The 266,764-nt window shown below is 32.2% G+C and overlaps 8 protein-coding genes and 3 long non-coding RNA genes across 27 annotated transcripts in view; 7 read left to right on the top strand and 4 right to left on the bottom strand.

Annotated features, from left to right (window-relative positions):
• The first annotated feature begins 7,540 nt into the window (after positions 1 to 7,540).
• LOC143069660 (uncharacterized) lies at positions 7,541 to 18,223 on the top strand. 2 transcript variants are annotated; one of them, XM_076244401.1, is made up of 12 exons: positions 7,541 to 7,959; positions 9,344 to 9,452; positions 10,026 to 10,254; positions 10,876 to 12,243; positions 12,580 to 12,660; positions 13,027 to 13,167; positions 13,572 to 13,649; positions 13,891 to 14,100; positions 14,367 to 14,432; positions 14,843 to 15,268; positions 16,226 to 16,378; positions 17,000 to 18,223. In XM_076244401.1, exons 1-12 carry the CDS (start codon positions 7,703 to 7,705, stop codon positions 17,365 to 17,367), a joined length of 3,486 nt encoding a protein of 1,161 aa, XP_076100516.1. In that variant the 5' UTR covers positions 7,541 to 7,702; the 3' UTR covers positions 17,368 to 18,223. The 2 variants fall into 2 exon arrangements, with proteins under 2 accessions (XP_076100516.1, XP_076100515.1); XM_076244400.1 differs by having other exon boundaries at positions 12,571 to 12,660.
• A 16,720-nt stretch (positions 18,224 to 34,943) lies between these two features.
• LOC143069659 (uncharacterized) lies at positions 34,944 to 39,026 on the top strand. Its single transcript, XR_012976454.1, has 3 exons — positions 34,944 to 35,345; positions 36,965 to 37,010; positions 38,460 to 39,026. It is a non-coding gene; the product is annotated as an uncharacterized LOC143069659 (long non-coding RNA).
• Positions 39,027 to 62,449: 23,423 nt separating this feature from the next.
• On the bottom strand, positions 62,450 to 73,125 carry LOC143069658 (E2F-associated phosphoprotein-like). The gene is made up of 5 exons (XM_076244399.1): positions 72,943 to 73,125; positions 70,482 to 70,672; positions 69,394 to 69,492; positions 68,309 to 68,522; positions 62,450 to 62,938 (listed from the first exon to the last, which is right to left on the bottom strand). The coding sequence occupies exons 1-5, from the start codon at positions 73,014 to 73,016 to the stop codon at positions 62,689 to 62,691; spliced, it is 828 nt and encodes a 275-aa protein (XP_076100514.1). The 5' UTR covers positions 73,017 to 73,125; the 3' UTR covers positions 62,450 to 62,688.
• Positions 63,750 to 65,973, top strand: LOC143069840 (uncharacterized). The gene is made up of 2 exons (XM_076244644.1): positions 63,750 to 63,756; positions 65,264 to 65,973. The coding sequence occupies exons 1-2, from the start codon at positions 63,750 to 63,752 to the stop codon at positions 65,971 to 65,973; spliced, it is 717 nt and encodes a 238-aa protein (XP_076100759.1).
• Positions 73,126 to 85,477: 12,352 nt separating the features above from the next.
• On the bottom strand, positions 85,478 to 86,721 carry LOC143066690 (uncharacterized). The gene is made up of 3 exons (XR_012975745.1): positions 86,614 to 86,721; positions 86,036 to 86,114; positions 85,478 to 85,780 (listed from the first exon to the last, which is right to left on the bottom strand). It is a non-coding gene; the product is annotated as an uncharacterized LOC143066690 (long non-coding RNA).
• Positions 86,722 to 90,504: 3,783 nt separating this feature from the next.
• LOC143069661 (uncharacterized) lies at positions 90,505 to 177,709 on the top strand. Of its 9 annotated transcripts, none has more exons than XM_076244402.1 (39): positions 90,505 to 90,794; positions 96,462 to 96,553; positions 112,127 to 112,241; positions 112,523 to 112,615; positions 112,994 to 113,110; positions 113,744 to 113,839; positions 114,618 to 114,794; positions 116,220 to 116,349; positions 117,421 to 117,451; positions 118,043 to 118,118; positions 120,844 to 120,957; positions 124,576 to 124,722; positions 125,451 to 125,517; positions 126,389 to 126,503; positions 127,318 to 127,409; positions 131,377 to 131,573; positions 136,788 to 136,906; positions 137,307 to 137,561; positions 138,332 to 138,451; positions 139,328 to 139,520; positions 140,028 to 140,160; positions 146,013 to 146,116; positions 150,185 to 150,289; positions 151,757 to 151,848; positions 152,571 to 152,641; positions 154,067 to 154,185; positions 155,033 to 155,187; positions 156,784 to 156,823; positions 157,868 to 157,924; positions 158,425 to 158,490; positions 159,525 to 159,557; positions 160,276 to 160,341; positions 160,813 to 160,864; positions 162,176 to 162,307; positions 167,110 to 168,676; positions 169,275 to 169,308; positions 171,025 to 171,075; positions 171,549 to 171,597; positions 172,817 to 177,709. In XM_076244402.1, exons 1-39 carry the CDS (start codon positions 90,717 to 90,719, stop codon positions 172,822 to 172,824), a joined length of 5,358 nt encoding a protein of 1,785 aa, XP_076100517.1. In that variant the 5' UTR covers positions 90,505 to 90,716; the 3' UTR covers positions 172,825 to 177,709. The 9 variants fall into 9 exon arrangements, with proteins under 9 accessions (XP_076100517.1, XP_076100518.1, XP_076100520.1 ...); XM_076244403.1 differs by lacking the exon at positions 117,421 to 117,451 and adding an exon at positions 116,454 to 116,484; XM_076244405.1 differs by lacking the exon at positions 157,868 to 157,924 and having other exon boundaries at positions 90,506 to 90,794.
• Positions 122,276 to 124,318, top strand: LOC143069657 (uncharacterized). The gene is made up of 2 exons (XR_012976453.1): positions 122,276 to 122,452; positions 122,841 to 124,318. It is a non-coding gene; the product is annotated as an uncharacterized LOC143069657 (long non-coding RNA).
• Positions 177,710 to 218,819: 41,110 nt separating the features above from the next.
• Positions 218,820 to 231,032, bottom strand: LOC143069663 (N-alpha-acetyltransferase 40-like). The gene is made up of 9 exons (XM_076244421.1): positions 230,904 to 231,032; positions 229,638 to 229,682; positions 227,180 to 227,230; positions 226,274 to 226,326; positions 223,051 to 223,146; positions 221,939 to 222,097; positions 220,552 to 220,635; positions 219,657 to 219,734; positions 218,820 to 219,182 (listed from the first exon to the last, which is right to left on the bottom strand). Exons 1-9 carry the CDS (start codon positions 230,907 to 230,909, stop codon positions 219,008 to 219,010), a joined length of 747 nt encoding a protein of 248 aa, XP_076100536.1. The 5' UTR covers positions 230,910 to 231,032; the 3' UTR covers positions 218,820 to 219,007.
• Positions 231,033 to 233,796: 2,764 nt separating this feature from the next.
• Positions 233,797 to 250,846, top strand: LOC143069662 (uncharacterized). Of its 8 annotated transcripts, none has more exons than XM_076244414.1 (8): positions 233,797 to 233,946; positions 242,699 to 242,846; positions 243,212 to 243,226; positions 245,276 to 245,439; positions 246,073 to 246,164; positions 246,482 to 246,691; positions 248,802 to 248,892; positions 250,539 to 250,846. In XM_076244414.1, the coding sequence occupies exons 1-7, from the start codon at positions 233,891 to 233,893 to the stop codon at positions 248,885 to 248,887; spliced, it is 771 nt and encodes a 256-aa protein (XP_076100529.1). In that variant the 5' UTR covers positions 233,797 to 233,890; the 3' UTR covers positions 248,888 to 248,892; positions 250,539 to 250,846. The 8 variants fall into 8 exon arrangements, with proteins under 8 accessions (XP_076100529.1, XP_076100528.1, XP_076100533.1 ...); XM_076244413.1 differs by lacking the exon at positions 233,797 to 233,946 and adding an exon at positions 237,196 to 237,437; XM_076244412.1 differs by lacking the exon at positions 233,797 to 233,946 and adding an exon at positions 242,098 to 242,243.
• Positions 250,847 to 259,562: 8,716 nt separating this feature from the next.
• On the bottom strand, positions 259,563 to 266,552 carry LOC143069666 (small nuclear ribonucleoprotein Sm D2). The gene is made up of 3 exons (XM_076244424.1): positions 266,416 to 266,552; positions 264,167 to 264,346; positions 259,563 to 260,110 (listed from the first exon to the last, which is right to left on the bottom strand). The coding sequence occupies exons 1-3, from the start codon at positions 266,418 to 266,420 to the stop codon at positions 259,936 to 259,938; spliced, it is 360 nt and encodes a 119-aa protein (XP_076100539.1). The 5' UTR covers positions 266,421 to 266,552; the 3' UTR covers positions 259,563 to 259,935.
• Positions 266,553 to 266,573: 21 nt separating this feature from the next.
• The window catches only part of LOC143069665 (peptidyl-prolyl cis-trans isomerase FKBP2-like), a 6,510-nt gene continuing 6,319 nt past the window's right edge, over positions 266,574 to 266,764 (top strand). The window contains exon 1 of the mRNA XM_076244423.1: positions 266,574 to 266,719. The gene's annotated coding sequence lies outside the window, so the exon portion shown is untranslated. The remainder of the gene's footprint in view (positions 266,720 to 266,764) is intronic.

Raw genomic sequence — 266,764 nt, 5'->3', positions numbered from 1 at the left:
TCTATAATTATATGCAAGATAATAACCACAAGGTGCAAAATTTCCTTAAAAATTACCAATTCAGGGGCAACCCAACAAAAAGTTGCCCAATTGGTCTGAAAATTTCAGAGCTGATAGATCTTGACCTAATGAATAATTTTATTCACAGCACATTTGCTCTAAATGCTTTGGTTTATGAGATATTAGCCAAAAGCTGCATTTTTTCTTATGTACTTTTTTAGCCACGTATGTACATTTTTATACCACCGCAAATTTTTTTTGGCGTCCTGTAATGGTATGTCGTCGTTGTCCAGACATATTTAGTGTCAGGACAATAACTTAGGATTTAGTAAATGGATCTCTATACATTTTTAAGGTTCAATACCATTGAAGGAAGGTTGGGATTGATTTTAGGGGTTATGGTCCCAATAGTTTAGGAATTAGGGGCCAAAAAAGGGGGCCCAAAATAAGCATTTTTGTAGTTTCCATACAATAACTTGTGTTTAAGTGTATGAATCTCACTAAAATTATGCCACAAGTTTCCATACCATGTAGGGATGGTTAGTCTTGACATTTGGGGGTTATAGCTCAAACTGTTAAGGAGTTAGAGGGGACTAGGTTTTCTGGTCAATGGATAATTTAACAAATTTAAAAGCAGTGTAAGGGATGTAATCCAAAAAAACAATGTTGGGTATATTCAGATTTACCTCCCTTACGCTACTTGTAGGCTTTGGACTATTTGCCCAAAAGGGGGAGGGGTATTGCACAAAAGCAAAAATATATAAATTCAAATCATATTACCAATTTTTAGTTTTTCGACTTCAGTTATTCTGTGTCAGAAACCTATTATGTGTCAAATATTTAATAACAATCCAAATTTAGACCGGTATCAAGCACAAATATTTTGTCCATTTTTGTCCCAACTGTTCAGTGTTGGACCTCTGCGGTTGTATCCAGCTGCACTCAGAGAAGCAATTTATTAACCAAACACATAAAAATTGTAACGGGACCACAGTGGCTGAGTGGTCTAAGTAAACACTGAGTTTATGAGTTCGAACTCCACATGCAGCATTTTTTTTTTTACTGCATGCTCAACACGGAAAAGAAGTGACAATGCAAACGTATGAATGATGTTCAGTAAAACCTTATTTTTTGGCGGAAATGCAACTATCTCAGAGGTGGTCTATTCAGATATCCTTTTGATATTATATAACAATTTGATGAAGACATGAATATTTTTCCTAGGCAAACTTTTGGTGGTACCACTTAGAGATGTCAAAAGGTATCATTATAGAGTCCAGGGGGGAGAGGAAGCATTATGGAGAAAAACAAGAGGAACCATTATTGGGTAAAGGGAGAGGGATTAATGAGGCAAAATAGCAATACAGTATCAATATTTTGTATGAACTGTTTTATTGTTGAATTTAAGAAGACAAAAAAAAGTACATAAGTAAATAATCAATACCTCTAAAATATAATGGAATAATAACGCTGTCTTTCATTTGTATAATGTCTAAGTATTTATAAGTAAACATTTGTTTTGTATAAATATATGTAATCATTTAAAATAACTCATATCACAGTATATTTAACTATTCAAGCACCCAAACAAAAATCATTAAAATATCAAAAACTACAGCTATAAGTTAACTTTTGGTCACTCTTTAAGCACCCACACAAAAAAATCATAAAAATGCCAAAATCTAGAGATCCAAGCTATTAAAGCACTTTTTAACCATTCAAGCACCCACACAAAAATCGTTATATAATAAATTAAAAAAAAAGTGAAACATTAATATTTTTCTTGTGAACAAAAACAGGTCATGAATATCAAGTAGATTTGTCAAAAATAAAGAAAAAAATGTTAAAAAAAATGCATAGTTTCTTCAAAATGGAAATTATAGATCCTCCTTTCACCAAGAATCATTATTTTCACAGATGATACATGTATGAATAGTTGAATCAAGTCAAGAAATTGTAAGGGGAGGAGAACTTAAGTTTTCTTCTAGAACAAATTAAACAGGTGCTTACATACATCATTTTGTTTGAAGAATTGCTCCTTATGCTAAAAAAATACTTCTTTTCTGGTCATGAGAGTATCTTGAGGTTTTCAGAATCACATGTGCACAGAAATAGAAAATGTAGTTTCAACATTTGTTTTGGTCATATTGACTAGATATTAGTAGTCTTTATAATTGTTCAAGAAGCAACATGGAAGAAATCTACTTCAATATTTTACATGTATATGTAAAACAAAAACATCACAAAAAATAAGCAATATCTATATCTTAGTACACATGAAGTGATTTCAAATAATTTTGTTAAGATTTGGCACCCATGGCACACAAAGTAATAAAAAAAAAAAAAATAACAGTAATACCACAGCAAATTGATCACAAATTGTGCAATAAGCTTCATATCAAACTATAATCATTGGAAAGCAAGTATAATAATGCTTTTCTAACTTTTATTAATTTTGTGACATCAACTTATTGTCATTTTTATACATCTGATTCTATTGATGTAAATTTCAACAAATATACATGTATTTAAAAAAAAAACAAGTACAAAGCTTGCACTGCCAACTATTCCTCTCCAAACTGCATGATTAAATATACATGTACTTGTAACATTAGTTTCAAAATACTGAGACAGTTTATTATGGAATGTACATTATTTTGTAGACAACTTATAATTCATTTTTTTCATCAACATACAAAATCCACAAATATTGTGGAATCTCATGAGTTTCAGGGTTCTCGATTTTTGAAGGCGAGTCCAGGGACTCGTCATTTTTGGCCATGGTGAGTCCAACAGCAAGGAGAAGATATTTTATTGCAATATAATGTAATATTTAAGTCTCCATGGCCTAACAGATCAATAAAATGAAATTAAATTCAGATTACTTTTAAACTTTTGCTATAAAATGATGATATTGTGTTTAACAGTGTTTAGTTTATACAAAATATTTCTATCTTGATGCATCTGTGGACTCGCCAGTTTTGAAAATGATGAGTCCAGACAGATTTTGATGAGTCCAGGACTCATGGACTCGCCTTAGTGAGAACCCTGAGTTTAAATAAATCAAAATTAATTAATTTAGAAAAAGTAGTTTATTAGGTAATCAATGGTAATGGCAATTGCATTGTTTGTATCCAACCAAAGAATCTTTTCTTTTCAATCGTTCACCTCTAATAAGATTCATTATTTTGTAGATTTTAGAATTTAGAATGCAATTCTTTGATAAAATGATGTCAAAAATAGTTAAAATATATTTTTCTATAATGGTTTTTTTTCACCCTGGATAACATAATTGATGCCCTATTCTCAGATAAACATCTGAATTATTATAAACATGGGATACATGTATGATAAAACGAAAACTTAGGAAATGGTAAACATATATATACATGTACTGTCATGGAACATTATAAGTTCTTTTTATATAACATTAATTGCAAATTAGAGGAAATATTCGGAGCAATATTTGAACAGATTTTTGCATGACAAAATAAAGGGTATAGAATACTTGTTATAACCTGCTAACAGTATAAAATTATATAATTATATAGCATGGTTTTATATTCCTAAGTTATACAAGACTGTTCATGATGGTTGAACATATTTTTTTATATGTTAAAGAATTAAATTAAAAAAAAAAAGAATTAAATTAAACAAATCAACCATAAAAGATTAGAATGTTGTAAAAAAAAATAATTCAGAGGATCTTCTCTTTAGAAGATCAAATATATATTTATGTGTACATGTTCTTTAAAGTCTCTATTTATTGTACAACCAAATAAATCCCAAAATGGTTGGTTTATGATAATACAGATTCAAGGATTTTTTTTAAGTTCCTATTGAGAGAGAACAATAGCTATTCACAGTAATGTTTTTAATCGGACTTTAAATTAAAACTGCAAAAAATTAAACATGTTAAATGGCCAAATAACAAGAATTAAGATCAAATTAACCTATTTTGAGGAAAGGTTAATTTTTTGCCTCTCTCTCTATCTGCTTCAATAGTACCCAATTTCTTGTGGAAATTATTATAGATAATTTGCATACATGTAACTGAAATAGAACATGTATAATGAATTAATGTACATTGTATATTAATTTGTTTAGACTGCACCTCAAATTGTTCAGAACAGTCTTAAAATTATCTCAAACACATACATGTATTCTTCTTAAGTTCTTAATTTTATTTTCCCCTAAGATGTCAAGTTGCCATACAAATTACCCTTTTAATGTGAATCCATAGATTCACCTAATATAGATTTCTCTTAGAAGAAGAAGGTCCTAGTGAATAAACTACAGAGAACAATACCTGTTGTAATTGTCCAATGGGACAAATGAACTGCCAAAAGTTTAAATGGACATCACATGTACAGGTAACTATCAGGTGAATCTATGGAAAGGTACAATTGGGTTCGCAATAATAATGTAAATTATAATTAACATTAAGTCATTGGTCCAACAAATTCATTTGGCACATTTATCATTTGAAGTGGATGAGTGCAAAAAAATAATATCACTCTTGAAGACTTGAAATGTAAATATTAAAAAATATCACAAATAAAAGACTAACACCACTGACACCTAATATAGAACATTTATTAAAACTAGAAAGCTAAATTGTCTGAGATCCTACCAACTATATAATATATAGAATTGAAACAATTAAATATACATGTAATAAAAAAAATCATAATGCACTGTAAATTCATCTAATTTTCACGAATGGCAATGTTTTGTGCCCTGAGAAAAAAGGTTTTGATTAATTGAATAATGTTCATATTGAACTTTGAATAATTATTTCTTAATAATTTTTTTTTTTTTTTGTGTGTGCAATATACATTTAGGTATTTGCAAGTGGATAGATAAGCATTGAGCTTCCTTAAGTCTTATAAAATTGCCTATTAGTATTCCAAAACACATGATACAGGTGTAGATATTTTGCATACAGGATGCAAGTTTCTATTGAGATTTATTCAAACTTGAACACCAACGCATTCCACTAAACATGCTTAAAATTCCTAAAAATTGGGTCTTTACATTGAATTTATCAACTCAATCATGTCAAATTTATGATCAAAATAAATGACTTGGTCACACTTCTAAATCAATGAAAATTAGTTTCCTACACTTATACATGTATATATTGCATGAAGTAAAATTACAGTATAAAAATAATTGTAAAAAATGTATATAAATATAATCTTCCACCATTAAAAAAATACTTCCAAGAGTTGAGCTTTCATGGCTTTGTTCATATGAATTGAGCTTTGCTTAAAAAAAAAATCATGTCTTTTGACGATTGTCAAATTAACATGCATGTATAAAGCATACAAATATGTTGTACCTAGGCAATTTTATTACTAAAAATACTACAATATTGATAAACCTAAAGTGTACTTTTATCAACTTTGTTTAGTTTTGTCAGCTTTTACAGGAGCACCCCAATACACCATTCTTGTATACTTAATTATCAGAATCTCACAAAATACACTCCCAAAAAACCATAATGGGGCATACTCGAGTGTCACTAGTCCCATAAAATCTCCTTCAAAAGGAGTGTAGTCCCACGGACAGGCATCAAACTTCTTCAGAATAAACCCTGTACTGAATTCCCAGGAGTATGTCCAGATTGTATAAATCACAGCTCTGCCTAATAATGGAACCTTCCTCTCGACAAGTCTTAAGTACATCTGTTCTATCATAAGAGTAGAAAATCCATATATAGGTAAAGCCCATACACTAGTGCTTCCAGGGAATTTCCAGTTCTGATTTATAACGAATTCCCACGTAGCTGTGAACATGATTTCTGTAACATAACCATGAATGGCATACACGTAAAACCTCCATAACATGGATAATGGAATGAAGTCGGACTCTGCCATGGATACTTCTGATATACAACACTTTTCTATTTAAACCTAAAAAAAAAAAAAACAGAAAGAAAATGTTATTTAATGAATGGCTATTATTTATTTTGAATTTATTGAACCATAAAATTAAATTTTGACTCTTCACATTGAAAAATCCCCGAAGAGGATTCTGTAAATTAAAAATGTAAAGACCTGATTAAACTATTACAAGCCTACATTGTACATAAATGTAGTTTGGTTGGTTTTTGTCCAAATTCCTGAATATTTTCTGAATTATAATCATCATTTATCATATATATATAAACCAAGTTGTTGCCACTAAAAAATCAAAACAAATACACTTCTCATAATTTTAAATGAAATCAAATATTATACCTTTTAACGCTGTAAATGTATGTTACATTTGTGCTATATTTATTGGATCAAACACAGGGGGCACTTGTCTCAGAAAAAAATGTCATGTCATGACCATATCTACACTACAAACTTTACCCGGAACATTAGTGGATCCATAAGCAATGGGGTGGGGAGGGGGCAATGACTTCCCAAGAGGGGATTCACTTTTGACATGTACTGTGATTCCTTAAATAATCAACTTAATTTTCCCACATAACAGCATAAGGGGGGTGTGACGGGATTGCTTCCCTTAGAAAAACTTAGTAGATACGTAGTCAGCCGTAAGCGGTTGAGCTAAGGAAGTACTTCTTTAGCTCAGTCGGTTAGCGCGCTGCCTTGTAACACAGAGGTCCCGGGTTCGAGTCCCGGTGGAGACAAGCAATTTTGTAATGAAATTCGTGCTCTCAGGTTACATTGGCGCCCAACAATAATAACCCACGGTTAGAGGAATTACCTAGCCAGGTTAAAATATAAATATAAAAAAGATGAAAATATATTCATTATAGAGTATAATGACTCTTGAGGTGGGGGAAGTGTGACGGGATTGCTGGCTTAGAAAAACTTAGTAGATACTTAGTCAGCCGTAAGCGGTTGAGCTAAGGAGGTACTTCTTTACCTCAGTCGGTATACGCGCTGCCTTGTAGCACAGAGGTACCGGGTTCGAGTCCCAGTGGAGACAAGCAATTTTGTAATGAAATTCGTGCTCTCCGGTTACAGGGGTAAGACTTTATTTTTTTTTAGCAGGTCGGTGTTTGAACTCATGACTCTGGCGCTTTTGATCTTGAAATATTTGTTCTTTTTAGTAACTTGTTAATTTAAAACATTTTAGCTAAGATGCAATGTTTTAACATGACACATTTACATTTATTTACTTTTTGCATGTGGTTGACAACCGGAAATTGAATACAAAATCTAAAATATCAAACCTTCTCGGATATCACTAGTGTGAATTCCGGGTATTGGTACGCGACTGAAGCTGTAGTGAGGGGGAGGACAGGGATAAGGGAGACAGGGAGAAAGGGGTAGGAGAAAGGAGAAAGGGGTGGGAGAAAAGAGAAAGGGGTAGGAGAAAGGAGAGGAAGGCTGGGAGAAAGGAGAAAAAGTTGGAGAAAGGAGATTTTTTTTTAATTTATCTCAAAAGGAGATGTTTGATTCTAATTGGAGAAAGGAGAAGGGTACCCCCCTGTCCTCCCCCTCTGTAGTAGTAGGGTGCCCGGTATCGAAAAAGACGTCTAGTTAACAAGATTTATATAGGACAATATAATTTGCGGAGTGGCTATTTGTCCGGCTAGCCGGACAAATAGTGCTGAGACTATTTGTCCGGCCATTGCAATGCGCATGTCACAAATTCATCATATACTTGCGCGTATGACGTAATATTATCTGCAGCAGCAGCAGGGGTCAGCGTGAAACCCGATCACCGAAATGCTGGGATAATGACTGAACACGGCGGTATTAATGTCGGGGATAAATTTTCCAGTTTTTCAGCTCTTAACACGCGAATTCGACAGTATGAAGTACAAAACAATATCGAATTCTATAAAAGGGATTCAAGAACAATTGAATCCGCAAGGAAAAGGGGAATTAAAAGGGAATTGAGCGAGGACCTCCAGTTTTATCAAATCCGATATAGCTGTATAAATGGCGGAAAAGAACACAACAGCAAAACTAATGGAGAAAGACCTAAACAAAGGTATGTTTATACAATTAAAAACATGAAAAAGTGACGATTCATTTTCAAACACCATTAATATTTTATTTCTGATAAGAAAAAAAGGGGGGGCACATCCACCTCCCTCAACGACCGACCTGAATCTTTAAAGCTGGTTTTACCTTTTACTAGTAGGTTGGCGATATTTTTATGTGCTGAAAATAAGTAAATTATCATTTGTTGTACATGTAATCTGGTGTTCCTTATAAAGGAAGCTGATACGGAGATTGTAAGGAATCATACATCGTAAACACTGTTGGTCGGTTACTGTTCCTTTCAAACAAGTTCCCATGCAGGAACACAACATACTCATAACATTAAACTCGTAAGAGGATAACTATAATGTTGAAGATGAAAACTAAGACATCCGTCATCGTCTGTTCAATCATCGATATCGGCCGCCAGATGACTGCTGCATACAAACATAACACAGGCACTTGTTTTCCATATACTATTACTAGCCGAGGGTCTTGAAGGGATAGTTGATCTTGCCATCGATAGAAAACATGTGCCTCACTGCCTGTGATACATACCTATCAGTAAGTTACATACCAGTGTCAACTTTTTAAAATGTCCATGGCATGGGGTTTTTAGTTGCAAGATGGCTCTTGCAGTTATAAAAAAACCTTTAAGGGGGGCTTTAAATGCATTTTTATGTTGTTTTTTTATTTTTGCTTCTCCATACTATTTAAAAATATTTCATTATTTGTCTGTCGTAATATTTTGATGTCATAAAACAAAATATATGACGTCACAGTAGAAAAATGATTGTTGCATGACGTCAAAAGTGCAAGTGGCCAGGTAAGCCTGGATTAAACATACATGCCATAAGGGGGATCTCCTTGGGGGGTTCCGATCCCGGATCCCGCTTACTGTTTTGTCAGATTCCCGTATCCCGCTTACTGTTTTGTCAGATTCCCGTATGCCGCTTACTGTTTTGTCAGATTCCCGTATCCTGCTTACACTATATACGTAAGCAATTCTCATTTTTTTGTCATTTCCCGGGTCCCGCAAGACCTCATTTCCCGTTTTCACGACACAATAATTTGACTTTCACGTGTCACGCTTACAAAAAATCCACAATCCCGCGTCATGCTTAGACCCCAATGAGACCCACCATAAGGAGTATAATATTTTATGTCCCAATTTTCTTTTGTTTCCCCTGTCGCTTCTATATTTTTTCTGAATCTAAAACACTCACTCTCATCATGCTCATATGATGTGATATGAGAACGGCATTTAAGTGGAAACAAATTATTTCATTCAGCCACCTTCTGTTGCCCTTAATTTTGTGTGACTACATTGTTAGCTACGTACTAATACTAATAGAATCATGGCAAAATTATGTATTCATTTCTTTTACCAGCTCATTCAGGAAAGGTTGTCCAGCATATTTTTCAGTGGGTGTGTCAGAAGATGGAAAGTTTTTGGTTGTGAAAAGCATTGAAGACCATCATAATCATGTGATATCAAAGGTAACTAACGGTAGATATGATACATGTACATGTTGTTAAAAAAATGCTTGACCTTTTCAACTGACATACTGTGAAGATACTTTTATGTGTGGAGTACATTTTCGTGCATTATCAAAATTTCCTTAGTTTTTTTTTTTTTAAATGCATGGATATTACAGAGCATTTTAGTTCTAATTGAAAATTTTACCTTTCTTAGGGAATATGAATTTGTGGTTGAAGTCAATCACAAATACCACAAAAAATATTATCCCATGAATACTACTTAAAAAAATTACTTTAACAGTACATGTACATTTGTACAAAATAAACCTAAAAAAGTTCATCATAATGTACAGCAGTAGTACTGGGACTCATTAGGATCTAAGCATGACTAGTGAGAGTAAAATTATTGTGCCATGAAAACAGGAAATGAAGTCTTAACGGAAATTATACAAAAATGAAAATTGCTTACTTCATATAGTGTAAGCTTAAGCCTGATACAGGAATCTGTCACGTTTCAAGATACTGACCCAGCTTAAATACAAAATTTGACAACATGTATTTATCAATTAATGTAGAAATCTTGATTTTTAGGGTTTGTTTGAAATGCTCCCTCGTGAGAGGAGACTACCAGAAGAGGAGCTAAAGGAAGCAGAAAAACTGGTTTCCTTACAGGTGAACAACAAGCTGATGAGGGATCACTTGCAGGATAAAACTGGAAAAAAAGTTATCCTGAAAGACATCAGCAACATAATTTCAAAAGTCAATGCCAGCAAGAAGTCAGATAACATTGAAAGTCTAGTCAGTAAATTAAAGAAGACAGGTAATTGAAAATTCTTAATATACAGACATTTATTGGGACATTGTTTCACTAACCCATTTTGTTTTATACTATTTATAGTATCATTTCTAGTTTGTATTTGAGAAAATAAAAAAAAAAGAAACAGTAGAAAATAAAAGACAACTTGTCATTTAATTATATCTGCTAGGAAACCATAAATACACCTAATCGCTATTTATTCCATTCCGGATAAGTTCTAAAATTACACAACTTTTTCATCCAGTTGAAGCTATCTGGGACCCTGTTTAAACAATACACCATGCATGATACTTTTTAATGAGACCTGTTTAAACTACTGTTAATACTTCAAACAAAATATTTTAACTTCGATTTCAATTTCCATAAAAATAGGTCATTCTATGTCAAAGTTTCTTGCATGTCTTAATGGTCATTTCTAAAGTTTTTCCTCCCTCAGCTCACTACTAATGACCTCTATTTTCAGCGACATTACCCAAACAGGAAGCTGTGTAAATGACTGTTTTCCCCAGATTGGACTAAATAGCCATAAGGTGTATTATATTAATCATGTATCAGTATATTGCTTTTGATAATGATGGAGAATTGACCATTGCACCTCAGTTTATCTATTTTTTGTCTTTGCAGGATCTGTTGTTGAAGTTTTTCATGATTTCAATAACCAAGTACAAGGAGTTTTCTACCAAGATGAGGAAATGCAAAAAATATTTTCTGCTTACTGTGATATTGTCTTTGTTGATGCCACATACAAGCTTAACGACCTCAGGATGCCACTGTATGTCATTATGATAGAAGACAGCTTAGGACAGAGTGAGGTTGCAGCAATTTGCTTACTTAACTCTGAAGAAAAGCCAGTTCTACAGCACCTTATAAAATGCTTTCAAAAGCATAATCCAGACTCCTCGGGGATAAAAGTAATAATGGCAGATAAAGATATAGTAGAAAGAGATGTTTTTAAAGAAGAATTTCCAGATGCTTCTCTGCTCATTTGTAAATTCCATGTATTAAGAACATTTAACCGTGAAATAACCACAGAAAAAATGGGCATTTCATCTGCCCAACGGTATGTTGCTTTAGAACTAATCCAGAAACTAGTACACAGCAGTTCAGAAGAAGATTATAATGCTAACCTTAAACTCATTGAGACAACATGTCCCAGGCAGATATTTAACTATATTGATACTAACTGGCATAATATACGCAATGAATGGGTTTTAGGGCTGACTTATTTCGAAGGATCTCTTATGAACACTACTAACAACAGAATTGAATCGTTCAACCAAAAGTTAAAACAAGTTATTAAGCTGTATTCTGGCCTTGACTTATTTTTTGAAAACTTTATTTCATTGATAGGCACACTAAGAAATGAAAGAGACTATAAAGGTAGTGTAGAGATTCAAAAAGTACCTGTTCACATAAAGGCAATGAATACCACATCTGCAGAATATAAGTATTCACAGCTCTTGACAGGCTATGCTAGTTATTTCGTTATAGATGAGTTAAAGAAGGCTAGAAAAATGGAGACCATTTTTAAAACAACCAACAGTACTAGTCACTCTGATGATGATATGGAACTTAATACAAATTCATGTACATGTAATTTTAGAAAGTCGATGGGACTACCTTGCAAGCATATTTTTTTTGCAAGGTTGATAATAAGTATTGAGTTATATGACACTGAGTTATGTGTAAGCAGATGGACTCGTTCATATTACAGGGAAAATACAAGACTTTTCAGTACAATGGTTTCTTCAAGTAAGAAATTTTGTAACAGTTCAAGCAATGTATCACAGGTTGTAGATACAAGAAATACCACATTACATGTATTATCAGAGAATCAGAAATATAAGAAGGCATTCTTTGTTGCTCAGAACTTAGCAGCTGCTTGTTCTGCTGTTGGAATGAAAGAATTTGTGTCAAGAATAAAACTGTTGACGGAAATAGAAGAGCTGTGGAAAAACAATCACACAGTTGAAGTTGAAGAATCATGTACCGGTAAGTGAACTTTAAGTGTGACAATATAAAAATAAGGAGATGCATGAATCAATTTATGGATCCTTGGAGATGTGGTTTAATTGCTAATGAATCATTTATGATACAACTATCCACCAAAGTTCAAATGGAGTGGAAGAAAGATAGAAAGAAAGTAAGGCTAGAACAGTTCCAATTGTATACATTTTAAAGGAAATAGTTTATAAGTATTTGCAGTGAATTAATAACTAAGGATACCTTGGGATCTCCAGAACCCTGGGACTGTTGTAACCATTATATTTGGCTCTACTTCATCAAAATTGTAATTTATAACATTTTTTTATATTCCAGAATCATCAGCAAAAGCAGAGCCTGTGTTTGCTTTGGATATTGATAAGCAAGTACCAGTGTATATTGATGAAGTCCATGCAGTCTCAAATGGTAATTAAATAATAGGGTTATTATGATAATAGCAGACAAATTAAGAAAACAAAAAAAATAGAAGCTGAAAGTTCACTTTTATACAATGAACAACCAGATATTTTAATAAACATTAGTGGCACAGCAACTGATCAACAAAACAAGTCGCATGAACATTTCTATAATATATTCTTCAATAAATATAGATCAATACAATGCAGTAATTAATCTATAATACAAGGACTGTTTATAGGGTTGTAAAAGCCTTCACACATTTCTGTGCTTCATACAAAATAAATGTCAGTCAATGCTTTAACACACTAATGAATTTACAAATAAACATTCTTACTGAATAATATCTTAATCTCAACTTTTATTTATTTCCAGAGTCCACTGTAGAAGTAGATAACGGTTTTATTCTTGAAGGACAGACAATAGTTCCTGAAAATGCTAGTGTTCCATGTATTGACATTGTTCTTGAGGAACATACTACTTTTCCTGAAAATACTGGTGTTGAATTTATTGACAGTAAGAACTTTTCAGTTACAAGCACAAAAGTTTAAACATTTTTATATGAATTCAGCTCCACTGAATATTGGTATTTTATAGGTTAAATATAAGAAAAAGAAGATGTGGCATGATTGCAATGAGACAACATTTACAAGAGACCAAAGTTTGGTTTTGTGATAGTTTTTTACTTTCTCATAAAAGAGGGATGAAAAATACCAGAGGGACAGTCAAACTAAAAAAAAAACTGACAATGTAATGGCTAAATATTAAAAAGGCAAACAGACAAACAATAGTACACATGACACAACATAGAAAACTAAAGAATAAGCAACACGAACCCCACCAAAAACTGGGGGTGATCTTACGATCTTAAGAATGATTATATTTATTATTTATAATTTATAAGTATATTTGGTATTCAGTTTCAGTTCCTACAACCAGTCATAGAGCAAATAGTACAGCTAGTGTATATACTGATCATCTTAGTATAGCGGTGCAAGGTAAGGCTTAAAATTAAACATACTGGTACTTGTTGTCTCCATCTTGGCAGAAAAAAAATTATATAAGAGGGTGAAATATTTAATAATTTTATTTGTTTTACATATATACTATTTAATCTCAATTTTATCTATGAACTGTTCTGGACAATGCATGATGCTCTATCAAAAAAAAGGAATACTATTTTGTATTAAACATCTCTTTGGCTAAATACATGATTAAAGTAATTGAAATATTTTTCAGAATTTCTTCACACAATAGCTGACCAATCAGCTGCTCTTTGTGCTGAAAAGGGTACATGCAGAATTGATGGAGATGAAGTGAAGAATTGTTTGGATGAATTGCTACCATCAGCTGAAATGTTATTAAATCTCAATAATCAGGCAGCAGCCAAACAATATTTCACAGAGGAGGGCTGGTTGACAGTAGAAAGTATATTAAGAATACTTGAAGGTATAAAACTACTATCACTTTTTGATATTTTATGCATGTTCTATTGTCAGTAATTTTGGTACATATTGTTATGTATACAAAAAAATCAGAAGTCATTTAAGAACTGTGAATGAACTTTTAGTATATCGATGATATTAAAAAAATAATTTGGTTATAATTGCAATGATCAAGATCTTTGATTGAAACTACCCATAAATAGTCATCAATTATACTTCATTTGTTCTAATGGCTTATATACTTGAACATTTCATACTTATTATTTGTAGATCAATATTTGAAGCAAATAAAAAGGAAAGAGTTTCCATCCAATGTTTCACAAAAGAAAGGAAAAGGTATTTATAACATGTTGATATCTTATCAGTTCTAGAAGCAACAGTTAATAAGACCAAATTATGAATTCATGTGAAAGAAATTTCACCTTTGTAAAATAGTCGAACCATAAAGTGCAAAAGAATTTATCAAACAATAATAGACTGTCTGACTTAAAACTATTAAGAATAATGTAGTGATGGTCATTTAACATATTTTTCATTTAATGAAGTGTTCTAAATGCATAACTTTTTTTTATAAATATAGACAAATCTGTAGAACATAACTCCTGTAGATATTTTTGGCACTATTGCTTTCAAAAATCAAGGATAATCAATTTATTCTATCAAATTTCTTAATATACTTCACTACCAAGAGTTATCCATCTTTAGTTCTATAGGTAATTGATTTTTGAGTATTTTATTTTTCATAGGCAAAAAAACTTCAAGAAAAAACTGTTCTCCAACCAAAGGTATAGAAAGTGAAGGAAATAAAAGGAAAAGGAAGAGGGACGTACCAGATCTTGAAAACAACATTTGTAATGATAAGGATGACACTATTACTTTCTTTCCTAATGTAATGGAAACCATGCAAAGCTTGAGAGGAGAAATTATTGATTTCATTAAAATGTATGACCCCAAAAAAGTTCTGCCTCGAGTAGGAAATCCTATAAATACGGTGTTCAAATACCATGATGGGACTAGAAGTTTGAGCGATGATCAAAGAGACAGTATTACACAGTATTTATGTACTTTCCAAGAAGTTCGATCATTGTCTCATATAGATAATGCCAGTCTCATCCACAGCCTCATTGAGTTTATTATCAAAAGAAAAACTGAAAATGATCTTCATCAGAACAGTATGTATAACATTCGAATAGAGCAGAACACAATTCTTAGATTAACGGAGTACTGTGGATTCATTTATTTTCGTGGGTATCAATTTTCGTGGAATGCTGAAAACTTGCATATTCGTGGATATTTGATTTCGTGGTTTTGCCAATGTCTGTATACAATGCCTATTGAAAATATTTTATTTGTTGAACATTTGAATTCGTGGTTCACCTTTTCCCATGAAACCCATGAAAAATTGGTATCCAATGAATATTAAATGAATCCACAGTATTATTTGAGCACTTTATCATGAATATATAACTCATTTTGTTCTGCTGGGGGGCAGGCTAAAAAAACATTTCTGAAAAAAGTTTACCTGATCCATTTTAAAGTGTTGTTCATCATTTTTGTTCCATAACATGAAAACCATTCTTTCAGGTAAAAATTTTAATCTGGTCATTGAAATGGAGATTATATTGATTTTTGCCTATTGTGCTGTTTATGACTTATGATCCTTGCATGCTCTTTACAATGACAATAACAAAAGTAAGTATTAACTGTTTGGGTTCATTTAAACAGACTACATTGACCTATAATGGTTTACTTTTATAAGTTGTTTTCTGGATGGAGAGTTGTCTCATTGGCACTCACCTCACTTCTTTCTATATCTATTCTGATCTCCCTTGACACCATTTTCGAGTATGGTCTTGAGGAAACAATGAAAGTCCGTAGGAAGGGGACGATAAATGGCTGATGCATGTTAAGAGAGCCATATCTCTTGCAGGTTAAAGACATCCTTATAGATTTCGAAAAAGTGCAGGCAAATGCCGCTACAACACATCCCTCGAACCCGCAAAGTGGAAAGGGATTCATATAAGTTGCAAAACTTGTTTCCCAATCCAATATAAACAAATATGTTTAAACTAATGTTTTTATTTATGTACTCATATAGTTGGTTTCAAACATATTTTTTTAACTTTTAGATGAAAGCCTTAGTGATTTAAAGATGCCAACAAAACAAAAAAGAAAGGGGAGGCCAAAAGGAAGCCAACAGACTGTTATTGGTTTACCAAAAAAAAGAGGAAAGAACAAACTTATTCCTTTCTTTAAGAGAACAGTTGATGAAAAAGAAAGAGGTTTGTTTTCTTCGCCTATCAATACTAAATTATGTTAGAAATTTGCCAATTGTATTCAAATATCCATTTTTGTTAAATCAAGATACTTTGTTCATAAATAGTTAAAACAGACGTAAAAGTCAATGAGACAACTATCCATCAATAATTTAATTTTGGATGTAACATGTCTTCTGATTGGCTGACATTATTTTGTTATCAGCCCATATACATAATTAAGTCATGTAGCCTGAGGTCATCAACCTTTTTTATGGTTTTCTACAGTTTAAAAATTTAGAACTAGATTATAAAAAATGACTGTAATTAAATATTTTTTCTGTCTATTCCAGTAGCATAAAAAATGTGGTGCACACTGTTAATTAACCAACTACGTGCGTTATTCAGTGTGCACCAAATTTTTTTTGTTATTTCTTCATAGACAGAAAATATATTACAGTCATTCCTTAACTGTTCAAACAAAGTGGATAAAAGCTTTTTGGTTTAGTGCTTTGATTTTCTTTGAAATGATATTACACTATTTCTTGAAATAGTTGTTGCAATGATTATTTACTCTCATTAAACCTTATGTTGCCTTTTGAATATATATTGTGCATTATGTATAACTTACTTATTTTTTTTCTTCAGAAATACTTAGTTGGTTAGTTAGTGTAGATAGTGTAATGAAGGCATCAGGAGGGACATTACTGGATGAAGAAGATTTGGTTGGATTATCGGAGGACTCATTACCTTACCGATGTTTAGATGATTATGTTGATTTGACAATTGTTCAAAAAAATTTCACTTCATCTGCATGGTTGTTTATATTATCTATTGTAAAAGAAAAACAACAAAAGGGTGGATATATTCTTTGTACATACTGTAATGTTTTTATTACTACAGAAAATGATGATGCTGTTGAATGTGACTTTTGTTTGTTGTGGTGGCATATAAGTTGTATTAAATTAAAGTGCAAGCCAAAAGTTAAGCATTGGTATTGCAAATCATGCAGGTAAAACTGAACTTATGTGTTAATATGTATTTGTAGTTTTGTTTAGCATTTATTTGTTATTATGTATAGTGATCTCAAATGTTTTGCAATGAGATAAACTGGTATTTTTTTGGTAGTTCAGAAGGTAGAACACCTTGTATGTAGATACATTTATGATTTTGTTTGTTATATGTTTATTGACTGTGCCCTCATTTTCATGGTTCAGTGACTGGTTGAAAAAGATATAGTTTTTTATCATGTGAAATACTGGTTATGAGTAAAAGGATAAAAATATTTGGTGTATGGGATCCTTGTTAGGTCTACATGTCTTTTAAACAGGGTTCATCTGACCTTGACCCCATTTATGAACATGCTGTAAGCTATGTATCTGATATTTTAAAATTAGTGAAAAAAATATTTAATAAGAGTTGTGCCACTTGGAAATAATAATTTATTGAATATTGCATTGTAAGCTCTCACCAGTTTGCATTTTTCTCTGAATTATTATGAAATTAAGAGAGATTATTATGAAATAAAAGAGATTATTATGAAATAAAAGAGATTATTATGAAATAAAAGAGAATTATATTTTATTTAAATGAGATTAAATTCAGTGCTAATCAACGATTTATACATGAACTTCCATCACTTCAACAGATAAATTAGATACAGTAGACATCAGAACAAAGTTCTTTTGTATTTATTTAAAGGGATCCAATATCAACTGATGTTACAGTGATATTTTAGTATTGTTTTAAATACAGATAGTTTGTAGTTTTATGAGATCTAATTTATTATAATGTACATGCAATATATTTATTCCTGTAATATGAAGTTCAATTTCATTCTTTGAAATTGTATAATAAATATATATGAAAAGATATTGTTTTAAAAGTCTTTTAATTTCATGATTCAAATGTGGTGACTGTCCATCTATACTTGTTTTAATTTATAATGTCCTTGTTTCAATAAGGGGAAATATAATTTATATTAATATTATTTCTTTTTTTGATTCTGGTTTGTATTCTTTTCTATCAAACAGTCTTGTCCAGGACAAAACCTTTTACAATGTATTATCATTTGACCTAAATTTATAATATTTGGCATTAAGGTGTATGTCAACAGAACACAATATCTGGCACAACACCATGACTTCTGAACCCTGAACTATGACATTAAGGTCAAATAATTTATTTCTGGGACATTTTTGTGTCTAAAATATTGAAATGGCTGGAACATGGGAAGACTTTCTATCAAAGATGACAGTTGAATTGACCCTTGATATATAAACTCAAATAGTTGTTTTATATAGGTCAATCCCAAAATCATATTTATATATACAAGTCTCAATTGAAAACAACGTTCAAACCTTTGATTGTGTTGAAAAAGTAGCATTTTTTTATGTGTACATGCAAAACAAATTCCTCGATAGAGGCGTTTAAATACAGCACAAACAATTTTTTCTACAAGACCTTCAAAGTGAAAAGTATTTTTTTAACAAAACTTATTTGACTTGGTTTGAATAGGACAAACACATGATGTTTTTATACCCTACTGACTGCCATTGGTTGTTACCAAATAAACATATCACGGGATGTAATAAAATGGATGTTAATTGTTTTTTTTTTTATACCAAACAGAAAACAATTACTGCAAGACTTTTTCTATGAAACCATTGATGTTCATGGTTGATGGGTCATCCCCTTTGTCATAGTGATAATTCTTAAAATAATTAAATCTCTATTTATTATTTAACATACATTTTCTACCTTAGGGTCATGGTTCAACTCTATCATTCATTGTCCTATATTTTGCCTGACGATCAGTTACTTGTGGTTAGCACCAAAAGATATAGAAATGAGGATAAATTACACACCTATTAACCAAACCAAGGATTTATATAGTGTCGCTACACAAATCTTGACCAAACATAATATACAAATTAAAAAAAAACAGCTGGAGGAACAATTTTAATGCAGCTAGTGATACAAATATTACCAGCACTATTCATCAGGCTAGCCTGACAAATATTCTTAGCAATATTATTGTGACTATAGCCCAACAAATAGCCCTAGCACTATTCTTCTGGCTAACCGGACAAATAGCCCCAGCACTATTCATCCGGCTAACCGGACAAATAGCCCCAGCACTATTCATCCGGCTAACCGGACAAATAGCCCCAACACTATTCATCCGGCTAGCCGGACAAATAGCCTCAGTACTATTTGTCCGGTTAGCCGGACAAATAGCAACTGCCTATAATTTGAGTGTAAGTATTTCATGTTTTTTTAAGACTTATTTTTTTAGCTGAAATATGTCAACTTTTGGAACGAAAGAAAATTTATTGCGTGTAACTTTCACAAGATTTTTACTCTGATTTCATCAATAAGACATGGTTCATATGTGTGCCAAATATATTTCGTGTAATGTTAATCGGTGAGAAGAAAATAGCAATTTTAAAACACAAATTTAGTGATAATTCTGCCTTGATTCAAACACGCCTTTTCTCGTGCCGTTAATCGTTTTGTAGCTTACACTAGCAGGTCATTAACTAGGACAATTGTCACTTACTTCATTTCTCTTTTTACTTGTTGTATGGTCGATATGTATGTTTTGAATAGTCGAGTTATTTTCATACCCAACTATATCAGTCCTATTCAGGACCGATAACTCTGTCGATAAATATTGTCGTGTATACAATGTTGTTGAAATCAGAGCAATTTATTGTATACTAGTATATGTCTATGTTGAAATATATACAATAACATTATTTTTTTTACACAAGTTTAACTTTATATCAATTTATTGAATGCCTGGGTTTTCCTTAAAATATTAGATTAATAAGATCCTAGAATGTGATTATTGTAGAAAACATAACTGCATATCCTGTCTTAGTATGCCTGCTACATTGTACAATCACTTATCCAACAGAGCTGACATAAAATGGTTCTGTGCCCTCTGTAATGAAACAGTAGAGAAAAATCTCCGCCATGATCGAGAAATAGAAGAAAAATGAAGACTTTTTATGGAGAAATTTGAGCAACGAGTAGTTACACTAGAAACAAAAGTAGAACAAATGGTAACAGTTGAAACTGTTAAAACAATTATAAATGAAGAATTCAAGAGTGAGATAACATCCCATTCTGGGCATGCTTCAGCCACCACACCAGATGATGTAATCGCAGAAACAGTGAAAGAAATGAAAGATAGGGAAAGAAGGAAAAATAATGCAATCTTCTTCAATGTACCTGAGCCTAAAAGTAATGTTAAGTCAGAAAAGTCAGCACAAGATACAGAAACTATAACAGATATCGCGGGAAAAGGATTGATGTTGAAATGGAAAAAGGTAACATTATTAACACACTCCGATTGGGAAAGAAACACGAAGAAGAGAATAAACATAGACCATTATTAGTTACATTTGACAGTGACACAATTAAACGTAATGTTTTTAAAAACTTTAGTAAACTTAGAGATGAATCAGATTTTGGAAGTGATGATCACAATAATATTGGCATCAGCCATGACATGACACCAAAGGAAAAGGAAGAGCTAACTCATCTTAAAGAGAAGGCAAAAGAAAAGGAAGAAAAATCACAGGGGAAATTCAGGTTCAGAGTACGAGGCCCACCGTGGGCAGTGTACATAAAGAAACTAAGTCCATAGTAAATAACAAACAAAATGTAAATAGTTTTAACCGTTCAAAGCACCATGTTAGTTCAAGAGCACCAGTTCGTTCGTTACATTTTCTTGACACTGTTGATTGTTTTTACACAAACGCGGATTGCATAACCAACAAAATGGAGGAGCTAAGACTTCATGCTAGAAACAACATCCCTAAAATAATAGGTATAACAGAAGTAAAACCCAAAAACTTCAGATACAACATTCAGAACTGCGAATTAGCAATTGAACACTATGAAATGTACAGTGCAAATGTTAATAATGACATTGGAAGAGGAGTAAACCTTTATATACATGAATCTATTGAGGCGACTCAAGTAGACTTTGAAACAGATTATGAGGAATCAGTATGGGTTCATATCAGATTAGTAAGTGGAGACAAATTACTCATAGGTTGTATTTATAGAAGCCCTAATGGACAAGATAACAACGATGAGTCACTGAGAAAGTTATTTAAAGATGTGGTATCCAGAGACTATAGCCATATTTTATTGATGGGAGACTTTAATTATGATAAGATAAATTGGGAGACATGGAGCACACCAACAAATGAACAATCAAGAGAATATAAATTCATAGAATGCCTCAGAGATTGCTTTTTACACCAACATGTATTGAAACCAACACGAGGAAGAATAAATCAAGATCCTCATATATTAGATCTACTTCTGACCAATGAAGAGGGTATGATTTCTGATGTGGAATACTTAAGCCCCTTGGGGAAGAGCGACCACTCAGTATTGACATTTAAATTCAACTGTTACATTGAAGAAACAAACTCAGAAAGGATAAAGTTTTACTATGACAAAGCAGACTTAGATGGACTAAGGACAGATCTGAGCAATATAGACTGGTACAACATAATGAAAGAAAAGTCAACAAATGAACAATGGATATTTTTTAAAGACAAACTCTTGGAACTCCAAAGTAAATACATACCACATAAAAAGATAGGACAATCGAGCAAAAAAAATAAAGCTGTAGGTCTCAACCAAGAAACATTGAAAGCAATAAGGAAAAAACACAGATGCTGGACAAGGTATATGGAAACAAAAAGTAGCGAAAAATATAGAGAATTCTGTAAAACCAGAAACAAGGTAAAGAAACTTACCAGAAAAGCAGTCAAGATGAAAGAGAAAGAAATTGCCAAGCAAGTAAAAAATAACCCGAAAAAATTCTGGCATTACGTAAAATCAAAAACTAAAACTAGAACTGGAATATCCGATCTCGTCATGAATACACAAGATGGTAATGATGTACTAACAACCAACGACAAAGAAAAGGCAGAAACACTTTCGAGTTTCTTTGCCAGCGTCTTCACAAAGGAGGACGATGGAGACATACCAAAACTTCAAGGACAAACCGTAAAGGAAGCCATGAATTATCTCGTAGTTAAACAGGAGAATGTTCAAAAACGCCTGAAAAACCTGAACATAAATAAATCACAAGGACCCGATAATATTCATCCTAGACTATTACATGACGTGTGTGATGCACTATCAACTCCAATAACCATAATTTTCAATACGTCGCTGAAAGAAAAAACTATACCTCAAGACTGGAAAGAAGGATGTATCACAGCCATATTCAAGAAGGGCAACCGAAAACAGGCATCAAACTACAGGCTAGTAAGCTTAACGTGCATACTTTGCAAACTCCTAGAAACATTTGTTAGAGACCATATGGTGTCACACATGAGGCTAAATAAACTATTTAGTGATTACCAGTTCGGATTTTTATCAGGAAGGTCGACTACATTACAGCTACTCCATGTTCTTGAAAAATGGACTAAAATTCTGGATAATGGAGGTTCCATAGATACTATATACCTTGATTTCATGAAGGCATTTGATACTGTCCCCCACAAACGACTGATTGGAAAATTAAAGAGTAACGGAATATCAGAAGAGATAATATCATGGGTAACATCATTCCTTAGTGGTAGAAAACAACAAGTACGTGTCAACGGCAGCTACTCAAATTTCAAACAAGTAACAAGCGGCATCCCTCAAGGCAGTGTACTGGGTCCAATATTGTTTGTCATCTACATTAATGATCTACCAGAAATGCTTGACTCAGATTGCTACATGTTTGCTGACGATACCAAAGTCTTTCGACAAATACAAACAACAGATGATAGTGATGCACTTCAAACAGACTTATCTGGTCAAATACTTGGTTGCTAAGATTTCACCCAGATAAATGTAAAGTCCTAACAACAGGGAAACAACATGATAACAACCATAAATACAACCTGTGTAACACCACACTAGAACATGTTGACAAAGAAAAAGACATAGGAGTAACCATTGATAACAAACTAAATTTCGAACAACATATGAATGAAAAAATAAATAAGGCCAATAGTATCATGGGACTAATTAGAAGGACATTTACCTGCCTCAATGAGGAAATGTTCTTATTACTTTATAAAGCACTAGCAAGACCAAACCTCGAATATGCCAATGCTATATGGAGCCCATTCAAAGTTAAAGATATAACAGCACTTGAAAATGTTCAAAGGCGAGCAACAAAATTGATACCAACATTGAAAGATCTAGAGTACGAACAACGGTTGAAGAAGCTTAAATTACCAACACTTAAATACAGACGAATGAGAGGTGATATGATAGAAGCTTACAAATTAACATCGGGAATATATGACGAAGCGTTACCTAACCTACTCACATATAACACCACTTCTGCTACTAGAGGACACAACAAAAAACTGACTATCCAAAGATGCAACAAAAACATAAGATCCAACTTCTTCACACAACGAATTGCACCAATATGGAACAGCTTACCCAGCAGCGTTGTAAATGCACCAACTATTCAGACATTTGAAAGCCGCCTAGATAAATATTGGACAAATAGTGAAATGAAATATAACTATAGAGCAAAAGCTGACACAGGAACCGGAACCGAAACAAGTCAGCAAATAACTGAAGATCTGAGCATAGTGGAGTGATCCAGCGCTCAGTTACAGACTATGTAAGAATGTAAGACTATGTAATAAAAAATTAATAAAATCATATTCAATGAAATCTTGTTTAATTTTCTATGAAATAAAACAAATCCATTTAAATTAGAATTTGAAACAAAATATTTCTTTAGAATATATAATTATAGAAACATAATGATTAATTTGATTATCTTTTAAATCAAAAATATTTTTTTTAAAGAAATTGTTTTATATTGTTCATATTTTCTTAAAGTTTATTATGATACATTCTTCTTCTGATTTGACACGGGGAAGAGAAGATATATTTGTATGAAAACTTTTGTAAATCACAAAATTCAAACTCTGGTAATACATGCATGTATACACAGGATAATTAATGTCACCTGGTTGCTTTTGGTTTGCACGTCTACCTGACAATATATTGTTATGTAACATTACAACCCAAGTCTGAGTTCACCTGGTCGTCAAGTGATGGAATTTTGAAGGTATAGAATATTTATCTATTATAATTGTTTGGATTTTTTTCTGTCTTGGGACGTAAATATTTTTTGGTTCTAAAAGGAAAGTATAAATATATTTCTAAAAAAAGATAAATTATACAGAAAACAGGAAAAACGCCTTTAAAAAAAGCATAGAAAATTTTATTGTTTACTATTTTCTGGTAACAGTATATATCTTGGATATCAGGCGGTCAAAATAAAATGTTCCCGTGTCACTCTTAAAATAATTTTTTTTATCAAGAAATTTTGAAATCAATCATATCAAAATATCACCAAAGAAAATAACAGAAACATTAGAGATTCTACATAAAAATTAAATTTAATCAAGGAAGGTCGTACTATACAAATCCTTGATTTGATGCAACATTTCCATATACATCATCCGCCATTTTGAAAAATCTCGAAATATTCACTTTTTTAAATCAATTTTTGACCGAAATTGCCTAGAAATTAAACTGTTTCAATTAGTATTTTTCGACAGATATATGTTTAAATATACTTAATCGATTTGCAAAGTTTTATTTTTATTAACGGAATTTCTTTATTTGTTGTACAAGTAGACATGGGTATCGGTAATTTAGCATTGAGTCAACGGAGAAATGACGAGAAAAAGTAATGTTTTTACGATTTTCATTTGACCGAATTTAATCAAAAATTAAACTGTCAGGACCAACAATGTTTGATAGAAATATGTTTGAATATCAAGGATTGATTTGCAAAAGTTAGAAAACGGGTCAGGTTAATGAGAAAACTAAACTTTGTTGAAACATCTATGCATTTTATATGGGTCAATATAATACAAAGGCACTGGCTACGGTTACATGGAAATGTAACAATAATAAAAATATTATTGTTACATTGGAGACTAATTACCGAAATGCAAAGTTGGGTGAGGAACCGATTAATTACGAATGTAACCATAAGTACTGTGGCTACGGTTACATTACGTTATTGTTACATGAAAAACAGCAATGTACGCTAGATTTATTAAACTTAAATCTTCTATAGTTGTGTTGCTTAATTCTTTAATATGTACTAAACAATACTTGTAATACTGATAAATATTAAATATTATTATTCAACAATCAAATGGTGTTTAACTTGAATAGTTTTACGTATTAATGTTTTTGATGTTCTTAAAGATACTACTCAAGATTAGGAGTGTCAAAGGCGAAACATATAGTTCAATGGTTTTTCTTTTTTAAATATTTAACTGCACACCTACTCTTATTACTGTCATTATACTTTGAACCAATTTTGTTTAGGGTGAAAAACTTTGGGATGCGTTTTAAACCGGCGAAACTTAAACAAAATCAAGACATAAATTTCATACAGCTATACAACTTGACCCAAATTGATACATCAAAAGCAAAGTTTGCTATAACTGTAACTTAAATACTAAGAACTTCTGTATGTACACGTAACCGTGGAGGACGCAATTTCGTTCATAAAAAATGTGTCGGACTTTAAAAACCACTTACTTGATTTGTAGAAATTGTCATTGTAAATAAAAAAAATTACAGTAAATAAATTGTATGTAATAAATGTATGTATTGCAAATATAAAATAAATGTCTTCATTTTTTATTATCTAGTACATATTACTAGTCCCATCGTACATTGCTGTTTTTCATGTAACAATAACGCTATGTAACCGTAGCCTTAATAATTATTGTTACATTCGTAATTAAACAGATCCTTACCCAACCATGCATTCCGGCATTTAGTCTCCAATGTAACAATAATATTTTTATTATTGTTACATTTCCATGTAACCGTAGCCAGTGTCTAATACAAAATGGCGGATAGCATACGTCACAAAAGTCACATGATGTCCGACTTCAGGGGCGGATGCAGGAATTTTCGAAAGGGGGGGTGCTAACCCAGGGAACCCAGGGCAAAGGGGGGTGCAAAACATATGTCCCGATACAAATGCATTGATCGGCAAAAATAAAGGGGGGTGCGCACCCCCGGAACCCCCCCCCCCCCTGGATCCGCCACTGGATATGGAAGATCGTTGTTTTGTTTTAGGAAATATTTTTTTTGTTGGTTTTTATATTTTTAATTGTTTTTTTTTTTAATTAATTTTTTGTTATAATTGTAATATACAAATCAAATCCTTCGGTCACGTCTCGGACCCGGAATATGGCACAGTCCCGTTAAACTGTGCCCATCAAGCCCTAAACAAAGTAGGAATGAAATACGTGTGTTATATGTCAGGGTTCTTAATAACTGAATTGCTTATTAATATGTGAGAAATTAGCACGAACAAAAGCTTTATTGAGGGTCTGGGAACACGGAAAGATCATGAATATTTTAGTATATTTCAAGCGTCATTTATCTAGCTAGCACTTCCAAGGACCCCAATAATTCTGCTCAGAAGGAGTATTCAGGTTTTAAGAATCATTTTGTACGCCCGATAAAGTAGATACCCGACTGATTTTACATGCTATTCATGTAGATAAAGAGTTCGGTGTAAAATGCATATAGGGTAGGATAATAATAAAGTCACAAGATACAGATGTTCTTATCTTATGCGTTCATTACTTCCCCTCCATGAAGCATACGCTATGTTTTCAAACAGGCACTATAACTTGCACACAAGATTTTCGCCGCTACATGCCTGTCCACGAAATATGTAAAATTCTCGGGTTTGCCATCTGTAACATTCTACCAGGCGCACATGTTTTAACATGATGCGATACAAGGTCATCCCTGTTTAGGATCGATAAGCGCGCTGTTTTTTAGTCTGAAGGGCATACGATACAGTTTTGAACCTGTATTTACAAGTTGATGAAAATTTGCATATAGGCTATTTTTTACCTGATTAAATCAAATATGTAATAAAAATTATACCTTCATGTGCTACTTTTTGAGTAAAATAAGGTCGAAATTTTGTATATTTGCTCAAAATTCAGATTTGTGTCCGTATTTTCTTTTTCGAAAGAAAGACATAACTTTTTTGTTTTAAAAGATAAACACAAAATGTTTTTTGTTAAATAATCGGTAATTTCTGTATTTCATCAGTATTATTAAAAATTATGCAATTTTTATTCCGAAATAACTCTATATTTATCAAATGTCCATGAATAGAGGAAAAAACCTCAATTTTTGCTGCATGTTTATCAAAATTAAAAAAATTGCGCTATTTACAGTTTTATAAAATTTGGGTCACATAATCTCCTTGAAAAATGAAACAAATTGCTGTTTTAAAAAATAGGGGTCCATGCACTCGTTTTCAAATTAAATCAGTTTGAATGGTAAAAATCAGTCCAAAAATGCATCTTTTCCCGATATGTCAGAGTTTGACGTCGCAAAAATAACATTTTACGTTAGCAACGTCATTACCTTCCTGTAACTGTATCGTATGCATTTGATTAATTAAGGCGAAGTGTACGTAATTAAACTACACAATGGATTTTTTTTAAATTTTACATGTAGATTCTGCTTGTAAAAATAAATCGGAAAATAAAATAAAAAAAGGGGGTCACCGTTTTCGTTTTTGAGATACGAGCTGTTGAAGTTAACAGCATCATACACCAAAATTACAAAGGATATATAGGGAAAATCGTGAAATTCGGCAGGAATTGTTACATTTCCAAGATTTTCTATTATATTAGACAATCGATTTTTTTTTTAAATTTATGAGACTATTCTAAAATGTCTGAGGAATCGATTGGTGCAAAGAAAGTCCTTAGCAACCGTGCTACTTTTCAAGCTATACCCTGTTAAAGTTGAATCTTGAGTGTAAAAAAAACAAAAAACAACGACAACGTTATTGACGTCGCCGCAACAGTTACGACGCTTCATATAGTTCTATACTTGTATGAAATATATACCCCGTTTTGTTGGAGTTCGTGTTGCTCGGTCTTTAGTTCTTTATGTTACGTTTTGTGTACTATTGTATTGTATTTGTCTTTTATATTCGGGTGCGTGCGGAGATCGCCAAGCTAGAAAACGGTTGACATTTTCTTCATTATGAACTAGAACTATTTTCGACCTTGGTGCCTTATTTTTGTTAAAATCTAAACACTTCGACGTGTTTTCAAAATCTTTGTTCCCATAAAACTTCATATCATCAAGGTCTTTTCTCAAAATATCAGCCATCTGTCTGGCACAGGATAACAAATCAGTATTTAAGTAAATTTAAGTTGTGTGGTAATTCTTAGTACATTTGGGTAAATTAATCTTTGTGCCGCATATGCATCTCTATAATTCATCATATCCCTGAGCCACGACATTATATATTTTATGCATTGCATGCACTTCTTTTTATCACAATCCAGACCGGCTAGTAACCGTTGTATAACTTTACACGTCTGAAGATGAATATTTACGTGAAACATTTTTGTATGATTTTTATTTCTGGAAATCAATCTGAAATCTACAACAGTCCTTTCCCGAAAGTCGGGGTGGACCTTTACTTTTATGTGCATTCGGGATTTACACAAATTGTAACCCGAATAATTCAGTCGTATTATTCAGCTAATGTACGAATGCTACATTTCTCGTGTGGGAGAAAATCGGAAATGGAAAGGGCTTGGCTTATTCGAGTTACTCAAATTGAAACTCGGGAATATATTTCTAGCTGTTCGGAATTCGCGGAAACAAATGATTGTTTTTCGGCATTACGGTATTGAATCAATATGAGAGATACCAATTTTTCTTTTAACAAATTCGAATACCAGTCAGTTTATAGGACTTTAGTTTGAAATAGGGGCGGTAATCCATTCCTTTTATCCAATCAATTTGGGGGGGGGGGTCAACATTGATAGTCAAAAAGCCTTGAAATATTCGATAAAAAACGTTGAATGTAAATTATATGAACTCCAAAGTCTCATATTATGAGACTAGTAAACCACAGGCTTCTCAATTCTTGTATGATCATGAACTAGGTGAAAACCTAGAGCTGACCGAGTGCGAAATCCTCATGGATAGTCATCGAGGTCGTTAAACACCCCTCAGTCTCAGTAAACTTGGGTTAAATTTAGAAAAAAATCGAAACGTAATAGTCTGAACACATTTTACCTCTCATTCAACTAATAATTAAATTGCAGTTACAAGTATCACAAAACTTCCCTGACCTCTTTTCTTTAACCATAATAGAGGGAGGAGGGACGGAGGGATCCAGATCCCGAAATCCCGAGCTTTAAAACACGACATCCCGAGGTCCTGAATTAAAAAAAAATTATATCCCGACTACCCGAAATTCGGAAATAGAATTCCCGGATCCCGAAAGGGTCAATGCCGAAATCCCAAGCTTAAAAACACCGATCCCGGAGTTCCGATAAATGTCCTACCCCCTCCCCTCCCGTAATTCTATATTCTATTCATTCATAATCTTGAATTGAGACTTGATACTTCAAAATTACATTCTCTACATGTAATTTTGAATGATACACACAGGCACAATAAACTCTACATGTAATTTTGAATGATACACACAGGCACAATAAAAGAAAACAGATTTCGCTATATATCTCTTCGAATTTGGAATTTGTGAAAGAAGAAATGACATGTTATATTTTATCTTACATGTGTACTTTCAAATTCAATATGGTTCTAAATTTAGATTTAGTTTTTCCATAAATTGCGGACGGAATAGAAGACACCTGTTTATTTTCTGCACATGTAGTAAAAGTTGAAAACTGGGAGTTGAATGACATAATTTTTACTTATTTTAAGATAAATGTTAGAGTGAGACAACTTTTAAGTGACTGAATAATTTTTGGAGCCTAATTTGTTTATTTTTTGTTTGTTTTCCGTCTTTGTTCTTCCGACCTGTAAGTGTTGCACTTGTGGTCAAATTATTCTCTTGGTATCGTCTGATTTCTTATATGAATATAAATCATGTCCTTAAATTTTCAATTGCACAAAATACGAACATTTCAACGTCTTTTTAATTAAACAATTAAATTCACACGTCTTTCATTAATTATTTGTAACCTATTATAAAACTTTACGTTGACATGGTTGAGTACTGTGTTTTTCGTTCAAGACTACGGTTTTTTAAAACGATATTTTTGGGTCAATTCAGGTTTCATTTTAATTAATTTGATTTCAATAGAAGAAAATTTGTTACATGTTTATTTGTTTATTTGTTTATAATTTTGTTGTGAGGCTTTTTTTCTGTTGATATAATTTTTCATAAACACGAAATGCCTTCTCCTACGTGTCTAAAAAAAAACCACCAGTGTTTTTAAGTCAGGCTGCACACAGAACAACGTACAGAATGCTGTGATTTCTAATTGGAGTTTTTTAGATAATTTCTATGAGGTTTAAGACATCATAGGAGTGCTTGTTGGATTCATTATAGACCGCAGAAAGTAGTTTCTCTTTCGTGTGTCCTTTCTTGGAGTAAGGGAGATAACTTGCGTAACTAACGACGAACGTTTTTAATCCCGTATTCCACTAGAGGCGTGCAATTACGTACACTTCGCCTTAAAGGAAAACCCAGATGATTTTTTTTTGGATTTGTCAAACCTTTCTTATTGTGACATCGATGAATCTATGCCTTTTTCTATGGACGCAGCCCGAGATCTTGTTGTTACGCTGAATGATCTCAAGTCAAAAATCAAAAATAGATAATTGTGACCTAAACAAATTGAGCGTAATATTGGCTAAAATTGTCTGTTCTGTGGTCGGTTTGTGGTCTCTTTGGTACATTCCCCATTTCTATTGTCAATTTTACAATTTATAATTTCTCCCTTGTAAATTTACTTTTAAACAATATGTAATAAGAGCTTAACTCCAGACATAAATTTGATGTCTTCCCATATAGCAAAACTATACTACATTCTCCTCTTAAGTTTGGATGGGAAAAGAAGAATGACTTGTTCCTTTCTATCTCGAAGGTCAAAACTTTCAAAACAAATCATTTATATATACTCTTTCACAACCAATAACAGAAGTTTGGTATTTACCTAGAAATTGACGAACACCTGACTATCAAAAGACGTGAAAAACACATTTTGTTTTCGACAAATTATTAAAGTTAAGATCTAAAAAACATCTAACTTGTAATGAATTAAATATAAAAATTTCAAATTTAGAATTTGAAATAGGTCAAGGTCACTGTTATTTAACAGCTCTTTGAAAATTTTAAATTTGCACCCTATATGCAAAAAAGTCAATCTAAAGTCATTCGGTTTGGGGATAAAAATATATATAAGTTTTAAATATAGATACAAAAGATATATTTCTATAAATTAGTTGTTTTTATTTTGCTCCAAACGCATATATGTAGGAGAAACAAGCTATCTAAAAGTGACTGAAATTTTTGCTTTGACCTTTGACCCTGATTTAGAATAAACGTGACTACGGCAGACAACGACGAAAACGATATTTCGATGAGGTTTGTTCTCCTCTTTCCAATGATATAAAATATAGCCGTGTGTTATTCCGTTAAGACAAATCGGTAAAATTTGTTGATTGGGCACCCTACTATAGTGATCACTGGAAATTTACACCACAGGGACTTATAATGCATTGTTTAATATTTCTATGAGACTGTTTAATAACCAAACTTAAAACTTAGTCCGAAATTAACAGTAGATTTTTGAAATAGAATCTGTTATAAAACCGAATATATTTAATTTTAGTAGCCTCACGCAGGAACATATAGATATACTGTTCCCAGCATCACGGCTTATCATACGTATATAAAAGTCCCAGACAACATTATCAAGGGGGAACTCGACCTATCAGTCTTTTTTATTCTGTTGGGGGGATGCTGGCTGTAATCCCTATTCGCTTCAAACGGAAGCTAGCTCAGAACATAACTGAATATTGAATTATATGTCTCTGGGACAACTCGACTTCTGCTTTTTTTCTTTTAAATAAATCCGCTGCTTATTTTTAAAATGAATCCGCTGAAAATCCTTTTACTGCAACTATGCATTCCTTATCATTTTAAGTTCAAATACATTTTATCCTTTTAAAATTAGCTTCTCAACTTCTACAAACTGGGACTCAAACTGGGACAGAAAAAAAATGGACGTTAACTTTTTTTCAATTCATTTTTAAACACTCGAAATTTCGTCTTTTGTTAAACTCAAAATTTAGTCTTTTCAAACTCGAATTTTCGACATTTGTTAAACAAAGTGTCAACTTTTGAATTCTCACTTCTAAGTTTAAATTTTGAGTCAATGACCTTTGAAATTTTGACATTTTCTAAGTATTTAACCTTACCTTAATATCCAAAAACAGTTATAAATACAGTTTTAGAAGAACTACCAATTTTTATTTTATCTCTGTCCCTAATACGCCCCCGTTCTAAAGTTTGTATTTTTCATTCTATAAGTTTTATATTCTTTGAGAGTTATTTTTTTGTCAGTCAAGTTCATGCTTATCCTCTTTAGAGTCAGTCTGCTTTAGAGGTATTTAAACATGCTTTTGAAATGATGAGCATGATTCTGAATGTGTCCATTTATTTATCAGTTGAAATGTTATGCTTTTTTCATAAACAATTATACGTTTATATGACCGCGTTTAAATAATTTAATTTGAATGTAATACGTCTTCAGCTGTTTGCTGAAAGTTTGTTGGGCCAATTTAACTCAAAAACCCACAACATGAGTTAGTCAGTGTGTACCACATATTAAGGTTATGTCTTCAAAGACAGAAATAGTCATTTCTTAATAAAAGAAATATAATAAAAAAATCCTATTCTTGAAATAACAAGGAGGTATTTTATAAGTTTATGACTTTGGTACATTATATATACATTGCTATTCCTGAAAAGAAACATGTTCTGATGTAAGGAGTCTCCATTTATCATTTTAACTCTAAGAACATAAGTGATATATATGTATTTAGTAGATGTTGAACATTAGAATATAAAATCATCTGTGTGGTTACAAGTTTACTTTTAACAATATATTCCCACAAATAAAATCTTCCTCTACTTCCCCAAAATGTAGATTTTCCCACATTAATAAGAAAAAAGTTAACTCTTTATTATTTAAAAAGCTCGGAAAGCCTCGCACTTTGAATATTAAAATTTACCAGTCTCGAAGAATGTATTTTTTTATATAATTTATCAGGGCGGAAACATGGTAAAAGCGTTGCACACGGTCAACGCTTTTACAACCTTATTTATCCATAAAGTTTAGTCGAAGAAGCATTCAACAGTTTTAATGACATATTTTATATCATAAAAACATGATTTCTATCAAGTTATTCTTTTATTTACCTAGCTGTGGCTGTGCACTTTATGGTGGAATCTCGTGAAATGAAGGTTAATTTGAGAATGACGCGATATTGCTGTTAGCCAATCAAAATAACATATTATAATGGACCATTACACGTCATTTACAAATGCATACCTATATCGTGCAGAGCGTCTTCAGCAATGAATGAAAGAAAATTATATTCAAATGTAACAAATGTTTGCGAAAAAAAAACACCGCGTTAATTGTTATGTCGTTATAATTAAATGAGGTTATAACCTCTAGATAACAACATTGTCCAACAAACAACCTTGGAAATTCTAAGCTATAATTTTTTGACATATCTGCTACAAAACCATGTATTTTAAATAAAATGAGATAGATACCTAACACAAACACAGAATTTTATTGATTTTTAAAAACAGCAGATCGTTAATAATTGAAAAAAACAGCACATTTTATAATATTTTCTTTAAATTTGTTATTGAGAAAATAAAAGTAATCACCAGTTCAGCATGTTATAAATAGTCGAGATACAAAAATCAGTGCTGAATGTTAGAAAAACAAACAACAAAAAAAGAACATACAAAATTAATAGTCAAAATATAAATAGTACAACAAAAATGTCAATATCCACTAGCACTTGCAACATTTTAAAAATCATTATTGGACATAAAAAAGAAGATGTGGTATGGTTGCCAATCAGACACTCTCCTCAAGAGACCAAATGGCACGTAAATTAACAACTGTAGGTCATGGTAAGGCTATCAACAATGAGCAAAGCCAACATGGCATAGTAAGCTGTAAAAGGCCCCGAAATGACAAATTGAAAACGAGAAAACTAACAATAAATGAACAAAAAACAAATATGTTACACATAAACAAACGACAACCACCGAGTTTGTGCCAATAAAATTTACACCCATATTTTGAGGGAGGGATATGGGCATTTGGGAACAGTTACTCTATGTATACGTATTGCCGACTTTCCGCGGGGGGGGGGGGGGGGGGAGAATAGTAATGATCCAAAATTTCATTCAGATTAAAAACGGCATATAACACCGACTTTGTTCATTACTCAGATTATTAGCTTTATTGGATTGGTATAGAATTTCATACGTTACACGATTTAAGTTCATCAAAGGCCATTTGTGACGACTGGTATATAAATTCAATATATTATTTCCGCTTTTATAGAGATATATATATATGTATCAAATTAATGAGACTTTATACAGATTATTGACAACCTATCTTTATAAAAATCAATATGAATACATGTAAAGGTAAAACATGATTTCTAGAACCATAAACAGAGAGAAACATCTTCCTGTCAACAATAGACCACATAGCGCCACGCCCTCCTGTATTCAGTGTTTCAAGAACTCGTTTCTACAGAACAGGGAAATTAGTTTTGTATGATATTATAGTTTACGTGTTGTTGTGCTGCTGTCTCTTTGACGTTTACCACACATGTATGTTGGTAGTATATAATATACACTTATGACGTCTGTTTTGGATAATTTCACAGAAAAAATTACATCTGATTTGAAAAATACCGTTTTTGCGACATCTGATGCGACGCCTTTTAAAGATGTAGATAAAAATGCAAAGTGTGACGGATCCTGTGTTGTTATTATCTTGGTGGCAGTAGTGGCTTTCTCCTCCATAATATTGCTGTTAGCGTAAGTACAACAAATATAACGGATCCTGTGTTGTTAATTTTGGTGGCAGCAGTGGCTTTCTCCGCCATTATATTGCTGTTAACGTAACACATGTAACAAGTTTAGATGCATTTTCTTTCAGCGGTCTAATTTTACCGTTGCAATTTCTTCAACATGGGCAGTGACTATTTTCGCTTATTTTGCGATCGCGTAAAATGCATGTTAAAATCATTAGCGAAAAGAGATTGTAAAAACCGTCAACTTGGGCAAGCGATTGTTCACGCCCCAAAGCGCTTCTTGTAATGAAGAGCCCATATATAAGCATATACATAGTGCATGATGATTTTACATACAATAGAATAAAAATTGCCAAATACTTTTAAAAAATGCACACAACGCACATAATTGACAATGTGGGGAATCTGATGGCATAATTGAATACATACCAACGAACATTTCCTTCACAACAAAAATGAGAGAGAAATTGGGATAGGCACTCATTTTTTTACCAAAAGATTTAAATGATTTTTTTTTAGTTTTCTTCTTAAATCAATCAAACATCCATTAAGACAGGAATGCTGTTAATGGAGGTTCGTTTTGAGAATTGTTTACAAAAGTATGAGCCCAGTGGCGGATTCAGATTTCCTATATAACCAACCAAACTTTTTCCGCAAAAAGGGGGCGGGCGGGTCCACTGCCCCCATTCTAATTCTGCCTCTGTAGCCCTCATAGATTGATCCCCAGTAGTCTTACTTGAAGGTGTTGCTAACTTTCTTTGAGTAGAAAGGATATGAAGGATTTGATTTGTAAGGGATATGAAAGGGTAATACCTTCCACCAGCTCATCCGTTCCTTTATACTTCTCAAACGTTAGTCCCTTTATTTGAACCCTTGTATAATGTAGAATATTAGTAGAACCTAAAATAGTACCACCAATGTTTAAATTTAACATCCCCACTCCGACAGAACATTGCTATGTACATTGAAACATACAGAACAACCAAACGGACAAATCTATTTTAACCGTTTACGCGGGTTTTGCTTATGGAAGGGAAATGTCCAAGATATGATAATATTTTGATACTCTTATTAGGAAATGTATTCAACAGGTTAATACTTCTTGTGACATGAAATAGGGTTTTGCCTATATAATCATTAATACGAAATTGAAAAAAAACCCAAGCTGATTAAAATATACTATTTATTATGACTTTGGCAACAATACTAGTATGACAGGGAAAAAATGGCAGACATCGATCCTCGCCCTTCTTTTTTTTTTTTAGAAAACCCGAATCCGCTAGTCCGCTTCTTAATAAATGTCAATTCATTGAAATATCTCCTTTTAGAAATATGAAATGAAAATTCTTTTAAATTCAAAATGTAATCATGATTATTGAAATATCCGCTTACATCGTTTTAAAGATGGTGAACACCTTTATGGTACCTTAGACATTTGAGACATTTGCATCAATAATAAATAAATAAATGACAGTTTTCCACGATCTTGTTAAATCCAGATTTTATGATCACGATTTGATACAATACCAATAGTTATACAAAACTGTTTCCTTTGAAATTTAACAATTAATGAACACGAAGTCACGTCATTACAATAGGTATATATTGTATTTATATTTTCAGATGTATATTTAGAACAAAGCCTAGAGACGATAGAGATTCTGACAAGGTAACTACTAATAGATTGATTCGACAAATTAATATCACGCTAATCGGAGGATATAGAAGCACGACAATAGACACACAGAAAAGCTATGATAATGTCAATTGGCCACAAATGCTAAACCATCGGCGTTTCAACTCCATCAGGCACATTATAACAGTCCTTGTGAATCTGTAACTAAAATCATGTTGTTTTTCCCAATTTGTTTTGCTTTTTAAAGGGTGTTATTAAAAACACATGTCTCGAACGTACATGATGAAGGTGAAGGTTATTCAAAAAATATATGTCTCGAATGTACAGAATAAAGGTAAAGGTTATTAAAAAACACATGTCTCGAACGTACAGGATGAAGGTAAAGGTTATTAAAAAAACACATGTCTCAAACGTACAGGATGAAGGTGAAGGTTATTAAAAAATAAAACACGTGTCTCGAACGTACAGGATGGAGGTGAAGGCTATTAAAAAACAGATTTCTCGAACGTACAGGATGAAGGTGAGTTTAATAATAAACACGTGTCTCGAACGTACAGGATGAAGGTGAAGGTTATTAAAAACACATGTCTCGAACGTACAAGATGAAGGTGAAGGTTATTAAAAAACACATGTCTCGAACGTATAGGATGAAGGTGAAGGTTAATAAAAAAAAAAACCCACATGCCTCGAACATACAGGATGAAGGTGAAGGTAATTACAAAAACACATGTTTCGAACGTACATGATGAAGGTGAAGGTTATTCCAAAAATTATGTCTCGAACGAACAGGATGAAGGTGAAGGTTATTACCAAAACATATGCCCCGAACGTACAGGAAGAACGTGTAGATAAATCCAAAAACACATGCATTTCTTGAACGTGCAGGATGAAGTGATATCAGAAAAAAGCGTTGATCGAACTGAAACCATTTTTTTTACTTTGTTAAAAACTTTAAAAGTTTTCTTTATCTCATAAAACGTAAAAAATAATTCATATATCAAGAAATTGAATTGTGATGATTTTATTGTTTATTTCAAGAAAAAAAATACTCGTGCAATTCGGAACATATATACTATCTTACTTATCACCTTGACCGAATGTAACAGTCATTGAAAAGAAAACGTTATCCCGGAAAAACGACAAACAAGACTATCACCGAAAGAACAATTCAAACATTAAAAGCAAAATGGCGCCACAAACGGACCCAAAACATTTCACCAAAAGCAACACGAATCCCTTTATACAAGACTAAAAGGCGAAATCATGTGCTCCTGAATGATAAAAAGTTCCTGCTCCACTAGTGGCACACGTCGTGGTCACATGACAAAAATAAATGGGGATTCGGTCAATGTTGCCAGAATAGAGAAAAAAGAGGAGAGGATTTTGCCTACAATTGAAACATATCTGAGGTCATATGTATAACAGATATATATGCCAAAATGAAGATATCTTACTTAACTTGAAAACACTTATTTTTTTCAGGATGAAACTAGTGCCACCAATATACCACACAGTACACAAAGCAGTTTTAATGAAAAATATACTGTTGCCTATGTTGTGTCTGAAAAACAGAAAGAATGAAAATTGCATAAACATCTAAATATATATTATTAAATATATACACTGTTGATCCACAACTAAGCTATACTTGAGAGTATCCTATACTGTTCTCAGATGACTTTCTCATATTGAAAACCAATAAAGTTGAAGCTGGTTGATGAAACCACATTATTTATTACAATGTTAAAGAACTTTTACTCATGAATGTTTCGTGATTGTAGAAAAGGTGATAGTATATAAATAACACATAGCTGACAGGGTATAGATGGGTACCAATATGCTCTATCGTCCTCTCAGCTATGTGTTATTTAAATTATTATACTGAATGCCCTTCATTAATGTCTTTTACAGATAAATTTTATATAAAAGTATGTTCTATGACGTCACGTACATGTAACAACATTACGGGTATTGCAAAAATCAACAGAAGTGAAGCAAGATGCTTTATTTGTTTATTTTGACAGTCAAATAATAAAATCTGAGTCAAGATGTTGCATTGTCTTTAATAACAAATATGCTTGGCCTACTACTTGTGGTTCAACATAAACTAGATCTAATCACAAGCTACAACATTATTGACGCCGCCGTCGCAGCATACCTATGTCTCGCTTTTTGACTCATAACACTATTCCTGACTTAGGACAGATGCAAACAACTGTAGCAGGTTTAAACGTTTTAATGGTAACAAACCTTCACAATCTGAAACAAAAGTGTAACATCACAACATGGAAAGACACACTATGAAATATCAATTGAAATTGCTTAACTCAATCAAAAGACTTATTAACATGAGTGGTCATGCCTTTTTATGTTTCTTTGATACATATGACGTGGCTCCGTGCTTATACATCCCGTCATTGTGTTATTGTACTATGGTAAATTTGTGTTTTCTTGTCTTTTTTTTTGCTAATATGCTTGGTGTACATTCCATTTTTTGCTTCTTTGTTACATATTTGTTTGTTTTTATTGTGATTAAGATTTTAACACAATGTTGACTGCTGTACCCCTATTTTTGCCATTTTACCTATTATGTCTTCATTAAGTTCACATATCGTTGTCAATGTAATGGAATTTGATGCGAATGTCATACAAGTGAGAGGTTTACCTTGCTTTTTAAAACCAGGTTAAATCAACAGTTTTCTACATAAGAAAATGCCTGTACCCAGTCAGGAATATGACAATTGTTATCCATTCGTTTGTTGTGTTTGAGCTTTTGAGTTTGCCATTTGATTAGAAACTTTTTTTTAATTTTCCCCGGAGTTAAGTATTTTTGTAATTTTACCTTTTTATTTAAGTGAAATACGCATAAACAGCCTTTTTTTTTTTTTACAAAATTTACTTTTGGATGCTATCTTATAAACAAGCTACTGTTCAAATTTGGTAAAATTCAGGATGGTTTAAGGAAGTTATTAAAATTTCAAAAACATACACTGAACATGTGTTGACGCCACCAACGACAACGATAAACTTTTGGATGCTATCTAACTGTAGGATCACTGTGTCTCTCTTGACAAAAGTCAAACAATTTGGTCAGAAGTCTCCCTGCCGTACATGTGCACTAGCAGAAATCTGTCCAATACCACTTGTGTTTAAGCGGCCAATGTTCATTAGCCAACAATTAAACCCTTCTATTTGAGGGCAAATGTAATGATCTGTAATGACAAGTTCACTAACAACATATTTTATTGTACGGTATCTACCTGATGAATGCAATGAACTGATTTAATGATCTCGAATTTCTGCCAAACTATCAATTTGATCGTTCAGATATTTAGTACATTATGATTATGAAATACCTCATTAAGGCAAGCAAGCTTAAATGATAAGAATAGTCTTTACTTATAGTTATTGTGAACAGGAATGTCATTATATTTAAATGTATTGTCAATTAAAAGCTGTTAATTATATTTATCTCTAGAGGTGGTTCCATAATGATAATAGTACTTGTATTAAGGACATTTTTGTTTATATTTAATGAGGTTTCCACTATTAGAACTTGTGTAATTTTCTTTGAGCCCTCAAACAAGTTCATCATGTTCATGCAGAACACGCATATCCATTTTTTTTTCACTATGGTGTTGACAAAGGCTGAAAATTTAGATACGATCCGGATAAGCTTATCAATCCTTTAAATACGACTGTTATAAGATCTTTGATTATTGTTTTATCGGTATAAACATTGATTTTATTATCAATGAATTATAAAAACCAAAAAGATACTATTGTTATTCATATATGTACATTAACGCACTACAAGCTGTCGATACCTCTTTTTTTTTTTGGCATTACACAATGTCCTGTTTTCTCTGACTGCTAATACTGACGTCTTAACACACTAAATCCATTTAGCTGGATGTGTACTGATTGCTATTTTATTCTTAAACACATGATGTTTTATCTAGTAATTGTACTTACAGAGTACCATCTTGTGTCTTTTGTGTATTTGCTAGTTATTTTGTGCTTTGTATCGATCTGAAAAGTATTATAGTTGATGTATATCTTTCCGTTTAAGATTGTAACCCAGATTTGTTTTCTCTCAACCGATTTACTACTTTTAAACACCATTATACTACCGTTGCCTTTATTTGAGTGGAAACACTATCTCAGACTGGGTATTTTACATATATTTTTTTAAATAACTTTATATATATACTATACACATTCAACATCTAAGGAATCATTCATATTTTGAATAAAGACAACAGTAGTATACCGCTGTTTAAAACTCATAAATCCATGGACAAAAAACTAAATTGGGTTACATAAGGTTTGTTAATATCTTTAGATTTTATAATGTCATCCATAGTTTCCCAAAAAAAAAATGGTTGCAATTAATGTTTCTTGAATAATTTTTTTCTGTCTATGATGAAATACCAAAAAATGTGGTGCACACTGGCTGTCCCTCTGGTATCTTTCGTCCCTATTAAATCCCATGTAGCGGCTTATTCAAAAATGTGCTCAACATTTTTTAGGCTATTTCGGATGGACAGAAACATATACATTCATTCTTTATAATTTTATAAGAGTGAATAGTTGGTAATATAAGATAGTCTAATACACATTTGATAGTAAAAAAAAAATGATACAGGGTAACCATCCATCACACAAATCAGTAAATGCACATACAAAGAAAAGGAACAGCGCTTTTATTGCTGATCTTAATCTCAAAGTAAGGTCTTCCACACGGAGTCAAAAATACCCTCTCACATTTTCCATTCAAGTTGTTTTTAATATCTGTAGATAGTGTATTTTACTTTATACCTTAATAGTTTTGAGAAGATATGGTTTGAGTGCCAATGAGACAACTGTCAATCCAAATTTTCAAGTCTAATTTTTATTATTTAATCAAAAAGGGTAAAAGTCACATAAAGCATAATAGGGATCACTATGTGTACAATGGATATTCTCTGGATTAGTGATTAAAAAAACCCATCTCTTATATAAAAAAACAAACTTTAAAACACCTGTATTTTATTATGATATGATTTTTAAATCTTTATATCGTACAGGTAAAGGGTCATGGAATTTGGTGCGACTGTCATACAAGTGAGAGGTTTAGCGCTATAAAACCAGTTTCAATCCACTATTTTTCTACATTTGAAAATGCCTGTATCATGTCAGGAATATGACAGTTATCCATTCGTTTGATGTGTTTTATCATTTGATTTTGCCATTTTATTAGGGACTTCCGTTTTGAATTTTCCTCTGAGGTCAGTATTTTTGTAATTTTACTTTTTTTCAAGCATTATATACGAGGGAACTTTACAAAATGATATTCGCAGGATTCGTAGTACAAGAGAATCCTGATCTTTTACAAATACGTGTTTCAGTGTTAATTAGTTGTTCGAGGTTAAAAAGGTTTACGAGCTTAATATTTATCTTCATATTTTTCAAATATACATTCCTATATATCTCCGATCTATATTTGTTTTCTGATAGAACTGCTCTGAATTCATGTTAAGGTGCATGACTGACGAGATATTGGTTGACTTAATTCAGTGCAGATAAATAAAGACTGAAGTTATGCTACACTATTATTATGATGTTTTGTCAATGATTCGAGATACATCAATTTAATCCTACTGAATTGTACAGTTATTATAATAATGGTAATTAAATCTACAATGTAAGGAATGACCATTGGATCCAGATACAAAGCTTCATTATTGGCCAGAAGTTCATTGATTCCATTTTGTAATAAAATCGGTCTTTGTTGGTTGAAGTGTTACAATACCTTATTGGTATTTTAGTTGTTTTAGTGGGCTATCAAAGAAAATGTGTTTAATCAAAACAGTTTATTTTATCCATATCATCTGCTATAATAATCTATTGTACAAAAGCAAAAACTGATATCAAAATAATTTGATCAGCCTTAATCAACTTGTACTGTGTATAGTGCCCCAAGATATCGTCAGTAATGGATAGATCTACCTTAAAAGGAATTTAAAAGAGCAGCTCTTTCAGAAAAAAAAAAGAAAAACTTAAATTGGGGATCTTGATATAGATTTGAAAAATATGAAAATGAAAACAAAAAAAAAAACAAACCCGAATAACAGATAAACACGTATTTGTGAAAGATCATGATTCTCTTGTACTAAAAATCCTGAGAAAATTACATTGTAAGATTCCCTTGCTTAATGCTTTCAGTGATCCTTACCCTGCATGATGTGAAGGAAAGTCATATCTTAAAGTTTTGTGGTATACTATGTTGTAGTTTGTATTTTGATTTGTCTCCTTATTATACATTTGCAACAATAGCTATATATGATTGATTGATTGATTGTTGGTTGCTTTACGCCGCATTAGCACAAAAAGGCTATATCGCGGCGAGAGCTAATTCGAATATTTTTACAATTTAAAGCATATTTTTAAAATAAGACAAAAGTCCTTCAATATACTAAAATTCTAGACTAAAGCAAATTAGATATATATGTATATTATATGTATGAGTGAACTATGTGTTTTCTCTCTGTTTGTCACAAACATGTTTTAATTTGTTTATATGACAATAAAGATTAAATTATATTAATAAAATGATACGTGACTATTGACCTAAACAATAGAGACCTTTCTCTACAATGATACGTGACTATTGACCTAAACAATAGAGACCTTTCTCTACAATGATACGTGACTATTGACCTAAACAATAGAGACCTTTCTCTACAATGATACGTGAATATTGACCTAAACAATAGAGACCTTTCTCTACAATGATACGTGACTATTGACCTAAACAATAGAGACCTTTCTCTACAATGAAATGTATCCAATCAAGGTCGATGAAGAATAGATATCTACGTTAATAATAGAAGCACTCTTGAATCATGCTGGTTAAGTTTTCCTAAAACTACCATCTACGGCTATTACGATCTTTATCTTACAAATTGGGGACCAAAAAGCAACATAGACATTTCTCTGCGGAAAGAGAAAATGCATATTATATTAGTAAAAATTGAAGTATGATATTCAGTTAGAGATAACAAGTTTTAGAAATTTTATGTGAACTATATGAGGACATTTCAAAAATATTTATTTTACTGCAGCAAGAAATACCTATATTTGGATGATATTTTGGCTCTGAATAATGACGACTTCAGTATGTATACTAAAGAAATTTATCCTGTTGAACTTACTTTAAATAAAGCTAATACTAACAATGACTACTGTCCTTTCCTCGATCTTGATATCTATATCATTAACGGAAGGCTTAATACTAAAATTTATGATAAAAGAGATGATTTCTCATTTCCTATCGTTAATTATTCTTTTTTAGATGATGACGTTCCCTTGTCACCGTCTTACGGTGTTTATATATCTCAACTTGTACGATTCGCTCATGTATCATCATTTTATGTAACAATGTTTTAGATTTTAACGAGAAAAACTTATGTATTACTGAAAAATTATTACACCAGGGTTTTCGATATTACAAACTAGTCAAAACATTTACTAAATGTTTTTCATCGGTATAAGGACATCATTCGTAAATATAGCTCAACAAGCACTTCTTATACGTTTAGGTATTTCACATCCAATATTTTAGGGAAATATTTTTTATAAAGCACAAAAATGTCAGTATTCACCTCAGAAGCTAACAAAACCTTTACATAGACTTATTAAGAAGGGATATAGTTATAATACTGTACTGTGGTCATTAAAGATTGCATATTTTGGTGTTAATATTGATTCACTTATAGCGTCTATGCATCGGAACTAAACACGTTTATTTAAAAACCAGTTGTTGGCATGACATGGGTTATGTTCTTCTCATATATGTTATGATGGTATGATACTAAACCCCTCACAGGGAGGATTGTGCCTGATATTCATATGATGAAGACAATTTTTCAATCTGTTTAATTGAAGTCTGGAGCTGGCATGTCAGTTAGTAGTCTGCTGTTATTTATGTATTATTGTCATTTTGTTTATTTTCTTTGGTTTCATCTTCTGACATCAGACTCGGACTTCTCTTAAACTGAAGTTTAATGTGCGTATTGTTATGCGTTTGTTTTTTCTGCATTGGCTAGAGGTATAGGGGAGGGTTGAGATCTCACAAACATGTTTAACCCCGCCGCATTTTAGCGCCTGTCCCACCTCATGAGCCTCTGGGCTTTGTTAGTCTTGTATTTTTTTTAACTTTTAGTTTCTTGTGAACAATTTGGAGATAGTATGGCGTTCAATATCACTGAACTAGTATATATTTGTTTAGGGGCCAGCTAAAGAACGCCTCCGGGTGCGGGAATTGCTTGTTGTATTGCAGACCTGTTGGTGACCTTCTGCTGTTGTCTGCTCTATGGTCGGGTTGTTGTCTCTTTGGGCACATTCCCCATTTCCATTCTTTGTTTTATATTAAAGTTATTTCCACTTTGTGTGAAGTTGCATGCAGAGATATCCCTTCTAAACAATTCCTAGGATAATCTGTTTAGGACCCTTCTCTGTAGTCGAAATACACATAGACACATATGAAAGGTTTTAATGAAAGACTTAAATTTAAATACATCACAGCAGAAGCCGTGCATGATCATATTTATGAAATAAAATTTAAATCTAAACGAAACAAAAGATTGTCAGAATGACAGAAAAGGGAGTTTTATTTTATTTATTTTTTGTCATTGTAAAGCAGCAAAGAGCCATTTAATACTGCTGAACTGCAAAAGTAAAAATGGTCAATGTTCAACTTGACCTCAATTTTTCTGTAGGACTAACATATGAAAAAAAAATGAAAAATCACTTGGTTACCCATTTTGAAATAGACAAAGGATCATAACTCCAGAACAGCAAAAATGAAAATAGTCAATAAACTCATCATAGATACCAGGACTAAATTTAGTATAACCAGACGCGCGTTTCGTCTACAAAAGACTCATCGGTGACGCTCGAATCCAAAAAAGTTTAAAAGTCCAAATAAAGTACGAAGTTGAAGAGCATTGAGGACCAAAATTCCTAAAAGTTTTGTCAAATACAGCTAAGGTAATCTATGCCTGAGGTAGAAAAGCCTTAGTGTTTCAAAAAATTCAAAAAATTGTAAACAGTTCCAGCAACGAGGACCAAAAGTTCAAAAAAGTTGTGCCCAAAAACGACCAGGGTTTTCTGTTAGGTACCAGAACGTCCCTATTATTTAGAATAATTTATACTTTTGCAAACAGTAATTTTTTATAAAATGACTATAGAAAAGATGTACATGATTAAACTGAAGTATTAGCTAATTACAGGAAACAACCGAAATACATTACATAACCCGACAAAATGCAACACTTTTGAATGAATAAGATAGAATTAGGATTGATTGAAGATTATATTTGAACTAACTACTGATATTACATTTAATAACAATGCACATTTCAATACTTATTATTAGCAAACTAATGTAGCAATTAACTGTATTATATAGCTATGTCCGGTTTGTTTTGAATCTAACTTAAAAAAAAACATCGTACAGATTACGTTGAACAAAATCAAATCTAATAAATGAAGGCGGTGATTAATTTTCTTTACCATAACACATGAATATAATAGAAAAGACTTCAACACATTTGACAAAATCCGATGAGAATTACAAATATAACATTAAACATTTAAACTAAATACATGAATTTGGGATAGATAAGTACCGTAACACGTTTTATAGTAATGCAAATTCACACTCAGCAAAACAGTCACAATCGGGAATAAGTCACGTTTGATAATTAAAAGATAAGACGACTTAATGACAAACCACAATCTACCATGTAGTAAAAATGTCCTTAACTAGTTTGATCAAAGACACATCGTATGGATCCACCAATTGGTGATGGTGTCCATAAAATTTACGGAGTGTCAATTTTAATCTGTCCTCCTCATAACTTTATTGGAGCAGTTTCTGCGTAAGGAGCACAATCCTGTATATGAAGTCCGTATAGTGTGAACAAGCACGAGAATAACGTATCAATTGTGATATGTAAACACCATACGAAGGGGCAGAGGGTATGTTGCTGCTGAGAAATGGGACATTGATAATTGGGAAGTTGAAATCGTCCCGTTTATCATAGATTTTTGTGTGAAGTCGTCCATCTGTGTCAATATTGAGGAAAAGATCAAGGTATGAAGCAGTCCTTCTCACAGTGTGGGAACGGAACTGTACGGTTTTCTAATAATTTGGTCATTCGAGAGACTGTCAAGCGGTGCTCCGACATTTGCAAAATAACAAGTTGCTTGATGGAAACTTTGACAAACTCTTATGTTCCTATATAACGTTTCTACTTCAAGTTTTGATAGCTAAAACATTCTTTATGTAAATAGGAACCAATAAAATAATAAGAAAGATATATGCATCCAAACGTTTTCCTTAGAATGGTGGAGCTCCGTGTAAAACGATCAAAATTGTCACACAACAGCGATCAAAAATGTCAAATAAACATGGAAAAATCAATGTTTGCTACCTGAATTTTCACATATACCTTTTCTGATATATAGTCTTACCTGTCTGAAAAAGTTTCAAAGCCATTGTCCCAGTAGAAATCTAAATATATTCATTTTCTCCGTGTCGGATATTTTTATTGACTGTACAATCGCTTGCAAGTTTACTGTAATATCACTCGGAGCCTTCCTGTACAATCGCTTGGAGCTTTCCTGTAGAATTGCTTGGTCAAATTTATGAAATATATTGTATATGCATTGCATAGGTTGTTTCTTGTTGTCCTATTAAATTCATCTATGGTATTTGAAGTGAAAATAAGCATAAAACAGGTCATTTTGACAATTGAGATTCTATCAAGGAACCCTTTTAGGGTGACTATATCAGAGACAAAAACAAAATGTGTACAATAGATATAAAAATGAAGGTGTGGTATGATTACCAAAATGACACAGAAATTACCAACTATAGGTCACCGTACGGTCGTCAACAATGAACAAAGCCCATACCGCATAGTCGGCTATAAAATGCCCCGAAATAACAATGTAAATGAGAAAACTAACGGCTTATTTATGTACAAAAAATGAACGAAAAACAAATATGTAACACATAAATACAAAGCCACTGGATAAATATACAAGACAAAAAGAAAAGGACAGTACAAAATATGTTAAGAATCTAATCTAAAATAAAACTGAAAATAATCCTGTTACAAAATAAATATTTATATATACCGAAAAGGTGACTAATTTCTCTGGAAGGGTAATTAGCATATTTTGAATTTTACTTAATATATTATTTATCAGCAAGTTAAAAAATAATAATGAATACATATTTGAACAATACAACAAAATACTTTTCATCACAGGATTGGGATATTGTAACTTGATATGTACCTAGTTTGTCTGATTTTCCATTGAAAAAGTGTGAGGGTATCGACACATACACCACAGTTCCATATCGACCCTCTGATTGGTTTACCAGAAGATTGAAAATGGTCATGTGGTGTATGTTAGATACCTCACACTTTTAGCCAGAAACTACAATGTAAAACATTTTCTTTCCTGTGATATCAGTTGTTAACTTTGACACATGTAATTTACCAAATAAAAAAGTGATTGGCTATGTGTAGATACACCATAGGATGAACTAAATTTCACTCGAAAGCAAAGATTTCTCGTGAAATTTAGCTCCTCCTATGGTGAATCTACACATACCCAACACTTTTTAATTTGGTAACTATAACAAGGAATTCGAATGTGGAATGGTGGTAGCTACCCACTGATCCAAGAAAAGACACGTATATGTCAATAAACATGATATTAAAATAAGAAGATGTGGTATAATTTTAAATGAGATGTCTGTTTATTACACGTTATAGCTACTTGTAGAAAAAGCTCCAGTAAAATTAAATTTTATCATGCAAGGATGGGAGAGGACTTGTTATCTGAAAGACAGAGAAAACACAAAATCCTTCAACATGATTTTTTTTATATATCAGTGTCACGATTCAGCAACTTTTCAATATTCCCCACTATAGCATCCGACAAACGAACGAAACAGTTGGTTTTTTTAGTAAGAACAACATTTTTATCAAACCACATTTATATCTTCAATATAAAAATAAGGAGATGTGATATGATTGTCAAAGTTCAAAAAATAAATGGATTTAAGCAAATTATAGTCGGCTATAAAAGGTCCCGACATGAAAAATAAGAATCAATACCTTTCGAATTTAACTGACGGCCTAATTCATAATAAAACAATTTACGAAAAATATATATGACAGACATGAACCAACGACAACCACTGAACTACGAGCTCTTGACTTGAAACAGGTACATAAAGAATTTGGCAGGGTTAAAAATGTCTGTGTGCACTCATTTCTCCCCAAAACTAGCACAGCACAAGACCAAACTATAAAAAATCAGATGAATGATCGGATCATCATACTATTATTGACGATATCAGACCAGGTGCGGATCCCGCCTTTCTGCAAAAGGGGGGTCCAAACCACGGAACACACAAAATAAAAAAAGTAATCGGAAAAAATGGGGTTTCAACCACCAAAACTCCCTCTCCCCGCATACCGGATCCGCTAATGCAGGCTGCGTCCATTCAAATAAAAGCTTCAAACATCATTAACACTTTTAAGTGTGTAATTTAGGTTTTAAAAAATGATAACAATACCAAATAAGTAACTGTTAAATCGTAACAGAAAAAGGAGAGATAAATCATGCCAGACATATATTGTATTGAATTGCAGTAGTTTAAACAAATATTTATATGACAAAAGTATCATGGAAAACATAAACTAATCATGAATGTGGCAGAAGAGATAGTAGTAAGCATTATCTACATAAGAGTTATAATTAGTCATATGCCACTAGAAACTATTACAGCAAAATGCAATGAGTGTGTAGGAAAAAGTAATACCTTTGACTAGCTTGCTTGCTAGCTGGACCGTGAAGTCATAACAAGGTAAAGTAGGTTACCCTCCTTTCGGAGTAGTCTAGTTGGCCAAACGATGAAAAGAAAAGCTCCAAGCGATTGTACATGAAGGCTCCGAGTTATATTACAGTAAACTTGCAAGCGATTGTACAGTCAATAAAAATATCCGACATGGAGAAAATGAATATATTTAGATTTCTGCTAGGACAATGGCTTTGAAACTTTCAGATAGGTAAGACTATATATTAGTAAAGGTACATGTGAAAATCCAGGTAGCAAACATTGATTTTTCGATGTTTATTTGACATTTTTGATAGCTGTTGTGTGACAATTTTGATCATTTTACACGGAGCTCCACCATTATTATTCTAATGAAAACGTTTGAATGCATATATCTTTCTTATCATTTTATTAGTTTATATTTACATAAAAAATGTTTTAGCTATCAAAACTTGAAGCAGAAACGTTATATAGCAACATAAGAGTTCATCAAAGTTTCCATCAAGCAACTTATTATTTTGCAAATGTCGGAGCACCGCTTGACAGTCTCCCGAATGACCAAATTAGTAGAAAACCGTACAGTTCCGTTCCCACACTGTGCTTCTAGTATCAGTAGTATCCTTAATTTCAAGTTCACTGGGATATATGAGATGTAAGTATTGGCTGAAATATGGGTTATTCAATGATAGAACATCATCAATATATCGGAAAGTAAAATTAAAGAATTTCGCAAGGTGCTTTTTCTTTTTGTCTTTTAGAAGGTTCTGAATGAATTCTGCTTCATATGAGTACAAAAACAAATCGGCCAGCATGGGTGCACAATTAGTACCCATTGGAATACCGACTGTCTGTTGAAATATAAATCCTCCAAACTCAACAAATATATTGTCGATCAAAAAGTCCAGCATTTTGATAATATCATCTTCTGATCAGTATACTTTCTGGAAGATTCAGTGTGATTCTTCACAAAATACTAGTATGAATTATTGTAACCCAAAAAAAGATAAGCTAGTAAGTCAAAACATGGAAATTTGCTGAAATAAGATTTCATTTCATTGGCAATAACTCCACAATGAGTTATTTTATTATTTTCTGAAGAAAAAAAAATCAGAGAGAGATAGACATTGTAGTCAGTTTGTATTTATGTATTATTGTCATGTTTGTTTATTTTGTTTGGTTAGATCTTCTGACATCAGACTCGGACTTCTCTTGAACTGAATGTTAATGTGCGTATTGTTATGCGTTTACTTTTCTACATTGGCTAGATGTATAGGGGGAGAGTTGAGATCTCATAAACATGTTTAACCCCGCTGCAGTTTTGCGCCTATCGCACACCAGGAGCCTCTGGCCTTTTTTTGGTCTTATTTTTGATTTTAGTTTCTTGTGTACAATTTGGAGTTTAGTATGGCGTTCATCATCACTGAACTAGTATATATATTTGTGTAGGGACAGCTGAAGGACGCCTCCAGATGCGGGGGTTTCCCACTGTATTGAAGACCTGTTGGTGACCTTCTGCTGGTGTCTGTTGTATGGTCGGGTTGTTGTGACTTTGACACATTCACTATTTCCATTCTCAATTTTATTGAACTGTTAATCAATTTTACACATTTAGTAATGCCCTTACTCCCTTGTTTGTAAGATATTACAGTGTAACTGTTGTTCCTTTGTTTCCTTTTATATTTTGTGTGTTTCCCTCGGTTATATTTGGCGCCATGTATTTGTTTGGTCTCAATCGATTCATGACTTTTGAACACCGGTATACTACTGTTACCTTTGTAAGCATACAAGAGTACACTCGATTAAATGTCTAGCCTTCTTTAATAACCATTGATATTATGTTGATAGTCCTAAATAAAAAGCTGAACTACTAATATCACATAAAATTACCATGACCCAAGAAAATGAAGCCAAGGTCAGATACCCAAAAGAAGAAATACAGGGACACCGTGCAATCATTCCATACACCAAATATGCTTAAATATAGTTGACTTATTGCAAATCTAAGAAACAAACTTAACCAGGAAAACTTTTCAGTGATCAATGAACCATGAAAATAAGGCGAAGGTAAGATGAACCCTACCAGATAGACCCTACAATCATTACATGCTTTTAATAAAATTGAGCGATTCCATATCGTAAGAAAGACACAAACTTTACCAGGAAAACTTAAGATTGTCTAATGAACCATAAAAAATGGATCATGGTCAGATGATAATTGCCAGACAGACATTTCCACCTTACACTCATTCTATACACTAAACATAGTTGACCTATTGCTAACAGTGTTAGTAAAAAGACAACCAAAAAAAAACCCCTAATATGAGCAAAAAATACTAAAATTGAGGTCAAGGTAAAAAAAACTATACAGGACTGACTTGACATTGTAAAATAGTTTCATATACCAAATATAGTAAATACATTGTATACAGTATAAAAGAAATGAATCAGACCAAAAACACATAATATGATACAGGTAATCCACCAATAACACAGACACCTGTACATACACTAAAAAAACAATGGAACTGTGCTTATTTTACTGATCTTGATCCCAAAGTGAGGCCTTCAACACGGAGTAAACAAAACGCACACACTTTTTAATTAAACTAAAAGTAAGGAGATCCTGTTGCACATGTGACACCCGTTGTGCTGCTTATGTTATTACAAATCCGATAAATTGTCTAATTTGACAGGTCGTGAAAAGGGAAGGATATTGTAGTTACGACATAAGGAACATATCCGATATGATCTGTGAAACGGCTATTCCATAACGGTCAACCAACTCGTGATGGCGTCCGTAAAATTTACGAAATGATGACTAACTTCACCATTTGGAACTCTTGGTTTAATAGCTTCCTTGTTAGCAGCAATCATATATCAAGGAAATAATGATGGGAAATACAAGCACGGGAATATCGAATCAATTGAAAGATATAATACTACGTATATGCAGGCACTGTTGGAATGTTGCTACAGAAAAATGGAAAGCTGAAATCATCTCTTTTGTCGTAAAGTATTGTTTTCAACCGGCTCTCATCGTCAATTTCTAGATGAAAGTCAAGGTATGAGTCAAACTTAACTGTATCTGTAGTATCCTTTATCTCAAGTTTGATGGGATAGATTCGTTCAACATCGTCACAACATTTTGTATTATTTATTGAGAAAACATCATCTAAATAGCGGGACTTAAAGTTAAAAAATATTTCTAACTTCTTATCTTTATTCCTTAGAAGTTTCTGTATGAAGTTAGCCTCATAATAATAAAAGAAACAAGTCGACAAGAAGAGGTGCACAATAGGTTCCCACTGGAATTCCGACAGTCTGTTGAAAAACATGCCTCCAATAGTAATAAGAAATCAAGCATCTTGATAGTGTCAGTTTCGGAGAAATTTTGGTTTGAAGCAGAGTGATTCTTTACAAAGTAGTATTTAATATAAATTATTTTCTGGAGTACCTGCATACGGTGTATATATCTCCCAATTGATACGATATTCCCGTGCTTGCATTTCCTATCATAATTTTCTTGATAGAGGGTTGTTGCTCACAAGGAATATATTAAATAAAGAGTTCCAAAGGGTGAAGTTGAAATCATCTCTTTGTAAATTTTACGGACGCTAGTTGGTTGACCATTTTGGAATAACCATTTCACAAATGATATTAGATATGTTCCTTACGTCGTTACTACAGTCCCCTTCCCTTTCATAAATGTGACCTACCGAATTAGACTATTTACCGGATTTGTTATCACATAAGCAACACGACGGGTGTCACATGTGGAGCAGGATCTGCCTACCCTTCCGGAGCACCTGAGACCCCCTAGTTTTTGGTGGGTTCAGGTTGTTTATTCTTTAGTATTCTATGTTGTGTTATGTGTACTATTGTTTGTCTGTTTGTCCCTCTGGTATCTTTCGTCCTTCCTTTAGTTTGTTCTTCAAAAAAAACTGTAAAACAGCCGTATATTATTACGATATTATTTTCCTTTGTTTATCTTTTTATGATTCAGGCTAATACCCATTTCAAGCATTTATATACGTGGGAACCTAGTTTGTAGTGCAGGAGAATCTCATCTTTCACAAATACGTCCTGTAGTATTAATCAGATGTTCAAGGTTGAAATGGTTTACGAGATTAATATGTCTCATCTTCATATTTTCTCATCTATATGCTTGTTTATCTCTACAAAAGAAAGTGCCTATACCAAGTTAGGAATATGACAGTTATTGTCCATTCGACGTTTGATGTGTTTTATCTTCTAAATTTGCTATTTGATTAGGGACTTCCCGTTTTGAATTTTCCTCGGTGTTCAGTATTTTTGTGGTTTTACTTTTTCCCATTGATATTTGTCCTTGTATCCGATAGAGATGCTCTGAATTCATGTTAAGGTGAATGACTGATGAAGAGATCTTGGTTGACTATAAACAGTACAAGTAAATAAAGACTGAAGTAATGATTAACTATTATTATAGTATTATGTTTATACATTGAGATACATCGATTTAATACTGTTTTGTATTACTGTTATTATAATGGTATCCATAAAAGCTACAATTTCAGTAATGATTATCGGATTTAATCACAAAAACAATAGTCCACCAAGATCTCCCGTCATGGATAGCTCTACCTTAAGAGGAATTAAGAGCAGTTCTTTTAGAAATACAAAGAAACACATGAATCGGAGATTTTAATATTGATTTGAAAAATACGAAGACAAAATTTTTAAAATATCAATCTCGTAAATCATTTTTATCCTGAAGAACTGATTAACACTGCAAGACGTATTTGGGAAAGAAAATGATTATCTTGTACTTCAAGTCCTAAGAATAGTACACTGTAAGATTCCCTCGTATAAAAGTGCTTTGAATAACCATCACCCTGTATCATATCAGAATATAATGATACGTGACTATTGACCGCATACAAAATAGCTAGAGGTCGGTGAAGAACTGATATTGAAATTGTATATTTACGCCCGACGCGCGTTTCGTCAACAAAAGACTCATCAGTGACGCTCGAATAAAAAAATGTTAAAAAGGCCAAATAAAGTACGAAGTTGAAGAGCATTGAGGACCAAAAGTTCCAAAAAGTTGTGACCAATACGGCTAGGGTTTTCTGCCTGGGATAAGAACATCCTTCCTTATTTAGAATAATTCATACTTTTGCAAACAGTAAATTTTCCCAAAACTACCATCTATGGCTGTTACGACCTTAACCTCAGACATTGGGATCATGAAGCAACAAAGACATTTCTCTGCCGGAAAGAGAAAATGCATCTAATATTAGTAAAAATTGAAGTATGATATTCAGTTCGAGATAACAAGTTTGAGAAATTTTATTTGAATCGTATGAGGAAATTTCAAAAATACTATATGTATTCCACTGCAGCATAATAATGATAAGTTATTTCCATTATGTCTAAAGTTGCATAAAAAGATTTTATTGTATAGCAATATAATATTTCCCACAGAAACTAACCAAAAGTTAGCGTGCAATAAATTCTAATATTGCACTAGTGCAATAAATCTTCAAAATTTATGACGTCATCAACGACAAAATCTTAGTTTAAACCAATTTTTACTTTCAAATATTATATTGCTATACAATAAAAGGGTTATTGCATGAATATTGGGGAATATTGTCCCTCGTAGAACATATATTGCACTCGCAAGCTCGTGCAATATAAGATTCTACTCGGGACAATATTCCCCAATATTCATGCAATAACCCTATAATATTCCTGAGCAATTCATGGGAGACTCTGTTTTGAACCCTTCTCTGTAGAAGAAATAAGCAAAGACACATAAAAAAAAACAGATGCTCCACAGGGCGCAGATTTATACGACCGCAGAGTTCGAACCCTGAACATTGGGGCAAGTATGGACACAACATTCAAGCTTGATACAGCTCTGAATTTGGATTGTGATTAAATAGTTGACAAAACACAGGTTTCTGACACATAATGAATGTGGTCTAAGAATTTAAACTTAAAAACTTTAAATTTTAAATTGGACATTACCTATTATGGTCCAATATCCAAAATCTAAATACATGGTTAGATTCAGCATATCAAAGAACCCCAAGAATTCAAGTTTTGATGAAATCAAATAAAGTTCAATTTTGGACCCTTTAGACCTCAATGTAGACCAATCTGATAACCTGGCCCAAACATCAAAAATCTAAATACATGGTTAGATTAAGCATATATCAAAGAACCCCATATATACAATTTTTGTTGAAATCAAACAAAGTTTAATTTTGGACGGCAATTTGGACCAACTTGAAAACTGGGCCTACAATCAAAAATCTAAATACATGTTTAGATTTAGCATATCAAAGAACCCCAAGGATTCGATTTTTGTTGATATCAAACAAAGTTTAGTTTTGGACCACGATTTGGACCAACTTGAAAACTGGGCCCATAATAAAAATTATAAGTACATGTTTAGATTCAGCATATCAAAGAACCACAAGGATTCAATTTTTGTTGAAATCAAACAAAGTTTAATTTTGGACCCCAATTTGGACCAACTTGAAAACTTTGGCCAATAATCAAAAACCTAAGTACATGTTTAGATTCCACATATCAAAGAACCCCAAGAATAATTTTGGAACCTTTGGGCCCCTTATTCCTAAACTCTTGGGACCAAAACTCCCAAAATCAATCCCAACCTTCCTTTTATGGTCATAAACCTTCTGTTTAAATTTCATAGATTTCTATTTACTTATACTTAAGCTATGGTGTGAAAAACCAAGAAAAATGCTTATTTGGGCCCCTTTTTGGCCATAATCCCTAAACTGTTGGGACCTCAACTCCCAAAATCAATCCCAACCTTCCTTTTGTGTTCATAAACCTTGTGTTTAAATTTCATTGATTTCTATTTACTTATACTAAAGTTATTGTGCGAAAACCAAGAATAATGCTTATTTGGGCCCTTTTTTTGGCCCCTCATTCCTAAACTGTTGGGACCAAAACTCCCAAAATCAATCCCAACCTTCCTTAAGTGGTCATAAACCTTGTGTCAAAATTTCAAAGATTTCTATTTACTTAAACTAAAGTTATAGTGCAAAAACCAAGAAAATGCTTCCTTGGGCCCTTTTTTGGCCCCTAATTCCCAAACTGTTGGGACCAAAACTCCCAAAATCAATCCCAACCTTCCTTTAGTAGTCATAAACCTTGTGTCAAAATTTCATAGATTTCTATTAACTTAAACTAAAGTTATAGTGCAAAAACCAAGAAAATGCTTATTTGGGCCCTTTTTGAACCCTAATTCCCAAACTGTTGGGACCAAAACTTCCAAAATCAATCCCAACCTTCCTTTTATGGTCATAAACCTTGTGTTTAAATTTCATAGATTTCTATTCACTTATGGGTCATTTTCAAAAAATGTGGATATTTCAGTTGTGAAATAACAAAAAAAAAAAATATTCAATTTTCAACTTTAATATATGAAATTGAATAGTTTAACAACAATACAACCTGAAATAAAAATATGCAATCTTAAATGCTACTACAAAAATATTTTAAAAAATAACATAGAAACAAGTATGGGACATATGTCAACTACATAACGGATTTAGTTTCGGTCCCTAATTTTTTTTTAATAATATTTACATTTTGCTTGATATATATTTCCATAAAAATCATCACACTTTTTTCAAAACAGTTAACATGGTTAAAATAACACTTTTTAGAAACATATTTTAAAGTGAATTTAATTCATCATTGTCAACTACATAACGCTTTTTGTCAACTACATAACGATTCACTGCGTTATGTAGTTGACCGTTATGTAGTTGACCTATTTGTGGTTTTTGGATGTTTTTCTTGACCCTAATACTACCAGATAAATGGTTTTTATTGAATTGGAGTCAGTATTATAGACTTTGAATGATTTATGTAAAAAAAAAATATTTATGCCAAAATTTATCAATGTTTTTGCCGTTACAAAGTTGACATAGAATAAAATTACGGAGTAATTTGTACTCACCAAAACTAATCTATAATGAAATGAATAAATGATGTCATCCTGTAACTTTAAGCACGTCATCAGAGGATGAAGAGTAAGTAGAGAACACTTCCTTAGTTACAAGGGATATAATCAGTTGTTTATTGGCAACATTATTTCATTTGTGTTATGTAGTTGACATTTTTTTAAGTACGAAATGAAAAGTAAAAAAAAATGCTAATAAAATCTAATAATTCCCTGTATTTGTGTATACATACCTGCAGTGATACCTATATATTTATAATAACAAAAGAAAAATAATAATTTCCGCTGGGTATTAAAACCAGGATTTAAAAAAGACTAGTTTTTCAATTTCGTACAAGCAATTTTGGGGTTTTTGGACCCTTTGAAACCCACTGGAAGCAATTTCTGTAGCTAAATTTCATATTGAATTTGCTGGAACTTGTTACACACACCAAAAACTAAATGGTGTATCTAAAAATTGGATAAAAATATTTACACTTTTTTAGAAATATTGATTGTACAAGAAAATCCACATTTTTTGAAAAAGGCCCTTATACTAAAGTTATAGTGCGAAACCCAAAAGTCTTCGGACACAATGACGGACAACGACGACACCAAAGTGATACCAATATATGACCAAAAATTTTCAAGTAAAGTAAAATCACAAAAATACTGAACCCAGAAGAAATTCAAAACGGAAAGTCCCTTATCAAATGGCAAAATCAATCATAAAACACACCAAAAGAATGGACAACAACTGTCATATTCCTGACTTGGTACAAGCATTTTCAAATGTAGAACCTGGTTTTAAAGCGCTAAACCTCTCACTTGTATGAAAGGGTTCAAATGAAAGACTAAATATTTACTACATCACAGTAGTATCCGTGCTTGATCATATTTATACATAAAATTTAAATCCAAATGTAATAAAAGACTGTTAAAGAATCAGAAAAAGGAGGTTTTAGATAACCTTAGCTGGATTTGGCAAAACTTATAGGAATTTTGGTCCTCAATGCTCTTCAACTTCGTACTTTATTTGGCCTTTTTAACTTTTTTGGATTCGAGCGTCACTGATGAGTCTTTTGTAGATGAAATGCGGGTCTGGCGTATATACAAAATTTAGTCCTGGTATCAATGATGAGTTTATTTATTTCATTTATTATTGTAATTTCAAAGCAGTGAAGAGTCATTACTACAGAACTGCAAAAGTGAAAGTGGTCAATGTTCAACTTGCCCTTAATTTTCTTGGTAGTACCAAAATATAAATGAAAACATGGAAACTGCTTAACCTAACATTTTGAAATAGGACCAATAATCCAGAACAACAAAAGTGGAAATAGTCAATATCAAACTAGACCTACATTTTGTCATCACAACACTTTAACATGAGCATTGAACCATAAAAATGAGGTCAAGGTCACATAAAATATGCCAGACAGATATGTACATCATTAAATATATTCATACACCAAATAAAATTGACCTATTGCATACAGTATAAGAAAATCAGATCAAACATGTAAACTTGACTTTAACAACTGAACAATGAAAATGAGGTCAAGGTCAGATGACACCTGAAAGTTGGACATGTACATCCTACAATCATTCCATACACCTAAGATGTTGGACATACTGATAACAGTATCTTAAATATGAATTGACCGCATAAACCTAATCTTGTTTAATGATCCATAAAATGAGGTTGAGGTGAAAGAAGTTAGTTAACGCTGACGCTGCCGAATCGCTATACATTCACCAATATTTCTGTGACAGAAGTCACAAACTGGACAAAAACTGGATTTTACCTATATATTCTATAAATAAAACCAGTGTCCATGTTTTATGATGGATCAAATCCATCGATACATTTTAACACTAGATTTCCTAGGGAACATTAAGGTAAAGTTTGGTATTATTTGGCCAGGTAATTGCAGACGATTTTTTTTTTAATTTATGAAGCCAGACTGACAACAAAAACAGGCAAGCAGGTCTTAACAAAGGCTCACTGTGGCAACTCATTGATAAAAATACATGGTTTTGATATGGAGATTTTTTATTTCCCCCAAAAAATGGTAGATTTGCTCACACCAACTTTTTATTCCATAAGTAGTTGACAAAGTCTGTTGGTTAACAGGTTAAATGCAAATTATGAATACTTTTAGCAACAACTGTACTGTCTATCAGGCAATGGCATGCATTTTGTCAAATAATTAATTTGAAATCAATACCAATAAAGAATTCTAATTAACAAACAAGAATGTGTCCATAGTACAAGAATGCCCCACTCAATTCTAATTATCAAACAAAAATGTGTCCAAAGTACAAGGATGCCCCATTCAATTCTAATTATCAAACAAGAATTTTTCCAAAGTACAAGGATGCCCCATTCAGTTCTAATTATCAAACAAGAAGGTGCCCATAGTACAAGAATGCCCCACTCACACTATCATTTTCTATGTTCAGTGGACAATGAAATGTGGGTCAAAACTCTAAGTTGGCATCACAATCAGAAAGATCATTTCATAGTTACCATTTGTACTAAGTTTCAAGTTGATTGAATCCTCAACTTTATCAAAAACTACCATGACAGAAATCTTTAAACTGAAGCGTGACAGATGAACGAATGAACGCAGGGTTGGCAAAGTATTACCCACCCGGGAATTCCCGGGCGGGAAAACCCGGGTTTTCCCGGGCTGGGCAATACTCCCAGAAATGGGTGATAGTGGGCATTACCGGGCAATATGATTTTTTAAGCCTTTTTTAACACAAAATAGTAAAAACTTGTTATAGTTTCATAGTATAACAGCTAAATATATATTTTTTTAAACAGATAACCATTGACAGTCATTTCTAGAAAATTCAATTTCATTCTCTTCTCTATTAATTTTATACCTTTTAATTACCAAGTATTGTTTCAATAATCCAAACTTTGAAAAATGCATTTTATTTCAGTGTTTAAGTAAATTGTTAATTTTGATTGTAATACATTCATATTGCTAAATAAACACCCTACAGGGTCATGGCATTAACACTTATAAAATTGAAAGGACTGATTATTGTTACATAAACAAATCTGTGTTCTAATCTGAATAATTACTTATTAATTAGTGACAGTACATATACATTATTTAAATGTGATGTTTCTTAAATACATGTAATTGTTAATTCTTAATAGGAGCTATATTCATTTGAAAAAAAATGATTTATTTGCTTTCTATTTACAGTTTGCCAATCTAGACAAATGCTAAACAAACAAAATAGGGTATAAATATCTTATTGAATGTATTGCATTTGTGTTTATCACTGAATCCTCTTTAAAATTCAGACAAATATTTTATATTACCCAGTATTGCCCAGTATTTCCCACTAAAACCCAGTAAAACCCGGATTTCCCAGTATTTCCCACTGGGCTGGGCAATATTCATAAAACCCGGGTTTTTGCCAACCCTGAATGAACGGACACACAGAACAAAAAACACAATGCCCCTAGGTGGGGCATAAAAATACTGTTACTTATGTATAAAACAACAGTTAAATAAATTGATTTATTTTAGTCTTGTTAAAAAAATATGTATGCCAGTCAGTATGATTGTTTTTATTATAAATAATAAAAAAAGTGAATGAAATTCGTATAATCTTCAATGGAAGTTAAAATAATAATTAGACAATCATTTGACAGTGAAACAAAATTAACAGTAACAGTAGAGCCTTGCTGATGGCTCTAAACCAATCCAATTAATAACTGTGTAGAGTGGCAATTAGAAGTAAGTACTTACTATACAATTAAAGTCATATAAAACATGTTTTTGGTTAGACTAATGTTAAGGAAACTAATCCAATGTATGCATGTATACTATACAAAACCATAACGTATAAACAATGAATATTTCTTAATGTGATGAATGATTGAAATTTAAGGCTTCTGATTAACTTTTTTTGCCATTTTAACACAGAATCATGAAGTATATGTATAATAAGTGAGATACTATCTAGAGCAAGGCTTATTTGGTTTTGTATTTTCCATGCATTCCCATTTATAAATTAAACTTTGTTATAACAGTTGTTAAGAATTTGGTGTGTTTCATATTTTCTTTAAGTAACAATTAGTTCTATCTTCCTTCCACATATGTTTTAATTCATTTTTCTTCTACATTTCTTCTTTGCGTAGTTGCTCTTTGCGACTGCACAATTTTTTGCTAGAGGTGTCTGAGTTGAGGTTACTGCATGATGAAATGTTTAAGAGTAGACTAGTCCAACAGATAACTAATCTGTCTGTCTTTTGGACAAGGCTACTTTGAAAGGAGGGTAGTATATCTGACCTAGTAACTACTTCACGGTTCAGCTAACAAGCAAGCTACCCAAAGATTTCACCTTTGGCTACACACTCAATGAAATCGACTGTAAATATTTGAATAAATAAAAGATTTCTATTAAAGGAAAGTCTGTGTACATGTGTTTTATCCTGAACTTAGCTATTCAAGTATATAAAACATATTTATTTTTTTTAATCATGTTTGAAGGATCATATGACTTTACATCATTCATAATGGTCTTTATGAGTCTTTATCAGCACATGAATCCACATCAACAGGCAATCACTTCTAAATAAACACAGTTTATTATTCTTGTATACATGTATCTTTCATTTTTCAAGTCGATTAAAGTGTCTAAGGATTATGGTTTTATATTCACTGTTAGAAAACCAAAAAACAAAATGATGTTATAGTGATATTCATTGATAAGGACATCATTCACCAATGTACAAACTTCTGATGGAGACTCATGAAAATGTTTATACAATACATAAAATGCACTAAAATTCTGCAAAGAATTGGATTTCATGTATGACTAGCTAGTACATTAAAGAAATGATAGACTTCATCATTGTCAAATACTCCAACTACCGTTGAACATTCTGTACACTTAACAGGATGAAAATTGTCCTCTGTTTCATTATTTGTAGTGTCCAATGTCTTCTGTTTTTTTTTACGTTTTTTCTTCTGTAACGGCTGTTTTAATAATTCTGATGTATCGACACGACAGTTCTTAACAAACATAGCTCTGTACTGGTTTTCATAAACATCATGCCTAAAAGATAATTGAAATAATTAAAGTCTTATTTTTTAGTTAATAAATCATGTATCCCTCTTTTTATTGTCTAACAGTTACAAATGGGACCGACTTTTCAGTGTTAACACTAACAAATCATATAATATGTTTTGCTCCACTCAAAAATAAATAGAGATTCCTGATATAGAAATTGTAACATTTCAAAAATTAAAAAGTCAATGTATTGCAATTGAAAACAAAAAAATAAACCATAGCCTGCACAGTTTAATATGGTTTGAAATCAGACAATTCTGTCATTTCAAGTTACATTGCATCACAATATCAAGAAACACTATAAAAAAAACAGTGTTATGGATACATGTACAAATTCATCATGTACATACATTTATACAGTATATATTTATTTTTCTCCTAATTTATAGACATTTGAAAGGAGGCTGATTTTAAAATGTTGTTGGCAAATAAAGGGACATTACTGGTACTTTCATAAATCACTACACTACATTTTTGTATCATTCATTTAAATTTTTTAAATTGTATTCTTCTCAGCTTCTAAGTAACTAAGGTAACATAGATTGTTTTATTCTTCTTTTTATAATGTAAATTGGGTTCAAAGAATTGACCGAAGCATAAAAAGGTATGCATGATCAAAGCTTTTACAACCATATAAATTTATAAAAAGAAACATTCAACTCTTATAGAGTACTGTCGGGTATTTTCGACCAGAGGCAGTTTTCGACCACCGAACATTTCGGGAGCGATTTCATGCACGCGAGGCGTTGTTTCCGCACCCTTTCCGCGTGCAGATCTGCAGAACTAAATATTTGTCATGGAAGGTTAGGTTAGCTGCAATTCACGGAAAGAAGAAGTAAGTTACATAATTTGTAACGGTTGTCGTGGAAAATCTCGCCATGATAAAAACAAGTATTACGTCATGTGTTAAAAAATATCTGTCTTTCAACAAATGATTTCAGTAAAAAACACCTACTGTTCAAGCATGAAAACCTAATGACACTGTTCGCTAAATTCCTGGGAATAAAAATGAACACATAAATGAATAAATCAGACGCATTTTAAAAAATATTTTGCCGATAATCAACTTATATCCCTTTCACACGTATTTCGCCTATTTTCGACCAGTCTTGTATATTTTGTGTTACTATGGACGCTTTGTTTACGCTTTTCAAGGCTACAGTGACGTCACAATATGAATGACGTAACGAAATCGGGCACCTTGTATAGACAATGTCATAGTCAGAAGGACAATGTTATCGCAATTGGAATGTCGAATACACTGTGATTGTAATTTTTTTTACTAGCTGAAAATAATAAAATCAAAACTTTGTATGAGCAACAAGATCAAAATGCAGTCTGTTTTTGAAGGATATTTTTTAGTCCAAACTTATTTTTTTTCCTCCGCGAAATCAAAGCAATTTGTCTACGTGTCAATAGAAAACCCGAAGACGTTTATAAAATACTCCCTAAAAGAGGGTGGACGGGAGGGGTTTGACAAGGGGTAGCAATCACCACTTCCCTTCTTTTAATATCAACTTGAGCTAACAATCCCTCCCCTTTACTCCCTGTTCTCATTCCCCTTAACCCGACCCCCTTATTTTACTCCCAGTTACTCCCGATTATCGCCTCCCTTATCCCAGGGACCCCATGTCCACCAACTCCTACCTGTTTTCTCTGTTGTGTTTGTTTTTCTCGTGGGTCACCTTCCAGGTTGTTAAAATTTAAATGTTTTTGTTCACTTTTTTTACTCTAAAAATGTACATGTATTAATATAATTAAGAAGGTGTGGTATGAGTGCCAATGAGACAACTCTCCACATTGTTTGTTTATATTATATTAGTATTTTCGAAAGTGTGTAATCATATTTGTATTTAATTTAATGCCTCAGTTGCTACAGGTTGGTTTTTTTTCGGTCTGTTTTATTTGCTTCATCTTTGTCCCGTAACATTCCAAATATACTGTATATGATCATTTCCTTCATTTAACTTGTCTGGAAATGCAAAATGACCGGGTCTACTAAATTTGTATGTACATGTGCAAAATAAAATCGTATTGATACATGAAATAGATACATTTAAAAAGCGATAAAAACAGGATATCTTCAAGTATAAGTGATTTCCATTTAACCCCATTTCGTCTCGTTTGTAAATCCTTAACGCCTGGATTAAGTTTCAATGAAGTCATAAAATACATGTATCATCGCGTCGGCACAACATTGGTTATATGCTTTCATGAAACGCCATCCTGAGATTTCTACTCGAACTCCGCAGAAACTTGGTAAGGAACGCGCAGTTATATCTTGGCAAAAAATAAAATGATGGTTTGAAGATTTTGCAAAGTACCTAACGGAAAATTATGAAGAGGGAATAAATATATTGAAAGATGCTTCCCGCATATATAACGCAGATGAAAGTGGTTTTCCGCAAGATCCAAAATCTGGTAAAATGTTGGCTGCTAAAGGCAGTAAGAATGTGTATTCAACATGTTCAGCTGAAAAATCACAGATAACAGTTCTTGCATGTATGAGTGCAACAGCACACTACTTACCACCTATGCTTGTATTTCCAGGGGAGCGTTTCCGGTTTAATCCACTAGAAGGTTTCACTGAAGTAGTACTTGGTCGGACAAAGACTGGTTGGATGGATTCCGAACTATTTTACACCTGGGTGCGTGATCATTTTATTACTGCCATAAAGGACCGAAAAGTAAAGCTACCGGTTATTTTGCTGGTGGATGGACATACTAGCCATATTAGTCTGGAAACAGCTCAGCTTTGTAAGTCTGAGAATGTTATATTGTACTGTTTGCTCGAACATGCAAGTCATATATTACAGCCTTGTGATGTTACTCTGTTTGGGCCTTTGAAGAAGCACTGGAGAGATTCAGTGAGAGATTACCAGTTCAAAAATCCGGGTGAATTTGTCACAAAAGGTACCTTTGCTTCTGTATTTAAGTCGGCGTGGGCAAAAGGAACAACAGTTGATGTAGCAATTAAAGGTTTCCGTCATACTGCATGGGATTTATCCATTTTCAGTTGAAAGTGTAGATAAATCTAAAGTTGAGCCATCTGAAGTATTTGCCAGGGCAAAACCAGACCAGGATCTCGGTAATGACGACGATATGAATTGTAAAGATGCCCAGGTTGATAGTCGTCCAGTTACCAATAGTTCTGGGATATACAATCTAGATCAAGAACCCGTACAAATTGCTGATGAGGCGGATACAGAAATTGCTTTAATGCCATCTGAAATTGTTGACTCTGTCTCATGTGAAACATCACATACAATAGTTGAAGAATTGCATGATCAGCCTCCTTGTCTTTATCCAGAAACCATCATACAAGTTACTCCATGCAATGTCAATGTAACACCACACAAAGACGAAAACAAACGTGTGAAAAAGCACCTTCATCATCTTTTGAACTCCTACTTGTTACTCCAAGTGAACAAAAGACTCTCAAGAAAAAGAAAACTCGCACTGTACTACCAAAAGCCGTATCGGGATCGGAAATGATAAAAATTTTAGAGAATAGAAAACAGCAGAAAGAAGATGAACAGGAAATGAAAGAAAAACGTAAGATTGATAGAGAATTAAAACGCAAACTAAAGGAAGAGGAAAATGCTAAAAAGAAAGAGAAAAAAAACGAGAAAAAGAAAAGAATGGAAGAAAATAAGAAACGTAAATTATCCAAAAAACAAAAGAAATCGGAGAAATCGACTACTTCCAGGCTTTGTTCCAAGTGTTTATAAATTACTTGAAACAGACGATGTTTATATATGTTGCGAGATTTGCTCCTCCTTTTATCATGCAAAATGCTCTGGTGTTGACTTTTCTTGTGTGCATATTGACGACATCGTTAGCTTTCCATATGAGTGTGATGATTGCCTCTAAAAACCGTCAGATATATTTTGTGACAAAATTTTCAAAATGAATGTATGACTTGTTACAAATTCTATATATTTATTACTACAGTGCAATGATTTAAAAGAAATAATATTGCTACATGTATACTGTGATGCATTATCTGTTGTTATTTTCGGTAGTTTTTTGTGTGGTTCTTGTTGCAGTCTAGTTTTTTGTGGGGCTCGTGTTGATCAATCTTTAGTTTTTTGTGGGATTTGTGTTGCAGTCTTATGTTTTTGTGGGGTTCGTGTTGCACAGTCTAGTTTTTTGTGGGTTTCGTGTTGCACAATCTTTAGTTTTTGTAGGGTTAGTGATGCCCAGTCTTTATTTTTTCGTGGGGTTTGTGTTGCTCACTCTTAGTTTTCTGTGTTGGGTATGTGTGGACTGTCGTCGTATTTTTTTAGTTTAATTGTCCCTTTGGTATCTGAATGAACAATATCACGTGCACCACTATAATTATTCACACAAAGAAACACTTACTTTATTCATCTGACAATGTGATCTTAGCAATACAGGTCACGACAATTAATTTAAATTCGCACAAGTATTCACAAGCCCCGTGCAAGCAGTTGTAGAGGTTCATTTTTTCTTGTGAAATCCGCTTAAAACAGGTAATTCGAAATTTTCAGAAACACAACATTGATTTCTTTTTAAGCCTGCATGCCTGAATAATATCAGTTGCTGATCAAAACTTGTAACGTTTGTGCGAATACCGAAACGGTATCACTTTGAGAAGTTAAATGACCGTTTATCTCCACTTACGATGGCAAAATAATTATCAATTAAACACTTCATGAACAATTGATTCTGGGGTCGAACCATAATATAATGTTATCAGTGATATGACAGAAGGAAATTAGAAAGTGGTCGAAAATGTCCGACCGTGGTCGAAAATACCCGAACATGGTCGAAAATACCCGAATATTTAACAACGTCAAAATAGTCATTACTAATGCAATTATCAAAAATTAAGTATTGTTTCTTCGACGAACATAATGTCCAATATGTAAAGATGTTCACTTGTAACGTGAAGATGACCATTGTTTTTTCTCTGACGTCACAATCGAATTTACCGTTAAGTGGTCGAAAACTGCCGACGTTGCCCTAACTACTTTTTTATGCTACAACCATGAAGTTTTATCAATCTTTACTTTTGTATTTTTATGCATTATCTGACATTGTCACAATGGTCATAACTGCTGTATTTCAAAAAGATAAAATTTGATATTGAGTGCTTCATGATTGTTGCAAACAAATCAAAATTACCAATTCAAATGAAACATACATGTACATGCAGTGTACATGTAATGTTTGATGATTAAAAGGCATCGATGAATTACATCTTACAAAGTACAAATGTTACACATTAATGATGCAAAATTCATCTATCTTTACCCAGGTCTACCATCTGTTAGGCCACATCACATTAGGTAACGTGACCAAGTAATACATTTTTTTTAAGTAGCTTACCCCTGACAATCAAGACACAGTAATGTCATACAAGCGGGACAGTTTAAAACTGCATCACTGTTTTGACGTTTTGATTTGGATCCTGAGGGTACAGGCAGCTGATAAGCTTGTCGTTCAGCATCAACCCATCGCTGGTCTTCTTCATCTAGGTCAGGATCGTACAATAAGTCATCATTGCTTTGAACAGGTTGTCTTCTTTTGACACGTTCATCACCTGCAAAAAGTTTTAATATTTATGAAATCTTTAGATGTAGTATGAAATTTTTACTGACACAAATTATGTTTAACTTCAGACATCTTTGAGCTCTTTCATTGTTTATGTTGAATAATTTAACAAAAAGTTATCTCAATTATTAAAATTTCAGGAAGTGCTGCTATAAATAAGGCTATTTAGTAAAAAGAAATCAAAATCAGGAATTTTCATGTTTTGTAAAAACTTAAACTTAATGTCACAATCTTTGCAATATTAAACAAGAATGTGTCCAAAGTACACGAATGCCCCACTCGCACTATCATTTTCCATGTTCAATGGACCATGAAATTGGGTAAAAACCCTAAATTGGAATTTTTAGAAAGATCATACCATAGGGAACATGTGTACTAAGTTTCAAGTTGATTGGACTTCAACTTCATCAAAAACTACCTTGACCAAAAACTTGAACCTGAAACTCACACTTTCATTTTCTATGTTCAGTTGCAAATGAAATAGGGGTCAAAAGTCTAATTTGGCTTTAAAATTAGAAAGATCATATCATAAGCAACATGTGTACTAAGTTTCAAGTTGATTGGACTTCAACTTCATCAAAAACTACCTTGACCAAAAACTTTAACCTGAAGCCGGACAGACAGACGAACAAACGAAAGAACGGACACACTACTATCCTAGGTGGGGCATAAAAAAATTGCAAAAATTTCTGAATTAGTAGTTAAGAATAAAAAATAACATTGAAATTCCATTTCTGGATAACAGATTAGGCAGTGTAGTTGTATTTTTGGTAAGTTGTCCCAAAGTTCATTTAAAATGTTTTTAGTGAAAATTGTGGTAAACTGGTATGTTAAGATTCATATTGCCATTTTTTCAGTACCTTGTAAAACCATTTCCTCTTCTTCTGAATCGTAATAAATATCATCATAAAATTGTTGTAGTTCTGTAGGTTTCTCTTGGTCTTGAGCTTTGCTACTACCTAAAATGACAACAAGATATTCCCATTGATTTGCTTTTTAGTGTAAACCCTGATGAAGGAACAATGAATCCAAATTGTATTCGGTCTGATGTTCTATGAATGAATGAATATTTCAATATTAAAGTGCAATTAAATCATATGACAAGTATAGTATAAATCTTTGATATCCCAGGGCTGATCCAATCATTTTTAAAAGGGGGTTCCCCAACCCAAGATAAAAGGGGAAAAGGGGGGGGGGGGGGTATCAACCCCTGGAAACCACCTCGGATTGCCACTGATACATGTACATGTATCTGCTGCCATGTGGACAAGACATATTTTTGAACTAAACTTCCTTGGATATGATGAGTCTAAAGGTTGGTAAGCCATATATTGATGTACGATTATTATTTGAAAGCATCAATAAACAATAAATTTCTCTGAAAATCAACTTGACCTGAGGGCATGGCAACCTTCATTAGCCCTTTCTTGTACATTATTTCGTTTCATTTATATCTTTAATAAATAAACAGCTGTGCCATGAGCGCATGATTCACCTGTCATCTTGTATGTGAATTTTTATGCAATAGTTCTGACATACGGTGCAACATGTGAAAAAAACCCTTTTACAAAAATTTTATTACTATAATAAAATTTTGAATCATCACCAAAAAGTAAAAAGATCTTTAGATTGATATAACTAAGAAGAGCAAAAACTGTTTTTGAGATATGGCGGGAAATGTGAAAAACACACACCCCTGTTTTAGTTACAAAGTCCCGTAACTCAAAAAGTTTTAACCTTATTTTCACCAAAAAGTTTACAGATCGTTTGATCATCATAAGAAACAACTATATTAAGTTTCATGAAATTAAGATAAATCTTTCTCAAGTTACGCTGCAACATGTTTACAGTTTACACTGGACAGACAGATGGACGACATTTGTATACCATAATATGTCCCGTCAAAATTTTGACAGGCGTATAAAAATTCTACTTGATAAATCTTTACCTTGAACAGTTTCTGCAACATTACTTGATCTTTCATTTACCAGTCCTTTAATATGTTTGTTAAGTTCATTATTCATTTCCTTTTCAAAGTCATCTTCACTTGAAGAATCATGTCTTTGTTGGACTTTTGTCTGTAATTTACGCTTCTGTTCAGGTGTTCCATGTAAAATAACCTCGATATCATCATCAGAACTAGTGAGAAAATAAATAATTTTTAAAGGATACATTGTACATGAAGGTCTAACATAGATCTATATATATAATATATCATACTTCTATAAAATAATATGGCATTGACCAAGATCATGTTTTGTCTTACTTTGACTAATTGATGACTGATTTGTTGATATTTAATCCACTTTAAGCACTATTGCCTTTTGGTCAGTTTTTATAAGTGAAGGTGAGAACCATAAACCTTCTGGACTTTGTCCTAAATCTTTACACTTTATCAATACGATGTGTGTGATTGATAGTTTAGTCTTTGACACATAATTTTTTTTTTTAAATTAATTGTTATTGGCTTTGAAGATGCAAGCTTTCAGAAACTGCAAGAACTCTTAGAACAGTCCTTTTGTAAGTTTTTTTTGTGTGTTTTGTGTCAATATGATGATCATGAGTCCACACATTTTCAACCGATTTTTACTGTTCTTGTGTTGTCACACCATTATCCAACATGTCCAAGGTGAGAGGAGGGTTTGGCACATCCACACTTGCCTAACCCTGTCACATTCTAATCTGTCGGTACAAAGTCATGACCTGCTACATTGTGTATTTCCAATAATTTTGTTGTGTATAGGAAACATAATAGTGATTACCTTACTTGCACCCATTGTACGATGGATTTTGCTTCTTTTGGTTGCTCTTACATGTGTACTTGACAAATACAAAAATGACTACCACAGAGTAAGTGCATGTAGCCTGTTCAACTATTACCATGATAACATGTATACATATATATTACCTAGTCAAAATTTGGAAACATGAAATAAAAATCCAATCTATTGACATAAAATATGTGTTTGAAACATGTGAAAAAAAGGAAAGCAAATTTCAATTACCTCTGATTTTATCACATAACCATTGGCTGATCATATGATTTATTCTTTACAAGGAATAAATGAAAAGAGAAGGCAATTTCTCGTCCAGAAATGGACAATAAACAAATAAGAAGGTGTGGTATGATTGCCAATAAGAAAACTTTAACATGTTTAATCAGTCGGATTTGAAATGAAGAGGACTCTTTTTATCAGCTAAAGAACAGTAACAATGATGATAGGAATAATATAATTTAACTAGAATGTGACTGGTATGGCCAGACAAAAAACTACTGCGCAAAGTTTTCGCTGGACCTAATACATTCAGTTATTGAATCTGGTTCATTACATGTACTTGGAAGAAGAAGAAGCCTAGGACGTATGTATAGGATGCATGTATGGGCCCAGGCCATTCATTAGGAGGCAGTACCCGGTACTTTTACCCTCCTATGCTATTGACAAGTACCGCCTAAATGTAGGAATTTTTATATAAGATATTCATGGAATAAATTGAAAAATACCACCTAGAAACGTGGAAAGTACCAGTCAACATAAAAGATAATGAAACCCCTGTGGGCCGTCCAAAACATTCTGTATACATTGACATAAATTATTTTAGTCCAAATAATTATGACGTCTTGAAAGGCTATTATATTTTTTTTTCTTTGACGTCTAACTTCGACGTCATAACGCCAAACTCATATATTCAATTGGACTTTGAGAGGGAATTTACTGCTTTATAAAAACATTTAGCTGATTTCTCCTCAAGATGCTTCATTTTAGGTGTATAAAATATATTTTTGAACCAAACTCGGTACATTTTGACCAACCTGAATTTCCGGATAATGCAAAACAATGGTTCCGGAAATTCGGGTTTTACTGAGTTTGGTGTAAAAGTTATTTTATAATCTCCTAAAAAGAAATCAGACAAACGTTTTAAAAAATGCAGTCGACATGTTCCCGCCTCGGATGGAATTGTTACTTATATTATTATTTCTGTAGGGATTAATTGGAAATATTTTGCACAAACAAACACATTAAAGGTAAGATTTTTTATATATGCATTTTGTTTTAGCCTTCATTGAAAATTTGATGGCTAAATTGGGTCTCAAAGTTGAGAGCAAAATATGCTCTCAAAGTCCAACCGAAAATGGCGGCTTCAGCATTATGACGTCGAAGTAAGGCGTCAAAGAAAAAAATTATAATAGCCTTTCAAGACGTCATAATTATTTGGACTAAAATTATTTGTGATACATTTTTGTTCTTGCAAAGGGGGATATAGTTTAATGTTTTGATGTATCAATTCATTTCCTATTTTCCACCATGTAAAGTAAAAATCAGAACATATATCATTGAACATTGTATATATGTAAATTATTTGTAAATAACAGTTTTTATTTTTAACTACGTATGTCTGTATGATAGTACCTATCGCAAGGCTCGTGGTCACTGTCATCTTCAAAGTCATAGTAGTCGTAGTCCCTATCAGTAATTCTATTCATTTCAAATCAATATCAATAACAACTTTTTTTCAATTTCTGTTTTTTTTTCTGCAAAATCAAAATACAATTTGTTTCCCAAAATCGTATCTTCAATGTAAATCTGTTAATTAATGTGCAAATGTATTTTCACTCCATTATAAACGCCTAAGTGATTCCCACAAAAATAAAGTAATACGTTCACAGATGCGGACTGTTTTTTGCTTTCCGAAATAAATAATTTTGATAGCACATTGAGACGACGATGAGTATAATTGATGATTCATGCCTAATGACAAATTAAAAAAAAGATAGCTAGACGATATCATAAAAAATGTTAAAACTAGACATAAAGTCATTTCAGTCCAACTATCATAGAAAAACTTAGTAATACATTATTGACCACAGTTTTACTTTATAGATACATGAGTTGGATTACACTGAACGGTTTTATTTTTCATTAAATTGTGTTAAACATCATAACATAGACTTCTGCAATAGTAAAATAATAATTATGTTAAAAAAAATAAAGAAAACAAATACACATGGATATATTCTGAACCTGAGATATATAGTATATCATTAGTATAATAGTCCCAGTTAGGACACTGAACAATAATACCTGTTAATTTGTTTTCATCAAGTCTGCCAATGACATTATGGATTGATGATTTCATGCAGTTTATATTTCAGAGAACTTCTCCAATGTCGATTTTAACATAGAGTACATTTTTTCCATTTCGAAACAAGATAGTTGTATATACATATATTTGTATTGTATTCCTGTCATGTAATGTTGTCATTTTCTTGTTATATTTAACATTGCCATAAAAGCGGGAGGTTTGGCTTGGCCACAAAACCAGGTTCAACCCACCATTTTTTTTTTCTTAAAATGTCCTGTACCAAGTCAGGAAAATGACCATTATAGATTAGTTCGTTTCTGTGTGTGTAACATTTTAATGTTCACGTGTCGTTGTTCTCCTCCTATATTTGATGCGTTTCCCTCAGTTTTAGTTTGTAACCCGGATTTGTTTGTTTTTTTCTCAATCGATTTATGAGTTTCGAACAGCGGTATACTATTGTTGCCTGTATTTGGATGTTTTGTTTTATAGAATTAAACTTATTTTTGGCTAGTTTATATAGCAAGCTTTTATATTTTGGTTAATCATTTTATCGAGCTTTTTATTTAAAAGAATATCTCAAGATCCCAACAGAATTCAGAAGCTTTTACTCTTTTTTTCTCTCCGAGAGGCTATTGCAAGACTATACTGTTTTGTAAATCACTGAATTTCGATGGAACTTATTAAGTCGCCCTTTACGTGCAATTGTGTACATAAAAGGCGAATTGAAATATCCAGTCTATTTTTGGTTCACTAAACTTGAACTTCCAATGCAGATACAAATATATTGTTAAGAACAAATCATTCTGTGTAAATAGCTCCGATTCAAAACAAAAGCTGACCATAAATTAAGCGATTGTGGCACTGATTTTTTGTTTTTTCAGTTTAAGATTAATTTTTTTTCATTTCCCCTTATTCTATGTGTTCTTTGGAAAATAATTGTAGCTTTAGTTTTAGTTTTCTCGTTTGAATTGTTTTAGATTGTCATATCGGGGCCTTTTATATAGCTGACTATGCGGTATGGACTTTGCTCATTGTTGAAGGCGGTACGGTGACCTATAGTTGTTAATGTCTGTGTCATATTGGTCTCTTGTGGACAGTTATCTCATTGGCAATCATACCACATCTTCTTCTTTTTTTTATAATTATGCAGCAATATAACTGAATAATTATTGTATTATTGTGTATAGAAATAAGAATTATACATGGATATAAGAAGCACAAACATAAAAACCTTGGAATATAAGGGAAAAGAACTTTTGAAAAATTAAAGAAAATTTTAATGAAAAATCTTAAGCACAAAAGAGCACCTGTTAAACTGATATCATCAAGATGCTAGTTGTTTTTTAAAAGAAATTTATTTGTTAAGTATTACTAAGTGATATTTTTCAACATTCAGTTACCAATTTCTTATAGTCGATGTAACAACAGCTGAAAGCGCTATCAGCTGTTTTGTCATGTGATTCTTTGTCATTTTCTGTTTTATATTTTTCAAATATATATATATATATAATTGAGAATGGAAATGGTTAATGTGTCAAAGAGACAACAACCCGTTCCGTAAAACTTTTATATTGTTAAATGAATGCTTGCACGTAGTATTTCCTACATTCAACAGCAAAGTACTACACATTTCGGCTATAATAGTTCCACCTGTTAGTTATAAACTGTAACTAACTCCTATTTTATAATTTGTTAAAGTGTTAAAAAGAATAAGTAATTTCATTTGTTCAGTTGCTTAAAAAAGATGACAGTTCTTTAGTATGATGATATTTTTTATCTAAATAATCATTGCCAAGAATTTTCTAAATATACTGCAGACCCAAAATGAAATTACTCTAAATAAATCAAACATGAACAGTAATAACTGTCCTTTCCTAGATTTCGACATTTTTTTTCACGGGAATCTCTACACAAAAATCTAAGACAAATGGACGATTTTTCGTTTCTTATTGTTAACTTTCCTTTTTAGGTCACCGGAGACCAAAGGGCTTGACCGTCCGTCGTCGTCCGTCGTCTGTCGTCGTAAACTATTTAAAATATATTGTCCTCTGAAACAACTGGATTTTTTGTAATCAATAAAAGCTCGTTTCCATAGAATTCCATTATTATGTTGTTTTGCCATATTTTTTTTAGAAAGTTTGCTCAACCTTTACGGTTAAAAGTACGTAACATGTCAAATTCATTTTCACCGATTTGACTCAAAATCTTATATTTGATTTATAACATACTAAAATTGATATCCAAATTAAAAAAAACAATAATTCTATTTGATTTATAACATACTAAAACGTATTTAAATTATCTAAATTCTACAAAGTCTAAGATAAACCATTTACGATGCATGGGGTCAATAATATGTATCAGCATTTTGTGTGTATTTCAGTCTTTACGCAATCTATTTAACCATCGAGATGACCTCCACTACAACCCACAGTCATGTAACCAGATATAAATTTAAATATAGTTAGGTAAAACGTGCAATTATAATTTTCTACCTAGTGATTTTCTAGGTCTGTTTGATTTCATATTATAGACTCAAAAATATTTTAATCATCGTTTTAGCTGTATATATATATAAATATTATGAATGAGTTTTTGTGGATCGAATAAGTCTACCAAATGATTTCTCTTTGTTTCACTTTCAATGTTGACATTCTTTTCCTCTTGTTAGCTGAAAACGTCAAATGTACGCGTAACCCATCCATAGTCTAAGGACTTAAATTGATGGTAACATGATTGTTTCAATCAGGTCGAACTATTCACTTGGAAGTGAACAATTCATCAGCGATATTTCAAATTGATTTTTTTTTATCTTAGTTTGATAAAACTGAACCAAACTGGCTGCAAAAATTGAAATATTATTTTAATATTTGACTCTTATTCATGATGGAACAAAGAAAACCATGTTTTGATTTTTCGTTTTATCTCGTAGTTAATTTCCCGTTAAAGTTTAAATTCTTTAACATTTACGTTAGCTGAGTTTCTGTCTGGTGCTGAAAAATAAAAACTTTATATCTTATAACCAATAATTCCAATCATTGATAAAAATCATAATAAAGTAATCATTATGATTTTTATTTAATGCTTGGAATACCTACCAGATAAAATCACAAACCTGACAACTGTAAATTCATTTCTTTTCGTGGATATTTAACTATAGATAATGTGTTGAACATTAAATTTGTTGTTTACATGAAACCACAAAATCAACGAAAATTGGTATCCAACGAATAATTCTGAATTAAAAGTCTATATAAAAAAGGCATTACAAAAAGAAAGAATACAACCAAGTGCAGTTGAATTCAACAGTAAAAATATGTAAATCAAAAGATGACTGAAGAATCACAAATAGGATGAACAAATGGGCCAATCAAAGATTATAGGTAACAATAAGGGCTGATTATTCAACAGAGTTTTTGAGAGTTTTTTTTCAGATAAATAAAATAAATATAAAACAACTTTAAATTCATTATAAAAAACCATATAATATAAATTAAAATTAAAGATATTTATGTTCAGTTGATATTTCTATAGTTCAGTGATTACATTGATTACAGGTGACATGATTTTTACATACATTGTGCAATCTGTTAATTAGCTTATATTTGTTACGTTATATATTAACAATGACTTAAGGATTGTCACAGTTAGCACCCTTTATTTCATCTCATTTACTATTTTTTGTGCAAACAAAATGTTAGATTTTTTTTAGTTAACTGAACATGAAAAAGGTCAAGAATATTAATAAAGTGATATGCGAATGAAAACAAAAAAAGTTGGTTCTTCATACAGGTATATATTGCAAATTGTAAAATGTTAATAGACCGGTGAAGTATGACATTTTCATTGCAATAAAGTGCATAGATTTTCTTATCTAGTGTTGTATTCTTACCTAATGAAGGTTAACTGAAGGGACGAGTACCAACCTTTCCCAGACAATGGTAGACAGTGGCGTTCTCCCCGATGGACTGTGGTGTCTACAGCCCTAAAGGAGTAGAACTCTTGAACTGTCAAAGCCAATTTGAATCTCTGTCATAATGATATTTCTCATGTGAATGGGGCACAGTCGTATACAGAGCATTGACTGGGAGAGGAGTTGGGGACGTGTAGGGTAGGGGAAATGATGAGGTGTACTTTTGGTGTAAGGGTAGCTAGGGTTAGGTAGTTAGGGGTAAACATTGTTAAGGGTAAACATTGTAAAGGGTAAGCATAGTTAAGGGTAAACATTGTTAAGGGTAAGCATAGTTAAGGGTAAGCATAGTTAGAGATATTTTCTGGCAGGTATGCGAAAGGTTGAGAGGGTCAAGGGTATGTTGGTGAAGTTTGTAACGGGTAATGGTGGTTAAGGGTAAAGTAGGTTAAATGCCACGTCGAAACTGTGTGTTATGAGAGTGTGTGTGTGAGAAGAGTGGAAACAGTGTCAGAGTGTGTGAGTGTGAGAAGAGTGGAGAGTGTCAAAGTGTGTGTGTGATAGGAGAGTGTGTGAGAGGGGAGGACATAGTGAATAGAGTGTGATAGGAGGGTGTTGGAGGGTGTGTGTGGGTGTGTGAAAGGCTAGGACATAGTAAGAGTGTGGGCGTGTGATAGTACAGTGTAGGAGAGTATGTGAGATGAGAGTGTGATAGGAGGGTGTTGGAGAGTGTGTGTGATAGGAGAGAATGTCAGAGGAGATGATAGTGGAGAGAGTGTGAGAGGAGAGCGTAGTAGAGAGTGTGATAGTAGGATGTGATAGGAGGGTGTAGGAGAGTGTGTGATAGGAGAGAATGTCAGAGGAGATGATAGAGTGGAGAGAGTGTGAGAGGAGAGCGTAGTAGAGAGTGTGATAGCTAAGAGGACAGTGTGATAGTAGGGTGTGGTAGGAGAGTGTGTGATAGGAGAGAATGTCAGAGGAGATGATAGAGTGTGAGAGGAGAGCGTAGTAGAGAGTGTGACAGCTTAGAGGACAGTGTGATAGTAGGGTGTGATAGGAGGGTGTAGGAGAGTGTGTGATAGGAGAGAATGTCAGAGGAGATGATAGAGTGGAGAGAGTGTGAGAGGAGACCGTAGTAGAGAGTGTGACAGCTGAGAGGACAGTGTGAGGGATTGCAGACAAAGTGTGAGGGTGACAATACAATACGTTTATAACTATTTAAGAAAAATCTAAAGTTTGTCCTCATATTCAAAGGCAGATCCAAGATTAGAGGGGTAACGGCCCATCAACGTTATAAATGGAACAGAATATGCATTTGCCATATATATATAACTCAATAACGGGTACCGTGCACTTATGACTGCCGCCCGGGCACCCTATGACTGCCGCCTAAATCCGCCTATATGATAGTCACTGTCACTCTCTTATAATTATAAATTGTTCTGTTGTAATGTTTATATTTTATCATGTCATAATCATTTTATGTAAATGTGTTTGAGCCAAAAAATAGTGTCTATTAGTCAATGAATCAAGTTTTTGAATTTATATCAATAATTCAACATAAGTGTCCCAGATAGTAAACATTTTACCTCCCTGTACAAAGTCCTTTATCAATCTAATCAAAATATATATCTTTGATTTTGTTATACTCATATGCTGTAACTATGCTTATGGTAAGAATGTTCAAATCCTTCAATTGCTAATTAATTTTATTACTGAATTTCATAATGAGTGAGAAACTTCATGACAACTGCAAAACAACACGCCACGAATCTCTGTTGAAAAAAAGAATTTCACAGTGATGGAAAACACAGGAGCCGGAGAATGTATCCTCGTTGATCAATTATTACTCATTCTGACATTCTGACAACGTTCAAAAGTTTTAAATTGAAGTACATATGACAGCATAAAATCATTATTTATGAAACTCGGGCAACATTCCATGAAATTGAACGATACATTATTCCAATAAAAAAAATCTTTAGAAAAAAAAACATTTTTAGCGTGGTTGGACAGTTCGTATTTAAAAAGATTCACAGGAGTAAATTTTTCCGAAAATTTATTGTATATGCCAATAAAACAGCCCTCATTTAATATTGATATGACATAAAACCCTTAATATTTTTCAAGTAATATACTAGTGATTGAATTCTTTTATTGTCTCCTCTTAGGTATTTTCTCCCCTAATGTCTATTATAAATAAAAAGAAAGGAATAGATGTCGGGGGATCTCATGCCAGTGAGACAACAACACAACAAATCAAACAGCTAAACCGAGAAATATTTATAGACATATTTTAAAAACAAAAAAAGTGCATATGCTATACAATCATTTCAAGCTCCAAACAACTATCAAGATGACACTTTTATTACATTTATAAGGGTTATTGTTACAGTAATGAAGAGTCAATTTTTTAATTACTTTTGTCTTGAACTGAAATTTGAAAAACATTTGCTAAACGGTTCATAAATTGTTTGGATAAAATTACCAAAAAAAAGTTCATTTCTAGGCCATTAGAGATCCGCAAACTTGAAAATCATCACTATATGATTTGACCCTCATCGTTTCATCAGTAACACTACATGATTGATTTATGAATTGGTGTTAAACTACACCTTAAACACTATTGTGCTATTTCGTGGCGCTCATGTTTATGTGTGGAGGAGTAACACATATAAAATATAGAAAACACCGGTTAAAAAGTTCTCATGGAAACACCGTGAGCCAACCGTCAGCCTTAACACCTATATAATTAACTGAATTTGTTTTGGAAACATTGGTTAAACTTAAGTTTGAATTTGTTAACCTGCTTCGATACATATCTTCAAGTAAATGCTTACACGTCTGGCTGTAAGTATGACATATGTATAGAACAGTTTTATTTCATGAATATATATGATAAATATGTTATAGCCTTGAATATGTATCACTGTAGTATTTAGGTCTTTACAAATCGGGACATAAAGCATCAATTTATAGTACCCATTAATCTTCAGTATTAGCATAATTAGTTAGCACAACGTATACTATAAATAACCGAACGTATTTATTGTATCAAGAGATTTTGTTTTACATATATTCCAGAATTTAAGAAAAAAAGTAATGGCCTCACAAGTCAAGCACCTTTGTACAATTTGCCACGATGATGGAATCTCCAACTCAGCAGTCACATGGTGCACATAATGTGAGGTTTTCTTTTGCCAACGACTGCTAAAACATCACAGCAAGTCGAAACTGTCTAAGGACCAAAGATGTCAATGCAAAGACCATAATAAGAAGTTCGACCAATACTGTTCTGTCCATACATGTCCCTGCTGTGTCTAGTTTATCACAGATAGGCACCAGCAATGTGAAGACATGAAACCATTGTCATATATCCTGAACAAAGTAAAGTTATTTGCATCTGTTCAACTTTTTAATTTTTTTCCTCAAGATTTGAAGGATTTGAAGGAAAATTTAGATACAGCCATAGAATACTTGAAACAGATCAGTATCATCAATACTAAGAAAACAAAAGCCATTGAGGAAATCCGATCAATTGCGACGGTGGAAGTCAATAGCGGGTTACTTAAACAAGTTAGAACTAATCATGCTAGATGACTTGGAGTCTAAACATTCGAAGTTGAAATCAAACATGACAACTCTAGTAGACCAAATGGACCAGCGAGCAAGAAAGATAGAACAAACGCAGAGTGAATATACCGAAATGACACACTATGCAACCGAGTTACAAATGTATATTGGTCTGAGAGATATTGAAAAAACGGCAAAATAGCTAGAAGATGTAGAAAGTGAAGACCATTTCAGTGATAAGGATCTAGAAGTTAACGTTACATCTGCTCTCCAATCAATTTTATATGATGTCAAATCATTTAGAGATATTAAGATCAATACCACCTCTTCTACTCTTCAAATAAAGACAGGACGAAAAGATCAAGCCCAGCACTTGGTTCCAAAAATTCCTGGAATAAAAGATATCAAACCATCCTTGTTGACAAGATTGATTATTCCAAAAAGATTTAGGTCTATGGATATAAAGACCTGCCTAGTATTACCAGCTGGTAAATTCATGATACTAGTACTTAATAACAACAAAACACAGCTACTTTTGTTCAATAACGAGGGCATCTTTATCGACCAAAAAGTTACATTCAGAGGTTATCTACATAATGCCCGCTTTGTAGGAAATAATACAGTGGCTGTCACATTCGGTAGAGCAATCACGACAGCACTAGTTGATATACAAAAGAAAACAGTTATTAAAACAATTAAACTTTTTAATAATTGTCATAACGTAGCAAGTGGTGTTAAAACTTTGGTCGTCGGTAGTGGACACAGCCAGATTACTAGAGTGAATTTGAATGACATGTCTCAAGCAATTTCAGAAGTGTATGATGCTAACTTTATTTCATTAGTTCAAGAAAGAATATATTTTACAAATTGCAATGACCACCAAGTCTGGTGCTACAAAAGTACTGGTGAACTTCTATGGTCATTTAAACACAAAAATATTGATGGGCCAGCAGAAATTACATTAGACATGCATGGCTTTGTTTATATAGTTTCTAATATAAACGACAGTATCATGGTAGTATCACCCGATGGTAAAATGTAAGACAATACTATCAGAGGCTGATGGCTCGGCTGATGCAGTGGCGGATCCAGAACTTTGCCTGAGGGTGGGGTGGGGGGGGGGGGGGGGGCGCTGACTGATCTAAGGGGGCCCCGCTCCAGTCATGCTTCAGTGATTCCCTATATAATCAACCAAATTTTTCCCACGAAAGGGGGGGGGCGGTCCCCCAGCCCCCCCCTGGATCCGCCTATGTGATGGAATCAAACTTCCATGGGCAATAGACATACACAGAGAAACAGGAACGATGATAGTGTCAAGTTATATAAGTTATGATAGTGATGCATTCTATCAAACAGCTTTTGTTTATAAAATCTAAAATGAACTTATTTAACTCAATACATATATGTTAATAGGTATATGGTATTAATTGTATATACAGAGCAGGTGTCTCCGTCTTTTTGTTAAAATAATTATGTGTTCACTTCCTTACAGAAATACTGAATTAAAAAGATTAATTTAGTTTTATTTTATCTTCACATAGCCAACCGTATTCAAAAGGGGTGTTAAAAATATATAGCAAACAAAAATGAAAATAACACATTAAAGTGTGATCAAAGTTATCAATCTTCATTAAGAACGTTCCTAATCAGTAATTTGAAAGCAAAGGATGTATGAATATACTTGAATATTTTTTTTTCGTAGAAAAGGGAGATTAATCAAAACTGTCGAAAGGTGTAACTGTAGAAATATATCATGTTGGGAAAAAATTGACACACGCTAAATAACTTGAAACCCAGGTGGTTCCTTCATAATTGAGACTATATAAAATATACAAATATAAGAGAAATCAATAGCCTGGCCCGGAATAATTTACTGGACAGTATACAATAGACAACACTTATGAGTCTTTTGTAGACGAAACGCGCGTATGCGTCTGACGCAATTACAAAATTTCAATCCTGGTATCTATGATGAGTTTATGTGCTTCTTACATCGACTCAATAAAGAAGAAAAAAGATATTCAAACAAATGCAAATATAACAACAAACCGCACATTATGAAGATATAATATTTCGATCAGTTTAATTTAGCCACGGTATGTATTTGCTAGTAGTCCTTGGTTAATGTATGATCACTGTCAGTTTACTTAGTTTCTTCTGTTTTTTAAATCAGAGTCAAGAGTTTACTGTACGTAATGCTGTGTGTTTGTTTGTTCCACATTGGCTAGATACAAAAAGTAAAGTCACAAAAATACTGAACTCCGAGGAAAATTAAAAACGAAAAGTCCCTAATCAAATGGCAAAAACACATCAAACGAATGGACAACAATTGTTATATTCCTGATTTAGGCACTTTCAAATGTAGAAAATATGGATTGAACCTAGTTTTATAACGCTAAACCTCTCACTTATATGACAGTCGCATCAAATTTCGTTATATTTACAACGGATGCGTGAACAAAACAGACATATATAGGTAAAATAGTCAAAATATGGTTACAGAAGTTGTCGCTGTGTTACAATCTCAAAACAAACAAACATTTACAAAAAAAGCATCTATCAAATTAAATAAACACATTCATTGATTCGCGCGTTTGACGCCAGAAAATGTAAACGTCACATATATATAGGAAGAAATTTTGTCGTTCAATTTATATTCAAAGAGGAGGATTGAGATCTTACAAAACATGTTTGACTTCGGAGCAGTGAATATTACACACGTTACAAAGCAGGAACCCTCTAGCCTTTGTAAGTCTTGTGTATTTTTTTTTTTATTTTATTTTGATTCATTTATATGTTTCTATTTCGCAAAAAAAGTAAGTATAATGTTCATGGACCACCTGAAGCCCCGGTTGCGGTATTGTCTCGCTGCGTTGAAGACCTTTTGGTGGCATTGTGCTGTCTTCTGCTTTTTGGACGGGTTTTTGTCTCTTCAGGCGTATTTTCTGTTTTCTTGTCAAAGTCACAGGCACTCGTCTCAGAATTTTGTACCCCAATATACCTTAATAAAACACAAGGTACTTAACTCGCGTTTTTGAAAAAATGTCAGCCGTCGCGAAATTCCGTTATATGCCGATTTATCGGTTGTCAACCCACTATAACTTGTTATGACGTAAATCTAAATTGATTTTTTCTACACATATATTAAGATATACAGGGGGAAATCCGAGACAAGTACCTGTTGTCAAAGTCTAAAAATCAGGAATAGGAACTAACAGGATGAAATACAGTTAAACGACTATACTGGTATGATCTAAAAATTAGGACAGAAAAAACACGTGGTTAGTGAATTCGGACACCGACACCTGATATCGGTCAACCAATTTGTGATAGTAACCGTAAACCTTATATGTAGAGTCAATTGTTTTTCTAGTTCATAATTTTGTAAGAGAATTTTTTTGTGTGTAAGGAGCACATTAATATTAATGACTCAAAGTGTGAACATGCGCCAGTGTAATGTACGACCTGATATAAGTAAACGTAATACGATGAAGCAGAGCATATTGCTGCTGAGAAATTGGAAGTTGACAATCATAAAAAAAAACAACAAGAAAACGTCACGTTTGTCATAGATTCTAGTTAGGTTTGGAGTACTCCATCTACGTCCATATCGATGAAGATAAAAAATAAGCAAACCATCTGCTTTCGGTAGTCTTAAGTTAACGAGGATATATCAAATGTAAGCACTCATTGAAATGTGGGTTATAGACGACAATGACTGTTTTGTTAAGGCGAGTCTTTATGTTCTACCATGTTCTACTTTTAGATCTATAATCATTTTGCTCTCGAACTTTACACTACACTCTAAAAATTGTGTTTAGAGCCTAAACACTTTCCTAAACACATTTGTGAAACCGATTTTTGACATGTTTTAAATCTAAACATGTTTAATATTTAATGTGCTAACAGCCTAAACGTGTCAAGCTATAACGTGCTTAGACTGTAAACATGTTTAGATGTAAAGTGTTTAGACTAGAAACACGTTTTGCTGAAAAGTGCTGAGACTGTAAACATGTTTAGTTGTAAAGTGTTGTATCTGGAAACATGTTTAGTTCTGAAGTGTTTTGTCAGGAAACACGTTTAGCTGTGAAGTGTTTTGAATGTTAACATGTTTAGACCATAAAGGGTCGTGAAGAAACATGTTTATCGTTTTAGGGCGATAAGCCGTTACTTCATTAGACCCCAAATAAACTAATATTCCGGAAGGCTTGACTGTAAAACGTATGATAGCTCTCAATACTACATGTTTTCATACCATCACAAAAGGAGCCAAACGCATCAAACTAAGAAACTTGAATTTCCAAATCAAATTGATTGTGACTAATACCTTTTCAATCTGAATGAGTATTTTCTTTAATTCAATTGTCGACATTCGACTGTTGCATTTTTTCTTCATTTCAAATATTCATTAAACAGTCTAGAACTTTTGAAATGAAATTACTATTATACTAATTCTAGGATTAAAAACAAAATTACAATATATAAAACAAAGGAATTTATGTAATTGTTTATTTCCAGTTAATCATTTAACACAATCAAATAAAACTCATAAAATCATAAATTCATATCAACGTACATATACATAATATTGACCAATCAAAACAATTTGAAAATGTCCTGTTTTCATTTTACAAGTCAATAAGAGCTTCTCCTTTCTTAGTACCCAACTGCTGGTCACTGGCCTGAAAGATAAAAAAATATTGATAAGCAACTAAGTATAATTAATCTAAAAATATAAGTATACGAACTACAACACCAAAAAGTAAATGCATGATTTAAGATCCAGATAACATCATTAGAACACTGGTATAAATGCATAAATGTACTACTGAGTCAATTGATATTTTTGATATAAAACTTCTTTTCATGCTTAATATCATTCATTTGATCAAATATATATTGACATTTTTAAAATCAAATACACTTCAGATTCTTACCTAGCAATATAGTAGCTACTGTGCATTATCTCCTCTTTCGGCATGTCAAGACAAATGATTTCCTCTGTACTTCTCTCATCTAGAATAAAACAATACATATCAATAAAAATATAAGAAAGCACAACTGCTTATAACTATTGAAGAAAAACAAGCATCTTTTTATTTATTTTGAGCAAATGTTGATTGTGCATTTAGGAACTGCATACTAAAACAATGAACTCGATATGACACTGGTTTTGCGAATGATGCACTCGGCAGATTCCACTTCCCTTCATGTTCCATTATAATCTGCCGAGGAGTACCAAATGAAAATTGTCCTCACAAACACCTTTCCAAGAATATATATAAAATAATAAGTGCTAGCTTGCATAATAGAACATTAAACAACTCTTATCTTTACACAAGATAGTTTGAACACTAAAAGCTCTTACAAGCACTTGTTTCGTTGGATGGTTCCCCCTTTTTCTTCTCCTGCATTGACTATACGGTAGTGCATTCGTAAATAATACTTATAACTGTCAATAATCATTTAAAAATGGCAGTACAAAATAAAAATCAGTATAATTATAACTCCTTACCTTTCTGAAACAGTTAAGTTACTGTCAGTTATGATCAGAAGTAAACAGCGTGGCTTTTAACTTCGGGTTCTTTGTTTCTTCTTCCCGCTCAAAAATTAGCACGTGGTACAAAAATGTATGCATGCCGTCTTCGGCCTAAATGTGTTGTAATTCTAAACGTGTTTAGGAAAGTGTCTAAATATTGAAAGTGCTTAGAATTTAAACACGTTTAGCTTCATATACTTGACGATGTAGCTAAACATGTTTAGCACAACAACATGTTTATTGCAAAGTGCTGAGAGCCAAAACATGTTTAGTGCGAAGTGCTGAGCGCCAAAACATGTTTAGTTTTTAATGCTTAGAAATTAAACACTTTCCTAAGCACATAACTCTGGCAACACGTTTAAATTCTAAGCACTATTTTTACAGTGTAGATTCTATATATTTTTGTACATAATTTAAGACTGACTGTTAATATTTATTAAACATAATCGCCTCAAAACAGGGGCGAAAGATACCAGAGGGACATTCAAACTCATAGGAGATCGAAAATAAACTGATAACGCCGTGGCTAAAAAATGAAAAAGACAAACAGACAAATAATAGAACACAAGACACAACATAGAAAACTATAGACTTAGCAACACGAACCCCACCAAAAACTGGGGATGATCTCCGGTTTCAATTGGTGACTTGTTTTTTTTTCTTACATACAAAATGCCTTTCCACAGATAAAAGTCAGAATTAAATAGTACCACCATGTATCTCCGAAAACTAAAGAATAGGTATAGTATGTGGTGTTTAACGACATTGACTACACATCAGGGTCTCACAACGTCGGTTATGGATAAGTTAGACATGGAGATTTTGACAGGGGAAAATACTCATACTTAGTGAAACATGACATAGAAAGACAAAATATAAAATATCAATTGAAATGGTTTAACTCAATCAAAATACATATTAACACAAGTAAACATACACTAATAAATGATCTATGACACCATGTGAATACAAAATCAACAATATGCCTACTGAAATAAAAGTCTGCATTATTTTTCTCTTCAGGAATGTCTGTCAATGCAATGTTTTTAATATATTGGAGACGATGTTACCAATGGTGTTTTTTTTTGTTGTCGTAATGTACAAGTACCCGGCCACGTCCACTTGTATTTTTGTCCATCTGATGAGTTAAGCCTTTTTCAACTGATTTTTATAGTTCGTTCTTATGTTGTACTATTATACCACTGTCCAAGGTTAGGGAGAGAGTTGGGATCCCGCTAAAATGTGTAACCCTGCCACATTATTTATGTATGTGCCTGTCCCGAGTCAGGAGCCTGTAATTCAGTGGTTGTCGTTTGTTTATGTGTTACATATTTGTTTTTCGTTCATTTTTTTATATAAATAAGGCCGTTAGTTTTCTCGTTTGAATTGTTTTACATTGTCATATCGGGGCTTTTTATAGCTGACTATGCGGTATGGGCTTTGCTCATTATTGAAGGCCGTACGGTGACCTATAGTTGTTAATTTCTGTGTCATTTTGGTCTCTTATGGACAGTTGTCTCCTAGGCAATCATAACACATCTTCTTTTTTATATCATGAGATTTAAGCACGAAATATTCAAATCTTTGTTTTTAAAAGGTTTACAATTAATGTAAGCTAAATTATTTTTTTCTTCATGTGCTGGCTTGGAAAATAGCTTTTCCACCGAGCTATGACTAATCATTTGAACAGCCCGTTAACCGCTGTCTGGATGTTTAGCCGGATCCTATCATACAGTCCAGACTTAAACTTCCCAAGAAAGACCGAATCGGCTTGAAAAGGCACCTGGACATCCACTCGGCGCACTTCAGCGCCTGGTCGCCCATTCGTGTTATTTTTTGTTGCTGTTGTTCATAGGAATATAACAAGCTTCTATTCTATTATAACTTCTACTTCCACTTCTACTTCTACCATATATATAGTGATCCCCTTCTACTTCTACCATATATATAGTGATCCCCTTCTACTTCTACCATATATATAGTGATCCCCTTCTACTTCTACCATATATATAGTGATCCCCTTCAACTTCTACCATATATATAGTGACCCCCTTCAACTTCTACCATATATATAGTGATCCCCTTCAACTTCTACCATATATATAGTGATCCCCTTCTACTTCTACCATATACATAGTGACCCCCTTCAACTTCTACCATATATATAGTGATCCCCTTCAACTTCTACCATATATATAGTGATCCCCTTCTACTTCTACCATATATATAGTGACCCCCTTCAACTTCTACCATATATATAGTGATCCCCTTCTACTTCTACCATATATATAGTGACCCCCTTCAACTTCTACCATATATATAGTGATCCCCTTCTACTTCTACCATATATATAGTGACCCCCTTCAACTTCTACCATATATATAGTGATCCCCTTCAACTTCTACCATATATATAGTGACCCCCTTCAACTTCTACCATATATATAGTGATCCCCTTCTACTTCTACCATATATATAGTGATCCCCTTCAACTTCTACCATATATATAGTGATCCCCTTCTACTTCTACCATATATATAGTGATCCCCTTCTACTTCTACCATATATATAGTGATCCCCTTCTACTTCTACCATATATATAGTGATCCCCTTCAACTTCTACCATATATATAGTGATCCCCTTCTACTTCTACCATATATATAGTGACCATATATATAGTGATCCCCTTCTACTTCTACCATATATATAGTGATCCCCTTCTACTTCTACCATATATATAGTGATCCCCTTCTACTTCTACCATATATATAGTGATCCCCTTCAACTTCTACCATATATATAGTGATCCCCTTCTACTTCTACCATATATATAGTGATCCCCTTCTACTTCTACCATATATATAGTGATCCCCTTCTACTTCTACCATATATATAGTGATCCCCTTCAACTTCTACCATATATATAGTGATCCCCTTCTACTTCTACCATATATATAGTGATCGCGATCCCCTTCAACAAATTGAAGATTATGTCACAGAAGGAAACTTACAACAAGACATAGACTAATATGTATACTAGTAAACAGAAAAACAGAAGTAAAAGGAAAAATGCTATGTATATTAACTTAAGTTGGATGTAATACTGAGTTAAGTTAATGTGACGTTGATGTTTTGAAATTGAAGATTTGAAAGGGTCGGTAGATATTGGTGTTTTTTGGGAAATTAATTTATTATTTTTATGTATTGCAAACTTTTCATGTTCTATATGTTGTCACAGTAAGTACTATAGCATTACCACTGAATCATGCTTGAATCTTTTCTTCTGTTAGAGAGCCGTTCACGCGACATTCAATATGTTGTAACATGTTAATAACGCTTGAGGTGTTTCTGTATTTGTTGGTAACTAACTATTAAACTTTTTCAATGTTATATGTCTTGTTGTATAAGTATATGGATCCCAAACAGAGCAAGCATACTCTAAGTATGGCCCTACTAGTCTAAAAACAAATAATTTTAGAATGAAACCAGTTTTGAAAACACTGTTCCAAGTATAAAAGTCTAGTTTTAAAATAATTTCTAATCGCATAGGTTTTTCGTTGTTTGTATATTTCATAAAAAAAGTTTAAAAAAAAAGTATTTCCGAGGAAGGGAACTAATTTTTCCCCTAATTTGAAAAACCATCTCCTTTATCCTTTAGCAACATATTTTATCAATTAAACAAAGAATAAATTAGAAATGAAAATAAATCCTCACACTGATTATTTCCCTTTTCCCAAACTTTAACCAAAACCTGCATGGGACCTCAAAATGTCTTAGTCTGTTATGAAAGACGTTTTCTGATTGGTCTTCCAGAAACTGACAGGTGTGCTTTTCTTTCAAAATTTTCTTTCGTACAGACAACAGACCTGAAAAACTATAAACTGAAACACACGAATTGAAAGTAGAATTCAATAAACAGTAATTCATTGATAGGTATTAATGAAATTCATAATACACTGAAACAAACTATTCCTTAATCTAAAACTTTTGACCAATCAGAAAGCTTTTTACATGTTACTAAACTTAATGGATCTTAGCAGTTTGAAAGCAGACTGAAAATGGGTCTGGATCATGAATAAATGGAGAGAAAAACTCAGAGGGTAGTTCGTTCCCCCTCGTTGAAGAGGAGGAGTCGTATTATCCCATTAAATCAGCGTGTAAGTAGATAATGCACTTTATGTAAATGACCATGCATGTTACATGAACGGTTTGTTTACCTGTGTGTCAATCATTTTCCGATGCTGCATGCATTGTAAAATCAATTGTTTACTCATCATTTTAATCACAATAGTCCAGTCAATCTAGCATAAATTTGACCCTAACCTGAAAGTAATTGCAACAGAAGATTTTTGAGTTTTAATCTTTAGCATTATATCCTAAATATACACAGAAAAAAGTCCCAAAAAATCTAACTTGAGGAAGACTAAAAAAATCACCATTTAAAATTCCTATGGAGATTTACATTGAAAAGGGAAATAACTCTTGCAAAAAAGGCAGAAATATCAATAAAAATTGATATAAAATTATAACTTTACCGCTTCTATTCATCAGAATGTATTGATTCTTGTTTTTTTAGCGGTCTTTAGAGTATAACAAACAACTCTAAAGGTGTTTTCATATATTTTATCAAGCTATAATCTAGATTTCGTAATTTATTAGTTGACCATTTATTGAATTTTTCAACATGCCAAGGTGAAGAATCTCAAATTTAATAAAAAATAATTAAGCATGACTTTTTTTGTATTCTTCTTTTTGTGGTTTAAAGTTTCTTAAGATAAGTAAGTTGCTGAAAAAATATAATATACAGATATAAACAATACCAAATTTTCACATTATTTTTTCAAAATGGTTACAAAGCTTCAAATTTGCAATTTCTTGAAAGAAAAATGTGCGAAAAAAATAAAACTACCCATAACACTTCGGTTTTGTACATTTCATGAGATGAAGATTATGTAATTTAGTCAAAAACAAACTTATAACCCCATCAAAGTATCATACTTTTCATAAATTTCAAGAAAAACAACCAAAAACTGACCAAAAAAGACTAATTTTTGCAAGAGTTATCTCCCTTCCCAATGTTAATTTCCATAGGAAATTTAAAATGCTGATTTTGAGTTTTCCTCCAGTTAGATTTTATGGGACTTTTTTCTGTGTATATAAAGGGCATATTACTATAGATTAGACTTGAAACATTTTCTGTTGCAATTAGTTTGAGGTTAAATCTTAGTTTGACTGGACTACAATCAATTATGACTAATTCTTTAAATTTATAAACTGAAAGATTAACACACTGACATCTGAGAAATGTTGTCAAACTTTGAAGAAAAGGTAATATATTATCACAAACAGGGGTGACCAGACGAACTTGTCTGTTTATGATATGGGCCATGATCATGAAGAATCTTACTCTGAATTGAAAATTTCACCAAGCAGTTACATTTTTGTACCTTAATTGTCTTAAATACTGAATCATCGAATGGTAGCTATAGGATATTTTAATTTTTGCGATTGAGTATCCAGCGATTTCTTAGTGTTGGATTAAACATAATTTGCGAATTGATGTTATATTCTTTTTCCTCCAAGTTTTAAAAGTGAAAGTGAATATATATAAAAACCTTGCATTTTACGGAATCAGTTCCTATGTGTACTGTGTCACCAAAACAGTAGTTTGAGACAGACATGACAGTGAATATATCTTGGACCATAATATTACCACTAATTGCATGTAATAATCTTGGTATTTTTTCAATTTGGTATACACCCCAACAGTGAAATTGATTCAAAAGGTGTTAATTTAATTTTAGGGAATAAACACCTAAATTACCTATGGCCTAGTCCTATACACTCCTCTTGGTACCTTTTATAGAAATAAGGATATGATCATTATCAATGAAATACAGTGTGCATGTAAAACTTTCTACATTGTACCATACAGGTGAGGATGTAAACACCAATAAGCCCCCATACAGCCTTAAGCAATGAAAAAATGAAAACAATTACAAAAATACACAGTTTACACTTGTATACACCATAGTTCTGATATATGTAACATACTAATGGCAAAAGTTTAGATATACTGTACTTGTCCTTTTCCAAATACAGATTTTTAAAAAAATGGAAAAAATTACTGAATGGCAGGACAAGTTCTTACGACTTAGTACAAATGGCTTGGTGTCTGCTGAAAAAGAGTAGACATTTTTTTTTAATCCTATTCAGATGGGTTAAACATTTTTGACTTATGAATAAAGGTAAGATTTTGTTTGGTACATGTATATATATCATATTTTATACAATGTTTTGTTCATTATGGACAAAATGTAGAATTATCGAAAAACATACAATGTATACATGGTTGTCAGGCAGGATACAACTGACCTTGACCTCCATGAGCTAGTGATCCACTTTAACATGTTTTAGCTGCAATGGTCTGGTCTGTTTCTCAGATACATGAACTTACAAGCAAAACATTAATGTCATTGTACTCATGTACATGTACAATGTATAGTAGTACAAATGTAGTTCAACTATGATTTTAATAGTCACTGGTCATAGTGGAAGGTGTGTAAGGTCAACATGTTTGTCTGATAGGGGTCATGTACACATGTACATGTAACTTGAACATCATTTTCATGGTTTTCATGGCGACTGTTACGTTAAATTTTCAGGATTAAGTCCTTTTTCTCAAATTCATGTACATTGTACTATAAGTAATGGGTCAAATATATTTGATGCTCTGTGGTCGGGTTGTTGTCTCTTTAACACATTCAGCATTTCCATTCTGATACATGTATGTACTCATTATTGCTTGTACATTATTGTAAGATGAACGTGTTTGTCTTGCAGGGTTTATAATCTGAACCTGAAATCATTTTTTTGGTTTCTTGGACAACATTAGGTTTTTGTGATCATGGTGGTTAGGTCGAATTCTCAGATAAAAAAAAATGATATCAAGACTTTATTGATTTTGATAAGCCTGAATTGGTTAACTGCATTTGGTGTACAATGTATTTGACTTTTATTTACTAGATGGCATCTGTGTAACTGTCCTGATTTCCAACGATTTCAGTTGTGCATGCATGCAATCTTTTAATCTTTCCCACACTTTTTTATTGAAAATTAAATATTTATTTTAAAATCAAATGTTAAGCATCTCTCACTTGTTTTCCAATCCATTGTATTGTATTGATGTACGGATTTATTTATCTGTTTCTGAAAAAAATATTGTTTACACTAAGCATCTCTCACTTTTCTTCAGCATCTGTCTCACTGTGTATCATGGATACAACAGATATAGGTACTTGGAAGCTTGAAAAGCTATATACCTTACATTCACCACCACCACCTTATATCCTGGGTTGGGAACCCCCTCCCTTTTTAATTGGGCTGGATCCACCCCTGCATATTATACCAGAATGTTAATTTTGATAATTGTAGGACATTTGAAAATAAGCAGTTTATATCTAATTAAGTCATTAAGTGGCAATACAAGTACAGCTTGTAATTTAAAGCATATTTTAAGTGAAACTTTCTACTTTTAGACATTTGCCTTTATGTTTGGTGTTTGTTAAGGTGATTTAGGGGTCAACAATATTGACATGGTAAATAAGGTTTATTTGTAGAAGATACTAAAACATCTATCAAATTACCAACTTATACAAGCTATTAAATGTATTTTGAATGGTGTTGCTATCATCAAATCCTCCAGTAAGATTAAGATAAGTCCTTTGGCTTTTTACACTTTAGTCCAGTCACCAGTGTATGTTGATTGCAGAAGGAAGAATGGAAGGGATAGTTGATGATAAAGATGTTATAGAACTTTGCTTTTTGAAAAAAAAAAAAAGTTTATTGGATTATGATGGTATCAATATAACTTTTAAAATTATAAGTATTGCTTAATTACATGTACATGTACTTGGATTTCATTTTGTTTTCATGACTAAATGTTAATAACATTAAAACTTTTCTCATATAATTCGAATAATAATTTATGATTTCAAAAAAGATATTGCAAATAGTTTGCTTCAGAATTCACGAAATATTTTTAGCCATGGTGGTCCTTGAAGAAAATCTGCTGGTCCTCACTATTAATCTATTGAAAAATACTAAAATTGTGTCAGTCCTATGCAAAATTTTGGTGGTGAAATCCTGAGGACTGACACTTTTCGCGAACTCTGTTGCTTTAAACTCAGTTATTTGGAAAATGTTTGATGCCATATTTAACTTGTATAATTTCAACCAGAATCAATTGAGTGATACTTGTATATCAATATTGTATGCACTGTAATATGTACATGTATATATGCAGCAATGTCCTCAAACAGGGTACATCTAAATTTATTTAAGAAAAAGTGAACCATTTACCTGTTTTTGTATAGCAGATACATTGCACATAATTAGAATGAATCCCAAACAACTGGTTAAATTTTTTTTTGTTCTATCTAAATGTTATGGCCCATTTAAGATGGCGATCGTGTTTATTAATATTGAATGATATTAATTGATGACAAGGTGCCCTGGGGCCTTACATCATGTTGTAAAATCTCCCATCTAAAAACAGTACTACAGTATAATATAATCAAGGACTTACACATGTAGTGCTATTTTGGACTTACTAACAATATTTGATTATGGCAAAGCTTCATCGGAAAGCTATGCCAGTCATATCAGAATCAGTAAGTTTTTAAATAACTAATTATTTTTTTGTCAAACAAATAACAAGAAAATGTAAGTGACTACATGCAGATGCAGAAATTGAACATACACTAAATCTTTCATGATACTGTTTTTAGGTTGACCTATTTCATTATTGTATTGATCATTGCTGAAATTAATTAAATAAAGATGTAATTATTTTGTCAGCCATTTATCGTTTATGTACATGTACAAAAAAAGGGAAACATTCTCAATTGTATGTAATTAAAAAAGTTAAAAATGGTGACATGTCATGTGATGTCAGTAGCCACAACATTGTTTGAATTTCTTTTCATTATTTCCAAAGGTAACATAAATTTGAAGCTTGTTCAGATTGTATATCTACCTTTAAATTGATTTTGATTTTTCTATCCAAACCCCAGTTTTGACTTTTTAAGCACTTTTAATTAACCTACAAATGTATACATGATGATGTACAAGTGAAGGTGTCAAATCAAAGTCAGATGTCACCAGTTTTTGTAAGATTTTTCTGTCTGTTACATGTACATGTATAATCTATAATATTAGGTTAAAGAGATGTGGTATGATTGCCAATGAGACACCTATCCATCTAATATCAAATGAAGTCATGGAAGTGGATTGAGCAATCATTATAATACAGCCCTCAACGATGAGAACACTGTATAGTCATGTATTTAAAAGGTCCAAACAAAAAAATTCAATTGAGACAATTAACAGCCTAATTCATAACATTACAATTTACGAAAAACAAATTATTAGACTTAAAAAAAACAATGACAACCATTGAACTGCAGGCTCTTGACATTTCGGACAGGCACATATAGAATGTGACGGAGTTAAACATGTTTGAAGACTTAACCCTCCCCTAACTTAGTCAATGTTCTACATAGATGTGACTTACAATGCTAACCTTTGAAATATTTGTTTGACATCTTACACAGAATTTTGTATATCTGTTTAAACATGTTAAAGGAACCGAGCCATGTCTTTTAAAAGTGACAAAATTACTGAACTCCAAGAAATTCAAAGGACTGGTTACATATATAGCACTTTGTTAAAAACAGAAGCCAAGAGGATAAATTAGCAAGAATCACTACGTTGAGCATGTTGAGTGTTTTGTTTAAAGTAGATGTTTTTTTTATTACTTTTAGGTTCAACTTGAGCGTGTTATTGGACTTACAGGAAGTTCTAATGCTACCCTTGATTGTGATATTAACACAGGAACTATCGCCTATCCAGCAGGGTAAGTACTAAGTTATATTGTGATTGTATACACCTTATCGCTTTTTGTCCGGCATTACTAGATATCACACAGGTTCCTGTAAAATTTTGACGTCATAAAACAAAATATCTGACGCCACAATGGAAAAGTGATTGCGGCCGGGTCAGCCAAGATTAGCGATAAGGTGTATTGAATGTGACTCCTGATATTTATTCCAATTATAAAATGGGTTTTCAAGTATTCTATAGATCCTTAATTCCAGTTGGTCCAAGTATTAAAAGAAGTTAAATATGAATTTAGAGGAGATGTATGATTTATCTAATGGTTTAGTTGAAAGTCGCTTTTGCTGGAGATTTTTCACTGTGAATACTGGTGATTTTAGGTGATTTACTCAACCCCAGCATCAGTGTGAATACTTGTGATTTTAGGTGATTTACTCAACCCCAGTATCAGTGTTTTATTTGGTGAATAATGGTCTGCATAGTAAATATTATCATTGTGAAGGCACCACACTTAGTGAAGCCTGTATGTTGACATCTGATTGTAGTTTTACTCTTGTGTCTGGGTTGCTGTCTCATTCATGTTTGCATGTTACCCCACCCACAACCACTGTAACTCAAAACAGAAAATAGAGATTTAGAAGATAAGATATATATCTTGTTTTGATAGCAATTTTCTTATCTATGAAAATGAAAGTCTGAAAATCTACATGAAACTTGTCAAGAGCACAGTGATTGTTTATTGATAAGGAAGAGATGAATGATTAGTGAAGAACTATGAAGAATTCAAAGTTTCTGATATGTTATGTGTTGTATTTAAGCTGCTTACTTTTACTTGAAAAATGTCTATGAAAAAGTTGAACACTCAATTTGTTTCTTAGTATACTGTACCAGAGTTAAGTTACATGTAAGAACTATAATTATGTAATGATTTAATTACATTAAAGCTCCTATAAATAGACCTCCTTAACGTTCTTGTGAGGTACTAGTGCTTCTTAGGCTCATTTGTACTGCAGAGTTCTGTCTGACAGTTGCATGTAAAAAAATGTATTAAATTGTTAATGATGATGAATGGATGTTTATTGTCAATAATAACTACCGGGGGTAGCAACAAATGAGGTGCATATTGTGGATGAGAACATATTTATTCAATATGTATATATGATGCCCGCTTTAATTTGTATTGGACCAGAAAAACTAAGCAGGAATCTTAATTTACTAGTTCAAAAGGTAACAGTCCAATCAACTCGGGAATATATTCTGATTTAGAATCAACCAGTCTTTGCTCTTATTCGAATTCCTTAATGCTATGTGCTTAAAGGGCAAGGAGAAACATCAAATACCAAATAAGTCTTTCATCAACCTGGCCTTTGATTTAACCTATGACTTTCTAACTTAAGGCATGCAGGCAGTTACAGCTTTTATTTTTGAAGTCAATATCCTCTTCTACTGTGACAGTACGATACATGTACATGTAATAGTCAATCATTTGTAGTAAAACATCCCATGTGTGGGTTATCAATTATTTTTTTTGTGCTTCATACTTGTTTTGAGATTCACTAAGGTAGAACCAGATTTAAAAAAAACCTTCAAATGGATAATAGGGCCAGTAATATGAAAAAAAAACTCAGTACAGAATATATTTATATACAGTACCTCATTGGTGTTGATTATTATAGTCTTGTCATTATTTTATTGATGATATTTGATAACTGGGCCAAGGTTGTGAAAATTTACAAATAAACATGGAAAGTTAAACAATTTTTGTATTCATGTGAGTTTTACTACCTTTTAAAGATAAGTCTATCACTTTCCCTTTATCTTGAGGAAGAGTGTAGTGTGGGTGTGATCAACATTACACTGACAGGTGATCCTATGGTCATTTAAATCTTCTCCAAATTAAGTAAATCCATCATACCATAATTGAAGAGTGTTTATTTGGTCTAGATAATAAGCTTTCTATTACAAAGACACCACAGGTATCATACAATCACATTAACAAATAGGTCCTTTATGACAAAATTTGATATATCATTACAGGGAATTTACGGCTATATTGGGATTGACTGGACTCAGAGGTTGTCCAGTAATGGCTCTTTTTTAGTTTTTTTTTTTATTTCTGTATTTTTTTCGTAGTTATTGCAAGAATGATGTTAACAGAATATTTTCATTGTATTTTTTTATTTCTGTATTTTTGAATATTATATGTATTGAGAGAATGACGTTCATGATACAATCTCTATCGATTAAATCTGTTTGCTGGATGTAATAGATTTACATTACAATGTATATAATACCACATGTTTGAAATGAATGCTGAATGAATAAACACCATATGTGGTAATGGTCAATGAGACATCAGGCCTACAATGAGCATAAAGAGGTCACCACACAGCCATATCCATGTGCCTGTCCCATTCATGTATTGTGTTTTGTTTTGATTTAGATTTTTATGTAGAATATACTATCAATGTCAAAGCTTCTGTTGCCAGTTGTCTAATTAGTTGAACTGCTATAATCACTAGGTAGTCAATACTGAGGATACCCATGCTGTTGCATTCTACCCTAATCTTATTTGTCAGTTTTCCTATCAAAGGTTGAGATATTTTCTCTGGGGACTGTGGCTTCCTCCACCAATAAAACTGACTGTCATGAAATAGCATAATAGTGTTGTAAGTGGTGTGAAACATCGATCAAGCAATCAATCAACCAAATCTTTGATAGTTTCTGTCTCTGTGAGATTTATTGACAAGTTTTCTGTACTACGGATTAATTTGGGCTTTATATATATTGTACAGACATTTGTCTATTATTGAAGACTATTCTGCTCTCTTTTAGCTGTTAGTTTGCTGTCTCATGTAAATATGCACCACATCTCATAATTCATGTTTTCAATGAGCTTGTGCCACATGTAACTGTGGGTAGAACGCAATCCTGAAAAAAAATACATAAATCAACAAATGAAAAGCTTTCAAGCTGATTGAAATTTAGAAAATTAAAGATAATATTAAAATTTCAGAAATCATAAAGATTAATTGAAATTTAAAAACTCTTAAAAGTTTGAACAAAATGAACCTAAATAATAATAAACATTGGTAAAGTTCACCACTCCAGCGATGGAAAAGAAGGTGGTAAATGTAAAAAATTTTCACATTCAGAAATGTCACTGAAAGTAACTGTATCATATAGTCTTTGTGTGCAGGTACAATTAAGCATCTCTTTATGGTCATGATGTTGCATATTTGCATTGTATTATGGGTGTTATGTGTCTTGTAACTTATAATACAATTTTCTGCTTCATTGTTGAATGTAGTGTGATTTTTAGTACAAATTAATCAACTTCAAGTACAAACAATTATACTAAACATCTCACTTCTAACAGAGTGCTTCCTTATGTCTGTATCAATTTACAGTATAATACTAATTTGAGACACTTGATATTGTTTGATACTTCTGGATTTTCTATCTGTTTTGTCTAGTACTCTAGAGGGAAAAGTTTAAGATGTCAAGGTTCAAGACTTAAACATTTGTCTGGACTGAGCAGACTCACCATTTTCATAACTTTGTCTTACTCTTTTTTTGTCCTTGTTGCAAATTAATCAACATAATACTAGCCAGTCTTGGATTTAGAGTTTTCCAAATTTGACCCAAAAATGTAGCAAAAGTCCTTAAATTGTGTCACATGAGATGGCTCAAATATACCCCCTGTATTTGTATTCTCAAAATGCTGACAAGAGTAGAATTGAGAATGGAAATAGGGAATGTGTCAGAGACAACAATCTGACCAAGGAGCAAAAACTAACCAAAGGCTGACAATGAGTCTTCAATCAACACAGCTAGAAAATCTAGAAAAAGCTAGAGTACATGTAAAGGAATGAAAGGATGTGAGATTTGAATTGAACATTTTATAGTTATATGTATACAATATTCTTCTACAATTGTTTTGTTAAACATACAAAACTAGTTATATAAACAGAGCCTATGGGTCTTATACTACATATGTCTGTCTCATACATTTTCATTGCCTAGAGAACTGTACATTGTATTAGATCTAGACCATGTTAGGTGTGTTTTTAATGAGAAATATTGTAAAACAGCATTTACCTAACAAATTATAAATTCAAAATAGTGTTTTGAATTTGATAATGTAACCGAGAAATGTAAAAAAAAAACGTCAAAATGCGTATTTCTTGTTCAGGTATAAATATTAAAAATAACCAGGTGCTTTATTGTAAATGGATGGTGGTAAAGATTTTTAAATCTTCATTTAAGGTGTTTTGATGTTTCAAGGAGAATTTAAGTGGGTTAAACGAAAAAATATGTATGTTGACATCCTATAATTATACTTTCACCATCGGCAAGACTGTTATGTTTGATAAATCGGGCTTGTTCGCATTTACATAAGAAATTTAAAAACATTTGTAGGTTGTCAACTTCGTAGTTTTTTTATTCAAATCTTTTGTAATATATGATTGCTTAAGGACATTTTTAAAACACATGTAATTATTTGAGGTCAAACAATGTACAGTTGTTAATGAACTAATTTGCATTGTTCATGTTGGTTAAAGTTCTAAAAAAACTACTTATTAACGTCAACAATAATATATTTTTAAGTGAAACTTTCCTGAAGGGGTATAATAATTGTAATTCTACAAAGGAACATTGGAAGTTACTCTGTGGCTTAAAAATGTTTGGAAAAAACAATTTAAAACATGTTTCCATTTTGATAAATTTTTTAAATCAATTGCAGTTTTTAAGGTTCATTAATAGGGAACTTTTGCACAACCACTGCACAACCACTGCAAATGAAAGTTGATGACATCTGTTTAAAATAATCTCAACTTACAATTGATTTATAATAAATATAGTATTGTAAAGATCTGCCAATTTGATCCTGTTTTCTCCAGTTTCAGGTTAACATTTCAATTTGCTGTACTAAATTTTTCACATTGTTTATTTTTGTGTTGTCAAAATAAGGTTATATAAGATCTTGCCTTGTATTACATGTACAAAATGTATACAAGTGAAATAGTATATGTATAAAGTGACTAAATATGTATACAATTACATTTATATATATACATGAAATAATGTCTATATTTCAAGGTCATGTCAAATGTTTATTTTGCTTGTCCCCCACATACATTTTGTTCATCTTTAGACTTCCTACAAAGACATGCTTTTCATCGCTGCAGGTCACTATATTTAAGATCAACGATAACAAACCACCTGATTTTAATTCAATTCAATTCAAGTTAAATGATGTGCAAAATATTTATGTAATATCATTTAATGTAGATAACATTTATAAGACACAGTTTGTTCGTTGAATCGAAGCTCTCACTGTATACATTTTATATATAATTTTGTATAATGCATTCATATGTTAAGATGAAGTAGAACATTTTAAACTGCCCTCATTCAAATCTTTAATACACACAAATTGTTTAGAGTCATATAGTTCAATAGTATAGTTTGTCATTTTTACGAAGACTTTAATTTAGTTTCTTGCCTGTTTAAATGATGTTAAATAAAGTAAACATATGAATAAACGAATATGTCATGACTAAAATATATATTTGGACCAAAGCTGTCAACGCAATTGGTTCTTTCTTTTTCATTTAAAGATGTCATATTTATAGATTATCGATGGTTTTTCAAATGAGATGATGTTTTTCAGCTACAAATGAGATTAATTGAAGGGCGATAGCCCTGAAAATTGAAATGAGATGCGGTCGTTCGGGTACCATCTTCAAGTTTGAAAGACCATTGATAATCTGTTGATCATTATAATTTTGCATATGATGTTGTTGATGTTTATTCTGACAATGGTACCTGCAACCTTAGTTTCTGAATAAAATTTTCTACTTAGACCTAAAGCGAGTAGTTTGATATGAAACTATTATCACAAAAAATTATCACAAATGAAAAATGCACAAAATAATAAAAGAACTTCATTATTGTTGTTAAAACTATTATAGAGCAGTATTTTAAAATCCCATTAGATACAAGTTAACTGTACCCTCAGTATATTCAAATAAAGTTATAATTTCCAGGATTTTTAATAGAAATGTATGATTTCTCCTGTTGTTTGACATACACTAAGCTGCCTTAGACTTCTAAGCCTCAGAATTTTGTACCCTGATACTTAGATAAATGTATCTTATAAATCAGTACCTATTCGAGTAGTCATATCTTTGTTCCCAAATTAAGTCAGCTTTTAAATGCAATTATGTTATGACATCAATGATTTTACACCTCAATTAAATCATGCAAGTATTCATAGTTCATTTGTCCATCATACTCATTAACATTGATTTAAAATTGGCCCTTATCATGAAAAATAAGCATACACATGTCATTTGAAACAAAAGAAACTTAAAAAAATTGAAAATGAAAAAAAATTATTTTCTTGGGTCTGGATATTTGAGTTATCAGAAGCTGAATCAACTAAACTGGAATGAGGGTGCTGCACATAAGTAATAAGAACAGATGCCAGATCTAGCTTAAAACTTTTGTTTGTATTGACTCAGGGCTATATTGATTTGCACTTGTATTGAGATGTTTCCAAGGCAGTTTTAATTAACTAATAAGTTACAAGGTTTACTGTGTTACTGAGTATTGCATATATGATTCAATAGAGGGGGAACACAAAATTAGATGTGAGGTATTCAATATTGAAACATCAACCCAACAACACATGCCAAGAAAAATCTTTTTAATATTGGGTTCAGATATATAAATTCATAGAGCTAGGGTATTTTGTAGTAGGATATGCTTCTATTTGTTTCTTATTATAAGACCTTTTAGTCTTTTCCCTATCATCCTTTGCTTTCCCTTTTGACTGTTCATGTTACATTAAAAGTTGAAAACATTCAAAACCTAAGTAAGATGGCCTTAGGCTTATAATAGTCTGATTTACCACAATTTTTTGGGATTTTTTTTTAGGGGGGGGGGGCTGTTTTGATTTGGTCTATCAAAGGTATTGATGTTAGCTTCATTGATGAGTATTGCGTATATCAAACTTGCTTCTACCATTAAGCAGATACTGGGTTATACAAAAGTCCATCAACATTTTCATTAGAAGAGACTAAATTTCAATTTGAAAGTGTAAATTAAATCATCAGTAAATATATAATAGATTTAAAAATAACATCATGTAATCATTGATTGACTTTTAGGGAACCCAAAGTCCATGTGGTGTCTTTAGTTAAATGTACTTTATGAAAAGATTAGAACAGGTTCTTGTTCGAAACAACTTCACCTCTGCAATAACATGATTTTTCATCATTGCAAGGAATCCAATGCTACTAAATACTATGCTGCACGAAGGAATTTCTTTGAAATTTACCTGACAATGCACATTATTTGCAAAACTTTTTATTCAGATTTCTCTGCAGCAAACAGAATTTTTAGTGCAAGTTTCCTCATCAGTAGCACACTGATTTAAAGGTCACCAAAAACAAAGATTCTATAACATGAAATAATACAATCTTAATGATCTATTAGATATTTAGTTTCTTTGTAAACTAAGGTAAACAAAAGGTTTTTGTAATCTCCATGTGATATATATTTCTGCTGCATAATAAAGATACATTTAATTGCTTTCTTGTTCCTTTGGCATTTAAATTGTCTTTGCTTTATTGAGATACGTAATTTCTGTCTTTTCTCTTATTCTTCATCTGCGATACCCTGCAAATGTAATTTCTTAGTTTTAAGAAATAGGTTAATTCCTCTGCTTCTCGTTGATATGTATTTTTTTTACTGAATGATAGAAATACTAAGATTTGCTTGTTTTTTGTGAGACAGATGAGCGGTGGTTAGGTATTTGGTATGTAAAGAAGATATTGTTATAATGAGTTTCATATGTTACCAGTTGTCTTTGAAGGACCTTGAGTTTTCAATAGTTTAGAAGTAGTATATGTCGGTAGATAATGATAGATAGCAATTAAAGTCATGTGGTGAATCCAGCTGACATAGAATCTTGCATGTAATTGTTACTGTTACACCTGGCAGAGATCTAATCTATTTTCCAGTATGTTTTTGTATGTGTGAAAGTGTTGTAATGTTAAGTTGATCTAGTGTGTCCTGAATATTTTGCCGCACACAATGTCTTCAACTTATTATTTATTTTTATGCAGTTAAGCTGCATTATGCGAGCACCCTAGATTTGTGTTCTACCCAATAAATGCTGAAATACTTGCCATTGTTATTATCTAGCTCTCTACTATGTTATATATAACTAATTGAACACTTTTTTAATACTTTTTATTCTGGATTACAAAAAATATGACCAGAAAAACCTTAAATGATCGTCGATTTATCCAAAAGTTTTGAAGTTACACATAGGAAGTAGTGCTTATTAAGAATCCTTGTGTAGTTCATTATGACTTGTGCTTTTAGCTAAGATGTCAAAGAACAAATGTATGAAATATTTAATCGCCGAAAATATCTTAAGAAAAGTAGTTTAGATTTCCCAAATGGCAAAAGTCGTAGGGATATTGTTTAATATCAATACGTAGTACAACTACGTCAGTAGTCTATTATATATAATAAGTTCAACTGTTCATGCTGTTGGCGGCAATTTCAAATTAGAAAAAGAAATTTTCGTAGCTTTTGAATTTGGAGGCAGGTGTGCAAATTAGCGGTGGTCCGAGGTCCGCGACCCTCCACTTTTGCAAGTGGAATTTCGACCAGGGTAGTTGGTATCTAGCTACGCCCGACGTAGTCACCTTCCACTTTAAATAACTTTGCAAACCATCCATGCAAGTCACCAAAGTCTCCAATTAAACGAGCTAAAAACTTTTTTTTATCATTATTATTCATGACAGCGATGTTCATTTTGTTCAACTGCTAGCTTTATACAGAAAATCGCCGACAAATGTTGTATAAATTCGAGTAAAATCGTATCTGATTGACAAAAACAACATTGTAAACACATAACAATGGCGGCCGTGAAGACAAAATTTTACAATATCGGATCCGATTCCGGAAGCGGATAAGGATAATTCCGGGTTCGGCGATCAATTACAAAATAAATCAAAGCAGGTGAAAAAATAAATCTATGCATGGTAAATGAATATAAACACTAGAATTGTAAACCAAAAGATATATGTAAAAGAAAGAAAAAGCAGAAAAATATTTTATACAGAAACTCAAAATTACTTTTTGACAAATTTTAATTTAAAAATCCAATACAACGTGACAGCTGGGAACAGTATATCTAACAATATACATGTTCATGGTCACAGTCTAAATTTTCTTTATCAGTGATAAATGATGCATGTGAGATGCTTTTAAAGTGTAAACATATTACTGCAATTTCGAAGGGTTATTTGTTTTTCTCAATTTTGAAGGGTCAATTAAAGTAGCTGAAAGTTTCTTTCTTTATTTTCACAAATAATGCAACTATATTATATATACCTAAATGTAAGTAAATCATATGATATATAGGTGGCATTCTTTGGGCCACTCTACCCCCTCCTGTTTGATAACTTGGAAACGATCGAGCTCCCCACCCCTAAACCATATGAGGGGCAGATCCAGGATTTTATGTTAGGAGGGGCGCAAACTTAAATTTTCGCTGAGCAGAGCGAGGCTAAAACAAATTTGAGGTAAAATTATCGGAATATTCTTTATTAAGCTGAGAACAACCCATGCTTTGCAAATTTAAGGGGGATGCAAACCCGCAACCCCCCCGCCTGAATCCGCCCCTGCATATATTCAAGTATAGGACAATATTATAAATAAAATGAAATATAGGGGGAGTCCCTGGAGTTACCCCACCCCTCCTGTTTGAGAACTTGGAAACTGTCGAGATCCACACCCCTTAACCATATATATTCATGTTTGTGACTATATGAAAAATCAAATGAAATATCGGAAGAGTCGCTGGGGGTCACCCCACCCTTCCTGTTTTAGAATTTGAAAATGGTCCAGATCCCCACCCTAAACCATATATATTCATGTATGGGACAATATAACAAATCAGATGAAATATAGGGGGAGTCCTTTGTGTCACCCCACCCCCTCCTGTTTGAGAATTTGACACCCGTTGAGATCGCCACCTCTTTACCATATATTCATGTACGGGACAATATAACAATTCAAATGAAAGATAGGGGGAGTCCCTGAGGTCACTGTACACCATTCTGTTTGAGAACCTGGAAATGGTCAAGATCCTTACCCCTAAACCATATATACTCATGTATGGGACAATATAACAAATCAAATAAAATATAGGGGAAGTCCCTGTGGTCAACCCAACCCTCCTGTTTGAGAACTTGGAAACTGTTGAGATCCCCACACCAAAACAATATATATACATGTATGGGCCAATATAACTAATTAAATGAAATATAGGTGGAGTCCCTGGGGTCAACCTACCCCTCCTGTTTGAGAACTTGGAAACCAATGAGATCCCCACCCCTAAACCATATATATTCATGTATGGGACAATATAACAAATAAAATGAAATGTAGGGGAAGTCCCTAGGGTCACCCTACCCCCAGTGGCGGATCCAGAAATTTTCATAAGTGGGGCCCGCTGACTGACCTAAGAGGGGGCCCGCTCAAGTCACGCTTCAGTGATTCCCTATATAAGCAACCATTTTTTTTCCCAAAAAGGGGGGGGGGGGCCTGCCCCCCTAAATCCTTGGCCTACCCCTACCTGTTTGAGAACTTGAAAACCGTTGAGATCCCTACCCCTAAATTATATATATATTCATATGTATGGGACAAAATAACAAATCATTTACATTTACTATGGGCAGGTCAGTCAGACCTCACCTTTGATCCCTGTTGTAGTGAACATTTGTCTGATTCGTGTCTCATAACTTTTGTACTATAGAACACAAACTCAGTTTTCTTTCCAGGGAAACCAGTCCATTCATACTATTACATCTTCATACTAAGTCAACTTGAACTTCTAGCAGTCAAATAAAACCAAGGTTAACTACCAAGTAGAACAACTGCAATCATTGGGAACTTGTACCACTGCAGACTCACCATAAAAAAATATACATTGATATATGCATTGCTTTTGAAACCTTGATAACATATAAATTATTTGCCTTAATAAATAAATCATTAGATAAACATGAATGTGCTATATATGAATGTTTAATGTTGAGGCAACATTGCCACAGATTTCATAATTACGGTTGCCTTGGTTTTTGGTTAACTGCCTTCAGCGCTTACAGCGCTTTGATTTGAAATATATGAATTATGTATATTTTAGCAATGAAAACATTTATTTTATGAAAATAACACTTTTATAGAAGAATTTGCACATAAAAGAATAAATTTTGGTCAGGTTCATATGTTTATTAAATTTCAGTATGCATCTTTCATCAGAAAGTAATATAAATACTTTTAATCTTCAGCTAGTAAGTTATATGTTCTAGCAGGAAGCTGTTTATTTTGAACTATTTGTTCAGTTTAAGTGTAGAAAGTTGAAAGCTAAATAGTTTGTTGATGATAATCTTTTGGTAAACATTTTTACTGAAAATGTTTGTATTTGTGTACTTTTTGTTTGATATTTGTTTTCAATGTAGTTTGGCAGCTGCACAAAACAAATTCATATAATACCGTATAGCGGGTTATTTTCACGGTTGTAAAATTTCGCGATTTTCATTGAATAAGGTATACAAAATATTTTGACGGATTCAATGTTTTTATCTATATCTTTGCATGTGCACTTTTAAATTGGCGGAATTGATTTTGGCAATTTTGTTCTATCTGCAAAAATAACCTGATTGTACGGTATCTAGTTATTATAGAGCTGACAAACAAATGGGCAATCAGTCATCACAATATACCTAGAGGGGTAATAATTTGTAATGAATTCTTAAAATACATCTTAGATCAAAATTTGGGCAAAAAATACACAGCTGCCATTGAAAAATCTGTATTGACAGAAGGTATATAAAGTTCTGGTCAGTTTTCATGTAAAATTTAGAAATTGACCTTAATTTAACATACATCTTCGTATTATAAAAGAATGCGATTTGAACATTATATGTACAAATATTTAACGTTTTAAGGGTTTGTTTGCATACCTGAATGACCAATAAACGGCCTTATGTTTGCTTTGTTTCTTTAATCGTTTGAGGTTATTTACCTTAACAAGTCAATCAAATTTAAACTCTAATTGTTGGTTTTGTTGGATATATTGATGAACTTCCGATAGAATTTTGACGAATGTGTAAACCATTTCATGTTTAAGTATATATTGTGTTTTTGGGTTATCTTAGAACATGTGTATCGTAATCCTTAGGTCAATAAATGTTTAGATATCTAATTAACAACCAGGTGATATAGATATTTATGATATATGCATTACCTTTTATAACATTTACAGTTTACATGAATTACAAAAGTAAATATAATTTATAGATGTGATTTTTCAACCCCTTTGACAAACATTTTCACTGTCAAACTCTTTTTAACGTATTCCATAAATTTAACCCCAAGTCTTGATTATTAAATCAGAAGACACAACATTTTCTTTAGAAAATGTTCTTTTATAAAGTGATGGTTAGCATCAATCCAGCTAGCTGCACATTAAGTGTTCTGTGTTGATTTTTCTTCCAAATTTTGTTTGTTACACTCATGTAATGTTCGTGATATCTCACCATCATAATCCTTTGAATTAATACAACACAGTCTGGGTCATTTTTACCTACATTGACTCTGCTTTGTGTTAGATGTGTAAGTTTATAGATAAAATCCCTCTTTATGCCAACCCAAATATTACAGAATTGGTAATTTGGTCTTTGATGCTTTTCTCCAACACAAATAACTTCAACAAGTTATGAAAAAAAATTGGTATTGTCTGCTTCTGTGCAGATCTAGAGCTAATGACTTTCAAAATTAAGAGCAATTTATTTAAAGGCAATGATTTGAATTTAAAAGTGTGTCTTGGTAGTTGGATTTCAGCAGACAATACTATGAGAGCAAACATAAAATCTTGCTCAGTGTGTTTGTCTTGTATAAAGAAGCTGCATATTCATTCAAATTTGACCTATATTTTACCTGGACTGCTGTACAGACAACAAATTTGCACCTGCTTGATTGTCTAAATCTACTGTAAATTCTAGTTATATTAAGAGCCCAAGGACCCCTCAGATGTGTAAGCCCTAGACCTTTAGTGGTTAGCTGATAGATTTCTATTTTGAGAGCTATTCAAGTTTTGTTGTTAACTAAAGATTGTAACGTACAAATGAAGAGGACTTGTAAATCTTCAAAAGAACTGTTGAAAAGCAGATATACAAAATTTCAATTTCCGATCACAACAAAAAGATGTATTTTTATATGATATTGGTGTTGTTACTGTATTACAACATATTCATAAGATCACTTAAACAGTTTGAAAGCATTATATAAATTCATTTATGGCTAAAAGATGAGTAATTCTATACCAATATATAACATTTGAAGTGACGTAGGTGATGGCAGGTCAGGTGAAGATTAAAATTTGAGAGGCTGATATAACATGTATAAGTGATTTAATGTTTTTCCCATCTTTAAAGTTTTTATAAAGCTATAACATAATGGAGCATGAATAAGAAGGTATACATAAAGTTCATTGAAGTAGAAATTAACAGTTCAATTTAATTGTTTCTTTAAGTTTCACTTTGATCACGTCATACAAAGCAAAAAAGGTGTAGTGATCGTAGTATTTTCACCTGCATTTGTTTGTGTGAGGATGAAAGACCAAGAATTATTACCTGAGTGCACTCGTCCATGTGCACTGTCTTAAGGCCATGAGAAAAAATTGCATGTTGTACTCAGGAAGATTATCTGAGAAATGGGGACTTTTATGTCCCTGTTTACAATTTGGGAATGTTGGAAGGGAGGGATGTATTTCTTAGTTGTGTGTCTTACTGTTCTGTGACTGTCTTTGGGACTGATATAGTGTTATTACAAAAAGTGTTAAAATCAGATGGTTTGATTCATCTACTGAATTGTACCAGATTAACCAAGTTTGGAATTAATTAGAAATGTATGTACTAGTACATATTTATGTTAAGAGGCCAGCTGAAGACCACCTCTTGTATAGCATGATTTTTACCCTGTGTTGAAGACCCATTGGCCTTTCAGCTGTTTTCTGTGAAAAGTTCGGAGTATTCACCAAGTTGTCTCACTAAGTTGTCTTCGTCTGTCGGGCGCCCTGCTCGAACTCCATGTGAATCAAGAATAAATATTCCCGCCACTTGTGGGTCAGACTAAAAACCAAACTACGGAACATGCTAATATACGGAACTTAACATTCTGTTTTTGGTCAGGTTGTTGTCTTAGACATGTGATGAATTCCCCATTTCCATTCTTATTTAATTTTTATTTTATTACCACCAGTTTCTTCTCTTCTAAGAATCAAATAGTTCTTTTTTTACAGCCAATTTAAACAAACATATAGTGTTTTGTAGCCTTGTGTATAATTGTGATAGAAGATGATTTATTTCACAGGCACAGTTAATTCTACATTCATGTATTCTTTTCATTGTAGCATGACATTGTAACAATGATAATTACATTAGTACACAATTAATTAATGTAATGGCATGATCAAGAACCATCTATTATTATTATCTCTTTTGTAGTTCCTTTTCATGTTATAATATTGATATTAAGAGCTTGAGAGAATGAAGATTTTTGTACACTTTTTAATTACGTGTTATTTTTTTGTTGGTGATTTGTTGAAAGGGAGGGGGGTTATGCCCTTGTCTCCGATAAAGATGATTGTAATTAGATCATTTTTAGATTTTTACTTTATGCCAATCTGTGTTTATGCATCTGTTTATGAGATGTTTTTTTTATCACTTACAAATCTGCACATAGAGATTTTGTATTGTTGACAAATAAATGTTGAAAATCAAATTAAGTCTTTGATCTATATTTTTATTGATGAAACATTCTTTACCATCTTAATATTGTGCATTTTAACTTGAACTTAAGATCATTAAATACGATTTTATGCGTGACCATGCTATTTGGTTATACAATTATAGTCAAATATATTGACAGAATAATTATTTGGTGTATACGTCATGACAAAATACAATGCTGGCAGAAATTTTGTGTTATTTACTTTATCATCTTTATGTCCCAAATTCACAATTTTACACAATTTTTTTTCCAGTGTCCAAGCATAATGATAAAATTAAAAATTACTTCCTGCACAAAGCCAGGATCAAACTTTTATAAGCCTATCAATTTTGACATGTATATTATTTGTGAATGCCTTTTGACAACTTAAAACTAGTAACTTTACTCTTTTGCTCAGCAGAAGCAGTGGCATAAACTACGGGTTATAAATATTTTAAAAGTTATGATTGCTAAAAGAGGATATTTTTCCAATTTTGGGAAGGTACTCTTAAATCAACCACTGACTAGATTGTACTTGAACTCTGTCCATCATTCTTACATATGTTACATGTGTACTGTATGATAGTTGGAGAGAATTTTAGTGTTATTGATTAGTAAATCTGACATTTTGAGTTTTATTGGTAAATATTATACCTAGCTGTCCAGATATTACACTTATGTATTTTTTAAATAACTTGATAAAAAAATTTGAACTTTTTCATTTCAGATGTGTGGTAGTGCTGTTAAATGGAAAGAAACAATCACATATCATCAACTCTTGTAAAAAGACCATCACAGCTGTCAAGTTCTCTAAAGATGGCAAAAATCTTGTCACAGGGGAGGTAAGTCAAACCATTCTTGTCAGAATGGTCAGTAAAAGGATTATTTTTACAGATTTAGAGAAAAGAAAGTTAATTTTTAATGCCTTAGTATACTATTGAATCATTATAACAAGGAAGCAATAACATCAATCTTTGGTAAAGATGGCATGAAATGAGTACAAATGATGTGGATAGTGCACACATCAGATTATTTCTAGAGTAATTTATCAAGATATATATAAATTGGACATAAATGAAAGAAAAAAAAAGAAAAATATTGACTTTTTTTTTTAAATTTTCAGTGTGGTCATCAGCCTGCAGTACGTGTATGGGATGTGGAAGAAAAAATACAAGTGGCTGAATTCTATGGACACAAGTTTGGCATTAACTGTGTGGTAATATTATATTATGGTTAAATTTTCTATGTCACAACATCTGAAATAAAAAGGAAATTTATAGCTGTTACTGATAAGATGATTTAATTTGAAAACAAAAGGTTGAACCTCATTAAACTAAATTAATTTATTGTTTATTGAACAGATCAATTTATTATTCATTTTTAAAAGGTAAATAAAATTTTGCACACTGCATATAAATGCATGAAATATACATTAATTTCATATAAACCATAAATTGTTTCATACAATGAACATGATGAAGAAAAAGATTCATTTTGCTTTTTCTATAATATTATCTTATTGGTCTTATTGATTTCTTGAAAAAAACCATGCATATATACACCATACTTTAATTTATTCTAACTCTACTTTCAGGCATTTTCTCCAAATAACAAATACATAGTATCCATTGGATCTCAACATGATATGATGGCCGCAGTTTGGAACTGGAAAACTGGCAATAAAGTGGCAACAAACAAAATATCTAGTAAAGTAAGTTTGTTTGGCAAACAGGTATTCAATTGAAGACAAATTGAATATCTTGTAATGTAGGTTGGGGGCAAAACAGGATTTCATGGGCAACTAATAGAATATCTAGTAGTAAAGTTCTGAGTCAAAATAGGAACTAAAGTGGCAAGCAATAAAGTTCTATAGAAATGCAAGGTACAGGTAGAAACAGGGAATCCAGATGCAACCAATAAATATTCTGATAAAGAAAATTTTGAGTCATAACAGGAAACAAAGTGACAACAAATAAGATATCTTGAAGATTGCGTGTTTCAAAACAGGAATTAAAAGAGGAAACCGATATTACATCAACTATAGCTAGTAGTTAATTATTTCTGGGAAAAAACAGAAACTTTAGGTAGCAATACATATAATCACCTGCAAAAAAGTCCTAAATCAAGTTGCAGATAAAACATATCGGAGAAACTGATTTCTCATGATAATCAATATTTCTATACTTTGAATAGTTAAATTTTGAATTTAAACACATAAATGCTAAAGAATCCTTACATGTTGAAAATCTGAAGTTGAAATGTCTTGAGTGGAGAAATATTAGAATCACTTGAAACTGTATGTCTTTTTTATTTTCATTGTTTAACACATATTATATAATTTCAGGTTAGTGCTGTAGCCTTCTCGGAAGATGGTTCCATGTTTGTTACAGTTGGCAATCGACATGTTAAATTCTGGTACCTGGAGAGTAGTAAATCTAAGGTGAGGACACAGAATAAATATATATAGATTCAGTATTTTATTATAGTCTCACTACTTGCACTCTATATTTGATCTAGTCAAGAGTAGATTAACAACCAAATTTAGTGAGTGGTAATCTAACAAAAATTATGGTAAGGGCCAAAATATATGAGTTGGAAATGTGAAGCACTCAAATTGATTTATTTTGTAAGTTTTATTTAAGGAATGACTGTAATATTTTTTCTGTCTATGAAGAAATAACATAAAAAATGTGGTGCACTCTGAATAACCTGCGTAGCGGGTTATTTAAAGTGTGCATCACATTTTTTATTTTATTTCGAATAGGCAGAAAAAATATTGTAGTCATTTCTTATAATTTAATTCTTAATTCCATTTTAACCTGAGTAAATCATGAAAAAACGTTGATGACGTCACTGTCTCATGACAAAATTATGTCTATGGGATGATAAACAAAACGACGTCAGCCAATCAGAAGACACGTTACATCCAAAATGAAATTATTAGTAAAATAAAATCAAATTATTTTATGAGTTGACAGCATCTCAAAAAAGTGCCTCATGTCCCCAATACAAAATATCAAACCAAGACAAGAGTGCAATATTACAAAAAGGACATGATAAATAAAGACATGCAAGAAAGTACTTATAAGATACATTATAAAAAAATCAGTGGAAGAAAATTAAATCAAGTTTTGTTGTAGTCATTAGAATTATGCTGCACAGCTTAAAAGAAGAATTGTATATACCTTTATTAAGTTTTGATATTTTTTTCTCTTCAGATATTAAACGAGACGGTACCATTATCAGGAAGGTCAGGCATCTTGGGAGAATTAAAGAATAATTTCTTTACTGATGTTGTTTGTGGGAAGAACAAATCTGTTTTCTGTATAACACAATCTGGTTATTTATGTAACTTTAATGAAAAAAGATTGCTGGAGAAATGGGCAGAGCTTAGGGTATGTTATTTTGTCCAAAAAAAATTAATAGTGTTTATATACTCTAAACTAATTTATTTTTTCGCAGATACTTTATTTGACACTAAGTTCTTTCTAGCCTATTTTTTCTTCATTTTTTTTGGTCTTACATTAGATTGGTGTAAAAAGATATAGATACTGGAACAACATTTGAAATATTTGAAAAGAATTTGAAGACTTTATTTTGCACTCTTGTTGATAGGATATATATACCATTTAAGTTTATGATATTATTACGTAAGTATTTCTGTATTGGCCTTGTTATTGGTCCGAGGCTTGCTGTATTGGCCTGAGGCGAAGCCGAAGGCCAATACAGCTGGCCGAGGACCAATAACAAGGCCAATACAGAAATACACGTAATAGTATCTTTATTAATTAACTACAGTGTTACAATATTTTTTTAATTTCATTTCAAAAGAGATAAATATTTTTACCTTAAAGTGAAACTATCCAAATCTCAGTTTGTTTCTTTTTATAAGATGCAATACATAATGATCTGGTGGCGGTGCTGTTTCCAGGTGTCTTCAGCATTTTCTCATCTGATGAATTTTCTACCCTTTTCAGTCACTATAAAGTGTTACAACTTAAATTTAGACGCAACACATAAAAAGTAATTGGAAAGGTACTACCATTGCATGTGTTATGCAGAAACTAATTATAAAATCGATGTGTACCATCGTCATGATCGTGAAATTAGGTTGTCAAGAAATGAACTTTGTGATAGTCTACTCGTTCCCCAAACCTGAAATAATATTCTATCGTCTGCTTTCAGAATACTTTTTAAATGAATGTGACCGTCTTTTTAGCCTGAATTGTATGCCATAATGACCTTTTCAGCATGTTTAAGATGACTAAATGACAAACTGCGTCTTCAAAACAACTGTTTACCTTCATTTCGTGTTTATCGTGACTTTCGATGTAAAAACTAGAGACTTTCGAAATCCTGCACTTGTGTCAACTCTGCCAATACAGAATAACTCGGCCAATACAGAAAAAAAAATCTATATTGGCCTAGTTATTCTGTATTGGCCTAGTTTACACCTTATATTGCATAGGCAGTTTTCATCATATTAAGTCCAATAACAGTGTAGTTAATTAATAACATGTTGTATTACAGAAAATTCCAAGTAAGCTTAAGAGAACAACAAATTTATTTGCTCACCCATTGTTGTATATAATTAAATTCTATACAAAGTGAGAAGGTTTAGCTAGTTATAAAACCAGGTTTAATCCACCATTTTTTGAGTAAGGAAATGCCTGTACCATGTCATGAATATACAGTTGTTTTCCATTTGTTTGATGTGTTTGAGCTTTTGATTTTGTCATTTGATAAAGGATTTTCGGTTCTGAATTTTCCTTGTAGTTCTATATTTTATGTTATTCTATTTTGTATATGTTTGATTACAGACGACGTGTGCCAACTGTGTGACTGCTGCTGCTGACTTTATATTTATTGGTTGTGCCAATGGTGTGGTGAGGGTATTTAGTGCCCAGAATTTACATTATATTGCCAATCTACCACATCCTCATTATTTAGGTGTAGACGTAGCATCAGCTCTAAATCCAAGGTAAATATCCTCATTATTTAGGTGTAGACGTAGCATCAGCTCTTAATCCAAGGTAAATATCCTCATTATTTAGGTGTAGACGTAGCATCAGCTCTTAATCCAAGGTAAATATCCTCATTATTTAGGTGTAGACGTAGCATCAGCTCTAAATCCAAGGTAAATATCCTCATTTTTGTCGAGCCTTTGACTTAAGTCGAAAAAGCCAGATTAAGGGATCCGACATCCCGTTGTCGTCGTCGTCGGCGGCGGCTTCCACAAATATTCACTCTGTGGTTAAAGTTTTTGAAATTTTAATAACTTTCTTAAACTATACTGAATTTCTACCAAACTTGGACAGAAGCTTGTTTATGATCATAAGAAAGTATCCAGAAGTAAATTTTGTCAAAATAAAATACCATTTTTTCCGTATTTTACTTATAAATGGACTTAGTTTTTCTGCAAGGAAACATTACATTCACTCTGTGGTTAAAGTTTTTAAAATTTTAATAACCTTCATAAACTATCCTTGATTTGTACCAAACTTGGACAGAAGCTTGTTTATGATCATAAGATAGTATCAAGAAGAAAATTTTGTAAAAATAAATTTCCACTTTTCCATATTTTACTTATAAATGGACTTAGTTTTTTTTGGCCAGAAACAAAACATTCACTCTGTGGTTTAAGTTTTTAAAATTTTTATAATGTTCTTAAACTATCCTGGATTTCTACCAAACTTAGACAAAAGCTTGTTTCTGATCATAAATATTAAGATATTATTTGTAAAAAAAAAAATTAACTTTTTCCGTATTTTACTTATAAATGAACTTAGTTTTTCTTCCAGTTAACATTACATACAGTCTGCAGTTAAAGTTTATAAAACATTTATTAGATTCATAAACTATTCTGGATTTTTTACCAAACTTGGAAGCTTCTTTCAATCAAAAGACAGTATTGAGAGGGAAATTTTTATTGATGTTTTTTCCTCATTTTTGTTGAGTCTGCGATTAACAGCAAAAGTAGGCGAGACACTGGGTTCCGTGGAACCCTTATGAATTTTTTAGGTGTAGACGTAGCATCAGCTCTTAATCCAAGGTAAATATCCTCATTATTTAGGTGAAGACGTAGCATCAGCTCTAAATCCAAGGTAAATATCCTCATTATTTAGGTGTAGACGTATCATCAGCTCTAAATCCAAGGTAAATATCCTCATTATTTAGGTGTAGAGGTAGCATCGGTTCTTAATCCAAGGTAATATATATTTTGTTTCTTTTACTTAAAAAAGCATTGAAATTTATGGTCAAACAAAGAATTGTCAATAATTAGTAGATTGTTTTCTTGTATGTTGAAATTTTCAGTGAAGCAATCAATATGCTATAGATTTTCTTTCCTAAAATTCTAAAGTTTATGGTTTGAATGATTATATAGAGGGGCAAAAAATACCAGATGGACATTCAATCTCATAAATTGACAATGCCAATGCTAAAAAAGAAAAAGACAAAAAGGCAAACAAAAGTAAACAAAACACAACATAATAAGAATTAAGACTAAGCAACCTGAATCCTACCAAAAACTGGGGATGATCTCAGGTGCTCCAGCTTAGAATTTCTTCATATATTTCTGTAAATTTACTGTATTATGTCACACAGATTCAATGTATATATGAATATTAATTGTCTATTTCAGTCAAATGGTAAGCCAAAAGAAGGATGCTAAGTATCCTGATACCATTGGGATAGTGTATGATGATTGGAATAAAAAGGTAAAACATAATAGGCACTTCATTTTTTGTTTAACTGTAAAGATTTATGATACTACATGTACCTTTTTATTTACAAACTCTGAGGTTGTGAGTCAAAACCTGCTTGTGTGGGTTCACTCAACTCCAATATTAATTGACTAGGACTGTCAGTTTTCCCATCGAAGGTTGGTGGTTTTCTCCAGGCACTAGGGCCTCCTCCACCAATAAAAACTGGTGGCCAGGAAATTACCCAAATGTGGTGCTTAAAAGTGGCGTTATCGTTAAAACACCAACAACAATCAATTTTATTAACGATAAAGAAATGTCTTGTCATAGAAATATTACATCAGAAACACAACTTACACTCATATTGATTTTTTTTTTGTCAAGCAGTTTGGATTTTTAATGTTTTTAAAATTACTGAGTCAGTCAAAATGCATAGTTTAAGTGTTGTTAGAAGTGAAATGGGAAAAGTTCTTACTACTGTTGTTTAAACTTGGTGATGGCTTATTATACAAAAATGAAAGGTTAGATTTTTGACAAATGTAAGACCAACTATTACTTTTTTTTTCATTTTACCGTAGATACTCGCCTAAAAGTCGATCCGACTATGTCGGATGCCCTTTTCAGCTCCAAATTCTGAGGATTTAGTCTTGACCCTCGTATAAGTCGGACAAAATTTTGACATTTTTTTGGCAGCTGACAGTTACTGAACGCCGGTAAAACCAATGCAAAAATATTCATTTTCTGCATGAATGTTTGTTTGGTTTGAATTTAGTTGATGTCGATTATAATTTATATAGCTGTTAATAATAAAGATGTATTTATTCCTGTTGTTTTGTTCACTGTTTGATTACAGATTAGCCATGTGTTGTTTACGTAATGCATCAATGATTTTGTAGGGTATGACTAACAACCTATTGTTTGAGAAAAGCGAACATAAACCAATATGAACCTGAAAATTTTAAAGTCAATCAATATTTTTCACAGCACACATATCTCAGTGTTAAAAGAACATGTACACTTCATAATTCTTATTATATTGTGATGATAAAGGATTAAAAAAAATAAGTGAAGCTAATCAACTTTATATTAAAATAACTTCCAACTCATTAGTGTCATCTGTTCACCTATCACTGATATTTTTCACACCTTTAGTGAATACAACTCTTTGTCTCTTAATTAGGGGTTATCAATGGATTTTATTGGCTTGCCAATCAATTTTGTAATCTTTGTGTTTACCTGAGACATTTTAATGAATAATATTTTGATCTTGGGAATGAATCTTAAAATTATTTTTGATTATTGTAGGATTTATAAGTACTGAATTGATATCATGATATCACAATAATGACACAATAACTCCGCTGAATACATCCTTTTACATAGTTGGTACATTGTTATCTCGTTTTCATTTTTGGTTCTTGGCTCTTTCTTTTGGGTTTATGCACAAACCATTTGACCATGAAAATCAATACACAAACCGGAAACAGTCGGAAATTCAACACAAATTGACATAAAAAAGTTAACAAAGTACAAATAAAACACAAAGATAGTATTGTAGTCATTTATTTTCAACAAAAACTTTTTATTCAAGGATTTATGTAGGTTTGGCAATCACCAACGTAGTTTTGACCAGGAAATTCACTCCTGACCACTTTTCTCGAGCTTGGATTTTTCCTCTGTTCTCGGGATCTCGCTTATAAGTCGGTACCCCTCTCTGGATTCTGAATTTTACTCCCAAACTTCCGACTTATAAGCGAGTATCTACGGTAATATTTATTTTTGGTAGAAAATGAAATTCCATTCGGAAAAAAACCCCATTCATAATATTTCCTTATTATTGCAGAAAGTTTTAACTTAATGATTCATACATGTTAACTTAGTTCATGTTTTTATGCCCCACCTACGATAGTAGAGGGGCATTATGTTTTCTGGTCTGTGCGTCCGTTCGTCCGTTCGTTCGTCCGTTCGTTCGTCCGTTCGTTCGTCCGTCTGTCCCGCTTCAGGTTAAAGTTTTTGGTCGAGGTAGTTTTTGATGAAGTTGAAGTCCAATCGACTTCAAACTTGGTACACATGTTCCCTATGATATGATCTTTCTAATTTAAATGCCAAATTAGAGTTTTGACCCCAATTTTACGGTTCACTGAACATAGAAAATGATAGTGCAAATTTCAGGTTAAAGTTTTTGACTTCAGGTTAAAGTTTTTGGTCAAGGTAGTTTTTGATGAAGTTGAAGTCCAATCAACTTGAAACTTAGTATACATGTGCCCTATGATATGATCTTTCTAATTTAAATGCCAAATTAGAGTTTTGACCCCAATTTTACGGTTCACTGAACATAGAAAATGATAGTGCAAATTTCAGGTTAAAGTTTTTGGTCAAGGTAGTTTTTGATGAAGTTGAAGTCCAATCAACTTGAAACTTAGTATACATGTGCCCTATGATATGATCTTTCTAATTTAAATGCCAAATTAGAGTTTTGACCCCAATTTTACGGTTCACTGAACATAGAAAATGATAGTGCAAATTTCAGGTTAAAGTTTTTGGTCAAGGTAGTTTTTGATAAAGTAGAAGTCCAATCAACTTGAAACTTAGTATACATGTTCCCTTTGATAAGATCATTCTAATTTTAATGCCAAATTAGAGAATTTATTCCAATTTCACAGTCCTTTAAACATAGAAAATGATAGTGTGAGTGGGGCATCCGTGTACTGTGGACACATTCTTGTTGGTTATGTTGTAGGTTACCTGTATATATAATGATCATAGTATGTATATATGGGATGTCCATGACGTGAAGAAGATTGGAAAGTCAAGAAGTTTTTTGTTCCATAGTTCTTTCATTTACAGTTTAGAAGTAAGTATGTATGGCATTCCTTTGTTGGAGATAAAATTAAAAGAAACTGTATAGTACATGTAGTTAAAGATTTGCAGGCTGAAATTAGCAACTATGTTTTATTTCCATTCTAAAGCAACTAAAAAAAAGGTTCTTTAATTGTACTTTTTAAAATCAGTCACATGAATTCTTAGCTAGAATGTTCAATTAAGACCATAGATTGTGCATTTGATCACCTGAAATGTGTGGTGTTATTCGATGAAAATTTCAATGTTTCAATAATTCCATTCTCATCCATGTGTAAATTTCAGTTGATCCAAAACGTTTGGGTTGATGCTATGTACAATAGGTTTTATGCTCCTTCGGTGTCACAATAGTTCAGGATAAGGTCGTGTCTGTTGTAGTCCTTGATACATCACCAAGGATGGAAATTAAAAATTTCACTTGATAATCTAGCCAATATCTTTTGTGACCCATTGATACATGATTGTGCTAAAATGTAGAAAAAATGGTAGCCCACCCAGCTCATTTATTTAGGGCCATGAAGTACTGGGCCTCTGCTAATTTACGTTCCAACAGACCAATAATTTAACAATAATATGTACGTACTGATTTACAGTAGTTGTCGTTTGTTTATGTTTATGTTATTTTATACGTGTTTCTCATTTCTCATTTTTATGCCCCACCTACGATAGTAGAGGGGCATTATGTTTTCTGGTCTGTGCGTCCGTTCGTTCGTTCGTCCGTCCGTCTGTTCGTTCGTTCGTTCGTTCGTCCGTCTGTCCCGCTTCAGGTTAAAGTTTTTGGTCAAGGTAGTTTTTGATGAAGTTGAAGTCCAATCAACTTGAAACTTAGTACACATGTTCCTTATGATATGATCTTTCTAATTTAAATGCCAAATTAGAGTTTTGACCCCAATTTTACGGTTCACTGATAGAAAATGATAGTGCAAATTTCAGGTTAAAGTTTTTGGCTTCAGGTTAAAGTTTTTGGTCAAGGTAGTTTTTGATGAAGTTGAAGTCCAATCAACTTGAAACTTAGTATACATGTGCCCTATGATATGATCTTTCTAATTTAAATGCCAAATTAGAGTTTTGACCCCAATTTTACGGTTCACTGAACATAGAAAATGATAGTGCAAATTTCAGGTTAAAGTTTTTGGCTTCAGGTTAAAGTTTTTGGTCAAGGTAGTTTTTGATGAAGTTGAAGTCCAATCAACTTGAAACTTAGTATACATGTGCCCTATGATATGATCTTTCTAATTTAAATGCCAAATTAGAGTTTTGACCCCAATTTTACGGTTCACTGAACATAGAAAATGATAGTGCAAATTTCTGCAAATTTCAGGTTAAAGTTTTTGGTCAAGGTAGTTTTTGATGAAGTTGAAGTCCAATCAACTTGAAACTTAGTATACATGTGCCCTATGATATGATCTTTCTAATTTAAATGCCAAATTAGAGTTTTGACCCCAATTTTACGGTTCAGTGAACATAGAAAATGATAGTGCAAATTTCAGGTTAAAGTTTTTGGCTTCAGGTTAAAGTTTTTGGTCAAGGTAGTTTTTGATGAAGTTGAAGTCCAATCAACTTGAAACTTAGTATACATGTGCCCTATGATATGATCTTTCTAATTTAAATGCCAAATTAGAGTTTTGACCCCAATTTTACGGTTCACTGAACATAGAAAATGATAGTGCAAATTTCTGCAAATTTCAGGTTAAAGTTTTTGGTCAAGGTAGTTTTTGATGAAGTTGAAGTCCAATCAACTTGAAACTTAGTATACATGTGCCCTATGATATGATCTTTCTAATTTAAATGCCAAATTAGAGTTTTGACCCCAATTTTACGGTTCACTGAACATAGAAAATGATAGTGCAAATTTCAGGTTAAAGTTTTTGGCTTCAGGTTAAAGTTTTTGGTCAAGGTAGTTTTTGTCGAGCCTGCAACTTTTGTTGCAGAAAGCTCGACATAGGGATAGTGATCCGGCGGCGGCGGCGGCTACGGCGGCTACGGCGGCGGCGTTAGCTAACTTCTTAAAAGGTTTATATTTTAGAAGGTGAAAGACCTAGATGCTTCATACTTTGTATATAGATGCCTCATGTTACGAAGTTTCCGTCAGTCACATGTCCAATGTCCTTGACCTCATTTTCATGGTTCAGTGACCACTTGAAAAAAAAGTTCAGAATTTTTGTAATGTTGAATTCTCTCTTATTATAAGTAATAGGATAACTATATTTGGTATGTGCGTACCTTGCAAGGTCCTCATGCCCGTCAGACAGTTTTCACTTGACCTCGACCTCATTTCATGGATCAGTGAACAAGGTTAAGTTTTGGTGGTCAAGTCCATATCTCAGATACTATAAGCAATAGGACTGGTATATTTGGTGTATGGAAGGACTGGAAGGTGTACATGTCCAACTGGCAGGTGTCATCTGACCTTGACCTCATTTTCATGGTTCAGTGGTTATAGTTAAGTTTTTGTGTTTTGGTCTGTTTTTCTCATACTTTATGCAATAGGTCTACTATATTTGTTGTATGGAATGATTGTAAGGTGTACATGTCTAGCGGGCAGATGTCATCTGACCTTGACCTCATTTTCATGGTTCAGTGGTCAAAGTTAAGTTTTTAAGTTTTGGTCTTTTTATCTAATTTTATATGCCAAAGGTCAGCTATATTTGGTGTATGGAAATATATTATGATCTATATGTCAGTCCCGCAGGTTTATTTGACCATGACCTCAATTGCACGGTTCATTGCACAGTGTTAAGTTTTTGTGTTTTGGTCTATTTTTCTTAAACTATAAGTAATAGGTCAACTATATTTGTTGTATGGAAGCTTTGTTAGCTGTACATGTCTGCCTGGCATGGTTCATCTGACCTTGACCTCATTTTCATGGTTCATTGGTCTTTGTTTAGCTATCTTGGTTAATGTTAAGTTTATGTGACAGTTGTAATAAAGCTTTATACTTAGGACTATCAACATAATGTCAATGATTAGTAAAGAAGGCGAGACATTTCAGTGTGTGCACTCTTGTTGATGAAGTTGAAGTCCAATCAACTTGAAACTTAGTATACATGTGCCCTATGATATGATCTTTCTAATTTAAATGCCAAATTAGAGTTTTGACCCCAATTTTACGGTTCACTGAACATAGAAAATGATAGTGCAAATTTCAGGTTAAAGTTTTTGGTCAAGGTAGTTTTTGATAAAGTAGAAGTCCAATCAACTTGAACTTAGTATACATGTTCCCTTTGATAAGATCATTCTAATTTTAATGCCAAATTAGAGAATTTATTCCAATTTCACAGTCCTTTAAACATAGAAAATGATAGTGTGAGTGGGGCATCCGTGTACTGTGGACACATTCTTGTTTTATATAGATTAGACCGTTGATTTTCCCGTTTGAATGGTTTTACACTAGTAATTTTGGGGTCCTTTATAGCTTGTTGTTCGGTGTGAGCCAAGGCTCTGTGTTGAAGGCCGTACATTGACCTATAATTGTTTACTTTTATAAATTGTTATTTGGATGGAGAGTTGTCTCATTGGCACTCATACAACATCTTCCTATATCTATATATGAAGAAAACTACATGTATATAAAAGTTAATATGTAATAAAAATGATTTTATATTTATTTCAGACAAGTTTGCCCATTCAGGAAGATCAGAAACAGATTCTCCCTCCAGGATCATTTATAACATGTTCTAGTGATGATACAGTCAGGATCTGGAATCTAGACCCACATATGAAAGATATGAACATTTATAAAAGGAATATATTTTCACAGGTAAATAATGATATCTAAATGATCATGTACTGCATCAATGGTTGTATTAATGAATATTTTTAAGATTTGAATAAAAACAAAATTATGGTGTAAAATCATTAACAAATTGCTTATTAGATCCTGATAAAGATTTATAAAGTAAAGAACATTATCATTGACTTGATAACCTGTGGTAAGAAAAACGCAGCATATGGGTAAAGTTCTGTTTTTTATAAAGTTATATGTATGCCATCATCTGCATCCCATGGACACATTTTCCATTTATTTTATTTATATAATTATGAGATTTGTTATTGAATGCCATGTTTATTTTGCATTAGAAGTGAGATAACTATATTGTATTATAATCTTGGCCTATGTAAAACTATTTTACTAGATAAACTCAATTTGAGACAGTTGATTAACAATTCTCTTACATAGGCCAACTTATGAATAAACTCATCATAGATACCAGGATTGAAATTTTGTGTTGGCGCCAGACATGCATTTCGACTTCAAAAGACTCATCAGTGACATTCAAATCAAAAAAAGTTTAAAAAAAAACAAATAAAGTAAAAAGTTGAAGAGCATTGAAGACCGAAAATCCTAAAAGTTTTGCCAAATACAACTAAGGTAATCTTTTCCTGAATGTTGCTCATTGTCTTCAAAGATACTATATAGAATACATAGTAAAGTTTTTTTTTTTTTGTGTTGTCTTTTAACTCGTAATGAATTATATAAATTTTCAGGAATTGCTGAAAGTTATTTATACTGACCCATCATTGAATTACTTGAGGGATGTTAACTATAATCCAGGTAAGTCAAGAATTTATAGTCTGACCGACAAAAACCTTATGGCCGTATATTATATAGTTAGAATGAAGATTCAATAGTTCCTCAGTTTAATACCATATACAAAGATTGGATGAATTATTTTTTTCTTAATAGTGTGTTACTCTTATTGCTTTAACCTGGAGTTACAGTGGTAGTTAATCTAATTTCCCATAGCATTTTGACACCAGGGTATTTTTTTTTTATTGAAAAGCCTGTTCAAAATTCTTACATTTAAGAAAAGCTAGAGCTGTCTCCTTTTATATGCATATCATTTGTAAAAAATGTGGGGGGGGGGGGGAGAAGATTTATTTGAATGTCCCTCTAGTATTGAACGCATTTCTTTTTTTTCCAAAAATAAAAAAAAAACTTTTTTTTCCAAAAAATCAATTGGAAAATACAATAATTTAATGTAGCTTAGGATTTAATGTAATAAGATTTTAATTTTTAAATATTTAAAAATAATACTGTATTTTCAATTGTTAGTTTGACTTATTAACAATCGATACTGTGTTAAAACATCATTGAGACAGCAACCTAACAAAACAGTTTAACCATAACAGTCTTCAGAGGTCCACATCATTCCAGTTACCCCATACACTCAACAATTGATAACTCTTGAACTTGATGACAATCTAAAATCGTTTAGGGTCAAGACAAATTTACCTAAAAGCGACTTCCATCTTATCAAACACAATTTCAAGATTTGGATGTCCATCATTTTTATATTTTACCAGATTTTGTAAAACAAATAACAATATTTAACATGCAATGAATATACTTTTAAAATGTTGCTGTATTTTTATACGAAGAAAAGGTGTAGTGTGTTTAAGTTAACATTTGATATACGTTTCAGCTGGAGGTACTGATAAAACAGATACAAATTATGATGATAAAAATGGTATAAGATCTTTATGTATCAGTCCTGATTCTAAACACTTAGCTTCTGGAGACAGAATTGGTAATATAAGGTATGGTATGATTTGCTGTTTAAAAGAAACATTTGGTTATTTGTATGTGAGTTTGAATAGATACTTTTTTTTTCAAATAAGTGTTAGTTCCAAAAGGATTTTTGAGGACCTATGTGCTTCTTAATGTGTATTCTCTTGTGAAAGTATTCGTAGTGTAATGTATATTTCTAAACAATAGGTGTCTGATTACAGTAGTGTTTATACAAAACACAACTTTAAAATTTTGGTAACAGAATTGGATAAATACAAGGTGTGATTCTAAACTATGAGTTTGATAATTTGAAAAGGTTGGTCTTGATAATTTGCTTGACACTGGGATTCATAACTTTGTTGGCACCAATTTTCCTGGGGTGTGAGAAACAACATTTTTGTGCCAATTAAAAAGAAATACTTTCTTGAATGTTCAAATTTGTGGTTCACTCATTCCTATGAATTCCATGAAAATTGGTGTCCAAGAAATGATAATGAATCCACAGATGGTTGATTTGCTTTAAAAATGCAAACAAATTCTGGGCTCACATTGTAAAAGAGGGGTGTAAGATACCAGAGTGACATTCAAACTCATAGATCGAAAAATAAACTGACAACTCCATGGCTATAAAAGAAATGACAAACAGACAAAAAATAGTATAAAAGACACATAGAAATAAAGACTAAGCAACACTTACCCCACCAAAAACTGGGGGTAATCTCAGGTGCTCTAGAAGGGTAAGCATATCCTGATCCACATGTGGCACCTGTCATGTTGCTTATATAAGGGTGAGAATTTTGTTTTCATTATAAATTTTGAATCCATATATACTTTATTTTTCAGAATACATGATTTAGAGACCCTGCAAGAAATAGCTACAATAGAAGCCCATGACCAGGAAGTGTTGTGTTTGCAGTATAGTAACTTTAAATTAGGTAAATATAATTTTATTGAATAACTAGTATATATATATATATATATATATCAGTCTTAAAATTTGCACAACGGTACTGATATAAGATGTTATAATACGAAAATGTTGTTATTAAATCGTGTTGACAAATATTTCGGCTCAACAAATGGCCTTCTTCAAGTGTCACAAGTTTTAACAATACTGATACATAATGTATAAGGTGTAAAAATAGATCAGTAATAATACAGGTAAGTTTTGGTCGATTGATTTTAATCCAAAATCCTGAATATCATAATATAAACAAAACACTATAATTCAATATACGTGACTGTGTATATTAACAAATAAAAATGAGTGAAAAACAAAACCGTTAGTATTTCTTATTGATGCCGTTTGGATGATGTACATTAAGTTCCTTTATCCAAAAGCTTTCCCGAACCTGTCGCTGGGCATCACTCCAGTGAATGTTCTGTTCAATCACTAGAATTTTCATGCGGTTAAAGTCATCAGGTTTGTGACCCGACTGTCTGAAGTGCTGAGAAACTGGGAGAAGTGGCTTCTTAGAGATATCACTCCTATGGCCATTGAGGCGTTTGTGGAAAGGCTGCTTTGACTCACCAACATATTGGAGGCCACAAACCGAACATTCTAGTATGTAAATAACATTCATACTTTTGCAGGTAACATTGCAAAATATCTTATAGTTGTTTTCGGTTGCCTTACTGTGAAATGTTGATGAATGCTGCATCTGTAGGCAGCATTTGCAGCGTTTTTCTTCACACGAACGACATTCTCCAGAAGTACTTCTATTATCAGACACTTCAGCCCGCACCAGCAGGTTCCGCAGACTACTAGGTTGCCTAAAAGCTATCATTGGAGGCTCGGGAAAAATCTTGGATAGTTTGGAATTCTTTTCAACTGATTTCCAATGCTCACGAATGACACCAAAGCTGTTTTTGAGAGATGGGTGGTAAGTAAGAACACATGGAGTCCTTTTATTTTTCTTTTTAACTTTGTATTCCAATAGTTCACTCCTGGGAATTGACTCCGCTTTCTGAAAGCTTTTTTTGATATTTCTGTGTTTGTAGCCCCTTTTCTTCAAGCGAGTTTCAAGTTGACGTAGTTGTCTTTTAGTTGTTTCTGTGTTGGAACATATTCGCTTGACTCTAAGTGCCTGACTGTATGGAATGCTCTTGGTAAGATGAGCAGGATGGCAACTTTTAGGGGACAAATATTGATGAGTGTCAGTAGGTTTAGAATATAAATCTGTAGATATGATGCCCTCTGTGAGGGAACTTGAGGTATCGAGGAAGGCGATTTTGGATTTAGACTTCTCATGAGTAAATTTGATACTAGGATGTATGTTGTTGGCATGAGTGATAAAAGTATCTAAATCCTCGTCGCTTTTATTAGGGTCCCGCCAAAGGCGGTCCCCTATAGTGATTAGGGTCCCGCCAAAGGCGGTCCCCTATAGTGATTATGGTTCCGCCAAAGGCGGTCCCCTATAGTGATCAGTCTGTCCGTCCGTCCGTCCGTAACACTTTGTGTCCGCTCCATATCTAGAGAACCATTATGATTTCATACTTTATACTTTACATGTTTATTAACCACCACCAGAGGGCGTGTCATGATGTATGTACAACTTCCTAGGTCAAAGGTCAAGGTAAAAAAACTTTGGTTTCAGTTGACAACCCTGTGTCCTGTGGTGAAGATCGTGTCCGCTCTATATCTTGAGAACCGTTATGATTTCAAGGTTTATACTTGACATGTATATGAACCAACACCAGAGGGTGTGTCATAATTTATGAACGACTGCCTAGGGTATAGTTCAAGGTCAAAAACTTTGGTTTCAGTTGACAACCCCATGTCCTAAGGTAAAGATTGTGTCCGCTCTATATCTTGAGAACCGTTATCATTTCAAAGTTTATACTTGACATGTATATAAACCAACACCAAAGGGTGTGTCATAATTTATGTGCAACTTCCTAGGTCAAAGGTCAAGGTCAAAAACTTTGGTTTCAGTTGACAACCCCATGTCCTATGGTAAAGATTGTGTCCGCTCTATATCTTGAGAACCTTTATCATTTCAAAGTTTATACTTGGCATGTTTATAAACCAACACCAAAGGGTGTCATAATTTATTTACAACTTCATAGGTCAAAGGTCAAGGTCAAAAACTTTGATTTCAGTTGACAAACCCATGTCCTAAGGTAAAGATACAATTTTTTAATGCACATTATTCACAGCGGGGCCCACAGAGATGGCTCCCATCTCAATGATATCTAGTTTATTACACTCATCAATATTTGTCCCCTAAAAGTTGCCATCCTGCTCATCTTACCAAGAGCATTCCATACAGTCAGGCACTTAGAGTCAAGCGAATATGTTCCAACACAGAAACAACTAAAAGACAACTACGTCAACTTGAAACTCGCTTGAAGAAAAGGGGCTACAAACACAGAAATATCAAAAAAAGCTTTCAAAAAGCGGAGTCAATTCCCAGGAGTGAACTATTGGAATACAAAGTTATAAAGAAAAATAAAAGGACTCCATGTGTTCTTACTTACCACCCATCTCTCAAAAACAGCTTTGGTGTCATTCGTGAGCATTGGAAATCAGTTGAAAAGAATTCCAAACTATCCAAGATTTTTCCCGAGCCTCCAATGATAGCTTTTAGGCAACCTAGTAGTCTGCGGAACCTGCTGGTGCGGGCTGAAGTGTCTGATAATAGAAGTACTTCTGGAGAATGCCGTTCGTGTGAAGAAAAACGCTGCAAATGCTGCCTACAGATGCAGCATTCATCAACATTTCACAGTAAGGCAACCGAAAACAACTATAAGATATTTTGCAATGTTACCTGCAAAAGTATGAATGTTATTTACATACTAGAATGTTCGGTTTGTGGCCTCCAATATGTTGGTGAGTCAAAGCAGCCTTTCCACAAACGCCTCAATGGCCATAGGAGTGATATCTGTAAGAAGCCACTTCTCCCAGTTTCTCAGCACTTCAGACAGTCGGGTCACAAACCTGATGACTTTAACCGCATGAAAATTCTAGTGATTGAACAGAACATTCACTGGAGTGATGCCCAGCGACAGGTTCGGGAAAGCTTTTGGATAAAGGAACTTAATGTACATCATCCAAACGGCATCAATAAGAAATACTAACGGTTTTGTTTTTCACTCATTTTTATTTGTTAATATACACAGTCACGTATATTGAATTATAGTGTTTTGTTTATATTATGATATTCAGGATTTTGGATTAAAATCAATCGACCAAAACTTACCTGTATTATTACTGATCTATTTTTACACCTTATACATTATGTATCAGTATTGTTAAAACTTGTGACACTTGAAGAAGGCCATTTGTTGAGCCGAAATATTTGTCAACACGATTTAATAACAACATTTTCGTATTATAGCATCTTATATCAGTACCGTTGTGCAAATTTTTAGACTGATATAATTTTTTCCTAATCTGCATAGTATCGCCTATTCTAGACGATCCGGTACATAGTAAATTTGCTGGTTGGTCGTTTTTATAGACTTTTATATATATATATATATATATATATATATATATATATATATATAGTGTTCAAGCATCATGACATAGCCCTTTTTGTGTGCTGAGCAGGCATAAAGCAATCATTAATCAATCAAGCAAACATCAGTGAAAAATATTGCCTGAAGAACATACCCTGAAATAACCATTTTCTCAACTAGCACCCAAAATTAGAGTCTGATCAAGGAATGTCTTTTATTGCTGTTCTTTATCATGTCTAATGCTGGAAAGTCTTCAGTTAGTACTGAAGAGCTTATGCCTGATATCAAGATCAAAATGCAACAAGATCTTGGCTCAAGCACTACTCATGTTATTCATTGTTAAATTCAACTTTAATCTGAAAGATTAATCAGTAAACTGCATATAATACTTGAAAAGTCTACCTTCAAGTTCTATAATTCAATGATTTTGTTTTTCAGGTCCAAAGTTGTTGGCAACCAGCAGTAGAGATCGAATGTTACATGTATTTGATGTAGAACAGAACTATAAACTGTTACAGACCCTAGACGACCATTCATCATCTATAACAGCTGTCAGATTTACACAGACTGAGAAACAGTTAAAAATGCTCAGTTGTGGAGCAGACAAATCATTACTCTTCAGAAATGCTCACATGGTGAGTAGAAATGTTCTAACTTGTTGTGAAGCAAACCAATCTTTACTCTTTTTACTACTGAAATCATGAATTGATGTGTATTATAGCGAACCCTATGATAGTTTTCCATAGATTCACCTGCAAGTTACCTGTCGATTTAAACTTTTGTAAGTTCTATTGTCCCATCTAACAAATACAACAGGTATTGTTCTCTGTATAGTTCATTCACCAGGACCTTTAAATTTCTTCTAGGAGAAATATATCACTCATTGATTAATTTACCTGACCAAAAAATTATCTGTTTTTTTTTATTGAAATACTTCTATAAACTCACCTAAACTGTATGCAATATTGTATTTATTCAATATATCATTAATATATTTTCAATCTGTTCAATATAAAATCTGATTTAATAATAAAAAGTTTATTTTAGACACATTTTTTAGTATTTTCCAATGAATTTGCACGTTTTTTTTTGTTGTTAATTTATAGACTATTTTTATGAAGACCTTAATTTAAAAATAATAATATTCAAATTTTTATTTATCAAACACACAAAAACATTTATTGAATATTTGATCAGAAATCAACTTATAATTTTTAAATCATTATTAATATTGAACACAATAAAAACGAGTTTTTGGTATTGAATAAATACAACACCACATGCAGTTTTGTGAGTCCTTTCTTAGTATTGGTATAAGTATTTTTTCATCATTGACAGTTCAATTTTTTGTTCAGGTATATTAATCAATGAGTGATATATTTCTCCTAGAAGAAATTTAAAGGTCCTGGTAAATAAACTATACAGAGAACAATACCTGTTGTATTTGTTAGATGGGACAATAGAACTGCCAAAAGTTTAAATCGACAGGTAACTTGCAGGTGAATCTATGGAAAACTATCATAGGGTTCACTATAAATGTTCTGATAGATTTGGATTGTAATCTCTACTTACTCTTCGAAAATGCTCAAATGGTGAGAAAAATGTTCTGTCAGATGTGAAGTAAATAAATCGAAATGCTCAAAGAGTGAGTAAAAATGTTCTGACAGTAAATCTGCATCCTTTAGAAATGGTCATATAGTGAGGAACAAATTTCTTTCAATTCCTTTTCAACTCTAACTCACATGGTATCAGATTACTATAGAAATGGACATCAATTGAGCCCTTTATTTTTTTTTAAATTTCTTTTTAATCTGGTAAATCTGATCTAATTACATGTAACATAAGGCCAGTTTTTTTTTATTTGTTGATTTACGGATCGGCCGACCCTATTTTTCTGATTTCCAGAATAAAAATAAAATTGACATTTCATGCTTTTTTATTCCTATCAAATACATTATCCCCGAAAATTAAATAAAATATTCTTTTTTATGAAATGAAATGCATTAAACACTAATAGAATAATTGATAACACTTTGTGTTGTGAAAAAATAAACCTAAAAAATAATCAGTATGTTTACGTACATTGTATTTAAAAATAGACAAATCAATAACTGACCTTGAAATGTTGTTTGCGCAAATACTTTTATGGAACGAAACCTGTGTTTAAAACCCATCAGACAATAAGTTCGTTTTCCCGTATTTGTCATCATTCCGTAAGATGCATAATCTCAAAGAAAATAGAAAATGGACTTGTACAAACGTGGAAGAATCAAGTTAAAGTACTAAATATAAACAAATCATTTAAATTTTCTTGTTTCATAGATAATAAAAAAAACACGTCTATTTGGATAAAAAAAACGGGAATGCATGACAACTGATGAACCTGATATCCTCATTTTTCCAGTGGATGAGTCTATTACGTTTTGTGACACGAATGTTGAAACTTATTTTCGTTGACGTTTTTGCAACTTTTTCTTTATCAGTTCTTGTGCTTGAACACCATTATTCACCAAGTTTCATGAAATTGATAAAGAGCTATGCGTATCTTGTTTTTTAGCTCACCTGGCCCGAAGGGCCAAGTGAGCTTTTCTCATCACTTGGCGTCCGTCGTCCGTCGTCGTCCGTCGTCCGTCGTCGTCGTCGTCGTCCGTCGTCGTTAACTTTTACAAAAATCTTCTCCTCTGAAACTACTGGGCCAAATCAAACCAAACTTGGCCACAATCATCATTGGGGTATCTAGTTTAAAAAATGTGTGGCGTGACCCGGTCAACAAACCAAGATGGCCGCCACGGCTAAAAATAGAACATAGGGGTAAAATGCAGTTTTTGGCTTATAACTCAAAAACCAAAGCATTCAGAGCAAATCTGACGTGGGGTAAAAATGTTTATCAGGTCAAGATCTATCTGCCCTGAAATTTTCAGATGAATCGGTCAATCGGTTGTTGGGTTGCTGCCCCTGAATTGGTAATTTTGAAGAAATTTTGCTGTTTTTGGTTATTATCTTGAATATTATTATAGATAGAGATAAACTGTAAACAGCATAGATGCCAACCATTACGATTTTTCCGTAGTTTTTCCGATTTTGCGATAAAAACTACGCTATTACGGTCGAAGTCGAATAGTTACGGATTTCCAATCATCGCCGTTCAATTTTGTAAAACGCGGATTTTGATCATTACTTTTCCGTCCTGGTCCGGTATTTAGAAAACGCCAATGTAAAGCTTCCGGTTTCTCGGGAGTTATCAACCTATTGTTGAGAACTAACTGACTTCCGAAGAGGCAAACTTGCGTTTTATGAAGTAGCTTTCCCCCTTTCTCTACTTCTCCTTGACAAAACGAAAATGTACGAGTTGAGAACATCTCATTCTGAACAATTAATGAATGGAATGCATACTACAGACAACATGTTGAACGACAAATTTTAGTGCACATCATTTTGCAACCACTCGTCAGTAATTTTTATTGGTAAATGCAAGTTTATGAATGATTACTGAAAACTTTTCAAAAATACGGAAATTTTGATAGTCTGTTACTGATTGTGTCAAAAGGGGTTGGCATCTATGAAACAGCAATAATGTTCAGCAAAGTAAGATCTACAAATAAGTCAACATGACCAAAATGGTCAGTTGACCTGTTTAGGAGTTATTGCCCTTTATAGTCAATTTTTAACCATTTTTCGTAAATTAAAGTAATCTTTTACAAAAATCTTCTCCTCTGAAACTACTTGGTCAAATTAATCCAAACTTGGCCACAATCATCTTTGGGGTATCTAGTTTAAAAAATGTGTGGTGTGACCTGGTCAACCAACCAAGATGGCCGCCACGGCTAAAAATAGAACAAAGGGGTAAAATGCAGTTTTTGGCTTATAACTCAAAAACCAAAGCATTTTGAGGAAATCTGACATGGGATAAAAATGTTTATCAGGTCAAGATCTATCTGCTCTAAAATTTTCAGATGAATCGGTCAATCGGTTGTTGGGTTGCTGCCCCTGAATTGGTAATTTTGAGGAAATTTTGCTGTTTTTGGTTATTATCTTGAATATTATTATAGATAGAGATAAACTGTAAACAGCAATAATGTTCAGCAAAGTAAGATCTACAAATAAGTCAACATGACCAAAATGGTCAGTTGACCCGTTTAGGAGTTATTGCCCTTTATAGTCAATTTTTAACCATTTTTCGTAAATTAAAGTAATCTTTTACAAAAATCTTCTCCTCTGAAACTACTTGGCCAAATTAATCCAAACTTGGCCACAATCATCTTTGGGGTATCTAGTTTAAAAAAAAATGTGTGGCGTGACCTGGTCAACCAACCAAGATGGCCGCCACTGTAAAAATAGAACATAGGGGTAAAATGCAGTTTTTGGCTTATAACTCAAAAACCAAAGCATTTTGAGGAAATCTGACATGGGATAAAAATGTTTATCAGGTCAAGAACTATCTGCCCTGAAATTTTCAGATGAATCGGTCAATCGGTTGTTGGGTTGCTGCCCCTGAATTGGTAATTTTGAGGAAATTTTGCTGTTTTTGGTTATTATCTTGAATATTATTATAGATAGAGATAAATTGTAAACAGCAATAATGTTCAGCAAAGTAAGATCTACAAATAAGTCAACATGACCAAAATGGTCAGTTGACCCCTTTAGGAGTTATTGCCCTTTATAGTCAATCTTTAACCATTTTTCATAAATCTAAGTAATCTTTTACAAAATCTCCACTGAAACTACTAGGCCACAATCATCTTTGGGGTATCTAGTTTGAAAAATGTGTCCGATGACCTGGCCATTCAACCAAGATGGCCGCCACGGCTAAAAATAGAACATAGGGGTAAAATGCAGTTTTTTGCTTATAACTATGAAACCAAAGCATCTAGAGCAAATCTGACAAGAAGTTAAATTGTTAATCAAGTCAATATCTATCTGCCCTGAATTTTTCAGATGAATTGGACAACTGGTTGTTGGGTTGCTGCCCTCCAATTGGTAATTTTTAAAGAAATTTTGCCGTTTTTGGTTATCTTGAATACTATTATAGATAGCGATAAACTGTAAACAGCAATAATGTTCAGCAAAGTAAGATCTACAAATAAGTCAACATGACCTAAATGGTCAATTGACCCCTTAAGGAGTTATTGCCCTTTATAGTCAATTTTTAACAATTTTCATTAATTTGGTAAATTTATGTAAATTTTTACCAAATATAGTTCTCTGTTACTAATGGGCAAAGTTCATGATAGATATAATTGTAAGAAACAAAATCGTTCAGTAAAGTAAGAACTTCAAACACATCACCATCACCAAAATACAATTTTGTCATGAATCCATTTGTGTCCTTTGTTTAATATGCACATAGACCAAGGTGAGCGACACAGGCTCTTTAGAGCCTCTAGTTTTTCTTGTTTGTAAAATGACGATATAATTTCGTCTTTGTCCGTGGAAACAAACCCCCTTTTTGGAAATTATTAGATGATTTCATGCGAGGTTTCTGACAGTTGACATCGAACTTAAATTTAAGAAATGATGACAAAAGACCATACCAAACATATTGTTATACAGGTGAAATATATATTTTTTTGGATATTTTTCTGTCCTGAAAGATATTTTTTTTCTTCTTTTTTTCGACCGACCAACCCAACTTTTTCATGGGGAAAATCTGTAAACCAACAAATTAAAAAACCCTGGCCTAACATTTGCTTTTTGTTGTTTTATTAATTTGTGCATAGTATGATAATATTTCAATGTGGAATTTGTAAAGGGAAATACTTTTCACAGAAAAATCCACCCTACCTGTTATGTATGTTACAGAAAATCATGTAATAACCTATATGTAAGTTTTCACTGTTATATTTTTACAGGATCCAGACCTACAGTTCACTTTAGACCAACATCTTGTTGGTAAAACTACAATCTATGATATGGTTATAGACCCCACAGAGAAGTTTGCTGCTACAGCCTGTCAAGATAGGAACATAAGGTAAAAAGCAGAAAAAAAAAAGAAAAAAAATACATATCAAAACAACTGAACAAAAATATACATTATACAACTTCGAACCAAAACTCAATTTAATTCCTTAACAGATATTTGCTGTATTTCATAATAAGGATATTAGGACTTATATTCTGCATTGGCCATTGATTGATTGATAGATTTATTTATTGGTGATTGCTTTATGCTTTCTGGCCATTGAGTGGCAGGGCATTATTTTATCAAGCTATATATATGAGTATCACATTCATTATACATTTATCAACCATAAGAAAAAAAAGTGTTAAAGAAAGATGCTAAAAAAATAAAAATTACATGGGGCCAGGAACATGGTGTCCTAAGGATGCACATTCTTGTTGCTTGATTTAACAATGAATTTATTTATCAGGATATATTCAATAAAGACGTCTAAACAGCGGAAGAATTACAAAGGAACTATTGGAGATGATGGAGTACTGATGAAGTTATCGTTAGATCCCTCTGGAACTTACTTTGCCACTAGTTGTACCGTTGATAAGAGTATAACTATTATTGACTATGCCACGGGAGAAATCCAAGCCTCGATGATCGGTCATGCAGAGTTTATTACTAGTATAAAGTTCACCAATAATCTCAAACATCTGATATCTGTATCAGCTGATGGGTTAGTATTTATTTTTATGCCCAATTTATTATGCCCCATTTATGGGCATTATGTTTTCATCCGTTCGTTCGTCAATCTGTTTGTCTGTTCGTACGTCTGTCCAGCTTCAGGTGAAAGTTTTTGGTTAAAGTTTTTGGTCAAGGTAGTTTTTGATGAAGTTGAAGTCCAATCAATTTGTAAATTAGTACACATGTTCACTATGATATGATCTTTTTAATTTTAATGCCAAATAGTTTTTACCCAAATTTCATCGTCTGAACATAGAAAATGATAGTGCGAGTGCGGGATGGGATCCCTGTACTATGGACACATTCTAATTCCGTATGCCTCAGCAGAAATCCAATGATGTACAGAAAAAATTCTGTTGAATTTCGGCTACAGTTATTAACATGAAAATTGTCTGTATTTAAAAATCCTTTATATAAATTTCCAAATTTATCAATTTTAATGGGATTCTAGTTTTCTTTGATTTCATGGGTATTTTTTTTGTTGATTAAAGAAAGAAAACAATTGTAATGGTGTTTATGTAAACTTTAGTAAAACTGTTAAATCAAAAATCTAGATGAATACAATTTTCTTCAATTCATGAAAAAATTGGAACACTTGAAAAATATATGAATCCACTGCTATGTATTACAAATATCTTAAAATCAGTAATGAAGACAATTCCCTTATGAATTAATAATGATATTGTAATTACTTTTTTTGTACAATAATTTCCCTATCATGTAAAAATAGATTATTTCTATAAATAATTAATTTCTACCTAGGTGTATATTTGTTTGGAGATTACCGCCAGAGATGACGAACATGATGCAAAACAGACTACAAGACCTGGGTAACATGTATCAGGAGGCTGAAGTAACAGCTAACAACAATAATAATGAAACGTAAGTTTGTAACTAATGTGTTATACTGTTTGAGAGTTTTCAGATATTTATATGCTAACCGGAGACTTAACATATCACTCAGGCTTTGGGTTCATAAAAATATTTTTGAGCACAATTATCATGCTTAGACTCAGAAATCAACTGATCAAAATACTGCATTTGGTGTTTTGTGCACAAAATTTGCACTCCTAATACTGAGAAATGTTTTGTGACCAGAAGCCCAGGGATCAACAAAGATTTTTTTCCCCAAAGGTTGAGCTTATTATACCAGCTGAAATATATATATATTAATTTAAAACTTTTTGCAACACACTGAAATTCATAAAATGTATGTATCTTAAATTTTTGTCTCAAAAAAAGAACTTAATATAGGCTTTCAAAATAAGTGAATAAGAATTATTATCCAAGCTTACCTCATATAATTCCAAATTTAAGGTTTCCAGAGTAATACTGGAAATCAAAGTCTTGCATAAATATCTAGGACAATGGAGCACCACCCTTTAATAGCTTATGTTGATACCTATAAGTTGTGTTGTGAATGAATCTGTAATAAAAATAAGCTCAACTACAAATGGACAATGGAAGATAACTCAATTTCAAAAAATATGTGTTCTATATTTAATACAATTAAATGATTGATTTTAATCAAATTGAAAATGGAAATGGGGAATGTGTCAAAGAGACAACAACCCAACCATAGAACAGACAATAACAGAAGGTCACCAATAGGTCTTAAATGCAGGGAGAAATTCCTGCACCTGGAGGCGTCCTTCAGCTGGCCCCTAAACATTGTTTACATTGTATCTATTTAGTAGCAGTAAAATTGGAAACTTGTATCATTTGCTATTAAATATTTTTCTATTCTAATATCTACAGTGCTAAACAAAGTATACCTGCGCCAGGAGAATCAGAGTTTAAAACTCCAAGTAAGATATTAGCTGAACTAAATGAATACAATGAAAAGCAGCAGCAGCAACCTACTAAACAACATCCAGGACAACAGAAAGCCAAAGCCCCTTTAGACTACAGATTTAGTATTGGACAGCTACCTAAATGGGCTAAAAACAAGGTAAAAAGTTATTGTCTGTGATGTATTTGGCCAGAAATAATGATCTTATCTACAATACTGCGTTTAAATCCTAATACCTTCTGGGTAATATTTTGGAAAACCTATGCCTAATTGTTGCGATATCGATTGTCTAACAACATCCTGAAAAATTGAAAATCAACCGATGACATTACCCATAGTCTTTTAGATTCTGAAAAGGAAACATTATCTGACTGGGGAAAGTTTGGTAAACAAAGATAATTAAAGTATAGTTGAGCAAAGTGTTAATAAAATAAGAAAATACAATATCAGGAGAATTTAATGCTATTTAAGAATGTGTACACAGGTATCTTGCAGAAGTTAGTGTGGAAAGCAAATCTGTTGTTTTAACTCGGGAATTGTACAAATATATGTAACCTATAATTAGGAGAATAAGAGATTATTTTTAAACACTTAACCTTATTCAATAAGTTTGAAACCAAAATTTGACAGAAAAAATATTTTCAATTAATATTTAATTATTTACAGTTTGGAAATGAGAAATCCAAAAGTCCTGAGCAGACATCAGGTCAGCCAAAGGGAAGATGGGCCGAGAGATCGGAACAGAAAACTATACTAGCTCAGATTGATGGAAAGAAGGTGGAAATTAATACAAAAATAGGTGAGTCTTACTCTTATGGATTTATTATTATTCGTAGGATATCTATTTTTATGCCCCACCTAAGATAATAGAGGGGCATTAAGTTTTCTGGTCTATGCATCCATTTGTCCTTCTGTCCCACTTCAGGTGAAAGTTTTTGGTCACAGTAGTTTTGGATGAAATTGAGGTGCAATCAACTTGAAATTTAGTACACATGTTCCCTATGATATGATCTGTCTAATTTTAATGTCAAATTTGAGTTTTGACCCCAATTTTACAGTTCACAGAACATAGAAAATAATAGTGTGAGTGGGGCATCCATGTACTATGGACACATTCTTGTTTGTGGATATATGTTAACCCTATATTTTTTAAATGTTCAACAAATAATAAATTAGCTATACTGTAGTATGCAGACTTTGGCAAAACCAAGAAATCAAATATCCACTGAAACAATTCACAATTTTTGGTAACCTTAAAAAGAAAAGAATTCACGGTATTACATGGCTATTCTAGCTTTTTCTGATTATTCTTGTGTTCTTATGCTTTAAACTTATAGAGTGGTACCAAGTTTTATGCCCCATTTATGGGCATTATGTTTTCTGGTCTGAGCGTCCGTTCGTTTGTTTGTTCTTATGTTTGTCTGTTCGTTCATCTGTTCTTCCGTTTTTCCGTCTGTCTGTCCCGCTTCAGGTCAAAGTTTTTGGTTGAGGTAGTTTTTAATGAAGTTAAGTCCAATCAACTTAAAGCTTAGTACACATGCTCCCTATGATATGATCTTTCTAATTTTAATGCCAAATTAGAGAATTTATCCCATTTTCACGGTCCACTGAACAATGAAAATGATAGTATGGATTGGGCATCCGTGTACTTGGGACACATTCTTGTTTGTTATGGTTTGTTGTTGCATAGGATTGTTAATGTTACTTTATCTTATTTCACCTTGGGAGGGGGAGGGGGAGGCGGAGAGGGTTTATCCCATTAAAACCAAGTTTGGGGGTGTATAGGAATCAACCTTTATGTCCTGTCAAGACCAACTTCTTTATTCCTTATTTGATTCACTGTAGAATATGATGAGATGCAAAAATTTACCATGTAAAGGATTTATTATTCTGTTTATTTTATTCAGAATTATGCCCCTTTTAACTTATTTTTTTTATCCTTTACAAAACAGTCGTTGCAATTCTTCTAAATGAAACTTTGTACATTGTAAGATCCTAATATGTAGATGTGCATGTTGAATAGGATCCAAGTTACAGGATACCAATCCAATTCAGTAACCACAAAGGAAGATGAAGTCCCTTAATAAATATGCCATCTTTTAAATGGGATATAGTACCCCATTGGTCACAATGTGACCCTCAACAATGAGCAAAGCTCATGTCATATAATGAGTTAATTTTCTCAAATATATGTTTGTATCTTCATACATATGGTCCAAGGACACAGTTATCGTCCTTTGGTTTTCGTTGTCTACGAATATAGTCCCTAGTGTAAACAGTGTATAACTTGCATGTTTTATTTAATACACTTTCCCAATTTATTTCTTGATATTAAATGCATGAAATATTAAGTAGGGGGATGTAATTACATGTTTTAAAAATTTGGGTGCTGAATCTTTATGTTAAGTAGTGATTTGGTCCAGTTGAAAAAGGTAAAATTTTATCACGTCTGAAGCTGTCAAACTGAATTTTACACCCCTTTAGGAGGCTCGAGGGTATAAAAATTTCAGAAAAAAATCAGACATTTGTTTTTCATTACAAATTTTATTTATTTCCTTTTATAGTTGTTACTTTATCATATGGTACAAAAATCATTCAAAACAATCAATTCGCGTTGACCCCAGATGACTTTCAAAATGTATACATCATTGAAAAGTTCCAAATTATCTCCCTTTGGTGGAAAAATGCCATTTTTTGACTCTATATTTGAAATATCTTTTTCAACTCATCGGTGACCTATCTTTTTTAATATAATTTCCATATAAGCTGTACTTAAACTAAATTATTTTAAAATTTTAGCGATTTCTGTAATAAATTTCTTTTTTTTATTTCGATATTACCTTCAACAGAAAAAAATCACCTTTACAAAAATGCATGCTTCTTTCGAAGGCAGATTGTGAGCGCAAATGAACGGTGACCCCACTTTTTTATTTTATTTTTCTATTAACTATAAGATAAAGTTCATTTAGATAAATGATTTAGACCCGCGAACCCCCTTAACACAGAATTGTCAATATTTTGAGTTAGAGCTGGTAGAAGTTTCTATAATTTTTATATTATTTGTCTCACTGGTAGTACACTACACTGTAAAAATCTTTTTGAGAAAGAGCAGTGCGATTTTTTTAATTTGAATTTATGGTCTAAAAGAAATGCACTTCCAAATAACTGTAGAGAAAAGGAAAGATAGTGTCAGTATCTTTGATATTTTAATGCCACTTTTTAGTATCGCTTTTGGCCTATTTCGTGGCAGCCAGTTTTTATTGGTGGAGGAAGCCGGAGTGCCCTGAGAAAACCACTGACCTTCTATAGGAAAACTGACATTCCTAGTCAATTAAGATTGGAGTCGAGTGCACCCGCACGAGCGAGGTTTAAACTCACAATCTCAGTGTTGACTGGTTAGTGATTACAGTAGTAACTAAACACTCGGCCACCGAAGATCCACTAGAAACCATCAGTCAAACTTTTAATAACAAATCTACTATATTATAGATTTTTTCATTTGGAAAATTGGCTTAGTTATTTATTCAGTCTTGTTGTTAAATTATACTTTTGTTAACAATTTAGATGGAGCGATCAATGCATTTGAATGGGGACACATAGTTGGACCCCCTATCTAATAATTGCAGGAACCGCCCCTGTGTTGTTAAAGTTATATCTGTATTATTAAACTTTAAACAGTGTTGATGTACTAAATGGGGAATAACTTGACATTATATGACCTTTTTTTCTGCTGAAGGTATAAAATCAAACAGTCCTAAGATATTAAGGTTGAAATCTTACTTTGTTTATTTAGGTTAATTAAGTATATCTGTTAGAATTTATGTAAAATGATTATATAAAACACGTTGAACATTCTAAATGACAATTTAGGAGTCTGTTTCTCACCTATGGGGAGAGATTATTCTCGCTTCAAAACGTAATTGGATAAACCGTATTCCCCATGATTTTAATCTCTTAATTTGTCGGCTCAAGTATGATTAAACCTAACAAATAAAACTTGTTAAATACTTAAAGGATTAAAGTTAATCCAAGTTAATCCCAAGTCATTAACTGTACAGCCATCTGTCTGCGATTATGTTTACTGTTCTGACAATAAAGTAGGTTAAAAATTTTTGAATTTAAAATTTGATCCAAAATAAAACAAGTTCTAATTTTCGGTATAGAAGTTTCAGTGTTAAATATTGAAGCTCACAAACTTTACCTAATCCACTATTGTTTCAAGTGTTTAAAAGAGGCTCTTTAACCACTTTTGGAAATAGTCATTGGAATATTAAACAGCTTGACTTTTTACACAGTATTATAATGCCTCTTATGAAGTAATCATGATCTACAAGTATTTAGTTATTTGGTTTTACAATTCTGGAAGAATTTCAAAAATTGATGTCAGCAAAATTTTACATGCATAGCTTCAATAGCTATTTTTAAAAGCAACAAATTCCTGCCCCATGATAAAGACTTTATGGCATTGAGGCTCAAATACAGGATTTTTGAATGGATTGAACTGGAATTGAAATAATTTTATTCTCCTGTACAATTTTTGCCAGAAATTTATGAAATGTATCTCACACGAGTTCCAAAATCCAGGCTGATCAACTTTGTGAAAAGAGTTATGCCCTCTGAAAATATTAATTTGATTTTAAATAGCATTGTAAGCACTTCTAGGTTTGTTATGGAATTTAAATCAACAATGCCTTGGAAGAGTCAGATTTTTTTTGGTGATTTATTATTTTTTTCAGTCACTTTGAAATGTAATTGGTATAAAAAGGCAATGTAAGCACTCCCATACTTAAATTTCTTATCAAAGTTTAATTAAGTTTATATAAAATGCTTTTATCAGTAAGGTCACAGAAGAGAGCAGTAAGTTAAACTACTGTAAATTCAGAAATTATTGCGTGCATTTATTTATTGCGATTTTGTCATTTTAGACTTATATATTTATACCATTTTATTTTTTACGATTTTGTGAAAAATCCTGTTTAACTCATATTTGATATCTCAAAATGCGAGTTTAAATTATTGTTTTTACAACTGTGTCGCATTTTTCGCATTAATAAAAACCTTGCAATAATTTCTGATTTTACAGTATTTTGAATAAATGCATTCCCCTTGAAATACAAAATATATGGAAAAGAACATTCTTTTCAATCTTGATTATGCTTACATTTTTTGTAAGATATCAAAAAGTAAAATTAATTTTGTTAGTTATTGCCTTTTATATGTGATATATGCAACACATGGAAATTTGATTGCTTTTCTTTTATTACTCGTCATGTAGATGCTTTGTCATTTGTAAGCATTACCAAATAAGGCTGATTCTGCTACCAACGTAGCTGATGGCATTGAATTATTGGAAATAAATTTTAAATGTCAAACTTAAAACCATCACATTACGATTTGATGTAATTAAATGGATGTATTTAATAATGTCCCTTTAGTTTTACCTTTTCTCTACTTGTATGTTTCACAACTACCCCTCCTGAGCATAATATGTGTTCAATATGTGTTCAAAATATTGAATTATTATCATGGATATGCATGAAGTATTTATCACTGGACATTGTGAAACCAAAATCTTTTAAAATGGTTTTTGTTTACATTTAAATGAAAAAAAAAAGCAATTTAAAGGTTATTACAGAAGTGCTTTGAATTTATTTATGTGTGTGGTTCCTTATTTCACTATTTTTTTGGACACTCCTGTTTCCATGAAAAATGTTTGATTGGTATGTATTTACATAGCGAAGACGAGTATTAAATAAGGTTTTTTTATTACTTGTCTTTTTTCTCTTGTTTCTATGATGTAAATAGAATGTTGAAAAAGTAATGTTCTATAAATAATAATACAGTGGATACTAATACTATATACAATTTTTGTAAGAGAAGAAAAAAGGGAAAAACATGTTGTTACAAATGCAAAGCCATAAATTTACGGTCTTTATAAAGTTCATTTGTTGCTTTGAAGTTTAACAAATGGTGTCTTTATTTTGAAATAAAATTGCAAAATAACTTCCAAATACCAAATAGCTTTTTTTTATTAATCGGAAAGGAACACTAATTAAGTAAAAGTTAATCTGTGAAATGATCTGTGAAGATTTTCACCTGGACTTTGATAAGTTGATCTGATTAAGTAACTTACCTTTACACAGGAGATTTAATTGTAATGGAAATCTTATCTACGGCATGATTGTAAAAAGTCATGAAAGATTGGAAAAAGATTCTCTGACTTAAGTTTTATATGAAGTGCAGCTACTTACTTCACTGATAATACTACTGATCAAAGAAATAGTGGAAATAAAAGAATTCCAATTGGATATATAATTAATGACTAAAATAGTACTTCTGTTTTATTTGGAGTTACTTAATACTGACAGGAAACCATTTGAAAAAAAGGAATTGGAATTAAAGAGAAAAAGCACCTAAATAATTGGAGTTGACTTTTGCCAGATGTTGATAAAAAAACATGATTTAAAGGAAGAGAGATGTGAATTAATGCACCTCCGGGGAGATTGCTTTAATATAGTTTTAAAAGCCAGCGAAAAGGGTGTATAAGTTTTGTAGACATGAATCGGTGAAGAATCAGTGTAATTAGAGATATTAGAGAAATAGAAATGGATAAATCTGACTTGGTGTATTTACAAATTCTCTACATTTTAGACCGTAATATACGGAAGTTACCTGCAGGAGATGATGAAGAAGATGATATCCCCAACATAAGGAGGGAGACTATGGTTATGTCACACCCAGAAAATACTCCAAGGGTAAGTGATTTTATTGGGTCTTTTTTTATAAAAAAAAGTGATGTCTGTTAAATAAATATCTTTACTGTGAAATTTCAAAAATAGTGAAATGATGTGAATTTTATTTATTAATACTGTTGATTCATTATTATTTGTTGTTATTTATACTGTCGATTCATTATTATTCGTTGGATACCAATTTTTGTTGATTTCACGTGAACAATGAATCCCGAATTTAAATGTTGAATGAATTACAAATTTTCTATATGCCTGTAAGTCGACTTGGGAAAAACCATGAAATTAGATATCCACGAAAATTGGTATGCATGAAAAATAAATAGTCCATAGTACATGGATGATTGTATAATCAGGACCTTTAGCTGCAGCAAGTAATACAAAAATGTATAATAGAACTGTTTATTATAAAATATTGACATTTGTTGCTTTGTTTGCATCATAAGCTAAAAGTTTGAAACTTTGAAGCAAAATTTGTATGACCAAAGTCAAAGATATGAGAGGGTCATTATGAGGGTACTTTCATTACAAATAACAGTAAAAAATCTTACCAAAATGGTTATTTTAGGTGCTTGATGATAAAAATGTATAATAGAAGGTTTAATTGTTTTACATTGTCTTATCGGGGCCTTTTATAGCTCACTGTGTGGTATGGGCTTTGCTCATTGTTGAAGGCCGTACGGTGACCTATAGTTGTTAATGTCTGTATCATTTTGGTCTTTTGTGGATAGTTGTCTCATTGGCAATCATACCACATCTTCTTTTTTATATACTCTTTCTAAATGACGATTATAGAATAAACTAATTTTGAAAAATTGTGTTAAATTCTTTCCAAAAATAACAGTTTATGGATTATAGATTATTTGGAACCTTTGAATAATCAGGATAAACTAAAACCAATTTGATGCTTACAGTAGCAGAAAATGTCCATATGACGCCTGACAGTGGGCATTCCTACCCTCATATAAATCATTAATAAAAATATAAAGCCTGGTATTTGATTGTAAATTTTCTAGATGCCAGTAGAAAAGTGAAGTTCATCTTAGCACATTGCAACAGTACCCATTACATAATTTCTACAGTGATAAAAGAATAAATCTTACTAAATTAAAATAAATGATCAAAATGTCTTAAAAGTATTAAGCAGTTACCTCCTCATTGCTAGCTCTAAATTCTACATCGGGACCAATTCAAAGCCAATTAATCTTGTTGGTTTTATTTTTCTTACTTTTGCTTTCAAAACATATCCATGATGGACTTGACCCATTGTAACCGCTTAAAAAACAGGATACTTAATGGAGAGTTAAGTGTGGATTTCTGAATATTTTGATAATAAAAAAAAACCCAACAAATTTATAGAATGGTTGTTTTATGCTATCACTAAAAATGAATTAACATAATTTATTACAGTAGATTTATGTTAATCTTATATTCAAAATCTTTCTATTTCCAAGCGAAATCCATCAACAATAGTGTGATATTTATACTTATGTATCAAGAATTTATTTTTTAAATTCAATTACAAAAATTGAATAACAAAATATAGCCTGATTTTGAAAAACAAAAAGAAAAGAACTTGTTTTAAACAAAAGTAAGCAACTATATGGAACAAAAATAACGAATTTGATTTGGATCAAACTAAAGAAATATATTGGGACTAAAATTGACATAATAAGGAACAATCAAAATTGATAGTAAATGAAAAACAAATTGTATTTAGTTTAAATGTGCATGTATTAATTAATTACAGAGTAAGGTTTTCCAAATTTTTAAGATAAAAAAATAATCAAAAGAATAATAAAGTGAATAGAAGAATGGGAAACATGGAAATATAAAGAACAAATGTACTTAGATTTAATGTTTAGACATGTATTTTAACATTACTAAAACTTTAGCAAAAAATCATAGAAATTTAGAAAGAACATTCTACTGAGCTATACTTTTTACTCAGTCTCAGATAGACCTAATTATATACATATAAAGTAATCAGAAGCAGTGATCAAATATAAAAAAAATAAATTAAAAAAGGAAATTGTATTTTATAATCTATATTTTTTTGACACACTGTGTCAGATAAGCCTAATTTATTAAATTGAAGTATATAAGTGCTGTAGCTGCTGTTCTTAAGTGTAAGTGATTTTTACATGCCGTTCTTAGGTCACAAGACCTAGTTAGAAATATGTGTAATATTCAATTAATTTTTAGATGCTTAACTGTCATAATCTATTCACTCATAACATATCTATCCTCTTATCATTTCCGCTGCATTAAGTATTTTTTTATATTGGAATATTTCAAATCTCGGGTAATGCAGGCATGTGTAGAACAATGTATGGGAGCTACATGTTAAAAATTCCAAGTAAAATATGAATGTTTTCTGTCAATATTGCAGACGAGTTGTTGACCGTCAGATATAAATTGCCTATTGAAATTAACATTTGATTTGTCGTGGATTAGAGTGCATATTTTATCTGTCAGTAGTGGTTTAAGTGTCATCCTTGTCAATCAATGTCTTTATAGATGGGTTTATACGGATTTACTTATCTGTTTCATAACATCATCGAGTCCATCAATACCAACGCCTCACTGTCAATGTTTTTCCTAAGTCCTAAACAATGCCTTTTAATATACAAGTTTGTCCTAAACAAATGATAGCTTTAAATTTACACAAATGGCAAAGTTTACACCATATCTTTGATATTTAAAATTTTATTCAGTTTATTGTAGTCTTAATAATTAGGTCAACATTTACCTGTATAGATCATATAAGTAGGTAATATGCTAAGGGTAATAGATGATGGAACAGTTGAGTTGTTTGCAAAGACTGCAAGTTGCAAGGAACCTTAACTGTTTTAGTAAAAAGAAAGATTCTTTATTCTCTCTGTTAACCAATCTTTAAAAATTGATTGGCAAATGTACAAGGTTCTGAGTAAAAGGGCTTTGTTGATGTTTGATTTCCTTACTTTAGTAACAAATTCTGTAGTTATTAACTGTTTGTCAGACGGCAAAAGTTAGTTCCTACAACAAATCAAGGAGATAACAAAATTTATTAATTTATCGTATTAATCTTATTATTAATTTACAATATTTCATCAGTTCCTATTGTTTCTTTTATAAAGAAAATAAATCATACTTTAATTTCTTTCAGTAAAATTTGATTTGCATATAATTAATAAAAAAAAATCGCCTATATTTTTTAAAATTTATTTTATAGTCCTCAGAAGCTCAACATAATTTCTTAAAGTTTGAGAAATATAGATTCTTACACTGCAACAAGTGTATTACGATATTTCTCCACTCGAGACAGTTAAATTTTATTATTTAAAGCGCGAGGCTTGCCGAGCCCTTTAAATAATAAAATTTAACTGTCGAGAGTGGAGAAATATCGTAATACACGAGTTATAGTGTCGGAATCTGTTTCTCTAATGCTTTTTATCGTTCTTTTTCAAAGATTTTCAGAAAATTGTGCTCTTTATTTGCGACGTCATCAGGCAAGGTCGCCTTTTTTCATGACGTCACAATAGGAAAATTGAGAAGAAAACAAAACATTTTGACGTCATAATCAAATTTCGACTAATCATTTGCCGAGAACAGACTTTTCACTAGTGAGGAGAAATATTTTTCTCACACCGGTCAGGAAATGTGAAAATAGCGCAAAAATTAGAGAATACAACATTTACAACTAAATGATATTTATTTTAGTTTTTTTTTTGGAGAAAAATCTGAAATTTCTTTGACTTGTTTACGTAATGACTTGAAATAAAGGTTATTATTCACAATTTTTCATCAGATTTTTCAGACAAATTCTTTACAACACCCTCACCCCAAGATAAAACAAATAAATGAAGATGATCATTGACTACTTGAAATTTACTTCCTATTGTACATATGGAATCTTTACATTATTTCTACCTAAAATAAATGTACTTTAGGAAGTTAAGCAGATTTTTTGTGTAGATTGTGTATATAACATAAGATATTTGATATCACATTATTAGTGAGTAGAATTTTAACTAGACTTTTATTTTATAACTCTTATCGTGACCAATTAAGATAAATAATTGCTATTTACAGAAAATACCAGTTATATTTGACGATGAGAGCAACCAAGGTGAGGATGATGAAGATTTTTTCCCATCATTCCATAGGGAAGATGACAGTCATACCACATGGGACGAGGTTTGTTGAACATATTATTAAAAATATAAAAAGATGTGGTAACAGTGCCAATCAGACAACTCTCTGTCCAAGTCATAATTTGTAAAAGTCAACCATGATAGGCAAAAGCACTGTCTTCAACATGTGACCTTGGCTCACAAGTTCATTTTAAGTATATATTTTTTTTTAAACAAAGTAATGTAGGATTGATCACTTTAAAAAAGTGGACTTATTCAGTTTTGAAATGAAATTTAAAAAAAGAAGCTTAAACAGACAGCTTTTTAGGACCTTTTAATAATAATCAGCTATCATAAATGAAATTATGGGGAAAATATAAGTCAATACCACATGTTGTCCAATACAAATATGTTCATTTTTCTGAAATATATGGAAAGTTGTTCAGGAAGAGGTTCTGCCTATGTCATCATCTCCTTTTATATTTGGCTTTTGTAAGGACTTGTGATTAGGACAATTTTTTTACTGTACATTATAGCAGATGCTTTCTCAAAATAGTGTCTGAATGTGGGATATGTTAGCAGCTGTTTGGTTGTTTGGTTCATCCAAAGAAAACATCAAAAACTAACAAAAAAAAGCTCCCTCCAAGTCTGGAACGATGTCAATGTGGTGTTTAAGTTATATCTTAATGATTTTGATGTTTAGGGCATTTTGATTTTCATGGAAGATCTTATATTCTCTGTTAAAATTTATTCCAAGTCTTGAGTCACTGTAGGCTTTACTCATTGCATAAGGCTTTATCTATTGTTGAAGATGGGAAGTTGACCTGAACATTTTTTTGGTGGTTCTTACATGTCAGTTGTTACTATCTCATTTATGTGTAACCCACCACTCATTTTATTCTTCAAAATGTTATGTAAACCAATAATAATCATAATCTTATGACCTAGAAGGAAGACAAGTTCATTTAGTATTAACAATCTTAAATTTTAGTGTTGGACTTGAAAAATCTTTAAATCAAATTGTGGACTTGAAACGTACTAAGTGGTCAGCATGTACTGGTCATTTAGAAGTCTTTGAATAGCTGTAATGTTATGCAATATTATTTAGCAGTACATGTGAATCCAGGACTATGAAAATAGATTAGAATATAAAAAAGAAGATGTGGTATGATTGCCAATGAGACAACTATCCACAAAAGACCAAAATGACACAGACATTAACAACTATAGGTCACCGTACGGCCTTCATCAATGAGCAAAGCCCATACTGCATAGTCAGCTATATAAGGCCTGATAAGACAATGTAAAACAATTGAAACAAGAAAGTATAACTGTTTGTAAAAAAAATGAGATCCGAGCTTTTATTATTTAGATGTTCATTGTTACAGGTAGTTTGAAAAGATTCTTTGAATCACATATCCTAGAAATCCAGAACAAAAACATGAGGCTTTGAAAATGAGTCAAAAAGATAAAAACAAAATGCTTTCACCTTGTTATCATAAAATGAGGATTTCTGTTTTAAATGTTTTAGACGACCATTGCAAGAAGTGACAGTATGGATGAAATACAAGAAGGAGATGTTATTTACCTACCTAGTGAAGACACATCTAGCACTAATGAAAGGTAAATTATAGTATCCCATGTATAATGTCAACAGGAACTAATATTGGTCATCGTTTGTTAGCCCTGTCAGTAAAACAGCATCACTGACAGGAATCTGGCTTTCCTTAAGGAAATTCATATTAATATCATTCAGTACAATGTTTTTCCATAACCAAATAGGTTGTTAATGAGGTTTCAAAAAAAGGAAAAAGTGGGGACATATTGCAGTTCATACCTGAATTTACTTTAACACATCCAAGCTATCACCAGTTTCATGACTACCTGTGGTACATATTCTCCATAGACAACTTACAAGTGTAAGCAGATGGGCAGGCGGGTGCTTAACAGTGTCTGTACATTCACCCTTGAATCATTGAACCAAAGCTTTTCAAATTTTAGTATGTTGCTACTGATGACAAAATGAAGGTCAACAAAGTTCGAGATTGATAATTGTCACTTTATAGTTCAGGAGTTATGGTCCTTGGTACAATGTATATTGAAAAATGCCTGGACACCAATAAATGTTAAAAAATCTGTCACTCTGACAGCATTACTCAGCAATAAAGGATTAAGATATTTTATAAGTTTCATATCCAAAATTTCAAGACTGTTACAAAAAATATCACCATACACATTAGATAAACATAATTGTCATAAACACAAATCTTTTAACATATGATTTAAAAATAAAAGTTCTGACAGTTATATTATATTGGATATATAATGTCAATTTTATATTGCAGTGCTTTCACAATATTTCCTGGATTGGGAGAAAATAGAAGACGTAGTCTGAATAACAAGAGTCAAGATGCAGGTAAATTAGATAAAAAAATTACTCTTAAAGGAGATTTGAATTTTAGTATATTGAACTTGCAGTGATCAGGAAGGACGTGCGCCTATAGTGCCTATCGCCCAGAAATGGCGCATAGAGTGACAAATGTAAGCACCCACGTGGTGCACAATATTTTTCACTTCATTTCGAAACGTTTAGATATCGTCAAATGGATTTCCAATCGTGTCTTGCCATGTGTATGTAAACAACTGTGTAATGTTCCTCCAATGCTAGGAGCACCTATATATTTTTGGGACGTCTCAGGTGATTATGTATGGTTATAATAGAACCATGCGGTATACCTGATTACCCAAAAAACTGAATTGACCATCATTCATGATATCATTTTTTATAAACAACTTTAAATTTGTAAAATTTGGCTAGTACAGACGAGATTTATCTCTATTTATTATCTTTTAAGTTAGTTTAGCTTGCTATTTTTTCAATTGAAAAACCCCAAAGCCTTTTTATCAATATAGTTTTTGACTCCATAAAAGGCGCTTAACTGTCCTTGTCATTTTTTCGTCTTTGCCTCTCGATTTGACATTTTGTAAACATGCCTTCAGCGAATTGTTGTTTAGTTCTAATAATTATTGATACTCTCTACTGTTGATCTTGTCATCGTGATGAAGTAATAATAATACAAGAAGTGCAGAGGAAATGCCAGAAACTTCCTCTAATAGGAAAGGTCTGTAATAAAGTATGGTTTCGACGAAGACCCAAATTTAATGTAAAAAAAATCATGAACATGAACAAGGCAACAGTGCCAGTTTAAACACTGTAAATAAAGGTTATCTTAAATATTGTCAGGTTTGGATGAAGTTATTGTATATTCATTGAAATTGAAATTACAAAACAATAACAATATCCATGATATTATTTAAAATCATAAAGGTAAGTATCACAACCGCTTTGTTGAAATATACACTATTTTTTGTTTACTGTAGTCAGTTAAATATGTTTTTTTATGTTATACAAAAAAAAAACCAAATTATTGCATCTGGCTAATAAAATGCATGAGTCCTGACATTTTTTTTAAATGAAAGAATTAAAAAAAAATTACTCTACAACGGAATTAAGTTGGAATTTAAAGCAATTTTATTTATAGTGTGAAATGCAGAAACCCTGCATCATATTTTCTCTAAATTATGTGATGAAAACAATAGTGATTTTGAGGGTGGGGGCGTTTTCAGGTCTTTGTATCCATTTGGTATTGGGTTAGAGTTTTGGTTGAAAGAAGTTTACAATAATGACATTTAGTATTAAATTTTGTGTTTCGAAAGAGCCAGAAAGTCCACTAAAATTGGTACTCTCAAGAATATTTTTTTTAAACTTACGTATTGTAAGTTGGTCAGTAAAAGTGAAAGACATAATTTAGATATTGACTGTGAATTGAATTAATTTCAGAATCAGACATGACAGATCCTGTATCATTAGAAGACATAGATAATGAAAATGATAACGATTCATTTCCATCAAACCCAGTTACTCCCTCAGATGAAGGATATCAGAAAACACAGAACAGGGTAGGTAACTCCATTTGAGCTAATGTAAACATTCAGATTCTATACAAATCCAGAGCCATATTTAATGAAGGATATCGAAGACACAAAGCTAGTAACATCCAATCACACTTCAACTCTTCATATACAGATAAACAGAACAGTAAAAATTTTCAGACCTACTCTCACCTTTAGACAAAAGCCACTAGAAAAAAATCAGAATATGCTATGCCAGCTGAAGGCTCTTCTGGGTGCGGGAATTCTCTCTACATTGAAGACTTGTTGGTGACCTTCTGCTGTTGTCTTTTCTATGGTCGGGTTCTTGTCTCTTTGACACATTCCCCATTTCCATTCACAATTTTATGTAATCTTTCATTCAAATTAGGTCACACTATCAGAGGTTTGGTACTTTAAAAACACAAAGAATATGTAACTATTCAATTACAGTTAACACAATACTCTCACAGGTTACTGATAATTTAGAACTAGAAAAATCTTCCTTCATATACAGCTTTATATCAGAAAATAAATTTTTATCGGTAGATTTACATTATAGTTGAATGAAGGATTCAAGGAAAAACAAAACTAATTAGAAGGTATTCTGTTTTCAACCACTGCCATACTGAAGTAAAGTAACATACTTCAATATTAAAAACACCATGCACTAGCCTCTATCCTAAATCCTTATTGTGAGCATCTTAGATGAACACACACAAATCGACCAAAGAGTATGTGATTACAATAAAATTCGAGATATAAAATAGCAAATAGTATTGTTACTTTTTGAAAGAATTGAAATGAAAAGTTGATATATTAAACATTTTTTTTGAATGTCTATTTATAATTGCAATTTAATGTTCTCTTTTATTAGGAAAAGTTTATGCAGGATACCTTTGAAAACTTGGCATTTTCTCCGATTCCAAAAGACAGATTTGAGAGAAGTTTGGAAGACTTGGAGAAACAGAAAGGAGATCAACCAGATCTCAGAATGAGCTTATCTGCAAGATTTCAGTCGAAAAATCCAAAGTAATTATTTCCTAGATGTACAAATCAACTTCAAGTTTTATTAAATAATTATTGTATTACAATATCTGTATGAGTAAATTACAATTAAATTAAACGATAGGTGGTTGCACTATTTCTAGTGACATATATTGCATACATTTCCAGATCAATAGCATTATAATGTCAAATGAATATGTTCTATTCAGAATAAGACTGACTTAGATTTGGACTTTTGAATATGTCCATGTACACATGGAAACATTCCACAGAAGGAAATATTAATACTGTGGATTCATTATTATTCGTTGGATACTAATTTTCATAGATTTTGTGGGGACAGGAGAACCACGAAGACTTAGAATTTTTTTAAGGAATTTATGAAGACTTGACCAAAAACCATGAAATTAAATATCCACGAATATACAAGTTTTCCACAAACCATGAAAATTGGTTCCACGAATATAAATGGATCTACAGTGCCTAGAGACATCATTTCAACTTCCAAGCCAACCACTTATAGCTCTCACTCTTAGATTGATATTGCTTGGGGGAATTCTTTCAATATATTTGGTTCTCCTAGGGACATAACCTTCATCTCTTCACTGAACTTAACATTATAGTATAAGAGCTCTGAGGAGGTTTAGCAAACAATTAATCAAACCTTTGTTCAAAATTAATGATATTCTAAAGCTATTTCAATTGGCATAACAAAATTAATGATATTCTAAAGCTATTTCAATTGGCATAACAAAATTAATGATATTCTAAAGCTATTTCAATTGGCATAACAAAATTAATGATATTCTAAAGCTATGTCAATTGGCATAACAAAATTAATGATATTCTAAAGCTATGTCAATTGCCATAACAAAATTAATGATATTCTAAAGCTATTTCAATTGCCATAACAAAATTAATGATATTCTAAAGCTATGTCAATTGGCATAACAAAATTAATGATATTCTAAAGCTATTTCAATTGCCATAACAAAATTAATTATATTCTAAAGCTATGTCAATTGGCATAACAAAATTAATGATATTCTAAAGCTATTTCAATTGGCATAACAAAATTAATGATATTCTAAAGCTATGTCAATTGGCATAACAAAATTAATGATATTCTAAAGCTATGTCAATTGCCATAACAAAATTAATGATATTCTAAAGCTTTGTCAATTGGCATAACAAAATTAATGATATTCTAAAGCTATTTCAATTGGCATAACAAAATTAATGATATTCTAAAGCTATGTCAATTGGCATAACAAAATTAATGATATTCTAAAGCTATTTCAATTGGCATAACAAAATTAATGATATTCTAAAGCTATTTCAATTGGCATAAAAAAATTAATGATATTCTAAAGCTATTTCAATTGGCATAACAAAATTAATGATATTCTAAAGCTATTTCAATTGGCATAACAAAAAGAAATATTTTTGTTCTAATAACATAAATGTTCAATTTATGAAATAATGAAAGGTGCTGTTCTATATGAAAAGAAGACGATATTGTATGACTACCAATAAAGACAACTCTTCAGACGAGACCAAATAACATAGAATTCTGAAATTGACTTTTTGTTTTATCTTTGAAAATGATCTATTTTACAGGAGTATGGCGGTACAACAGAAGTCAGACAACTGGTATGATGTAAGTAGTCCATTGAATAGTTACTGCATGGAGTTATAACACATCACTAAATATTGCATGCCACGTTCAAATTCTATGCAAAAAATGTCTTATTATTCAGACTAAAGATGCTAGGAACAAGCATATAAATTTACGACCAAAGTGAGATTTTTTTGGGAGAAGCTTTAAATTTCTAAATTTTATATTATTGCTTCATTTAGAGAGAGGCCATGAAACAAGATTTGTAATTCCAGGGTGTCTTGTGCAGAAAGACGCATTATTTAACCAGTCTATCTTTATAAATGGAGTTTAGAAACATCCAAAAATTTTGTGAATACATACTCCATTTCCTCTGATATAACAACAGAACTCTCATTTTCGAAACTTAAAAAGGGTAGATATATTTTTTTACCCCAAGAAAAAGCATTTAGCAAGGCTATAAACTGAGCTTAATATAATTTTTTTTTGAACGTGTAATAAAATCTGTAACCATAGATCCAAAGTCATGATGAAATAAGCTATCAGTTTGACAGATTACTTTATTTATCTTTTAGTTCGATGTAAGAACATTTTGGTAACATTACCTCATGTAAAGAGAACAAAGCATTCTTTCAGAAAAAATATACTGGTAACTAATTATATAAGGACCTCAGCCAATCAGAAAAGTCAGCATTTTGAGTCATATATTTAACCTTGATATCACAAAAAAGGTATATCAAAATATTTCAGTAATAGCTTTTATTAAAACCATAACATGATTATATATTGTTTTCTTACAGCTATTTATATGAGTGAACAATTGATTAATTTTGTGAGACTCTGCATGGAGGTCCTATAGGTCTCGTTTATTCCTAATATCTAACTTCTATTTTGGATCACCATTATGCAAGCAGTTCATATTGACTGTGCTTACTGTTCAGAATATTTTGGTATTACCATGTTCCCCCATGCAGGGCCTCTCTCTATAGGCATAATACAAAATAATAAACATAAAATTATGATATGGAAATTGTCATAAAGACAAATAAAATATATGAGTTTAAAGGTCAAACATTTTGTTTTCAGCACATGTTATCTGAACTTAAAGCCTTTAAGGAAACGTTTCAGATAAAAAGGCCAAAGGTATAGAGAAGGAGTTATATTTTATTTTCATATTGTGGGAATTATATGGTCCTCCAATGGAGGAGCACCACCTTTTTTGTTTGTCTTGGATTCATGTAGTACTGTAGTTAATATATCTGTTGTTCACATGGTTTTTGGCTGTACCACAATTTTTGCTCTACGTTGATTTTTTTTGTTTTTGGAATGGCTTGTATACTTTTGGACAACCTGTTTATTTTGCAGTCTTATATCCAAGTTATAACGTTTATTTTTTATTTTTAGAGGATTCCTGGATAACAGATGTTATGTAGTTTACCACAAATTATTTTGTCTTTTATCGATATATACAACATAGAAATAAACTGATACAAATTGTATAATGATTTTTGTTATTGAACTAATATACTGTTATTCATTTTTCAATTGTGAAAACTGAACATTTCAGCTTAAAAGAATTAAAACTGAAATTTTATTTCATTATGTAATGAAAATTCAAGACTTGCACATATGTTTATTTATAGTCTTTTCAAAGAAGAAAATCTGAAATGGCTCGTACTGTTGATGAAACCAGGAAGAAAATTGAAGCTGTAAGTGAAAGTAGAATCATCTGTTTCTTTTGTTCTATAAATAGATCATTATCTGTAGATGGAAATGACTGTTTCTTAGAGCATGATCAGAAGCTTATTTTTTACAGAAATATTTTTTTCATAACTTTTATATTGATAAGTAGCCATTAAATATCAAGTTCAAAATGTGGTTCACTGGCCGTATGGTCAAGTTGTAGGTTGCTGCGCAGCCTTTCATGACCATGTTAGCTCTGCAAAAATGATGAACTTGTTCACTCTACCAGCATACGATACAGCGTTTAATTTCTATACATCATTGGGTAGATATGGCTATTGAAAATCTGTCAATGATCTGATCAATTATTTTGTAAAACTTGATGGTCATATCCTGAAGCATCAATTGTTGTTATGAATTCAGACAAACCAGTTTCAATCCTATACTCTGAGTATAGCTTACATTAAAACTTTAACCAGCTTTTCTAAAGCATTAGATTTTAATTTAAAGATATTATTTATTTTTTGTACACGTTTTCACTGTTAACTTTTTGAAATTACAATGCATGTTATATTGCTCTAATAATGTTCTAATTTTGCATGTGCTTTTTAAATAAACATTTTGATTTAACAAATTATGATTATATTATTTTTCATGCAGTATTATTTAAATAAAGTGTTTGAATAGAATATGCTTAGTAGAATAAGTTTCAGAAAGTGTTACAATTAAAGGTTCTGGTTTAAGTCATCACTGTAAGAATGCAATAATTCAGTTTGTTCACACCCTTCTTAGAACTGCCTCAAAATCTAAATTGTCAATAGCAAGCTGTATTAAGATAAGCAAACTTTAGCATATGCATAGTTGAGTAAGAAAATAGTAAAACGTTATTGAAATATTCAGAAAAAGACCAGGTTTGCTAATTTTGTGTGAAAAACTGCCCAGTTGGACATATGTAAAATGGTATCTTAAATTTGAAATACATACTTTTAAATTATCATGTTGTAAAAGTAAATGGTGATAACAAATAGATAGATACGATATATTGAAAGATCTGTTTCAGGAGGGAATATTGCTCAAAGTTAAAACAGTACAGGTAAATGAAAAAAAATTGAAATGGGATCTTTTAATATAGATATAGATTACATATTAATGACTTCCTTTCAACAAATAACACCTTTTTCAGAAAATAGATGATAAATACATTCAAACCTTTTTCTCTTTCCACTCTCTAAACCTTGTAAAATCATGAGTTTAAAATTAAAAATGAGAAAGTTAAAGGATACAGAATTTAGCAAGCTGGTAATCTCTTTAGGTAGATGTAGTTTTTGTCAATTGATTCAAAATCTAGAGGACATTGTAGAGAAGGGTTTACATGGTAAAGTTGTGAATATGGAATACCTATTTTATTCAGTTATTACACACTTCTAACACAAATTACTTCCCTTTGTCATTCTTAAACTGATTCTATACTGGGAAGTATTGGCTTCTGCCCATGTAAAGTTGAAAGTGATGTATATCACCGTTTTAACCAATTTATAGTGAAAAAATAACTACTGGTATCACAACAAAAAATGGAATGTATTTTAAAGATTTATAAAACTTAATATTTACTTCAAACTTTATTATCAAGGCTACACACATAAATTTGATCTTTTGCTTAATCTCCATTGTCAAATATAAATTCATGTCCCTCCTAAGGGAGACAACTAAAAATTAGATCTTTTTTTTTTTTGAATTACAGGGTCAATTTATACTAAATTTGTAAATAGGCTATTGCTTTATTTAATATATTGATGTGTTTTATGATATAGATGGCATGGAAGGATGAAAGTCCAGAATCAGAACATGTGGAGAGTGCCCTGTCATCACCGTGTCATGTAAGTACCAATACTGATACTTTTGTTGTCACCCCATTTTATTGTAGTTGATTAATTCTTTTTGCTATAGAAGCTATTTTAAAACCAAGGGGTTGAGGTCTCAACATAAAAAATTTAGTTTGGTTACAGACATATGGTTAGGGTCTAAAAAAAGCTGTTCATATATTGATTTATGTAAAAATCCTTACCCATTCATATATTTCAAGAATTGGTATATTTGACACTCCAAAAAAGTTAACTATACCAGCGTTGCATCTGTATATACCTTTACATAGGAAAAGACTCTCCAGTGTTTAATAATTGTTTAATGTAAGTCGTTTAAAGTCAAATAGATTGATTCAGGTAGCCAAGATTCTCCTCATCACACTATTTAATACAGAATTTCTATACCAAAACTGCTGCATAAACCCTTCAGAATTCTGTATTAAAAGGGCAATGGAAATATCTTATATGTATTTTTATTTTTTTTAGGATACAAAAGTGAACAATAGTTTTTTGCCAAAGGAAGACGACTCTCATAAACGTAAGAAAAACTTGTTTTTTTTTTATTTTAGACAATTCATTATGAGGACATTTGTGTATTTTAATGAGGTAGTAGTTTTTCATCTATAAATTTCATGATTATAACACTTAAAATTAGTACAAGATTATTTTACAATCAGTATTTAAGGGAAGTACATAGATTAGTATACAGTAGATTTATTATTAATTATAATCACTGACCAACTTTCTAGCATTCAAGCCCTCAAAAAATATCCAGTTAAGTTTCAAATCATGAACTTTGATGGTCAACTAGGATAATCAAAACAGGTTTAAGGAATTATAATTATGTTACAGTTTATAAAGTCACATTCACTATTTTGATACTTTTATATAAAATTACCCTACACACATTCCTTTTTGGCACCATTATAACTAATACACATATTGTAGATGTATTGCTCCTTTTCTCCTGTGACCTTTTATTGGAATGGAACTAAAAATCTGAAAGATTATTCTCTCAAGATCTTGTACAGAAGCATTTTATCTTCAAAGCTGTTATTGCAATGGTCAATTATATAGTTTGCTCTAAATGCTTTTTATAAAAATCCTAGTCAGAATTAACAAAGAAGGCATAATACTGCTTCATTGAGTTCTGAGATTCTAACAGCTGTCAGTTTTATATCCCATTTATGGGCATTATGTTTTTTTGTATGGGTGCCATTCGTTTGTTCATTTGTCTGTTCTTCAGTTTGTTCCCTTGATCAATTGACTCCAATTTCATGGTCCGCTGAACATAGAAAATGATAGTGCAAGTAGGGCAACTGTGTATTGTGGACACATTCTTGTTCAGCCCTTATGTACCCAAAATTATATAAGTGTTGTTAAACTCATTTTCTTCTAACTGGTTCCAGTAAAATTTAAATTTATCTGGAGCTATTTTTACATTTGTCAGATATTGTTCTTGGAAACAGGGTTACTTTTTCTTAAATGCCTCGCTTCCAATTTAGGTATGAATATGTCTTTATATTATAATAATTGCATTGAGAAAGAACTAGTTTACACAATTTGTTTGTAAAAATCCAAATAGCTTACCAGAAAATTGTTCCCCGTGTACATGGTTTATGTCATTTTACTGACTGGCATTACACATAAGCAAAAACCACATATTTATTGTGTTAGGTGCAAATTACTCCAAATTGTTTTATTATTAGACTTGGAAATATAATTGTTAAGTTAGGCATGCTGTAGGGGATGATGCATGTCAGACCATATAAGGAAACATGAATTTGTCATAGAAATGATAATAAACATATATATATGCTAGTGCTATAATATTTCCATTGCATTGAAGGCCCAAGAACACCAAACACTTTACGCATGAGTTGGTCAAACTTTGACCTGCCAAAGCAACCAATCATAGAAGAGAAAATGCCTCCATTCAAAAGTAGATCCACGCCTAGCACGCCTATCAGAAAAAGCATCGGTAAAAATATCTTGCCTTCTGGCACACACAGACCACAGTGGCGTAGTCAGATTCCAACACCTGCTTTTATTAGTAGACTTCACAGGGGTAAAGTTGCCGACGCATGGAAATAGTTCGAAAAGTTTGAACTTGTCCCCTGTTCAATAATTAACACATAGATAGTTAAGCATTGAAGTTAAGCTTCTACTAATGGCAAATTGTTATGTTTGCATTTGTTGCAGATGTTACTCAGACAAAAAAGAGAGATTTTGCGATTGGCAACATTACCCAGATTTTTTATAATACCTATTATCAAATATATATTTCTAACATCTTTGATGTATTTTATGTAGTACTTGTATATATATGTGTACTGTACATGCAATGTTATGGCATTTCAGCATATTTTTAGCATTAGGCCACATGTCATTAAGATTCTCTCCTCTCTTCCAATTGATACTTTATTTCATTCATGTAACTGCTTAAATATTTTGGTGAAAATCAACCAAAAGTTTTTAGAAAAAATCCGCTCTAACTCTTTGTATTTTTGAAGATGAGGATAAGATTAAAAAATTAACTTCATGTGGCCTTAACAACTTTTCAGCTTTGAAAAAAGGGTTGTTTGGCACAAATTGTATTTGAGTTTCAATGTTAGTGATTTTTTTTTTATTTGATACCAATAGTTTTAGCCTTTTTAATGTCTGCTAAAGAAGACATAGTTTACCCATTAATGTTGAGCATTTAGTGTTCAGTAATAGTCACAAGTTTATAAATAGATGTTGTTAATGGTTGATTTGTTTTATTAATTTTTTTCCAGTAAAAATCTTCCTGTCTTACCATGTTTCTTTCTAATACATACATTATTATAAAAATCTGTATATATGAATAATATAATTATATATATTTATAGAATAGTTCTGCTTCCAACTTTTCAGTGTGCTAGACACCCGGTGAAGGATATTTTATTTAAACATATATACACAATATAAAAATGCACTCATAATTCATTGACATTATGATTAAACATTTTAAAATCAAATGAATATTTTAAAAAAACAATAATAGTGATTTTATTTAATACTTGTGAAGTCTTCCATGTCAAGAATTTTTACACACTTATTCATATCACATTGTGTCTAAACCACACCGGCAAAAATTGGTCAGACTCGATGGTATATAACATCCGGCACAATGACGGAACACCAATAGACAAAAGAAAGGTAGGTTTCTTCTTATTTTTTATTTTTTTTTATGATATAGAAGAATATATATACATATACAACTATTTTCTATTGTGAGATGCAATATGTTCTACAACCGTTCTATATTAACGGAGAAATAAGTAAAAATGTACGTCAAAATGACGAATTGAGTGAACCTTGCCTCGAAAGTGTTTAATTTCTGGTTAAATTGTTCACATTGTACGGAAAGAAAGGTACGGGAAGATAGATACTGACACGGAGATTGCAAAACTACACAGCCACTTTTGCATAGGTACTATTTCTGTACTAAAAATATGCAGTACTGGAAATTTACTTTTAATATTTAGTACTATTTCTTTACTTTAAAATTATGGTAATATTTAGGTACTTGTATTTTACAGTACTTGATTTGCACTAAATATTTTGGTACAGAAATAATACAATATTCCATGTTTGAAATCATAACTTTGAGAGATTTGAAATAGAAAAATCTTACAAAATGCTGAAAATGTAACGGTAGTAACCAAAAATCTATAGTACCTAAGTTTCAAGTACAAATACAGTACTGTAAAATACAGGTACCTAAATATTACCATAAGTTTGTAGTAACACAATAGTACTGAATATTAAAAGTAAATTTCCAGTACTACAAATTTTTAGTACAGAAATAGTAGCTATGCAAAAGTAGCTGTGTAGTCATGAGCATCTCAATACTTGTATTCCTGTTTATGGACAAAAGAAATGGGTCATGTCAAAATGGAACTGGCCGGTTTTGTCAAGGTTTACCACCCGGTTTTGTCATAAATTTCACAATGCATAATCCGGTTCGCTCAAATAAAAAAAAATCATAATCACATTACATTATACTTGATCACTTAACTTCAGCTTTAAAAGGGAGTTTTGTGCGTCGTTGGAAAAAAAGTTCTTCACAGGACAACGGCTTATTATTTATTTGAGTCTCAGATTCTAATAAATGATAAGCAAACACTTGAATTCCGACTCTTACAGAACACAAATAATTTTAATTTTACTTTGCATTCCAAAATTTTTTAACAGCAGAATAGATAGGAATGAAGGTCTTGATACAAATTGAGGTTAAAGCTCTCTAAATATGCGTTTTCTATATGAATATATGGAAAATATGTTTAAACTTGAAATTAGAGGTCTTAAAAATCGGAAACACAAAATGGATATGTGATTTTCTCGCACAATAGGATGGGCACCTTTATAAGTAATCTAATCATTCTATGTATGCAGCAATCTTTTCTATGATCGTTAAAAATAAATCTTCTTAAGGATAAACGTTGATAATAAGACAAATGTATATGCATGCATAATCGACATAGAAAATGAATGTTTATCTAGGAAGAAAAGGATTACAACTACCATGCATTAAAAATAAAATGTATTTGTCACTAATTGTAACTAGACTACTATGTATAAATTAGTACATGTATAATAGTCTCAGGTCATCGACAAAATTCAATAATAATTATTCTATTAACATTACTATAAAAAAAAAAAACGGGTCTGTACTGTCGCCATTGTGTTATGAATCATTGTGTCCAACGTCAGTGTACGATCATCATAACTTATCATCATAACTTATGATGATCGTACACTGACATTGGTCAATATATTTTGACAATATAAACGGACAGACGGCTTCAGTTTATTTCAAAGAGGATGTAATTCGAACAGCTTATACATACCGCCGAGCGTAGTGAGTTGAACAATATTTTCACTATTTTTTGCTTAAAAAAATTGTTGAATTCAATACATGAATCAAAATAGTTTTGGCAATCAAAGGTGGGGTCGGGGGCGTGCAACCTATACGTCTTCTAGATTCGCCACTTATCTTATAAAGTGTATACGATTTTTATTTCTATTTGCCATATGTCCGTTGCCCTTGCACTTGACCTCATTTCTATATTCCTTTTCCTTTGGCCGCATGGCAATTTATGTGACGTGAACTTATTTCCTTGATTAATTGGTAAATGTTAAGAGTTTTGTGTTGTTGGTTTTAATAATTAGAATGTGTTCATGTCGGTCTGGCAGGATTCATTTGACCTCAACCTAAATGGTTCATAAACAGTAGGTTCACTGAATTCGTCATTTTGACGTACATTTTTACTTATTTCTCTGTTAATATAGAATGGTTGTAGAACATACTGTGGATTCATTTATTTTCGTGGGTATCAATTTTCGTGGATAGATAAAAAAGGATGTTTTGTGGCATACGTAAATTCGTGGAATGCTGATTACAACAAGAAAAAATTAGATACGTAATTCATGGATTTCTTTTTGATTTAGGAGATCATATAACCTCCTTGGTTTGATCAATAATAAAACAAAACAAAAAAGAAGGAATTCATTGAAAAAGTTTTGAATTGTCAAAATCCTCGCTTGGTCATTCTAAGTTAAAGTGTTCATTGATAACTTCGATTACAATAATGGACAGAAACAACTAATTATTTGTTTGTTTTACAATTTATAAATTCTTGTCTGAATTTTATAAGGCATTCAAAACTTAATGATTGAAAGTTCATTTCCCTAATCACGATATAATAAACAGTGATATAATTATAAGGTGTGAAAATAAATGTTCCTGTCATAAACAATATTACCTACGGGCAATATCCCCGTATTTAATCCTATTGATTTTTAATCACTGGTAAACCAAACTATGACACGGTAATTAACAACTTGCAGTTATTTTCCATGAACAGTTTTAATCAATTTTAAAAAGTAAATTATCACTGATATTCGATATATTTATTATAGATTTAATCAAAATACTTGTATCTTCTTTCAATAAAAAACACATGTTATGTTACAATGTTTATCGCTATTTAACACAATACTAGAACTGCATAAAATAACCGGAAATAAACATTCGACTCCATACACATTTCTCGGGATTATTCTTCGTTGAATTCTTAAATTCGTGGTTTGCTGAGACCCACGAAACCCACGAAAACTAGTATACCACGAATAAAAATGAATCCACAGTATTGCATCTCACAATAGAAAATAGTTGTATATGTATATATATTCTTTGATATCATAAGAAAAAAAATAAAAAATAAGAAGAAACCTACCTTTCTTCTGTCTATTGATGTTCCGTCATTGTACCGGATGTTATATACCATGGAGTCCGAACAATTTTTGCTGGTGTGGTTTAGAAACAGTGTATCAGACAACCAAATACTGTAGAATTTAAGATTCATTAGCATAGTGGTGCAAAACAACAGTCTGTTCAAATTATATTTTGAAATTGTCCAAAAAAACAAACTCTTGCTACAAAATTTATTGAAACCAAGTTGGAAATCACAGTTGCATTATTTATATATCAATTTATGGCAATGAAAAACCAAAAAAAAGGGGAGATAACCAGGATTTGTTTTTTAGAATTACTCATCAGTGTTAGTTTTTATCATGAGATGTTATTGATTGCTTGTAAGACATTGATAAGGCTGTATAAAATGCATGAATCTAGCAACAATAAATTTTCTTCAAAAGTTTAACATTTAGTCACCTTTATGATAAAGTTTGGATATTTAATTCATATATCTTGATAGATGATTTGTTGCTTTTAACAATTTTTTCGTCATTTTTCAGGATCTCCTGCTTGGGATAGAGATTCAGAAACAGGAAGTGAAACGTCCAGTTCTGGACGAAGCACCAAATCAGACAAGCGGTCATCAAGACCATCTACCCTACGCTTAGGAAGATCAGAAAGTTCTAAAACATTGAATGAAACACCTAAGCGTGAATTGAGATCTCAATCACAGAGTGGACCCAGTACGCATCGTTACATGAAAAAAACAGAAAGTTCAAAAGCCAAAATATCCAAAACACCATCTTCTTCAAATATTATAAATACCCCCAAAAGTAGTGAATTATCGGATAGTTCAGACACTTCAAAATCAAAGGGACCAGTTGCCAAAAGGAGGAGTAATTTTATAAAGAAAAAAGGATTTCATGCATCATCACCTAATTTGATGGATATAGATGTGGAATCAAGGGGGAGTAAATCAAATCTATTGTCGTCTGCACGTCTAAATTTGTCTAGTAGTACACCTGATTTGTTAGATATAGATACACCACCTTCAAGATACTCAACAGGTACACCTAAACGACCTCCAAGGTCGTCATCATCTTCTCGTGGTGAGGGCAGTGTGTTAAAAGGTAGTGGCAGGTTGTCGTTGCCTGCTAATCCACCCAAAGAATCAGCAAAATCAAAATATTCGAAAAATGATAAAGACTTAATGCCACCTCCTCAAACAATGCCATCCAAATTAAAACAAGAACAAGTGAAAAATGCCAAACAGGACATTTTCTTAAAAAGGGCAACTATGGCAAAGAGGCAGAACTCTAATGATTTGACTTTAGACCAGGCTAAAAGTATACTCATGGGCAAGTCTGGTATTTTGGAAGATAAAAAATCAAAAGAAACTGATGTGACTGTTGACAATGTTCGAGAGACTCGTTCTAACTCTAAATTCCCTTCACATTCCAACTCTTCAACATATCCTGAGTTTTCCTCAAACCAAGATCATTTAAGTGATCCTAAATTAGTTGGTATTGCTACTGAAATAGAGACAACAGTGTCTGAACTAAGGAGAAAGAGTATAATTGACCAAGCTTTTCAGAATTTAACCGATTTAGATGCTAGTCCTTATGATATTCCAGAAAGGGATAGTTCACCAAGACAATTGAAATTTAATAATTCCGCTGATTCTCAAGACAATATTCCTGCTAATTCTTCATCCCATTCCAAAGATAATAGTGCTATTAATTCATCAAAAGATTCCAATGCAGGATTATCGGAGGAGGACATTTCTTTAGGTGTACGTGAACGTATTGCCATGTTAAATGCTCATTCTTCTCCTCGGTCTGATGGTTCGTCTCCGAGATGTTCTAGTCCACGGATAACTAGTTCCACTAAAATAAACCTCAATTCTTCTACAAAACATCAAACAAAAACAGTATATAACAGTCATTCAGACTCAACCAATTTGAGTCAGCCAGCAGGCTTAAATCTGAGTCCACCTAATTCGTCCGGAATTGGTTCCAGTTTGGATTCGGACACAGCAGCTAAGATGTTTTCATCAAGTGAAGCCCTTAGTCCACCTAGTTGTATTGATGAGATCTCAGATAAAACAGAATCAACTATCATATCAGAGTAAGAATGCTTTAACTGCATAGATTTAAAAATAGCTTTTCATGAATTATGTCTTTTTGAATGTAATAAATGGTTAAGGCTTATGGAGAAATAAAGACAACTGTCTGCTAGTTTTTAAAAAAAAAATGAAAAAGAAACATATTTTTGAGTTTTTCTTTGGAAGAAAAAGTCTTCTAATTTATCATTTATCATGATGTTTATCAATTTTACAAAGGTATGAGGTCAATAAAATAGATAATGTCATTTTGGGGTCAAATTTGAGCACATATCATTTTCATCACTGATTTCTACGTACTAGCAGTGAAGTATGAATATAAAGTCTAAAATTCCTGTAACTGTGTTCATTTATTTTAAGATTGATGATTAATTGATGTTTTCTTGGTGTTTTATTTAAGAAAACTGGTTGTGAATTAGGTATCAAACTTCATATTCTTTACTTTGTTTGAAATACGTCTTTTTTTTATTTTGAAAGTGATTTATAGACTCAAAGGGTTGAATGTATTTTATTGTATACATGTATATGATATATTTGTATCTTGTAACTGTTTTTACACAATGAAAATGTTCTTATTTACTTACTATTCATTTCATTTTTCAGGAAATCCATTGACCTTGTAGAAATTTTGAAAAAGGTAGGATTTGTGTTAGAAACTAAAATAAGTTACAATATACACACCTGCTTAATCTTGTAATCCTATTTAATATACTAATTAATCCACAAAACTTGTCCCCCCCAGATCCTCCCTTATTTGATGTTGAATATTAAGGCCAGTGGTACCAATAACCAGGTTGCTATCCCTTTGGTGCCCAAACCTAATACTGAAGAGTTACAATGCAGGTAGGCACTTGATTTACACTAATCAGAGTTAAGTAGCGGGACCAAGACATAAGCTAACTGGTTATTGTATTAAGTACAAATTGAACAGACACAGGTTTGGGAGAAGAATCACAGTTTAATATTTTCTTTGCATATCAATACGCAATAAACATATTCACAAAGAAAGCAAAATCAAATTGAAAAACTGTGGTACTCCAAAATAATCCCAAACCTGTGAAAAGGTAGTAATTTAGGTTCATGCATCAGAAGGACGCTTTTGACTTAGGGCGGATGCAAAGGCATTCATGACTTGCTGTTTAAAAAACGGCAGCTTAAGAAATTATTTTCCCGAAAATTATAAAATGACTGCTACAAGCAAGCGTTGCATTAAGAATAATTATGATTGCGCGTTTAAAACAAAAGCTCTGCTAACAAACGCTGATTGGTTAATTCAAACTTAATAAGCAATCTCATTGGTTAATTAGTATGATCTGGCAAAACAATTAGTAAACGAGAAGCACATGCAGAAGTGACTGGGAAACCCCCTTGCTGATTGGATAATAATCTTACAGGTCAAGGCCCCTGCATAACATGTGTACAGCATTCCAAAACGTATTGTATCTTAATAATCTATTTATATAAAATAGTTCCTTTGTTAATATTTTGTTCAACATAACAGACTTCAATTCAATAAAGTCATTTAGTTTTCTATATTTTGCACTGGCCTTATTGTGCTTCAATATAAGGAGGCAATATGTTTTCTTGTCTGTCCATTATTTGGTCTGTCACAAATTGTTATCAAATATTTGTATGATGATGACAAAATTGAAAATTCCCTGGAAGAAAATGTGATAGTTTACAATATACTGCAGCTGTGCTATTTGAGCAGTCAAATTGCATTGACCGTATATTCATATTTGATATACAGTCACTGACTGTATATCACCTAGTTTATGACAATGACAATGCGTTTCCGTAGTCACTGACTGTATATCGTCTAGTTTATGACAATGACAATGCGTTTCCGTAGTCATTGACTGTATATCACCTAGTTTATGACAATGACAATGCGTTTCCGTAGAGTTTTATTTATATTGTTAATAAAACATGCAGGTTCGCAGAAACTTTACGTCTTCCACTCAACATTAAGAAATGATGGTTTTTACCCTAAATACTTCATTTAGAACAGTTGTAAGAGATGCAGTATATAAAGTATAACCATACAGTGTCTCAAATATATAAATGTTGTTTATATTCAGCTTGAAACAGGTAGAAATGCTCGGCTCATCCTTGCTTTTTACCTGTTTCTAAGCCTTGTACAAATAAAATTGATATTTTGAGACAATGTGTGGTTATTCTATATTTAAGTAAGGGACAGATCTATCCGACAAAAGCTGTTTTATTATACAATGTATATCTTAGAAAATTATATTGCATGATGCATTTGAAAATATAAAAGTTTATTGAGTTCCGAATGAATTAATTGGACAATTGTTTGTCTTGTTAGTATTAAATGGCATTTTTATTTTAGGTTCAAGTTTTAGAAAAAAGAGTAACATTTTTAGAGGAGGAAGGAGAAAAGGTTAGTTTGCAATTGTAGATTTTTTTCAAGATGGAAGAAAGGTTACAGTCATATGAAACGAGTGACTGGTTAAAAGCAATGTTTATTCAATTCTTGAACCAATGCACGTATATATCATAAACTTAGTCTTCTGTGCACAATTTTATCATTTTTTATGCAAATATATCCTATAATGGTCAATTTTTTTCCCTCTATCTGTTATGTTTAACAAATATGGCAGCTTATTGAATGCTGTGTTTTGAATCCGAAGTTTACCGATTGTCACCTTATAGTAAACAATCAACAAAGGAGCATGGATATTGAGAACATGTTTAACATGTATAATCAGATAATAGTTTATTTCAGCGACAGATCCATGCGTATTGCGATCACTGGATTTTTACGAGAAGGGTCACGCTAAGGTCACTTTGCATACGGAAAATATTTGGTGATTTAAGTTTTATTTACCAAGAATGCATTTTATTTATTTTCAGAAAGATGAAAGGATAGGTCACTTAGAAGCTCAGATCAGACAGTTTATAGGTAATTAATATAAATAAAAAGTAAAATCACAAAAATACTGAACTCCGAGGAAAATTCAAAACAGAAAGTCCCTGATCAAATGGCAAAATCAAATGATAAAGCACATCAAGGGATTTACAACAACTGTCATATTCATGACTTGGTACAGGCATTTTCAAATGTAGAAAATGGCTGATTGAACCTGGTTTTATAACGCTAAACCTCTCACTTGTATGACAATCGCATCAACTTCCATTATATTTACAACGATGCGTAATTAAACAGACACAATATGTAAAATAGTCAAAATATGGGTACAGCAGTCATCACTGTGTCATATATGGTAAAAGAAGTAAGTGTTTGATGCAAAGAAATATTAAAAAATAAGAAAAAGTGGTATGGTTGCCAATAAGAAAACTATATACCAAAGACCAAAGGATATAAACAATGTTTTGATTCTGCCTATATTAATCCTAGGCAGGGTCAAGGTTATACTAACTTTTGTATATTGTATACTTATTGACTGTGTATGAGTGAAATAGTAAGTTTATTGTCCCCCAAGGTGCGACTATTGTCTTGAGGCATAGCCAAGGGCAATAGTTGTATCCGAGGGGACAATAAACTTACTATTCAACTAATATCCAGTATGTAAGTGTTTTATTATACTGAAAAAGACAACCGAAAATAAATGGCTGTGATAAAACAACTATCGTAATATAAAAAGCAGAAACCCAACATTTACCTCATAAATATTCTGAAATGCTAAGGCTCTGTCTTGCACTTACGTCAACTCTAGATATTATAGGTGAAATGCAACGTTGTTACTCTGTTACTCCTGTGGAATTTTCAAAATCCACCAATCCTGAAGCTGCATTGGAAATTCTGCGAAATAAAATGAGGCTTGCGGTCAAATAGTTTCATCGAGGGCCAATAGTTGAAAACTATTGACTGGTCCAATAGTTTAAAGCTTGCAATTTGAAAAAATAGTCAAAATGTTGTGTACTTATTTTATACAAAAAATGATAACTGAGGTTTAATAAAAACAAATATTGGTCCTGCTTATATTAACCCTAGGCAGGGTCAAGGTTATACTAACTGGTATACAGTTAATTTGAGTGGCATTCATTGATATTTAAAACAATGACTGCTTCAAATGGTGTACTTATGGAACATGATATATTTTTGGTGAATCCTTCATTTTGTTTAAAGTACCATTAATCAGTTGTGAATTTCTTGGCAGATAATTGACATTGAAACAAGAAATTCAACCTTGGAAGATGCAACTGTCCAGTACCAGCGCTGATTATGGTATCCATGGAAACGAAAAATGCTGAGAGATTATCGCTAAATATAAAACTATTTTTTACAGAGTACAGCTTGTATCATATAAAAAAGACAAACCTTTTGTAAATCTGGGCATTGATTGTTTTGAAAGACTTTCAGATACCTAGTCCTGATGATATAATAATGTCTTTTAAAGTTAATTCTGTATCTGTCTGATCAAAGGGTATTTAATATACCAATACTTATTTGGAGAGAAAATTAAAATTAAATGATGAATGATTTTTTGGAAAACCATTTTTCAACTTTGTACCTATAAACAAATTTGAATGCGAAACATACAAACAGAAGTTATGTTCTTGCCAAGAAAAGACAAGAATAAGTTCACAGCAATTTATTTTCACTCCACTTTTCGTCTTTAGATCAGGTAAAAATAGATTTTACTGTGAATAACTTTTATGAAATAAACAAAAGGGTTTAGAACACAAAAGAGGGTCTAAGGGCTCTTTTCACTGAAAAATCTTATGACTGAAATTGATCGTAAGTTATACTGAAATGTTCATAACTTATGATTGTTTTTACTTATAAGTTTTTCAGTGAACGGAGTTGCTTTAATGGAGGGGTGGTCTTTATTTCTGTATTCTATAATTGTAAGACAATTTACATTTATTTATGTGTTGACCCTTTCTTCTCTTTTCTGCAAACCCCATTTTGACCCTCACAAATTCTCTTATTACTATCCTAAGTAAAGGAGTTAGCAGGCTTTTTCTTTGATCTAGTTCTATGTCAATTCTAGTATGAACTTTTACTAGGAAAGCTGGTAGTTGCCTGCTTTTTCATCTCTTAACCCTTTCCTCCATAGATTTTTTTTTTAACATACTTGATTTGCATAGGATTTTTTTAATATAAAAAAATTTGTCAGGTTTAAAGTCTTAATGCATTGGGAAAACAAATATTTCATTAATGAAATTTCAGTTGTATATGAATATCCTTTTTAAATTAGATACAAATTTTTATTAGGTTTAATACAGATTTTTCTAATACAGATGTTTTAACTGAGGCACTACACAGGCGTCAAAAGGCGTCATTATGGAGTAAAGGGGGTGGCGTCAAAGGCGTCATTATGGAGGAAAGGGTTAATCGACCATTGTCTTTATATTTTCCTATATGTGCCAAATAATTTTTGCTTGATACAATTTTTATTGATTGCACTAACGACATTCCAGAGATTAATGGCAACTACAGAATATTTTGTTTGCAATGTGTACCAGTGAATTATTTTTGTAAAACTAATACATAACTGTCCTTAATCAATTGTGTATTGCACACTTATATTGTATATTTATGTAAATAATGGGAATTTTATGAGATTATGATGTATATTTAATTAATTTGTTGTCTTGCCAATCATAGTAATAGGGGAATAGATCTGTTCATGATTTTCATACAGTTGTCTTGTTAAGATGGATAATATTTAAGTCAAAGGGCCACATCAGATAGAGGCTGATAAATCATTGGATTTGTGCTACACTAAGTTTTTGTAATTAGTAATTTTTTAAAGACCTTGACTTCTACAACAATTGGTGCTAGGTTTGAAAATTTTAATGAAATGACCTAGCTTATTGCACATGTATAAATAGTACATTGCTAAGAAAATTCTAATATACCCTCAATGTAACAATTCTGTTTTGAAATAAGGTAAATCCTGCATTACATTTGAGCACATTCAATTTTTTTTTAAATAAAAAAGAGGAATTTAAAGATAATGACTGCATATATTTACTTTAGCCAAAATTAACTAACATAATATTTATTTGATGTGGCTTAGTTTGTGGACTAATATTTCATTTCTTTTTGGGTTGCTGTCTCCTTGGCATTAACCCTACAACTTTTTTTAGTAGACTATTTTTATGTTACTGAATTTAACTCCATATCATAATAAGAGCAACTAAAAGAAGTTAAAATAAGATTGAAATTAGTGCTATTTGGGGAAAAATTCTTTAAGATGATTTTGTAGTGTAAAGAAAACATGAATATTGTTTATGAGGTTTGAATATGAAGCAGATATGAATTAGATAGGTTAACACAAGAAATTCCTACTTTGTTAGTTTCTGTAATTTCATGCATGTAGATATTGTAACGAATTGAAAATGTGTTTTTTCAAGATTTACAGCTGATAAAAACATAGCACAAGGACAACAATGTCTAACATTAAGGGAAGTAACTCCTTTTTTTTTAGAAATAATAAAATCCAAAAACCGTATCAATAATAAGAAAATGGACTTTTAAGTTTAATGCATGTAAATAGTAGTTAGGAATGACATACTGTGGATTCATTACTATTTGTGGAATACCAATTTTTATAGATTTCTTAGGTACAGTTGGACCCTAAAATTAACATTTCCAAAGTATTACAAATTTGCTGTAGGCTTTTTATGCAGTCTTTAGTTAAACAATATATCAAACATCCATGGAAATACAATTTTTCCTTAATCCACGAAAATTGGTATCCCTTATAATAAATGAATCCCACAATAACTTATCTTATTTAACATGCAATTGATTACCTCATTTGTGCAAATTAGGTTTGTGAAACTATTGTAAATAATTTTATTCTGTACTTTTACTAAAGGGAGATAACAGGTTAGTGAAAAATTATAATCCAACTACACTCCCCTCCCCTAGATTTCAAATAAGTGACAATAAAATATCATACATGTGCCAAATATGTGCTGCTTGTGTGTTTTGTAAATGATGTGTTCTTTGTATATATATAAACTGGAGAGAATTGGTTATTTTATGTAATCTGTTTGCACGATTAAAGTGACAGATATTTGTTTCAATGGTGTAAAAGTGATTTTGTATACATATGATATGTAATGATAAAAAATATCTGCTTGCCTTTAAGCATCCAGTTTAAATCTGAAAAGTGTTCAACTTAATTAAATTGCCAAAGATGTTTATCCTTTCAGTTCTTTTAATACATACATTGATTTATAATGTTTTATGTTTAAATTTGGGTTGATATTACATTATTATTGCCTGCAAAATGCCAAATGTAGGTCATTTTCATCTATTTAAAGCATGTATGGTTTTAAACTGATTTTAAGAAATAATATGACAAATGGTTGTTTTATATTGAAAAAAATAGTAACAATTTTTGTTGAAACCAATTTTGATGTGTTTTGAAAGTTGATGTTTATTATTATCCTCTCTGGCTAATGTCCATGACTTTCTGGCATGATCTTGATACTATTTTATTAAATTATTAGTCAATAATATTAAGGTGGTACGAAACACTTTCACTAAAATTAGTTTGGCCCGTTTAATTTTCATAAAATTTTGTCAAAGTTTTGACCAACCGTTTTGTTAGAAAAATTACACTGGTTATATAGCAGTGCAACAAACACCTATTTTGATCATTGAGGAGCTTAATATTGCCTCCACAATGCAATGTAATTAAAACGTTTAGCTGATTTTACAGAGTTATCTCCCTGTAGTGTTAGGTACCACCTTAAATATAAAAAAGACAACAAGACTGGGATAACTTAGGACATAGAGATTCTGCTATAATCTCTGAAGCTATTGGTGTTGTAGATTTTCTGTCTTGCAATCTTTCTGAATGAATTTTCTTACCCCTGATACTTCTTAAAAAAGATAAAAAGAATGCCACAAATATCACATGTAACAAAGTGGCATTTATAACATCTAATCAGTATGAGTTGCTAATAAAACTGCATTTGCACCCTTCAAATGCCAATACACCTTGTCGCTAATCCCGACTGATCCGGCCGCTTGAACTTTTGATGTCATACACAATCACTTTTCTATTGTGGCGTCAGATATTTTGTTTTATGACGTCAAAATTTTACGGGAACCTGTGTGATATCCAGTAATGGCGGAAAAATAGCGATAAGGTGTATTGACAGCAGCAAATCTTTAAATATAGTACTATTATTCCTCAAATTTCAGTCTGAAGCATTGATTAACAACAGGATGAAAAGTGTATCGCATTAAACTGAACATTATTTTTCAAAACAAACCATTTTATTTGAAATCTATGATTGAAGAAGCTTTCTGTGAATCCTGAAAATTGATATCAACAATATCAGTTACTTTTCCTGTCTCTTGGGGTTGTTTGATACATACATATCATCACACCTTCAGAGGTATATGTTTTATCTAATGTTTGAATATGAGGTATATAAAATAATTACATGACACGTATATTTGTTTTAAACATATCATTCAAAGGGGCATACTTTATAACAATTTGTAAATAGCATTCCTATTGTAAGACTTTGACCATGCATAAATCATTTCCGGAAGTTGAAATATTCATGTTTATTAATAATTATCATTGAATATAAGTGCCATTTTAAATGTGTGTATGAATTCATTCTTGAGCTATATTTTAGACTTTCCATACAGGTTAATTCTAACCCAGTTGACATGGTTTATTTTGGACAATTTTAAAAAGATATAAAGATATCTTTCCATCCTAAATAGATCCTAAATAAAAGCACACATGAATATCTGAATTTACAGTTCTTGTTGCATGTTTTTTTTGGGTCAGATTTTTAATACGATATAAGTTTGTATACGATATAAGAATTGTGATTGAACAGATTATACACAATGTGAAAGATTAATGATCATGTTTGTAAAAGCTTATATATTTTGTGATTGTGTTGTGTAATTTAAGCTGTATGAAACACATTTTTTTAAAGAATTTTTATACTTGATAAAGTGCTATGCAATTTGTACATTAAGATGATCTATGCATTAGCTGTTGTTAAACAGAATAACTGCTCATATTTTCATGGTAATAAATTATTTATACAAAACTTTATTTGTGTTAACTTTTATTAACTGACAGTGTATCTTATAAATAGCGTCATAAAAGGGTGCGTAATTGAAATTTTCCAGTGAAGGACATTTCGAAAGTGGTCTATTGAAAAGGTTTCCCCCAAACAGACAAAGTATCAGAGCTATACAGAAGGGATATAAATTCCTTATTTCCAAAGTAAAATCACAAAATTACTGAACTCTGAGGAAAATTCAAGAAGGAAAGTCCCTAATCAAATGGAAAAAATCAAAAGTTAAACCACATCAAACGAATGGATAACAACTGTCATATTTCTGATTTGGTAAAGGCATTTTCTTCTGTTATTCTCTCATTCGATTTATAAATTTTGAAAAGCGGTATATGTCTGTTGCCTTTATTTATACATACTTTGATGTAAGAGGTAGTTGTCTCTACGATTTTGTCGGGGTCTATTTGCCTGTTTTAGTTGATATAACCTCAAATCTGTGTTCCTCAATAAGCACATGTGGCACTATCAATATATATATTAAAATACTCAGACTGGTGCTCGTGGTAATTGTTGCAGTAGGTGAATCCCTCTCATCCATTTTATAAGCCTCAGTGTGACTTTTAATTGAGGAAAGTAAATAAAAGTAACATACTTTTGCTTACGATCTCTTTCAAACATGTTTGAATTTTTGCAATGAATCTGCAATATATTCTTCCCTTCTTTTTCATGGTAATTTTAGAGTCTAGAGTATCGGAGGTCATGGCTTCAATCCTGATCAAAGTCAAATCAAAAACTTGAAAATTGGTATACTGACTGGCTTTAAAAACGCAACACTCATTTTGTAGATTTTTTTACCAAATCATGTTTGATACTCATACAACTACTATTCATGCTTATCATTCTTCTTTCTCATTAGAAAAAATCAACATATGACTTACCTATGGTTATTAAATCTAAAGAATTATTGAGATCGCACAAATTTCAAAAAGCGAAATTTCGAACCGATTAAAGGTTTGTTCATATATTTTTTTCTTTGTGAAACAGTTCTTTCAATCCTTGGCCACACTTAAATCAGTTGAAAAATGTTGCATATTTCCAAGACTGAGGAATAAAAAACTGAATCAATCCATTAGAATACTGCAAACAAGAAAACGTGAACGTGCTGCAACAAGACAATTTGACGTCAGAAACTCGTCTTACTGTCCTTTCCACAATGATACTGGTAGAAGGGATTTGTTGAAGACCATCAATGACCAGATCAACATGCCGTGACAATGCAACGTCAATAGAATTTGATTACGCAACGTCATTTGCGAGACAGATCTACGGCCGCAGCGTCAACTGCTTATCAAATTGCTGAATGCCATTTTGCACAGATTTATGCCATAAATGTTTCCCATTAACTAAACTGCCACAGAATCGACTGCAGAAAAACATTTAAAACCTTAAAGTTTCAACCGCATAATTGCCAAAACCCATTGTATTGTACCAGAATATTTGAACGTTGAAAATGACGTAATCAATTCAAATTTCGAACTGGCATTTTTTTTAAACATTAAAGTAATGAAAGAACTTTCTGTTCATAAGTTTGTTTACAAAAAATTGAATATTTGAAAATGGGAATTACAAAGAATAATATAGGGTTGCGTTTCTAAAGTCGGTTAGTATATTTGTTGATTATCTGCTACGCATACGGCATACAACTGATCTGCTCTGAGTCCGAATAGTATGTCTGGTAGTGTATATGTAGATGCTACTAACAGGTCCCTGTAAATATTCATATTCCTATTCATGTAAATATAATCATATTATTATCCTTCGGGAGTGCTCCTTAGATAGAAGGAACATACCAGTAACAGTAACAGTGTGACATGTCTTTCTGTAAACTAATAAGTTGTCAACAGGCATGCCCAATAATCCTCCTGATGATATTTCTTTAGTACAAAGCATGCAGGGTATATATTCATATTACAACAGCATGTACTTAATCTGAATTTAGATTTAATTTGACCCGAAACGTTACCTAGTTATCCATCCTTCATTGTCATGACCTCTTTAAAAAGTGGATTAACTATCAGTAGGACAGTAACTGATGGATTGCATGGAAAATAACTGAATCAAGGCTATAAAGCCTTCTGTAAAGAAACAAACTCATCATAAGTACCAGGATTGAGATTTTGTATTTGCGCCAGACGCGTGTTTCGTCTTGTGAAAAATAAACCATCAGTGGAGAAAAATTTTCTCCAAGAATATCTTAATATACTGTGATTGTATTTTCTTCAAATACAGTTCATAAATTAGATGCAACTGATACAATGAACATTCTGTACGTCAGTTGACAGTCATCCATCAATGGAAGTAACTTTTCCAAGTACATGTTCAATCAGAAATAACTGCAATTGTTTTCCTCTAAAATGACCAACTAGATTTTGTAGGAAAGACAAAGTATACTCAAACACATCAAAATGATGTCTTTACTCAGAAAAAAAAACCAAACTCAAAATTTTCAACCTTTTCGCTAAATGATTTTTTTTTAAATGGGTTAGAGAGAAGTTTATGAGAAAATTGAAAAAAAAATAACTGTAGAATGCATTGCATCAATGTGTTAACATGTCCACTAACATATTGCAACTTATTGTTTTCAAAATTTTGAATAGAGTGAATCAAAGTCTTGAAATGGTGGATTGTTCAAAACTTGTCTTAAACAATGGACGATGGTCTATGTATACCGAGCATTTAAATGTAAGGAAAGTTCAAATGAACAATGGGGGTACATTTCATTCAAGTTCAAACAAATCAATGATAAAAGGTACACATCAATTAAATATTTCCATATATCTTGGATCCAAATAGATACTGATACTATCTTTTGAAGAAGTTGATGAAATGTTTTTACTAAATTTTAATTTCAAGAAAAGTTCTGTAATAATTTATCAAAGGTATCAGGCTTAAAGTTTAATACGCCAGACTTGCGTTGAAATTCCATAATAATGCACAAAAAATAGTATGCAATGTTTCTATGACTACATTATTAAGTACTTGGTGGGAATAATACATGTTTGAAAGTACCCGACAACGTCCACTTGTATTTTTGTCTATCTGATGAGTTAAGCCCTTTTCAGCTGATTTTTATAGTTCGTTCTTATCTTGTACTGTTATACCACTGTCCCAGGTTAGGGGGAGGATTGGGATCCCGCTAACATGTTTAACCCCGCCACATTATTTATGTATGTGCCTTTCCCAAGTAAAGAGCCTGTAATTCAGTGGTTGTCGTTTGTTTATGTGTTACATATTTGTTTTTCTTTCATTTTTTTAAAAATAAGGCCGTTAGTTTTCTCGTTTGAATTGTTTTACATTGTTTATCGGGGCCTTTTATAGCTGACTATGCGGTATGGGCTTTGCTCATTGTTTAAGGCCGTACGGTGACCTATAGTGGTTAATGTCTGTGTCCTTTTGGTCTCTTTTGGACAGTTGTCTCATTGGCAATCATACCACATCTTCTTTTTTATATTGAAAGTAATTTTTTTTAATAGTTATAAATACTAGTACTTGGTAGAAATTAAACATTGCTCTTTCACTCAGGCAAGGAAGGTTAAACTATATACCTCAGAAATTTTCAAATTGTTTATCATGTATAGCTATAATGCGTTAATAAGTATTTGGTAGGAATAAAATATGTTCAAGAATATTTTCAAAAATAGTTTACCAAGCAATGGAAAATGGAAGCCCCTCCTATAGACCTCAGGGTTCCAGTTTCATAGCGATTGGAACTACATTATTTAATCATAGTGTTTATCCTAATGTACATTCATCATTCGTTTGTTTTGTTCACGTATCGTTGTCAATATAGTGGAATTCGATGCGATTGTCATACAAGTGAGAGGTTAAGCTGGCTAATAACCCAGGTTCAATCTACCATTTTCTACATAAGAAAATGCCTGTACCAAGTCAGGAAAATGGCAGTTGTTATCCATTCGTTTGATGTGTTTGAGCTTTTGAATTTGCCATTGGAATAGGAACTTTCCATTTTGAAGTATTTTATGTGATTTTACTTTTTAAAGAAATACAAGGGGTTCAATTTCTATCTTAGTTGATAGGAGAGGTCACACATTTTTTTTTTTATTAAACAGAATAAGAATAATAAAAAGAATTTTATTCGTTTAAAATCCAAACAATAGGGTTCTTGTATTATTTTAATTTTAGTTTCTTGTGTACAATTTGGAAATTAGTATGGCGTTCATTATCACTGGACTAGTATATATTTGTTTAGGGGCCAGTTGAAGGACGCCTCCGGGTGCGGGAATTTCTCGCTACATTGAAGACCTGTTGGTGACCCTCTGCTGTTGTTTTTTATTTGGTCGGGTTGTTGTCTCTTTGACACATTCCCCATTTCCATTCTCAATTTTATTTTTACTAAATAAACAAACAAACAAAAACAACAGACACATAAATAACAAAGCGGTAGACATAAAACAATACAAACATGCCTCTTCTATAAAAAATATGATAACAAGGTACGATAAGGCCTGTATTTGGTCTATTTGGAAAGCTACGTATTGTGTTAAAACATTCCCTGATGTTTGAAGTTTGTTTGGATGAACTTCAAAAACACTAATTTTTGCAACTGGGTGAGGTGAGGGGGGTTAACTTTCTGTTATTATTCAAATATTGTAATTATTATGCATTTTTCAGCTGATTTTACAACAAATTGTTATTTTTTTAGTGCCTGCGCCAACGTGACCCAAGAATTTTTTTATTCCAATGTCACGAGAATTGTTTTTGCTGTCACGGAGGCGCACGATATTAAATTTTAAGAAACAATGGTTAATAATCGTTATTTTTCCTTCTTTTGGAGTTTTTGGTGCCCTTTAACCTCCCTTACCTCACACATTTTCTTAAATTAATGGTTTTAAAGTTCATCCAAACAAACTTCAAACCTAATGGAATATTTTAACGTGATAAGTAGCTTTCAAAAGCAAATTTTAGAAAATGAGAAAATAGGGGGGCCAAAAACGGGCCTTATCGTACCTTGTCCCAATTGTTTCAATATAACATTTTGTAAAAATTAACGGACGAGGAGGACGGAAATAGGACTCAAAATGATGCAAAAAAACTCAATTGGACTTCTAGCCATGTGAGCTAAAAAGATGTGTTAGTTTGGGAAAACAATTGTTCCTCCAGACCAAAACCCTGCTGATATATACTATTCATACCATTTAAGTTTCTCGGAATACTTTATTGAGAAATTGACCTGCATATTAACTTTAAGTTATTTTAAAACGTATCCTTCAATTGTTTAAACGCTTTAGGACGATAAGATTTCCACATAACTGAAAATGATTTATGTGAGTTCTTCTTGTGTGAACAGACGAAGAAGAATGACAACCACTTTTAAAGTGATTTGCAAAGAAAAGTATGAAACTTCTCTGCTTATTATTGACACGGTTTTCAATTGGAGACATGTTTTGATTGTTTCCTTTTTCTCAAGCAACAAAGAAAAAAGTTCGGGAAAAAATAATGAATAACATAAACAGATATATTCAAGGAAAAAGGAAAAAAAAATACACAAAAACACATAAACAAATACTTAAGAGGAGGTGGTTTGTGTCTATAGGAAAGGTAATAAAGCAGACATATGGAAAGATTCTTCCTTTTGAATGAATAATAAGAAATAAAGGGTATAGTCCGTTTAACTTCTTTATCTTTGAAGATAGGCATTCTTGAAAATTCATTTTTTTCAACAACATATTTGACTATTAATTTTTTTTTGTCTACTAGTTTACTTTTTACTTTTTAACACTGCGACTTTGATTGATAAATAAAGGCAACAGTAGTATACCGCTGTTCAAAACTCATAAATCAATTGAGAAAAAATAAATCCGGGTTGCAAACTAAAACTGAGGGAAACGCATCAAATATAAGAGGAGAACAACGACACAACAGAAACACAACATAAAAATGTAACACACACATAAACGAACTATAATATAACAATGGCCATTTTCCTAACTTGGTACAGGAGATTTTAAGAAAAAATGGTGGGTTGAACCTGGTTTTGTGCTATACCAAACCTCCCGCTTTTCTGGCAATGTTGAATATAACATTAAACTGACAACATTACATGACAATACTACAATACAAATAAATGGGAGAACATATAGGAGAGAAAAACACACGAATAATAGCTAACAAAAGGTTCTAGGTTTAAAATTGAATACGCCAGACGTGCGTTTCGTCCACACAAGACTAACTAATGACGCTCGAATGAAAAAAGTTCGAAAGCCAAAACCAGTACAAAGTTGAAGAGCACTGAGGACCAAAAGTTCCAAAAAAATGTGCTCAATACGGCCAGGGTTTTCTGTCTTGGATAAGAACATCCTTATTATTTAGAATAATTCATACTTTTTCAAAAAGTAAATTTTATAAAAAAAATAGATATACATGATAAAACTGAAGTGGTGACTAACTATAGAATAAAAACAGACACATTACATAAACAACCTTATACAGCACATAAAAATACATAGCCGAGTTAGCAAAAGCCTCAACGCACAAAGTGACGTCACATTTAAAATTCTAAAAATATTTCCCAACCAGGTGCTCCGCAGGGCGCAGCTTTATACGACCGCAGAGGTCGAACCCTGAACAGTTGGGGCAAGTATGGACAAAACATTCAAGCGTTACACAGCTCTGAATTTGGATTGTGATCAAATTTTTGACATTACATGGGTTTTTTTTACACAAAACAAATGTCAAGATTTTACAAATCAATTAAAGATTTCTTCTTCAAACTTATTTAAATCTAAAATTAAATAGTTGACACAGAATGAATGTGGTCTAATGAACTTAAAATTTTTTTTTGCCTTTGAGCAATTCACTATGCTGTTGAATATTAATCCTCTCAAAAAAATGTTTGAAGAAATTTTCTTTTTATTTATGAAATCTGAAATGAGAAAAATTTACCCCCCCCCATTTTTTTTTTCACATCCCCGTTTCCCTTTTTCCAAAACTGATATCAATTCAAATTTCTAATGGAGTTTACAACAATAACAATTCATTCATTCATAAAGTTATTGGCAAATCAAAATAGAAAATGACATCATAGTCATGTCTGGCAAATGTCCAACATACATTATCTAAAAACATTTTAGATAAGATAAGGAAAAAAAGCTTCATCAGCAACATTTTATATTGGCAAATTTCCAATGAAGTTATTTACATAAAGTTATTGGCAAATCAAAATAGAAAATGACATCATAGTCATGTCTGGCAAATTTCCAACATATATTATCAACTACTATTCTATACAAAGAAAGATAACTCCAATTGAAAATTAATTGCTATTGAATATTGTGCAATTAGATATTTCTTGCTATTGTGCAATACTGTGCAATTGAAAATTTCTTGCTATTGCACAATACTTGATATGGAATCCTGATTTGGACCAACTTGAAAACTGGGCCCATAATCAAAAATCAAAGTACATGTTTAGATAAAGCATATCAAATAAGCCCAAGAATTAAATTTTTGATAAAATCAAACTTAGTTTAATTTTGGACCCTTTGGACCTTAATGTAGACCAATTTGAAAACTGGACCAAAAATTAAGAATCTACATACACAGTTAGATTTGGCATATCAAAGAACCCATTTATTCAATTTTTGATGAAATCAAACAAAGTTTAATTTTGGACCCCCATTTGGACCAACTTGAAAACTAGGCCAATAATTAAAAATCTAAGTACATTTTTAAATTCAGCATATCAAAGAACCCCAAGGATTCAATTTTTGTTAAAATCAAACTAAGATTAATTTTGGACCCTTTGGACCTTAATGTAGATCAATTTGAAAACGGGACCAAAAATTAAGAATCTACATACATAGTTAGATTCGGCATATCAAAGAACCCCAATTATTCAATTTTTGATGAAATCACACAAAGTTCAATTTTGGACCCTTTGGGCCCCTTATTCCTAAACTGTTGGGACCAAAACTCCCAAAATCAAACCCAACCTTCCTTTTATGGTCATAAACCTTGTGTTTAAATTTCATAGATTTCTATTTACTTATACTAAAGTTATTGTGCGAAAACCGAGAATAATGCTTATTTGGGCCCTTTTTTTGGCCCTTAATTCCTAAACTGTTAAAACCAAAACTCCCAAAATCAATCCCAACCGTCCTTTTGTGGTCATAAACCTTGTGTCAAAATTTCATAGATTTCTATTCACTTAAACTAAAGTTATAGTGCGAAAACCAAGAAAATGCTTATTTGGGCCCTTTTTGGCCCCTAATTCCTAAAATGTTGGGACCAAAACTCCCAAAATCAATCCCAACCTTCCTTTTGTAGTCATAAACCTTGTGTTAAAATTTCATAGATTTCTATTCACTTTTACTAAAGTTAGAGTGCGAAAACTAAAAGTATTCGGACGACGACGACGACGACGACGACGACGACGACGCCAACGTGATAGCAATATACGACCGAAAAATTAAAATTTTTGCGGTCGTATAATAAGAAGATAGAATTAGGATGGATTTAAGATTAGATTTGTTACACTGATATTACATTCATCAATAACAATGAAAATTACAATACTTATTAATATGAAATTGTGGTAGTAATTAGATAATTAATTGTATTATCTAGCTATGTCGGTGTTTCTTCTGAATCAAACTGTAAACCAAATATATCGTATAGATTTCGTTGAACCAAACTTAAAATCTAATAAATAAAGGGGGTGATTAATTATCTTTACCATAACACACGAATATAACAGAGAAGATTTGTCTCATTAGCAGTCATACTACATCGTCTTATTCATATATATCCAAACAGGTAAGAAATTGATTTTTTGTATGGATCACTGGTCTATTAACACTTCCACCGTTTACATGAGGTTATTCAAAGGGCAACCAGGTAAACCGTGTATACTAGTAGTTATAAATTCCGATAAAAATTATCAAAAGGTTACTACATCCATTCAAGCTGCATTTGTCTTCACGTAAATTTACAACTGCAAAATTTGTAAAAATAAATACACCACGGAAATAGCATGTAGTAACAAAAGAAGTTATGACTGTCTAAATAATATCCTATTTACACAATACAGTCCTCAAATTTGAATTCATTGTCATCGATCTGTTAGTATGTTATAGGTATAAAAGATTACTCTATTTAAATGCATGGTATCAGGTTTTTAAATTTTAGTTTAAACATATTTTATTTACAAATAACACCATTAGTGATGTCGTCTCGCTATATAACATAAACACAAAGTATATTACATAATGCCGATGATACTATTAATAGTCGTGTAATGAATAATTATGTGAGATAGTATTTCCCAGGTATAATGTGAACAAAATGTTGTAAACGTAGATTCACATGATGGCATTATCAAATTCTCTACAGAGTGGACAAGCTCCTATGCTCTGCCAGATGTGTGAGGAATCTAATGAGATCAAATGGAAATGTTTACAGTGTGACTTTCTCTTGTGTACAAAATGTCAACAACTTCATCAGAAAGTGAAATCTACCGACCAGCATATAATTATAGACATTAAAGACATAACTACATATCAACAAGAAGTCAATGATCAACCAGACATAATTACTATTCCATGTAGTGCTCATAATGGACAAAACTGTTGCCAGTTTTGCAAGACATGTGAGGAAATTATCTGTCCTTTATGTTTTCTTCAAGCCCATAACACCCACGACATGATAGGATTAGCTAAAGAATATGAGTTGACATTGAAAGCTGTCAATAACTTTCATACTGAAGTTGAAGAAAACATTTTACAAATTGAGAAAGGATTATCTAAACTAGATATTAGGAAAACCTCTGAAGAATCATTATATGAATCAGAGAAGCAGAAAATTCTGAACAGGGAAAGAGTTTTAAAGAATGAAGTTGAAATGCATACACATAATCTTTTGATGAAACTTGATCACCGGATGGAGTATTTTAAGAAATCAGTACAAAATGAAGAAAATAGATCAAAGAAGTTAAAAAAAGATTTAGAAATTCGGAGAGAGAGTCTAGATCACACCCTAAAACAAAACAATGCAACTGAAGTTTTCAACATATTCAAACAGGAAAGACAACTAAGAGCAGACAGTAAACAGAGAATGGCACCAGCGAACAGTATGATGAAGGGATTGCCACAATATGTACCAGGAAAACAACCAATTTTGATGTCACAACACGGAGTATTGACTGAGCTTGGAGATAAGGAACAGTACAAATTTAATTTCCAAGTGCTACAGCAGTTTAAAACTAAATTCATAATTGTAAATAATTTAGTTTGCTGTGAAGATGGAACTATGTGGGTAAACAACAGTATGACTAATAAATTACGAAAGATACAATTAAAGAAAGGATCAGAACCGGTACAGATCCTTAAGAAACTAAAAGCATTTGCATATAGCATGGCTTTATTACCGACAGGGGATTTACTGATATCTTCAAAGACAGATGCTCTGCAAATACTTTCTAAGGCTACTGGAGAAATTAAACGGTCTATATTCAGCTTTGCACCTCTTCTAACCTTAGCTGTTCATGTAACCAAAGCTAACCAAATCATAGTAGGGGTTAGAGAAAATGGAGAACCATTTCCAGCCAATGGTCCTAGACAGGTCATTGTGTTGGATATGAATGGAAGGAAAGAAAAGGTGTACCATTTAGACAATAATGGGCAATCTATCTTTACAGCTGCTGCAAGAATAACTTCAGACAATGACAATAACTGTTATGTTCTAGATCGTCTTAATGCAGACTACGATGGTAGAATAGTTGCATTAAATAAAACCAATGGAGTAAGATGGGTATATAGTGATCAACACATCAACATACAACGAACATTCACGCCTAAAGATTTAGTGGCTACAAAATCAGACAATATTATAGTTGCAGATAGTACCCATCACATAATTCATATCATTGACACTTATTATGGACAGTGTTTGTATTACCTGTACACTAAGGATCAGTTAGGTATTCAGTTACCGTTCTCTTTAGACTTTGACAATACAGGAACATTATACATAGGGTGTGGTACATTCATAAATGGATCTGTTGAGGCCAAACTATATACAGTTCAGGTTTCAGGATTCGGCATATGGTGATTCTAGTAATTTGTGTATTTAAAATGAAATCATTTAATAATTAAAGAAGTTGACATTCACATGAACACTTCAGTTCATTCATTACTTGAACACTTCAGTTCATTCATTACTTGAACACTTAGTTACATTGTTATTACAGGTATATGCAGTCTGTGCAAAACTGAATTAGCGTAACGGTTTATCGGAGTGAAAAAGAAATTCGATCTTTTCAACTATATATTCTAATAAAAAAATCTAAAAACTTCTGTCTGACCTTACGATTAAATTGTGTGACATTTTGTCGGTCAGACAGAGTTTGGGATACACTGGGAATATGGTAAATAGCTTTACTCTAGTACATACAAATACAGGATCAAAACTGACAAAGTCACAATATATACCATTCATTTCTCTGGATTCTGATTTTGATTATTCCCAAACACAAACCTAAGCTTGTAACTAAAACATGAATACAAATTCATAATTTACCTACATTATTATCATATTCTATTTTTATACATGTAATAATAATTGTTTGGTTTATTTTAAAGCTACAACCGAACAACTATCTTAAAAAGTGTCATTTGAATCAACTAATGAAATTTGGGCAAGTCTGTGATTGACGTATCATATAATTGTTTTTTTTTTAAAGACCATGAGTTGACCTTTAGATCATAGATCTTTTGTTATAACTGGTTGATGTACATTTTCATTCACAGAATAAGAAATATTTTCACACCAATAATGTTTCAGAATGTATAACGGATCTATATATTTTGCATTAATAGATTAAATCAACAGAATTTTACCAATGTTTGAAGCTTACCAATCAGTAAGTTTCTTGTGTACAATTTGGAAATTAGTATGGCGTTCATTATCACTGAACTAGTATATATTTGTTTAGGGGCCAGCTGAGGGACGCCTCCGGGTGCGGGAATTTCTCGCTACATTGAAGACCTGTTGGTGACCTTCTGCGGTTGTTTTTTCTATTGTCGGGTTGTTGTCTCTTTGACACATTCCCCATTTCCATTCTCAATTTTATGAAGACAGATCAAGATCAAATCTCAGGAAATAAAAAGAACCTTTAAAAATAGCATGACTGTGTACGTTTACAATCTAAGCATCTCTTGTTATGTAACGTGAGGGTACCCAAATTGCACCTACATTTTATTTATGCTCCAGACAAAAGTTTCCTTTACTTGTTTATTTTGTAGATATATCAATATTCACTATATAGTTCAACCAATTTAATATTGAATCCATATCGAATCATTGACAAATTGGTCTGTGATCAATGATTCTTAATGAGGAGTACACACATTGCATCCATGCTTATCAAAAGTCGAATTACAGATCTTTGTTTACTTTCCTTAAATATAATGTTCAATTGGATATTAGTATATACTAACTCTTCATGTTTTAAGAAGTGGATGCTTGTAACATAATTTATTTACTAATTGTAAAAAGATGACGTTTTGATGACGTCGCAAGGCGACTTTTCCGTACATTTTACTTTTTCAGTAAACACTTAATCTGTAGATAGATACTGAACGTTTTGTGTATATTTAAATATATTTACCTATGTTGAAAGACGTGCAAAGTATAATATTATAAAAATACAAATTGTTTTGTCTGTAGGAAAGCTGCTTTTTATTTTATAAATAGGTACAACTTGTGTACCCTGACGTTATGCATCCCCAGCAATTGCAACCATGACTCACAGAAACAAAATGAAATGCATGAAAAATATATTAAAAAGCAGAATCTATGAAATGGCTATTTTGGATATAACATCTATACGACACTGGCCGAAAATGTCATAAAAATTTCTAGCTGTACACTCACCAAAAATATCAACATGATCAAAATCATTTCATATCGAATGGATTGACAGATAACAATAGTGGACATACTGAAATGTCTGGCCTGTTTTACCGACTATGATTGGTTGTATGTTGAAAGTCTTAAAAATGCATTCCATAGAATTAACATTAATTGATGATCCAGGACTTGGAGGTCAAGTTCTAATAAAGCCTGTGAAACAAACCTTTATACCATACAATCATTTGATACACCAAATATAGTTGAACAATTGCATAAATGTTGTTTTGTATACTTGTTATTTATTTTTTTTATTAGCCATGGCTTTGTCGGTTTATTTCCGACTTTATGAGTTTTAATGCCCTTTTCGTATCTTTCCCCTCTCTTTTATAGCATCTAAGAAACAAACCAAACTATTTAAAATACCTACTATTGAAGTCAGGGTCAATTGTATGATAATAAACTAATCATAGATACAAGGATTACATTTTGTATTTTGGAATTTTGGATCCTGAATGCTCTTCAACTTTATACTTGTTTGGCTTTATAAACATTTTGATATGAGCGTCACTGATGAGTCTTATGTAGAAGAAACGCGCGTCTGGCGTACTAAATTATAATCATGGTACCTTTGATAAATATTTACGCCAGACGTTTGTTTGTTCACAAAAGACTCATCAGTGACGCTCGAATCCAATAAAAACTAAAAAGGCCAAATGACGGACATGTAAACCTTGCGAGGAACTCCTATACCAAATAAATTTATTCTATTGCTGATTAGTAAGAAATTCAGATGAAAAAATAAATTGCTTCGCTGAGCGCAACTAGATACGACCGCAGATGTCCAACCCTGAAAAGTTGGGGTCAAAATGGACACAATAGTTACGTTTGTAAAAATTGTTATACAATGATGACTGATGTACCCATATTTTGACTATTTATTTACTGTTACTGTGTCTGTTTAGTTAACACATCAATGCAAATATAACGGAATTTGATGAGACTGTCATCAAAGTGAGAGAGTTAGCGCTATAAAACCAGGTAAAATCCACCATTTTCTACATTTGAAAATGCCTGTACCAAGTCAGGAATATGACAGTTCTTGTCCATTCGTTTTTGATGCGTTTTGTTATTTGAAATTGCCATGTGATTATATTTTATTCAGTATTTTTGTGATTTTACTTTTTTTTTGATACAGGTCTGAATTTGGATTGTAATTAACATTTTGACACATAATAGGTTTCTGACACAGAATAACTGTAGTCAAAGAACTGCAAATTGGTTATAATTTTATATTATTTTTTTTTGCTTTTGTGCAAAACACTTTGCTGATGCGAAATGAATTTCCCCCAAAAAAAAAATATTTTTAACCCGTTTTGTTCTTTTAGTTTGTGCAATACACAATGCTGTCGACTAGATATTTGTTATAAAGTTTACCTCATGACAAGTTAAAGATTAAGTAAGCATTTTATTCTAGTATAATTTATATATAACTCGTAGGGTATTGCTGGTTGGATGGCAGGGTTATTTTCAAGGCAGATAGATCTTAACCTGATAAACATTTTACCCAGGTCAGATTTGCTTTAAATGCGTTTGTTTCAGAAATATAAGCCAAAAACTGCATTTAACCCCTTTGTTCTATTTTAAGCTATGCCGGCAATGTTAGTTGGCCGGCCTGGTCATTGGACACATTTTGTTTTAAAACTGAATACTATAATGATATCATAATGATGATTGTGGCCAAGTTTGAGATAATTTTCCTATATAGTTTCAGGAGAAGATTTCAGTAAAAGATGACAAAAACTTGTGAAAAATGGTTTAAAATTGACTATAAAGGGCAATAACTGCTTAAGGGGACAATTTTGGTCATGTTGACTTATTTGTAGATTTTACTGTGCTTAACATTATTGCTGATTACAGTTTATCTTTATCTATAATAACATTCAAGATAATAACAATAAAGTGCTTCGCTGAGCGCAGCTGGATACAATCCGCAGAGTTCCAACCATGAACAGTTTGGGCAAAAATGGACACAATATTCGCGCTTGATACAGGTTAGAATTTGGATTGTAATAAAATATTTGACACATAATAGGTTCCTGATATCTCTTTGTGGTAAGGATTTGTGGTATAAATTCAGAGATTCATACAGTTTCACAAGTTATTGTCTTGAAACTAGAAAAATGCTTATTTTGTGTCCTTTTTGGCCCCTTATTCTTAGGCTGTTGAGACCATAACCCCAAAAATCAATCCCAACCTTCCTTTTGTGGTTATAAACCTTGTGTTTAAATTTTAATAAATTTCTATTAAGGTGGTATGGGAGTCTAAAATAAAAATGATAGAATTTGTTCATACTTTGCCAAAACGTAGTATCTATTGATATATGTTGAAAAATATAATAAAAATGATAGGTCACCGTGCATTTTCTCAAGCTACAGGACGTGACAAAATAACACATTTTGTATGGATTATACAGGAAAAAACACCATTTTGTGATTAGAAACTAAACAAAATGATAGAATTGTTAAATACTTAAGGAAAAGATATCTTTCAGACAATGCTTTGAGAATATCAAAAGAAAAGATAGGGTCACAGTACTTTTTTTCCGGCTAAAATACAAAATAGGAAAATTTCATGTAGAATCCTTCAGAAAATGCATTGTTTTAGAGTTACCTCCCCTTGAAATGCCAATTTAAAAAAAAATTAAAAACAACCAAAACTAATCAACATTTGCAAAAATATTAATATTTGTAAGTTATATTCTTATAAATTGGTTCTTTTAAATGAAAATCACATTAAATATCTGCATTCCTGCATCCCATTTTGCTAACTTGATAGAAAATATGGACCTTTGGTTCTCTGTTTTTTACAATCCAAGATGGAGGAAGACACCCATACCACCTTATCTCCTGCTTAAGTTATTGTCCGGAAACCACATGTCTTCGGACAAGGCAAACGACAACAACGTGATACAAATACAAGACCGCAAAATTTTTTTGCAGTAGTATAAAAACAGCAAAATTTCCTTAAAATTACTAGGAGAAGCAACCCAGCAAAAGGGTTGTGTGATTTGTCTGAAAATTTTATTGATGGATATAAACCTGATGAACATGTTTACCCCTTGTCAAAATATGAGCCAACAACTGCATTTACCCCCTATGTTCTATTTTTGTCCACGGTGGCCATGTTGGTTGGCAGGCGGAATCGTTGTACACATTTTATAGAGTAGTTACACCAATGATGATTGTGGCCAAGTTTGGTTAAATATGTCTATATAGAGGAGAAGATTTTGGTAAAAGATGACAAAAACTTTCAGGCAGATAGATCTAAACCTGATGAACATTTTAATCCCATGTAAAATTTTACTCTTAATGCTTTAGTTTCAGAAATACAAGCCAAAAACTGCATTTACCCCCTTTGTTCTATTTTTAGCTATGGTGGCCATTTATCCCACTGGTTTCAGAGAAAAATTTTGGAAAAGTAAACGGACGACGGACGCCAAGTGATGAGAAAGCTCACTTGACCTCTCAGGTGAGCTAACAATGACAACTATTTTTAAAGGTTGATTTTCCTAGAAGATGATGTCTGCTGATTATTGACACGTTTCTCACTAGGGAAAAGTGTTTTGTTTGTTCCCCTTTTCAGAAAGGTTTGGGGAAATAAAAAATAGCCATATAAAACGATGTATATAAGGAAAAAGGAAGAGCAAAAAAAATCTCTACAAGTACTGTCAATCAAATATTATAAGTGGAATAAAACTCCAAACAGATTTGCCTAGGAGTATAATACATGTGTGTATTAGACTATCAGTAACTAATATCTTTTACTGGAAAGTCGTCCGTGTGAGAAAAATGTAACCTCAGGATGATAGATTTATCACAGGATATAAACAAAAGGACATGTCTGAGTAGTAATATCCTGTTTTACAAAGTGGTCCTCAAATTTTCACTTATTGTTCCCTGTTTGTATATTGTATATAAAAGATGATTTTATTGATAGGACTGGTATCAGGTTTTCAAATGATACTGTACTGTAAATACTTGAACAATCATGTCCGATGTATTTTCCAGTTATAATGAGGACAAAAAGTCAAAATTTCTAGACTTAGATCTACATGATGGCATTATCAAATTCTCTTCAGAGGGGACAAATTCCAATGCTATGTCAGATGTGTGAGGAATCTAATGAAATCAAATGGGAATGTATACAGTGTGACTTTCTCGTGTGTACAAATTTTCAAAAACTTCACAAGAAAGTGAAATCTACAGACCTTCATACCAGCATAGGCATAAAGGACATTTGTACAAGAAGTCAATGATCAACCAGACATAAATAATATTCCATGTAGTGTTCATAAAGGACAAAACTGTTGCCTGTTTTGCCAGACATGTGAAGAAGTGATCTGCGCTTTTTGTATTCTTAAAACTCATGACAAACATAAAATGACAAAATTAGATGAAGGATACAAGGATACATTGAAAGCTATCAAAAATTTTCATTCTGAAGTTGAAGAAACCATTTAATAAACCGAGAAGGTATTATCTAAACTGGATTTAAAGGAATCATCTTAAATATCAAAATATGAAACAGAGAGGCCAAAAATTCTGAAACGGGAAAGAGTTTTAAAGAATGAAGTTGAAAAGCATACACATAATCTTTTGACTAAACATGATCACTGAAGGGATCTTCTAATGACATCAGTTCAGAATAACAAAAACAGGTCGGAGAAGATAAAAAAAGATTTAGAAAATCGAAAAGAGAGTCCAAGTTATTCCCTTAGTCGGAACAATGCAAATAAAGGAGGTGGTTTGTGTCTATAGGAAAGCTAATAAAGCAGACATATGGAAAGGTTTTTCCTTTTTGAATGAATAATAGGAAATAAAGGGTATTGTCCGTTTAACTTCTTTATCTTTGAAGATAGGCATTCTTGATAATTCATCAACATTTGACTATTAATTTAATTTTTTGTCTACTAGTTTACTTTTTACATTTTAACATTGTGACTTTGACAGTAGTATACCGCTGTTCGAAACTCATAAATCGATAGAGAAAAAAACAAATCCTTGTTACAAACTAAAACTGAAGGAAACGCATCAAATATAAGAGGAGAACAACGACACAACAGAAACACAACATTAAAATGTAACACACACATAAACGAACTATAATATAACAATGGCCATTTTCCTAACTTGGTACAGGACATTTAAAGAAAAAACGGTTGGTTGAACCAGGATTTGTGGCATGCCAAATCTCCCGCTTGTATGGGAATGTTAAATATAACATTAAAATTACAACATTACATGACAAGACTACAATATAAATAAATGAGAGAACATATAGGACAAAAAACACACGAATAATAGCTAACAAAAGGTACTAGTTTTAAAATTGAATACGCCAGACGTGCGTTTCGTCCACACAAGACTAAGTAATGACCCTCGGATGAAAAAAGTTCGAAAGCCAAAACCAGTACAAAATTGAAGAGCGCTGAGGACCAAAAGTTCCAAAATAGTGTGCCCAATACGGCCAGGGTTGTCTGCCTGGATAAGAACATCCTTATTATTTAGAATAATTCATACTTTTGCAAACAGTAAATTTCTTTAAAAAAAAATGACTGTATAATAGATATACATGATGAAACAGACACATTACATAAAACAATCCATACAGCACATAAAAATATACAGCCGAGTTAACCAAAGCCTCAACGCACAAAGTGACATCACATTTGAAATTCTAAAAAAAAACATACAAAGTGACGACACATTTTAATTTGTAAAAATATTTCCCAAAAATAAGATAGAATTAGGATTGATTTAAGTATGTTAAAATTAGATTTGTTTCACTGATATTCCATTTATCAATAATAATGAAAATTACAATACTTATTAATATGAAATTGTGGTAGTAATTAGATAATTAATTGTATTATCTAGCTATATCGGTGTTTCTTCTGAATCAAACTGTAAACCAAATATATCGTATAGATTTCGTTGAACCAAACTTAAAATCTAATAAATAAAGGGGGTGATTAATTATCTTTTATACCATAACACACGAATATAACAGAGAAGATTTGTTTCATTTGCAGTCATACTACATCGTCTTATTCATATATAAGTTCTGTTAATGTCTGTTTCGTTGTTTCATCGGTCTTTTGTTAGAAATTGACCAATGAAGGGATTTTCTAAAGAAAATATTTTCTAAAGAAATCAGGGCAAGATGAAGAAAAAAAAATCTCAGAAGATCAAAACAGATTTAGTAAATCGCAGAGAGAGAGAGAGCCTCATTCAAAAATATAACTGAAATCTTCAATTTATCCAAACAGGAAAGAAATCGATTTTCTGTATGGATCACTATTATTTTTAACAGTTTACATGAGGTTATGTAAAGGGCAACCAGGTAAACCGTGTATACTAGTAGTTGTAAATTCCGATGGAAATTATCAAAAGGTTACTACTTTCATTCAAGTTGCATTTGTCTTCACTTGTATTTACTACTGCAAAATTTGGAAAAAATAAATACACCACGAAAATATATAGCTGTCTATATATAACATATGTATAATAATACCCTATTTACATAGTAGAGTCCTCCCATTTGAATTCATTGTCATCGATCTTTTAGTATGTTATAGGTATAAAAGATTACTTTATTTAAAGGCATGGTATACAATCAGGTTTTTAAATTTTAGTTTAAACATATTGTATTTGCAAATAACACCATTAGTGACGTCGTCACGCTATATAACATAAACACAAAGTATATTAGATAATGACGATGTTACTATCAATATTCTTGAATAATTATGTGAGATAGTATTTCCCAGGTATAATGTAAACAAAATGTTCTAAACGTAGATTCCCATGATGGCATTATCAAATTCTCTACAGAGTGGACAAGCTCCTATGCTCTGCCAGATGTGTGAGGAATCTAATGAGATCAAATGGAAATGTTTACAGTGCGACTTTCTCTTGTGTACAAAATGTCAACAACTTCATCAGAAAGTGAAATCTACCGACCAGCATATAATCATAGACATTAAAGACATAACTACATATCAACACGACGTCAATGATCATCCAGACATAATCAATATTCCATGTAGTGTTCATAATGGACAAAACTGTTGCCAGTTTTGCAAGACATGTGAGGAAATTATCTGTTCTTTATGTTTTCTTCAAGCCCATAACACCCACGACATGATAGGATTAGCTAAAGAATATGAGTTGACATTGGAAGCTGTCAATAACTTTCGTACGGAAGTGGGAGAAAACATTTTACAAATTGAGAAAGGATTATCTAAACTGGATATTAGGAAAACCTCTGAAGAATCATTATATGAATCAGAGAAGCAGAAAATTCTGAACAGGGAAAGAACTTTAAAGGATGAGATTGAAATGCATACACATAATCTTTTGATGAAACTTGATCACCGAAGGGATTTTTTTAAGAAATCAGTACAAAATGAAGAAAATAGATCCAAGAAGTTAAAAAAAGAGTTAGAAATTCGGAGAGAGAGCCTCGATCACACCCTAAAACAAAACAATGCAACTGAAGTTTTCAACATATTCAAACAGGAAAGACAACTAAGAGCAGACAGTAAACAGAGAATGGCACCAGCGAACAGTATGATGAAGGGATTGCCACAATATGTACCAGGAAAACAACCAATTTTGATGTCACAACACGGAGTATTGACTGAGCTTGGAGATAAGGAACAGTACAAATTTAAATTCCAAGTGCTACAGCAGTTTAAAACTAAATTCATAGTTGTAGAAAATTTAGTTTGCTGTGAAGATGGAACTATGTGGATAAACAACAGTGTGACTAATAAATTACGGAAGATACAACTAAAGAAAGGATCAGAACCGGTACAGATCCTTAAGAAACTAAAAGCATTTGCATTTAGCATGGCTTTATTACCGACAGGGGATTTACTGATATCTTCAAAGACAGATGCTCTTCAAATACTTTCTAAAGCTACTGGAGAAATTAAACGGTCTATATTCAGCTTTGCACCTCTTCTTACCTTAGCTGTTCATGTAACCAAAGCTAACCAAATCATAGTAGGGGTTAGAGAAAATGGAGAACCATTTCCAGCCAATGGTCCTAGACAGGTCATTGTGTTGGATATGAATGGAAGGAAAAAAAAGGTGTACCATTTAGACAATAATGGGCAATCTATCTTTACAGCTGCTGCAAGAATAACTTCAGACAATGACAATAACTGTTATGTTCTAGATCGTCTCAATGCAGACTACGAAGGTAGAATAGTTGCATTAAATAAAACCAATGGAATAAGATGGGTATATAGTGATCAACACATCAACAAACAACGAACATTCACGCCTAAAGATTTAATTGCTACAAAATCAGACAATATTATAGTTGCAGATAGTACCAATAACATAATTCATATCATTGACACTTATTATGGACAGTGTTTGTATTACCTGTACACTAAGGATCAGTTAGGTATTCAGTTACCGTTCTCTTTAGAATTTGACAATACAGGAACATTATACATAGGGTGTGGTATATACAACAATGAATCTAATGAGGCCAAACTATATACAGTTCAGGTTTCAGGATTCGGCATATGGTGATTGTAGTAATTTGTGTATTCAAAATGAAATCATTTAATAATTATAGAAGTTGACATTCACATGAAAACTTCAGTTTATTCATTACTTGAAAACTTAGTTACATTGACATTACAAACTGCTTTAGCGTAACGGTTTATCGGAGTGAAAAAGAAATTTGATCTTTTCTACTATATATTCTAATAAAAAATATAAAAACTTCTCTCTGACCGTACGATTGAATTGTGTGACATTTTGTCGGTCAGACAGAATTTTGGATACACAGGGTATATGGTAAATCGCTTTACTGTAGTTCATACAAATACAAGATCAAAACTGACAAAGTCAAAATATATACCATTCATTTCACTGGATTCTGTTTCTGATTATTCCCAAGCACAAGCTTAAGCTTGTAACTAAAACATGAATACAAATTCATAATTTACTTACAATATTATCATATACTATTTTTATACATGTATTAATACATTTTTGTTTGGTTTATTTTAAAGCCACAACTGAACAACTATCTTATAAAGTGTCATTTGAATCAACTTAAAAACTTTTGGCAAGTCTGTGATTGACGTATCGTATAATTGTTTTGTTAAAGACCATGAATTGACCTTTAGATCATTATTCTTCTGTTATAACTGGTTGGTGTACATCTTCATTCACATAATAAAATATTTTCACACCAATAATGTTATCAGAATGTAAAACGGATCTATATATTTTGCATTAATAGATTGAATCAACAGAATTTAAACAATATTTGAAGCTTACAAATCAGTTATGAAAACAGATCAAGATCAATTGTAAATCTCAGGAAAATAAAAAGAACCTTTAAAAATAGCATGGCTGTGTATGTTTATAAAGTAAGCATTTCTTGTTATATTACGTGAGGGTACCCAAATTGCACCTATTTTGACTGTACTACTTACGTTTATTTATGCTCCAGGCAAAAGTTTCCTTTATTTGTTTATTTTGTAGATGTATCAATATGCACTATATCGTCCCACCAATTAAATTTTTAATCCTTCATATCGAATCATTGAAACGATCAATGATTCTAAAATGAGGAGTAATCAAATTGCATTCATGCTTATCAAAAAAATTACAGATCTTTTGTTTACTTTCCTCGAATATAATGTTCAATTGGATATTAGTCCATGCTAACTCTTCATGTTTTAAGAAGTGGATGCTTGTAATATAATTTATTTGCTTATTTTAAAAAGATCACATTTTACTTTTTCAGTAAACACTTCATCTGTAGATAGATACTGTGAACGTTTTGTGTATATCTAAATATATTTACCTATGTTGAAAGATAGTATCAAATCATAAAAATACAAATTGTTTTGTCTGTAGGAAAACTGCTTATTTTGCTAAATAGGTACAATTTGGGTACCCTGACGTTATGCATCCTCAGCAATGACAACCATGACTCACAGAAACAAAATGTAATGCATGAAAGATATATTAAAAAGCAGAATTTATGAAATTGCTATTTTGGAAATAACATCTACACGACACTGGCCGAAAATTTCATAAAAATTTCTAGCTGCACACGCACCAATAATATCAACATGATCAAAATCATTTCATATCTAATGGATTGACAGATAACAATAGTGGACATGCTGACTATGATTGATTGTCTGTTGAAAGTCTAAAAAAAACCATTCCATAACATTAACATTATTTCATGATCCAGGTCTAGGAGGTCAATTTCTAATAAAGCCTATGGAACAAACCTATATACCGCACAATCATTTGATACACCGAATATAGTGGGTTTCACCAATTAGAGACCAGAAGCGTAAAGAAGCAACAAGAAGCGTCAAGAAAAATAATTTATCGACAAGAAGTGACAAGAAGACTCAAAAAATATGTTTTCTTGTCGCTAAATAGTCTTATTGTCGCTAATTAGTGAGACCGAATATAGTTGACCTATTGCATGAATGTTGTTTCGCATATTGATTTTTTGCATTTAGTCTTATTTTTTTAGCCATAGCTTTGTCGGTTTATTTCCGACTTTATAAGTTTAAATGCCCCTTTGGTATCTTTCATCTCTCTTTTTTCATGGCATCCAAAAAAGAAACCAAATTGTGAATACCTAATATTGAGGTCAGGGTCAATTGTATGATAATTAACTGGTCATATATACCAGGGTTGAGTTCAATATCGTAGCAGCTACGTCGCGGCTACTTCGCTGCTATCGATATCTATGTAGCAGCTAGTATATACTACACATTTAATAGTCAAAATCTACGTAGCACTATGTTGCAGCTACGATATTGAACGCGACCCAGATATTTACGCCAGACGTTTGTTTGTTTAAAAATGACTCATCGGTGACGTTCGAATCACAAAAAGTTAAAGAAGCCAAATGACGGACATTTAAACCTTGCGAGGAACTCATATGCCAAATAAATTTATTCAATAACTAATAAAAGTAAGAAATTCACATTAAAAAAAGCTATGCTTTTTAAACAGTCGCTTTACCATGAACATTATGTTAAGGGCAATGAACATATAATAGATGGAAACTGAGTAGCATAAGACATCTGTATACAAATTATGAAACGTCCATGTATTCTGAACTATAAAGCTTCATACAAATAATTTACACTGCTGTTGAAAATAATCCGTATGTTGCGCATTTTGCGAATTGTTGATGGCAAGACAAAAAGCTTCCAAAAGTAACATCATTAGACAAGCTATATCTATATTACTTGTATTTAAAAGTCAATTCTGTTGACAATAACCTATACATTTATGATGAATTCACACACCAAACACGGACCCTATTTTCACTGAGTAGATTATTTTATGTTTGTTTTAATTGTAGTACTTATCTGATGAGTCTGGCCATTGTATACAGATTGAATTGTTCCTTTGTTGCGCTATGACACAACTGTCAGAAGGGAGTGTTTTTTTTAGGGGGGTAAAAAACATATTTAAGACCCTTAAACATCCTTTTTCTAAAAAAATATCTGCTGAATGTCTTAAGTTCACATTTGTATACTTCAACTTCAAATCAGTCCTATACTCCATGTCCTCAAACTGGAAAAAAGGAACACCTGAAAATGGTTAAAATTCTATTTTTATTTTTCTCCCTACACCAATATCATATCCATAAAGAAAGTCTTTTTTGTGTTCTTAAGATGTTTTTTGTATCAATGCTCAGTATGAGACTGCATCGTGTAGTTCTAGAAATGTGACAGAAATATTCGAAACAAAAGACTGTGAGCTTGTATCATCCATATGTGTTGTAAAGTAGTTCATTAAACACTGATAACTAATACAAAATTCTGTACACATTATAATTTATACACAACATATATATAAACCACAAATTCACATGCTGCAATGACTCACATGATTAGGCCTAATTCTATACTGAAAACCTCTATCAAGGTCTTAGATATAGAAAGATGTGGAATGAGTGCCTATGAGACAACTTTCCATCCAAGTCAAAATTTATAAAAGTAAACCATTATAGGTCTTACCACACATATCACACAAACTTAACACAACCAATGATCAAGGAAATTGAGTCATGAAAGATGGATGTGTACAATGTATAGTGATTGTATAAAACACATGAAGTTGACCGCTGTAACTTGAACTGAGCATTAGTTGCAATTTTGAAAACTTGTTTATCAATGACAGTATAAAAGAGGTAAATGTAAAATGACACCGGAATGACAGTAAGTTGAGAAGTTGAGTAAATTGTATGAGCATGTATGAGGCATGCAGCTAATGCAACATTAATATTTGGAATTAAACTTCAACATGTTCAACAAAAAAGAATATTATTTTAACAAAGAATATGATATACTCCCTTAAAATAAATAGCTACCTCATAAATGTCACAATTCAACATTGTTTAGATTTTGTTTGATATGTTTGTTTACTTTTTTTTGGAGGGGGGGGAGAGGGAAGGTGGGGATGGTGTTGGTTTAGTCATTTTGAACTCTCTAATATAAGACAATAACAATCAAAACCAAGGAGTAAACAAAGACTCACAAAACCAAAGGACATTTACATCAACAGTTATAAATAATAATTAAGAAAAAACACGAACTCGTCTGAAGAATCAAAATATGAAACAGAGAGACAAAAAGTTCTGAAACAGGACAGAGATTTAAAAAATGAAGTTGAAAAGCATACACAGAATCTTTTGACTTTGTTTGATAAACAAAGGGAATGCCTTAAGAAATCATTGCACGCTGAAGGAATCCAAACACAGAAGATAAAAAAAGATTTCGAAAATCGTAGAGAGATCATTTAACACTAAGTTTATGGGATAACCACAATATGTACCAGGAAAAAAACAACTTTTGATATCACAGCATGGACAATTGTTTGAGCTTGGAGATATTCACCAGAAAAAAAATGAATTTCAAGCACTACAGCAATTTAAAACTAATTTAACAATTGTAGAAAATTTAGTCTGCTGTGAAGATGGAACACTTTGGATAAACCATTTTTTTGCTGAAACATTACAGAAGATACAACTAAACAAAGGATCAGTACCGGTATAGGTCATTAAGAAACTCAAAGCAAATTCCTTTAACATGGCTTTATTACCGACAGGGGATTTACTGATATCTTTAAAGGAACCTGTTCTGCAAATACTTTCACATACAACTGGAGAAATAAAAGTCAGCATACAGCTTTTCACCTCTACACGTAATTGCACATTAAGTTACCTTACACTGTAGACACTGACATTACAGGTATATAACATAGAGTCTTACTGTAACATGTGCAGTACATACAAATACAGAATCAAAACGGACAAAGTTGATATATATACCATTTTTGTGTCTGGATTTTGATTACTCACTTGTATTCATGTTTTACTTACAATATTAATTATTATACACCAAGCTTTATAATTATAAATTTTTGTTAGGTTTATTTTAAAGCCACAACTAAACAACAATCAAAGAAAGAACTTATAAAAGTGTAATTTAAATCTACAAACAATTTTCAAAGACTTTGGGCAAGTCTGTGATTGACTTATTGTATACTTATTCTAAAAGACCTTGAATTGACATTTAGATCTTTATTCTTTTGTTATATCATGTTGATGTAAATTTTATATCTCCCTTCTTCTCAGAAATCTGAATTGTTATTTATTAATTACTACATACCAATAATGTTATCAGAAATTAAAATGGATCTTAATATTTTGCATTTAAAGAGTGGCGAAAAATACCAGACGGACATTCCAACTCATAGATAAGAAATAAACTGACAAAGCCATGGTAAAAAAGTAAAAAGTAACAAACAGACAAGCAATACGAACCCCACCAAAAAGAGGAAGCGAGCTCCGGAAGAGTAAGCTGATTTTTGTCGTAAAGTTTTGTTTTCAACCGACCCTCATTGTCAATTTCTAGATGTAAGTCAAGATATGAGTCAGACTTAATTGTATTTGCTGCATCTTTTATCTCTAGTTCGATGAGATAGATGCGTTCAATTATTTAGTGAGAGAACATCAATTAGACAGCGGAAAGTAAGGTTAAAGGATATTGCTAACTTCTTATCTTTCTGCCGGAGAAGTTCCTGTATGACGTTAGCCACATAAGAATAAAGGAACAAATCGGTAAGAAGAGGGACACAATTGTTTTCCATAAGGATGCCGATAGTTTGTTGAAAAAAATGTCCTCCAAACGTAACACATATTTTATCAACCAAGAAGTAGAAGAGGGACGATAGATACCAAAGGAACAGTCAAACTCATAAATCGAAAATAAACTGACAACGCCATGGCTAAAAATAAAAAAGACAAACAGACAAACAATAGTACACATGACACAACATAGAAAACTAAAGAATAAACAACACGAACCCAACTAAAAACTAGGGGTGATCTCAGGTGCTCCGGAAGGGTAAGCAGATCCTGCTCCACATGTGGCACCCGTCGTGTTGCTTATGTGATAACAAATCCGGTAAATAGTCTAATTCGGTAGGTCACATTCATGAAAGGGAAGGGGATGGATTGTAGGTACGACGTAAGGAACATATCCGATATCATTTGTGAAACGGTTATTCCATAAAGGTCAACCAACTCGTGATGGCGTCCGTAAAATTTACGAAGGGATGATTTCAACTTCACCATTTGGAACTCTTGGTTTAAAAGCTTCCTTGTGAGCAGTAACCCTCTATCAAGAAAATCATGATAGGAAATGCAAGCACGGGAATATCATATCAATTGGGAGATATATACCCCCCGTATGCAGGTGCTGCTGGAACGTTGCTACTTAGAAATGGAAAGTTCACAATTTGAAAGCTGAAATCATCTCTTTTGTCGTAAGGTTTTGTTTTCAACTGACCCTCATTGTCAATTTCTAGATGTAAGTCAAGATATGAGGCCGACTTAACTGTATCTGTAGTATCCTTTATCTCTAGTTCTATGGGATAGATGCGTTCCACATAGTCACCAAATTTTGAATTATTTAGTGAAGGAACATCATCTATATAGCGGAAAGTAGAGTTAAAGGATATCGCTAACTCCTTATCTTTCTTCCTAAGAAGTTCCTGTATGAAGTCAGCCTCATAGTAATGAAGAAACAAGTCGGCAAGTAGAGGGGCACAATTTGTTCCCATTGGAATGCCGACAGTCTTTTGAAAAACACGTCCTCCGAACGTAACAAATATGTTGTCAATCAAGAAATCAAGCATTTTGATAATTTATCCCTCTCTAATACAAGATACTTGTATCTACGTTGGCCATTCTTTTTTATGAAACAAAGCAATACCAACTCTTTCAATGTATCTTTAAGTTTGGATTGGGGAATACTTGTGTAAAGTGTAGAATAGTCAAATTAGTTAAGGGGCATCGGTGGACGAGAGGTCTAAGTTGATTAACGTGTCGTGGCAAATTAAATGTATATTCAGAATTAGTACCTGTTGATGTAGTATGAAAATAGACCCTGGTGTTATTATGGTCAGTAATATTATGTAGTAATACCTACCGGCTTTTGTATAAATGACAGCAAGTCAGTAATAGAGATATCATGCAGAGTTGTTGATGTATAATGACGATGGCCATTACTGCGTCTACGTCGAGGAGTTGAGTTCACACTCACCGAACTTCATGAAGGACTAGATAGAATACCTATACCATCATATGGTTTCGCAGTTCCTAATTGTCGAGTCACGTAGTCCTCAATTTTTCGTCTATGGAGAGGCGTTGTAAGATGAGGATTGTTAGTCCTGTGATATATTTTTTCGATAATGCGAAATTTCATAGAAACAATTGAATGATCAGGGTTATTTAAATGCTCGTTAAAAATGTCGCTTGCTTTGTGGTTGAAGTCTGATCAAGACAAAATCTTATCAAGTAATAAATAAGTTTAGAATGGAAAAAAGGATCTTTTGCTATGCATGCATCTCGGGACATGAACCTCAGGAACAAAATGTAATGCATGAGAAATGTATTAAAAAGCAATAATTTTGAAATGGTTATTTCAGATTTAACATCTACATACTACTGGCAAATAATTTCATTAAAACCATTTCATATCATATGGATTTATAGATAATAAGAGCGAACACGCTGAAATGTCTCGCCTGCTTTACTGACGAAGCTTAATTTTTTGTTTGTTGAAACTCTAAACCTGAAATAACTACAAAATTCCAGAAACTTAACATTTATTAAGGATCCATGACAATGAGATCAAGTTCTGGTAATCCCTGCAAGACAGACCTATATACCGTACAATCATTCGATACATCAAATATAATTGATCTATTGCTTGTATGTTGTTTTGTATACTGATGCTTGTTTTTTGGTCTTTTTATATTTTTGCCTTGGCGTAGTCATTTTTTTCTTTCGAATTTATTAGTTTAAATGCCCCTTAGGTATCTTTCGTCTCTCTTTAAACGCATCCAAGAAACAGACCAAACCATGAATATCTAAAATTGGTGTCCGGGTCAATTGCACTATATCTGACGGACATATAAATCTATCTTGCAAGGAACCCATATACTAAATATAGTTTTCCCTTTTACTTACTCTTATTATATATTATAAGTGAGAAGACTTGAAACTGGTATTTGTTTCTTCTCTGCTAAGCACGCTGCATACAAGAGTAAGAGCAGACACTGATCTGCTCTGAGTCAGAATAGTATGTCTAGGTAGAGTGACTTATCTTCCTGCAAACTAATACGTTGTCAACTAGCATTTTAAATACTAGTAATTCTGCTCATGGTGTCGGTCTACTACAAACCAGGGTCTATTTTCATACTACATCAGCAGGTACTAATTCTGAATATACATTTAATTTCCCACGACACGTTAACCAGCCATCCATTCTCCTTTGTCATGACCTCCACTAAACAATGGACTAAGTATCACAAAGACAGTAACTGGTGGATTGCATAGACAAATAACTGGTTCAAGGATATAAAGCCTTCTGTTGTGGTGTTCTGTAAGTAAATAAAGTCATCATAGATACCAGGATTGAGATTTTGTATTTGCGCCTGATGCGTGTTTCGTCTTGTGAAAAATTAACCATCAGTGGAGTAATATTTTCTCCAGGTTATCGTAATATACTGTGATTGTATTTTCTTCAAATTCAGTTCATAAATTAGATGCAACTGATACAATGATAATTCTGTATGTCAGTTGTCAGTTATCCATCAATGGGAGTAACATTTCCAAACACATGTTAAACCAGCAAGAACTCCCATTGTTTTCATCTAAAATGACCAACTAGATTTTGTAGGGCAGACTTAGCATACTTAAACATATCAAAATGATGTCTTTACTCAGAAAAAAAAACCAAACTCAGAATTTTCAACCTTTTCACTAACATGATGGTTTTTTTTTAAATTGGGTTAGAGAGAAGTTTATAATAAAATTGAAAAAAAATTGTAACTTAGTGTAGAAGATACTATCTTTTGAAGAAGTTGATGACATGTTTTTACTAAGTTCTAATTTCTGGAAAAGTTCTATAATAGTTTAATACGCCAGACTCGCGTTAAAAATGTTAATGTTTCTATGACTGCATTATGAAAGTACTTGGTGGGTTTGAAAGTATATTGTTTAAATAGTTATAAATACTTGGTAGAAATTAAACATGGTTCTTTTACTCAGGCATGGAACGTTAAACTATAGACCTCAGATTTTCGAATTTTTAATCATGTTTAACTATAATGCGTTAATAATTACTTGGTAGTTGGTAGGAATAAAATATGTTCAATAATATTTTCAAAAATAGTTTACCAAGCAATGGAAAGTGGAAGCCCCTATTATAAACCTCAGGGTTCCAGTTTAATAGCGATTGGAACTATTTTATTTAGTCATAATGTTTATCTTAATGTACATTCAACATTCGTTTGTTTTGTTCACGCATCGCTGTCAGTATGATCGAATAATTGTCATACAAGTGACAGGTTTATCTGGATATATAACCAGGTTCAATCCACCATTTTCTACAAAAGAAAATGCTTGTACCAAGTCAGGAACATGACAGTTGTTATCAATTCGTTTGATGTGTTGAGCTTTTGAATAATTTGTCATTTGATTAGGAATAAACTCATCATAGATACCAGGACTAAATGTGTATCTACGCCAGACGTGCGTTTCGTCTACAAATGACTCACCAGTGACGCTCGAATCCCCAAAAAATTAAAAGGCAAAATAAAGTACGAACTTGAAGGGCATTGAGGACCAAAATTCCTAAAAGTTTTGCCAAATACAACTTTCCGTTTTTGAATTTTCTTCGGGGTTTAGCATTTTTGTGATTTTCCTTTTTAAAGAAATACAAGGGGTTCAATTGTGTCAATGGACACGTAGAGGGGTAATTTTTTCATTATGGGATTTTGACCTTGGGTTCAAATTTGGGAGGGGGGTTCCATTTTCCATATGGCAACGACCATCTTGGTTGATAGGAGAGGTCACACATTGTTTTTATTAAACAGAATAAGAATAAGACGATTTCAACTTCCCAATTATCAATTTCCAATTTCTCAGCAGTAACGTACCCTCTGCCCCTTCGTATGGTGTTTACATATCTCAAGTGATACGTTATTCTCGTGCATGTTCACACTATACGGACTTCATATACAGGAGTGTGCTCCTAACGCAGAAAGTGCTCCAACAAAGTTACGAGGAGGACAGATTAAAAATGACACTCCGTAAATTTTATGGACACCATCACGAATTGGTTGATCCATACGATGTATCTTTGTCCAAATTAACTATGGACATTTTTACCACATGGTAGATTGTGGTTTATCATTACGTTGTATCATCTTCTTATTACCGAACGTGACTTATTCCCGATTGTGACTGTTTTGCTGAGTGTGAACTCGCATTGCTATTAGACGTGGCATGGTACTTTTCCATCCCAAATTCATTTATTTAGTTTTGGTGTTATGTTGGTTATTGTCATCGGGTTTTGTCGAATGTCTTAACGTTTGTAGTTATACATCTTATTATTTTTTTCTGTTGTATTCGTGTGTTATGGTAAAGATAATTGATCATCTAGTTCATTTGATAGATTTTAGTCTGGATCAACGAAATTTACACTATATATTTGGTTTACAGTTTGATTCAGAGGAACACCGACATAGCTAGATAAAACAATTGGTTGTCTAATTGCTACTACAATTTGATATTAATTAGTATTGTAATTTACACTGTTAATAATAAGTGTTAGATAAGTCATACAAATCTAATCTAGAACTTCATCTAAAAACTTTCTTAATTTTTGGGAACTCGTTTTTTAATTCAAATGTGACGTCACTTTGAGCGTTACACTGGTTATTGCTAACAAGACAGTATTTTTGTTTTATTTTATCCGTTTTTGTTCTGTAGCTATAGTCACCACTTATCATGTATGTCTATTGTATAGTCATTTTATAAAATTTACTGTTGCAAAGGTATGTTTTATTCTAAATTCTAAATAATATTAAAGGATGTTATTGTCATAGGTGGATAACCCTGGCCGTGTTGGTCGCGCTTTTTTGAAACTTTTGGTACTCGATGCTTTTCAGCTTTACTTGTTTTGCTTTCAAACTTTTTTCATCTGGGCGTCGCTGGTTAGTCTTGTATGGACGTGGCGCACGTCTGGCGTATTTTTTTTTTAACAAAGTATTTTTTGTTGGCTATTAATCGTTTGTTTCTCTGTCCTATATGTTCTTCCATTTATTTGTATTGTAGTCCTGTCATGTAATGTTGTCATTTTAATGTTATAATTAGCATTGTCATTAAAGCGGGAGGTTTAGCATGCCACAAAACCAGGTTCAACCCACCATTTTTATCCTAAAATGCCCTGTACTAAGTCAGGGAATTACCATTGTTATATTATAGTTCGTTTCTGTGTGTGTTACATTTTAATGTTGTGTTTCTGTTGTGTCGTAGTTCTCTTATATTTGATGAGTTTCTCTCAGTTTTAGTTTGTAACTCGAATTTGTTTTTTTCTGTATCGATTTATGAATTTCGAACAGCGGTATACTACTGTTGCCTTTTTTTTATTGGTTTAAAATCCAAACAATAGGATTTTTACTAAATAAACACACAAAAACAACAAACACATGAATTACAAAACGATAGACATAACACGATACAAACATATGCCTCCTCTATAAAAATATGATGACTGTGGTCGATTTTTGTTAAATTTGGTCCAATTGTTTCAACATAACATTTTGTAAATATTAATGGACGAGGAGGACGGAAATAGGACTCAAAGTGATGCAAATAACTTGGCCTTCTAGTCATGTGAGCTCAAAGGTTGTGATAGTTTGAGAAAACAATTATTCCTCCAGACCAAAACCCTGCTGATATATAGATCATGCATTAATTACTATTTATACTATTCATACATTTTTAGTTTCTAGCAATACTTTATTGAGAAATTGATCTGCATATTAACTTTAAGTTACTTTAAAATATATCCTTCAATTGTTTAAACGCTTTAGGACGATAAGATTTCCACATAACTGAAAATGATTTATGTGAGTTCTTCTTGCGTGAACAGACGAAGAAGAATGACAACCACTTTTAAAGTGATTTGCAAAGAAAAGTATGAAACTTCTCTGCTTATTATTGACATGGTTTTCAATTGGAGACATGGTTTGATTGTTTTCTTTTTCTCAAGCAACAAAGAAAAAAGTTCGGGAAAAAATAATGAATAACATAAAAAGATATATTCAAGGAAAAAGGAAGAAAAATACACAAAAACACATAAACAAATACTTTAGAGGAGGTGGTTTGTGTCTATAGGAAAGCTAATAAAGCAGACATATGGAAAAGTTCTTCCTTTTTGAATGAATAATAGGAAATAAAGGGTAGTGTCTGTTTAACTTCTTTATCTTTGAAGATAGACATTCTTGAAAATTCATTTATTTCATATCAACATTTGACTATTAATTTATTTTTTTGTCTACTAGTTTACTTTTTACATTTTAACACTGTGACTTTGAATGATAAATGAAGGCAACAGTAGTATACCGTTGTTCGAAACTCATAAATCGATAAGAAAAAAACAAATCCGGGTTATAACTAAAACTGAGGGAAACGCATCAAATATAAGAGGACAACAACGACACAACAGAAACACAACATTAAAATGTAACACACACATAAACGAACTATAATATAACAATGGCCATTTTCCTAACTTGGTACAGGACATTTTAAGAAAAAATGGTGGTTTGAACCTGGTTTTGTGGCATACCAAACCTCCCGCTTTTATGGCAATGTTAAATATAACATTAAAATGAAAACATTACATTCCAAAACTACAATACAAATAAATGGGAGAACATATAGGAGAGGAAAACACACGAATAATAGCTAACAAAAGGTACTAAGTTTAAAATTGAATACACCAGACGTGCGTTTCGTCCACAAAAGACCAATGACGCCTAGATGAAAAAAGTTCGAAAGCCAAAACCAGTTCAAAGTTGAAGAGCACTGAGGACCAAAAGTTCCAAAAAATTGTGCCCAATACGGCCAGGGTTTTGTGCCTGGGATAAGAACATCCTTATTATTTAGAATAATTCATACTTTTCCAAACAGTAAATTAAAAAAAAAAATGACTATATAATAGATATACATGATAAAACTAAAGTGGTGACTAACTACAGAATAAAAACAGACACATTACATAAAACAACCTAAAACAGCACATAAAAATACACAGCCGAGTTCGCAAAAGCCTCAACGCACAAAGTGACGTCACATTTGAAATTATAAAAAAACACGCAAAGTGACGTCACATTTGAATTTGTAAAAATATTTCCCAAAAAGAAGATAGAATTAGGATGGATTTAAGATTAGACTTATTTCACTGATATTCCATTTATCAATAACAATGAAAATTACAATACTTATTAATATGAAATTGTGGTAGTAATTAGATAATTAATTGTATTATCTAGCTATGTCGGTGTTTCTTCTGAATCAAACTGTAAACCAAATAATATCGTAAAGATTTCGTTGAACCAAACTTAAAATCTAATAAATAAAGGGGTAATTGATTATCTTTACCATAACACACGAATATAACAGAGAAGATTTGTCTCATTTGCAGTCATACTACATCGTCTTATTCATATATAAGTGCTGTTAATGTCTGTTTCGTTGTTTCATCAGTCTTTTGATAGAACTTGAACAATGAATGGATTTTCTAAAGAAATCAGTGCAAGATGAAGAAAAAGATCTTAGAAGATCAAAACAGATTTAGTAAATCGCAGAGAGAGAGAGAGCCTCAGTCAAATATATAATTGAAATCTTCAATTTATCCAAACAGGAAAGAAATCGATTTTCTGTATGGATCACTGGTCTTTTTAACAGTTCCACAGTTTACATGAGGTTATGTAAAGGGCAACCAGGTAAACCGTGTATACTAGTAGTTGTATATTCCGATGAAAATTATCAAAAGGTTACTACATCCATTCAAGTTGCATTTGTCTTCACTTGTATTTACTACTGCAAAATTTGTAAAAATTAATACACCACGAAAATAGTATGTAGTAACAAAAGAAGTCATGACTGTCTATATATATAACATATGTATAATAGTACCCTATTTACACAGTAGAGTCCTCAAATTTTAATCCATTGTCATCGATATGTAAGCATGTTATAGGTATAAAAGATTACTTTATTTAAAGGCATGGTATACTATCTGCTTTTTAAATTTTAGTTTAAACATATTTTATTTGCAAATAACACCATTAGTGACGTCGTCTCGCTATATAACATAAACACAAAGTATATTAGATAATGACGATGTTACTATTAATAGTCTTGAATAATTATGTGAGATAGAATTTCCCAGGTATAATGTGAACACAATGTTCTAAACGTAGATTCCCATGATGGCATTATCAAATTCTCTTCAGAGTGGACAAGCTCCTATGCTCTGCCAGATGTGTGAGGAATCTAATGAGATCAAATGGAAATGTTTACAGTGTGACTTTCTCTTGTGTACAAAATGTCAACAACTTCATCAGAAAGTGAAATCTACCGACCAGCATATAATTATAGACATTAAAGACATAACTACATATCAACAAGAAGTCAATGATCAACCAGACATAATTAATATTCCATGTAGTGTTCATAATGGACAAAACTGTTGCCAGTTTTGCAAGACATGTGAGGAAATTATCTGTCCTTTATGTTTTCTTCAAGCCCATAACACCCACGACATGATAGGATTAGCTAAAGAGTATGAGTTGACATTGGAAGCTGTCAATAACTTTCATACTGAAGTTGAAGAAAACATTTTACAAATTGAGAAAGGATTATCTAAACTGGATATTAGGAAAACCTCTGAAGAATCATTATATGAATCAGAGAAGCAGAAAATTCTGAACAGGGAAAGAGTTTTAAAGAATGAAGTTGAAATGCATACACATAATCTTTTGATGAAACTTGAGCAACGAAGGGAGTTTCTAAAGAAATCAGTACAAAATGAAGAAAATAGATCAAAGAAGTTGAAAAAAGATTTAGAAATTCGTAGACAGAGCCTAGGTCACACCCTAAAACAAAACAATGCAACTGAGGTATTCAACATATTCAAACGGGAAAGGGAACTAAGAGCAGATAGTAATCAGCGAGTAGCACCAGTGAACACTAGGATTAAGGGATTGCCACAATATGTACCAGGAAAACAACCAATTTTGTTATCACAACACGGAGTATTGACTGAGATTGGAGATAAGGAACAGTACAAATTCGAATTCCAAGTGCTACAGCAGTTTAAAACTAAATTCACAACTGTAGAAAATTTAGTTTGCTGTGAAGATGGAACTATGTGGATAAACCACACTAAGACTAATAAATTACGGAAGATACAACTAAAGAAAGGATCAGAATCGGTACAGATCCTTAAGAAACAAAAAGCATTTGCATATAGCATGGCTTTATTACCGACAGGGGATTTACTGATATCTTCAAAGACAGATGCTCTGCAAATACTTTCTAAAGCTACTGGAGAAATTAAACGGTCTATATTCAGCTTTGCACCTCTTCTAACCTTAGCTGTTCATGTAACCAAAGCTAACCAAATCATGGTAGGGGTTAGAGAAAATGGAGAACCATTTCCAGCCAATGGTCCTAGACAGGTCATTGTGTTGGATATGAATGGAAGGAAAGAAAAGGTGTACCATTTAGACAATAATGGGCAATCTATCTTTACAGCTGCTGCAAGAATAACTTCAGACAATGACAATAACTGTTATGTCCTAGATCGTCTCAATGGAGACTACGATGGTAGAATAGCTGCATTAAATAAAACCAATGGAATAAGATGGGTATATAGTGATCAACACATCAACAAACAACGAACATTCACGCCTAAAGATTTAATGGCTACAAAATCAGACAATATTATAGTTGCAGATAGTACCCATCACATAATTCATATCATTGACACTTATTATGGACAGTGTGTTTATTACCTGTACACTAAGGATCAGTTAGGTATTCAGTTACCATTCTCTTTAGACTTTGACAATACAGGAACATTATACATAGGTTGTGGTACATACAAAAGTGGGTCTGATGAGGCCAAACTATATACAGTTCAGGTTTCAGGATTCGGCAACAGTGATTGTAGTAATTTGTGTATTCAAAATGAAACCATTTAATAATTATAGAAGTTGACATTCACATGAACACTTCAGTTCATTCATTACTTGAACACCTAGTTACATTGACATTACAGGTATATGCAGTCTGTGCAAAACTGCTTTAGCGTAACGGTTTATCTGACCGAAAAAGAAATTCGATCTTTTCAACTATATATTCTAGTAAAAAATCTAAAATCTTCTGTCTGACCTTACGATTAAATTGTGTGACATTTTGTCGGTCAGACAGAGTTTGGGATACACTGGGTATATGGTAAATAGCTTTACTCTAGTACATACAAATACAGGATCAAAACTGAGACAAAGTCACAATATACACCATTCTTTTCTCTGGATTCTGTTTTTGATTATTCCCAAGCACAAACTTAAGCTTGTAACTAAAACATGAATACAAATTCACAATTTACTTACAATATTATCATATACTATTTTTATACATGTATTAATGCATTTTTGTTTGGTTTAGTTTAAAGCTACAACTGAACAACTATCTTATAAAGTGTCATTTCAATCAACTAAAAAACTTTGGGCAAGTCTATGATTGACGTATCGTATAATTGTTTTTTTAAAGACCATGGATTGACCTTTAGATCATAGATCTTTTGTTATAACTGGTTGATGTACATCTTCATTCACAGAATAAGAAATATTTTCACACCAATAATGTTTTCAGAATGTAATACGGATCTATATATTTTGCATTAATAGATTTAATCAACAGAATTTTACCAATGTTTGAAGCTTACCAATCAGTTATGGACAGATCAAGATCAAATCTCAGGAAATAAAAAGTAAAATCACAAAAATACTGAACTGAGAGGAAGATCAATTGGGAAAGTCCATAATCACATGGCAAAATCAAATAACAAAACGCATCAAAAACGAATGAACAAGAACTGTCATATTCCTGACTTGGTACAGGCAAAGAACCTTTAAAAATAGCATGACTGTGTACGTTTACAATTTAAGCATCTCTTGCTATGTAACATGAGGGTACCCACATTGCACCTATTTTGACAGTTGTGTAACTTACATTTATTTATGATCCAGACAAAAGTTTCCTTTACTTGTTTATTTTGTAGATGTATCAATATTCACTATATCGTTCCAACAATTTAATATTGAGTCCATATTAAATCATTGAAAAATATGTCTGAAGTGACCTCCAAACGATCAATGATTCTTAATGAGGAGTACCCAAATTGCATCCATGCTTATCAAAAGACGAATTACAGATCTTTGTTTACTTTCCTCAAATATAATGTTCAATTGGATATTAGTTTATGCTAACTCTTCATGGTTTAAGAAGTGGATGCTTGTCACATAATTTATTTGCTAATTGTAAAAAGATGACGTTTTGATGACGTCGCATGGCGACTTTTCCGTACATTTGACTTTTCAGTAAACACTTAATCTGTAGATAGATACTGAACGTTTTGTGTATATCTAAATATATTTACCTATGTTGAAAGATGTGCATAGTATCATATTATAAAAATACAAATTGTTTTGACTGTAGGAAAACTGCTTTTTTTAAAATAGGTACAACTTGTGTACACTGACGTTATGCATCCTCAGCAATGACAACCATGACTCACAGAAACAAAATGTAATGCATGAAAAATATATTAAAAAGCAGAATCTATGAAATGGCTATTTTGGATATAACATCTACACGACACTGGCCGAAAATTTCATAAAAATTTCTGTCGGTACACGCACCAATAAGATCAACATGATCAAAATCATTTCATATCGAATGGATTGACAGATAACAATAGTGGACATGCTGAAATGTCTGGCCTGTTTTACCGACTATGATTGGTTGTATGTTGAAAGTCTTAAAAATACATTCCATAGAATTAACATTAAATGATGATCCAGGACTAGGAGGTCAAATTCAAATAAAGCCTGTGAAACAAACCTATATACCATACAATCATTTGATACACCGAATATAGTTGAACAATTGCATAAATGTTGTTTTGTATACGTTATTTTGTCTTTATTTTAGCCATGGCTTTGTCGTTTTATTTCCGACTTTATGAGTTTTAATGCCCTTTTGGTATCTTTTCTCTCTCTCTTTTATAGCATCTAAGAAACAAACCAAACTATTTTTAAAAAATACCTACTATTGAAGTCAGGGTCAATTGTACGATAATTAACTAATCATAGATACAAAGATTACATTTTGTATTTTGGAATTTTGAATCCTCAATGCTCTTCAACGTTGTACTTTTTTGGCTTTATAAATATTTTGATATGAGCTGAGTCTTATGTAGACGAAACGCGCGGCTGGCGTACTAAATTATAATCCTGGTACCTTTGATAAATATTTACGCCAGATGTTTGTTTGTTTACAAATGACTCATCAGTGACGCTTGAATTCCAAAAAGCTAAAAAGGCCAAATGACGGACATGTAAACCTTGCGGGGAACTCATATACCAAATAAATTTATTTTATTGCTGATAAGTAAGAAATTCAGATGAAAAAATAAATTGCTTCACTGAGCGAATCTAGATACGACCGCAGATGTCCAATCCTGAAAAGTTGGGGTCAAAATGGACACAATATTTACGCTTGATACAGGTCTGAATTTGGATTGTAATTAACATTTTGACACATAATAGGTTTCTGGCATAGAATAACTGTAGTCAAAGAACTGCAAATTGGTTATAATTTTATATTATTTTTTTGCTTTTGTGCAAAACACTTTGCTGATGCGAATTGACCTCCTCCGGAAAAAAAATATTTTTACCCCGTTTTTTTTTAGTTTGTGCAATACACAATGCTGTTGACTAGATATTTGTTATAAAGTTTACATCATGACAAGTTAAAGATAAAGTAAGCATTTTGTTCCAGTATAATTTATATATAACTCGTAGGGTATTGCTGGTTGGATGGCAGGGTCATTTTCATGGCAGATAGATCTTAACCTGATGAACATTTTACCCAGGTCAGATTTGCTTTAAATGCTTTAGTTTCAGAGATATAAGCCAAAAACTGCATTTAACCCCTTTGTTCTATTTTAAGGTATGTCGGCCATGTTGGTTGGCTGACCTGGTCATTGGACACATTTTGTTTTGAAACTAAATACTATAATGATATCATAATGATGATTGTGGCCAAGTTTGATATAATTTGTCTATATAGTTTCAGGAGACGATTTCAGCAAAGGATGACAAAAACTTGTGAAAAATGGTTAAAAATTTACTATAAAGGGCAAGAACTACTTAAGGAGTCAATTGACAATTTTGGTCATGTTGACTTATTTGTAGCTCTGCTTAACATTATTGCTGATTACAGTTTATTTACATAACACACAAAAGTAACACATCCAATGATAAAAGAAAATTAAGTCGTGAAAGATGGACATGTACAAGGTAAAGTGACTGTATACAACACATATAGATAACCATTGTAACTTAAACTGAGCATATGGTGCAATTAGGAAACAGGAGGTGTGATTGACGTATTGACCTATTCTCTTTCAAATCATCATGAAAATGTAACAATTTTATTTTTGAAATGTACATGATCAATGAAATACACTGCTCTTACAAAATTGCATCTTAATGTATGCGGAATATCACAACCATCTATAGATGTTAAATATTGAGTGAATTTTGTCTATGGAACGAATATTCATTCAAGTTCTTGTCCAATCAGATAAGATCTTCAAGCGTCTGCTACGATGCTTTGACAGGTGACGTCTGCATTGGTTCTACAACAGCTTTATTTGATTGGCTGTTACTGGCATCACCTGTCTTATTTGGCTTTTGTTTGATTGGTTTACTGAGTATTTCATAATGATAGCCCTCCTCAAATAATGGATCTTCAGGTGAGATTTCATCTATGACATACCTGTAAAATTCAAACACAATATATTAATAAAGATGATTTTTTTTTTTTATGTACCTGTAAAATTCAAACACAATATATGCATAAAGATGAATGGTTTTGTAATGAACCTGTAACATGTAAAATCATAACCCAATACTGTCGATTCAGAAAGTTTTTCAATGTTTTCTTTATTATGAAAATTTAAGTGGGATAGCGTTTTCACAAAACTTAAAAGTTGCTTTCTAAATTTTTGATATGTTACATTTCCTATAACAGTTAAAAAAAAATCTTTAAAGGTTGTTTACTTACTTCATTGTGTTTTTAAACAAAACCCTCAGCCATTTTGTCATGTTGAAATGTCTAAAGAAATACTGACCTACTTTGACATGTTAAATAAGCCCATTTGTCATGTGTAAAGGTTGTTAACTTACTTCATTGTGTTTTTAAAGAAACCCTGAGCCACTTTGTTATAAAGTTTAAATGTTGTTAACTTACTTCATTGTGTTTTTAAAGAAACCCTGAGCCACTTTGTTATGTTTAAATGTTGTTAACATCACTTTTGCCATCTCTGTGCTGAAAAAATAAGAATAAGAAATTACAATATATGGTAATGTATCTTAGAAATTAACAGGAGCCAGATTTAACTGGTAATTATTGATTATGTATGTTTTTTAAAACCAGAGGGAGAGTTTCACTACAATAATCTCATTGAACAATGATAGCCTACAGATGTGATGCAGCCAAAAAATTCTTCCAGTCAAAAGACCATAGTCTATGTATTGCTCTTTTTCAAGGCAATGTCAATGACATGTATAGCTAATGGTATTATTGAGTTGTCCTACTTGACTGAGAATAATGTTCTGAATTCTTGAGAAGCTAGATATAGATAGCTGTCTCACAAAATAAGGTAATAGCCAACTTACAAAATAGAGATAATATTTAACAATCCTTAAAATATTTTATGGTTTAAAGTGATAACACTGCCTATACCAATTCATAAACAGTATACAATGCCCTGTATTGCAATTCAAAGTGAACAAAAGATGTATTTAGATATAGGAAGATGTGGTATGAGTGCCAAATAGAGCTGAAGACATGTAAATGTAAACATATTATTTACAGCAATAGACATGTCTATCCCATAATAATTCTATAATAGTTTTCTTCTTATGTTTTGATATAGTTTGTATTTGTTACTTTTTAACTGAAAGCCTGGAAGTAACAAAAACATAAAATGACTTTCTCAATACCAACCTTATTTAAAGGGAGAAAACTCTTGGAAATTTACTTAACAGGAAACTTTTGGCAATTTTGAAAACAAATATTTCTTGATGCTTGATTTAACAAACAGCTCTTGGTTTCTTTGTCACATCAGGATAGATATACTTACTGATATGCCATTAATTCTAATATCTGTACAATAAATTTCCCTATGCCTTTTCTTCTGACATCATCTATAACTTGGATTTCGTAGCTAAAAACATGAAAGATTCAATTATTAGTATATCATGTATAAACATGTGCATGCTCCTTAGAGAAAAAAAAGAAATGTGCTAGTTCAGAAAAACAATTGATACTTCTTGACAAAACCCTGCTCAACAACAGATAATTAAGTATTTTTTACCATTCATACTATATTAATGTCCACCGGTATGTTAATGACAAATTGACATGCATGCAAAACCCTCCATTGTTTATCCACACAAGTCATATGCCATGAACCATTTAGGAGCCAACCATTTAGGACGTTGTGATTTCAACAACACAGGAAATATTTTACAAAAGGTTTTGTTTGATAACATGACTGATTGATTGGTGTTTAACACCACTTTGATCACTATTGTGCTGTCAGTTCAAATTGGTGGAAGCCGGAGTACCTAAACTTCGTTAGTAAAACTGACAATCGGTAAAGAAGATTGGAGTCAAGTGAACATTTTTTATCTGTCCCATGCAGAAAGAACCTCATTGCAAAGCTGAAGTTAGCTTACTCAAGCAAGAAATGTAACTAACACATTTTCTATAGGCTTGTATGCAGACTTTTGCAAAACTACGAAATTAAGTATCCATGAACATGCAAGTTTTCCTCAATCCACGATAATTGGAATTCACAGTAGATACAACAGGACTTAAGAAAGCTGAAAAAATAAATTAGAATTGTTTTATGTTGCTGACCTACCACCTAACTTTAAAGAGAGATTGCGTTTAGTTGTAGCCTGGAATTAAATTTCAGGTTAAAGTATCAAACTCATTTGATTTATTTGTACAACATTTGTGCAAATGTCCATTTTGCTATGTGCAGATTATTAACAATAATGATAGTATGACAAAATTTGAAAGAGATCTTTCTTCCATCAATCCTGATATTGTGTTAATGAATATCTCAAGAATTGGTTTCAGCAATTTTGAGTTATTGTATGAAGTGTTGACACTCATAAAACTGAGAATGGAAATGGGGAATGTGTCAAAGAGACTACAACCCGACCAAAGAGCAGAAAACAGCCAATGGCCAACAATGAGTCCACAGCAAGAAAATCCTGTATACAAACCACATTATATATAATGTATCACCTCTAAGACAGTCATATAAAAACATAAACTAACAGTATTAGCTGAGAAAAGTAATTGATGATTACATCATAGTTTTTACTGCCATCAATTATTTTACAATTACATGAAATCAAAAATGTCTTCTGTTACAGATAACTGTCAATTACTGGAAAAAAATGTAATCAATTACAACTGATTACGAATTAACCCCATCCCTGATTTGCTCTTACCAATATAGAACTTCTTCATCAATTTCTATATCAAATCTAAAATGTGTAAATGCTACAGGTTTACTATTAGTATCTCTTGCTATCAGATACAGGGCTTTGTCTTCCGTCATTTCTTCTCTCTTGTCCTTATCTTTCCATCCCCATTCACTTTCTTCATATCTGTAAAGTAAGTGCAACTTCAGATTAGCTGTTAGAAATGCACTTTAATTCTTTCAAGACAGAGAATTCTTCTAATGACAGTTGTTATCTATTTGTTTGATGAGTTTGAGCTTTTGATTTTGCCATTATATTACGAACTTTCCCTTTTGAATTTTCCTCATAGTTCAGTATTTTTGTTATTTTTACATTTTTTTCCCCATACATATAACTCCTTACATTTGGGACATATTGACCTATATCAAGATTTTTTCATGCTAACATTTCCTGCAATATACATTTTTCATCTAGCACAGACAGTTTCTAGACAATTGTAAATAACTATCAAATTTGCTAAGGGCTATTCCAGAAAAAAATGTATGGGGGGGGGGGGGGGTTGGAAGGCAGTTTTTGTCAGCACGGCTACCCAGACATTTGTAATTGAGAATTATAGTGCATTATAGTGTGAAAAGTTGCTCTGATACCCATCACCCATGTATTATTAATACAATGTGCCTTCCAACCCCCCCCCCCCTCCCTACATTTTTTTCTGGTATAGCCATAAATATTTAATGGTATATAGATCATGACTTACTGATAATTTTAACAATGGTTATACTTATTGATAATTTTAACACTAATTAGATTTTGAAACAAACGCCTCACACAGCTACTCCTATGTTCTATTTATTTTTCAACAATGGAAATGTTTGCTGGTCAAGTTGTGTTTTCAAAATAAAAAAATTGAAGTAGATACCCTAAAGATAATTGTTGTAAACTTAATCAAATGATTTGCTTTCTAAATATGTAATATGATGGAAACCAAGTGTTGGCAATGAATTAAATGATTTAAGCTTCATAATCAATATATTTTTTTTCAATCTGCAGTTAAATTTGTTTGGTCAGTCTTTGGCAGGAAGATAGACATGACAAAATCTACCTGATCTGTAGTTTACGATGTTCTATTAATAACTTACAATGTTTGCATATTTTTCTTTGTGAGGTCAAATGCCCATTGTATTTCTTCTTCACTCATATCTGTTATACGTTTAAACTCAATGGTCAAGCTCAATCTGAAAATAAAAGAATAATAATAAATGACCACTACAATGACTAAAGTGGAAGCAAGTTGTCTCAAACTCGGATGAGTTGAATCTAAGATAAGCCAAATACTTCCACTTGGCTTAGACTGATTTGACTGTACATTATAAAATTGAGAATGGAAATGGGGAATGTGTCAAAGAGACAACAACCCGACCAAATAAAAAACAACAGCAGAGGGTCACCAACAGGTCTTCAATGTAGCGAGAAATTCCCGCACCCGGAGGCGTCCTTCAGCTGACCCCTAAACAAATATATACTAGTCCAGTGATAATGAACGCCATACTAATTTCCAAATTGTACACAAGAAACTAAAATTAAAATAATACAAGAGCACATTATGTTTATTTGCCAAATACTTCCATTTGGCTTAGACAGATTTGACTGTACATTATGGTTATTAGCCAAATACTTCCATTTGACTTAGACAGATTTGACTGTACATTGTGGTTATTCTTAGTATTCCTAAAATTATACCATTCAAAACAAATATTATTTAAATCTTTTTGCCTTTTAAGTTTTGTTTCAAAAGCAATTTGCAGGAAAATCTGTTCATTTATTCAGAAAAAAAAAGAATACCAGTGTATCCCAATTTCTGTCTGACCAACATAATGTCAGACAAAAACTTGTTCAGATAGACAGAAATTTTAAGATATTTTGGTTAAATATATAGTAGAAAAATACAAATTTCTCTTTCGGTCAGACAAACCCTAAAACAGTTTGACACAGACTGGAATACTATTAGAAATTTTACTTTCAACTGTATATACAGGAATGAAAGGACAGATGAACACCCAGTATTTATTTCATTCCTCATACTGAATACAAACAATTGTGCCATATACATGTATTACTAGAACACACCAGTGATATCACGGGTCCGTGATTGAATTAAAGTATATAACTATGCGCAAGCCTTATTTTAGTATTAGTATTGTCATCTGTTAAAGTCATGCCGATTATAAGATACACAGTTTTTCTCTGCTTTCAAGTCTTTCTGTTTGAACCCGTCGAACTGGAACTTATCAATTATTGGTAATATTAATTATTTGGAAAACAAAAGGTCCTGGAATGGAGTATTTTTTAATCAACAGCATTGTCCTACATAAGTTATAAGTAAAGTTGAATTCTTTGCCTCGCTGTTTTATGTCATGCCCACTAACAAACTGAAAACTGTACCTATACGCCTTATTTTTAGTCCAGATTTTTAGTATTCGTATTGTTATCTTAGAAAGTCTAACTGATTAAAATACTACAATAGGTAACAAGTTGACAATTTAGTAGTGTCAACCCTGTGGTTATGACCCGTGTATAGCATATTAATGCTGAATACAACGTTTGGTGGTGCGCCTGTCAGATGCGGAACGTAAAGATAAGGTAATAGGTAACAGGTGAATATATTATTGGTATCGGTAGCGGACTCGACCCGGAACTTCTTCATTATTGCCAATATTAATTACGTGGAAAACAAAAGGGCCTGGAGTGGTGTAATTTTTAATCTACACCTTTGTACTATATTAGTTATATATAAAGTTGAATTCTGTGATTCGTCGTTTTTACGTGATGATGGCTGACAAATTGGACCTCGTAATTTTAGTATTATAGATATAAGTTTCTATGGAACACTGGCAAAATTTTACTCTTTTTAATATCAAAGACAATGGTTTCAATTAGAATTTAGAGTTTCTGTGGTTTTTTGTATATCTATCTACATGTCTTATGTTATTTTGTGTATACCGGTACATGCAGGTAAACAATTGTATATTAGATCTAGTGTTGGATAATCGGTTGAAATTACCAACCGATTATCTATTACAATCGGTTGACAGCAACCAACCGACTATCGGTTATAATCGCATTATAATACCTTGCCCTTTTTTTAATGAAATCAGTGACACTAACATTTCTATTTCAATGGTGTAACTCACAGTACAATTTCAATAACATAGCTGTATAAACAATTAAGAAAAGATATATGAAGCTTTTAACTTTAAGAAATTTAAGATTGACAGAAAAAAGTAAAACAATGCATTTACATTACAATATATACAGTAAACAAAGGGGTTAAGCCTATGTCTGTTAATTCTTGTAGAATGCCTTTTTTTTACTTTTGTGATCATTATTTTTCTGTCAATTGTGTCATTCGTGCGTCTGAATTTTTAATTGCAGAATTATTACATAGTTGAACCGTATCCGATTCGTGATTCTTATATTTTTCAATATGGCGGAAAAATTTCGGAAAATTTACAAAAATAAACGATGTTTGGCAAGCAATTTGGAAAGGAATATGATGTTTTGATGCTACAAATGGATAAAACATTAATAAAAGGCAATTTGCAACACGTTCTAGTGAAGCAAAGAAATTATTTTGTCTAAAATCATTTATGTACGCTCGCAAGTAACAAGTACCGGTATTGAAAGAAAGTATTTCATACAAAGTTATTAATTTTAAATAGCATTCCATCAACATGATCAATCTGCAAATATTTTTAGTCAATGCATTTGTCACGTTTATAAAGAAGGGAATTAGCTATGTCTTTCATTATAGGATATTTGACATTGTTATTGTCATCAATCCTGATATTTTTTGTTATTATTTGTTTGACTGCGCATATAAAATGCAAACCGCAAACGGACCGGAAGTTGATAAGCTAAAAGTCCGGAAACTTAAACGACAATCGATTAAACAAAATCCCAATCGATTATCGACATCGCCAGGCCCAACCAACTGATTTCCGACTTATTCCAATCATCGGAACAACACTAATTAGATCTGGCTTTTTTTTTTTAAATTGTTCAAGTAGCCGGTTTCATTTTTCTTGGTAAATGTATGAGTAGAATATAATGTATGCAATATCCCTTCTTTAAATTTTTGAGTTGCGCAAAAGAAATAAAAAAGCAAATTGAGATGAAAATAAAGACAACAGGTTGTTTGGCAACACTATGCAGTGGAATAAGACATTAAAATGAGGTTGAAACTATCTAAATTGTACAACAGAAATAAGAAATAATATTTAAGTGGCTTAATTTAATAAATGGGATGCACAAATTAATGTCTTCTGAAGAAATAATACAAATCTTTTAAATTAATTAATTTACCCATTTCTATCAAATTTTCTGAATGGTTTCACAAAATCCATAGGGTCTGGCACCTGTATTAGAAAAAAATTATATATAAAAACAATTTTATGAAAATAAGAACTACTACAAGATATAAAGTTAAACAACTGATAAATTCTTTTCTTAATTTGGTGCATATTATTTGCATTCACCTCGAGTTATGTCGTTTTCCTACATACATGACATATGATATATATATCTTATATCTTGTCGAGAAAAATTCACCAATCAGATCAACACATATATTTTGCATTCATGATATGTGATTAAATAGAATTATCTGTGTTTCTGATTGAACATTTTTGTATTTGTAGGTTTCCTACCATTTATTCAGAGCTTTAGAGATAATGATGAATAGAATTATCATAATTTATTATTCCACTGATCACTGCAATTTCTCATCCCATATTGCTTTTTGTTTTATTTACCAATTATTAAGACAATCTTTATATGTGTATGATTCACGATTTCACATATCATGAACAGTGAAAGAGAACATGATAAAAGGTAATTTGACAGCTACACATTTTTTCATTTGATTTTGCCATGTGATTATGGACTTTCCGATTGGATTTTCCTGAGTTGAGTATTTTTGTGATTTTACTTTTTTTTGACACCTACACAATATACCTGGTAACTTAAAATTGGGCACACTATCTCAAAAAAAAAACATAAAAAGGGGTTTCCAGCCTAATGCTTTACATTCTCATAATTCAAGGATCAAATCATAGAAGAAAGTAAGCATTTGACCCAAACATGCAGTCTTCAACAATGGATCCTAAATTTCCTATATATTATATAAAATTGGTAAATAAATTCCGATTTCTAATAAATTCAATAACTTCAAGATTTTCAAAATTCTTGATTATTATCTATGTTACTTACTTTATTTGCTTTATCAACTTTTGCCCTTGACACCACCATTTTTGCTGATTCCTAAAAGAAAATCATTATATTTTAGGAAAATAAAACACTAACATGACTTAAAAACATTACTATACAGATGATTCACTTTCATTTCAAAATATTGTATTGTGGCTGAAGGCCCTTTTGAAAACCAATTTAACTGCACATCTATATATGGACCATAATTTGGTATTCGGCCTTTGGTTTCTTTTTGTATCCTTTTTTATAAGTTCTAAAATTTTAACTTTTATTTTGTGGGTTGTGTTGGTGTTAGAATAGTATGAATGGAACAATTGAGTTTTTCGAGAAAAAATTAATACATTTTGATTCACCGTTTACGTGACAGGAAACCAAACAGGAAACCAATCTTTATTTTCTTTATTTTGCACAATATAATTCAAAAGGCATAAATAAACACCATTACTAGTGTTACTTGCTTCATGTTAATATTTAAAATCTATTTTCAATGTTATATTAAAGTTTTTTTTAAACGTGACAGGAAACCATAAGAAACCGAAAGCATTTTTTTAGTTTTATTTTATTGCAAAATCTGCTTAAAATAATCTGAACAGTATACTTTTTCTTAAAATCCATCTTAAATGTAACAGCATTATAAAACTCCTAAATATGTGCTTGTTTTGAAAACAATTAGTACCATTTATTCAGAATTTTCCATATTTTCTTCATTGATACAGGATACCATAATCGTTGTATCTTGATGTTTTGGCCAAAAAAATATATTTATATTTGGTTTTGAAATTCCAGTTATATAAAATTTATTCCAAATCATTGGCAATGTAAAATTCTTTAAATCCAGTAAAGAAAAAAACTTTTAAATTGGAATTAAAATCTTTAAAATAGGCACCATGTGATATTTGTGACCTGTACACCATCTACATGGTTTCCACATTTTAACCTACTTTAGTGGGCTAAAATCAATAAAGTACTTCCTTTCAAGTCATGCCTGGTAAAAGTTTACTTTTCCTTTGACAAGTTTATTGCGTTTCTGAAAAGTGTTTGCAGAACATGAATAAAAAAAAATAATTAAAAATTGTGACAAAGTTACCAACTTTGTACATTCCTAGTGTAACGGTATATTAACATGCAATTTTCATTTAATTATCTTTATTCACCTAAAATATCCAGTAATATTTACTGCTGAAGCAAAATCAATCCAACGAACATCGGCACCATGTTAAGAGACGTAATTTCGATTGAATTTTCCAAGGACCCTTTACATCGTTATTGGGAAACGTAGTGTGTTTAAACGTCGGTCAAATTTGAAATCGATTTTGTCAAGTCATTGGGCATTTATTTTCACACAAGAATGTATGTAACATTATGCACATAGGAATAATAATAGACCCCCGGCGCAATCTCTTTCAAAAAATTGTATTTTCCTTTTTTAAACAAGTCGAAACAAGTCTACAGATTATGTTTGCTAACATCCCGTTGGAAACAAAAACAATGTTTAGAACTAGTATATCGTATGTCCGGCTGTAAGGGCGTGATCACATGTTTCACGTATGACCGGAAATGATTAGAACTTAAGGACAAAAACAATTTTAATAAATAACTGGACTTCTGTTTCGTGTGAAATGTAACGCATAACGATAACGTCATTTTCTTACTTAATTATTACGAAGATCAAAACAAGAATGTAAATCATCTCTGATTTACCTGTTTGAACATCTCGCGAGAGTTCATATTTGCATATTGTTTTTAAGAATTCTATTACAACAAAGCAGATTACATCATCTAAAATTTGCGTTACGAAATCGGACACAAAAATCACGCCACTGTTCTTACATCTGCTACATAAATACTTATAGTTCTCGGCATTTTCTTCTCACTATTCTTATTGGTCGATGTTCTTTGTTATTTGAAAGCAAAAGTTACGAATTTGCCGGTGACGATTATCTATAAATCAGTCAGCGTTATGCTCTTCGGAAGCATAAAGTAACGCGAGAAACGACACAAAAATACGGTTGTAGAATCTTTGAAATTCGTATATTTCAATTTTTTTTCTAGGGAAGAGTAGCATACACTTGTATGTTAATAAAAATAATGGCATCTTTAGATGTAGTTACAACTTTTCTTACAGTAATTCAAATTTTATCACTTTTCTTTAGTTATAGGAAACGGAGCCCAACAGCAAATTATGGTCCATATATGCATTATCCGTGATTTCAGAATTTTTCATATGAATTCAAAAAACAAAACTATTTCCTATCTATGTATAAAAGTAATAATAAGCAATAAAGCATGGTAAGTATTGAATTTACTGATACACATATAAAGATAACATTTCTGTAAAACCACAGATGTTTTAATTTTAGCTAAAATAATTGAATATATATTTATTATATGATTGCATGTATATCATATAATTATTTTAACATAATTCTGTACATGAAAATGTTAATGAGAAAGTTACCTCTTTTCTCTGTTTCTTCTTTTCTTTTGACTTATCTGATTTTCTCTGAAAAAAAATCTTAACATTTATGACATTGATAAACTCAGCTACAAAATAAAAGCACCCCCTACAGGGTGGGCCTTTTCACCACCGCACACCACTGTACACCACCGAACACTAAAAAAAAACACCAACCACTAAGAAAAACTGTGATATAATACTATAAAACGATAAAATAAATTTAATTACGTATATTTTTTATCAATTTTTAGATTTTTATGGGCAACATACTTATGTTTAAATCGCTAATCAACATGAGGAAAAACGTCTCTGGATTCATCACTTTCTGGATTACATTGTGTGTGTTATTAAAATAATATATTCATAATATTAGTAATCAGTTCAAGTATCCTCGATCTCTATTCAACGGTTAGATTTTGATGTTTGTCTCTTTTCTTATTATTGGAAAACTTATTTTATAAACTAGATGAGGAAGAAAAAAAAATGGAAAGAAAAAATATTTTTGAGGTGTCCATAGGGGACTGCGGAGTTCAAAAAGTGGGGTGTTAAAGACTCTTCCTTTCTGTTTTCTGTAGATATTTGGACTATTAATCTTCTGATTTGTTGAATTCATAACTTGAATATTATATAAAAGACAAAATAATAAACTTTTGGGGTGTTCAGTGGTGTTCGGCAGTGTGCAGTGGTTTACTGTGGTGAAAAGACCTACTGCCCTCTACATTAGTTTTTCCATTGCCTAATCTAAGTGAACATTCCCTATCCTGTTATTTCATTTTATAACTTGCCAGAACTAAGTTCCCATATTGCAGTTTTCCTTTTAAATTAGAAGATATGGCATAATAGAGTTAGCTACCGTTTGAATAATAACATGCACTTTTAATTTATTGTTTTTAAAAGAACTTCCATACATGTACATGACATGTATTTTCAACGTTAAATTGCACTTTAAAATTGAGAATCTGTAGCTTTTACTCATTTTTTTCATACCTCAATTGGTCTATACCAATATATGTCATACATCAATTGGTGGTTATTCCTGACCTGTTTTTAAGAAGGGAACATTAAACTTGGGACAAAATCACAAATATAATAGTACTAGTCCCAACCCAAACATACGATGTATCAATGAGAAATTATTTTTTGTTTCATTTTGGCCTGATGTCCACACTTTCTAGTTATAAAAGGAAGAAGAATGTACTGTTTACAACGAGGCCAATATTATTTTATCTCAAAAACTTTAAAACGATATTGATTAATTAAACTTACACCCATTTTTAACTGTTTAAGCGTGTTATTAGTTTAAGTTTGTCAACTGGCACTGTGATTTCCCGCAAATTTTGTTGTACAAGGGGAGATAATACTTCATTTCCTAAAACTCGGAACAAAACTGGAAGTTAGCAAGTTTTTTTGCCACGGAATTCGAGGAGGTTTTATAATTTTTTTTACAGATTTTATTCAGTCTTGAAAGGTCAAGGAATCATAGTGTACGCTTATCATACTATGCTATAAATATTTTGTCAACTTTGAAAATTTTCCTGCTTAATAAAGGTTGATTTTCGGTTTTATAAAAACAAGGCGTATAATCTAATTTATTATATACTTCGTAGTAAATACAGATAAATGATCATAAATGGTATTTCTAATGCAACAACGTTTGTAACGTTCATTTTGATTGGATAACGTCACTGTTTTACATGGCATCAATTTACAATTGATGCTATGGGACGTACGCGCAAGCGCAGACGGCATTTGACAGATTTTAATTGCATGTTTTAACGTTGTTTTCTGTCAATTTCATTAGAATGGAGATAACTGTATTGTATTTTAAGCTCCGACGGCATCAATTGGGGATTTGATGGTCGCAAATTAAGTTTACTGGCGACGCGTTAGGTGCCAATATTATGTTGGGACGACATGAAAAGATCGATGTAGGATAAAAAACTGAAATCAAATAGTTTGGGGCTGGGGGTCAACATTGCTGCAAGTTTTGCTAATCCAAAATCGATTTTACATATATCCCTATTGGTTAATCAATTTTTCCCAAATTAAGTTAAGAAGGGGGGGGGGGGGGGGTCAGTGAAAAAGCTATGTGAATTAAGGTTTTTTTTTTTTATCCTACATTGAACTTTTGATGTCGTCCCTAAGTGTAAGAAAAATCTAGAAAGAATTATTTCCCGCCAAATTTTCAACGGCTTATATCTCGAAAACAAGCACACGGACCTCCATTTTTTTCTGCTTTTTTAGTTTCTTTATTTAGATACTTTCAATTTATAACAGTCTTTTAAAAAGCTTGTTATTTTTAAACAGAGTAGCGAACATCCTTAAACCAGAGTTTTTGACGGAAATGCATCGAACTCGAAAGTTGTCTATCGCACGGGGGGGGGGGGGGGGGGGGGGGGGTTACTTCCTATTATTGGGTATACGGGGATGTGCCAAAAATATGGGTCATAATTTTGCGAGATTTTATATAAAAATGACCCTCCTTTTTAATGACATCCTATATTAAAATGCATTTACGTTTGATAACTGTATATTGATTTGGGGTATGCTCTACATATCATATTTAAATATGCTATTGATATGTGCACCAAACGATGTCAATTCATATATAAAAACTTAAGGGTAGCTGGTATATTTATGAATTATGAGTGATGATGAGTTAGTGCTTATATAAGCATGGGTCATATTTTAAATATTGTATATAAGTATAGGTCATTCTTTCTTAAATATTTATATAACTATAGGTACTGAATTTAAGTGAATGTTATATTAAAATGGGTATGTTTTTTGAGGCAAAAATGGCACACCCCTACCAAAAAAATATCCAAGTTACCCCCCCCCCCCCCCCCCCCCCCGTGGTCTATCGAAGCATGTGATAAACTTTTCGTATCAGCCCGCTAAGCAATAATTCCAAAAATATGAAGTTTTCGTTAAATTTATGTTATTATCATACAGTAAAAATCATCTAAGTATATGATAATTCGTCATATCAAGGAATTGTATATTTTAAATGGTTTTACACTAGTAATTGTGGGGCCCTTTATAGCTTGTTGTCACAGTGAGCCAAGGCTCCGTGTTGAAGGCCGTACATTGACCTATAATGGTTTATTTTTTTTAAATTGTTATTTGGATGGTGAGAGTTGTCTCATTGGCACTCACACCAAATCTACCTATATCTAATTCCTTGGTCATATCAAGTTCAACAATTGAACATATTGGCATAATATTCAAATGTTCTAAAAGATTTCTTGAAATTCACGGGATGTTATTCTGATACATAACAAAAAACAATACAAGACAAGTTATGGAAAAACATTGCATCTGTGTTTTTTTTTTATGTACATAATTGATAACGGTACTGTCTTCCATATCAAAATCGCTATCTTTATACATGTATATTAAAGTTCACAATTTCGTTATATGTTTATTGCTTTGTGTTTCTTTATTCTACATTGGCTAGTAGAGCTATATCACGAGATCTCACAAGCATTTTAAACACCGCCGGATTTTTGCGCCTGTCCTAAGTCTTGGTTTTGTATAAGTCATGTAAGTCTTGTATGGTTTTTAATTTTAGTTTATTTATATGTTTTGGAGTTTAGTGTGACGTCCACTTTCACTGAACTAATACGTACACATTTATTTAGAGGCCAGTTGAGAACCAGTTGGGATTTTCTCGATGCGTTGAATACCCATTGCTGGCCCTTCGGCTGTTGTCTGCTCATTGACATATTCCCCATTTCTATTCTCAATTTTATTAGAAATAATCCGTGCTGTCCGTTTAGATTCAATGAAACTTTTCACATACGGGGAAACACTATATAATTAAAAACCCTCATCGCTGTACCGTTTTCTGATATGTCGCGTGAACAGGAGCGACGAGCGATCGGTTGGGATTAGATTGGGGTAATATTTCTTTATTAAGACTTTGTTTGATCCAAAAATTAGTGCAACAAATCTTATGAACCGAAAACTGGTGCGGCTTTAAATGCACATCGATTCCAAAGTTACTAATCTACTTCTTGAGCCAAGTTCTGCATTTGGGAAATGATCAATAAAATTAAGCATTCCATGCATATCCGATTCAAATTAATCCCTTTAACCGTTTATTAACACTTGTTCATTTAAGTATTTTGTAATTAATGTGTGCAAGATATAAGATAAAAAGAACAATTCTTTTATCCAGTTGTCATCGCCAGTCTTTTAACTAGCCTTGTTGGTGGTAACAGTCGGTTTTTGAGAAATGTGCTATAGCTATGGGGAGGGGAAAAAATCGAATGCAAAGGTTAATGGAAACAATGAAATGGTCAAGGTAAGTTAAAACAAATATTCGCGAATCATTCTTTTTTTTAAATTTTTTATTTAATGCAATATTAAGAAGTATGTCTGCTGAACAATTCGTCTAACTGACAATCTGACTGTGATCTCGAAAACTAGTTTAACTGAGTCATGTGTCCATGACATGTCCTTAGTGCTGGACTTATTAAGTGGCCGTCTTTGCAGTATTTGTGTGAAAATATCATTTAGGCCATTTGGTATTGATGACATATCAAATATGTAAACACAACAGACAGCGGTTTTTATACTGAACGATTTGAAGCTCGATATATTGTATATATACTTATGCCTATTACTGAAGCACAGGCACTTAATCGTCTCTGAAAACAAGACCATTACAAGTCATATAAAAGTATATATGAACTGAAGACCCTTTGTTGACCTCTAGATTCTAGAGATGTTTTTTTCTCATAGCATGTCTTCTATCGTCTCTATACTAACTGTGTATAATTATCAACTGACGTTTGGAACAGGATATGCTAACTGTCGCTTCCGAATCGCATAATGTTTTTTTTTACTTTAATAAATCTTTTTGTGTTTGTGTCACGATTGTTTTTGTCTCTCTTCGACTTTGAAATCTCCCTTTGATATCCCCTGACTATTCTCCTAATCAGACTCGGGGACATGATAGCGCTTACAACAATGTTTAACCCCTTATTCATCTTAGATACTGTACAGTATACATTCTTTTGATTAGGTTCTGTTGTTGGGTTGCAATCTTATAGACATTTTCCTAAACAAATCTTCACTCATATTTACAGTATAGACCATTTAAAAACAAAACTTAAACATTTTCATGAGTTCACCATATGCTTCGTTCATAGTGGTTTTTTTTTTTGCATATTTTTGAAAGAAAATAAAAATCAATGCTGATGAACTGAAGTGTCTCATAAATGCAACTTTAGTGGGATTTAGGAAATTACAATTGGAAGTAGATTATAAGATTGTGAAGAATGCATTAGTAGACCAAGCTTGCTATTGGAATTGACGTACCGATTAAGGTCCTCTCTTGTTCAAAGAAGATAAAAAGAACAACATTTTTCATGATTATTTTCAATTTCCAAAATTTCCAAAAAGGAGGAAATGACGTCCAAATATCGGTTTGTGAATATCTATAAACACACCCCTTTCAAAACAAAATACATAATCCAAATACAGGGCATTTTGGGAATATTTGAATAATACCTAAATCTTGTGCCTATGCACACTTTTTTTAAGGAGTAGGTTCAGTAAGACCCCTTTTTGGCCCCAAAATATAGCAGTTTTACAAATTTGTTAAAATGTAAACCTTTAGTTATTTATTGGACAGTAGAATGCTTCTACTACATAAATATGGGCTGTTTTTGACAATACAATGCACATATATCCGGTATATCCATTAAGTGATGCTAAATTACTGAAATCCTCATAATTCTAGCATTTTAGTTAAATTTTAGACGGTTTTCGTGTAAAACGAAAGTGGCCGCATTCGTGTTCATCCTTAATAATGAAATGTAAGTTGTATTTTATGATAATACATAACATATATAAAGGTTGAGGATGAACACGGATGCGGCCACTTTCATTTTTACCAAAAACCATCTGAAAAGTGACATTTTTCGGCATATTAGGTAGGTTTTTCATATTTGATCTTGAATCGGATCGTTTTTAATGACTATTTCTGTTAAGATCTTTCACATAAACTAATTAATTCAAATAAAATAGACACTTAAGTGTTTAAAAAGTGGTCAAAATCTTTCGTCAGATGAACCTGAAATTTGAGGCCAAAATCGGTCCTTACCGGACCTACTCCTTTTTGATACATCCTACAAAATAATAAAAAATAGAGGGGCGAAAGATACCAGAGGGATATTTAAACTCATAGATCGAAAATAAACACACACTGAACGCCTTAGCAAAAAAGGAAAAAGACAGACAAACTATTGTACACAAGACACAACATAGAAAAATAAATACTAGGCAACACTATAACCCTACCAAAAAACTGGGGGTGATCAAACCCTTTTAATAGAAGATAGCCAGAGAAACCATGATCAAGCTATTATACCAAACATTAATTCTTATAGTTGTATTTTTTCAGTCAAATGCTCTTTAAATGTGTAGAATAAATCGCTTGCAAATACTGGCTATTTGTTAGTTTTTTTTGTTCGCCTGGAGACAGGAATTGAACAGTTTTTAAGCCCATGATTTAATGTTATAAAATATCAAAACGCTACTAAGTGTGTGTCGACTAAGCGTGGCACATAGAAAATGCATAGCCAGTCTCAACCACAATTATGGGAATAAGGTGTTCGGCGTTATAGTTTGTCATTTTACCATTCTCATTTTACGCAAAAGTCGAAAGATAAGAAAGGGATGGTCAAACTCATAAGTCAAAACAAACTGACAATGCCATGGCCAACAAGAAACACGATAAACAGACAAACAACAATACAAAGAACACAATATAGAAAAGTAAAGACTGAACAACACGAACACTACCCCCCTAAAAACGGGGTTGATCTCAAGGGTTCAGGAATTGTGAAAAAATCCTGCTCCACACATGTGGTACCCGTCCTGTACTCAATCTAAGAATATATGATTATAAAACAAGGAGACCAATTTTTGAAAATAAATGAGGGAACCATATTTGACAGAATATTGGTTAATTGGTTTCATAAAAGTTGTTTCACAATTTAATTTCAAGTTTTTTATGTAATCGGGTGCTTGCATGTGTGCATTCCACCTTCTTTGTACTGTTGTTTAATCCGAGTCTACATAAAGGACCACCAGACAAATCGACTTAATATGATAATCCCTTGTAATAAAAAACAATCTCTTTTTCATGTGTGCGTGGTGCATATGTATGTTACACCTAATTAATAGCAAGAGGAACGGTCGAAGATTAATCCGTAAAAAGGTTTAAGCTAGCTTTTGTAATACCCGCTTGAATACCTTTCAATAACGGTAGTTAAGATCTATTGAAATTTAATCTAAGGTAAAATGGAGTCGTATTCAAGATTAATATTTAGTAAATTGAACCAAAAATTAAATTTAAATTTGTCAATTTTTCCGGTAGTTTGTCGTTTATCAATAAAATAAACACCAATATATCAATAAGGTATTCTTCTTCGCTTTAATCATTGTCCTAGTAACTTTTATCCGGTCTCAAAGCCCCCTAAAATTAATAAACTGGCCCAAATAATAGTATATTTCTACTTGATAGTATAGAGAACTATGAATAATCTGGGAGGTTTAAATTGTGTTGATAAATTCAACTAAAAATCTACAACAATAAAAGGTATATTTATGATATAAGAAGAAAACTTTCACTGGACAAATGATAAACGTCGAAGCGTGAAGATCGATTGGAAACATTGAATATTACTTGAAATTAAACTCGCATTTGACAACACAGAACTTTAACAAGATGGCAGGACAAATTCGACGACCATATACTTCATATGAAATGAGAGGCTATGATATGTAAGTTCGTTTTACTGTATAAGATCATAATTTTATCTATCCTATATATATCATATATATAGATAGTGCACTTTTCGTGGAACATGCAATGTACGACATCTAAATAACAAAATAGAAGGACTATTGAACGGAATGCTGAATTGAGACTACTATAACACATAGTATCTCAGGGATGTGATCGTGCTAGTCTTAGATAAAGTGACTTGGTTCATGGGAGAGTGTTTTTGGTAGAAGTACAAGCCGATGGCTTGGTATATGGGGTGGGTTTTGTGTATGAGTACGAGATAATTATTTGGTATGTGGAATATTGTTTTTAGTAGAAGTACAAGCGGTGACTTGGTATCTTGGATGAGGTTTCGGGTATAGGATTGTCAAGATATGTATTTGTTTTGACTTACAGAAGTTCTCCTGGAAAATATGTTTGGAAGGTGTTTAAGTGATGTGGAAATAGGACGTAGTCCTATGTTAAATGTTTTAAAAAGAAGACCTCGTAAAATATCTTACGAAGTCTATTCTTAAATCAAAACTTTTGTCTTACTCGTTGCCATTTTTCATGATTTGTTAAGTAATTAAGTAAGTAAAGTTATGATTTTGTCGTACGGGGAAACGAATTGTTAGATGTACGAAATAGTTATTACGTGATATGTGGTAAAGCGGTGTGAAATGTGTGGTGTAGGGGTTTGAAGTATAGGGACTTGGTGGTTTAAGGGAATGTTTTTGGCTGAATATATAATGATTACCTTGCATACCTTGGTATTCAATAGAGAGGTTTGTCAGTTAGTTTGTGAGTCGGTTGTATGTTGCAGGATGATCAGAATATAGATAGTCAATTGGTCGTATCTACATTTACAAGTCGCAGGGCGACTTAACCTAAGTTTACAAGACCCCCCCCCTTTTTTTCTTTATCTCAATATATAGATGAACGAAACTATAAGGGAAAAAACGCACTATACAATTGTTCATCGTGTTAAGACAAACTAAGCCGCAGTTATATAAGTATTGCAAACGAATAACACTTGTAAAACAATACTTTATTAAAGAATACTCATGACAACTCACTGAACGTACTTGATCTGTTACTATAAAAGCATGCCTACAACGTAATATTTGTTCGCATATATTCAACTCATTTATATATATATGCAGTATCGTATGCAATATTTGTCCTGTGCATAAATCTGCATTATTATGACTATCTGAAAAGATCAAAGTAATGATTGAAAGAATCGTAACCCAGAAAAAAACCCACTTTCATGCTACATTCGGAAAAGATCAAAGATATATAAAACTAATTAAAGTTCCAGTGATATTATACAATATATTTCACCTATACTTTTCATGGTACAGCAATTACAAGTAAAAAAATAAACTTTTTTTTACTATTCAACACTTGATAGAGTTTAAAGTTTACAAAGCAATTTTAATTTATATAATTCGAAAAGAAATATGTTTTCAATAAACACTTATCAGACTGTATATAGTTAATGGATTGGAAGTATTCAATATACTTGAAAAAAACTTTAGACACTTTTCTAGTACAGTCAGTTTATATTATGTTTGAAAGTAAAATTTACATTTGCTGTATGCATGTTAAGCGCTATATAAACACTTCAAATAAAATATTATTCAACATTTTGTTTCTGATGACGTGTTAAATTGATTGAACAAGTCTATTATCCATGTTCACGTTCTAAAGATCAATTTTATAACAGACTAAACTATCAATTTTTACATTAAATATTTACACAATGGTTTGTGAATTCGTTTTTTCCCAATTTAAAGCATGTAATATATTAAATATTTGATTGAACTCGAGGAATAGCGTTTTTGGTATGTTCGTTTCAGCTACATCAATGCACTGTCCAAAAAGGTTTGAATGAAGCAAGAGCAACCATATGGCTCGTTTAGTAGCATCAGATTAGAACGTTAAACTGGCAACGGCGGTCGCAATGCTATATAAAAATGCCAATTACAGATATGATACAATACAAAAAGCGGAATCGAAATGTTTTTCTGTGCGTGTGGGCCTGGCCGCATGCTCATTGACACAACCTCTTGCATATGCAGTACAAACCAAATCACGGTTCATATAGTATATTTAAAAGCTTAATTAATAAGAGTCAAATAGAAGTCAGTGCACGTATGTAGATTTTTATTTTGTTATTTAATATGCGTCATGAAACTCCTCAGAAGTGTTCGTATGTCATATCTTACAGCTTTTCATTATTTGCACAATTGGGTGTCGGCAGTAGATATTTAATTGATTGTTTTTGTTAAATTTTTATTTATCAATTCGGAGAGATTTTCAGCTTTATTAAATATATATATAGCATATTTTGTACACTCCCGTGTTTTATTGAAAACTAAAGTTGCCTTAACTCTTGATCCCTAATTTTTCTTAGGCTGTTCTCTCATTGAACTTCACCCCACATTTCCTTTTATTTCTGTATAAGAAATGAAAAAGAAATCTATATATTTCTTTTGATTCAATTCGGGACGATTTACTTATGTTACACCTTAGCTGTATTCGCTCTTGTGTTTTATTGAAAACCTTAGGTGACCCTAGTTCTCGGCGCCTATTTTACTAAGATTGTTCTCTCATTGAACTATACCCAACAGCTCCTTTTATCTCAGTATAACAAATCAAAAAGTGGTTTATATATTTCTTTTATAAAAGCACCTGTGTGATAAATCAAACAATTAGTTTTATTACTCATTTTAAATTATTTCAATAGTGTATATTAAAGTTCGTCTAAAAGTTTATAATAGTTTTAATTTAATTGCATGCCTCGAGTTAAAGATCTAACATAGGTTCAGACTTTGATACGCTATAATTATCCATATTCCCTAAGCAACGCCATAACTAAAAGACATTTGGTGTTAAAATTGTAGAATATTAAAACTGCCATGTTAATTAATGTTTACATGTAGGGACCATGCCTCTGATAATATTGCACACTGTCACAGCAACACTTGAGACTCAATTAAGCAAGTTGAACAATATGCAGCGCCATAAATAATCATACATATGGTGTTTAAATTGTAGCATATTAAAACTGTAATGTTTATTAATGTTAACAAGCACTGTAGGGACCGTGCCTCTGAAAACAGTTTCAAATATAATCATGGGTAATTTAGGCAATGCTTGTATCAGAAACGCTTAGGACGCAATGAAGCTATGCAGAGTCGATCGCGAGGCTTTTGTATGACTTGGTAAAAACACAGACCGAATTTCACATTCTGTATTTGGATTAATTCCGAATTTGGAAGTAGGTGTTGACAGATTTATAAAATCTATATGACTGACTGTCGGTTAGGTAGCCGACCTTCTGTCCTTAGATATAACATGGAAAATCGATCTTTTGTGCTCGTGCCTACCAACTGTACAAACATCATTGAAAATTAATCCGTATTAATGGACACCCGACTATTATGTCATTGCGGGTTATCTGTGTTCTATTTGTACAATCTTACAACAGTGACAATACCATATCTTTTGTAATTATTGTTCCAAAATTTTAAAGAATGCGACAATGATACGTGTAAATGATAAATTTAAAGTACAAAAACACAGGGTTCCTACTATGTAAATACTCTTAAAGATTTAATCTCCAACATTAATTTATAGGGGGCTGTGTGATAAATTCATAAAAATAAATACCTTAAATATTGTTTATTTACATTTAGGCAACAACAATATCTTTTCTAGCTGTTTTGTTAAAAAAAGGGGGACGATTTATTTTGGGTACAAACATGGAATGAAAGCTTTGCATGTGTCCCACATTGGTTAAAGTCACGGTTATATTTAAAATGAGGAGTAATATTGAAAGCAGTGATTATATGCAAAGATAAGAGTTTATTAAAGAGTCGGATTGTAGAGTGTTCTTCAAAGTGCAATAGTCATACTTAACAAAACAAGGAATTAAATAAGATGGCCCCTGTCAAAAGAACAAGAAATAAAATGGCCGAGATCTTCTTCGAAACTTTAAAGAACAAACTAGTGGTACATTGTTACCATAATTGGGAACCATGTGGTATGTTATGACCCCCCTCCCCCCCCCAAAAAAAACCAAACCAGTACAAACAACAAGGAATCAGATATATTGTGACCTCATTGAAAATTAAAGGACTTGGTGTGACCTTGTCCAACGAACAAACCTTGTCCAACTCTTTATATTCAACGCTCTAAGAATACGTTTGTGTGGCTCTGTTTTTTTTAAAATTAATTTGGCTTTATTAAACGATTAAAAACAGTTTGTGTGATCCTCTTGTGGAATGATCACCTGGTCTGTCATCACTTAAATTATACTAAAAATTTATATATTAACAATCCAAACGAGTTGTCAAGTGAGAAACACTTGATATTTGGTATTCGGAAAAATCGTCGCTGAATCAGGTCACAAGAGAGAGAGAGAGAGATGGCCGTAAGTTCAAGTTGTTACCGATAGCCTCATTCAAATGCACTATTAAAAGATGTATGTAGCTCATAAAGTTGCTCCATATACAATTTTGTTTAGGACCATAATTAACCAATAATGATTTTTGTCTTAAATAACATAAAATCCAGACATAATCATATATAGGTGACGATAAAATAGTTATTCCCTGGTGTATTCCGTATTACAAAACCTAATAATCAACAAGCTATCAATATAAATAAGTAATCAGACATGCTATACAGAACTGATATTGACAAGGGGATATATATCAAAAGTACTAACATTTCTGATATCTGATAGAGATGATGGAATATGACCCGATCCACAGGGCTAGTTCTGTAACCTACCAAACGACTGGTACATTCAGGTAGGGTTTAACTTCTAACCAAAAAAAAAAAAAAAACGCTTACACTTGAGGGAAAATTTCGTTAGTGTTCCTCCTTGTAACGACATATTTTATTTCATTAATAGTTTCATGTCAGATGTTTGGTTCTCTATGTTGAAATAACATTGGAATAAATATTCCCGACCTGTCTACCGTCGGGGCCATTTGAGTTTTCTAGCGACGGATGGCATGCCCATAGTTGACGTTGTAAGTCCAGTCTGGAGACTTTTATAACAGTAATTTTCTTACAAATTTAGAAGTAGCTAGAATAATACTCTTTCAGGATAAAAAGGTTAAAAATTGGCGGATTTCTCGTTCTGAACTAGCCTGTGGTAGTTGCACTACAAAACAACTGCATCAATAAAATACTTACGCGGATATAAAATTGCATATCATCAAATATACAGACTAATGAAATTCAAAATATTTGTTAACAGATATCCATCTGATGTATATGAAGAAGACCCGTATGGAGATGTCAATTGTCCGTCACCCCCTCCAAACCCTACAGGCAGATATGGTGCTTATACCCCCGGTCGTGTTACCCCAGGGAGACCGGGATCAAGGATTAACAACGCAACACAGGTAATACAATTATTTTATGATTGAATTAACGTTTAAAAAGTTACTGAATGTTTGATTTATAAAATGTGTCCTGATTTCTCGATCTTGAGACTGTACATCGTCGAGTTATTGTCCTTTCGACACATCCCCATTTCCATTCTCAATTTTAACGTTCGTGTAATATACATATCTATGTATTTACTCTTTTGGTTAAAGTTGGAATGTCTATGTTATAACATTAGCTTTTCAGACCTGGTGCGCATTTTGACAATCGATGTCTCTTCAGTGATGCTCGAGACCAAATTTTTTGAAAATCGAAAGCTTATTAAAAAGATGAAGAGCTATATATGTGTGTATGTTTTCTATGGAAATATGTCTTGTTTCAGGATTATCAAGATCAGGTATGTGTCTTGTGAATTTTTGGTATTTAGTGGCATAATGTGTGGACTTTAATTTGCAGCTTTAAAAAAAGTCAATTATACTTTATTTTCATTTTCGCAAGAAAGACAGATATTAATTATTGCAATCTATATAGAAAAAAAGGAGATATAGAACTGTGAATTAATGTTTCAATTTCTACCCACTCTGTTCTGGTGAAAACGTCTTCTCTTAAAATCATCTTTTATCAGTCATCTTAGGTTGTGGTTTCACTATACTTAGCACCTTCATTGGAAAAACAATGAATGCCTATTTCAGCCATTACAAAGATACCAATCTATTACAGTTAAAACTTTTAAAAAGGCATATTATGCAGTAAAATATGTATAAATCTTAAGCTATTTAGATTTGTACACTTGTTTGCTTATCATTTTCAGCCCGAATGGGACATAAAGCTATATTTTGATTTATATACCGGATAATTACTTTCTGTTATTGGACGTTCCTGTCGTGATGAGAGCTTGATTCAGTTTAATACCATTACGTTTTTTTTAAATTAGATCTACAATTTGAGCGTTGTCTTAGAGAACGATTTAAAAATTTCTTTGTAGCTATATGGCTCTATAACGCATAATCAAAACTTTATAGTACATCTCTTTTAAACCAATTCAAGCCCTTGCAACATTTTTCAAGTTCAACTTCATATCTAAGTTTATTTTGTGTTGTTTGGTTGCTCTCTTGTCACCTTTAATTGGTATTACTCATTTAATATTCTTAACGTATTAACACGTATATTTGCATGAACTTTTAATATATCAGCAACATATGAGCGATTACAACTATCGTACAAGAGTTTTGATTAGCAGCTAATACAGGGTCATTTGCCGTTTAACATTTTTTTTGGGTGTTATTTCATAAAAACAAGGACATGTAACTGTATATGTGAACTACCTATGTAAACGACTTTTAAATAATATTTGCAAAATAGTTTTAGTCTGATGTGCACCTCATACACTTGGTGATGGTTAGTTTTATTATTGACAAAATCTGGAAAAAAAACTCCTCGAAAAACAAAACAAAATTCGCAATTGTTTTAACATTGTCGAAACTGCATGGGCAATGCTCAATCCGATGTATATTGAATATGAACATCAATTTGCACATCCGATCCTGTTAGACTTGACGAGTATGAGTTATTATTTGAAATAAGGTTGTTCGTTTTCTGATAGTTTGTATTGCTTCACCTTTTGTTATCTCGAGGTTTTGTACTACTGAGTTGTATAAAGTAAAATCACAAAAATACTGAACTTAGAGGAAAATCAATTCGGAAAGTCCATAATCACATGGCAAAATCAAATAACAAAGCGCATCAAAAACGAATGGACAAGAACTGTCATACTCCTGACTTGGTACAGACATTTTCAAATGTAAAAAATGGTGGATTAAACCTGGTTTTATAGCGCTAACCCTCTCATTTTTGTACTAGTTGTATATGTTTCTTTACGATATTGGGTTTGTTCATAGTCCTTTGTACCCGATGCCTCGTGTAAGGAGAGTGCCACGCTCTTTGCACGTTAAGAACCCTTGCAACAACTCTTCGAGGGATCCTTAGGTGTCCTGTTGCAAGGCAAAATTTCTGTCCCTATCCAATACACCCTCATTTTCCAGTGGCAGTCCAAATTTTTCCGACCATCATCCCAGATGGCCTCTATTGTATCAACCTACCTATTGTATTTATTGTGAACTTGTTTTCGTCCTGAATATGCATGAAATATTTGCCACTGGACGTTAAGCAACCAACAATCAATCAATCATAGTCCTTTGTACTCTGTTGAATAGTTGCCTCATTGTCAAACATAACACATATCCTTACTCGTTTGTGGTGCAAGGACTATTTTCTTGTATGCCATATGGTGCTAATAATTGCTTGCCGTCGTTAAGTGTGTATTATTGTGACCTCAAATGCATTTTTTCAGTATACTGGTTCCCCTTGATTGCTGTGTCATTCACTGCCACCAAATTCTGCTTTAATTTACTCGCGTACATATAGACTTTGAATATTTATATTACAGACAGAATCCAGATTAGGATATAATAACGACTTCCGGTATTCGTCCCCACCCCCAATGAGACTACAGAGAGAGATGACCATGCCTGCCAGGACGGAGGAATCACTAGATCCAATCACAAGACAGTATTACAATCGGCTGTTTCACAGATCTCAAAGTCCAGACATGTAATGACCCTATTGTTTTTCATTGCTATAAATGATTCTGGTATTTGAGATTTATCGATAAGAGACATACATGTACCATATTTTTTCTATACATAAATGGATTAATTATAAGTTAGTTAAACAAAAAACCTCATCGAAGATACTTGGCTTGTAATTTTGTACACCAGACGATACTAGGCTTGTAATTTTGTACACCAGACGATACTAGGCTTGTAATTTTGTACACCAGACGATACTAGGCTTGTAATTTTGTACACCAGACGATACTAGGCTTGTAATTTTGTACACCAGACGCGCTTTTCGTTGGCAAAACGCTCCTCAATGACGCACGAATTAAAAAAAGTGTTGTCTACCCTTTTTTCAACCGTGTATTTTGACGAATATGTGTGACATCCAACATAAACAAAAAGTTATCTTATATTGCCGTTATCTTTTATACTGTGGATGAACATGTATACGGACTAATTTATTTTGTTTATAGCGCTTGTCAAGCTAGATAGTTGAACTTAAACTGGACATGTATAGATCAAAAGTCACAATTTTTCGTAACGCAAATAGTACTTGATAAAAATATATGTATATTGGTGTATAATAAAAAATGCTTAATTATTGAAAATTGTACTCCCGTTTTAGGAATCTTAACCGAATGGGACGAGCTGGTGGCAGATGGCGTCATATAACTTCTTGTTTTGCAAACACAGGATCGCATATGTCTTTTGTAGAAGGTAAGCACATTTTTAAATTCAAACACAGTACATCATTTACCCTACTAAACATTAAAAAAATGGTAGCAATATTGCCAGTTTTCAGCAATAATTTATTTTAAATCGAAGAACCGTTAATTTCTGTCAAGTTAGTCAATCGTACCTTTTTTGATTATTATGTATGATACTTTATGATAAATATCGTCACTCTTAAACTATGACTTTCTTCAAAGGCTCAAAACTTCGATAGAAAAAAGATACGACATGTCTTTTAACTTTGTATACACCACCACTATTATTGTTTTCTGTACTAATATTTCATGAACATTGTTTTCCAGGTACAGTAAAACAGGTAGACAACAATTTTATGTTACCAAAGAGACAACCAGCTCAAAAAATAAGTTTTTCAAATAGCATGGCTAATCCAAGGACAATGTACAGAGCTCCATCCGCCACGAAACGGAAACCAAAATACAATTCTACTTACTACGATCATGCCAAAAATGGATTTAAATATTGGTATCAAGAGCAAAATAAGCCAATGGATCGTAAGTTTTTTTAACAAACAAGTTGTGTTTTATAACTCATAATAATACCCTATAACTTACCAACTACAATGCGTAATTTGTTTGAGAAATTGTTCTCGCCTTCGTTGCGTTTATCTGTATTTCGTTATCAAAGTGCTTGTCGAATGAGATTTACTCATTTTAAATACTTAAAGCGGATTGATGACTTCTATTGTTTTTTTTATTTTGAAGTTTTTCTTAAAATAAGTATTACAAATGAAATACCATTATCGGAATATATAAATATGGTATTGTTGGTTCAGATTGTTGGCCACTTGTTTCTCAAGGTCAGATTGAACTGCAACTTGTTCTCAATGTCAGCTTGAATGACTACTTGTTCTCAAGGTCAGATTGAACTGCAACTTGTTCTCAATGCCAACTTGAATGGCTACTTGTTATCAAGGTCAGATGAACGGAACCGTTTTTTGTTCTCAAGGTCAGATTGGACGGCTTCTTGTTTCAAGGTCAGATTGTACGGCTTATTGTTCTCAATGTCAGATTGAACGGTTACTTGTCCTCAAGGTCAGATTGGACGGCCACTTGTTCGCAAGGTCAGATTGAACGGCTACTTGTTTTGAAAGTCAAATTGACCTTACTTGTTCTGGAGGTCAGATTTAACGAACTTTCGTAGGCGAAGACGGGAATGTTTTCTCTTCCCTTGAATCCAACATTTTGATTGGGAGAACAATATCCTCGAACAATTGTCATTTACTTAACAAAAATTTCATTTATAATATATGTATTACCCAGTTTACAACATAGAGTACCAATTTGTATATCTAAATTAATATATGAGTTGTATACCAAACAACATGCACAGTATTTGAATGTAACCGAAGTTATAGTTTGTCCGTCTTTAACACCCACTTGTTTATAGGGTTTCAAGGCATTATGGTCATCTTGTCACGCATTTGTATCAAATTATCCTTAGATTCAAAATAAAAACCTTCTATACTGATTTAATGTTTGATGGATCAAACTATATGTTGATGTTGAAAAATTGCGCGAAGGACGGTATTTTGTTTTATTTTACTTCTTGCTTTCCCTGACTTGCTGGTAGAATTTGAATAAATTTGAATACACACAAAACAAATATATAAAAATAATTTTAACTTCGATGAACCTATTAGTAGTTGCTGTGAGTTTATATGTATTGGTTCATTTTTTTTATTTTGCACATTGTTTTTTTATTCTGCATATTTTTATTTTTAGAGCAAATGATATAATACTACTTCCTTCATTAATTAAGAACTGCCACAAACCAAATATTTATTTATCATTTTATCATTTTAAAACAGGTCGCACTAGAGCCCCATTATTATACTCCTGTTAAACAGCCAGGTATACTCCACTTTGTAGATACTTTTATATTGTTCACCGTATTGTGGGACGTTATCACGGGAAAGGACTGTAGTTTAGAACTGGGAGAGGTGTTGGTCTCACAGCATGCATCCAATTTATTTGCACTTTCCTATTCTTGTAATACTGTGTTTCAAAAACAATAAAGGAAGAAATTCTTGTTTGAATTTCTAAATTAAAAAAAGAGCTGGAAAACATGTTATCAAATTTGTAAAAACAACAAAAATTCATTACTGGTTTGAATGGTTCGGAAATCACTTTCATTGAGTTGTAAATGGTACACAGTTTACATTTTTATTCCAATTTTGTTATGACCTCATTGTTACCATTTATTTAGTAGCATTTTAGCATGTATTTTTGTAAGTACAAACTAGACTGTTGTAGAAAGTTTCAGACATGATTGAAGTACAGAACAGAGGTGGTGGGTATCTGTTTCTTGAAAAAGGAAATGAATTTGAAAAATGATTTTTTTGGAGTAAATAAAACATCAGAGTATCTGTATTAAATGTCTCTTGAATCAGAAAACAACTACATAATCTGATGTTAAGATCTACAGATTGACTGTATTTATTTATGCAATTTAAAATTCAAAATCTTGAAATTTTAGCGGAATGGGATGAAACCTTACTAGATAGTTTAGTTAATGATAGATACATAACGGTAGTATTTAGTTAAAGAGGCAATGTTGATTGGTTGTATTTATGGTATAATACATTTGATTGGCTATTAACAGTTGGATTAAGGAAATCTATTGGAGCCAAAGGTACCTGGCTGGGAGTTGCTGGAACACTCCCTAATCCTCTTTCTGGATTGAACTGATTTTGGTAAAGGGATGTTTGGTGTGTTTTATGAACTAACATATAAACAGTTATATTTTAAGATCCGAGATTTATATGTTTATATATGGAATGTTTTGCTAGCTAACAATGAAATAAATTGCGTAAGGACGAATTTATTTGTAAGAAACCTGACTGCATGGTGTGTTCTGTTATATATTGCATGTATAATATCATCTTTATAGTCATTTGTCAAGGAAATAACAGATTTTTATATTGAAACTGCATGTTTTAGAAATTTTCATGCATGTATGCTTTATAATGATGAAATATCCAACAGAAGATATTTTAACAGTTTGTATGCAGTTCCCACCAGGCGAATAATCGTTTACATGTTACATTTCTAATGGATTTACATAAAACAAAATTAAAAATTTTTTTTCACATTATTTGTTAGCTTGCTGATTTTCAAGTGCAGAAATTTAAGATTAAGACATAGTGGTAAATTTCACCCCAAAAGTCGCAAAAATTAACCCCCAATTTTGTGAGAGAAAAATGATAGAAATTAAAAATCTTGACATGAGGGGGAGGACAGGGGTAAGGGAGACAGGGAGAAAGGGGGTAGGAGAAAGGAGAAAGGGGGTGGGAGAAAGGAGAACGGGGGTAGGAGAAAGGAGAGGAAGGCTTGGAGAAAGGAGAAAAAGTTGGAGAAAGGAGAAAGAATAAAATATCTCTCCTTTTAAAAAAATTTCTAATATTTCAAGAAAAAATATCTCAAAAGGAGATGTTTTATTCTAATGGGAGAAAGGAGAACGGGGGTAGGAGAAAGGAGAAGAGGGGTGGGAGAAGGGAGAAGGGTACCCCCCTGTCCTCCCCCTCTGACATACCATTGATACATATACACATGTGGTGCAAAATAAAAAAAAAAGTTTAATGCATAGGTTATAAATTTAATCACATAAAGAACTATATCCTATAATTTGTGAATGAAGGTTGAAAATAGAAAAATCCAGGCAACTTGCAAACATTCCACATATGAAAAAATATTTTACAAAATAGTTCGCGGAAAACAACAAGATGAGATGGAGGTCAATCTATGTATGTGAGTCGTACACGTGCATGACGAAATAACATATAGGCAAAACAAATTCAATCACAGGAAGGGGTTATTCGACTGGATGTTATACCTTGAATATACCTTTCAATGTATATTTTATACAAATGTATAAATGTATATATATATATATATAAATGAAGCAATATATAATTTTTTTTACAGATTTTCAGGAGAAAGAGATTTTAACCTTTTAAAGTTTACTTTTTGTCGATTTTACGCGATTTACCACTATAATCCAATGTAATGAACTATTCGTCCACACTCATTTATAACGACGTTTTTTTTTACATCTTGGCAATGTTGAATTTAAAGAATCATTAAAAATTGAAAAATTTCCCCTTATATAATACAAGTATATTTAAACTGTTTGTTTTTACATTTATGGTTGTTGTTGTATAATAATGGAGATTTAGGTTAAAACTGAATGCATATATACAGACTTACTGTTATTATGTTTTTTCTTTATTGTTTGTTTCAGTATACTTTGATATTGTTGATAAAAACCTTTGAAAAGTAATTGTATATTAAACTGTTAATGAACTTTATTCACATATTTATCATTTCCAATATTTTTCAGTGGCACCCAGTCTTCGGATAACAGGACGAAACATGGAAGAAATTTATTAAACTACGTCAATATTTTATTTGGAGAAATAAACAACAAGACAATGCAATTATTGTAAAATTGTCATATTTGCTCAGATAAGAGATCTGTCAAGATTCATTTTAAAGAACTTTTTGTATAAAGCTATGATATTTATTAAATTATATAGACGACCCTAGTCAATCTCAAAATATTCTGTGATATTGCTCAGCCCTGTGACATTTGCTTGTTCAGATCCTAAGTTATTTATTCACTGGAAAATAAAATATTTAAATAATAAATTTTTCGTTCATTATTGGAATCGTTGCCTTCTATGACAATGTACACGCTGAAATGTCTCGCCTTCTTTACCAACCATTGATAGTATGTTGATAGTCCTAAATATAAAGCTTTTCTAAAACTATCACATAAACCTAATATGATCCAAGAAAATGAGAACCGAACAAGAAATACATGTACACCTTATAATCATTCAATACACTAAATATAGTTGACCTATAATTGCTTATAGTTTCTAAGAAACAGATTTAACCAAAAAAAAAAACCAACTAAACATTGACCAATGAACCATGCAACTGATGTCAAGGTCAGATGAACCATGTCAGCCAGATATGTACAGCTTGCAATTTTTCCATACAACGATTATAGTTGGCCTATTGCTTATGGTTTAAGAAAAACAGATCAAAACACAAAAAATTAACACTGAAAATTGAACAGTGAAAATGAGGTCAAGGTCAAATAAAACCTGCGAGACTGACATGTATATTATAAAATATTTCCAGACACCAAATATAGTTGACCTATTGCATATAGTATAAGAAACAAGACCAAGACTCAAAGACTAAATTTGACCTCTGAAGTACTGAACCATGAAAATGAGGTTGAGGTCAGATCATGATGACACTGTCAACTAGACATGTACACCTTACAATCATTCCATACACCAAATATAGTAGACCTATTGCATACAGAAACCAAAAAAAAAATAAAAAAAAAAATACAATAACCACGGAACCATGATCTTTTACAGATAAATTTTATTTCAAAAGGATTTTCTATGACGTCACGTACACATCAACGTTACGAGTATTAGAAATGTAAACAACAAGATGTTGGGTTTTTTTATTTTGACAGTTAAATAATAAAATTTGATCCAAAACGTCAAACTTAAGCATTGTATTCAACTACTTGATGTAAATTCAATCCATTGTCCTTTAAATTGTCGATTTTTGATTGGTTGAGACGAGAGGGTAACATTCAAAAAAATTGTCACCCTCTCAGCTATGTGATAGAGTAAAATGACACCCTCGTATTAGCCAATCAAAATATGGCATTTTAACGTGAAGTATAATAATATATAAATAACACATAGCTGAGAGGGTGATAGAGCAGATTGGTACCCCGAGAAAACATTGTCAACCGCGGCGAAGCCAAGGTTGACAATGCTTTTTCAAGGGGTACCAATCTGCTCTATCACCCTCTAAGCTATGTGTCATTTAATTTATTATACTGAACGTCCTACCATTTTTGTCTTTTTCAGATTAATTTTAGGGACTTACCATTTGATTTTTATGGGGGGGCTAGGATGAAAAATTTTGTCCTGCTTTTTTTTTTAGTTGTAATCTCTGTCCTGCCTTTTTATTTTTTACTCTATTCGGTCCTGCCTTTTTTTTACTAGTTATCCTGACTTTTTTTTACACAAATTGTCATCCTGCCTTTTTTTTTACCAAGTTGCTCATCCTGCCTTTTTTTTTACTCAAAACTCCTGTCCTGCCTATTTTTTTCAAATTTCATCCTAGCCCCCCCATAAAAATCAAATGGTAGCTCCCTTATTTCAAAAGGATTTTCTATGACGTCACGTACATAACAACGTTACGAGTGTTAGAAATAAACAACAAGATGTTTTTTTTTTATTTTGACAGTTAAATAATAAAATTTGATCCAAAACGTAAAACTTAAGCATTGTATTCAACTACTTGATGTAAATTCAATCCATTGTCCTTTAAATTGTCGATTTTTGATTGGTTGAGACGAGAGGGTAACATTCAAAAAAATTGTCACCCTCTCAGCTATGTGATAGAGTAAAATGACACCCTCGTATTAGCCAATCAAAATATGGCATTTTAACGTGAAGTATAATAAAACAATATATCATTTTACCAGACCACGATTTGCGGAAGTAGTCAAGAAGACAATATCATGTTTTTCAGGGGTTGACAGGATACACGTGATCGTTGTTAGTTTCAGCTTCAATATTATTATGCAAGCAGATGTAATAAACAATGATTTCATACATTATTTTTTTTGGGTTTACACTTTATATAGGGCTTTATTTATGATCTTATTCCAGAGTGCACAATTCTTATTCTACATATTTCACCTTTATCAAAATTAGGAAATCTGTTTGGTCGTCCCATTTATACATAATCAAAAAACAATGTAAGGAAGGTAGTCCAAACATACTCAAAATTGTACTTTAAATGTGTTTGGTTTACCTCCCTTACATTGCTTTTAAATTGTCCGTTTACCAGGAAACCGTTGTTTCCCCGTCTAATTCTAGTTTGAGCCATAATTCCAGAAAGTCAATCCTTAAAGTTCCTTTAGCTATTGGGTATGGAAATTTGTGGTTAAATTTCAGCCAGATTCATACACCACAAGTAATTGTCTGGAATCTAGAACCAGATGCTCCGCAGGGCACAACTTTATGCGACTGCAGAGGTTGAACCCTGAACAGTTGGGGGAAATATGGACACAACATTTAATCTGGGTAGAGCTCTGTATTTGGATTGTGATCAAATATTTGACACAGTATAGGTTTCTGACACAGAATGAATGTGGTCTAATGAACTTAAAATATTTTATTTTGCTTTAGAGCAATTCACTATGCTGTTGACTATTAATCCCATCAAAAATAAAATATTTGAAGAAATTTTCTTTTTAATTTCTTAAATCTGAAATGAGAAAAAATTGTACCCTCCCCACACAAGTTCTTATTTATCCCCCTTCCCCATTTCATGTATTCCAAAAAATAATCTCAATTCAAATTTCTAATGGAGTTTGCAACAATGACTACTCATTTAAATACATCATAAAATATTAAAATTTAAAATGTCATACAGACATAATTAAAATAAATAATTAAAAGTACATGTAACTTCTAACTTTTTTTTACAGCTACACATCTCAAGACAATCATCATTTCTTAATACATAATTTTCAAGCGGTGTAAGGGAGGTAATCAAACATATATATTCATATAACAGTATTCTTTAAATGGAATTGTATAACCTCCCTTTCAGTGCTTTTAAATTGTCATTTAACCAGAAAAACTCTTGTTTTCTCCCTTTTTGCTAAATGATTTGAGCCATACCCCCTTCTTTTTGTAGTATGGAAACTTGTTGCGTAATTACACTTAAACACAAGTTATTGACTGGAAGCTATACAAAAATGCATATTTGGGCCTAACTTATTGAAACCCCCCTTGGAGCAAGAACCCTTAAAACTCAATTCCAGTCTTTCTTTTGCAGTAAGAAACCTTGTAGTATTATTCCAGAGAGATCCATACACTTAAACACAAGTTATTGTCTGTAAACTAGAACTAGAGGCTCTCAAGAGCCAGTGTTGCTCACCTGTATTTACAGATGCTTTGAAAATCGTATAAAATATGGTTAACATTATAATTAAGAATTGAATGCTTCTTTTTGTAAATTTATTGGGGTGTAAAAGCGTTGACCGAAGTACATTTTGTATGAAGCGCGGAAGCGCTTCATTCTAAAAATGTACGTAAGGTCAACGCTTTTACAACCCTATAAAGTTACAAAAAGAAGCATTCAATACTTATAATTACATTTTTTAGCTATGATCATGAAAACACGAATTTTATATATTTTATTATTTAATTCACCTGTGCACTTTATTGTTGGAGCACGTGTTATCATGAATGAAAAGTTGTATTGAGCAATGCAACTGCTTACGGAATAACATGTGATGTGCAGTTAGCCAATCAGAATAAAATATTATAATGAAACATACATCTAATGTAATTATTCAATAGTACTAAATATTGGATATTATTAGATACTATATCAATATCTAAGATAATAACAAAACACTGCAAAATTTGCATAAAATTACTAACTCAGGGGCAGTAACCCAACAATGGATTGTCAGATTCTCCTGAAAACATTTTTACCCCCTAGTTTCAGAGATATAAGCCAAATACTGCATTTTCCCCTATGTTCTATTTTTAGCCATGTTGTTTAGCAGGCAGGGTCATTGGACACACTTTTTAAACTAGATACCCTAGTTATGATTGTGGCCAAGTTTGGTTAAATTTGGTCCTATATAGTTTCAAAGAAGAAGATTTTTGTACAAGATTACAAAATGATGAAAAGTTGTTAAAAATTGACTATTTTGGTCATGATGACTTATTTGTATATCTTTAATACTTTGCTGAACATAATAACTGCTTACCGTTTATCTCTATCTATAATACTATTCAAGATAATAACCAAAAGCTGCAATTTTTTTTTAAAATAACCAATTTTAGGGCAGCGACCCAACAACAGGTTGTTGGATTCGTCTGAAAATTTGAGAGTGGATAGGTTTAATTTGTTTGGTAGGCAGGGTCATCAGACATATTTTTTAAACTAGATTACCAAATGATGATTGTGGCCAAGTTTGGTTAAATTTGGTCCATTAGTTTCAGAGAAGATTTTTGTAAAAGTTAACAGACGACGACAGCGATGGTGACAGACGACGGACGCCAAGTGATGAGAACAGCTCACTTGACCAGAAGTTGACCTTTTAGGTCAGGTGAGCTAAAAATGCTTCTTTGTGGCCCCTTATTCCTACACGTTAGGGGAAATTAACACCAAACTCAATCCCAGTCTTCCCTTTGTTATATGGAACTTTGTGGTACAATGCCAGAGAGATCCAGTTAAACACAAGTTATTATCCTGTAACTAGCCACAACAACAACAAATATTTTATTTGCCAATCAAAGCGCCCAAAATGAGCAGAATAATTACAATATAATTTTCAAACATAATGTAAAGTAAATTAAAAATAGGTTAAACAGAGTACATAATATGATTGATTTTGATTTTAAAATAATTGATTGATATAAAATATTAAAGCAAATGAAGTAAGCAATTTGTAATAATAAAAATATATAATATAATATGACCCATTGTCTGTTACTCTAAAAATGCTTGTTTTGGCCATTAATTCATAAACTATTTGCCCCATATCCGAGCTTGCTAGCAAACACTATTTGTACCAGAAAACACTATTTGAACCTGGCTGGGATAAAACTATAGACCTTCACACTTGTGGCAAGTACACTACCACCAATGCAGTTCCACGATTTAAGCAGGTGCTCCACAGGGTGCAGCTTTATACATGTCTGACCACAGAAGTCAAACCCTGAACAGTTGGGGCAAGTATGGACACAACATTCAAGCTTGATACAGCTCTGAATTTAGATTGTGATCAAATTCTTAACATAATATGAGTTTCTGACACAAAACACAAAAAATATCTTACAAATCTATAATGCTATATTGGGCAATTAAAGATTTCTTCTTCAAACTTTTCAAAAATTTGGAACTTGAGAAATTTGGAGAAAAAAATGAAAATTACTACCACCCCCCTTTTTTGCAATAGGTCCCAAACCCGACATTTTTTTATACATTATTTACAAGTAGTGTACGGGAGGTAAATCCGAACATACCAAACATTGTATGTTAACAGTTTTTGAATTACCTTCCTTTCACTGCTATTAAATTGTCTTAATTGTCCATTGACCAGAAAACCCTAATTTCCCCCTAATTCCAAAACATTTTGAGCCATAAACCCACTAAGGCATTACTAACCATCCCTTAATGATATGGAAACTTGTGGTATTATTTCAGAGAGATTCATCCACTTAAACACAAGTGATTGTTTGAAAACTACAAAATGCTTATTTTGGGCCCCCTTTTTCCTAAACTATTGGGACCATAACCCCCAAAATCAATCCCATCCTTTCTTTAGTGGTATTGAACTTTTTGGTTAAAATTTTTAGAAATCCATTCACTAAATCTATTATAGTTATTGTCCGGAAAACCTAGTTTTTCCCCTTTTTCTGCTCCTAATTTCGCCCCCAATTCCAACACATTTGAATCATAACCCCCTAAATTCATTACTAAGCATCCCTTCATGGTATGGAAACTGGTGGTATGATTTCAGATTCTATTATCCGGAAACTAAATGCATCTTCGGACAACATGATACCATTATATGATGCAAATTTTTTTTGCGGTCATATAATCAATCCCAACCTTCTTCTTGTGGTATTAAGCATTGTGGTGCAATTTTAGAGCAATTGAAATACTTATACACAACTTATTGTCCTGAAACTAGATAAATGCTTGTATTGGGCCCCTAATTCCTATACCTTTGGGACCATAACCCCCAAAATCAATCCTGACTTTCCTTTTATGGTTTTAAACATTGTTTTCAATTTTTATTGATTTCTATTTACTTATACTAAAGTTATTATCTGGAAACCATCTGTCTTCAGACGATGACATGATACCAATATACGACAGAAAATGGTGGTGTAAACAAGAGTGCACACGCTGAAATGTCTCGCCTTCTATACTAATCATTGATATTATGTTGATAGTCCTAAGTATAAAGCTAAGCTTTATAACAACTGTCACATAAACTTAACATTAAACAAGATAACTAAACATAGACCAATGAACCTTGAAAATGAGGTCAAGGTCAGATGAACCATGCCAGGCAGACATGTACAGCTAACAATGCTTCTATACAACATATATAGTTGACCGATTACTTATAGTTTAAGAAAAATAGACCAAAACACAAAACCTTAACACTGTGCAATGAACCGTGAAAATGAGGTCATGGTCAAATAAAACCTGTGCGACTGACATAAAGATCATAAAATATTTCCATACACCAAATATAGTTGACCTATGGCATATAGTATTAGATAAAAAGACCAAAACTCAAAAACTTAACTTTGACCACTGAACCATGAAAATGAGGTCAAGGTCACATGACATCTGCCCGCTAGACATGTACACCTTACAATCGTGCCATACAACAAATATAGTAGACCTATTGCATATAGTATGAGAAAAACAGACCAAAACACAAAAATTTAACTTTGACCACTGAACCATGAAAATGAGGTCAAGGTCATATGACATCTGCCCGCTAGACATGTACACCTTACAATCGTTCCATACAACAAATATAGTAGACCTATTGCATATAGTATGAGAAAAACAGACCAAAACGCAAAAATTTAACTATAACCACTGAACCATGAAAATGAGGTCAAGGTCAGATGACACCTGCCAGTTGGACATGTACACCTTACAGTCCTTCCATACACTGAATATACTAGCCCTATTGCTTGTAGTATCTGAGATATGGATTTGACCACCAAAAATTAACCTTGTTCACTGATCCATGAAATGAGGTCGGGGTCAAGTGAAAACTGTCTGACAGACATGAGGACCTTGCAAGGTACGCACATATCAAATATAGTTATCCTATTACTTATAATAAGAGAGAATTCAATATTACAAAAAATTTGAACTTTTTTTCAAGTGGTCACTGAACCATGAAAATGAGGTCAAGGACATTGGACATGTGACTGACGGAAACTTCGTCACATGAGGCATCTATATACAAAGTATGAAGCATCCAGGTCTTCCATCTTCTAAAATATAAAGCTTTTAAGAAGTTAGCTAACGCCGCCGCCGGATCACTATCCCTATGTCGAGCTTTCTGCAACAAATGTTGCAGGCTCGACAAAAATGAAAAACGACGTGATACCAATATACAGCCCTGTCTCAAGAAGTTGAAAAATCTGCAATTTCAAAAACATGTGGAATAAAGAAATGCATAGTTTCCAACTCTCAAGAGCAATATTATTTGATGAAAAATTTCCTTAATCAAGGTATAGTTAAATTTCAAACTACATGTATAAGCCAACAGGAAATGGATGTACTATATACATTGTACATGTATCTAACAAGATGTGTTGAAACGACATGAAAATCGGCATAGAGGAACAAAACAGTTCTAACTCATCATGGTAGACTCACTTAATTTAAAATCAGGGCAAAATCTGATGCTTATAGGAAGTCTTTTTCAACAGTTTTTGAAGTTCAAAACCGATAATTTCTTAAAAAATCTTGAAGTTCAAAACCCATAATTTCTTCAAAAATCAGCAGAGTAGAATGAAACACTAAATCTGTAAAACATCATGGTCAACTCACATATCAAAACTAAGCCCAATATTTGAAGGTGTTCAGAAAAAATGCAAATATCGTAATGATTTGTTGTGGAATAACAGATACGACCACAACAACTTTGTTAACAAGTCATAAATATGACAATTTAAACTTAACCCATAATTCAATTTTTTGAAATCCCTAGATGGTTGGTAAGTTTACAAATACAAAGAAGCAAGAAACACTGCCAAATTCATTTCAAAATGTTCCATTAGCATGATGTCACTACAAATGACCAGTATATTTGTAAGATGGGTCATTTAAGTCATGATGTATATTCTACTATAGTAGTCCTTTGCTAATTTATGTATCATTGTCATTTTGCTTAGTTTCTTTTGTTACCTATTCTGTAAGAATCACTCAAGCGTCTTTTACATCAAGTTATTCTGTGCGTCTTGCTGTGTCTGTTTATCAAATATTGGCTAGAGTAATAGGGGAGGATTGAGATACTATCTTACAAAATACGTTTAAACCCTGATTAGTCTTGTGTTTTTTAATTTAAGTTTATTTATATGTTTTGGAGTTGAGTATAACATGCATTTACACTTAACTACTGGTAGTACACATTTATGTTAGGGGCCAGCTGAAGCCTGCCTCAGGGTGCAGGATTTTCGTGCCGTGTTGAAGACCATTACTCCTTTCCATTCTCAATTTTATACTATAAATGTAAATAAATCACTTTCTCATGACAACATGTTTATTAGTATAAAATGAACATTTGCTAATGTACATATAAAATAATGACCTTGAATGAATGAAGATGACTGAATGTAAAAATTCTTTCTTTTAGACGTTTTGTTGGTGTCAGAGTATCTAAATCATGATTGAACAAGTCCCTTCTATTCAGATCTGATGAAACAAACCAAAACTATTTTGAACAATGATCTTGCTTTGTTGAAAGATAATAAAACTCTTTTTAAGACTCCAAAATTTGGAATTGAAATAACCAACAGAGAACAAGTCTGACAGATAACATAGTAAATTCTGCATCTTTGCAGTCCTGTTTTTACAATACAAAATATTCTGATTTCACATGGAACACCACTGTACATTTATTTGCTGGTAGCCATTGGATTCCTGAGAACCAAGATAACGGAATCTCCTCGTAAGAACATTTTTGAGATATATCTGTCTTTGTTCACTGGCTTGGATTTCTTCTTTCCTTTTCCTGTTTTAGGAGTCTCTGTCCACATTTCCTTCACATTTTCCAATACCATATTACAATGTCTGAAATGATAATAGACATCAGATGTAAATTGAGGCAGATGTTACATGAGCTTCTAAAGCTTATTGATATTGGTATTTGGATTCTGCATGTCTGTTAAACTTGTCTTTACACATTTTGCTTCAATAAATATAGACAAATTTACATGTTATTGAATGCTCCTTTAGCATGTTTAGAGTATTTCTACTAAAAAAAAAAGAAAATCCATTAGAGATATTTGAAGAAAGGAATACAAAAACATCACTAAAATAATTAATACATATGGACCATAATTTGCTATTGGGCTTGTTTCCTATAACGATAGAAAAGTGATAAAAATGTGTATTACTGTAAGAAAAGTTGTAACTACATCTAAAGATGCCTTTATTTTTATCAAAATACAAGTGTATGCTACTCTTCCCTAGAAAAAAAAATGAAATTAACAAATTTCAAAGATTATACGACTGTATTTTTGTGTCATTTCTCGCGTTACTTTTCGCTTCCGAAGTGCATAACGCTGACTGATTTATAGATAATCTTCACCGGCAAATTCGTGATATTTGCTTTCAAATAATAAAGAGCATCGACCGATAAGAATAGTCAGAAGAAAATGTCGAGAACTATAAGTATTTCTGTAGCAGGTGTAAGAACACTAGCGTTACTTTGGTTTCCGATTTCGTAACACAAATTTTAGATGATGTAATCTGCTTTGTTGTAATAGAATTCTTTATAACAATATGCAAATATGAACTCTCGCGAGATGTTCAAACAGGTAAATCAGAGATGATTTACATTCTAGTTTTGTTCTTCGTAATAATTAAGTTAGAAAATGACGTTATCGTTATGCGTTACATTTCACACGAAACTGAAGTCTAGTTATTTTCTTTTTTTTATTAAAATTGTTTTTATCGTTAAGTTCTAATCATTTCCGGTCATACGTGAAACATGTGACTAACATGTGATCACGCCCTTACGGCCGGATATATGAAGTACTAGGTCTAAACATTGTTTTTGTTTCCAACAGGATGTTAGAAAACATAATCTGTAGACTTGTTTCGTCTTGTTTAAAAAAGGAAAATACAATTTTCAAAGAGATTGCGACGGGGGTCTATTATTTTTCCTATGTGCATAATGTTACATACGATCTTGTGTGAAAATAAATGCTCAATGACTTGACAAAATCGATTTCAGATTTGACAGACGTTATAACACACTTCGTTTCCGGATAATGATGTAAAGGGTCCTTGGAAAATTCAATCGACATTACGTCTCTTATCATTGTGCCGATGCTTGTTGGATTGATTTTGCTTCGGCAGTAAATATTACTGGATATTTTAGGTGAATAAAGATAATTTAATAAAAAATACATGTTAATATACCGTAACACTTGGAATGTACAAAGTTGGTATCTTTGTCACAATTTTTAATTATTTTTTTTTATTCATGTTCTGCAAACACTTTTCATAAACGCAATAAACTTGTCAAAGGAGAAGTAAACTTTTACCAAGCATGACTTGAAAGGAAGTACTTTATTGATTTTAGCCCACTGAAGTAGGTTAAAATGTGGAAACCATGTAGATGGTGTACAGGTCACAAATATCACATGGTGCCTATTTTAAAGATTTTAATTCCAAGTTAAAAGTTTTTTTCTTTACTGGATTTAAAGAATTTTACATTGCCAATGATTTGGAATAAATTGTATATACATGTAACTGGCATTTCAAAACCAAATATAAATACATTTTTTTGGCTAAAACATCAAGATACAACGATTATGGTATCCTGTATCAATGAAGAAAATATGGAAATTTCTGAATAAATTGTACTAATTGTCAGTGTTTTCCCTAGGCTATTCATGCATGGCGGTACCGCTACGCATAAAATTTCGGCCGCCATGCATTTATCATACCCGCTATGCATTCCGCTATGTGTGAAATTTTATTATCTTATAATATGAAGTGACAATTGACAAAACTCTACAGGTGTTTCAAACTCACTGGACTGATAATTGATCGTAATTAGATGCAACGCTCTGATTTTACAACCACGTTGATTAGATAGAACAACATTGAAGACTTCGATTGCATAATAGAAATCGGGAGTTCAAATTGTTTTAATGATAAATATTATAGCCTGATACAGTTTCCAAATATCCTTCCGTGAAAAAATAAAAAGTAAACCTTTTGCAGTATAAATTTTACGTTTTGAAATCATAAGTTTGACAGCGAAATATTTATATCAAACGCAGTTGATTAGTTGTAACAGAGAATACACATCATTGGGTTGAAACATGATGTAACTTTGACCTCCGTAGCAGAGTTCAAAAAATTTATGGGTCACTGAATATTCACAATTCAGATCGTTTTTGTTTTGATGTTTTTATTTTTGAAACTGATCTTTCAAACTAGTTTTAATCCAGAAGAAAATAAAAACATTGCTTGACTGTACCTTAAGTTGAATATCTATATCCAAATTAAATTAATTAAAACTGTAATCCATGATCACAAATTGAATGCTTTGTTTACAATTGTTGAAAGCCATGTGCTTTTTGGCGGGAAAATTCGGGAAACCCCTTATAACAGGAAACAGTAGACTTGCTACAATTCCCTTTCTAATATTTCTCTCTTACTAATTCATATGTTTACTGATAAGTGCCAGTCTACTGATTGCCCTTGCTCCTGCAGATGTCAGTATAATTGTAATCTCCTAGTTATAGCAGTAAAATTATTAAAGGGGCAAAATTGAAAAAATAATAATAATTAGGAAGGGACATGTAGCAAGTCTAAGGAAACAGTTACATTTCTGATTTTCATTGTTATTTATAGACAGTAGGAATTTCATTTTGGAAATCATTTTGATTAACTGCTAAGATTTATTCATGAAAAATTAATAATTTCTTGGGGTGAAACTGATAATACTTTTTTTTATTAAAATAATTTACATCTAGGGGTATGGAAAGGAGGGCTGTTTTTTTGGGTTGTTTTTTCAATAATATTACAAATATATATAAAGTTCACCAGTCTGAAAATACATGGTTAAATGGATTTTAATTCTGAAAAACTCATGTTTATTTAATTCCTTTATTATTTCCATCATAATCAGAAACAAGCTACATGTATAAGGTATTTCAAACATATATTTTTGGCTTTTATATAAAGAACATTCAAGACTATTAATATGTATGTGCCTGTAGTAAAAACAAACCTGGTAGAGCCTAAAAAAATTCTACAGGGCCCTTGAAAAAACTTTTGGATCCAGGCTGGCCTTGAGAGAAAATGTTAAGTATTGTTCCTGACTGTCATGACTGTATTACAGATTTATGTGAAGTTTTTAAACTGACATGCACAATTCATTTCATAAGTGTAATAAAAACAATTCTACAAAACAACCCTGTGCATCGCATTGCAAATTCATCTTAGACCCACCATGCATCAAGAATTTTCTAGGGAAGACACTGATTGTTTTCAAAACAAGCACATATTTAGGAGTTTTATAACACTGTTACATTTAAGATGGATTTTAAGAAAAAGTATACTGTTCAGATTATTTTATTTTAAGCAGATTTTGCAATAAAATAAAACTAAAAAAATGCTTTCGGTTTCTTATGGTTTCCTGTCGCGTTTAAAAAAACTTTAATTTAACATTGAAAATAGATTTTAAATATTAACATGAAGCAAGTAACACTAGTAATGGTGTTCATTTATGTCTTTTGAAATATATTGTGCAAAATAAAGAAAATAAAGATTGGTTTCCTGTTTGGTTTCCTGTCATGTAAACGGTGAATCAAAATGTATTAATTTTTTCTTGAAAAACTCAATTGTTCCATTAATACTATTCTAACACCAACACAACCCACAGAATAAAAGTTAAAGTTTTAGAACTTATAAAAAAGGATACAAAAAGAAACCAAAGGCCGAATACCAAATTATGGTCCATATCTATAGTTATGCTTATAATAAATACATGTAGATGGTCAGATTATTATAACCACCCTCATTTATTATTTGAAATGGTTCTTATTAGTTTACAAATACATCAAGATATATGAATACAAAGTTCAGTCTTGGTGATATACACACCTATCAAATGCTTTCACTCTGGCCAACAATTTCTTGTTGTTTCTGCAGTTAATAAGGACTTGAGTGTTGTTCTTTACTGACTGAGTCAGGACAGACAAGGGACCAGTATTAAACTCTTCTTGTTCCCTCTGTGACAACTCTTCTGGAGTCATCTCACTTTTGGGTTTTTGTAATAATGCACTGAAAAATAAATAAAATATCAATTACATGTGGTCCGAGACCACAATTATTTTGTAGTGCATTTCTTTTAGAAACATGAATGAAAATTAAAAAAATCCCACCTGCGCTTTCTCAATGAAATTTTTACAGTGTGTTGTACTACTTTTGGGACAAATTATGTCAAAATTATAGAAAACATCATCGGCTTTAACTCAAAATATGGACAATTTTAGGTTTAGGGTGTCTTGAAATCTTTCGACAACTTCCGAAGTGCTAATTTCTAACCTTTTTCAGCTGGACCAAATCACAACTTTCCTTTAAAATATGGACCCAAAGTTTTTTAGTGTAATTTCACCCCCCTTCTTGCAATTTGAGGCATTAAACATGGAGAAATAAATTTGGAAGGAGTATAAAAATTAATGGCAAGCAACCCAGTGTCAACACTAGGGACTATATTCGTGAACAACTAAAATCAAGGGACGACAATTGTGGTCTTGGACCATGTAACTATGAAATAAATCATGATCATGTAATAAATAATGTTAATGCAGTTTAAATCACTCTACATGTATGTGATATAATTTTAATATCAGGAATGGAATAAGTGGTACCATTTGATAGGGAGCATAACTCTAGAATGGTGAAAGTGACGCCTCAAAAATTTAAATTTGATCTGTATTCTGTGGTTATACATGTAAGCATTGTGTATAAGCTTCATTGCTTTCGGTTGAGGCAAACTAAAGTTAGAGAACAGAATCTAAAAAATTCAGCATTTTTTTTCATTTGTAAAGAGGCACAACTCTACAAGGGTAAAGTGACACTCCAACAATTCATACTAGAATCTGTATTTTGTGATAATAACATTGTGTACAAGTATCATAGCATTTGGGTGAGGCAAACTAAAGATAAAGAATGGAAACAAAAAATTCACCAATTTTTAGTTTGTAAAAGGGCACAATTCTAGAACAGTAACTAAGTGTTCTCCCCAGGGCCTTTTAGCATCATGGTAATGTGATGCTATCTGAGTTTTTTTTCTTATAGACAAAGTTATGGATGTGATGCTATATTTTTTAGAAACAAGATGGTATTTTGAATTTCCCTGTTTACCAGGATTCTACATTGTAAATGAAATGTCTGGGGAGAACACTGCCGGGTTAAAGTGATGCCACCAAAAATCAAACTTGATCTGTGTTTTGTGGTATACACATTGTGTATACATACATGTATAAGTTTCATAGCATTTGGTTGTGGCAAACTGAAGATAGAGAACGGAAATCATTTTTGGGAAGTAGGGACAGACATGTCTCATCGCTCCCGTTTTCTTATATGTCGCATGGGAGATGAAACGAAACCCGCTTTGAGGTCACATGTGAGTGAATTGGAAGTTATGAACTTATAATGATATGTAAATGAGTTCACGACCTATAAATAAACCTATCAATGGATTATTTGGACTGACGATTTTTTTGTAAATAAAATGAGATAACTCCCTTTACCTCTTGATAAACTTTCAAGATTGTCACTCATATTCATTGGTCAAACAAGACACACCTACAAGGTCACTCACATGTGACCTCAAAGCAGGTTTTGTTAGATCTCCCATGAGACATATCAGAAAACAGGAGCGATGAGAGATCAGTTTTTAATGATATTGACAGGAATCTGACAAAACTGTACGCAGGATTCGGGATCAGAACCCCCCAATGTAATGTAATAATAATAATGTTTCACTGGCAATCAATAACACATCTCATTAATAAACTGAAAGTGAAACAAGGAAGACCCTTTTGTTCAGTTAGTTTGTTTACGGCAAATAACGGTGGTATTTTTTTGTATTTCTAAAACAACTATATTAAATTCTCCACAATAATATCTTCGTGTATGCTTCAACATATTTGTGTTTTGAAGTATGATGAGGATGAAGATCTTCAACACAGTGAACTGTGCAAAAAAAAATTGTAAACAAACACTTGTGGTGGTCAATACAACACCAAAATTCATGTAATTAAGGATAGGAATAAAGAAAATTGAGATACAAACATAAGCAAATATGCGTGGATAAGTGATAAAGGATATTAAACTGTTCTTACGACATGATGATGAATTGATGCAAATAGATTATTTGCAGTTACAAAATATTTGGCTTGTGCCGCCGCTTTAACCGGAAGTTGATAGTAAAACGTTTGTACTGGTCCCCGATATGTAGCGGCATGTGCTGGTTGAAAACCCATAAAGAAACCAGATATAGTTTGGGATATTTCTTGAAATCATCTTGGTGTTTTCTTGATAACAGTATCTTCATTGATAGGAAAGATCTAATACAACACTGATCAACTGACCGGCGAACGAAGAAAGATACGACACGTCAGTAATTACACAGCACAAACAAGACATGTAAGCTAAATTATCTTCAAACATTTGTATATTTGGGAAATTCAA

The sequence above is a fragment of the Mytilus galloprovincialis genome, chromosome 3 (assembly GCF_965363235.1).
Source record: "Mytilus galloprovincialis chromosome 3, xbMytGall1.hap1.1, whole genome shotgun sequence".
Classification (NCBI taxonomy): domain Eukaryota; kingdom Metazoa; phylum Mollusca; class Bivalvia; order Mytilida; family Mytilidae; genus Mytilus; species Mytilus galloprovincialis.
The sequence above is the reverse complement of the archived record's forward strand: the minus strand, read 5'-3'. Positions and strand labels throughout refer to the sequence as shown.

Bases quoted from the DNA above. Each gene is read 5' to 3' on its own strand.
- LOC143069661 (XM_076244402.1), top strand. From the start codon at position 90,717: ATGGAGAGAAAAACTCAGAGGGTAGTTCGTTCCCCCTCGTTGAAGAGG. The intron at 96,554-112,126 runs GTAAGTACTAAG...TTTTCATTTCAG, and splicing joins ACTATCGCCTATCCAGCAGG to ATGTGTGGTAGTGCTGTTAA. The intron at 169,309-171,024 runs GTAGGATTTGTG...TTTTTATTTTAG, and splicing joins TTGTAGAAATTTTGAAAAAG to GTTCAAGTTTTAGAAAAAAG.
- LOC143069662 (XM_076244412.1), top strand. From the start codon at position 242,179: ATGATGGAATATGACCCGATCCACAGGGCTAGTTCTGTAACCTACCAA. The intron at 245,440-246,072 runs GTAATGACCCTA...CTCCCGTTTTAG, and splicing joins AGATCTCAAAGTCCAGACAT to GAATCTTAACCGAATGGGAC. The intron at 246,692-248,801 runs GTAAGTTTTTTT...GGCTATTAACAG, and splicing joins GCAAAATAAGCCAATGGATC to TTGGATTAAGGAAATCTATT.
- LOC143069660 (XM_076244400.1), top strand. From the start codon at position 7,703: ATGACTGAACACGGCGGTATTAATGTCGGGGATAAATTTTCCAGTTTT. The intron at 13,168-13,571 runs GTAAGAACTTTT...TTTGGTATTCAG, and splicing joins TGGTGTTGAATTTATTGACA to TTTCAGTTCCTACAACCAGT. The intron at 14,101-14,366 runs GTATAAAACTAC...TATTATTTGTAG, and splicing joins TATATTAAGAATACTTGAAG to ATCAATATTTGAAGCAAATA.
- LOC143069658 (XM_076244399.1), bottom strand. From the start codon at position 73,016: ATGAATAGAATTACTGATAGGGACTACGACTACTATGACTTTGAAGAT. The intron at 68,523-69,393 runs GTACTGAAAAAA...AACTTTTTGCAG, and splicing joins AGAGGAAATGGTTTTACAAG to GTGATGAACGTGTCAAAAGA. The intron at 62,939-68,308 runs GTAAGCTACTTA...ATTATCTTTTAG, and splicing joins CTGTGTCTTGATTGTCAGGG to GCATGATGTTTATGAAAACC.
- LOC143069663 (XM_076244421.1), bottom strand. The intron at 222,098-223,050 runs GTAAGTTATTAA...CTTACTTTACAG, and splicing joins AAGAAAAATATGCAAACATT to ATATGAAGAAAGTGAATGGG. The intron at 220,636-221,938 runs GTAAGAGCAAAT...TCATGTTTTTAG, and splicing joins GATGAAGAAGTTCTATATTG to CTACGAAATCCAAGTTATAG.
- LOC143069666 (XM_076244424.1), bottom strand. The intron at 260,111-264,166 runs GTGTGTATATCA...TTATCATTTCAG, and splicing joins AGAGTGAAAGCATTTGATAG to ACATTGTAATATGGTATTGG.